Source organism: Bos javanicus, chromosome 16, assembly GCF_032452875.1.
Source record: "Bos javanicus breed banteng chromosome 16, ARS-OSU_banteng_1.0, whole genome shotgun sequence".
In the NCBI taxonomy this organism is placed as follows: domain Eukaryota; kingdom Metazoa; phylum Chordata; class Mammalia; order Artiodactyla; family Bovidae; genus Bos; species Bos javanicus.
The window spans coordinates 68587528-68875885 of NC_083883.1; the positions used below are offsets into that span (position 1 = coordinate 68587528).

Genomic DNA, 288358 nt, shown 5'->3' on the forward strand with positions numbered 1-288358 from the left:
GCATTTGGGCTGTTTCCATGCTCTGCCTGTAATGAATAAAACTAAATATGTATGAATTTTGTGAATGGATACGTATGGATATTCATGTACAAGTCTTTTGTGAACATCTTAAACAATTTCTCTTGTAGATACCTATGAGTGAAATTGGTAGGTTAGGGAGAACTCTGTGCTTAACATTTTGAGAAACTACCAAATTGTTCTAAAGAGGGACTACTTCATTCTACATTTCAGCCAGCATCATAAGACAGTTCTGATTTCTCCACACCCTTGTCAACACATGTTGTCATATTCAGAATCGGAAAGAAGCCGTAAGTTTGAATGAGGACCGTGAGGAAGAAAACAGCAGTTGAGAAGGCCAGAGCTGAGGTGATCTGGACTTAGGTCATTCAGAACTTCCTAGAACATGTCAAGGAGTCTTCTCTTTATTTGAAAAGAAATGTATTACTTTTGAAGAGTTTGCCAAAGTGAGGTAATGTAATGAGATTTATATTTTAATGAGCCCCTACAGATGGCTGGATCAATGGTAATAAACATCTTACCACTCCCCATCTCCATCTTGCCATCTCCCCACAGAGGAGGGGATCAATGGTAAGAAACAGAAACTCTATGGAAAGCCAGATTAGGCGGCTACTCTGGGAGACCTTGTTTGAATTACAGGTGGTGACAATGGAAAGCAAGAGAGGTGTACATGGATTTAAGGGATATTTTTAAAGTTATATCAACAGACGTGATGATGGAGGTATCAATGGTGACAATTGTCAAGGATGACAATGGAATGCATATGTCATTCACTGAGAAAGGCGGCACTAATCAGGTATGAGACAACAGTTGTGGTTTTAAGTGTTGTCACACTGAGTTTGAGGTGCCTTTGAGAGATCTAAGAGATGTCAAGTAAAGTAGGATACATAGGTCCAACTATGTATCTAAAATTCCAACTTGGAATTTTAGATAGCTTGAAAGGTAATCTGAGGGAAAGAATTTTAGTCTATAAAATATTATAAAGAGAAAAAAGAAACACCCTGCTTATTTCAAAGAGTATCTTATAAAAATTAAGTACAAGACTATAGTCATTTACAAAGTCATAAAGAATTTTCTATGCTTTCATGTGAGGATGTAAGAATAAAAGAAAACTCTTACAAATTAATACCTAACTCCTTCAGAGAGCTTGGCCAAACTTTTTGACCAAGTTGGGCTCAGTCACTTTCTTTTTTTTTTAACTTTTAAATTTGTATTGGAGTATAGCTGATTAACTATGTTGTGATAGCTGCAGGTTGGCAACAAAGGGACTCAGCCTCATATATACGTGTATTCTCCCCCAAACTCCCCTCCATCCAGGTTTTGGCTCCGTCACTTTAATCACCACTGTAGACAATTCCGTCAACTTCTCTTCCCAACCTGCTCATTTTTTCCTTGTCTGATGGTCAAGTATTTTTATGATGCATTCCAGAGCTGTGGTCATTTATGAGTTTGTGCTTCGGTGATGTGTGTTGCTGTTTGTGTTTTTCACACTTTTTCCTTCTATTATAAACTGGAGTTTAGAGTAGCAAAAGTTGTTATTTACTAAAGAAATTATGTAATCATAAATAAGCAAAAGACCCCTAAGCAAAAAATTAGAACTTCTTAAAGTAAAACAGGTAAACATAAAATCCAATAGGTTGTGTATCTCAAGAATCTTTATAGTCATTTTACTATTGTACTTAGACTATCTGCTCACTCACTGAACTCAGTTGCTTTCTGGTTTCCAAAACATCAGTAAACACTTACTTACCTTATTCTTTGTTAGGTTCTAAATTCCTTGGGACGAACAGTCCCTTTCAAAAGATACCTTATCACCTCAGAGCCTCTGTAGGAGTTTGAATAGGCAGTCATAACTCATTTTAAATTACGTCATTTGGATTTATGAATGGAACTCTTGACGGGGTTCAACAACAGGAAATTTCACAGGAAGGCAGCATTTTAATTCAGCCAAGAGATGCTAATAGAGTGTTCTGTTAGACTTCAGTATTTGCTAATTTGGAAGGATGTTTTTATTTTATACTGCACACAATAACTGGAACACATGTATACCTGTGGCGGATTCATTTTGGTATTTGGCAAAACTAATACAATTATGTAAAGTTTAAAAATAAAATAAAAAAAAAATAGAAACTCAAACCTAAAAAAAATAAATAAATAAAAAATAAAAATAAAACAGCTAAAAGGAAGTTGCTGTGGAAATGAAGTAACAAGTAAGTCAGTCTGAATCATTCAGATAGGGTGAGAAAACCTAGAACTATACGTCAGATCTTCATTCTTGATCTAAAGCTCTTTCCATAATGCCAGTTTCAATAATTAGTAAGACTGTGGTATAAAGACAAGGGCCTGTGTATAAATACGTTAGATACATCTCTACACAGTGCACAGAAGCTACCATTTTGTATTTTCACCACTGCTTCTACCAGTCCCCAAGCCCTTTCACCCAAACTACGTTTGAAATGTCATTCTATTTCATTTCTTTATACTCGTTTGTATTTTTTAAAGGAACCTTCCTACACTGTTGATAAGAATGTCAACTGACACAGCCACTATGGAGAACAGTATGGAGGTTCCTTAAAAAACTAAAACTCAAAACTATGATGTGATCATAGTTCACATGATTCCACTCCTGGGTATATATCCAGAAAATAATTATTATTAAAAAGATATATGCACCCTAATGTTCACTGCAGCACTGTTTACAATAGCCAAGACATGGAAGCAACTTAAATGTCCATAAACAGATGAATGGAAAAAAAATATGATTATATTTATATGATGTAGTATTACACAGCCATGAAAAGAATGAAATAATGCCATTTGCAACAACATGGATAGATCTAGAGATTATTATACTACTGCTACTGCTACTGCTAAGTCGCTTCAGTCATGTCCGACTCTGTGCGACCCCATAGACGGTATCCAACCAGGCCCCGCCATCCCTGGGAGTCTCTAGACAAGAACACTGGAGTGGGTTGCCATTTCCTCCTCCAACGCATGAAAGTGAAAGTGAAGTTGCTCGGTCATGTCTGACTTTAGTGACCCCATGGACTGCAGCCTACCAGGCTCCTCCGTCCATGGGATTTTCTAGGCAAGAGTACTGGAGTGGGGTGCCATCGCCTTCTCTGTAGAGATTATTATACTAAGTGAAGTAAATCAGACAGAGAAAGACAAATACCATACAAGGTCACCCATATGTGGAATCTTATATATGTGTATGAGTTCAGTTCAGTCGCTCAGTTGTGTCCGACTCTTTGTGACCCCATGAATCGCAGCACGCCAGGCCTCCCTGTCCATCACCAACTCTTGGAGTTCACCCAGACTCACGTCCATCGAGTCAGTGATGCCATCCAGCCATCTCATCCTCTGTCGTCCCCTTCTCCTCCTGCCCCCAATCCCTCCCAGCATCAGAGTCTTCCAACGAGTCAACTCTTCGCATGAGGTGGCCAAAGTACTGGAGTTTCAGCTTTAGCATCATTCCTTCCAAAGAAATCCCAGGGCTGATCTCCTTCAGAATGGACTGGTTGGATCTCCTTGCAGTCCAAGGGACACTCAAGAGTCTTCTCCAACACCACAGTTCAAAAGCATCAATTCTTCGGTGCTCAGCTTTCTTCATAGTCCAACTCTCACATCCATACATGACCACAGGAAAAACCATAGCCTTGACTAGAGGGACCTTTGTTGGCAAAATAATGTCTCTGCTTTTCAATATGCTATCTAATTTGGTCATAACTTTTCTTTCAAGGAGTAAGTGTCTTTTAATGTCATGGCTGCAGTCACCATCTGCAGTGATTTTGGAACCCAAAAAAATAAAGTCTGACACTGTTTCCACAGTTTCCCCATCTATTTCCCATGAAGTGATGGGACCAGATGCCATGATCTTTGTTTTCTGAATGTTGAGTTTTAAGCCAACTTTTTCACTCTCCTTATATATAGTAATGTTGTGTCATACAACATTACTGTATATAAAATAGATAACCAGCAAGAATTTACTGTATAGCACAGGGAGCTATACTCAGTATTTTGTAATAATTATATATTACAATATATAATATACAATATATTACAATATTAAAATATACATTACATTAATATATATTATATTACAATAATTACATAAATATATCAATGTATTACAATATGTAATATACAATATATAGATACAATATACAATATACAATATAATTGCAGTATATAATTATATTTCCTATAAAGGAAAATAATCTGAAAAAAAGAGCATATATATATATATTTTGTGGAGGGGACTGCAATGGGTCTTTGTTTGTGCTCTAATTGACGTGTATGGGCTTAGTTGCCCTGGTGGATATGAGATCTTAGTTCCCCAATCAGGGCTCAAACCCACAGTCCCTGCATTGCAAAGCAGATTCTTAACCACTGGTCAACGGGGAAGTCCCCAAAAGTATATATTTCTTGATGCAAATACTTTCAGGAATGGTAATCATGGCTTAGTAGTAAAGAATCCACCTGCAATGCAGGAGATACAGGAGATATGGGTACAATCTCTGGGTTGGGAGGTTCCCTGAAGGAGAAAATGGACTGAAAAATCCCATGGAAAGAGGAGCCTGGTGGCTACAATCCAAAGAGTCTCAAAGAGTCAGACACGACTGAGCGACTGAGCACACGCAATCCTTCAAATACACTTTTATGTGACTCTATAAATCAGATAGTATCCTCATGGAGTTGTTTGGCCACTAGATGGTAAAAGAAAAAAGTGTCTACTCGGGTGGTCAGGAAGCCAGATCAGAGAAAGAGGCACCGTGAATGAGGAAAAGTGCAGAGGGGATCAGGCGACTGGAGACAGGCTTCCCAGTAATCTTGCCTGAAACCAAGGCTTTACTTTTCTTATACAGATTATAAAGAAAGCTGGGCGCCGAAGAACTGATGCTTTTGAACTGTGGTGTTGGAGAAGACTCTTGAGAGTCCCTTGGACTGCAAGGACATCCAACCAGTCCATCCTAAAGGAAATCAGTCCTGAATATTCATTGGAAGAACTGATACTGAAGCTGAAACTCCAATACTCTTATGTGTGTCCAATGTGGATATTGGTTAAAATACAACAACCAGGGGCTAGGGAGAGTAGGTAATCAAGAGGCAATGGTATGAATAACCTTGTATGCCCTTCAGAAAATGACTGCGTAATAACCGTGTCCAGCCTTGAAACAGCATAGTTGATTATGTTTCTGAATGCTCTATTCAATCATTTCAAAACTTGTCCATGGTTAAAGAGTAACAACATTATTATTTCCTTTTTCCCAAGGGAATTACCAAATTGCAAAATCCTGTTATGAGGACCTAGGCCTCTGACAACATACTGAGTAGGAAAACCTCACTCAGAGTAATTGTGCAGGCGGCTCCCTTGTTCTGAATGGGGTCTCTGGTGCGCTTTCGTAAATACTTTAATTTATAGACTATTTTGGAAAAAATTTGGCTTATTCATTTCCAGCACATTTTATGATACTCACATCAGTGAGTTTGGATACTCATAGTTCACACCATGGTTTCAGTGATATTGTCTCAGAAGGGCCAGACAAAATTATTTTTAGCTCCAAAAGTTAACAACAGCAATGAGCAAAACTTTCAAATGAGAAGCTTAGATGTTTGTTTTAAAGGTTCTCCAAACTCCTATTCATTATTATCCCCTCAACTTCAGCAGTATTTATTCTTTCAGATACCCACTGGGACCACACAGTTTAATCTCATCTCTCATTAAGGAAAGAGGACTAGACCTGAAAGTAACTGTAAGTGCTTTGAAATAACTAGTTTCCAGCAACGTGAACATAAATCACCCAGGATGTGAACTTTCTTTCAAACATATAATGAATCAACTTGTCATTATAATATCACCAGGCACCTAATATTTTTACTTTCACAGTTTCAGGTCTTGTCATCTATGTTGAATAGATAGAAAATATATATTACTTAGGTTGACTGTGTATATATAGGTAGATTATTGGATGCAAAGGTAGGATAAAATTAAAACAATTTTGTGCCATACTTATAGATTCCTTTTCTTTGGAAATATTCACCTTTGTTTTGTAGAGAAGCAAAATTTCCCACCCCAAAATATCTTTTCAGTATGGATAATTTTTGAGCTGAAAATAATCAAGGCCGAAAAACAGAAAGAAACTTTGATCTCCCCGCTAACTGCTTAGAAGAATTTAGAAAGAAGACCTATTCCTCAAATAGAGCTACCATCTGATATATATGCAAAGAGTTGGGTTAAATGGGCTTCCCTGGGGGCTCAGTGGTAAAGAATCTGCCTGCCAATGCAGGAGATGCAGGTTCCATCCCTGGGTCGGGAAGATCTCCTGCAGAAAGAATACTCACTCCAGTATTCTTTGGAGAAGGCAATGGCACCCCACTCCAGTACTCTTGCCTGGAGAATCCCATGGATGGAGGAACCTGGAGGGCTGCAGTCCATGGGGTCACTGGGAGTCGGACACGACTGAGTGACTTCACTTTCACTTTTCACTTTCATGCATTGGAGAAGGAAATGGCGACCCACTCCAGTGTTCTTGCCTGGAGAACCCCAGGGACGGGGGAGCCTGATGGGCTGCTGTCTCTGGGGTTGCACAGAGTCGGACACAACTGAAGCGACTTAGCAGCCACTATTCTTGCCAGGGAAATCCCATGGACAGAGGAGCATGGTGGGTAGAGTCTATGGGGTTGCAAAAGAGTTGGATGCGACTTAGTGAACAAGCACCACCACCAACAACATGGACTAAGTACGGGGGGAAGCTTTAGGTCGGGCCTGGAGACCAGAGGCAGCTCTGTGTCTCATTGTCTCCCAGGGCTCCGCGTGCATTTGTTTACCAAACATTTGTTTGCCGACCTGCATATAAATTACCTTCCTCCTACTTGAGGTTCCAAACCACTACTCTCAACTTCCTCTTTTGTATTTAGCTGAAGGTAGTATTTAAGTGACTTGTTTAGCCATTTTAGTAACTTGCTCAGTCTTGTGGTATCTTTCCCATAAATACATCTTATTAAACTTCTGTTAGTTAATCTGTCTCATGTCTTAAAAAAAAATTTTATATTGATTGATTTTATTTTTGGCTGTGCTGGGTCTTCATTGCTCTGTGCAGGCTTTTTCTGGTTGCGGTGTGAAGGTTTCTCATTGTGGTGACTTCTCTTGTTGCAGAGCATGGGCCAAGTTGCTCCAAGGCATGTGGGATATGTCTTGGACCAGGGATCAAACCCATGTTCCCTGCATTGGTAGGCAGATTCTTACCCACTGCACAACAAGGGAAGTCCCTGTTTCATGTCATTTTAATTTTTAGACCTGTCAAAAGAACCTAGAAAGAGAAGAATTTCTCCCTTCCTGATTATTTAAAAGTTCATGAATTACACAAATTCACCCCTGGATCCAGATTGCCTGGCCCACTTGAGGAGGAAAATAACCAAGCTGATGAAAACTGCTTCTGCAAAGTACATCATGAGAGGGTCGGAGCTGTGTTTATTAATGCAAAAGACATTAAGTAATTAACTTACTTTCTACATTCTCTTAAATACATGAGTTGCTAAAGTTGATTGAGTTGCAGTCATCTGGGGGAATCAGTAGTTGGTAAGGACAATTGTCCAGATCCTAGCTGTGGCAACAGAGAAAGCACAGCCCAGCGTCCTGGTTTCCGTTGGTGCATAAAGTGAATAGGAAGCTGCTACTGCTACTGCAAAGTTGCTTCAGTTGTGTCCGACTCTGTGAGACCCCATAGACGGCAGCCCACCAGGCTCCCCTGTCCCTGGGATTCTCCAGGCGAGAACACTGGAGTGGGTCGCCATTTCCTTCTCCAATGCATGAAAGTAAAAAGTGAAAGTGAAGTCGCTCAGTCGTGTCCAACTCTTAGCGACCCCATGGACTGCAGCCTTCCAGGCTCCTCCGCCCATGGGATTGTCCAGGCAAGAGTACTGGAGTGGGTTGCCATTTCCTTCTCCCATGAATAGGAAGAGTGCAGGCTTTTCCCTCACTAGCTCCTTCAAATAGCTTTTTCCCCCATAAATTTTTTTAAGACTTAAAAAAATTGCAGGGTTGGGAAGAAAGCTGAGTGCCAAAGAATTGATGCTTTTGAACTGTGGTGTTGGAGAAGACTCTTGAGAGTCCCTTGGACTGCAAGGAGATCCAACCAGTCCATTCTGAAGATCAGCCCTGGGTGTTCTTTGGAAGGAATGATGCTAAAGCTGAAACTCCAATACTTTGGCCACCTGATTTGAAGAGTTGACTCATTGGAAAGGACTCTGATGCTGGGAGGGATTGGGGGCAGGAGGAGAAGGGGGCGACAGAGGATGAGATGGCTGGATGGCATCACCAACTCTATGGACATGAGTTTGAGTGAACTCCAGGAGTTGGTAATGGACAGGGAGGCCTGGCGTGCTGCAATTCATGGGGTCGCAAAGAGTCGGATACAACTGAGCGACTGAACTGAACTCAACTGGGGAGGGAAGAATTGGGAGTTTGGGATTTGCAGATGTAAACTAAATATATACAGGATAGGTAAACAACCAGGTCCTGTTGTATAGCACAGGGAACTATACTCAACATCCTCTGCTAAGCCATAATGGAAAAGAATATGAAAAAGAATGTATATATGTGGATAACTGAATCACTTTGCTGTACAGCAGAAATTAATACCACACTCTAAATCAACTATACTTTAATAACATTTTAAAAATAAAATTTAAAATAAAGTTAAAAAGAAACAAATTGTAAGCTGTTTTATATTTGCCTCTAAATAAGCACTTAAAATTTCTTTTTTTTTAAACAATTAAAAATGGCAAAATCTCCTAAAGCCATCTGTTCCTCACTCACTCCTAACCAGACTTGATACACTTGCCCTGACTGTGTGAATCTTTACCAGCTTCCCATATGATATGTTGTACCAAGATGCAACTCTATAGCATGAGTTGTGTCTCTTAATACTTGACTTAAATTTTATTGAGGAAAACTTTGCTTATTTGTTCCAACAACCACTATTCTAAAGTTCTTCTATAGTCACAGTCTATAATGCTCCATATCACTTGAGGAATTCTATAGTTTTTCCTGGGCTGACTCTGATTTTTTTCTGCTTTTTAAAAAATATATTTTATTTTATTTCTTTTAATTATTATTTTTTTTACTTTACAACATTGTATTGGTTTTGCCATACATCAACATGCATCCGCCACGGTTGTACACGTGTTCCCCATCCTGAACCTCCCTCCCACCTCCCTCCCCATACCATCCCTCTGAGTTATCCCAGTGCACCAGCCCCAAGCTTCCTGTATCCTGCATCAAACCTGGACTGGCGATTCGTTTCTTATATGATATTGTACATGTTTTAATGTCATTCTCCCAAATCATCCCCCTTATTTTAAAGAATGAGAAATTTGCTTTAATTCTGTTTTAGAATGAGTTGAGTTTTGTGACAGTGACTAAAAAATAAGGACATGTTTGTAAAATATAAGCTGAGAATTTTAAATAATTTTGTTGCAATATTGTGATTTATAAGAAATATTTATATTTGGTCATATATGTGTGTGAGTGCTGTGTACTCAGTCACATCAGTCATGTCTGACTCTGTGATACCATGGACTGTAGCTCGCCAGGCTCCTCTGTCCATGGGATTCTCCAGGCAAGAATATTGGAATAGATTGCCATTCCCTTCTCCAGGGGCTCTTCCTGACACAGGGATCGAACCCTGGTCATATATATGTATTTGGTTAAATATATTTCTCATATATATATTTTATTTTCATCTATAGTTTCTGACTTGTAGTTCTCAAAACCTTTGAAATACCCTGAAAAATAAGAGTATCTTTGTTATAATAATTGCTCTCTTGTGCTCAGTTTCTGAAAATGCTTCTTTGACACAAAGATGAAATGGGTAAAACAGGTGTCTTGCTATTCGCAACAGGCTCCAAATAAGCATTTAAAATTTTTTTTTAACAATTAAAATTAAAAAATCTCTGAAATCCATCTGTTCCTCACCCATTCCTTATCCGGTCATAACAAGTTCTTATAAGAACATTTCCATGCACCACAGTGTCAGGCCCCATGCTCCACAAGGACAACGCCTCTTTGTGTGGGACCCCTTCCCCACTTCCTTACCACTCTATGTTTCCCTTTGTCTGGCTGGCTCATATCCTTTAATATCCTTTGTAATAAATCAGTGATTGAGAGAGTGAATGGACTTTCTTGAATCCTGTGAGCCATTCTAACAAGCTAATGAAACCCAAGGATGGGGTGATAGGAACCTTTGATTTATCACCAATTGGTCAGAAGCACAGGTAACCAGTTGGACCCAAGACTGACATCTGAAGTGGAGGAGGGTATGGTGGAACTGAGCTCTTTTCCAGTGGAATCTGATTCAATCTCCAGTTAGATAGGGCCAGAAATGAATTGAATTCTTGGACACCTTGCTGGCATCTGAGAATTGCTCATTGGTTTGGGAACGCCCCCCACCCCCCACCCTGCCCACACACAGATAGGAACTGAGTCCAGGAACAAAATTTATTTATGTAGCAATATATTAATTTTCTACAGAAGTCTAGAAAGATAGTTCTGAAAACTATAAGGAAACATGAGATTAATGCTGCTAAGTCGCTTCAGTTGTGTCCGACTCTGTGTGACCCCATAGATGGCAGCCCACCAAGCTTCTCTGTCCACAGTATTCTCTAGGCAAGAATACTGGAGTGGGTTGTCATTTTAGAAGGGAATAAAATGAGAAGAGTCACAGCTGTCCTGGGTGAATTTCACTGGAATGCTTTGTTCATTCAAAGATCTCTTCTCCAACTATAGGAGCTTACAGGACGACAAGAAGGCTGGTGAAGTGACACCCCCTGCTGACCTGTGCGAGAATGCTATGTCATTTCCCTACGTTTCGTCTGATGGGCCTTTTTCCTGGATGTGATGATGATGATGGAGGATACATTACGTTCCATCCTCCCAGGTTACAATGAAACTCAGTAATTGCAGGAAACTTTAGAGGTTGATTTGGGACCTTTGATCCTTTATTCTGATATTTAGACTCTGTGACACGAAAACTGTCTTGTAATTTGACTCGTTCTAGCCAGGAATGTGCTATCTTGGAATTCTACTATACTGACAGCTCTAGATAATCCTAAATCATTTAGGCCAGTATTATTAGATCAGTTTTACAGAATAAGAAACTAACTTTTAGCGAACAAGAGAGATAAAATGGTATACTGCCAAGTCTAGAGAAACGAGTTTTCCATTTGTTGTTTTTTCTTTATTACTTAGACTATCTAGACTAGTGTGGTTGTTATTCACTGATGTCTCCATAAGACCTAAAAATCTTCTATTTTCCAACGGCTAAATGCCTATTTTCCAAATGCCCTCTTACTAGCCATTTCCATAGGAGAATGTCTCACTGAACAATCCTTCTTAATAACTCTTGCCTTAGAATTTGAGCAGGCTTTGGGTTTTCTTTTAATGGTTGCTTATTTAATTTATATTCAGAGTACATCATGAGAAACGCTGGGCTGGAAGAAGCACAAGCTGGAATCAAGATTGCCAGGAGAAATATCAATAACCTTAGATGTGCAGATGATACCACCCTTATGGCAGAAAGTGAAGAGGAACTAAAAGGCCTCTTGATGAAAGTGAAAGTGGAGAGTGAAAAAGTTGGCTTCAAGCTCAACATTCAGAAAACGAAGATCATGGCATCTGGTCCCACCACTTCATGGGAAATAGATGGGGAAATAGTGGAAACAGTGTCAGACTTTATTTTTCTGGGCTCCAAAATCACTACAGATGGTGACTGCAGCCATGAAATTAAAAGACGCTTACTCCTTGGAAGGAAAGTTATGACCAACCTAGATAGCATATTCAAAAGCAGAGACATTACTTTGCCAACAAAGGTCCATCTAGTCAAGGCTATGGTTTTTCCTGTGGTCATGTATGGATGTGAGAGTTGGACTGTGAAGAAGGCTGAGCGCCGAGGAATTGATGCTTTTGAACTGTGGTGTTGGAGAAGACTCTTGAGAGTCCCTTGGACTGCAAGGAGATGCAACCAGTCCATTCTGAAGGAGATCAGCCCTGGGATTTCTTTGGAAGGAATGATGCTAAAGCTGAAACTCCAGTACTTTGGCCACCTCATGCGAAGAGTTGACTCATTGGAAAAGACTCTGATGCTCGGAGGGATTGGGGGCAGGAGAAGGGGACAACAGAGGATGAGATGGCTGGATGGCATCACTGACTCGATGGACGTGAGTCTGGGTGAACTCCAAGAGTTGGTGATGGACAGGGAGGCCTGGCGTGCTGCGATTCATGGGGTCGCAAAGAGTCAGACACAACTGAGCGACTGAACTGACTGACTGACATACTTTAAAATTCTTCCTTTAATACTCCAGCAACCCAACAGTTAGTGATTTGTATTATGCACCACAAAATACCAGACGTTGGACTAGAATCCAATTCTGAGCTTAAATAAATTTCTTAAGAATAGGAACTGGGTCTTCCTAAAATTGCTGTAACACCAAGTAGGCATAATTCTCTTTAAAATCCTTTGTTAATTGTTTTGCCAATGGGAGAAATTCTTGCTAAGAACTGGGGAAATTTTATTCTACTTACAGTCCCACAAAAATGTTGGTTTATTACAGTTTACCAGTGCATATCATTTAAAAGTATATACTTTAGATTTCAAGTTACTGAGAGCAATACGACAAAGCTACAGTAATCAAAATAGCATGGTACTGGCAAAAAACAGACATACAGATTAATGGAACAGAATGGAGAGGAGGAAATAAACCCACATAGACCAAGTCAGTTAATCCCCAACAAAGGAAGCAAGAATATACAGTGGAGAAAAGAAAACCTCTTCAGCAATCGGTGTTGAGAAAATTGTACAGCCAAATGCAAAAGAATCAAACAAGATCACTTTCTTATTCCATGCATAAAAATAAACTCAAACTGGACCTAATGTAAGATCTAAAACCATAAAGCTCCTGGAAGAAAACACAGGCAGCACATTATTTGGTGTTGATCTTAGCAATAGTTGTTTGCATATATATCCTCAGGCAAGGGAGACAAAAGTGAAAATTTTAAAAATGGGATTATGTCAAACTAAAAAGCTTTCTTACAGTGAAGGAAACTATCAACAAAACAAAAAGACTGCCTATTGAATGAGAGATTTTTGCAAATGATATATGCAATAAGGGGTTCATATCCAAAATATACAGAAAACGCATATAATTCAATATCAAATAACAAATAACCTGATTAAATAATGGGTAAAAGGAATGAATAGACATTTTTCTAAAGAAGACACACAGATGGCCAACAGGTACATGAAAAGATGGTCAGCATCACTAATCATCAAGGAAATGCAAGTCAAAACCACAGTGAGATATCACCTTACACCTGTCATAATGATTATTATCAAAAAGACAACAAATCACAAGTATTGACGGAGATGTGGAGAAAAGAAAACTCTTGTACACTGTTGGTGGGAATATTGGTGCAGCCACTATGGAAACAGTATGAAAGTTCCTAAAAAAATGAGTTTGCTGTAGTCCCATTTGTTTATTTTTGCTTTTGTTTCCCTTGCCTGGGGAGATGTATCCAAAAAAGTATTGCTGAGACTAATGCCAGAGAATCAGTCCAGCCAGTTTATTCCTGGGTATTTATACAAAGGGAAAAAAATTCATTCTAAATGATACATGCACCACCAGGTTCACTGCAGCTTTATTTACAATCATCAGGATATGGAAAGTAACTAAGTGGCCATCAGTAGACATGTGGATAAAGAAGATGTAGACTGTATAGCTTCAGCCATGAAAAAAATGGTCTTGCCATTTGTGAAAACATGATAGACAGATCTAGAAGGCATTATCCTACGTGAAATAAGTTTAACAGAGAAATACAAATACTGCATGATCTCACGCGTGGAATCTAAAAAACAAGACAAATGAACAAATGTAACTAAACAGAAACAGAATCATAGGTACAAAGACCAAGCGGGTGGTTGTCAGATGGGAGGGGGTGGGGAGACAAGAGAAATAGGTAAGGGAGATTGAGAGGTAACAAACTTCCAGTTACAAAATGAATGATGGTTATAAAACGTACATTATGGGAAATATAGCCAATACTTATACAAGATCTTTGTATAGTGACAGATGGTAACTAGACTTAACATGGTGATCATTTTGAAATGTACAGAAATATTGAATCACTATGTTGCATACTAGGATCAAATATAGTGTTATAGGTCAATTGTAAGGCAAGAACAAACAAAACTCATAGATAAATAGATCAGATATATGCCTGTTAATGCAGGAGATACAGAAGACATGGGTTTAATCCCTGGGTCAGGAAGAACCCCTGGAGGAGGAAATGGAAACCCACTCTAGTATTCTTGCCTGGGAAATCCTGTGGACAGAGGAGCCTGGTGGGCTGCAGTCCATGGGGTTGTGAAGAGTTGGACACAACTGAACACATAATTACCAAAGGTTGCGGGTAGGAGGTGGGAGAATTGGATGGAGGTGGTCAAAAGGTATAAACTTCCAGTTATAAGATAAACAAGTACTATGGATGTAATGTACAACATGATAAATATTATTAACACTACTGTATGTTATATAATATTTAGGGGAGCAGATAAATCCTAAGAGTTCTCATCACAAGGGAAAAAAATCTGTATTTTTTCTATTTCTTTAATTTTGAATCCACATGAGATGATGAATATTCTCCACATTTTTCGTGATAATCATTTTGGGATGTATGTGAGTCAAATCATTTTGCCATACACTTCAAACTTACACAGTGCTGTATGCCCATTTTCTCAATGAAATGTATGGGAAAAGAGTTACTGAGAGCATTTACTGGATGTGTTTTGTTAAAAAGTATTATATTCTTCCACTTTGACACATTTAAAATTCTCACTGAAGTAAAAATGACGTTACATCCAGATTTAAAATAACTCAGTGTTTAGAATAGGTCCTGGCATGTAGGAAAAGTCCATAAACCTCAGCTATTATCAGATGTTCTACAGCAACAGTACTTAGGGGTCCCCAAATCCCATTAAGAAGTCCACAGGGAGAAACATTTTCATAACAATGCTAGGGTGTTAATTGCCCATTATTCATTTAACCGTTGTGTTTAGTCATAAGTTGGGTCTGACTCTTTTGCAACCCCCTGGACTGAAACCTGCCAGGCTCCTCTGTCCATGGGATTTCTTGGGCAAGAAGACTGAAGTGGGTTGCCATTTCCTTCTCCAGGGGATCTTCCTGACCCAGGGATCTAACTAGCATCTAGTGCATGGCTGGTGGATTCTTTACTGCTGAGCCGCCATGGAAGCCCTATTTAACCATTATTAGAAGTCACTGTACTCTTCACTGCTAGTACTACTACTCATTATAATCACTGAATCCTTTACTACCATACAATCTCAGTTAAAAAAAAAAAAAAAAAAGCCAGCATTATTTAAAAATGCCCTTTATGAAGTAGTAAAATACAGTAATTTTGTTCTGAATAAACCTCAACTTTTGAGTATATTGCTTTTTAATATTCTGTGTGATACAAACAGAATACATAAAACAGTTCTTTTCTCTGAATATGATGGTGTTTCAAGGAAAAAGCTTGTGTACAGTTGTCTGAGCTTTGAGCTAAAATAGTCACATTTTTTTAGAAACTACCATTTTTAATTGAAAGGTCCACTGACTGACAGATTATGGTTATTTTGACTTTAATTTTTGGCATTCACTCTCAAAAATGAATGAAGTGAGACTGTCATTTCAAGGAAAACAGCTAACAATGTTTGTTGACAATAACATTTGAAGTTTCATATGAAAATCAGAATTTTGGAAAACTTATATCCAGCACTGTGAGCTTGACAGTTTCCAAATACCGAAACGCTTTTCTGATGAGATAGGTAGTAATATTAACAAATGTGACCTTTCATTTTCTATAATGAAGTGTGCCAATGTTTTAAAGAGTATGTGACTCAATCAACCAATATTTTGCAAAGACAAACACATTTGCCACAAAATCATGCATGAGTAAAAAAATCTATTCAAGCATAAGACAAGCCAATGAATTTGAACATAAGAAAAAGTACAAAAAGTTTATTGATATTTGGTTTCAGAGTCCACATTTCAACTCACATTTAAGAATATTAAATTGCGGAGTGGCAGCAAAGGTAATTGTTTAATTTCATTTGGGCTGTGCTGGGTCTTTGTTGCTGCACATGAGATTTCTCTAGTTATGGTGAGCAGGGCTATTCTCTAGTTGCAGTGCACGGGCTTCTCACTGTGGTGGCTTCTCTTCTTGCAAGAGCATGCGCCCTAGAGAGTGGGTTCAGTAGTTGTAGCAGAAGGGCTTAGTTGCTCCTTGGCATGTGGAATCTTTCCAGAGCAGGGATTGACCCCAAATCCCCTGCACTGGCAAGTGGATTCTTAATTACTACACCACCGGGGAAGCCCAAAGGCAATTGTTAAAGAGCTATTAAAATATTTCTCTTTCCCAGTGGCATATCTGAGTGCAGCTGGATTTTCTTTGTACACTTTAACTGAAGCAATATACTGCAATGGACAGACCAGGGACAGTATAAGAATCTAGACATCCTCTCTTCAGCCAGACAGTACAGAAATTTGCAAAAATATCCAATAATGCTACTCTTCCCGCTAATTTTTTTTGGCTGGAGAATCTTATTTATCCCTAAAATACATCTATGTTCTTATTAATGAAGCTATTATTCTTATTTTTAGATGAATACATAGATAATTGTCTTAAATGTTTCTGTTTTAGCGGCAAAGGCCTTGGTTTCCTCGTATGTAAAATGGGCAGAGTAATATCATCCATTTCACAGGATTATAGGATCAAATAAGAGAATGTTCCCTAACGATGGTAAATCTCCATAAGAATGTTATTGCTACTGTTATTATTATTGTCATTACTTTTTTTTTTAATGCGTGTATGTATTTTTGTATCCCCAACTAGATTACAAGCTTTTGGAAGGAAAGTATTGAGTCATCCTTTACTTCAATATTCCTCCTTGGTTACTGGTATGTAATAAAGGTTTGAATAAGGCTTATTGAATGCACGAATAAATTTTACAAAAAAGGGAATTAAAAGGGCTGTGGTAATCCACAAATACATTTTTGTTTTGTTAAGAGAGAAAATACAGGGTGGCAGCCTAGCAATGTGAAGATTACGCTGCTTTTGCTGACAGATTGCCTCATAGTGATGAAAAGAGTCTTACTACTGAAATCTTTTGAGCCACAAGAATTTTTAAAAGATTCCAAGATAAATAATTTATAGCTCCTCAAGGGAGACTGAGGTCAAAATTCTACAGGGAAAGAATGAACCCAAAAAGAAGAGACTTGAGTATGAATCAATATGAAAAATAGAACTATAACAGAAAATGGTGGTTCTGGATTACTTGCTAAGTCATCTCTGACTCTTGCGATCCCATGGACTATAGCCTGCTAGGCTCTGCTGTCATGGGATTCTCCAGGCAAGAATACTGGAGTCCTGGATCCAGGAATCAAACCCAAGTCTCCTGCATTGCAGGCAGATTCTTTACCGACTGACCTATGAGAGAAGCCCATAATTTAAAATAAGTTTAGCTAAATTCCGGGACAGTAGTTTACCTCTTACACAAAATAATGTAAAAGAGATGAAAGTCATCTAAATCAGTGGTGCCCAACCCTCTAGGCACCAGGGATTGGTTTTACAGAAGACAATTTTTGTATTGACTGGAGAATGAGGGCAATGCTCCTGGGATGATTTTCATGTGGAGCACGCATTCTAGATCCCTCATAGGTGCAGTTCACAGTAGGTTCAAGCTCCTGTGAGTAGTGTCTTCTGCATTGGCTGTTGGATTCTTTACCACTAGTGCCACCTGGGAAGCCTGGTCTATATAGTTAAGCTCTTAATATTCAATCAACTGAATGATTGGCAGCTTATATGAAGAAAAGCTATGATCGACCTAGACAGCATATTAAAAAGCAGAGACATTACTTTGCCAACAAAGGTCTGTCTAGTCAAAGCTATGGTTTTTCCAGTAGTCATGTATGGATGTGAGAGTTGGACCATAAAGAAAGCTGAGCGCTGAAGAATTGATGCTTTTGAACTGTGCCGTTGGAGAAGACTCCTGAGAGTCCCTTGGACTGCAAGGAGATCAAACCAGTCCATCCTAAAGGAAATCAACCCTGAATATTCATTGGAAGGACTGTTGCTGAAGCTGAAGCTCCAATCCTTTGGCCATCTGATGCAATGAACCAACTTATTAGAAAAGACCGTGATGCTGGGAAAGACTGAAAGCAGAAGGAGAAGGGGACGACAGAGGATGAAATGGTCGGATGGCATGAGTTTGAGCAAGCTCTGGGAGATGGTGAAGGATAGGGAAGCCTGGCATGCTGCAGTCCACGGGGTTGCAAAGCGTCAGACACCACTGAGCAACTGAACAACAGCAATGATGAAGGATTATGATTCTATAAGGAAACCAATGGTAGATGAATAAATTTTCAGTGCTTTCAGAATTACAAGAAATTCTCTTAAATTTCTAATAAGAAAATACCATCTTGAGTTAATATAACTAAAATTAAATTCTGATCCAATGAGAATATTCAAGGTTAAGATCAGGCTCATAAGAAAAGGAGTACAGCACCATATATGTGTATGTAAGTGGGAATAGAGAAGAGCAAATGGACCTCATAAATATAGGGATCAAATGAGTATGATCCAACCAGAGGATGCACCCAAGAGGATAATATCTTGCCTGTCTCCTTCTCATTTCCTTTTTCCAAACTTTATAGCTGGACTTTTTTGACACCTACGGGCACTGCTTGGCTCTGCTTCAGACTCTGGAACCAAATCAAGGAAAACATAATAAGCACTAAAATAATAGTTTGTTAGCTCAGCCTCCAGCGAAAAATGTTGCTAATCTGTCTCTGACTTTGAGACTTACCTAGTTCTCATCTTCTGCCTCTTAATATGATTGAAGTGAGCTCCTCCTTTGTTTCCTCTATAGCTAAGCCCTGGCTGAGTTGGGGTCTTATACAGTAACACGTTACTTTTCACCACTTATCTGTCACAAACATATCACTGATTCTTCTAAATCTGGGGTGTTTTTGCCTTCTAAAAATTATGGGAAAATAAATGACAAAACTGTAAACAAGATACATTGAAAAAGCACCTGCTGCTGCTGCTGTCGCTTCAGTCATGTCTGACTATGTGTGACCCACCAGGCTCTCCCGTCCTTGGGATTCTCCAGGCAAGAACACTGGAGTGGGTTGCCATTTCCTTCTCCAATGCATGAAAGTGAAAAGTGAAAGTGAAGTCGCTCAGTCGTGTCTGACTCTTAGCGACCCCATGGACTGCACCCCACCAAGCTCCTCTGTCCATGGTATTCTCCAGGCAAGAGTGGGGTGCCATTGCCTTCTCTGCCTATTGAGGAAAGAATGGACTTTCTGTAATAACAAGTAAAAGAAAACTAAGAACAGTGGACATTTGATGTTTTGGTGCTGAAGCAATGAGACCCACAAGCACAGCCATCTGGAGCTGACCCACTGAGCAAGCACAGTCCAACTCTGTGACAATTCCATGAACGCCAAAGCAGCGGATCCAGCACTTCAGTGTCACAGTCTAAGCTGTTGGTGGGGTGAAAGAGCTAAGCTGTGCTCCACAACAACCTTTGCAAACATGGTTAATTTATTTTGGTCTTCAGTGACATTGAAAATAAATTCATATTCTAAAGCTAAGATAGTGACTTGTGTTAAGGGACGAGGATAAACATTAGTAAGTTTGGCTGAATGATGACAACTAAATGTTGTTGGCTAAAGTAGAGGGGTCAAATTGTTAATTTAATAAAGTATGAGTTAAGGATTGAGATGGGTAAAATAATGGATGATCTTCAATTATAGGCTTATGTGGATCTAGTGACTTGTATGGCAACCAGTGGGGTAGATCATAAGAGAAAACTAGAAGTTAACTGAAAGCAAAGGAATCTTACTGGCCTTGAGAATCTGGAGAGCAGGAATTTATGGTCAGCTGATAGAGATATTCATTCATCCATTCATTAATCTTATATTTACTGATAATTTACTATGTTCCAAAAAATGGTCTGGGCAGTGAGTGTAGGAAGAGAAGGGGACGACAGAGGATGAGATGGCTGGATGGCGTCACCGACTCAATGGACATGGGTTTGGGTAGACTCTGGCAGTTGGTGATGGACAGGGAGGCCTGGCGTGCTGCGGTTCATGGGGTCGCAAAGAGTCGGACACGACTGAGCGACTGAACTGAACTGTGAATGTAAACAACAGGGAGAAAAACAGACATGGCTTTAAACCTCATGGAACTTACATCTTAGTGGAAAGAGTCAGAAACAGATAGTCAACACATGGGAAAAAATACCAGATAACAATTGCAATGCAGAAATTAAAGTGAATACTATGAAAGAGACTGAGTTTGAGGTTCTTTTTAAAATCTGGGGATGGGGAAGGGAGGTGAGTAGGGGAGGGCCCTTTGAAGATGTGATATTTAAGCAAAGACCTGATGTCAAGAAGGAGCCACACACATACTCTGAGGGATGTGTGGCTGAAATGAACCCAGTCTGGTGGAAAAATTTCAGCAGACAGACTAATTCCAAAACCCTGGGAGGCCAACGTGGCCAAGAAGGAGTAGACAAGAAACAAATGGCTAAGCAAGCATGGTAAGGACCCTGTGAGGAAGGATCTCAGGAACTTAAACCAAGATTCTGAGGTATACAGAAGCAGAGAACCAGTTCAGAGAGAACGTGTCCAGAGCTGGGTACGGGGGTAGGTGTGGGATTCAGTCACAGATAAAACTGGGCAAAGTTAGAATTCAGTACAGTTCGCTGTAAGTAAGGAACCAGAAGTTAACTTGGATCTGAGGCAGTGTTTTCTGGTGGAGATCTTTATAATAATAATAACCACACTGACAACCACATTGTCACAGTAATCTACCCACATACCTCTGACAGCCTTTCGTTCTCTCTTTGCCTTCATAATATTAACTCATTTTTGCCTATTGATTGAATCAGGTGTCCCATTCTCTTGACCCAAATTTCAAAATTTTAAGCATTTATTTATTTATTCATTTGGCTGCATCGTGTCTTAGTTATGGCATGCAGGATCTTTTGTTGCAATGCATGGACTCTAGTTGTGTCTCACTGGCTTCAGAGCACACAGGCTCAGTAGTACTAGCATTTGGGCTTAGTCGCTCTGGGTATGTGTGATGCGTGTGATCTTAGTTCCCTGACCTAAGGGATCAAGCCTGAGTCCCTGCATTGCAAGGTGAATTCTTTACCACTGCACCACCAGGGAAGTCCCTCAACTTTCAAACTGAGCTTAAGATTCTACCCTCAGGGATCTACCAATGAACAATGTACTATTATTCTCACACAGGGCATTGCTTTATATTTATACTTTTACATTTTGATACTATGTGAGTTTTTTCAGGGTGAGGGATTACATTTTATTCTTTATATTACAAATAACTGACATAATGTCTGGCACAAGGAAATGTTCAGTATGTTTGGTTAAATAAATGAATTTAAAAATGAGTAGATGATGGCTTATTTAAATCCTTTGTGAAATCAGGCGGGGCAGATATATAAGACCGTAGCTATGAAAAGTGAGTGTGTTTAATACATGTCAGGTGCTCTATCTGTGTTGCTGTTGTTCACATGCGACTCTTTGCGACCCCATGGACTGCAGGTTTCCCTGTCCTTCAGTATCTCCTAAAGTTTGCTAGAACTAATGTTCATCGATTCAGTGATGCCATCCAAAAATCTCATATTTTCATTATGTCTGTTAATTCTCACAGCAAGTCAATGTGGTAGAGTGTGAAATCATTTACAAACTGCAGCTCAGAGCAAATAAAAGGCAGCAGCAAGGTCATACACCTGATGATGGGCAAGGCTGGGAAACAGTGTCTGGGTTCTTTCCACTGCTGTGCTCATCTTATCCAGTTAGCCCAAGATCACAGCAAGGATGGTGATGAACTCACAGACATATGTGCAAGAAGGGGAATTTTCTGTCCGGGTGCAGATAGTTCCTGATTGCTATGAATGTTTTCACTTTACTAGGCAATGGAGAACTATTTAAGATTTTAAGTGATACAGTAACATGTAATATGCTATGATGGAAATGATCTTTGAGATAATTATTTTCATTGCTTTGGCTACTTTGTACAGGCTGACCCAACAGAGAGATTAGTTGGTCCTTATCACAGATCTTCCACATGAGGAATTATGGAGAATTAGAAGTGAAGCTGTAGAACTAGAAAGGAAAAGAATAATATAAGAGATACTGAGTAGGGGAAAAAATGACAGAATCTCATTAAATGTAGGATAACATGGAGAGAGTTCTTACAAATTTAACTCTAGGAATATGAGCCTATGGCTCTTAAGAGCATTAGGGAATTTGGAATAGAATCCAATTTTAGGAATGTGCTAAGGGCTGCTTAAAATTCATTACATTTTTAAGGTATCCTAATGGTTCACTTGGGCTTCCCCAGTGGCTCAGTGGTAAAGAATTTGCCTGCAATGCAGGAGATGCAGGTTTGATCCCTGAGTCAGGAAGATCTCCTGGAGAAGGAAATGGCAACCAACTTCAATATTCTTGCCTGGAAAATCCCATGGACAGAAGAGCCTGGGGGAGTCTATAGTCCACAGGGTCACAAAAGTGTTGGATATGACTTAGTGACTAAACAACAAAATGATCTCTTTAAATATCATGGACTGGGTGAATGTAAATTAGAGCACAATTCGTCTCTCAGTTCCTCATCTTCGAATTGACGAGAATTTTCTTAGGTGATTTTGAAGGTCATTGTCCCCTAAATTTGTAAGTTTCTTGTGAATTGAGGCAGTTTCCTTCTTTTACATTCCCCTCCCCTTCCTTCCCTCTTTTTATTTCAAAATGATGGTCCTGAAAGTGACCATTATCTGAATGAACAAATATGTTTAAAAACAAGTATATAATCAGAAATCTTTCCCAGGTTTTACACACAATAGTGAATTTTTTTAGTTTGCAAGGCCTGAAAATGTTTGCAATTGCTTCTTCTCTTCAGTAAGCCTTGTTCCACACAACCGCCTACCATTTTTTCTTTTTTAAAATTTAAACAACATTTAAATTTTTTAAATTTATTAATATTTAAATTTAAATGACAACTTAATCCATAGTTATGAGATGGTCTTCTATTGTGGTTTCCTTTTCCTCCACAGTAATTATTTGACAAAACACTTTTTCTGTTTACTTTCAACCATTTCACCATATCACACCCTCAGAAATCACAAAGAAGCCCTACTGTCATCAATCATCCAGTCGAGCTATGTTGCAGGCTTAAGACTTCATTCTAGAACCTTAATATGAGAAATAGAAGCATACTAGCTTGTGTTATTTATGGTCCTGTATTCATTGCATCTTATCTTAAAGAAATTAAACCAGAATTGGGGAAGCATAACACAGAATTTGGTAACACAAAGAAGAAATGCTACAGGAAAACATGCTATTATCATATATTAAATGCAGAGCAGTAGAACCTTGAAAAGTGGGATACTGATTTATCACATTGTCTCTTGACTGAATTAAGATCAGTTATTGAAACTAATAGAATAGAAAATAATCTGACAAAAGAGCTTAGAAAGCTGAGCAGAGATAATTCATTCATTGAAAATATTTATAGAGTTAATAAATTATTGAGTTAACCTAATAAGTTAATATCAACTTATTTAGGTATCATGCTTTAAATTGGTTCTATCAGTCAGCTCAGTCGCTTAGTTGTGTCTGACTCTTAGCAACCCCATGGACTGCAGCATGCCAGGCCTCCCTGTCTATCACCAACTCCCGGAGTTTACCCAAACTCACGTCCATTGAGTTGGTGATGCCATCCAACCATCTCATCCTCTGTCGTACCCTTCTCCTCCTGCCCTCAATCTTTCCCAGCATCAGGGTCTTTTCAAATGGGTCTGCTCTTCGCATCAGGTGGCCAAAGTATTGGAGTTTCAGCTTCAGCAACAGTCTTTCCAATGAATATTCAGGACTGATTTCCTTTAGGATGGACTGGTTGGATCTCCTTGCAGTCCAAGGGACTCTCAAGAGTCTTCTCCAACACCACAGTTCAAAAGCATCAATTCTTTGGTGCTCAGCTTTCTTTATAGTCCAACTCTCACATCCATACATGACTACTAGAAAAACCACAGCTTTGACTAGACGAACCTTTGTTGGCAAAGTAATGTCTCTGCTTTTTAATATGCTGTCTAGATTGGTCATAACTTTTCTTCCAAGGAGCAAGTGTCTTTTAATTTCATGGCTGCAGTCACCATCTGCAGTGATTCTGGAGCCCCCCAAAATAAAGTCTCTCACTGTTTCCATTGTTTCCCCATCTATTTGCCATGAAGTTATGGGACCAGATGCCATGATCTTATTTTTCTGAATGTTGAGTTTTAAGCCAACTTTTTTTCACTCTCCTCTTTCACTTTCATCAAGAGGCTCTTTAGTTCTTCTTCACTTTCTGCCATAAGATGACTTTCTGTCGTTTGCATATCTGAGGTTATCGATATTTGTCCTGGTAATCTTGATTCCAGCTTGTGCTTCTACCAGCCCAGCGCTTCTCATGATGTACTCTGCATATAAGTCAAATAAGCAGGGTGACAATATACAGGCTTGACATACTCCTTTCCCTATTTGGAACCAGTCTAACTGTTGCTTCCTGACCTGCATACAGATTTCTCAAGAGGCAGGTCAGGTGGTCTGGTATTCCCATCTCTTGAAGACTTTTCCACAGTTTGTTGTGATCCACACAGTCAAAGACTTTGGCATAGTCAATAAAGCAAAAGTACATGTTTTTCTGGAACTCTTGCTTTTTGATGATCTAACGGATGATGCCAATTTGATCTCTGGTTCCTCTGCCTTTTCTAAATCCAGCTTGAACATCTGGAATTTCATGGTTCACATACCGTTGAAGCCTGGCTTGGGGAATTTTGAGTATTACTTTACTAGTGTGTGAGATGAGTGCAATTGTGTGGTAGTTTGAGCATTCTTTGGCATTGCCTTTCTTTGGGATTGGAATGAAAGCTGACTTTTTCATTGGTTTTACAGCACAGCACAAAATAGATAGTTCCTTTGCTCCCCAAGAGTATAGTCCAGAGCATGAAACTATAGGGAATGTAGGGATTGCATAAATAACTTGAAGTTTTCAGATGGAGACTTGCTGGGGAAATAGAAGGAAAAGGGGAAAAACCTGGTTTGTCTGGGCAGAAGAAGGGGAAGTGTTGACCTGGTAAAATCTTTTTGGAAAAAGTAATGTTTAAATTGAACATTGACGTTAACTAGATGCCAGCATGACAGAGATGATGAAAAAGAAATGGAATACATGGGATGATAATTAGACAGTCATGAGTATGAGATATTCTTTGAACACAAGAAGTCTATATAGCCATGGAAAAAACAAACAAAAAAACCTACAAATAGAACTATTGTTATGACTCAGAAATCCCATTACTGGGCATATACCTTGAGAAAACCATAATTAAGAAAGGCATGTGCACCCCAGTGTTCACAGTAGCACTATTTACAATACTCAGGACATAGGAGTAATCTAAATGCCCGTTGACAGATGCATGGATAAAGAAGAGGTGGTACATATATATAGTGGAATACTACTCAGCCATGAAAAGGAATGAAATTGACTGATTTGTAGAGACAGGGTGAAGTCAGAAAGAGGAAAATAAATATCACGTATTCATGCAAATATGAGAAACAGATGATGATTATTGGGTCAAGATATTCTGAGATGGTGTCAAAGAGAATGGGTAGCATCCCAAAGGAAGTGGGGAGCCATTGAAGGAAAGTGGTAAAAGATTTGTGTACCACAGTGATCGTGATCTTATTGGATCCTATTGGAGAAAGCTTTGGAAGGAAAATGAGTGAAAGTGTATATATCTATATGTGCCTCTGGGAAAACATGTCTACCAGATAAGGTAGATTGTATTAACTACAGAAAAAGCAAGAAGAAGTTTGGTATGATGACTTATCACATTTATGTAGCCTGGGAAACCTTCTTTCTTGATGACAACACTCATTGTGAGATTGTAAATGTTTGTACTGCTGGAAGCATTTTAAGAAAGCAAGATTTTCTAGCCTTTCTGGAAAGGGTTCAAAATTTTGGTTCTCAGACCTTTGGATATCAGGGATCAAAAATTACTTCCCTCTCCCCTCCAAAAAACAAAACAAAGCAACAGCCCCAATAAAAATTTGGATTGCTATTTTTAATGCTAAAATTTTTTAAAATTTATTTTATTAATCATTTTTCTATTGAATTCTTTTTTGCCACATGCCACAGCATGCAGGATTTCAGTTCCCTAACCAGGGACTGAACTCACACCCCATGCAGTGCAAGCGTGGAGTCCTAGACACTGGATGGCCAGGAAAGTCCTTAACACCAAAATTCAAAGACCATATAATCTCACAGTAAGTGGTAAGGCTTTTCATTCCTGTGAAAGGACAGTTAACATGTTTGTGTATATGATTTTTCTAGTTATGTAGTTCACAAAGCTATAACATGTCTTATTCACAATGGCCCAAAAACTGAATTTGTGTATGCCTCCACTCTACCTACCAGAGAGACAGGATAAAAACCAGCGTTGCCTTTACTTGTGAATCAAACATACCCAAGTCACTTAAGGGTTTGACATATACCTTAGGTCCACAGCTGTGTCTTTGGCTTGGGGCTTCCCTGGTGGCTCAGTGATAGAAAAATCTGCCCACCAATGCAGGGAGTGCAGGTCTGGAAGATCCCCTGCAGAAGGAAAAGACAACCCACTCCAGTATTCTTGTCTGGGAAATCCCACAGGCAGATGGGCCTGGTGGGCTATGGGGTCCCAGGCCATGGGGTTGCAAAGAATCAAATGTGACTGAGCCACTAACAACAACATCAACCAGGGGATTAACCTCTTTTACCCAGAAAGCAACATTAGTTGCTTATTCATTGGAAGAGAGCAGATGTTTCTGAGTTTTCTTTTATTTGAAAGCTACTAGATTTGTAAATATTCCCTAGGACACAGCACAATTCTGATGAGTCATCATACTTTCATTTAAGGGTGCTGAAAAGTAACCCCAGAATAGGAACAGAAACTTAAAACCTCTTATTTTAAGACTTCCGTGACTTGTAGCATTTTTCTAAGAAACAGACACCTATAATAGCTGCATATATATTAATTTATATTGAAAATGTTTAGGGAAAATAAAGATTCAGTGAGTGAGCATCTCTGAAAATGTTTATCGACATTATATTTTCACTTTCCTTTTATTCTTAACTAAAATAGTTCATCTGGTGGAAAAGAGCTTTGGAAACATGAATGTAATTTTTGTCTCTATATAAAGCAGGCTTAAGAAGGTCTGTGTGTTTAGTCTTCACCTGGAGAGGAACATACAAGCATGCCTCTACTAGCCCACCAAGAAGAGTATTTCCAGAAATTTGAACTTCCTGCTTCTGTCATCATTTCTTACATATTTTAGAGCAGAATAAATGCTATTATTATTAGCTAAAATCTTGCCTTTGTACAGTGTTGGTCAAACTTGTTTTAAGTTATGCACCTTAAAAGAAAGGAAAAAAAAGCAATTAAAAAAGCCATGGGCTTTGAAATCAGGAAGACTTGAATCTGGATCTCTGCTCTAACACTTACTAACTTAAGCTTGGGCAACTTAGGGAAACTGTGCCTTAGTCTTTCATTTATATGGGAATATTATTAATTATTAATTAATATGGATAACACCTTGTCACAGTGCAGCTGAACATGAATGACAGATCATCAGTATGTCTTCTGGACCCTCAATAAATCGTTGCAATTCTCTTCTCAAGTCCATTCTTCCAGTTCTAGTGTTCAGTGTTTCCTTTCCACTTAGATCCCTTTGAATATAGAGGATGGTGGACACCCATCTGCCTGATCTAGAGTGTTCTCCACAAGGAAACATGCGAATGGTAAATTTCCCATTGCTTCTCAAATCAAAGCTTGCCTCTTCGATTAATTCTGGATTTCAATTGAGTTTTAGTTACAAAAAATTTATCAAAGCATTGTTTATAACAGTGAAAAGTTGGAAACAGTATATTCTAAAATACTTATCCTTTAAAAAATTCTAGTGTACCATATATTATAATTTTACACAATTGTTAAAAATTGGCATGTTAAATATTTCCAACATGCTGTGAATAGGGAGAAATAGAAATAAAACAATGTATACAGTGTAATGGTATGGAAAAGCATATGTACATGTATAGAATAAAAAACCAGAATGATAAGACAACAAATGTTAACCCTTGTTAACTCTGGGTGTTAGGGTGTATGATTTCTATTTTTTTTTTTTCTTCTGTATAACTAGGCCAGTGGCTATGACTTCTATAAGCCAGGATGTAAGAAATACCATGTTTCTTCTATTTTTCTAGTCAAAGTTAAACTGTTCCCAGTTGCCATCTGGCTAGGACATTTAATTTCAAGTACTGTTGAAACTTATTTCCTCTTAAAATTCTCCAAGTTTGTGCAAATGTCCTGTGGATATTGTAAACTTTTAAATAGAATCTTCAGCTTTTGGCATATTCTCATCATCCATGATAAGCCCAGCATGCCTTTAAATCTAAGAATTGTTTTCATGGCTCTGTGCCAAGCTTGAGTCCTGTGAACTCCTGCAGATATAGTCCGTTAACCCCGTCACTGTGCATTTTGTAATCCCCAATCTCTTCATGCTTCCTCAAATTGTTTTTCTCATTTCTTTTTTTGGTGGTGCCACATAGCATGTGGCATCTTAGTTACCAGACCAGGGATCGAACCCATGCCCCCTGCAATGGAAGCCCTGGGAGGGTGGAGTCTTAATTACTGGACCACCAGGGAAGTCCTGTTTTTCTCTTTTTCACATGGTAAAGGTGGTTCCCACTAAGAATAAACTGGCTTTTTTGTTTAAGAATTAATTCGTGATGTGTGCAAATTTAAAGATGAAATCTAAAAATACATGATCAAATGCATACTATTGTGCATCACTGTGTATTACCTGTGTACGACTATGTAATAACATCTATTACTTACTATGTGTAAGGCGCTAAGTCCTTAATTCTAATTGGAGTCTTTGAACCAGCAATCCTACACAAATTATCTTCTACCATATGGCCAGGTAGCCATTCTGCAGAAGTCTTGTTACCTGCTCTTTATCTGAGGCATGGGGTTACCAATTCTCTGTAAATACGCAAATCACCTGGATCCCTTCTACCTTGTCTTCATGTTCGTTCCCTTTCATAATTCCTTACAAGAATTTGCGCTTTTCAAACATAATTGGGAAAAGGCATGGAGGAAAGTGGGGAGTCCAGAGTAGTAATCTCCATGCTTTATGATGGTTGCTTTTACTTCTTAAAAGATTCTTTATTAAAGGAACACAAAATCATGACTTGGAATAAAAAGAACAAAATATCCACAATCATGAGGGATAAACAAAAAAGGATGGCACATACATTTTTCTAAATGTTCAACAATGGAATTGTTACCTTTCTAATGTGAATTAAAAAAAAAAAAGTTATCAGGGAACAAAGCAAGCAGCTGTAGACAAAAACTCAGAAATGTTCCCATCTCCTATTTATTTGGGAGTTTTTCTTTGACTTCTAAGGCTCAATTAATTTATCTGTGAATTTGTTGTTGTTCAGTCTCTTAAGTTGTGTCCGACTCTTTTGTGACCCCATGGACTGCAGCATGCCAGGCTCCTCTGTCCTCCACTATCTCCCAGAGTTTGCTCAACTTCATGTCCACTGAGTCAGTGATGCTATTAATCAAATGTGAACAAGCAATGGGAATTGGCTATAGATATGGAATTTGAGGTCAAAGGTTTGGTCAAACTTTGATGTTCAATTTTGGGTAAATCTACTTTACAAGGTTGGGGTAATGCTGCAAAGACCCCCCTTAATCTCAGAGTTTACACTCCATCAGAAGACCTCAGTACAATGGGGTCTTAAAGAAGAGTTTCTTCTTTAAGCAATCATGTCTGCCCCTCTGAGGACTTAAAAGCAGAGGATACATTTTATAATCCTAAATCTCCTTTTCCTCTAAATTGTTTTTCACAACTTTCAGATGGCAAAACTAAGAATAAACTGACTTAACTTGTTCAGACATAAATATATGAAGTAAGAGGCAATTTGGAGATTATATCTTCAGTCGCTCAGTTGTGTCCGACTCATTGCTTAATTCTTAATAAAACACTATTAAATACATACCACGTATAAGTCATTAAGTCTCTAGATTGAGTGTCTGAATCATCCATCTGATACAGATTATCTTCTCAGATCAAATGGCTTGATTTATTCCTGTAGCTGAGTTTTGTCAGATTGCCTCAACCTAGTCTTTCCCATTTTGATAATTCTCCTCCCTTGGGAGTTGACCATTCCTTTTTGACACAGTAATAATTCTGGGTTTCCCCTCCCCACATTACAGTCTCCATTCTTCAGTCTCTGCTACTATCTTCCTAAATACCAGGTTAATAATGTCATTCCCTTACTAGGCCAAGAAACCAACACCCGTCTCTGACAATCAACTACCAAATTCAAAACAAAATAGTGTAACTAACCACTTCCATCATTTAATAGCTGAGAAGTTTCTTTTTTTCAAATTTGCCACATTCATTTATTCTCTTTATAAAAAATATTTTTTGTTGTTGAAGTATAGTTGATTGACAGCTTCTTGGCTAGTTTCAAGTGTACAGTAAAGTGATTCAGTTATACATGTATACCTACTCTTTTTCCTATTTTTTCCCTTATAGATTATTGCAAAATATTGAGGATAGTTCCCTGTGCTATATAGTAGGTGCTTGCTGGTTACCTATTTATATGTGGTAGTCAGATCAGATCAGTCGCTCAGTCGTGTCCGACTCTTTGAGACCCCATGAATCGCAGCAGGCCAGGCCTCCCTGTCCATCACCAACTCCCGGAGTTCACTGAGACTCACGTACATATTAATCCCAAACTCCTAAATTATCCCCCTTCTTCTACTTTGGTGATACCTGGGGAGGTTTCTTTCTTTCTTTTTTTAATTAATTCATTTTGGACTGTGCTAGGTCTTCATTGCTTTCACGAGGGCTTTCTCTAGTTGTGGCAAGCGGTGGGGTTGGGGGGAGGCTATTCTTCCTTATGGTGCATGGGCTTCTTATTGAGGTGGCCTCTCTTTTGCCGAGCACAGGCTCTAGGGCGCCTGGGCTCAGTGGTCACGGATTGCAGGCCCTCAAGCTTGGGCTTAGTTACCCCTCAGCACGTGGAATTTTCCTGGACCAAGGATCAAAACTTGGCCCCCCTGTGTGCCCTGCATTGGCAGGTGGAGTCTTATCCACTACGCCACCTGAGAAGTCCAGGAAGTTTCTTCTTCGTCACAGGAAAATGTCTAAATTCCTCCATCTGTTTTTTCATGAAGTTTTAAAGTCTGAGCCTCAGTGTACATTTCTGAACTGCTCTCTTCACAAGCTCTTCTCCTTTCTTAGAATTGCCTTTATGCTTCCTCTCAATTGTTAATTCTTCCCTTACCTTTGCTGCTTAAATTGATCACAGCGACCCACCAAAATCCAATCCTAGTTTCATGGCCCAGTTTGGATTTCAGATTTGATTTAGTGCTTTCTTGTCTCTTCCTTACTGTCGTATTTCCTGTTCAAGACACTCGTAATTGCTTTGGGTCATATATGTCTTTCATGGTTCATGTGACAATACAGGTTTCTATGCTTGTACTTGTTGGTTCTGTCTGAAACTTTCCTCTCACATGGTTTCATGGCTGGTTGGTGTATTCTCATCTTTCAAGTAAAAACGTATCCTCAGAGCAGCCTTTTCTGGACATGTTTTTATTTTTTTTTTGTCATCATCATGTTTATCTTGCTCCTTGTCTCCTGCCTGCACTAGGATGTAACCTCTATGAAAACATGGACATTGTTCGCTCTCTCCAGTGCCTAACCATATGCTAGGTAGAGGGTGAGTAGGCAAGACCTCTGGGAACTGGCTGTATGGAGCCCTTGGTAAAGCTGGGTTATGTTTCCAGGAATTCTCAGGCCCAATCTTGGCACAGAGGCAGGGTAAAAGAGTCTTATTTTCAAGGGACGAAGTGACTTGGCCGCTTCAGTAGTAATTCTGTGCTTACTGAGTTTAATTTTTGCTTCCCTAAGTGTATTACAAAATTTGTAAAGGATTTCCTAGCACGGACATTTAAAAACTGTTGTGAATGAGGGACCAAATGAATGAATCATATTAACTGGGTGAACTGATGCTGTTTACTAAACACACATTAAATCCAAAGAGAATGATGTATGAGAGTTGGTGGAACATTCTAAAATAATGATGATATATAACTTAAGTCATGGGTTTATTACAAATAGCAGAATGGCTGTTAAAGAAAGTAAATAGAACTATCTAGAGAGCCAAATGAAAAGGAGAATGTTTTTTCTAGAACTATTATTTATAGCAAAATAGTCATACCTTCTTCTTTCTTCCTATTTTAGTGATAAAGGAAAACATTATCTGATATTTCAATGCTTTCTTTAAATTTAGCAATTTATAAGTGACAATGGACATACAACTGTTTAGGATATTAGTCTAAAATTTTATTTTTAATTCAATTATTGGACCACTGCTATTTTCAGGAAAGCAAAAATACTTCAGTAAGGTATTAATTAGGGAATGTTTAAGTTTGTTGAATCAGCACTGTTTTCTTTAATAGTCCTGTCTATATGTAGAAAACAGTTGGATCATTTTGTTAATTTGGAGTGAGTTAGATTAGCAGAACTTTTTTTTAAATAACTGCTGGATTTTTGTTATTGTGGTTATAAATGATCAAATTTTACTCTATCTGAAAAAATAAACTTGGGACTAACTGGACTTTAAGACTAAATTATAAATGTAATGAAATTAAAATTTGTTATGTGACTATTTTTGTTATTTGGGTGAGGATCAAGAGTTATCTTTGTTGTGTTTCTAATCAGAGAATGACTGTATATATATATATATTCATTCTTTATATATAAAGAATGAATGAAAACATATTTTTCCAAAGAGAAAATGTTGGTCTTGACAATATATTTAAAAAGTCAAATAGCAAAAGTGCTTTTGAGATGCTTAGTCACTGGTTTTATAAACATAAATATAGAAATGCTATTACCATTCTCTAATGGAAACCCTCTACTGACATCATCAGAGCTCAGTTAATTGAGGAACGCTGGACATTTGCTTAGCAGTAATTCTTTCTAATCAAGATTGCCTTCAAAGCAAAAGACATGGATTCAACCTCTTGTATGACTGCCAGTACATTTAAATTCCAAAGGCACAAGAATGTTTAAATCCCTATAAAGTGTCTGCAAGTCAGTTTCTGAGCTGTGTGATTGGGTTTGTGCCCATTCTGACAGAATGGCTGAAATTAGACATAAGCTTACTTTACCAAATTTAGTGGGATCTTGAAGAGAAGAAAATAGCTTGTACATTATTGCCACAGTAAGTAAAATGAATTAGGACCACTTGGTTTTGTCAAAAGTTCCTGAACATGGTTCTACTGTGTATTAAGTTATATTAATCACTGAAAATATGACTCCATTTGTACAACATAAATTTGTAAGTCAGGGATTTCACTGACTTGGAATAGGCTGAAAACATGGTCAAACAATACTTGCTATAAGAGATGGCATGATATGCTGAAATAATTGTCAGACAGACTTGGATTTTTTTTTTTAAACTTTACATAATTGTATTAGTTTTGCCAAATATCAAAATGAATCCGCCACAGGTATACATGTGTTCCCCATCCTGAACCCTCCTCCCTCCTCCCTCCCCATACCATCCCTCTGGGTCATCCCAGTGCACTAGCCCCAAGCATCCAGTATTGTGCATCGAACCTGGACTGGCAACTCATTTCTTACATGATATTTTACATGTTTCAATGCCATTTTCCCAAATCTTCCCCCCTCTCCCTCTCCCACAGAGTCCATAAGACTGTTCTATACATCAGTGTCTCTTTTGCAGACTTGGATTGAAATCCTGGCTTCACTACTGATTTTGTGTGCTTAGGGCTCTAAATAAGGACAATAATGCCTAATTCAATACAGTGGTTAATGATACTGCAAATGTAGTGATAAAGTACGTGGCCCAGCATTGGCTCTAGACACGGAGCAACAGTGATATGACTACTGCTTTATTTGGGATTGCTGTTGTTGTCATTCAGTTGTTGAGTCATGCCCGACTCTGCAACCACATGGACTGTAGCCTGTCAAGCTTCCCTGTCTTCCCCCATCTCCCAGAGTTTACTCAAACTCATGTCTATTGTGTTGGTAATGCTATACTATTATTTGGTATAGTCCTCTGAATATATTTTTAAAAAAACCATTGAGGAGGAAAAAGTTTCATAAAGTAGTAATAATCTCTCTAACATGTTCAATTAAAAAAATAGTAATTGAGAGAAAAATATCACTTCCATTTTTTAGGTCAAATTATTGATGCAAACATGGGTACAGTAAATGTACATTGAAAGTATAGATGATAATCCCTGCTGCTAAGTCACTTCAGTCGTGTCCGACTCTGTGCGACCCCATATATGGCAGCCCACCAGGCTCCTCCGTCCCTGGGATTCTCCAGGCAAGAACACTGGAGTGGGTTGCCATTTCCTTCTCCAATGCATGAAAGTGAAAAGTGAAAGTGAAGTCGCTCAGTCGTGTCTGATTCTTAGCGACCCCATGGACTGCAGCCTACCAGGCTCCTCCGTCCATGGGATTTTCCAGGCAAGGGTACTGGAGTGGGTGCCATCGCCTTCTCTGAGATGATAAACCCTAGTAGGTATTTAGCTATTAAAATAGAGTTCTTATTGTTCATAAATATACTTTCCCTAGATCTGTGCTTTCATCATGACATTTAATTTTTATGTATTTTTTAAAATACTGATTTATTTTGGCTGCACCATGCAAAGTCTCGGTTCCCTGACCAGGGACTAAACCCAGACCATGGTGGTGAAAGCTCAGAATTCTAACCACTAGGCAACCAGAGAACTCCCATGATATCTAATTTTTAAATTAATTGTAAATATATTTTAATTAGGGTTCATTTCACCCTTGTCTCTGATTATCTTCATATTTCCAAGAATTTTATTAGTGTGTGTGTGTGCGGGGGGTGGGGTGGGGGACACAGGGCTTCCCTGGTGGATCAGTGGTAAAGAATCTGCCTGCCAATGCCTGCCAGTATAGGAGACACAGGTTTGATTCCTGGATCAGGAAGATCCCCTGGAGAAGGAAATGGCAACCCAGTCTAGTACTCTTGCCTGGAACGTCCCATGAACAGAGGAGCCTGGTCAGTTACAGTCTGTGGGGTCACAAAGAATCAGACATGACTTAGCAACTAAACAACAACAACTGTGTAGAGGCATTAAAAAAATTAACATTTTCTTCTTTAATAATGATGCAAACGGCAGTGACAAGTAGGGTGCTAATTGGGTGTTAGGTTTAAGACGTCTTTGAACCTAATATCACCAATAACAAATTCAACAAACATCCTTTGAGCTCCTAATATGTTATAGACTTTGTGTGGAAAAAGGGTTTTCTAAAATTAAGGTTTGTTTCTTACCATCGTGGAGCATAAAATATTTTTTCTTGGACAGCCAAGTGTGATACAAATTTATCAGTGCTTTAATAAGTGTTCATCTTGAAATTGAAAGAATAATTCTGCTGGAAAGGCGAGTGGGTAGAGAAAGTTTTCAGACAAGGTATAATTGAGGTAAGCCTGACAGAATAAGTAGGATTATTTTAGTAGAGAAAGTTGTGCTAGGAGATTAGTTTCTGTGGCAGTCTGAATGAAAGATGAGAGTTAATTAGCTGGATGACAAAAAAATTCACAAGTGAGAATTACTTCCATTTTCTTTGATTGGGGTGTCTTATTAACTTGATTCTGTTAATGCATAAAGAGAGGAATGACTCATTAATTATATTCACAAACAGTGACAATACCAATTTATTGTTTTACTCTCACTATTGTTGCATTATGGACTAGAACACCCAAGTGAAGCAGTATACGAGAGGGACATATTATTATAAGTAAATTGGTTCACTGGTGACCACTTAGAACCTTCTTTGTTCTATCTGCAATCTGTATTAGAGTCCTCTTCTCAGGTCTCTCTAAAAGCAGCCCGTGTTGGCAATAATTTTCACTGGATGTACGGATTAAACTATCAAATAGTACCTTATTCCTCAAGTCCAAGGTCATGGGAGACTGATCGTTTTCATGTGCTTAGAATATAGGAAAGGTGAAGTAGAAGTCGTGAAAAAGAGAATAGAAAGCGACTGCACATATAGGAAGAAAAATCAGTCATGAAACATCAGTCTTCTTTTCTGCTTTTAAGCCATGGCTTTTGATAAGTAACTACTTTCTTGTAGTTAATTCAGCAAGTTCTTAGGCTGTTCTTTTTGCTTACTTATCTAGTGATTAAATTACCTTATTATCTTCTGTCTAAATTTTTCAAAATTTTCATAACTAATGGTAAAGGATCTGAAACTTAAAGACTAGTAATAATGCATAAGGTGGGATTGGACTTAAAGAGGCTGCTACATACAATATTGCTCAGTTTCAGATGGGCCCACCTATATTCCTTCTAACAAATCTTGATGGGCAGGCCCAGTACATAGGATGAGTAACAGTCTTCACACCTAATTCATCCTATATATTGAGACAGGCTATGAAAGCAGGGACTGTATTACCTAAGGTGGAGATTCTTGGAACTAGTAGGCTAATGTTGGAAACATTTTTAGAGGAACTAGGACAAAGCAAGGACAGCCAATTTGAATAGGCATCATTCATCAAGGAGTCCACGCAAACAATGAGATCATAGGTAGGGAGCCAAACTGAATAGAATGTGGGCAATGCGAGGTGATCCGACATGCATTCCAGAGAGGAAGAGACATACCTGCAGTAGATTATTCACTATAAGGATGGAGTTAAGTCAGCCTGATTTAGTAAGGGTGGAAAGAGGCAAACATCTGCCCATACATTTAAAAAAATTAATTTATGTACTTTAATTGGAGGTTAATTACTTTATAATATTATAGTGGTTTTTGCCCTTTGACATGAATCAGTCATGGGTGTACATCTGTTCCCCATCCTGAAACCCCCTCCCACTTCCCTCCCCATCCCATCCCTCAGGGTCATCCCAGTGCACCGGCCCTGAGCACCCTGTCTCATGCATCAGACCTGGACTGGCGATCTATTTCACATATGGTAATATACATGTTTCAATGCTATTCTCTCACATCATCCCACCCATGCCTTCTCCCACAGAGTCCAAAAGTCTGTTCTTTACATCTGTGTCTCTTTTGCTGTCTCGCATATAGGGTCATCATTACCATCTTTCTAAATTCCACACATATATGTTAATATACTGTATTGGTATTTTTCTTTCTGGCTTACTTCACTTTGTATAATAGGCTCCAGTTTCATCTACCTCATTAGAACTGATTCAAATGCATTCTTTTTAATAGCTGAGTAATATTCCATTGTGTATATGTACCACAGCTTTCTTATTCATTCGTCTGCCACTGGACATCTAGGTTGCTTCCATGTCCTAGCTATTGTAAACAGTGCTGCGATGAGCATTGAGGTACATGTGTCTCTTTCAATTCTGGTTTCCTTGGTGTATATGCCCAGCAGTGGGATTGCTGGGTCATATGGCGGTTCTATTTCCAGTTTTTTAAGGAATCTCCACACTGTTCTTTTTAAAAAATTTTTATTATTATTATTATTTTTTACTTTACAATATTGTATTCGTTTTGCCATACATCAACACATACATCACACTGTTCTCCATAGTGGCTGTACTAGTTTGCATTCCCACCAACAGTGTAAGAGGGTTCCCTTTTCTCCACACCCTCTCCAGCATTTATTGTTTGTAGACTTTTTGATAGCAGCCATTCTGACTGGCGTGAGATGGTACCTCATTGTGGTTTTGATTTGCATTTCTCTGATAATGAGTAATGTTGAGCATCTTTTCATGTGTTTGTTAGTCATCTGTATGTCTTCTTTGGAGAAATGTCTGTTTAGTTCTTTGGCCCATTTTTTGATTGGGTCGTTTATTTTTCTGGAATTGAGCTGCATGAGCTGCTTGTTTATTTTTGAGATTAATTCTTTGTCAGTCGCTTCATTTGCCCACACATTTTGTTTGCTTCTTTTGCCGTACTGTGTAGTATGTGGAAGCTCCCCAACAAGGGATCAAAACCATGCCCTCTGCAGTGGAAGCATGGCATTTCAACCACTGGGCCACCAAGGAAGTCCTCCCCATATGTTTTAACCCTAATCATAACATACCCTGGAATTCTCTTTAAAAGCATTTAATCAAAACTTTTTTTGATTAAATGCTTTTAAAGATGTATGGATGTGAGAATTGGACCATAAAGAAGGCTGAGTGCCAAAGAATTGATGCTTTCAAACTGTGGTGTTGGAGAAGATTCTTGAGAGTCCCTTGGACTGCAAGGAGATCAAAACAGTCCATCCTAAAGGAAATCAGTCCTGAATATTCATTGGAAGGACTGATGCTGAAGCTCTAATACTTCGGCCACTTGATGCGAAGAGCTGACTCATTAGAAAAGACCCTGATGCTGGGAAAGATTGAAGGCAGGACGAGAAGGGGATGACAGAAGACGGGATGGTTGGATGGCATCATCGACTTAGTGGACATGAGTTTGAGCAAACCCCGGGAGATGGTGAAGGACAGGGAAGCCTGGTGCGCTGGAGTCCATGGGTTGCAAAGAGTCGGACATGACTAAGAGACTGAACAACAGAATCAAAACTTTTATCTTTAACAGGTTACACACTGTTATCCCCTCCAAATACTGAGGTACAATTTTTTATTATCAAACTGATTTGAGCATGGTGAAGCTGTTTTTCAAAGGAGTCTTTCTTCACAAGAGTCTTAGGAAGAAAAAACACCAATACAGTATACTAACGCATATATATGGAATTTAGAAAGATGGTAACAATAACCCTGTGTACGAGACAGCAAAAGAGACACTGATGTATAGAACAGTCTTATGGACTCTGTTGGAGAGGCAGAGGGTGGGAAGATTTGGGAGAATGGCATTGAAGCATGTATAATATCATGTATGAAACGAGATGCCAGTTCAGGTTCGATGCACGATACTGGATGCTTGGGGCTAGTGCACTGGGACGACCCAGAGGGATGGTATGGAGAGGGAGGAGGGAGGAGGGTTCAGGATGGGGAACAAATGTATACCTGTGGCGGATTCATTTCGATATTTGGCAAAACTAATACAATATTGTAAAGTTTAAAAATAAAATAAAATTTAAAAAAAATGAGTCTTAGGATGTCTGCCATGCAAAACATACTCTTTTTTGTTACCTTGGGAAAAAGGTAAAAAAAAAAAAAATAGTAGTGTGCTCTCTGTTCCTCTACTTAGCATACTTAACCTTCAGAAATTCAGAATCTTCTTTGGAAAGAAAAAAATCTTGACTTTTAGAGACACCACAGACCTTTTTTTTTTTTTTTAGGAAGGAGAGATTGATGATATAGCGTTTGAATTTATGGGAGAAAATCAAGACAAAAAGAAGTTGGATCTTGGGCTACAGAAAGCAAATAATTTTCCAGAAAATTTAATGATGGCATCTGTGGAAGTTATAGTCTTTGAAAATGTTTTAAAAGAGTGTGCTCAATATGAAAGATAAAACCTAGAGCTTGTTATACAGAGTGAAGTAAGTCAGAAAGAGAAAAACAAAATTCATACACTAACGCCTATATGGAATCTAGAGAAATGGTGCTGATGAACCTGTCTGCGGGGACGCAGTAGAGATACAGACATAGAGAACAAGCTTATGGACACAGTGGGGAAGGACAAGGTGCGATAAACTGAGAGAATAGCCCTGAAACATATACACTGCTAAGTCGCGTCAGTTGTGTCCAACTCTGTGCGACCCCATAGACGGCAGCCCACCAGGCTCCCCGTCCCTGGGATTCTCCAGGCAAGAACACTGGAGTGGGTTGCCGTTTCCTTCTCCAATGCATGAAAGTGAAAAGTGAAAGTGAAGTCGCTCAGTCGTGTCCGACTCTGTGCGACCCCATGGACTACAGCACCAGGCTCCTCCGTCCATGGGATTTTCCAGGCAAGAGTACTGGAGTGGGGAGCCATTGCCTTCTCCAACATATATACTACCATATGTAAAATAGATAGCTAACAGCAAATTGCTGTATAACAGAAGGAGCTCAACGTGGTATTCTGTGACAACCTCCAGGGGTGGGATGCAGTAACCGGTGGCAGCAAGTTTCAAGAGGGAGGGGACATATGTGTACTTATGGCTGATTCACACTTTTGTACGGCAGAAACCAACACAGCACTGTAAAGCAATTATCCTTCAATTAAAAATAAATTAAAAAAAGACCAAATTAGAAGATCCTGTGTTTGAAAAGCAAGATATACTAAATGAATAGGTCAGTCTTTAAAGGCACTAATTGATTCTTACGGAATATGGATAAATTTAATCTATATACCTTTGTTACAGTGACATCAGGTATTTGAATTTACTTTGCATATTTTTGATTTAACCTGATTTGATTTTTTTCCCCCTAAATCTCAACATATGTATTACATTCTTTGGTATGTCTTTAATCTTAAATTTACAAGCACGTGGTTATTAACTGGCCTTTGGTGTTTGGGGAGGAAATATTTAAATGGATTTCATTTTTTAAGTGGTTTAATAGTTCATCTCCAAAATGTGTAGCCTATATTTTAGGTTCGTTATAAACTTTGCCTTTGTAAAGAGGAAAAAAAAAATGCTCTGGGTTATTCATCTTTTCTTTTTTTTTTTCTAATTTTATTTTATTTTTAAACTTTACATAATTGTATTAGTTTTGCCAAATATCAAAATGAATCCGCCACAGGTATCCATGTGTTCCCCATCCTGATACTCATCTTTTCAATTGAGTTCTTGTTTAGAAAAAAAAGGAGGAAGCAGTAGCTACTTAAGGACAAGAAGTATATTCAAACATACACACACATACACAGCATCCATGACATTTAGAACTGGTTAACTTACATTTTACTTGTGCATGTTGTCTGACTTCAGCCTCCTAGTTCTAAACAGTAAACATTGACATTTAAGATGTTAGCTCCTCCAAGAACAGCGCTTTCCCTCCCTTCCTCTTTAATTCCACCTTAACGCATCTGCAAAGAAGAAAGGAAACCAGCCCACATTTTAGCCCCTCCTACCAAGGATAAGACTTGAACTTCTCTGTGGTCCCGGGCTAAGAAAGGATCCCGACAGAAAACTACAGGCGTAAAGGAGCCCGAAGGATCTCACTGTAACTCTGGGAACTGTAAGCAATCTATTTACTCTTCCCCCATCCCCACCCCCGCTAGCTCCAGGTCTCTCTCCCACTCTCGCTAACTTTTAGTTTCTACCTTGCTTGGAAGGAAGGAGGGACGGAGGGAAGACTAGGAGTCATCGCTCTCTCGAAAGTTTGCATGTCCTCTGCCTTTTGCAATGAGACACAGATCGGGGGACCTTAATTTCCTTCTAACAAATGCCAGTTTGCTTTCCGGGGGCTAGATGCACTGTGGAGTCCAAGATAAGGCGTTTCCTTCTTTTACAGCCCGGAAAGAAAGCTAACGTTCAGAACCGAGGCGAGGTGACTCTAGCTAGAGCTCCACGTGAGGTGGTGGCCAATACCCACACTCAAGCAACCTGCTGTTTGACAGTCCTGAGGATCTTTAGTGAAGGAATTTATCGATTCATTTAAGGTTTAATTGATAAACGGTCATTTCGGTTACTTATGCAAAGCGTACCTGGGTATTTAATGTGTAGCAGTGTTGTGCGAAAAGACAGACAACATTGAAAAACTGATTGTACAATGACTGGCCTTCTGATTCGTCCTTCTAAGTTATTGGACATGCCAAGAGGGCAGAGCTTGGAACTAGATGTGGAAAAGATTTGCTCAAATAAGAAAGTTAAGTTTTGAGTGTGAAACTATTTTAGTAATTTCGTATTGAAAGCATTCCTTAAAAAAAGAATAAAAAAGCCACTTGGATTTGAAATGATAGTGGTTTAACTTATTTAAGTCTCCTATATTGTACTCATTTTAGTCTTAGAAATGACCTCAAAAAGTAAAACAAGAAATGGTCTTCAGGTTGGTTGATGACGTAAGCACGTATTCATCTAAGGGAGGTGGAGCATACTGGAGGCAGACCATTTGGGTGTATGTCAATTTCAAGCTATGATATTTGCATGTATAACCTTTTGGATTCAAAGGGAATTTCTGTTTTGTTTTATTTCTGTTTGTTGCACAAATTTGAAACTGTGGCCTAAGAGATGTTTGCAGGGAAGAGTAATGAAACAAATCTTGCTTAAGAGTTTTAAAATTATATTCCAGATATCTCTAAACCTTGCCGATCAAGTTGAATATTGGGATTAAACAACAGGTATTTGGTTCTTTCATTGTGCAAAGGAAGAGTTAAATTTTCATTTAAGCAATAATTGTGAAATGCACAGAGAAGTGTTTAATCTGCATTTGCTCAAAACTGCTTCACAAACTTCCTGTAGGGGAAGCACATTTCATGGGACAAGAAACTAAGAAATCTATTTAATAATTTTCCTTTTCTCAATTAAACATGAATGAAAAATATCTCGAAAGTGACTTGCAATGTTAATTTCTTTTTTTTTTTTTTTACATTTTACATTTATCAGCTTCTTGCTAACAGTACCTGATAAAGCTCATCCCACAGAGGTAATTTGCCTGTGTTTTTAACCCATCAATATCATTCCTAGTGTCTGCTTAGAAAGCAAAGTCATAAAAACCAAATTGTTTGCATATTAAAAAAATATGTTCCAGGAATAAAAAAGAGGAATTCAGAATTAGCTATGGTTCCTTTTCCTCTCTTATGCCTTTTATTTACCATTAGTTTTTTTCTTCCTCTTGCTTGCAGAGTTAAGCTTTAGTCATTTTCAACTTCTTTTTTATTTTCACAGACCCTTTTACAAATCTTATGAAAGCGATAGACCCCTTCCCTGAATAATGACATATGTTCCTCTAAAATGCACAAATTTTTAAACACCTTTAGGAATTTCAGATTCTCCAAATGATTCATGTCATGTGAAAACATAGTATTTCTTAGAATTTTGGAGTTTTCTGACAGTATAAAATAATTAGCAAATTATTTCACTTATAAGAACTGCCTTATAGTGAATATTGCATTTATTCAGTTAGTGTTTCAGAACTCTAAATAATTGGTGTAATAGAAAAACTACTTGCCTGGAAATCAAATGACCTACATTCTAGACTCCACCCCAATAGTAGCTGTACAATCTTAAGCTTGCCATTTTTCTGTAACATCTGATATTTCTTATTGCCAAATGCAATCAGTAAAACATAATAGGGAAGTGAGATACATGTTATTTTTTTTATTAGATTGTAGGATGTCTATATTTGCTACTTTTGCTCCAAAATTCCTAATGACATTTCCCAGCATAATTATGTTTTATCATATTCTTATTTATTACAAAGATAATTCACGCTTACTGGTTAAATCTTGTCAAATATAGAAATTGCAAAGAGGAAAAGGAAAACTGTACATATAGTCCCCCTAAGGGGTAACTACTTTTAAAATGTCATTTATTCAATCAGAAATATTTATTGAGTAACTAGCATGCATCAGCATAGACACAAGGAATTCAACTATATACATCTCTTCATATTTCTAGACATTTTTCTATAATACATTCATCCATATGTAGATTTCACAAAATTGTGATCGCACTTGTTAAAAGATAAACTGAGGCATATTAAAATTTTTTGAGTTTATTTGAGGAAAAAGTGATTGGCATGAGGCAGTGCCCAACCAGAAGTGGTTAGGAATGCTTCACTGACACTATAAAGCTTAGTTGGCTATTTCTGAATGATTGTCCTTAGTTTTTGATTTTGTAACTTTGAGGCATTTTCTGGCTTAAATTTTGGTTTGCTGATGCAGGTTGTGGTGGGATCAGGGTCACCTTAGTCTAAGGACCTCCATGTTTAATTAATTTAATGCACTGTTCATGCTGTTTTGTAACATGCTTCTCCTCAATCATGAAATTTTCTCTCAAGACATTTTTATAGTCTTTGGTTTTTCTTTACTATTCATTCATATAATAAACAAATATTACTGAGCCCTCCCATGTGTCAGGCACTATGCAAGCAATGGCAATCTAGCCCTGAGCCAGAGCGTATGGTTCTAAGATCTAATTTTTTGTCAGTGGAAATTCTGTATTGGCTGATTATAAATTGCTAGATCTTTACATGGATGAAATTTTTCTGCTGTTATTAATAGTGTTTCACTTAGGACCTCTCAATACAAATGTTTGTTTATTTCATTTGGATAGATTTTTAAAAATTTATTTATTTATTTATTTTCGGTTGTGCTGGGTGTGCATTGCTGTGTGCCAGCTTTCTCCAGTTGCAGCGAGCAGGGGCTACTCTTTGTTGCAGCGGTTGGGCTTCTCGTTGGTGTGGCTTCTCTTGTGGAGCACAGGCTCTGGAGCATGAGGGCTCGGTAGTTGCTGCACTGGGGCTTCAGCAGTCATGGCGCACTGGCTTAGTTGCTCTGTGGCATGTGGAATCTTCTGGACAGGGATCAAACCAGTCTCCCCTGCGCTGGTACGTGGATTCTTATCTCCTGTGCCACCAGGGAAGTCCTGGATAGATTCTTAAAATGTATTTTTCAAGTTCTATTAAAAGTTCTCCTAAGTACAGGTGAGATCGTTAAGTCAAATGCTTTATCAAAATGTTCTTTTGTCAACTGTAAAAGGTTAATAATAATATTTATTGAGTAGAGGATTTAAAAAGTATTCAGCAAAATATTGTGGAGTGCTAGTTATTATTTTTGCCAATTTTCTGTTGATAAATGTTGTATCCATGTATAAATAGAATAAGAGTATAATTTCCCTAAGCCAACATGATGTTAATATATAAAGAGAACAAATAACAGCAAATCAAAAAACTGAGACAATTGTTATATGAAAATGGTATCTCGTTTAAATTTGCATTTCTTTCAGAAATAAGGTTGAACAGTTTTCATGACAGCCTCTTCTGTCTCTGTGTTTATGAATTGCCTCTTTTAATGTGATTTTTAAATCTTTTTTTCAGTTTTAATTTCTAATATGGTAAATATCAATGGATATAACTTATATAATCAAAGGCCCTTTCAGGTCCTCAATAATTCTGAAGAGTGTTAGGGGTCTTAACATTAAGGGCCAAATTTTGAAATGGAAATAGAAATTCTGTAAACATTGCTTTTTTCAAGTTTAGAGGATTGTTCATATTGTTTCCTGATAACTTTTCGTAGAAAGTGGGTGAGATGCATAGAAAAATGAAAGCAAGTTATTTTTATTCTCATAGACTGTCATTTTCTACAAAATCAGGGAAGTAGAAGAGGTTTCCGAGAAGAGGGCCAAAACTTTTGTAGAATCTCCCACAGCTTTAGGAACGTCCAGACTTGCTTAATGTAGAGAAGATGGAGACAGGACTAAGGGTTACAGATGACTCTTTCTAAAGGCTTTGTAAGAAAAATGGTGTCCGTGTTTGTCAAGAACCAACTTAGAGACAGTGAATTTAAGCTTTAGCTATTGATCTTCTGCTCCTTGGCCACTAGGGCAGTGACAGTTGGGAGAACCAAAGAGTTGGTTCTGAAGTTCTTTCCAAAAAAACCAGTACAACAGAGCCGATTTTGTTGCTGTCTTTTGATGCTGCCACACACCTGAGAAAAAGAGATGCGCCCAAATTTTGCTACCCTTGCCAGTGTGTGATTCTCACTTTTTTTGGGATTCTCTTTGATTCCTGCATACAAATATAAAATAAGCTTAAATAATTCAGTGCTCTCCATAAGCCGATTTAATGAAGCTGCACCACCAGTTTGATTGCTTATTGAATGAGTTGAAATAGCTTTAGTGAAACTCAGCAATCGTCTGTAAGTGATCCCTGTCAGAGTTTAATAACCACTGAGTCAAAGATGAAGGACTGGGACCACGTTGCACTCATTTCCCTTGCTTTCCCTTTTTATAGGGAGGAGAGTGCACTTGTAAATCAACTGCACCCTTTTCCTTAATCTTCCTCATTTGCTTGACTTCTGAAGTCTGCAGGGAAGTTTATGCATTTTAGGTAATAGTTCGTTTTGAGTTAGAAAACAAATATCCATAATATGTGTGATTTCAGTCTTCCATAATATGAAAAACTCATTTTTATAACACTGAGTTTTGTTTTTCATTTTATTTAATTTACAGTCTGTTTTCTGATTACCTAGTTTGAAACAAAATATCAGAGGGACAATAATACCTTTTGTTTGCATAGCGTTTTGTGGTTTGTAAAGAGATGGCTTAAGAACTTTGTTCACATAATAACCATGTAAGTTAGCAGAGCAGATATTCACATTTTACAAATGTGAAAGAGGTGTGAGTGGACAGTTAAATACCGTAAGTCCCTTATATACAAACCTTCAAGTTGTAAACTTTCAAAGATGTGAACATATGTTGCATCCCCTGTATGCCAGCTGTTATACCATACTACTGTACATTTCAAAGTACTGTACTGTAAGATTTAAAATGTTTTCTTTATCTTTTGTGTTGGTTTTTTATGTATATATTATTTGTGTGACAAGTATTACTATAAACCCTTACAGTACAGCACTATATAGTCGCTTGTGTTAACTGGGTACCTAGGCTACCTCTGTTGGACTTACGAATACGCTCTTGGAATAGAACTAGTTCATATGTTGGGGACTTGCTCTAGCTTATTTAGTATCCAAGTCTTATGAGTTTTATTTTGATGTATTTTGTATGCTTCAATTGACTAATTGATTGGTTTATATTTCCAGTTTTGATGCATGTTATTTAAGACTGTCAACCTCTTCCTGTTTGTGTTAACGTCAGAAAAATTATAGGGGAAGAATTAGAAAGTACACATGCCAACAGTTCCCCTATTAACTATTCTGTTCTTATCATGGGATTATAAGATTACTGATTGACATAATAGAGGAAGTTGCATAAACATTTAAGAATGATTGAAGAAGTAGTATATGATTTATTTATTTGTTGAATTAGCTCCTTTTTAATTAAAATTTTTTTTCCTTTTTTTCCCCCAATTAATTAATTAATTTATTTTTGCCTGAGGCACTGCAGGGCATGTGGGATCTTATTTTCCTGACTAGAGATTGAACTTGCACCCCTTGCATTGAAAGCACAGAGGCTTAACCACTGGACTGCCAGGAAAGTCTCAAGAAGTATTATATAATTTAGAATTTCTTACTTTGTAACTATTTAGCATTGTATAGAGATATATGCTACTTTAAGAAAATAAGGTATATGAAGTTTAACCCCAAAATACAAAATAGACATATTATGAATTGTACAAAAAACACGAATTCTACCAAAGGTTTTGCTTTTATTTAGTAACAGAGCATTTTTTAGAATATTCTGAGTACAACCTGCAGAGCCTATGGTTCTTTTGGCCTCATTAATATTGGTGGTTAGCTTAAAGCATTTGTATCAAAATAGTTACTCTGACTTTGGATTTATCATTTGTATGAAAAACAATTATTTTACTTTCCAAACAACTCAGTAGCTTACCTAAACTAAATTTTTTTTTTTTTTCTGGAGTAAAAATCAACTTTAGTTATAGAGTGGCTTATTACACATATATATAAAACTCCGTCATAAGTAATACACAGTAGGTCATGTTTGACTGCTAGATGAAACTGTGCCACTTGATACATTAGGTCAGCAGGTAGCTTCTGAATTTTGGTCAGTAAACTGACACACTTCCTATTTGCCCCATACTTTTATGTCCACAGCTTCAACAAGATGAGTGCCGTACCTCAGCAGTAACTTGAGATGTTAGACCCTTTATGTATTCTTGAGAGATTCTTGCATCTGTAATTGTAGAAGAGACAGTGTCTGCCTGCGATTGTTTAAGAGGAGATAACTGGTGTCTGTAAGTTTTCTTCAGCCTCCTCTTGGCATGCTGGATCTTATTCCCCAATCAGGAATTGAACTGATGCCTCCAGCAGTGGAAGCTTGGAGTCTTAACCTCTGGAACACCAGAATTGTCCCCAGGCTCTCATTGTTTGTTTCTTGAGACAAAAAGGTAGTCCATTTTGTGGTCTTTTTATATGTAGCTGATGCAGTATTATGTGAGTAGTAAGAAAAGTGCATGTGTGTACATGTGCTCAGTTGCGTCCAACCCTTTGCAACCCCATGGACTGTAGCCTTCCAGGCTCCTCTATCCATGGAATTTTCCAGGCAAGAATACTGGAGGGAATTGCCATTTCCTTCTCCAGGGGTTCTTCCCAACCCAGGGATCAAACTCATGTCTCTTGTGTCTCCTGCATTGGCAGGCAGATTCTTTACCACTAGCGCCATCTGTCCAGTAAGGAAAGTAATTTAGAGCAATTAAGTAACAATGGCACCCCACTCCAGTACTCTTGCCTGGAAAATCCCATGGATGGAGGAGCCTGGTAGGCTGCAGTCCATGGGGTCGAGAAGAGTCAGACACGACTGAGTGACTTCACTTTCACTTCTCCCTTTCATGCATTGGAGAAGGAAATGGCAACCCACTCCAGTGTTCTTGCCTGGAGAATCCCAGGGACAAGGGAGCCTGGTGGGCTGTCGTCTATGGGGTTGCACAGAGTTGGACACGACTGAAGCGACTTAGCAGCAGCAGCAGCAGCATCCTGGAGGAAAGTATCTAAAGATGCATATGGTTTTGAGGACATACTAGATTCCTGCATTTGTAATTAAGATTTCTTAGTATCCATCAATCCCTGTTATTATCTACCTCAAACAGGTATCAACTTCCTTTCCATGCAACTGTCATAAAGAAGTGGCAGACGAGTTTAAAACTGGCTGAGGTTATATGAACTTAGATCTCAAAGAGACACTGCTAGGGCATTTCTGTAGTTCATGGAATAGTTTTCAAAATCATTGCTTTCAGTGTGTAATGGGAATTCATGTTCAAATATAACTTCAGAATATCATTATATCATTGATAAGTATGCTCTTAACATATTTTAGGATGATTTCTCACAGCAAAAATTCTAATTTAAAAAGATTTCTTAATTAAAAATTTAGTTGCAAAATATTAAGATGTGTGGTACTTATTTTTTGAGGCAGTGACAATCAGGGGTTTATATTTAAAATATATAAAAGTTCACAATGTTTATATGAGATTTTTTCTTATTTTTATCACTAATGACCACTCTATTGTCAGTGAAAAGCAATAAAAAAACCAGTTTTTTGAGACTCATTCAGTGTTTGCAGAAAATTTTACTGTCTGCTTAAATTATGTGTTAAATTGATAAATTGGTTTGGTTGATTAATACCTTATGAGCTATTGTCACAATGAAAAGAGCACTCTTGTAGAAATAATAAGTTTCTGTGAAGAAAAGAATTTCTAGATACTGTTCATGAATATGATTTGATCCCTGGGTTGGGAAAATCCCCTGGAGGAGGTCATGGCAACCCATTCTAGTATTCTTCCCTGGGAAGAGCTGGAGCCTGGTGGGCTACAGCCCATGGGGTGGCAAAGAGTCGGACAGGACTGAAGTGACTTAGCACGCACGCGCATTCATTAATATATGTAACATGCCTAAGAAAAGAGTAGGAAACATATACCTTTTTTTAATTCTTCAAAGAAGAAGAGGTATTAGAGAAAGCATGTTAGATACTCTGTACTCACTTTTTCACTTAAGAATTTTACCTGCTGGGTCAAGGAAATAAAAAGGCAGATGCTAGTATTATCCAGGAATGTTTGATCTCTGGACTATGCACATTTTTTCCTTCACGAATTCAGTATGTTTTAGTTAATACTACCTACATGCTAGGCACTGTGCTACGTTTATGACATACCTGAATAAAGAGTTAATTCCTTCTTGGAGGAGAGAGATAATAATTAAGCAAATAATAAGAGGAGCAAATGGACTTTATTAGTACAGGCTAACCTGGGGAGGTGAAGGAAAGGTTTCCTGGGGAGGTAAAATTTAAACTGGGATGTGAGGGTTGAGAAGCCAGGCATGAAAGGGGAAGGGATTGAGGGTGGTGAGGCTCAGATGGGAGCTTCAGACAGAGAACAGCATTTGCAAATAAGCCTGCAAAGGAACAACCAAGAAATCTGATGGAAAACCAGGAGTTAGGATGATGTCATGGAACCAAAAAAGCAAAGTGGTTCCAGAGAAACAGGATAGGACAGTTGACAACCACATTTGAAAACTTGGAAGTCATTAGTGGTGGTAATAAGAGCAGTTCCAGTGGAGTGGTGGGGATTCGATAACATGGTGGAGGGGATGGGAGGTGAGGACTCTGAGGACATGAATAGATACACTGGGAGCAAATGGCCCTTTCGAGAAATCTGTCCACGAAACACAATGTAAAAATGGAGACACACCCTTGGCAGAACCCTGAGGAGTTATGTTGGGGCATCTTTGGTACTGATGTAGAAAGTGGGAGTTTGTCTTTTGAGAGACCCCAGGCATGTTCACTGATGGAAAAAGAGGGTGGAAAAACACCCAGAGAGAAGGCAATCTTCGACACTGGAAAACAGGTTGGAAGGGATTTTTTTTCAGCTTTATTTGGTAATTTATGGATATTTTAATAGTAACCATAATTGTTTTTCTAGTCATTAAAGCAAGTGGTGTATTCCTACTATTTTTTAAAAAATGGAAACATGAAGGCAAAAGGAATGTGAAGTCAGCGGGGAGACTAGCAAAGTTTGCCAATCAGCTGATCTAGTAGAAAGTAAAGTTTGATAACTTAGAAAAGAAATGCATGGCCATTAGGGGGAAGCACCTGAGGAAGATAGAGGGATTTTGTGTCTAGAAGCCACCCATGGGTCGCAACAGGAGGAGGAACTCTGCCTCCTTCATGACGGGGAGTAGAAGAACCCGAGTGCCTGGGCAGAGGAGTTTGCAGAGTCTCTGGTGGGAAGATGGGGAACTTCAGCCTGCTGCCTTCTGTTTTTTCAGTGAAGGGAAATGAGGTCACAGCCAAGAGTGAGGGTGGGGTCATGTGAGAGACTTGAAGGGGAGAAGAAAGTCTTTCTAGTGTTGGCATACAGGGCACCAGAACAATTTAGAGAGATGCTGTGGAGTCGTGAGAGCTGCTCTGAGATTTGAGAAAGTGAACCTAAGATTAAAAACCAGTTTGCCAGGTTCGGTGGTTTATCTCCAGCTGTGTTTAAATGCCAGGAGCAAACCTAGAGAAGCCAGAATGCCTTAAGTTTTTCTGGAGAGGTTTGTTTTGTTTTGTTTCAGCGGGAGTGAAAGAAATCTAGAAAGAGTGAAATCTTTAAAAAGTGAAAGAATATCTAGAAATCCTTAAAATAAACCACCAAATACACAAAGCAAATAAAACAAAACACCGAAAACAAAAATACATAGAAATTCATGAGCTTGTAGAAGACACATCCTTTTTTCTAGGGTAATTATTAACTAGTAGGGAGTAGTCATAAATTAGCTTGATTTCCAGCATCTGATTGGCAAGGACTGAGTCTTTGTTCTTTTAAACTCTTGGACTCTGGGCTTAGCCAACTGGTAGGCCTGGTTCTGTACTTCAGTGACCCTCAGTGCCTTTACCTATTTCCAGGAGCCATCCTGCTGGGCTCCTTTTCCTTCCTAGTTGACAGATTGTTAAGTTCTAAAAGTTTAACTGTTGCCTTGCCAACCTTTCTTGGATGTCTAGCTGGGTTCTTGCGTATGGTTTATATCTTACTCCTCAACTCCTGCAAGCTTCTAAGGCCACCTCAGTGCTCCCTAGAAGACAGTGGTTATAGACTTGGAACCATTCAGATAAGATCAAATCAGTCTCTCAGTCATGTCCGACTCTTTGCTACCCCATGAATCGCAGCACGCCAGGCCTCCCTGTCCATCACCAACTCCCGGAGTTCACTCAGACTCACCTCCATCGAGTCGGTGATGCCATTCAGCCATCTCATCCTCTGCCGTCCCCGTCTCCTCTTGCCCCCAATCCCTCCCAGTATCAGAGTCTTTTCCAATGAGTCAACTCTTCACATGAGGTGGTCAAAGTACTGGAGTTTCAGCTTTAACATCATTCCTTCCAAAGAAATCCCAGGGCTGATCTCCTTCAGAATGGACTGGTTGGATCTCCTTGCAGTCCAAGGGACTCTCAAGAGTCTTCTCCAACACCACAGTTCAAAAGCATCAATTCTTCGGCGCTCAGCCTTCTTCACAGTCCAACTCTCACATCCATACATGACCACAGGAAAAACCATAGCCTTGACTAGACGAACCTTTGTTGGCAAAGTAATGTCTCTGCTTTTGAATATGCTATCTAGGTTGGTCATAACTTTCCTTCCAAGGAGTAAGCGTCTTTTAATTTCATGGCTGCAGTCACCGTCTGCAGTGACTTTAGAGCCCAGAAAAATAAAGTCTGACACTATTTCCCCATCTATTTCCCATGAAGTGATGGGACCAGATGCCATGATCTTTGTTTTCTGAATGTTGAGCTTTAAGCCCACTTTTTCACTCTCCACTTTCACCTTCATCAAGAGGCTTTTGAGTTCCTCTTCACTTTCTGCCATAAGGGTGGTGTCATCTGCATATCTGAGGTTATTGATATTTCTCCCGGCAATCTTGATTCCAGCTTGTGTTTCTTCCAGTCCAGCGTTTCTCATGATGTACTCTGCATATAAGTTAAATAAGCAGGGTGACAATATACAGCCTTGACGTACTCCTTTTCCTATTTGGAACCAGTCTGTTGTTCCATGTCCAGTTCTAACTGTTGCTTCCTACCTGCATACAAATTTCTCAAGAGGCAGATCAGGTGGTCTGGTATTCCCATCTCTTTCAGAATTTTCCAGTTTACTGTGATCCACACAGTCAAAGGCTTTGGCATAGTCAATAAAGCAGAAATATATGGTTTTCTGGAACTCTCTTGCTTTTTCCATGATGCAGCGGATGTTGGCAATTTGATCTCTGGTTCCTCTGCCCTTTCTAAAACCAGCTTGAACATCAGGAAGTTCACGGTTCACATATTGCTGAAGCTTGGCTTGGAGAATTGTGAGCATTACTTTACTAGTGTGTGAGATGAGTGCAATTGTGCGGTAGTTTGAGCATTCTTTGGCATTGTCTTTCTTTGGGATTGGAATGAAAACTGACCTTTTCCAGTCCTGTGGCCACTGCTGAGTTTTTCAAATGTGCTGGCATATTGAGTGCAGCACTTTCACAGCATCATCTTTCAGGATTTGGAATAGCTCAACTGGAATTCTATCACCTCCACTAGCTTTGTTCGTAGTGATGCTTTCTAAGGCCCACTTGACTTCACATTCCAGGATGTCTGGCTCTAGGTCAGTGATCACACCATCGTGATTATCTGGGTTGTGAAGATCTTTTTTGTACAGTCCTTCTGTGTATTCTTGCCATCTCTTCTTAATATCTCCTGCTTCTGTTAGGTCCATACCATTTCTGTCCTTTATGGAGCCCATCTTTGCATGAAATGTTCCTTTGGTATCTCTGATTTTCTTGAAGAGATCTCTAGTCTTTCCCATTCTGTTGTTTTCCTCTATTTCTTTGCATTGATCGCTGAAGAAGGCTTTCTTATCTCTTCTTGCTATTCTTTGGAACTCTGCATTCAGATGTTTATATCTTTCCTTTTCTCCTTTGCTTTTCGCTTCTTTTCTTTTCACGGCTATTTGTAAGGCCTCCCCAGAAAGCCATTTTGCTTTTTTGCATTTCTTTTCCCTGGGGATGGTCTTGATCCCTGTCTCCTGTACAATGTCACGAACCTCATTCCATAGTTCATCAGGCACTCTGTCTATCAGATCTAGGCCCTTAAATCTATTTCTCACTTCCACTGTATAATCATAAGGGATTTGATTTAGGTCATACCTGAATGGTCTAGTGGTTTTCCCTACTTTCTTCAATTTCAGTCTGAATTTGGCAATAAGGAGTTCATGATCTGAGCCACAGTCAGCTCCTGGTCTTGTTTTTGCTGAGTGTATAGAGCTTCTCCATCTTTGGCTGCAAAGAATATAACTGTGCAATGTAAAGAGAGCTGAAACATTTAGTGATTGTAATCCACCATTGAAAAGAAGGGTCTTTTTATGTACACACTGCTGTATTTAGAATGGATAACCAACAAGCATCTACTGGACAGCACAGGGAACTCTGCTCAATGTCATGAGGCAGCCTGAATCGATGGGAGTTGGAGAGAGAATGGACACATGTATATATATGGCTGAGTCCCTCTGCTGTTCACCGTGAACTATCACAATGCTGTTCATCAGCTATACCCCAATATGAAATAAAAAGTTTTATAAAGGTTATTAAAAAAAGAAATACTGACTCTTGTATTTCCTCAAAGTTTAAAAAAATCTTGTAATAAATTTTTGATTCAATAGCCATTTTTCATAAGTACTTTTATTGAAGTGCTCTAATTTTATACTGTTGATGGCCAGGTGCTTCCATGAATGGAAGCAGTGAATCTGTGTGTGTCAGGCTGGGCAGGGAGGTATGGAGAGGAAGCTGTTTGTGATCAGATGAACTTGAGTGTGCTTCTGGCTCAGATGTTTCTCAGACACACTGCCTGGCACTCAGGAGATGCCTCTTTGTCCTCCTTCCCTCCCTGTTTCAATGACGTGTGTCTAACATGTGTTGGAAAGTCATCCTGGACTTTATTCCTGGTGCTGCCCATATGTCCTTAGGCTGTGGTATAGTTATCAAACTTCTTCCTGTCCAAAATGAAGGGAAGAGTGTAACTTTGCTTTTGGTAATTTTGCATTTTCGCAAACCCATTGAGGCATTATATTTCATGGGCGGAAGCTCAACTGAAACATTCTGACAGGTTTTATTAATGTTCTTGTCTCTGTTCTCTGCTGTTGATCAAAGGTTGAGGAAATGTAAACTTCATAATTTGGAGCAAATGAGTATTTCTAGTTCATTTCAACCTTAACTATACCTAACAATGTGGTACAAAATGCCAGGAAAAGGAATGGGTTTTGAAAAGTGCATTTATTTCTGCTTATTACATGTGTGTGTGTGTGTTAGTCGCTCAGACATGTCTGACTCTTTGTGACCCCATGGACTGCAGCCCTCCAGTCTCCTCTGCCCATGGCCTTTTTCATGCAAGAATACTGGAGGCGGTTGCCATTTCTTTCTCCATGTGCTTATTATATGTAACCCCTAAATATTCAGGTTGGCTTTGCATGTTTATTATAGTGCTAGCAGAGGGAGAACAAAAGCAATTTAGTTTTCTATTGTTTTACCCCTTATCATTCTGTAAGTTCTTCTGTCTTAAAAAATTTTACATTGAACTTTAGAATTACATGGGTGTATTCCACAAAGGTAGCAAGAGAAAACGCAAGCCTTCAAAACATATATAAATACCATTTAAGAGGTCTACTACACTGCATAGAGTCCATGTATTTCAGTATAATTGGTTTCCTTTGTAACCCAGTGTTTTCATTTTAAGAATTTTTCAGTGTCAGACTATATCATGGGGTCTGTAGGCTTCATCAGACTGCCAGAGAGATCCAAGACACAAAACATATTAAGGGCTCCTGAGAACTCCTCCTCAAATGCACACTTTCTATGAACAGAGTTCTTAATCCTGCAAAAGACTAAATTTCTGGATTATTTCAAAAGCGAATTGTCATTCACTGTATCCAGAAACCCCTTCTAAAACTTCTTACAACCTGAAAACAGAATGATGAACTTAAATTCATAATGTTACACAATCCAGGATTTGTAGAACGCTCATGTCATGCTTCATGGTTTAGCTTCCCAGTATCCCATGAGATGGGCGGGTATACCCGGCCTTTGATCTTCCACAACTCCTGCTATTTTTTTCTTTCATTTTTTTTCCACTTCGAGATCATAGTCAGCATCCCACTTTTAATTATGAGATCAACCTCAGTGGCTACTTTAAATAGTTACAGTGTGAGTTGAAAAGTAAAACTTCTCCAGAATGTTATAACTCATCCAGTAATAAAATGGCTTTCATGAAACACTGAAGCCAGCATGACGGTTTTCCTGGGGGTTTTCCCTGGACTGTTTTCTTTAGAAAAAGATATGGCTTTCCCTGCTGTGGCAATCTTGAGTACGTCATAAAAAGAGGCAGCAATTAAAGAGGGAGTGGAGCCCTCAACAAAACACAGATACACTCTAGGGGGACATATTTGCAAACCGTCTGGTCTGGAGAGAGAAAATTGTAGAAATAAATGCACTTTTCAAAATCCATTCCTTTTCCTGGCATTTTGTGCCACATTGTTAGGTATAGTTCAGTTCAGTTCAGTCGCTCAGTCATGTCCGACTCTTTGCGACCCATGAATCGCAGCACGCCAGGCCTCCCTGTCCATCACCAACTCCTGGAGTTCACTCAGACTCATATCCATTGAGTCAGTGATGCCATCCAGCCATCTCATCCTCTGTCATCCCCTTCTCCTCCTGCCCCCAATCCCTCCCAGCATCAGAGTCTTTTCCAATGAGTCAGCTCTTCACATGAGGTGGCCAAAGTACTGGAGTTTCAGCTTCAGTATCATAAGAAGCATTAATACTGATTCCTCTCCATGATAGGTTTCTTTTATATAAAGGTGGAACATTTTCTGAAAATGAGCATGATATAGTTTGTTCAGTGTCAGTGAGACATTATTCCATAGCATTCTGTGTGGGGAAGAAAAATTTTAAAAACTTTTTTTTTCATATTTTATTTTTGGAATATAATTGCTTTACAATATGATATTAGTTTCTGTTATACATCAAAGTGAATCAGCTATATGTACACAGGTGTTTCTTCCCTCCTAAGCTTCCTTCCCACCCTCCACCTCCCCTCATCCCACAACTTAAGATCATTACAGAGGACTGAGTTGAGCTCTCTGTGCTACAAAGCAGGTTCCCACTAGCTGTCTATTTCACCCCTGGTAGTGTATATATATGTCAGTGCTACTCAGTTCAGCCCGTCCTCCCCTTCCCTCTCTGTGTCCACACACCCGTTGTCTATATCCGAGTCTCTGTTCCTTGCCTGCAAATACATTGATCTGTACAATTTTTCTAGATTCCATATATATATTAATATATGATGTTTTTCTCTTTCGGACTTACTTCACTCTGTATGATAGACTCTAGGTCCATTGTGAGAAGAGGAATTTTTAAAAACCGTCCATGTAGGATTTGGAAGTCAGCGTCTAATAATTATGATTCAAATCTAAAAAAGGATAAAAGGTGAAAATGGCTCTTTTCCAGCTTTATTTAACCAATCACAGAGAGAAACTCAGTTATTCCTTTCCTTCAGATTCATATCTTAAGCCTGCTTCACACCACCAAAAAATAGCTTAGCAACTTAAAATAGTGGTCAAGCTAAGTTGTATACAAATGCTCTTCTAATCTGGGCTCTATTATCTTTTTAGCCTGAGTGTTTTTCGGGGGAGTGGAGGGAAAGGAGAGGAAGGGATGCTGAAAGGGTGTAAAGAAAGGGCCCCAGCTTGAGAGTGCAGCATGAGTTCAGCTGTTCTGTAACTGGGTGAACTCTAGGTTTGTTTGTATCTTTAGACCTCAGCTTACAAATGTGCACAAGGTCTGTCTAGGTGGTGATTATGACTGCTTCTTTTTTGTGATCTTAAAATAGAGCCCGAGTGGCTCCTTATTTTTTGCCACCAAAGAGGTGAAACAATGGAAAAATAACAGCAAACTGTGAGGAGACATTATTGCTTTTTTGTAACGCAGCGTGTGAAACTGGGCTAGCCGGTTCTCTGGTCCTTAAAATAGTTTTGTATTTCCCAATCATGAAAGGGTGAAATAAACTACATTATGCATTGTGTCTCACTGAAGTACACTGTGTGTGTGTGTGTGCGTACATGCACACGTGTGCACATGTGCACGTATGGGGTGTGCTTTCAAAATAACCAGATGAGGGAGGCTGGTCTATTTAAACAGTGCTGTGCTCTCTCTCCTTTATCTCCTCACAGTCCTATTTAGGTGCCTATTTTATGACCTAAACTAGGCACCTCTCTAGTTACTCTAGGGACCTCTCTGCTGGTTACTCCTCCCTTCTCAAATGCCACCCTTCTCCATTAGCAATTGTATGCTTATTTGTTTATCTGTTGCATTTATATTACTGAACTGTGATAGACTAATTTGTGCTCCTCCCCATTCATATGTTAAAGTCCTAACCACCCCCACCCTGGCCCTGAGAATGTGACTGCTTTTGGAGATTTAAGTCTTTAAAGAGATGACAGAATTAAAGGACGCCCTCAGGATGGACCCTCATCAAACTGACTGGTATTGTAAGAAGGGGCTTCCCTGGTGGCTGAGACGGTAAAGAATCTGCATGCAATGCAAGAGACCTGGATTTGATCCCTGCATCGGGAAGATCCCCTGGAGAAGGGTATGGCAACCCACTCCAGTATTCTTGCCTGGAGAATTCCATGGACAGAGGAGCCTGGTGGACTATGGTTTATGGGGTTGCAAAGATTTGGACGCTCAAAGAGACACCAGGGGAACATGGGTACAGAGGAAAGACCATGTGTGGATTCAGGAAGAAGCTGGCATCTTCAAACCAAGAAGAAAGGCATCAGAAGAAGCCAAACCTGGGACTGCCCTGGTGGTCCAGTGGTTAAGATATCACCTTCCAGTGCAGGGGTCATGGGTTCAATCCCTGGTTGGCGAGCTAAGAGCCCACATGCTGTGGGGCAAGTAAACCTGTGTACTGCGAGTATTGATCCCTTGTGGTCTAGAGCCCCTGCACCACAAGAGAAGCCAGAGCTACAGCTAGAGACTCTCATGTCCTGCAACTAACATACAGCAAAGCCATAAAACCCCATGCCTGCTGGCATTTTGCTCTCAGTCCTCTGGCCTCTAAAACTGTCAGAACATAAACTTCTGTTGTTTAAGCCATGCAGCTTGTGGTGTTTTATTCCAGGAGCCCTAGCAAACAAATGCAGAGTGTTACTTCCACTGTGTCCCCTTTCTCTGCCTGTGCTGTGGGTTCTTCTGTAGAATGGCAGAATGATGTGGAAAGAGAACTTGGTATGAGTTAGAGGGTCAGGATTCTAGGGCCAGCTCGATATTGTCAGCCGGATGAGCTGGGAAACATTTCTTAGTCTTTCTGGAAGTCAGAATTCTCTTGTAGAGTATACGGGGGCCCATCTGCCTCAGTTTGAGTTGTCAGTGATTTTAAAACTGATTTTAAACACTCACCCTTTATTTCTAAAATGGCAATAGCAATCCCTCTCTTATCATGAAGATAAAACAAGAGGATATATATAAACCACTTAGCACAGCATCACTGGCATCTAGCAAATGTTTAATGTGATCTTTGAAGATTAAGTATTTAAATTAGTAATTGCTGAGATATTTTCCAGCTTGTCATTCCAGGTTCTTTCTATAATTAGGTTCTACTTCTCCTTAACTGTTATTCAAGGCAGAACCTCATCTATGGTTTAATCAGTTTTCCCCTGTACTCCATGCAGATCCCCAAGTTTGGTCATTCATCCCTTAATAAATATTAGTTTAGTGATCACTTGAGGTCCAACAAGAATAAATACGGGGAGAATGAGACAGAATTTCCCTCTTGTTGCTCACAGCTTGAGGAGACATACCCTCTAAATCATGGCAGTAGAGTACATAATGCTGTGGTAAGAGATATCTAGGAGAAATACAGGGTCCTAACCATGTAGATAAAAGAGACGCTTTACTTCCGAGAGTGAGTTTATGCAGAATCCTGAAGGACAGGCAGAGACTCTGCTGTACTGAAGGCATGTGGGGGAGGGAGTCCCTGGTAGTCCAGTGGTTAAAACTCTGTGCTTACACTGCCAAGGGCCCTGGGTTTGAGTCCTTGATCCAGGAACTAATATCTCACAGACCATGCATGGCAAGCCCAAGAAGGTATGTGGTGGGAGTGGTAGGAAGGTTTCAGGCGGCATTTTGGGGTGGCTGGGTAGCACTGATGAGAGCCTGAGATGGGATGGGCATCTCTACTGTGGCTGTAGCTTGCTATTCATGACCTTTTCCCACAGCACATGTTTTTATCGTCCCCTTTCTAGACATCTGCGCCCTTTCCTGGTTTCAAATATCAGCTCAGATATTTTGCCTTCTCCAGCAAGCCTTGTCTGTTTTAAACCACATAAATCTTTCTCTGTTCTGAAACTCTAGGAGATTTTCCATATAAACTTGTCTGAATAAACAGTGAACTTTCAATAATGAAATTTTGAGAGACAAAGAAGCAGTGTCAGTGGTCTAGGAATAAAAACAGAGTGGAAAAAGTCAATTCAAAAGGAATATTGTGGATGAACATCAGTGAGGGAGCCCAACAGGCACAAACCATAGTCTTGGTTTCCTGGCTTGAGAAACAGGCCCAGCTCATTAATCTGTACCTTTGTATCTGGTGGCATGCTTTTCCATTTCCATGGAAATGGGACAGTTATTTTAACAGATTGTGTGTGTGTGTGTGTATTTGATTTTGGGTTGCACTGTGTCTTTGTCGCTGCACAGGCTTTCTCTTGTCGAGGGTGCAGGGGACACTCTCTACCTGTGGTGCGAGGCCTTCTTGCAGTGGCTTCTCTCGTCGCAGAGCACAGGCTCTAGGCGTATGGACTTCAGTAGTTGTCGTGCATGGGCTTCGTTGTTCCAGCGCATGTGGAATCTCCCTGGACCAGGAACTGAACCTGTGTTCTCTGCATTAGCAGGCAGACCATTATCCAACGTACCGTCAGGGAAGTCCTTGTATTAAAATTAGGGTTCCGCCTAAGAGACAGGCTTCCCAAGTGGCTCAGTGGTAAGGAATCTGCCTGCCAATGCAAGGAATACAGGAGACTCAGGTTTGATCCCTGGATTGGGAAGATCACTGGAGAAGGAAATGGTAACCCTCTCCAGTATTCTTGTCTGGAAAATCCCACAGACAGAGAAGTCTGGTGGGCTACATTCCATAGGGTTGCAAAGAATTGAACATGGCTTACTGACTTAGCTGGAGAAGGAAACGGCAACCCACTCCAGTATTCATGCCTGGAATATCCCACGGACCGAGGAGCCTGTTGGGCTACAAGCCATGGGGTTGCAAAGAGTCGGACATGACTGAGCGACTTCTCTGTGTGTGTGTGTGTGTGTAGTGACTTAGCACACATACACAGCCTGAGAGACAGTTCTAATTTAAAGCAGCTCATTTAGTTAATTCTTATTGTTTCTTCATTCTTCCAGAGAAAGCAATGGCACCCCACTCCAGTACTCTTGCCTGGAAAATCCCATGGGCGGAGGATCCTGGTGGGCTGCAGTCCATGGGGTTGCTAAGAGTCGGACACGACTGAAGCGACTTAGCAGCAGTAGCAGCAGCTTCATTCTTCTGTGCTTGTTGGTGATGTCTAACTCTTTTCTTAGCCTAGGTTTTAGAAAAGCAACAGCAAAATAATTTAAGGATTTAAAACTTTACTGATGTCTTAGTAACTATGTGTGTGTGTATTTATATTTATGGATGATGATGGAAACAGTAATGAACTACCCTTACTGCTTTTACAACATGTTTCTATATCTAGAATAATTGAGAAAGCTTTGAATTTGGAAGCAGATAAATCAGAGTTATACACACACACACACACACATATATGTACGCATATGCTGCTGCTGCTGCTAAGTCACTTCAGTTGTGTCTGACTCAGTGCGACCCCATAGATGGCAGCCCACCAGGCTGCCCTGTGCCTGGGATTCTCCAGGCAAGAACACTGGAGTGGGTTGCCATTTCTTTCTGCAATGAAAGTGAAAAGTGAAAGTGAAGTCGCATATCAGATCAGAACAGATGAGTCGCTCAGTCATGTCCGAATCTTTGCGACCCCATGAATCACAGCACGCCAGGCCTCCCTGTCCATCGCAGACTCCAGGAGTTCACTCAGACTCACCTCCATCAAGTCAGTGATGCCATCCAGCCATCTCATCCTCTGTCGTCCCCTTCTCCTCTTGCCCCCAATCCCTCCCAGCATCAGAGTCTTTTCCAATGAGTCAACTCTTTGCATGAGATGGCCAAAGTACTGGAGTTTCAGCTTTAGCATCATTCGTTCCAAAGAAATCCCAAGGCTGATCTCCTTCAGAATGGACTGGTTGGATCTCCTTGCAGTCCAAGGGACTCTCAAGAGTCTTCTCCAACACCACAGTTCAAAAGCATCAATTCTTCAGCACTCAGCCTTCTTCACAGTCCAACTCTCAAATCCATACGTGACCACAGGAAAAACCATAGCCTTGACTAGACGAACCTTTGTTGGCAAAGTAATGTCAGCTGCTTTTGAATATGCTATCTAGGTTGGTCATAACTTTCCTTCCAAGGAGTAAGCGTCTTTTAATTTCATGGCTGCAGTCACCATCTGCAGTGATTTTGGAACCCCCAAAAATAAAGTCTGAAACAGTTTCCACTGTTTCCCCATCTATTTCCCATGAAGTGATGGGACCAGATGCCATGATCTTCGTTTTCTGAATGTTGGGCTTTAAGCCAACTTTTTCACTCTCCACTTTCACTTTCATCAAGAGGCTTTTGAGTTCCTCTTCACTTTCTGCCATAAGGGTGGTGTCATCTGCATATCTGAGGTTACTGATACTTCTCCTGGCAATCTTGATTCCAGCTTGTGTTTCTTCCAGTCCAGTGTTTCTCATGATGTACTCTGCATATAAATTAAATAAACAGGGTGACAATATACAGCCTTGACCTACTCCTTTTCCTATTTGGAACCAGTCTGTTGTTCCATGTCCAGTTCTAACTGTTGCTCCCTGACCTGCATACAAATTTCTCAAGAGGCAGATCAGGTGGTCTGGTATTCCCATCTCTTTCAGAATTTTCCACAGTTGATTGTGATCCACACAGTCAAAGGCTTTGGCATAGTCAATAAAGCAGAAATAGATGTTTTTCTGGAACTCTCTTGCTTTTTCCATGATGCAGCGGATGTTGGCAATTTGATCTCTGGTTCCTCTGCCCTTTCTAAAACCAGCTTGAACATCAGGAAGTTCACGGTTCACATATTGCTGAAGCCTGGCTTGGAGAATTGTGAGCATTACTTTACTAGCGTGTGAGATGAGTGCAATTGTGCAGTAGTTTGAGCATTCTTTGGCATTGCCTTTCTTTGGGATTGGAATGAAAACTGAATTTTTCCAGTCCTGTGGCCACTACTGCATTTTCCAAATTTGCTGGTATATTGAGTGAAGCACTTTCACAGCATCATCTTTCAGGATTTGGAATAGCTCAACTGGAATTCCATCACCTCCACTAGCTTTGTTCGTAGTGATGCTTTCTAAGGCCCACTTGACTTCACATTCCAGGATGTCTGGCTCTAGGTCAGTGATCACACCATCGTGATTATCTGGATCATGAAGATCTTTTTTGTACAGTTCTTCTGTGTATTCTTGCCATCTCTTCTTAATATCTTCTGCTTCTGTTAGGTCCATACCATTTCTGTCCTTTATGGAGCTCATCTTTGCATGAAATGTTCCTTTGGTATCTCTGATTTTCTTGAAGAGATCTCTAGTCTTTCCCATTCTGTTGTTTTCCTCTATTTCTTTGCATTGATCGCTGAGGAAGGCTTTCTTATCTCTTCTTGCTATTCTTTGGAACTCTGCATTCAGGTGCTTATATCTTTCCTTTTCTCCTTTGCTTTTCGCTTCTTTTCTTTTCACAGCTATTTGTAAGGCCTCCCCAGAAAGCCATTTTGCTCTTTTGCATTTCTTTTCCATGGGGATGGTCTTGATCCCTGTCTCCTGTACAATGTCATGAACCTCATTCCATAGCTCATCAGGCACTCTATCTATCAGATCTAGGCCCTTAAATCTATTTCTCACTCCGCTGTATAATCATAAGGGATTTGATTTAGGTCATACCTGAATGGTCTAGTGGTTTTCCCTACTTTCTTCAATTTCAGTCTGAATTTGGCAATAAGGAGTTCATGATCTGAGCCACAGTCAGCTCCTGGTCTTGTTTTTGCTGAGTGTATAGAGCTTCTCCATCTTTGGCTGCAAAGAATATAATCAATCTGATTTCGGTGTTGACCATCTGGTGATGTCCATGTATAGAGTCTTTTCTTGTGTTGTTGGAAGAGGAAGTTTGCTATGACCAGTACATTTTCTTGGCAAAACTCTATTAGTCTTTGCCCTGCTTCATTCTGTATTCCAAGGACAAATTTGCCTGTTACTCCAGGTGTTTGACTTCCTACTTTTGCAATCCAGTCCCCTATAATGAAAAGGACATCTTTTTTGGGTGTTAGTTCTAAAAGGTCTTGTAGGTCTTCATAGAACTGTTTAACTTCAGCTTCTCCAGCATTACTGGTTGGGGCATAGACTTGGATTACTGTGATAATGAATGGTTTGCCTTGGAAACAAACAGAGATCATATTGTCGTTTTTGAGATTGCATCCAAGTACTTCATTTCGGACTCTTTTGTTGATCATAATGACTACTCCATTTCTTCTGAGGGATTCCTGCCCACAGTAGTAGATATAATGGTCATCTGAGTTAAATTCACCCAATCCAGTCCATTTCAGTTCACTGATTCCTAGAATGTCAACATTCACTCTTGCCATCCCTTGTTTGACCACTTCCAATTTGCCTTGATTCATGGACCTGACATTCCAGGTTCCTATGCAATATTGCTCTTTACAGCATCGGACCTTGCTTCTATCACCAGTCACATCCACAGCTGGGTATTCTTTTTGCTTTGGCTCCATCCCCTCATTCTTTGTGGAGTTATTTCTCCACTGATCTCCAGTAGCATATTGGGCACCTACTGACCTGGGGAGTTTCTCTTCAGTGTCCTATCATTTTTCCTTTTCATACTGTCATGGGGTTCTCAAGGCAAGAATACTGAAGTGGTTTGCCATTCCCTTCTCCAGTGGACCACATTCTGTCAGATCTCTCCACCACAGTCGCATATACATATATATAATTTGATGGATCAGAAATAGCAGTACTTTTTAATCTCCATTAAACCTCATTGTTGAGTATGACAAATACACAGTCTTTATAGAAAAGATGTTCATCAAATTTGCCTACTTGAGTTTCTTAGAAATCTTCATACAGCCAAATATATCTCGGAATTTGGGAGAAAGCATCAGTTTCATAACTAATACTAACAAATGACAAGTTTGTATACTTATGACTTCCTAGGTACTGTGCATAATTATTGACATACATACCTTCACTTCATCCTCCCATTGCCTCTGTGAGGTGTGGGAACCATTTCTCCCATGTTACAGATAAAGAAACTACTATAATTGTGTGGAGGCTCCACAAACTGCAGTCATATAGGACAGTAAACTTAGTCAATATTGTGTGTGTTCTGAAGACTCTATCCGCTGTCTGCTCCCCACCTCTGTCCCTCTCATCAGGTCTCTTTAGTCCCTAAGACACAACAATCTTGAAATTAGACCAATTAATAGGCCCTACCAGAGTACATCATGAGAAACGCTGGACTGGAAGAAACACAAGCTGGAATCAAGATTGCCGGGAGAAGTATCAGTAACCTCAGATATGCAGATGACACCACCCTTATGGCAGAAAGAGAAGAGGAACTAAAAAGCCTCTTGATGAAAGTGAAAGAGGAGAGTGAAAAAGTTGGCTTAAAGCTCAACGTTCAGAAAACGAAGTTCATGGCATCCAGTCCCATCACTTCATGGGAAATATATGGGGAAACTGTGGAAACAGTGTCAGACTTTATTTTTGGGGGCTCCAAAATCACTGCAGATGGTGACTGCAGCCATGAAATTAAAAGACACTTACTCCTTGGAAGGAAAGTTATGACCAACCTAGATAGCATATTCAAAAGCAGCTGACATTACTTTGCCAACAAAGGTCCATCTAGTCAAGGCTATAGTTTTTCCAGTAGTCATGTATGGATGTGAGAGTTGGACTGTGAAGAAGGCTGAGGGCTGAAGAATTGATGCTTTTGAACTGTGGTGTTGGAGAAGACTCTTGAGAGTCCCTTGGACTGCAAGGAGATCCAACCAGTCCATTCTAAAGGAGATCAGCCCTGGGATTTCTTTGGAAGGAAAGATGCTAAAGCTGAAACTCCAGCACTTTGGCCACCTCATGCGAAGAGTTGACTCATTGGAAAAGACTCTGATGCTGGGAGGGATTGGGGTCAGGAGGAGAATGGGACGACAGAGGATGAGATGGCTAGATGGCATCACTGACTCAATGGACTTGAGTCTGAGTGAACTCCGGGAGTTGGTGATGGACAGGGAGGCCTGGTGTGCTGCAATTCATGGGGTCGCAAAGAGTCGGACACGACTGAGCGACTGAACTGAACTGAACCATGGTCTTTAAGTGTTCACATGAAAGGAAAAGTCACATGTCTCTGACTTTAAATAAAACACTAGAAATAAGGTTAAGCTTAGTGAGGAAGGCATGTTGAAAGTTGAGATGGGCCAGAAACTAGGCCTCCTGTGCCAGAGTTAGCTCAAGTTGTGAAATGCACAGGAAAAGTCCTTGAGGAAATTAAAAATGCTACTCTAGTGAGCACATGAATGGTAAGAAAGCAAAACAGCCTTACTGCTGATATGGAGAAAGTTTCAGTGATGGATGAAAGATCCAATTAACTACAAAATTTAATTCAACCAAAGCCTAATGGTGAGCAGGGCTCTAACTCTCTTCAGTTTTATGAGGATTGAGAGAGGTGAGGACACTGCAGAAGAAAAGTTTGAATCTAACAGAGCTTGGTTCTTGAGGTTTCAGTAAGGAAGACATGTGCAAGGTGAGGCAGGAAGTACTCATGTAGAAGCTACAGTAAATTATCCAAAGGATCTAGCTAAGATAATCACTGAAGGTGGCTAAACAACAGATTTTCAGTGGAGATGAAACGACCTTCTATTGGAAGAAGATGCTATTTAGGACTTCAATAGAGAGGAGAAGTCATTGACTGGCTTTACAGTTTCAAAGGATAGGCTGATTTTACAGTTAGGGACTAAATGCATCTGGTGATTTTAAGTTGAAGCCAATGCTCATTTACCATTCCAAAAAGCCTAGGCCCCTTCAGAATCTACTCTGCTGTGCTCTATAAATGGAACAACAAAGCCTGGATGACAACATATCTGTTTACAACATGATTTATTGGATATTTTAAGCCTACTATTGAGACCTACTTCTCGAAACAAAGGCCTTTCAAAATATTACTACTGTTCATTGGCAATGCAGTTATTACCCAAGAGCTCAGATAGAGATGAAATTAATGTTGTTTTCATGCCTCTTGACACAACATCCGTTTGACTCAAGTCTTGTTCTTTAAGAAGTAAATTTTATATGGCAGTTGCTGCCTCTGATTGGTCTGGGCAAAGTCAACTGAAAACCTTATTAAGGATTCTCCATTCTGGATGCCGTGAAGAACATTTGTGATTCATGGAAAGAGGTCGCAATATCAACATTCACAGAAGTTTATAAGAAGTTGATTCCAACCCTCAAGGATGACTTTGAGGGGTTCAAGATTTCAGTGGAGTAAATAACTGTGGTGGAAATGCTGAGAGAACTAGAACTACAACTAGAAGGGAGCCTGAAGATGTGACTGAATTGCTACAGTCTGATTGATAAAACTCGAAAGGATGAGGAGTTGCTTCTTATGGATGAGCAAAGTGTTTTCTTAAGGTTGAATCTATTCCTTGTGAGGATGCTGTGAAGACTGTTGAAATGACAGTAAAACAATTAAGATATTACATAAACTTCGTTGATAAAGCAGTAGCAAGGTTTGAGAGGACTGACTCCAATTTTGAAAGAAGTCCTCCTCTGGGTAAAATGCTCTCCAATGACATTGCATGCTACAGAGAACTTTTGCTTTGAGGAAGAATTAATTGATGCAGCAAACTCCACTGTTGTCTCATTCTAAGTAACTGCTACACACACACAGGAAATTGCCATAGTCAGCCCAGCCTTCAGAAACCACCGTCCTGGTCAGTCCGCAGCCATCAACATTGAGGTGGGACTCTCCACCAGCAAAAGACTATGACTCACTAAAGGCAAACTATTCAATATCACAGTAATCAAAGTATGTGCCCCAACCACTAGTGCTGAAGAAGCTGAAGTTGAATGATTCTATGATAACCCACAAGACCTTCTAGAGCAAACACAGAAAAAGATGTCCTTCTAGTTGGTAAAGAATCCACCTGCAATGCAGGAGACCCTGGTTTGATTCCTGGTTTGGGAGTATCCAATCATAAGGGAGTATCCCTTATGATTATACAGTGGAAGTGACAAATAGATTCAAGGGATTATATCTGACAGAGTGCCTGAAGAACTATGGACAAAGGTTCGTGACATTGTACAGGAGGCAGGGATCAAGACCATCCCCAAGAAAAAGTAATGCAAAAAGGCAAAATGATTGTCTGAGGAGGCCTTACAAATAGCTGAGAAAAGGAGAGAAGCTAAAGGCAAAGGAGAAAAGGAAAGATATGTCCATCTGAATGCAGAGTTTAAGAATAGCAAGGAAAGATAAGAAAGCCTTCCTCAGCAATCAATGTAAAGAAATAGAGGAAAACAACAGAATGGGAAAGACTGGAGATCTCATCAAGAAAATTAGAGATACCAAGGGAACATTTTATGCAAAGACGGGCACAATAAAGGACAGAAATGTTATAGACCTAACAGAACAGAAAAAATTAAGAAGAGGTGACAAGAATACACAGAAGAACTATACAAAAAAGACCTTAATGACAAAGATAGCCATGATGCTGTGATCACTCACCTAGAGCCAGACATCCTGGAACGCAGAGTCAAGTGGGCCTTAGGAAGCATCACTATGAACAAAGCTAGTGGAGGTGATAGAATTCCACCTGAGCTATTTCAAATCCTCAGTGATGATGTTGTAAAAGTGTTGCACTCAATATGCCAGCAAATTAGGAAAACTCAGCAGCGGCCACAGGACTGGGAGAGGTCAGTTTTCATTCCAATCCCAAAGAAAGGCAATGCCAAAGAATGCTCAATCTACCACACATTGTACTCGTCTCACACATTAGCAAAATAATGTTCAAAATTCTCCAAGCCAGGTGTCAATAGTACATGAAGAGAGAACTTCCAGATGTTCAAGCTGATTTTAGAAAAGCTAGAGGAACCAAAGATCAAATTGCCAACATCCACTGGATCATAGAAAATGCAAGAGAATTCCAGAAAAAATCTACTTCTGCTTCACTGACTATGCTACAGCTTTTGATTGTGTGGATCACAACAAACTGTGGAAAATTCTTTAAGAGAGGGAAATACCAGACCTCTTTACCTGCCTCCTGAGAAACTTGTATGCAAGTCAAGAAGCAACTGTTAGAACCAGACACAGAACAACAGACTGGTTCCAAATTGGGAAAGGAGTATGTCAAGGCTGTATATTGTCACCCTGTTTATTCAACTTACATGCAGAGTACCTCATGTGAAACGCTGGGCTGGATGAAGCACTAGTTGGAATCAAGATTGCCAGGAGAAATATCAATAAACTCAAATATGCAGATGATAAGACCCTAATGGCAGAAAGAGAAAAGGAACTGAAGAGCCTGTTGATGAAGGGGAAAGAGGAAAGTAAGAAAGCTGACTTAAAACTCAGCATTCAAAAAACTAAGATCTTGGCATCTGGTCCCATCACTTCATGGCAAATAGATGGGGAAACAATGGCAACAGTGAGAGACTTTATTTTCTTGGGCTCTACAATCACTGCAGATGGTGACTGAAACCATGAAATTAAAAGATGTTAGCTCCTTGGAAGAAAAGCTATGACCAAGCTAGACAGCATATTAAAAAGCAGAGACATTACTTTGCCAACAAAGGTCCATCTAGTCAAAGCTATGGTTTTTCCAGTAGTCATGTATGGATGAGAGCTGGACTGTAAAGAAGGCTGAGTGCCAAATAATTGATGCTTTTGAACTGTGGTGTTGGAGAAGACTGAGAGTCCCTTGGACTGCAAGGAGATCAAACCAGTCAATCCTAAAGGAAATCAGTCCTGAATATTCACTGGAAGGACTGATACTGAAGCTGAACCTCCAATACTTTGGCCCCCTGATGTGAAGAACTGGCTTGTTAGAAAATACCCTGATGCTGGGACTGATTGAAGGCAGGAGGAGGAGGGGATGACACAGGCTGAGATGGTTGGATGTCATCATCGACTTGGTGGACATGAGTTTGAGCAATTTCCGGAGTTGGTGAAGGACAGGGAAGCCTTGTGTGCTGCAGTCCATGATGTCGCAAAGAGTCTGACATGACCGAGCAACTAAACTGAATTGAAAGGCTGAAATGCTAGTGAGCAATAAAGTATTTTAAATTAAGGTTTGTACATTGCTCTTTAGACACAATGCTACTGCAGACTTAATAGACTACATTACAGTTTAAATATAACTTTAATATGCACTGGGAAACCAAAGCATTTTTGTGCTTAGTTTTATTGAAATATTCCCTTTGTTGCGGTGGTCTGGAACCAAACCTGCAATATCTCTGAAGTGTGTCCATGATTGGGCTTCCCTGGTGCTAAGACAGTAAAGAATCCACCTGCAATGCAGGAGACATGGGTTTGATCCCTGGGTCAGGAAGTTTCCCTGGAGAAGTAAATGGCTATGCACTCCAGTATTCTTGCCTGAAGGATTCCAGGGACAGGGGAGCCTGGAGGGCTACAGTCCATGGGGTTCCCAAAGAGTCGGACATGACTGAGTGACTAACACCTTCAGTTCACCTTCACATGTCCATGATAATCCCTTGTTTTCCTGTTTCCCATAATTCTAGGCAGGGAAAAATGTTAGTCAGTCCTGTGTCTGACTCTTTGCGATCCCATGAACTATGGCCTGCCGAAGTTGTCTGTCCATGAAATTCTCCAGGCAATAATACTGGAGTGGGTTACCATTTCCATCTCCAGGGGATCTTCCCCACCCAGGGACTGAACCTGGGTCTCCTGCATGGTGCAGATTCTTTACTGCCTGAACCGCCAGAGAAGCCAATAGGTGGGGAAAGAGAATGACAAAACCTTCTAGTCTGTGGGTTTTGGTTTTTTTTTTTTTTCCACCTTCCCAAGGGCAGTCCATCTCTCCTGCCAACATGACTAACAGGGTTTTGGATAGACCACACACTATGAAGCATTCACTGAAAGCCAACAGTTACATCGCACAGGCAAGTGTGTGTTGAAAAGTGTATCTGCATTTCCCCCTCATTAGTGTTCAGGAAGTATCTAATTACAGGGAAGGGAGGGAGGTAAAAGAATAAAAGAAACTATGAGCTTCATATTTGTTGCTTCAGACTTAAAAGACTGTACACTCACCAAGATTGGTTATTCAGCTTAATTAGTAAAAACAACCCTCCCCCCAACCCTTCTCCAAACAGCTGTTTTATAAGCATTCATGGTAGTGGTTATGCAAACTGGTTGCAATAATGTTTCCAGGCTGTGCTAGTTGCAAGGGGTGGTGGTGGGGGGTGGCATTTTCTCAGTGTTTAATGTGGCTAGGTGGACAGAAATGCTGTATTCCACAGAAACTGAAGATATCTATTGCTACTATTAATAGTGTAGGGAAGTAAAAGGATGAATGGGTGCCTATTTGTAACTGGAACTGAAAATGTCATCACTGTCTGGCAATAATAACCAATGATTTTTTTCGGAAGAAACTGAACCTTACCCAACAGTTTTCCCATATGACTGATGTTGCTTCTTTAAGTTTGGAATGAAAATTGTATGTATAAATTGCACCTATTCACATATAGTGGACTTTTAAGATATATTTTTTATTTTGAAATAATCTAAGTTAAGAAACAGCAGAAAAAAAAAACCAGCAAAAATTGCCATTTCCATATATTCATTACCCAGATTTCCCCAATATAATATCTTATATCGTTCAGTTGCTAAGTCCTGTCCGACTCTTTATGACCCCGTGGACTGTAGCACACTGGGCTTCCCTGTCCTTCACCGTCTCCCACAGTTTGCTCAAACTCATGTCCATTGAGTCAGTGATGCCATCCAACCATCTCATCCTCTGTTGTCCCCTTCTCCTCCTGCTTTCAATCTTTCCCAGCATCAGGGTCTTTTCCAATGAGTCAGCTCTTCACATCAGGTGGCCAAAGTATTGAAGCTTCAGCTTCAGCATCAGTCCTTCCAACGAATATTCAGGGTTTATTTTCTTTAGGATTGACTGGTTTGATCTCCTTGCTGATCAATGGACTCTAAAGAGTCTTCCCCAGCACCATAATTTGAAAGCATCAGTTCTTCGGTGCTCAGTCTTCTTTATGGTTGAACTCTACATCTGTACATGACTACTGGAAAATCCATAGACCTGGGCAGTTAGCTATTGTATGCATGTTGCCTATTTTTGGCTTTAATATGGAGAGAGCCTCTATCTAGGTCCTGATGCAGGATACAGTAATGACAGAAGTGGTGAAGAGTTAGGTGGTAAGCACAGGGGTTATGAATGGAGTTGCTAGAAATGGAAAGAGGAAATAAAGTTGCTGAAACCAAACTTTGGGCACCAGCAACAAATTTCCTGTAAACATTTTGAGTACTAGTCTCACTCCTTCTGGGATTTCACTTGTTCTGGTTTTTTTCTTTTAAAATTAGAGATGGATATTTAACATCCTTTTACATTAAGAATAGTTAGGAATGAAAAAGAGGGACATCAAAAGAGAGTACCAGTACTATTCTGTGAATTTCCTTCATACATAAACCTGAATTATGTAATATTTGTCCATCCATCCACCCATCTATCGTCCATCCATCCACCCATCTATCCAACAAATATTATCCTCAACCTACTATATTTTAGGCACAGCACTAGGCAATAGGGATGGATAACTCTATGAACAAGATAAATATGGTCACCGACTTTACACGTCTTTAGTTCTCTCAGAAAAGGCAGACACTGTGTAAGTGGAATCAAAGACTTGAAAAAGAAGTACAAGGTACAAATGAAACCGGGAACAGGCAAACCAAACCTATTCTGAACATCATGAAAGTCTTCTCAGTGGAGGCGACATTTAAGCTGAGTCCTGGAGGGTGGGTGAGCTCTATCTAGGTGAATAGCTGTTGCTTCCATGGCCTTGCATGATCTGCTCCTCCCCGTACGTCCAAACTCACCATGAGCCACTTTTACTCTTGCTCACCATTCACCAGCCAGTGTTTTCTCGCAGTTCCTCAAACGGCCTGCCTGGAACTCTAAATTCTAAATTCACGCCTCCTCACCCTCTATAGTTGCTCCTTTACTGAGATCAAGTTCCCAGTTATTCTGTAGTTTCACTTGCTTGTTTCCATCATTTTGTCCAGCACTATTTTTAATCACTTAAAATTTCATTTAACTGCTTTCAAATTAAACTGGTACGTTAGAATGAACAAATCATTTCTTTAAAATAATCAGCATTAAAAGTTGAAATTTAACATGAATGTGTTTTTAAAACTTAACACATAGCTAAAATGAAAAGCATTCCTTTTTTAAAATTGTGAATGTCTGTAGTACTGATCCAATTAAGAAAACAAACGATAGCATGTGGCTTTTTGATTATAAATAGTACAAAAATAATTTTAATTTTCCACAATTTCCATAAATTTCTCATGAAGTACTTGGCAAATGCAAAAAAAAATAATCCTGGAGTTTCCTAATAATTACTCACAGAATAAATTTGAACAAATATGGAAAGTAAGCAGTAATAGCAGAATATGTTTATCCTTTTTAAGTGATGTGTGTATACCCACACGTATAAACAATTTGGGAGCTCAATCCGCACAAGTCCCCTTGGGTAGAATTTACTTCCTAAGAGTCACATCTATCATCATTTAAATCTTGTAAATGCATCTAAGAAAAGGCTTAACAATAAGGACTGTTTATTTTGTAGGTTTTAAAGAAGCTAGAGTGCCAAAGAAGACTTTTGAAGTGTGAAGAGATTTCTCGTGATTGAAACCAACATGTCATTTATAGATCCTTATCAACACATTATAGTAAGTCATTTACTGCTTATATATTCTTCTGGGAGGGGGTCAGACATACTTTTGTGCATGAGTATCGGTGATGTTGCTTGTTAAGTGTCAGTTACAAATTGGCATTTGCCATGGGCACTTGCCATCTACCTACCTTTACAAGTATTAAATCATGTGCTTCTGCTGAGACCTTCAACTACCCCCTGAAAGGAGTTCAAGGTAGAGAGTATAAATGAAGCAGGTAGTGAGTATAAATGTGCTGGAGGTGGGGAGCGGGGGTGGGGAACTGGCAGAATAGATCTTTAGATAGATATTTTCAGAAGCCCATTTTATGAGCCTGATTCTTACATCTTCCATGTCTAGAAAAGCATTAAAATCCTTCATGGTGACAACTGCTCCTTGTGACTAACAACACCTTCAAAAGACTAGTAGAAACCTTCTGGAAAATATGTGCTTGATTGCATGTACTCACCCTTCACCGAAATCACATATATACTGACCTCTTTGGAGCAGATTCTTAGAGCTATCTGAGGTTCTGTCTCCTGCATTGCAATCCTCATTTTGCCCCAAATAAAACTTAACTTGCAGCTTTCTTTTAAGTCGACAAAAATATAAAAATCTATGAAAAGTCTAACATTTTTAGATGAAAATTATGTAAACTTACTGTGGTTCAAATAAGGTAGAATCTGTAATAAAACTAACTCATCTCTTCTTTTTATCACTGTAAGTTTCCAGAAAAAAGGGATTTGGAAGGGAAAATGCCAAAACATCTGAAATAGTATTGAATGTTCATGAAACAATAAAAAGTGTAGTTCAGTTCAGTTCAGTTGCTCGGTCGTGTCCGACTCTGCGACCCCATGAACCACAGCACACCAGGCCTCCCTGTCCATCACCAACTCCCAGAGTCCACCCAAACCCATGTCCATTGAGTCAGTGATGCCATCCAACCATCTCATCCTCTGTCATCCCTTTCTCCTCCTGCCTTCAATCCTTCTGAGCATCAAGGTCTTTTCCAATGAGTCAGCTCTTCACATCAGGTGGCCAAAGTATTGGAGTTTCAGCTTCAACATCAGTCCTTCCAATGAACACCCAGGACTGATCTCCTTTAGAATGGACTGGTTGGATCTCCTTGCAGTCCAAGGGACTCTCAAGAGTCTTCTCCAACACCACAGTTCAAAAGCATCAATTCTTCGGCGCTCAGCTTTCTTTATAGTCCAACTCTCACATCCATATGTGACCACTGGAAAAAACCATAGCCTTGACTAGATGGACTTTTGTTGGCAAAGTAATGTCTCTGCTTTTTAATATGCTGTCTAGGTTGGTCATAACTTTTCTTCCAAGGAGTAAGCGTCTTTTAATTTCATGGCTGCAATCACCATCTACAGTGATTTTGGAGCCCAGAAAAATAAAGTCAGACACTGTGTAGTTCTCACTTAGCAAATGTCAACCTGCACTCTTCATATGAAATGACAGAGAGAGAAAATAATTATTGCATTAAGGACTATACTTTGGTATGCATTTTCAAGGTAATTAATTTTGTAAACTGTCCTTTAGTTAGATATATTGTGTGTGCTCAATCTCTCAGTCATGTCTGACTCTTTGTGACCCTATGCACTGTAGCCCACCAGGCTCCTCTGTCCATGGGATTTTTCAGGCAAGAGTAATGGAGTGAGTTGCCATTTCCTATTCCAGGAGGTCTTCCCAACCCAGGGATTGAACCTACACCTCCCATATCTCCTACATTGGCAGGCAGATTTTTTACCACCAGCACCACCTGGGAAGCCCAAGATATATTTAAACAAAGTCTTTTATGGTTGGGTAATTTTAGTAAAATGTTGAGTATTTCAGATTTTAGGGTGGAACTTTCCAAATTCCATTAGAAGTGTACTCTCTCTTCTGATCATAGAAGCAGAGGAGAAAACATTTTCTTTGCTAAGTTTAGCACTTGAGATCCAATTAGATTTACATGGACTAGAAATAGTTTTTATGGATATTAAGGAATAATACAAAGCCTCATTTCTATTTAAATTGAACCGCTCTTCTCTTACCCAAAGCCTCACAAGCTGCCATCCTCTCTCTCCCTGCTTGGATAGCAAGGATTACTATACTGTAACTTTTTGTAGTTCTTTCTTCCATTCACAACTTGAATCATTGAAAACTGTATTCAGCTTTTCTACTTCACAAAAGGGTCTCATCACTAAGGACCTCTTTGCTGCTGAATTAAATAGATTCTTCAGGTACCTCTCACCCCCATCTCTGCTAGTCATTCTCTTCTTCTTAAAACTCCTGAAAAGTATTTTTTTTTGCAAGCTTCTTTTAATGTTTGATTTTTTTTAAAGAACTGAAACATATAATATATAAAGTGCATAAATTTTAATTGTTCAGCTTGATGGATTTTTGCACATGTATTTCACCCATGAAACCATCATCCAGATAAAGGTATGCATTATAAGTACCCTGAAAGAGTTGCTCATGTCCCTTCCAGTCTGTAAGCTCCACAAAACTAACCAGCTATTTGTCTTTTATTACCAAAGATCCGTTTTCCTATTCTTGACCCTCATTAGATGCCTGCATTCCACTCTTTGTCTGTGAGATTCATTCATGCTGTTGTGAGTAGCAGAATTCCACGCTTTTACATTGCCATGTAGTATCTCATTATTTGAATCCTGTGCTCATGCGTGCCAAGTCTATTCATTCGTGTCTGACTCTTTGCAACCCTGTGAATGGTAACTCACTAGGCTTATCAGTCCATGGGGATTCTCCAGGCAAGAATACTGGAGTGGGTTGCCATGCCCTCCTTCAGGGGATCTTCCTGACCCAGGGATCGAACTTATGTCTCTTAAGTCTCCTGCATTGGCAGGTGGGTTCTTTACCACTAGCGCCACCTGGGAAGCCCTGAATACAGTATACTGCAAACTACTTATCTAGTCCACTGATAACCGTCATGCCCTCACTAAATGGCAATGGTACCTTTGCTAATCAGGCAATGTATGATTTGGTTTCTTTTCAGTTCTATTGGTCTTTGTTTGCCCCAGTATCAATCTACTTTAATGTCTGTGGCTTTGAAATGGTAGTGTAAATCCTCCAACCTTTTCTTCTTTGAGATTCCTTGTCTTTTTTTAGGCTTCTGCATTTCCATATAAGTTTTGAAATCACTCTGTCAACTCACGTACACACACACACAAATGCTGGGATTTTTATTAGAACTGAAATTATTTTGTAGGTAATTTAGGGGAGAGATGACATGATAATAATATTGAATCTTCCAATCTATTTACAATGCATGAAGCATTAGTCTCTCAGTCATGTCCAACTCTGTGCGACATTATGGACTGTAGCCCACCAGGCTCTTCTGTCTGTGGGATTTTCCAGGCAAGAATATTGGAGTGGGTTGCCATTCCCTTTTCCAGGGGGTCTTCCAGATCCAGGGATCGAACTTGGGTCTCCTGCATTGCAGGCAGGTTCTTTACTGTCTGAGCCACTAGGGGAGCCCTCAATGCATGAAACTAACGTTAAACTAATGTTCAACTAGAAACTAAAATACCAATGCATTTATATGGAAACAGTTTTTGCAGATGCAGTGAACTTACTAAATTTCTTTATTAATTCTAATAGTTTGTAGGTTCTTTTAGATTTTTAACTTGTACATTCCTGCTATTGGTGAATAACTCATTTTATTTCTTCCCTTTTAATTTTTAATATTCATTTATTTTTCCACTTTACTGATAGTAGACCATCTATTTTAGGTATAGCTTACAAGTTTGAAAATATTTTATTTTCATAATTGTTCAATTAAAAGAATTTTATAAATTTTATTATGATTTATTTTTTGACACATAGATTAAACATTTATTTCTTAATTTTCAAACATTTGGTAATTTTTTTGTTTCTCTTTCTCATTAATTTCTAATCTCATTCCTTTCTGTTCAGAGAATATACTCTATAATTTTTGCTGTTTCAGTTTTTACATGAGATGCTCTCACACATTGTCTATTCTGGTAAAGGTTCCATATACAACAATGTGTTTCATATTCAACTTTTGCTTTATGAATTTTTAAGATATATTATTAATGCATATAAGTTTTGAATTGTATATATCTCTGTTTAATTGATATTTTATCATTTAATAGGTCTTTTTAATCTCATTATTAGAGACTGAATTTTTACTTTGTCTTTTATTAAAATAATCCCTTTTAGTTTCTTTGATAAGTGCATCCTTTCACTTTCAATTTACATTTTCCTTATATTTAATGTGTAGTTCTTGTAAAAAGCATATAATCAAGGTTTAATTTGAGATAATCTTTGTTTTCTGAAACAATATCCTACATTCCTTCCACCATTATGGTTTTTTGTAGATGAATTTAAACAATGAAGGTAAGTTCTTTTTAACTGGTTTTTCATAATGATGACATTTCTATATTTTTTGTGCAAATTAGTTTTTTTCCTCACTCTACCATCTCAAGATATATGGATAATTTCTGTAACTCAGAGAATGCAATCAAAGTGTTGACATGAACACTTTGGCACTTGAAACTGAGAAGAAAGATAAGGTTAAAGTGTATAACCCTGAGCTTGGGACGAAGACCAAGTATAATTCTAAATCTTAACATTTAGACTTTGAATTCACTCTGACTCCAAATTTATTTAAAAATTTTTTTTTTCTGAGCACTTATCATCATTTATTTTATTTTTTAATTTTTATTTTTTTGGTTGCAGCTTGTAGGATCTTAGTTCCCAGACCAGGAATTGAGCCTAGGCCCTTGGCAATGAGAGTATGGAGTTCTAAACACTGAACTGCCAGGGAATTTCCTTTATCATAACTTATTGAATGCCCATTGTGTTCTAGTCCCGGTCAGTAGGCACTGGGAATCAAAATAATCCCTGAATCGAGCTTATAGTGCTATATTAGTGCTCAGTCAATTCAATTCAGTTCAGTTGCTCAGCCGTGTCCAACTCTTTGTGACCCCATGAATTGCAGCAAGCCAGGCCTCCCTGTCCATCACCAACTCCCGGAGTTCACTCAAAGTCACGTCCATCGAGTCGGTGATGCCATCCAGCCATCTCATCCTCTGTCGTCCCCTTCTCCTCCTGTTCCCAATCCCTCCCAGCATCAGAGTCTTTTCCAATGAGTCAACTCTTTGCATGAGGTGGCCAAAGTACTGGAGTTTCAGCTTTAGCATCATTCCTTCCAAAGAACACCGAGGACCGATCTCCTTTAGAATGGACTGCTTGGATCTCCTTGAAGTCTAAGGGACTCTCAAGAGTCTTCTCCAACACCATAGTTCAAAAGCATCAATTCTTCAGCTCTCAGCTTTCTTCACAGTCCAACTCTTGCATCCATACATGACCACTGGAAAAACCATAGCCTTGACTAGACGGACCTTTGTTGGCAAAGTAATGTCTCTGCTTTTCAATATGCTGTCTAGGTTGATCATAACTTTCCTTCCAAGGAGTGTGCATCTTTTAATTTCATGGCTGCAATCACCATCTGCCGTGATTTTGGAGCCCAAAACTCAGTCACTTAGTCGTGTCCAAATTGAGCTTATATCTGGCAGACAAACAATCTACAATAATCGTAATGACTCTGATAGGAGATGATGAAGATTACTCTGGGGATATACAACGTGAATAACTAATAACAGGAATCTTCTGGAATTCCCTGAGAAAGTGACATGTAAGCACAGACCTGAAGGTTAGGAAAAGAGTGAGAAAATGACTGGATTGGAAAGGGCATGTGTGAAGTAAGTAGTCTGGAGGTAAGAAAGTACATGCCGTTAGGAATAGAAAGAAGTTAGGTATGGTTGGAGGATAATACGTTTTGAAAAACATTATTTCAAATGACCTTCGCTTTTCTACCTCATTTGACCATTCACCTCATTAACGCCTGTGCAGTCCCACAGGTCTCATGGCAGTTGACCGTATTACCTGGCCATTTAGTTTCTCTTTTTTTTTAAACAAGGGATAAAATATTTAAAATCAAACTGTATCTGAATATTTTAAGGCTCATTTCTGTCATCTTTCCTTGCAGATTTTGTTAACTATAGCCAAATATGTAGGTCATAATAATTCTCTCTCTCTCTCTCTCACTCAGTTGTGCCTAACTCTTTGTGACTCTGTGGACTGTAGCCCACCAGGCTCCTCTGTCCATGGAATTCTCCAGGCAAGCATACTGGAGTGGGTTGCCATTCCCTTCTCCAGGGGATCTTCCTGACCTAGGGATCGAACCCAGGTCTCCCATATTGCAGGTGTATTTTTTGCTGTTGGAGCCACCAGGGAAGCCCAATAATTACCTGTATGGCACCCTAATGTGATGAAATGTGCCAAAGCCACACACCTGTATCACATTTTTCTTGACCTTCCCCAGCATCAGAATTGGACACTCCATCAACATTCCAAGGTATAGCCCTTTTCTTTTTAAAAAACTTTTTATTGTATATTGGAATATAGCCAGTTATATAACAATATTATGATAGTTTCAGGTGGACAGTAAAGGGACACAGCCATACATACACATGCATCCATTCTCCCCTCAAACTCCCCTCCCATCCAAGCTGCCACATAACATGAGCAGAGTTCCCTGTGATTGTATAGCCCTTTTCAATACAGAGGATCCTAAGAGCTTTCTGGTATTATTCATGCTTGTTTTTGTTATGTGTTTAAAAAAACAAACAACTATGCACGTGTGTGTCTATGTGTAAATTGCTTTTGTGACAAAATTTCCTGCTTTAGTTTTCACAGAAAGATACTTTTCACAATATATAGGTGAGTGCACTCAACACAGAACAATTTTATTAAAAAGGAAAGATGTGGAAAGCTAAGCCAACTTACTCGTAGTGAAGGGTGCCAGATGGGCCAACGCAGTTTCAGCTGCCTCAAGGCAGTGAAGAGTGGATTCATCTTCACCATACCTGTGATGCAGGGACATGTTGGAGAATCCTGTGGGCTGATACAGCAAGTTCTCGTTTCCATTGGTGCCAACTTTTAAGAATGGAGGAGAAAGTGGAGTAACACATCTATGGCAGAATGCAATGTCCACAGGTCTAATAAAATATTTATTAAAAAAAATTCCATCTTTTTACTCTGAAGGGATGAGTCACTTCACTGGAGTGAAAAAAATCCAGAGCTCTTCCCACCACCTATTAGCAATGGAGGGCCAGGGCCCCACATCCACGGAAATCTGAGGTTGTGTCCACACTGAGGTCAACCACCTGGGTATGCGAGCCTGACTGCCTGCTAAAATACAGGGACCTTTGAAAAAGGTCATTGTAGGATGACTGGAAATGTTACCAAAAAAGTACAAAGCTATTATTCTAGATTATTATGGTAACATGGGGGGTGGGGGAAACCACTGAGTAGGTCATCAAAGAACTACTGTTTTAGTGGCAATTCCAGACTTCAGTTACGTGCTCTTGAGCACTTAAGCTTTTAGCTGCTTCGCATGCAGTATGAATAGTACCTGTATGTCTGTTCCACAGGGCTTTATAAATAATAAATTGTTATGTACATAAGTATTCTTTACAGACTTAATGAGGTAAGATATTTCCAGGGGGCAGCAAGAGGTGAGATACTGCTGCTGGGAAATCAGAAATATAAAGGTGAGAAAATGATTACAGAAATACCAGAACAGCGCACAAGGAACAAGGAGGTTTATGGCAAGAGCATATTTTTGGTGAGCACTAACAAATTCTAGCAAAGTGAGAAAGAGGACGGCTAATGATAAGCTTCTGCTGTTTTTCTGATACCAGCCGTTCCCTGCCACAAGCCTTTCATTTGAGGCAAAAGTATGTGCATTTAAAATAATGTCCGTATCTCTGCTTCTTCACCATAGAGCACAGGCTGGGGATCCCTGGAAAGTCACCGGGTTTACTTCTTAATTCTTGAATTTTGATTTGGTTCTTTTTCAAAACTTCTGAGCCTTTTTTTTTTTTTTTTTAATCATACTGAAGTTTGACTTCAATTTCCTTAAACATGGTAAGCGTAGTTTCACTGTTTCATGGAGAGAACTATTTCTGTGTCTGTTAATTAATTGTGCTGGTTTGTAGTCTTGGTGTGATACCTCCTCGTGTTCCTAATGACCTTTGATTTTGCTGAACATCATTATAATGAAAAATCATCTCTAGAAATAATTCTTCAGAATTTCATTGGTTTCCATCAAGCTTCTTGGGAAGCCAGCAGTCTGGGATAAAGGAAATCCCCGTTTCAGGTTAGGAGAAGGCAATGGCACCCCACTCCAGTATTCCACTCTAGTCTTCCACTCCAACCCACTGTAGTATTCTAATATTCTTACCTGGAGACTCGCCATGGACAGAGAAGCCTGGCAGGCTACAGTCCATGGGATCGCAAAGAGCTGGACACGACTGAGCAACTTATAACAAGGCACTGAACAGTACTACGGACTGGTTGGCTTATAAACAATAGAAACTTATTGCTCACATTTATGGAATCTGAGAAGTCCAAGATTGAGACGTGAGCATGGTTGTATTTGATGAGGGCCTGGTTTGTAGCTGCAGTGTCCACTTTGTGGACGTGGCAAAGCATCTCTCTCAGTTCTTTCATAAAAGCACTTAACCGTTCATGTTTGTTTGTTTTTTTTTTTTCCTTCCCAAACGTCCCATCTTCTAATACTGTCATCTTTGAGGGTTTAAAATGTCAACATGTATTTTGGGGGGACACAAACATTCAGACTATACCAGATTGACCTAGCCATGGAGATATATTGTGAAGAATTGTCTTATGAGGTTACGGAGACTGAAAAGTCCCATATCTACCATCAGAAAACTGGAGATCCAGGACAGACAGCAGTGTAATTCAGTTCAAGACAGGAGATAAAATGAGCTCAAGCAGTGAGATAGGGGAAAAAAGGGCAAATTCTTCCTTTTATTCTTTTCAGGCCCTCAACGGATTGGATGATGCCAACCACAATGGAGATGGCAATTTCCTTTCCCAACTCCAGTGATTCAAGTACTCATCTTATCCGCAGACACCCTCATAGACACACACAGAAATGATGTTTAATCTGGGCACTTTGTGGCCAAGTTGACAAATGAAATTAAACATCATAGTCACTTTTAAGAAAATGCTTACTTACCCTGTAAAACCTCATTCCGTTTGTATTTATTTTCTGTGGGAAGTGGTAACTCAGATTATTTAGTCTGCCACCATCACAAGTGAAATTTAATGTCTTCCTTTTACTCTAAATCCATTGTGCCTCTGGATAATTCCAAGAAGATAATCACCTCATCTTAAAAGATTTCCACAGATGGTAAAACTATCCCCCAAACTTGACATTCAATATTGCCCCGTGTGAAATTCTAATGTTGGAATCTGTGTTTGTAACAGGGGACCCTTGAGAAACCCCATGTAGTTGGTAATATTATAGTTGCCATTTTACAGATGAGGAAACCGAGGCTACAAGGGGTTCCTGGACCTAGTTCCAACATGTGTGTGAAGGGTTCTCCACATCAACAAACAATTCTTGGATACTAGCAGAGTGACCAAGAATTCAACTCAATTCTATGATTATAAAATGCATAATTATATAATTATAAAATTGTTATGATGATATATGTATATTTGATTATCTGAATAACCAAATATATATATATTTCTTATAAATCATAGCACTGCAGGGGTAGAAAATGAAGATGGAAAGTGCAAAACACTATATTGTGAAAACCTTCTGACTTTTGCCTGTGTCTCTTAGATATTAATCACTTTACAATTAATGCTTGAGGGAAAGAAGTAAGACAAAGAGGTTTTTAACAAGTCCCTTAAAAAAGGGTATATTATCCAAAATAGTATCTGTAAATATATTCATATTTTCAAGTCTGTTGGGTCTACTAGACTTAAAGTTCACCTCTGAAAGTCATCAGTGCAAAGACATCTTAGATTTGAATGAATATGACATATCACCTAGGTCAGTAATTCTAAACCAAATAAGTATCTGACACCCAGAGGACTTTAAGGACTTACGGGGAGAACTTTTCAAGTGCGCATGCTGCCTCTTGTGTTCTAGTGAGCCCCTCCAGTAGGGCAAAGGTGTATCTATACTTCACAGGCCTTACCTTAGCCATAATTACTCTTAGGAGAGTGTAGATTTTTTTTCAGGATTATTGTTACCTGAAAACTGGGTGAATGTTCAACCAAAAGACACATCAAGCAAAAGATCAAGAGAAGGAAGGATTTACTATTTGCAGCAAGTAAGGAGAATGGCAGGCTTCTTTCCCAAAATAGTGTTTCCAAAACTGCAAAATTGGGGAAGTTTTAAACTAGGGTACATGCATCTTCACGAAGGGGCTTGAGCCTTTAGTCTGGCATAATTGCAGCAAAGATTGACAGAGTCCAGGCTTTTGTTGACTGAAGTCAAAGGCTAGAAAAGCTGCTGCTGCTGCAGCTGCTGCTAAGTCGCTTCAGTCATGTCCAACTCTGTGCACAAGTCATATTTCTGATTCTAATTTTTCTTAATGATGTCTGCTAAAGTTATATTTTGTTGCCAAATTTGGTGTTTTGGACATTAGGGTAATTTGTACATACAGCAAATCCATGACTAATAGTTCTTAAAGCAAGTTTAGATAGAACTGTTGATTTTAAATAAACTGATTGCTCTTTTCTTTAAAAAATGTGGAAGAATAGTTTACAAGGTCTGTGTCTCTTAAATGTATTAGAATGAAATCACACTAGAATGTGACATTTAAAATAAGTATTTTATCTAAACAAGTATCTTGACTCTTGGATGACATCAATGCAACGATTCTTCTCAAAATTGCTGAGATCTGTCTGAAGTTGCCTGTGGCTGATTATGGTGATCACAATCTCTGTGTTCAGTATTGAGATTCTGTAGTCCTTATCATCCTAACAGCCTTTAGTTTTAATATGAGTTAAAATTAGGCAATGGCAGTTGAACAGAAAAAAAAATGTGTGCAGAATCTACCTTTTCTTCCATCAGATTTGTTTCATGATTGTTCTTTGGTTCTTCTTTGTAACAGTAGAACTTTCAACAGATTAGGATAATCATCAAATTGATTTTATATAAATTGATTAGTTCTTTTTCCCAATCATTTTAGTTACAGATGTCAGTATAATTCTCCAGAATGAATTTAATGCAGTAGCAGTTTTCATGATGACTTGGAAATTGTAGTTGTGGGGAAAAAAAAGAGCCGGGGAGGCGGGTCATGATTTTCAATATGAAAAAGATTTTGCATAAGGAAAGACACTCGGAGTAAGGTAATCCAAGACCTGAAGGCAAGGCTTAATCTTGGTGACTGAGTCAGGGCATTGAGCTTATATTTGACGTCTTACTTGAAATATGGCCTCTCTTTTGTCAACTACCAAGTAAGTACCGTGCTGAGTCATTAGGTTCCCACCGCACCACAGGGAACACTGGTTTTGTATTCAGTAACATTATTTCCTCTGGCATCATTCCTGAGACGTAATCAAAAGTCTCTTATCCAAGTTAGAAGCTAGCCTAGTCCATACTAGTTTGAAATTGTATGTGATACTGGCCCCAGGAAACATGGCTCTTTACAGCACTTAAAAAGAGCATACTTTTGACACTCTTGTTTTGAAGGTGTGACCATTAATTTACTGGTCATCTGAAGATTTGTGATGCCTCCAAAATTAACGTAAAAACCAAGAAAGTGATTTCTCCTTATCTTCTGTGAGCAGTGTGCAAGTTCGTATATACAAGTTCTGATTGTAGTTAGTAAGATAGAATTGAGGCTAATGGAAATAAAAACAGATTAAAATGGAGAGTTGAATGATAGAGAAAATTACCCAATTACTAGAGAGACTTTAGATTAACTTCAGATATAATAGACCAGATTGTAACTATCTATAAAACTTTAATAAATGGAAGTAGCCCTTTTTTACTGTCAGGAATCAGTGTTGGTATTATTATTCTCTATAAGTAAAGGAATATAGAAAGAATAAAGACACTGGGGACAGGAAGACTGGTTTCTAATTCAATTTTAGCTTTTATTGTCTGTGAGATACTGGGAATTACTTAATATCTCAGAATCTCACTTACTCATCGATAAATATATATAGTAGCATCTATTTTGTAGGATTATTGGGAAACAGAATTTGCATCTATTAGAATATTTAACATATGGTTCATTCTCAATGAATCCTTATAATAACAATATCATCTCTTTGCACATGTTATTAATAAACATTTGACATGAGTACATTTGTAGCAATTTCAAAAATTGTGTTAAATAATAGATGAGTATTGATAATCATTTTTATCTTACAGGAAAGGTTTTAGACATTTGAAAAATCTTGTGGTATTAAAAGTTCTACGATATGCAGTCTAAGCACGAAGTCCTAACTCATGGACCACCAGGGAATTCCTTCGATTCTCTTTCTCTCTTTTTTTTTTTTTTGGTGGGAGGAGTGTGTGTGATTTTTGGTAGTAGTATAAGACAATATGCCTGTTTTTAGGGATTCATTTTTTTATGAGTGATAATTTCATTTATGTGGAATAACTTTGGCTCTTCAGAGCTCTTCTGAATATGGAAGGTATTTCTCTTTGACAATAATCTTGAATAAGAATTATCTTGAAAGATTTTATATGCTTCTGTCTTTTTAAACAAGATATGCTTATTCATGACTTCATCTCATCTTGATGCTGTTATAAATCTGAACATAAATTACTCTGTTGATAGAGTGATAACTTCAGAAATTGTTGAATACTTTGTAACATTTACTTCTATATTTCACTACTGCTGGTTCTTTTGAATTTATTCTTTAATTTTTTTTCTGCCTCCTTGCTTTAATTTTTTTTTTTAATTTTACTTTATTTTTAAACTTTACATAATTGTATTAGTTTTGCCAAATATCAAAATGAATCCACCACAGGTATACATGCGTTCCCACTTCTCAGTATTGTCAGTTTCTTAGCTTCTTTTAATTAGTTACGGACTTTTCAACCAGTTTAGCAAGTCTATTAAAATTATGAAAAGTAGGAGTAACTTGGGTTTCAAAGGTGGGTCAGTGGTAAAGAATCCGCCTGCCAATGCAGGAGACATGGGTTCGATCCCTGGGTCGGGAATGGCAACCCACTCCAGTATTCTTGTCTGGGAAATCCCATGGACAAAGAAGCCTGGTGAGCTACAGTCCATGGGGTCACAAAGAATTGGCTATGACTGAACAGGCGTGCACGCACGCGCGCGCACACACACACACACACAAACATACACAGTTGCTGCTGCTGCTGCTGCTAAGTCGCTTCAGTCGTGTCTGACTCTGTGCAACCCCATGGACTGCAGCCTACCAGGCTTCTCCGTCCATGGGATTCTCCAGGCAAGAACACTGGAGTGGGTTGCCATTTCCTTCTTAAGTGGAAAGTGAAAGTGAAGTCGCTCAGTCGTGTCTGACTCTTCTCGACCCCATGGACTGCAGCCTACCAGGCTCCTCCATCCATGGGATTTTCCAGGCAAGAGTACTGGAGTGGGGTGCCATTACCTTCTCCCAACATACACAGTAATAACTTATAAATGTGAGTCTCTCCTAAAACAAAAATTCTTGAACTTTAGATAAAGACTGTAATCTTTACAGTTGCTCAGAGAATTTTGTAAATTCCTGCTTTCCCATTCTGCTTTGGTGAGTAGAGTTATTTGAGAACTAATTTCCAGTTAGGTGTTTAATAAAGTGTTAAATGAAGTCTTCTACCTCTTAATATTTCCTATGTGCATACAAGCTATTAAGCTAATAGAAACTTTTGACATTGTCATGTATGGTTTTAACAGATATGTTAAAATTAAGTAGTCTGCTGGTTATTGTTTTAGATCCAAAGAATTTTGAAAACTGCTCTGGAAATGTTATACCAGAAAAAAGAGTTTTATTGAACAGTAACAATAAAAACAAGCAAATTTAGATAATGCAAACATCTTCCTCTGGACTTCACCTTTCTAAGGCAGGTCTTACTTATCACCCAGTACAAAGCCTGATTGTACACCCAGAAAGCCTGCAGTCCTTATTTACATTTTTCCTCAGGGCTTGATAAACCCTGTAAAGTAGGGACTGCAAAGCTGTTCTAGCAGTCAGGCTGTAGGGACATTTTAAAGCATGATCTAAACATCTCAGTCGTCTGTGCTACAGAGAGGAGAGGATCAAAAAAGAAAGAACCTCAAGATCAAATAATGTTTCTGGTATGCATGTTACTTCCTTTCAACTGGAATATTTTCGATTTGTCTCAAGGAAGCAATGAGGACAATTTGCTTGAATCTTATATTTCAGGCTTGTTTTAAATTCATTATCGTTTATTTTCTTCCAGGTGGAGCACCATTATTCCCACAAGTTCACAGTAGTGGTGCTGCGTGCCACAAAAGTGACAAAGGGAACCTTTGGTGACATGCGTAAGTTCTCTTATTTGCTCTTCTGTTGAAAATACATAAATATGATTCACTCTTCAGTGGCTTGAGTTCCTTGACAAGCCAGGGGCTGTCCCTTCTTCAGATGTAATTATCTTTGTCTACAGCTTTGAATGATAACATTTCGAATGGTTCTATAATGCTCTTTTATCTGTTGGAATAGTGTTCTAAGTTGACTTTACATCAGTTGCGAGTTCAGTTCAGTCGCTCATTCGTGTCCGACTCTTTGCAACCCCGTGAACTGCGTCACTAATTCCCTGCCCATCACCAACTCCTGGAGTCTACCCAAACCCATGTCCATTGAGTCGGTGATGCCATCCAACCATCTCATCCTCTGTCATCCCCTTCTCCTCCTGCCCTCAATCTTTCCCAGCATCAGGGTCTTTTCCATTGAGTCAGCTCTTCACGTCAGGTGGCCAAAGTTGTGAGTACTTGGAGTCAGATAAAATGACTGTCCTATGACATACAGAGTTTCGGATTTCAAAGACATTTGTATTCTCCTTTAGAAAGAGGACTGAGTCAAGAATTTAAATTACCTGCGTCTGTGAGATATTGTGCCTATGGGATTTTTTTTACAATGCAGTTTATCTAATTCTTACTCCTTTAAGTTGTGTTTTTTATGTGTGAAAATAGCTATAGAAACTGGTGTGGGACAGTTTGAAATGATGTGAACAAAAGCCTGAGGATAATTTTGAGTTAACTTGTTGGCAGTATCCTTCTCTATGTTTTAAAATGCAGTTTTCCTGGTTAATCTTACCGTTCAAATGACTGGGAGTCATGGATGTGGGAATACAAAGAAAAATGAATAAGTACTGTGATGCTGAAATGGGTAAAGTTAGTTGTAGATTATTGCTAAAATATGGAAATGGCAATCTACCTCTCAGAACGGGTTCTGAGGAAAGAATGGAGATTGCCATTAATCAGTCTGGGAAACAGGGAAGTCTTTCCTGCTGAAGTGGCATTTAAACTGGTACTTGAAGGAGAAGGATCTAGTGCTGAGAGCACGGAGAGTCTCAGGCAGAGAAAATAGCACATTAAAGGGTGAGAGAAGGGCAGAGTACTTGTGAGGTCGTGAGCTGTTGGACACACAGCAAAGGTGAAGGAGAATGAGACTAATTCAACAAGCCTGCAATTTTATCAGAAATGCAGCAGGAAGAACTTGACGGCACTTGAGTCACAAGTCACGTGATTCGTCCTTTATTTTAAAACATATTTGTTCTGCTTATGGTTGCTGGGGGAGGGGGGAAGGATGGCGGGAAAAGATAGTTAAGGAATTTGGGAGGGACATGGGCACACTGCTATATTTAAGATGGATACAAACAAGGTCCTACTGCATAACACAGGGAACTCTGCTGGAGGTTATGTGGCAGCCAGGATGGGAGGGGGTTTGGGGGAGAATTGATACATGTATAAGTGTGGCTGAGTCCTTTCGCTGCCCACCTGAAACTATCACAACACTGTTGGTCGGCTATACTCCAACATGAACTAAAAAGTTAAGAAAAATGATCTTGCCAGAGTATGTTAAATATATTTGAGGTGACTGTAGAACATGCTTTTTATATTTAAAAATAGTGACTTGAGCTTGTTGAAATCACAATGAAAATGGGCCACGAGAGAGAGAGGTTAAATACTAAGGAATGGAGAATTTGAGCTCAAGCCTTCAGTGATTGAAGAAGAGTGTCCAGGAAGTTAGTAAAAGTTGGAAATCAGGGGGTGACCAGGAGGTGGGATCTGATGAGCAATGCTTCTCAGGAGACATAATGGAACAAGGACAATTTCTTTACATCTAATCTGATCAGGGATTTATTTTCTAAATTTTATCTCATACAGTGATACACTTCAATTAATCATGCCTCTGCCAATGTTTTTATTGTTATTCTTCTTTTGCTTTTTATACTACTTTGAATTCTCATCAATTCAATGAGAGTTCACAAGAAGAAAGGTATTTGTGAAAAAGAAGCCAAATCAGATGCCATATTTAAAATCTGGTAACCCTGTGACCTTGAGAAAAGCACATGCCTTACAACTCTAGATGTACTATTAGTTAGAAAAGCCATTTATAATTCGACTAAAGGCTATGTCAGTGACTCATCAGCCATGCAAGTTACTGACCTAATTTGACTTTAAAAATTTTAGTTATCTCTTATTCAAAGTAGTATGGGCTTCCCAGGTGGCTCAGTGGTAAAAAATTCACCTGCCAAAGAAGGAGACACAAGAGACGTGGGTTCAATCCCTGGGTCGGGAAGTAGGAACTACTTACCATGGAGTAGGAACTGGCAACCCACTCCCATATTCTTGCCTGGAAAATGCCATGGACAGAGGATCCTGGAGGGCTACAGTCCTTGGGTTTGCAAAGAGTCAGACGCGACTGAGCACATACATATAAAGTAGCAGCATCCTTTTCTGTTATATCGGTGCAGAACTCTGTCCTAGATAGACAAGGATCTTTATTATGCTTGAGGTGAGGTCACCAGCAGTTTAAATTCTACTCTGAATCTCTTCAACTAGTATGGATCTGATTTCTTAGCCGTCAGTACTTTCTCCATAATCCTCAGGAACTTTGGCAGTGCTGATTTATTGTAGTTCTGGAGAAGGAAATGGCAACCCACTCCAGTATTCTTGCTTGGAGAATCCCCTTGACAGAGGAGCCTGGCAGGCTATGGCCTGTGGGGTTGCAAGAGTCGGACACGACTGAGCGACTAAGCACACACACACACATTTATTGTAGTCAGGACTGGAAAGAGAGTAATGTCACAAATGTCGTTTTAAACCTACTTGAGTTGATATTGCTAACATTATTCAAAAATAAACATTGGACATTAATTCATCTCGCAAAATAGTATGTTTTAGATCCCCATAGTGTGTACAGCACAGGTTGCACTCCTGAATTCCAGAAAGCTTGTTATTTATTTATTTACGTATTTATTTGCTGGCCATGCCAGGTGCCTTGTGGGATCTTAGTTCCCTGACCAGTGGTTGAACCCAGGCCCACAGCAGTGAAAGCATCAAGTCCTAACCGCTGGACCACCAGGGAATTCCCCAAAGCTTCTTTTTTAAAGTGACGCACCCATGAAAAGAATAGTCACCTGACATTAATCACTACTGGAGAAAGGATTGTGTTGTGAGAGTCTCTTAACATTTTTAAACAGCATTTGTCATTTGACTTTATCTTGCTTGAGTTATAATCTTTATTTGAGGGGGAGGAATTGTTGCCACCCCGTGATGTCACTTTGATGAGCTTACAGAAAGAGAGTCTTAGAGAAATAAATTCAATAATAAGATTGGTAAGAAAAAGTAGAGGGACAATACACCGTGCCAAACTATTTTTGAGAAGTTGTAGGTGATTATTGTGAGAAAAGGCATGGGCCGGCCTGAGCTGTCACTTAAGAGTCTTGATGGCGTTGCTTGGTGAGCTTGATCCATACAAATGACCTAGTAAACAGAGTTTGGTGTGTTTGTGCATAGAAGTTCTTTAAAGGTAGCCAAGGAGAGAACCATAAAAAATGTCCTAAGATCTGCAAAGGATGACAGAAACTAGGCCCACCTCTGCTGTTGATAGTGTCTACATTTATTTAAAAAGGCAAATTTCCATATAGGTTTGCATGTTGGTAGAGAAGCATGACCGACTGCTGTTGGGTTTTTCAGGTTTTCCTGTGCGTGTAGCAGCTGAATCAAGGATGCCACTTGAATCAAATAGCTGACACCTAACAAAATACCTATGTCTGATTTTTTAAAAAAATCTAATACTAAGATTGTATCTATTTTTTATTTTGTCCCTTGTAAAGCCCTCCTATTCTAACTAGCTTCTTTTTGGAATACCATCCCATGTTGCTAAAACATCATCACAGCATCAGGAGCACCCCACAATCTCTCTTGAGAGGAGTAAGAGCTGACATCTGAATCATAACATCTCACTCTTTTCCTTTTTAAAATTTTTTTTTAACCTCAGAGCACTGGGCCAGCCAAGGACAAGACAGCCCCTTCCCAGACATTGCTGTTAATCTCGGTTTGTTCAAATGTATCATTAGTACCCAGGGCTTCAGGGCCAGCCTTTCCCTGCCTTCTTATGCTCACGCCATATGAAGAGGTGGTTTGAAGTTCAGATACGCACCCGACTCACCATGTGTTGCTCAGTTGCTAAGTCATGTCCGACTCTTTGTGACCATATGGGCTGCAGCACGCCAGCCTCCTCTGTGCTCCACTGTCTCCTGGAATTTGCTCAAATTCATGTCCATTGAGTTGGTGACTCACCATAGACTTATTTTTAAAAAAGTAGTTTGCATTAATTTGACCTGACCAGGAGCCAGTCGGTTGTGCCAGTGCCAAACGTTGGTTGGATTAGTTAACATTATATTAAATACTATATTAAAGTCTACATTTTGCATTGCTCTTTCCTCTTCTAGCAGAAGATATATATCTGTAGAATGAGCACGGCAACGGTACAATTTCAGCTGGTTATTTAGTTTCCTTCATGCATACATGAAACAAAGCACACAGCCCTGGCCACAAATCTCATTTTATAACCAAATAAGATCACCGGCACAAATGCCGTAGCTCCTGCATTGAATTTCTGTTCCTTTAAAGAAGTTGGGGAAAACAGATCATGGATGATAACAGGTGATAATGGAGGCTTGAATTCAGAACTAGGTCGATGAAATCACTGACTAAGATGAAATCCCTGAGGGTGATATCAGATAATAAATATCATAGTGTTCCTGAAACAATAAAATACCTTATCAGTGCTCAACATTTTTAATATCCTAATTATGCACATGTACTGAGAATTCTTGTCTCCTTGGATGCCGAACTCTTTACAAAATTAGCATCATAAACATTAGGGCTTCTTAGGACAGCTATAGAAATGCAGATAGATCTTCTTTCAGCATTCAGGAGACAACAAAGCTTAATGCCAACATTTAAACTCTATGAAGAAAATAAAAATACTTGGGTGAATTGTGAACTCATTGTATTTAAACCAATTTTTACAAATTCTTCCTGCTTAATATTTTAAGGAAACTTTTCAAGGTTCTTTTTTTTTTTTTTTTAAGGATCCCACACCTGAATTTTTCATAGTGTCTTTGTCTATGGGTAAAGTGTATTTATTTCAGATAAATAAATAAACTCAACAAGATCTGCATCAAATTCTTCATTTTTAAATAGCAGATCTGAGGCTAACCTAATCTCTCCAGATAGTGCTTCTCAAACTTTAATGTGGCTATGAATGTGGGATAAAGTTTGCTTCTCAAACTTTAATGTGGCTGTATCAGGGGATATCGTCCAAAATGCAGATTCTGATTCAGAAGATCTGGGGAGTAGATTCTAACACACAAATGATGCAGACATTGCCCATCTATCGACTGCATTTGGGGAGGCAAAGTGAAGTCGCTCAGTCGTGTCCAACTCTTTTCGACCCGTGGACTGTAGCCCACCAAGCTCCTCCGTCCAGGGGATTCTCCAGGTGAGAAAACTGGAGTGGGTTGCCATTTCCTTCTTCAGGGGATCTTCCTGACCCAGGGATCCAACCTAAGTCTCCCACATTGCAGGCAGACACTTTAACCTTGCACCACCTTGGGGAGGCAAGGTCTAGGCAATTTCTTTTATATTTGTTTAGTCTGAGTCTGGGGTTTCTCAGGTGGTTCAGTGGGTAAAGAATACACTTGCAGTGCAGGAAATGTAGGAGACGGGGGTTTGATCCCTGGATCAGGAAGACCCCCTGAAGGAGGGCATGGCAACCCATTCCAGTATTCCTGCCTGGAAAATCCCCATGGACAGAGGAGCCTGGTGGGCTACAGTCCATGGGGTCGCAAAGAATCAAACAAAACTGAGTGACGAACACACACACATCCCGAGTCCACAGTGCTTAAAAGCTCAGAGAAAAGAAACAACATTGAAACTTTAAGTATTCCAAAATGGACAAAGATTCTAATGTTTTGGGGTGTCTGCTGATTTGCCTTTTCTTAAACAAAATAACCATGAACACTTTAGTACATTTTATTTTTTAAACTCCTATAAAGGATTAATTACATGCCTCAATATATTCCTTGAGAAAAATGATAGAAATAAACACAAAGATCTTAAACGTCCACCACAATTATATTATGAAATTCTGAAATTTATAATATAATTGCATGATCATTCTAGATGAAAACAATGAAGAGAGTAAGGCATCTATTTTTACCATTTCAAAGGTCAGTTCAGTTCAGTTCAGTTGCTCAGTCATGTCCGACTCTTTGTGACCCCATGAACTGCAGTACGCCAGGCCTCGCTGTCCATCACCAACTCCCGGAGTCCACCCAAACCCATGTCCATTGTGTCGGTGATGCCATCCAACCATCTCATCCTCTGTTGTCCCCTTCTCCTCCTGCCTTCAATCTTTACCAGGATCAGGGTCTTTTCAAATGAGTCAGCTCTCTGCATCAGGTGGCCAAAGTATTGGAGTTTGAGCTTCAACATCAGTCCTTCCTGTGAACACCCAGGACTGATCTCCTTTAGGATGGACTGGTTGGATCTCCTTGCAGTCTAAGGGACTCTCAAGAGTCCCACCACAGTTCAAAATCATCAATTCTTTGGCACTCAGCTTTCTTCACAGTCCAACTCTCACATCCATACATGACTACTGGAAAAACCATAGCCTTGACTAGATGGACTTTTGTTGGCAAAGTAATGTCTCTGCTTTTTAATATGTCTCTAACTTTCCTTCCAAGGAGCAAGCGTCTTTTAATTTCATGGCTGCAATCACCATCTGCAGTGATTTTGGAGCCCAGAAAAATAAAGTCAGTCACTGTTTCCACTGTTTCCCCATCTGTTTGCCATGAAGTGATGGGACCAGATGCTGTGATCTTAGTTTTCTGAATGTTGAGCTTTAAGCCAACTTTTTCACTGTCCTCCTTCACTTTCATCAAGAGGCTCTTTAGTTCTTCTTCACTTTCTTATATAATGGTGGTGTCATCTGCATATCTGATATTATTGATATTTCTCCCGGAAATCTTGATTCCAGCTTGTGCTTCCTCCAACCCAGCATTTCTCATGATGTACTCTGCATAAGTTATAATAAGCAGGGTGACAATATACAGCCTTGATGTACTCCTTTTCCTATTTGGAACCAGTCTGCTGTTCCATGTCCAGTTCTAACTGTTGCTTCGTGACCTGTATACAGGTTTCTCAAGAAGCAGGTCAGGTGGTCTGGTATTCCTATCTCTTTCAGAATTTTCCACAGTTGATTGTGATCCACACAGTCAAAGGCCTTGGCATAGTCAATAAAGCAGAAATGAAGATCAGAGTACACACTTAAAGTGAAATGACCCAACGTATGGAAGGTACTGTATACCTGTACAAATATAGTGCACTCTTTCTCTCATGTACATAAATATACTCTCCCTGTCATATACACAAATATACTTTTCCTCTCATATACACAAATATATTCTCTATAAATACTTTAATATGGTTTAATGCTCTCTCCACTTAGTAATCTGTGATTTTATTTAGGACATTTCTAAGAACACAGTCAGGGTAAATTTAGGTACTCTGCTTCGCATTGCTGTAACATTGTGAAATACTATTTCTCTCTCTGCAAAGAGCTTTGACTGAGATGTGTACTCGAAGTGTGTTGACTGCAAGAAGTTTGGATAAAAGCTTATCATTACTGAAAACTTGGCTGTTCTTCACAAAAGAAGTTGCAGTTGTCATCTTTCACTTATTGTCAAAGAATGTATAAAAACATGGTGATTCAAAGGGAATGGAAGACTTTTAAAATATTCTGGACCACCTGACTTCTTGTGGGGATTCAGGAAGAATGTTGGGTTTGTACCCCTTGGGCGTCTTGCGGAGAGAGGAAACACACACACTTGTGGCTTTACTCCTACTTTCTGGGGTGGCGTGGAGTTGAGGACCAATCAACAACGGTACTGATGCAGGGCTTGTGAACTGGGGCATGCAAGTGGAGCGGCTTTAAGATGGTTTGAACCAAACGCAGAAGTTTGTGTACACCTATTCATATGTAAAATAGGCATCAGGTGCTAATTGTTTGCAAGCGCTCAATTCCTTTTGAATCATTCTGTGCTGCTTTTTATGGTTTTCAGTCCTATGGAGTAGTTACTCTGAGAGTTCACACATCTCTGTGTAGCCAAACAACTATTCTCCATGCTAATCAAGTCCATAAAATTTCATCTCTTATGATTTTTCTAAATCACATTAACTTTGGCTCTGAGCCCCTGGCTCACAGATTAGGTAGGGGATTAAGGGTGATCTCCCCCTCCTCAGGGTCCTTCAGGTGTTTTAGTCACTTAGTGCTTAGTTTCTCCATTGTGTTCGACTCTTTGCGACCCCATGGACTGTAGCTCACCAGGTTCCTCTACTCGTGGGATTCTCCAGGCAAGAATACTGGAGTGGGTAGTCATGCCCTTCTCCAGAGGATCTTCTTGACTCAGAGTTCAAAGCCAGGTCTCTTGCATTGCAGGTGGATTCTTTACCCCCTGAGTCACCAGAGAAGCCCTCAGGCACTTCGAGTTGCCTTTAAATTAGGAGTGGGGCCTGCCATAAGCCTTGGTGGCTGCCGTCATTGGTATCAAACCTTCAGCTAAATGTTGTTTGCATGGATCCGGGCTTTCCACTTGGACAGGCACTAGGATATGTCTCAGAGTAGTCTTCCTGGTGATCACAAGCCACACCAGAGAGAGATTCTACTCCTGTGCTCAGGGTTACAGTACTTACAGACCAGGCTCCGTGACCATCCCATAGTCATCACGCTGTGCACAGAACAGCAGAAGCATGACTTTTCAACTCTTGTAGAAACCGCAGAAAATTGAAACTCATTTGAACTTTAGGACAGGTAGCCCTCTTAACTCCAGTCTTGTCTCTCCAAAGCAGCAGTCTGAATCCCGTCACCTCTAGACTATCCAGAGGATTAAACTTCTTCAAAGGATGTGACTCCCAACACAAAGTGTTAATAATTCCCTGGGAAAGGCAGTCAGAACTCATCCTTCCTATTTGTGAATGTTGGGCTGAGAGGCGTGGTGTTGGGTCTGTATGTAGAGAAACATCACCTATTCAATCTTTTGAGAATCTTCATTAGAAGCAAGGGAAATGTAGAAATTACTATGAAAATACATTATCCTCTCCTGTAGCCATTAAAAAAAATTTTTTTTGGCCACACCTTAGGGGATCTTAGTTCATGACTATAAGGGATCTTGGTTCCCAAACCAGGGCTTGACCTCAGACCTCCGATAGTGGAAGCGTGGATTCTTAACCACTGGACCACCAGGAAACTCCCTTCCTCTAGCTGTCCTTGAGCTCCACAGTGATCAGAATCTCCAGGGAGGAGGCAGAATGTATTTATGAAAGAACGTGGTCTTCGGGGCAAAATGCTACTCATTAGTCTTGTGTCTTCAGGCAAGTTTCCTCTTTTTTTTCTCATCTTAGAGATGTTGATACATGTGATGCATTTACATGCCTCATGCATAGTAATTACTCAATGAATATTATATATTATTGTTAAAATGATTTTGGATATGCATGTAAGAAGACATTAATTTCTTATATATAATCTTTATATGAATCAAAGAATTTTCTATTAGGTAGATTGTGCACTTGACATAATTTTCAGTTTTTCATCTTGGAAACAGGAAATTTCCATTCTGAATTTCTGTGTTGAGCAGATGATTGGATCCTTGCCACCTGCCACTCCACCTCCCCACCCCCTGCCAACACTCTGGTCTTTTTTTTTTTTTTTTGATTGAAGGATAATTGCTTTACAGAATTTTTCTGCTTTTTTTTTTTTTTTCCTTTTTCAGCTCAAGAGAAATGGTGGAATGTGCTTTCACTGTCTTGTTGATAATCTTGGGCACAATTCACTCCTTTGCTGCCTCGACAGCTGTCCAGGCCTCTGTTTAACACTTATCACATGCAGAAATTCCCTGGTGGTCCAGTGGTTAGGACTCTGTGCTTCCACTGCAGGGGACCAGGCTTCAATCCCTGGCCTGGGAACTAAGATTCTACAAGCTACATGGCATGGCCCCCCAGTGAAACAAAAACAACCCCTTCCCACAAAATACTTGTCACATGTACTTGTAAGGCAGGGGCCTATTTCTTACTTTTTAGAAAATAAGTGATTGAGTCTGGAAGATCTCAGAGGATTTTGGATGAATGAATAAAATGCATAAATATGTATAACTATACCTTTCTTCTTTGATATTGCTTCCTTTTTTGCCTCACTAGAGAGAGAATTAAAAAAACAATTTCACACTGCATTTTTGCAGATTATAAATACTTCTGATATTTTTATCCATAGCTATCCAAAATTCTCATAGGTTTCAAACGTGTAACACCTTGGACTGATTTATAACATAATTAACCTTTTCTTGGATTAATTATGGAATTGCAAATACTTCTTTTTATAAATGGCACTGCTGTTGTCGTCTCTTCTGAATCAAACTTTTCCCTAAAATCAGTTGTGATTGAACATGAATTTTGGTTTACTAAATATTTTTGTAATATTTCTGAGTATCCACCCATGACTCTAAAAATTCTGAAATATTTCCCAGTGGGCTTTTTATGCAAAATAATTCCAAGATAAGCAAAGTATTCTGGAATACACACATCTGTCTCTTATCTCTTATCTAGTATTTTCTATGTGGTAGGAAAATAGAAATATATTAGAAAGGCCTTGCTGTTTAGAACTTAATTAGAATGTCATGCAATTTATTAAGTTGTCAAATGGTTTTGTGAGTATGGTTAGTCTTTTTCCTCTCTATCTAAATTTCAGTGGATTTTTTTTGTTTGTTTACAGGTATATATTTGTGTGTTTTAGGTAAATGTAGTGAATGATACTATTTTGTGATATTTTGTTAACATCAGTGGATCCTTGGTGGATTTTACCACGTTTATTCAATAAGATAAATGGAGCTATATTCCAGTGGTATTTTTGGCAGCCATGCTTTCGTGAGATAATTTATTAGCAGGTTCCCGTCAAGGTGAAGAGTACATTACCAGTAGTAGTAGGGACACAACCCATGTGTTCTCTTTTTATTTTTTTAAGACCTATCAGGAATGGATCCTACTCACCTAGTCTTCCGGGGATTCCCTCCTTAGTTCTTTATTGTATATATATCTTATACTTGAGCTTCTTCATCTTAAAAAACTTTTTATGTTTTTCATACATGCTATTTAACATCTCAGTGTTCTACAAAGTATCTTTAATTTTCTAAAGTTAAAGGAAAAAAACCCTAATTTTTAAAACCATTTTTACAGCTGAGGGATGATAACCTTCTTATGTGCTAAGTAGATACTCTTTGTCCAAAATCATATGCCACTTCTATTAATATATTGAACTGCTGTGATTAATATCTAGTGGAATTAAATTAGAAAACAGGTTAAATGTTTCTTAAATTTCCAAAGAAAAGCATACTGTTAAAGTTTTCATTTCAAAGAGCATGGCTCTGCTGGTCTAAAATTTATGGGAAGTCACTTATCATATATATTATTTTAGTATATTTAATATTTTAACTTTTTTCTTAAAAAGAAAATTGCATGATGCAGAGATTGAAATGACCAGTTACAGTTCACTGAGATCTGGTATGAGGGGTTTTGTAGATTTTACTACTCTTTGGAAGCACTTTTACCTTCTCACTCCTCATTTGCTGCATCAGCACGTTTTTCATAAAATATTTTAGATAAAATCCTAGACAAAATTATTTTAAGTTGGTGTTCAAAGTGTAATCTAAACCTCCAGATGCAAAATGAAGTAACAGTTCTGAAATTTCAACTTTGGAAAAGAAATGTTACACATAACCCAGTGCTTATCCCAGCATTGTTAATGTCATCAGTGCGTGCTGAATCAATTATGTGCACACGCACACACACACACACACACACACACACACACACATATATATGATTATTTCAGATTTTTTTCCTTTATTGGTAATTACAAAGTGTTCCCTGTGCTATATAGGAGGTCCTTGTTGGTTATTTATTTTATGTATGTTAATGGTAGTGTGTTTATGTTAACCTTAAACTAATTTATCCTTCCTGCCTCCTAGACTTTTTTTAATGAGGATTAAATGCGATTGTGAAACACTTGGAAAAGTGCTTGATGCATAATGTATGCAATGTGTTTGTTAAATGAATAAACAAAAATGCTAAGCAGAGTTCTTAGGATTTTATATTTCATATACTCATTTCTGTAGCACTGTGAGATATGTGATGTTGTTAATTTTACCAATGTAGGGATTTGTTTAAAGACATTAAATGAATAACCCCGAATCACACAGCTGTTCTGTTTTGGGGCTAGAACTCAAGCCTGTCTCATGCTGATGTCTATTCGTGCAGCAGCTTTGCCTTTGAGCTATTTATAACCTAGTTGGGAGGATGAAATGAGTGTAAATAGCTCAGAGATTGTGTGTTTAGATTACACAGTATTACTAATTTTGAAAAGTGTTGACAGTAAGCTTCTGAGAAGACTTTACAGCTTGAATAGAGGTAGAGATGGGTTTTATAACTTAAGTAGAGTTTTAATGTCTGGAATGGATATGGATGTGGGATATTTCAATTTGGAAAAAGTATAAGAAAATATTTTAAAAATGGGATTGACATAGCCCATTGAATTACACTACTTAGGGAATTTGGCTAATTTCTAATGATTTATCCCAAGAATAAATATCAGATAGCAGGGATAATGCCCTCTAGTGCAATGGTTCTAAAGTGGTGATTAGTTTTAGCCCCAGGCACATTGGGAAATGTCTGGAGACATTTTTGTCTTGATTTATTTTTTATTTTATTTTTTAATTTATTTGGCCACCCTGTGAGGCATGTAGGATACTAGTTCCCTGACCAGGGATCAAACCTGCACCCCATGCATTGGAAGCATGAAGTCTTAACCATCAGACCATCAGGGAAGTCCCTGGAGACATTTTTAGTTGTCACAGTTGGGAGATCCTGCTGGTTTCTAGTGGTTATAGGTCACAGACAGTGCCCCAGAGCAAAGGATTATCTACCCCTCAAATGTCAGTAATGTCAAAGTTAAGAACTCCTGTTTTAATGAAAAAGAATTATTCTTGCATAGAGTGGAATTCTATATACATATAATATATTGATAAATCCACATAGCTAAAATTAATGATATAAATATATTAATATGATTTATAATACTACAGAAGAATTTCTAGAGATTTACTCTCCAACCTAAAGGGATTCCAAGAAACATCCCTAGTTTATGAATCTTTAAAACGTTCCAAGCAGAAATACTGATAACAGAAGTATTTTTGTTTTCTTCCAAAAGGGTATCATAGAGATTTAATTAAGAGGGCAATGCAGGCAACAACAAAACTTGATGTTCTGTTTTAGATCTATGTTTAGCTTTCTTTGGGTCATTTTCCATGTATCTTTGTTCTTTCATCAACACCAGCATTCTTTACAATAAGTCATTTTTGCTATACACCAGATGGTAGCTTGCTTCGTTACTCTAGTAAGTCATTTGTTAGTACAAAATGTACCAAGTCAATTGTGAGTAGATGTTATTGGGCTTTCTTTCTGACATCAATTTGGCTGATGGTACATTCTGATAGTTTCATATTCATTTCAAAAGGAAACATGTGACACTGAGAAGACACCATGCAAGATCAGAGGCTGTGAGAAAAAAGGAAAGTGAAAAATAGGAGGTGTTCAAATTGGAGACTCTGCTTGATAAAGGGATCCCCAAACAGTGTTAAATAAAATTTTTTGGCTTCATAATTTAAAATGAAGAAAAAGCATTCTATAATTATTTGAGTTCCAGACGATGCTGCCTTAATTATAAGGGTTTTGCACGTCTCTCCCCAATTTATATAGAATCACTGTCAAAGATCTGTTTTACTAAACCACATCGAATTCTTCACTAACTTTTCCAGCTTCTGCATTTCCAGCAATTTGCAGGGGTTGCACCTATAGCCATAACAATTCTAATTTTGAGCCCATTCTGGAGGGAGTAGGAGCTGCTACTCATAAACCCTTAGCATTTTGCCCTATTTTTTGAGTTATTAAGGAAGGCACTCTGAGATTTGGAGATTTTCTTATTTATTCATTTATATTTGTGTTTACTACTTGGAAATAAAAGTTAAATTCAAATTCACTTGGAAAAAAAAATGACATTGATATTTGTGTATTAAAATGCAAATAAATGGGGTAGGACAAAGTACTAGGAAGTATGAAACATACTAACAAAGAGTGGAAAGAAGTTAGAGAGGAGAGATGGTTGTGCCTATAATAAAGGTCACCACTTCTGCAGTATTGCTGAGAGCTAGTTAAAGATTATGTGGAATTATTTTTATTTTATGAAGATGAGGCCACTAGGAGACACGATGGGCAGTGCCCGATGTAACCCGAGAGGAAAATAGAAGTTGACTTATGAACTAGATAAGGGAAGCATAGAGAGAACATCTCATTCCATGCATCTTTTAAATGTACCGTCTTTAGACCCTTATCTTGGATAGTCTTAGGACAAGGGCAAAGACGTGAATAACATTTAGTTATAAATGACTAGTGTTTAGCTATCAGCTAAACTGTCCAATGAAAACACAATGATATGCTTAAGTAAAAGAGAAGCAGTGTTCTCTTGGATAGAACAGATGCTTCTGCCATCAATGTGACTGTGCAGCGTGTTTGAAATGTGTGGATTCCAGAGATGCTCCATGGCCTGAATGTTCTAGTGCCTGTTGGAGGAGGGTCACTGACCAGAAAGAAACCTGGGGTCCAGTGGGGGAGGCCCTTGTAGGCCTGTTATCACAGTGGTTAGGCTTGCACTGAAGGTCAAGAGTGTTTCACAAAGACAAGTATGGCAGTATTATGGAGAGTGGCTTGAATGTGGGTTGACAAGCAACAGACACAATTCTGTGACTAGTCCAGGTGACTTAGTTGAACTGGGTAGGTGACATTTCGAGAGGAACTGAGGAGCCAGCATGTTAAAGGTGAAATAGGTAAAAGTTGGAAACAGGAGCTGTGAGGAAAGGAGAATGACTCTCATGTTTCTGGCTCAAACAGCTAGAAATGATGGTACTATTAATAAAATAAGAAATTTGGGGAAAAGAACACATTTTTATTTTAGTTTTTTTGGTTTTCTTTTGCTTTGTTTTTTCTTTCCTTTTGCATTTAGGGAAAAAAAAATTCAAAATGGACTACTTAGCAATGGATGATATATGGGTGTGTAATGAAGAATCTTGTATTTGTCATTTCCTCAAGGCTGCAAGGAGGAATGTATGACGACTGCCATTTAAACCTGAAGATGATTGGCTTTAGAGGATCTGAGAATAGTTATACTATAGGATTGAGATGTGCCGTGTGACTTGAAGGGTGCACACTGAGTATTCTTAAGACTGAATAGGACTTCCCTGGGGGTCCAGGGGTGAGAACTCTGTCCATCTGCTACAGGGGACATGGGTTTGCTTCCTGGTCAGGGACCTAAGATCCCACATGCTGTGTGATAGGGCCACAAAAAACCCCCCAAAACTGTATAAGTAGCTGTGATAATTCCTTTTCAAATGTTTTTGACTACGTTAACACTAAATGTTTTAGAGTTCACTTTCTTCTAAAACATTCTAATGGAGATTTGTAAGACCAATGACGAGAAAGTCCATAGTTTAGTGGTAAGATTTCTTACCACTGGGGTTAGTTTCTAACTAAACTGGGGGTAAAAGATTTCAGATACAATGAGGAAACAGAGATGTGTTTAGGGAATCAGAAGGAAAAAAAAAGATGTTTTGAACACAAAAGAAGATAATTGCATAAAGGGCATTGCATATATGCCAAATCAAATGAAAATTGAGACAAAAAAAAAAAAACCTACTGAATTTTACATTGAAGTTATGATAGGGGCATGGTGACTGTCAGGGGTTAATGAGAGGAGGAGGTGGACATAGAGAGATGTTTGTTAAAAAGTACACACTTCCAGTTATAAGAAGAATAAGTTCTGGGGCTGTAATGTACAGCCTGCTGAGTGTCGCTAATAGCATTGTACTTCGTTTCTGGGACTTCCCTGGTAGTCCAGTGGCTAAGACTCTGCGCCCCCAATGCTGGGGACTTGAGTTCCTTCCCTGGTCAGGGAACTAGATCCCATGTGCCAAAACTAAGACCTGGCACAGTCAAATAAATAAATGAATCTAAAATTACACAAACAAACAAATGTGTATTATGCTCCTGAAATTAGCTAGGAAAGTAGATCTTGAATGTTCTTACCATAAAAAAGAAAAGGCAATTATGTTAGGAAATGGAGGTGTTAACTACCTCAGCTATGATAATCATTTGGCAGGTAGGTATGTGTAGCAAATAATCACACTGTATGCCTCTAACTTACACAGTGTCATTTGCCAATTACATCTCAATAAAATTGTGAAATGAGAGAGAATAGACTGATGATGGTAATAAAATAAGGCAGAGCATAATAGGTTAGGAGTTTATGGGTAATGGGACTTAGAAGCAGTAAATATAAACAATATTATTTTTCCAAAAAACTTTGATGGAACAGAGGAAAGATCTTGAGGAATTGGCAGAATCAATTAAAGTTGTGTTTGTTTTTTAGAATAATCGATGTTTGTTTATCTTTAGAGGTTGAAAGGAAGTAACCATGCCCAAGCAAATATATACAGATTACATTTGGGGTTGGAGATAAATAAATGAGAAATCTCTGAAAGGAGGTGGAGTAGTCTGAAACTGAGAAAACAGTGTATGGAAACTTATTCTTCTAAGACATCAGGGAAGAATTTAAGTATGAATAAATACAATTTCCTATTATAAATATATTTTTTAAATTGTGAGGGATGGGGAAGAGAAACTAGAAGAGAACATTTAATCTTCTCCTTCTTGTTTTCCTAGTGAAGTGTGAACCCGAGTTGTTTTCTTAGATGAGAAATAGTGAGTAGGGTAGGCGACTCAAGAAAAGCAGTAAATGTTTGAACAACCACGTGGAGGATGGAAATAAAAAAGAATAGGGATTAGTTATATGTTTGTTCAAGTTAATAGTTAAATGAACTTTGGACTATGCTGAAGTAACTAACAGTGGAGCATTCCTTTTTCCTAAGAGCAATTTAGAAAACACAGATTAAATTAATTTTTTAAATGTCTGAAAGATTGAAAAGCCGCTGAGTCAACTAGGATTTGCGGGACTAAGATCTCAGTGAGAGGAGAAGTCACTGAATTAGGTCCAGTATTCTGCTAGCCACTTCCCGCTCAATCCACTGTGGAATCTCAGTGGGTGTAGGGGTGATGAGGATGTGAGGCGTGGCCAAGTAGTGAAGAAGCAGGGAGTTCACTAGAACTTTGCAATCTCAAAGGACTTGGGGATATGAAAGCTGGATGTCAGCACCAAGTCAGTTAGAATTTGACGGACAAGATCCCCGAGAGAAGAGAAGCATAGAGAAGCCTGGAAGTCAGCACCTGCACCATGTATAGGAGCCAAATTTGTAATTTATGCAAGGCAACAGGCTAAGAAGCCAACACAAAATATGAGAAAAGCAAAGCAGTGTTGTTGGCAGTATCATAGTGCTAAGAGGAAAAGAAAAATGGGTATTAGAACTGCCAAATAAAAGGGGCCAAGGAAACGCCCCAGGCCCTCAGTTGGGAGGTTTTGGATGAGAATGGATAAGAAGTAGACTGACCTTTAAAAATTCTGGGTTGTAGGCTGCACATATCCCCAAATGTTCAAGATAATACCTTCCTAATGATTGCCAACAAAGGTCCATCTAGTCAAGGCTATGGTTTTTCCAGTGGTCATGTATGGATGTGAGAGTTGGGCTGTGAAGAAAGCTGAGCACCGAAGAATGGATGCTTTTGAACTGTGGTGTTGGAGAAGACTCTTGAGAGTCCCTTGGACTGCAAGGAGATCCAACCAGTCCATCCTAAAGGAGATCAGTCCTGGGTGTTCTTTGGAAGGAATGATGCTAAAGCTGAAACTCCAATACTTTGGCCACCTCATGTGAAGAGTTGACTCATTGGAAAGGACTCTGATGCTGGGAGGGATTGGGGGCAGGAGGAGAAGGGGATGACAGAGGATGAGATGGCTGGATGGCATCACCGACTTGATGGACACGAGTTTGGGTGAACTCCGGGAGTTGGTGATGGACAGGAAGGCCTGACATGCTGCAATTCATGGGGTTGCAAAGATTCGGACATGACTGAGCGACTGAACTGAACTGAACTGAAGGAAGTTGAAGAGAGAGAATTAGTAAACTGAATAGGCCAGTAGAAAGTATCCAGACTAAAATACAGAGAACAAAATGTGAAATAAAATATAGTTTAAAGTATAATGAATATCTGGGGTATGATTTAAAAATCTCTGGGGAAGAGAAAGAGAATGGGGAAGAAATAATATTTGAAGATATAATGGCTGAGAATTTTCTATAACTGATAAAAATGCTGTTATGAACTCAAGGGTAAATACAAAAAAATCGGATATTATGCATATTGCATTAAAACTGTTGAAAACTAAAGGCAAAGAAAAAACATCCTAAAAACATCCAGAGGGGAAAAGACATATTCAGAATAGCAAGAGCTGACTCATTGGAAAAGACCCTGATGCTGGAAAAGATTGACAGCAGGAGGAGAAAGGGGAGACAGAGGATAAGATGGTTAGGTAGTATCACGACTCAACGGACATGAGTTTGAACAAACTCTGGGAGGTGGTGAAGGACAAGGAAGCCTGGCGTGCTGCAGTCCATGGGGTCGCAAAGAGTCAGACACGACTGGGCAACTGAACAAGAGAAAAGCAAAAAACTGAAAGTAAATTCCTCAACAGACCAGATCGGAGCCATGAGGTAACAGAATGACATTTTTTAAGTGCTGAAATAAAATAATAATAATAATTTACAGTATAATAAATTACTTAAAATGCAATGATAATTATCATAATAATTTATGATAAAACTATTATTTATTATAAACTGTAATAATACTAATTGGAGTTGCTACAAGCTTAAATGAATACAGCAGACAGTCTGTAAGTCCATCAACACTTATTCAACCTCTTGATTAACGAAATGTTTTTATTGTAGTAATAGGGTTAAAGGCAGCATTTCTAATTAATAATGCCAAGTTTATTGGACAAGATTTTGAGTATGTCTTTTACTTAAGAACATATCCAACAGACCGATAGAAACACATAAAGAATTATTCAACCTCAGATAGTCATGCAAGATGTGTGAATTTAATCTACAGTGAGATATTGTTACATGTCCACCGGATGTTTAAAATGACAAAAGTGACTATTAAATATGGAGAAGGATTTCTGCCATGTGAGTATTAACACCAGGATGTGCAAAGGCATAATAATTCCACATCCAAGGAATTGCATTCTTAGGAATTTCACGTCAGAAACATAAAAATGTGTGCACCAAATGTCTCGTCCAAGACTGTTCATAGCAGCACCATTAGTAATAGCCCAAAGTAGAAACAATCCAACGCCCACTAATGGTGGAATGGATAAACATTTTATGAAATGCTCAGACAGTAAAACAGTTTACTCTAGGAATGAATGAATGTGTCGATACGGATGAATCTCACAAACTTAATGGTGAGCAGAGTAAGCCAGACTGATAAGTACAGGAGTACATACTGTTCTTGATTCTATTTATATAAGGATACAAATACAAGTAAAAGTATTCTCTAGTGACAATGTAATGGTCACCCTTCTGGAGGAGATGGGGAAGGCTTTTGGAGTGCTGATATTGTTCTGTATCTCGATCCGGGTGGTGGTATCATGGATGAATTCCTTTTATGAAAATTCAGCAAACTGTATGATTAAAATCATCTATTAATAATTTTTCTGCATCTATCTTATACTTCAATAAAAATATTACATTAAGAAAGGAACTAAACTGTTACTGAAATTCATATGTTTATAGTGGAGCTAACTATCACTTTCCCAGGGTTTATGTTAGTAAATGAGCTGGCTTGGTGCAGGGAGCGCGGAAGAAGCCTGAGCCCCGAATTGATGCATTCAAACTGTGGTGTTGGAGAAGACTCTTGAGAGTCCCTTGGACAGCAAGGAGATCAAAGCAGTCAATCCTAAAGGAAATCAACCCTGGATATCCATTGAAAGGATTGTTGCTGAAGCTCTAATACTTTGGCCATCTGATGTGAAGAGCTGACTCTTTGGAAAAGATCCTGGTGTTGGGAAAGATTGAGGGCAGAAGGAGAGGGGGTCGGGAGAGGATGAGAAGGTTAGATAGCATCACCAACTCGATGGACATTAATCTGAACAACCTCTGGGAGGTAGTGAAGTACAGAGGAGCCTGTACTCCCTTGTGTGTGCACAGAGAGCACCACTCCTCTGGTGTGGTGCCGTCCATGGGGTTGCAAAGAGTCAGACGTGACTTAGCAATTGAACAACAAAAAATGTGGAAATAGTGAAAAGGTTGGCATCATAAAACATTTATGTTTTTAAACCTTTAAGTTTAAAAGCTTTAAGTTCTCCATCTAATTATTATTCCTAAATCATAAATATTTAAAGGAGTGACCCCATTGGAAGATAGTATTTAGAGGCATTTTTTCAACAAATTATTATTTAATTTTTGGTCTTACTATGGCATTCATACTTTGGTGGCAACTGAAGTAGAACACCTGAATATTAGTCCATCACCTTAAATAGATTGCCAGCTCACACACCCTCATGTACTTTATTCTTGGATTTGTTTTCATTTGGTCACTTGAAAATGTGTTTAATGGCTAGAGAGAAACAGACATGAATTAATTTATTGTGCTTAATATAGTCTACAGGCAGAATAACTCCATGACGAAGTCTGGTGAGCTTGTTGACTTCTCAGTGCCAAAATGTTCCTACTTTTCTGTGGGTGTTATTAAACCATTGTTCTTCATTTGATTGTCATGTGTGTGCTATCTGCTCAGTCGTGTTCGACTCTTTGCAACCCCATAGACTATAGCCCACCAGGCTCCTCTGTCCATGGAATTCTCCAGGCAAGAATACTGGAATGGGTTGCCATTTCCTTCTCCAGGGGATCTTCCTGCCCCAGGAGCCAAACCCGGGGCTCCTGCATTGCAGGTGGATTCTTTACTATCTGAGCCACCAGGGAAGCCAGTGATATATGATTGTCATAATGTACTTTAAACCCCACTTTTCAAACTTGTGTGCCTAAGTATCATCTGATAAAGTTGTTAAAATGCAGATTTCCAGGTCCATGCTGAAGACTGAAAATGCAAGGTGTCTGCATTTTAACACTCCAGGTGATTCTGTGGAGATACTTTAGTGGACTGTGTTTTGGGAAACACTACTTTAAGCTCATTGTCAGTGGATTGCAGCTATTCAGAATGGGTTTTTTTTTTTTTTTTTTTTTAATTTATCTGGCTGCCTTGGGTCTTAGATGTAGCACTTGGCCCTTTTGCTGCATCATGCAGGATCTTTCATTGTGGGGCACAGACTCTCAGATGTGGCGTGTAGGCTCCAATTGCAGCTCATGGGCTTCGTTGCTCAGAGGCATGTAGGATCTTAGTTCCTTGGCCAGATATCCAACCTGAGTCCTCTGCATTGAAAAGTGAATTCTTAAGCACTGGACCACCAGGGAAGTCCCCAGAATGGGATATTTTACTGTAGATTTGGTGGGGGGACTTTTCCTTTGTTTTTTGTTTGTTTGTTTGTTTGTTGCATATATCACATGAATTGTAACATTATGGGGCATCTTTGGGCTTTACCAGTGGCTCAGCAGTAAAGAATCCACCTGCAATGCAGGAGACTCTGGACACTCAGGTTTGATCCCTAGATCAGGAAGATCCCCTGGAAGAGGGCATGGCAGTCAAATCCAGTATTCTTGCCTGGGAAATCCCATGGACAGGGGAGCCTGGTGGACTACAGTCCACAGGATTGCAAAGAGTAGGACATGACTGAAGCAACTAAGCACAGCACGAGTCATCTTTATTTGAAGCAAAGGGTTTAAGGTGCTACTGAGCAAAGTGGATATGAGAAAGCAAATGGAGCATATTTAAGATCAAACTAGGAGTTTGGAAGCTGCCACCAGCTTCTGTGATGAGTCATAATATATGACTCAGACAAAGCTGAAATGACAGATGGCCTTGTTATGACTTTAGGCGGGCACTCCTTCAACTACTGAAGTTTATGAGAAGTTTTACAACCCGGGAATTCTGAAGTTATTTCTGATGCGTGTAGTTTCATGTCATCTTTATGGGAGCAAAAAAGATCTGTATCTCACACCGCCAACATTTCTGTTAGTCACGATTCAAACAAAAGGAAACGATGTAAGAAAGTCTGTGCCCACACATTGCATCTTTACCACCTCTTTCATTGGAGCTAATCAAGGTGAAGCTGAATCAGTGGCTCAACACCCTGTTAATCCGATAGGCATTAATTCACAAAGGCATGAAATAAAGTTTTTTTTTTTTTTCACGTGTTTGACTTTTTCTCCCCTTAATGCATTTCTAGGAATTACTCTAAAGTATGGGCTACGTTTTGCTGTCAAAAATGGACTGATGTCCCCTTTCAGAGCTTCCTGCCAATGAAGATTATAGATTATGTTTTTTTTAAAGTGAGCTGAGATATGTAATTCTCTTAATCCAATTTTAAAATAGCTTCTTAAAACTTCCTTTCATCCTGTGTTGCCCACCACTGATACAGCTGTTTCTTAACTTGCAGAGATAAGCAATGGTGCAGATTGCAGTATCATGGTTTGCAGCTGTCAGTGGTTTTCCACTGTCTAGCAACCTTTGATGTCTCCTCTTCGATGTGTCTTATTAATGAAGCAAAACTAGAAAAACCACCAGTCTTGACAAAAACTTTTAGAGTATTGACTGTATTCAAAAGTAAAAATAAGAATCTAAAATGACAGCTTTGCACCAGATTTCAATTTTTTCTTTTTTAAAAACTGTCCGTTGGACTTCCCTTGTCCAGTGGTTAAAACTGCACTGCCAGTGCAAGAGGCATGGGTCACTTCCAGACCGGGGAACTAAATTCCTCACGCCATGTGGCATGGCCAAAAGATTAAAAAAAAAAAAATCTGTTGATGTTCTGACATATAAACACAGGGCTGGCATCATGTTGTATGGGATTTCTTAATTATTTTGCAAGAGTTAGAATCTGGAAAAGCATATGACCCAATGAGAGTCCAAAATGAGAAGATGGTAATATCGCTGGTTGATTCATGCCACTTCAATTTGCTGCTTCCTTCCCCTATCTAGTTCCTCACAAAGAACTTCACTTTCTACTTTCTCTTTCTTATTTGACTGGAGAAAACCTGTCCCTTCTCTTTTTCAAAGATTCAAATAAAGATCAAACCTCATAAGGCCATTTCTCCACCTACGATTTAACATTATGTGCGTGTAACCACCTGGGTGACTGAGTTACTAGTCACTAGGTTAGTGTATCTGCTTGTCTTCCTTGCCTCTAAAATTAGGCTCTTAGCATCTGACTCACTTCCACATTTCAAATCTGCGCCTTCGTGTTTGACTCCCTCAAACGGCTTCTTGAAGGGCAGTCCCTGGCGTTCAGTAGGCACCCAAATATTTGTTGAATGAGTGAATGATGTATACCATGTTTACTTCCCCTTCCTGGCATACTTTTTGTTTTCCAAGATTAGCTTTTGCTTGTTTTTTTGTTTTCCAATATTTTCTTGTTGTTGTTAAGTCTCTAAGTTGGGTCTGAGTCTTGACGCCCCCAGGGACTGTAGCCCGCCAGACTCCTCTGTCCGTGAGGTTTCCCAGGCAAGAATACTGGAGTGGGTTGCCATTTTCTTCTTAATTTCTAATATTTTGGGGCGGGTTGGGGGGGAAAGAGCATTAGTCCCACAAAAAACTAAATTTACGGGATGAGGAAGGGCTACGTTTTTGTACATTTAATGTGAAGTGGCATTGCATATTCTCTTTAAGAGTATGTATTTACTTCTACTCAGAAAAGGAAAGGTATTTTTCTTTATACTCTTCCACCTCATGCGATTCTAATAATTTTATTTAGTTATTTTTGGCTGCTCTGGGCCTTCTTTGCTGCATGTGGGCTTTCTCTAGTCGTGGCCAGTAGGGACTACCGTCTAATTGCAGTGCGTGGAATTCCCATTGCAGATGGTTCTCTTGTTGCGGAGCACAGGCTCTAGGATCAGGGGCTTCAATAATCGTGGCTCTCGGACTCATTAGTTATGACGCCTGGACTCTAGAACACAGGCCCAGGAGTTGTGGTTCATGGGCTTATTTGCCCCACGGCATGTGGAATCTTCACAGACCAGTGATCAAACCTGTATTCGCTGCATTGGTAGGTGGATTTTCAACCACTGGACCACTAAGGAAGTCCTCTACCTGCTATTCTAAATATGTAGTTTTATTTGTGGTTTGCAGCCCTGAGCACTGGTGACATGGCAGAAGCGTGGTTAAGGAAAAGGACCAGTCATCTCTTGGTTGAGGAGTGAGTTGAATCCCCTTGTAGCATGTCCTTCTCTTGTTTGGCCCATTTTCTCTTGCCATCCTTCCTGCCTAGTCTTCTGTTAGTCTTCTAATTTGTCTGCCATTGACCTGTCGAGAGAGAAAAGCGTCAAGTTAGAAATTGCTATATATAAATGTTCTAAACCAATACATTGTGTACCTTACACAATATTACATATCAATCATATCTCAATATGAAGAAATACATAAATTCAATGAAAATAACTAGCTATTTCCTTCTGTCTAAAAGAAAGATATCAAAAGTGTGAACAGACATGATCTCCTCAGATCAACTGAGTAATTGTTTAAAAATGCAGATCCCCATTCTCTCTATAGATCTGATTATGGGTCTTATGGAATGAGGGTCAAAGTTTTGTGTATTTAATCAAAACCCTAGGCATTTATCTTATACTCTCAGTCTAAGACTCAGTTGCCCTTGACTAATGATGCATAAACTTCAAGTGGAAAAATTAACTAAATGACAATCCCAAATGCTTATTCTTCTTTTGTAGATCTTCTAACTTAACAGTTAAAACAAAAAGCCCACTTAAAAAGTCTGATAACCACAGAGAAGAACTGTGATGGGCATCAATTACATTATTTGACCATAACTATTGTAAAAGGACAAAGTATATTTTAAAAAATTATTCCAAAAATTATTCTTTGAAAGCCAGTCATTTAAGAACTATTGTTTTTGCTTTTCCTTTGTTTTCAATGTTTGCATCTTTTTGTGTGTGAACTTTTGCACCTCTGTCTCTTTCTTTCCACCCTTACCCTCTCTGTTTCCATTCTCCCTCTCTTCCCTTTCTCCTGTCTCCCTTCTTCTTCTCCAAAACTCCTTTCCAGCTCCTCTTTCCTTGGCAAGCCACCCATTATGATCACATCTTTAGCACTTAGGAGCATGATGTCATTGAGAGAATGACCGTTGCAGTCGCATCTTGCTCTGATACTTACTAGCTATGTGATATTAACACTTCTCATTTCTTGTTGCCTCAACACTAAAAGTACTTTATAGTGCTGTTTTGTGAGATTAGAATGAGACTCCCGCGTGTGAAGTGCTCAGCAGAAATCCTGTCAGTCATCACTCGATGGCTGGTTTTTGTGGTTTTGAGTTATAATGGCCACACAGGAAAAGATGTGTTAAAGAGAAAAGTTGAGTCCTTAAGTTAGGGGACCTTAAACATTGTGATAGTTGTTAGATTCTGAAGACGTTGTTCACAGTCTTGTAAGAAAAGTGCAGTAGTGTAAGATGAGGATTCAGAGGAGCCACTAAAGAGAGAATGATCAATATTTCCACGCACAGGGTCAGTTGCCTAGCTATTAAATATATATAGAGAGAGGGAGGAAATTTAAACAGTTCATTACGGTTATTTCTCTCAGTTTAAAATGGTACTCATATCATGTCCTGACTCAGTGGGTCTTTGCATGCAACTGAAAAAGCTGTCACTTCCTTGATATACTCACTTCCATCTGATTGAGTACCCCCATAATAAATACAGAAATATGTATTGACTACTATTGTAAATGCCTCCCGTTAGAGTTTTTCAGTGTACAATTTGTACAACCATCCAAGGCAGCTTTTTAACCTTAAACAGTATTTATGTCACACTGGCTTCATTATTTGGTTTGGCAAATAACGTAGTTGGGTAATATTTCTAATACAAACAATCATGATGATCCTGAGCTCATAATCTTGTCACCATTGTAGTCCTGGGGTAGAGGTTATGTTGTGGTTAGCTAAATGAGATTGTTATCATTGTCTGCAGTTGGACTGAGATGTTGATTGCAGTGACCATGACCTCTAGGCAGTCCGAGGAATTCTAAATAGGTCTCCTAATAAATGATTCCCTCTCAAAGGACTGTTAGGAATACAGGGGCATAATATTTAGAAAGCATATAACCTATAATGTTCTTCCATTATATATTATTTGGTCTCAGACATTTCAAATATGTAATTGTAGATTCATTGAAAATAACCTAACACATGTCAATAAAAACAAATCAGAATTTAATCACATTTTTGCTTCCTTCTCACTTGTGTTTAATGTCTACAGTTGACACTCCAGACCCCTATGTGGAACTTTTCATCTCTTCAACCCCTGACAGCAGGAAGAGAACAAGACACTTCAATAATGACATAAACCCTGTGTGGAATGAGACCTTTGAATTTATTTTGGATCCTAATCAGGAAAATATTTTGGAGGTAAGTGAGTCATTGGGGGATAGTGGGTCAGTGGGGGTCAAGTGAGTCACTGGGGTGGGGGGCGGTTATCTTCAAGTTGAGCTTGAAAGCATCAGATTTTTCCTCTCACTGCCTTCATCCTTCTCGGTTAGATAGTTGGAATACAGCTGTGCAGTATATGGTAGATGAGCTTCTAGCTGCTACACATCAAGGTATGTGAGCGTCCAAATGCAGAAGTTAGGTGGGGCTAGAGTCTTTAATCGGAGAAGGCAATGGCACCCGACTCCAGTACTCTTGCCTGGAGGATCCCATGGATGGACGAGCCTGGTAGGCTGTAGTCCATGGGGTCTCTGAGAGTCGGACATGACTGAGCAACTTCCTTTTCACTTTCATGCATTGGAGAAGGAGATGGCAACCCACTCCAGTGTTCTTGCCTGGAGAATCCCAGGGACGGGGGAGCCTGGTGGGCTTCCGTCTATGGGGTCGCACAGAGTCGGACACGACTGGGGCGACTTAGCAGCAGCAGCAGCAGCAGAGTCTTTAATCCTCACCATGTACTTTGCTACAGTCCATGGGGTCACAGGAGTCAGAGTGATTTACTGACTAAACCATGCCAATCAATTGCACTTTGGAGAAAACATTCTTTCTGTTTTAAAAGGGAGGATCCGAGTACAAAAGATAAAATATTGCCAATTGATTAGGATGTCAAAATAAGTTAACTTTATTAGCTTAAATTTGAAATACTTAGCTTTAAAATAAGTTCACATAGATCTTTTCCAACCGTTGCATGAGTTTTCTACATTAACTTCTTTCTCATATTCCAAAATAGCATTTCCTCTGACAGGGGAGAAATTTCATTTTTCAAAATGTGATAATGAACAGGTCAGTCACAAAAGTGAAAACATGAATGATTATGTTAGAAACTCAGAAAAGACAAAGTATTATTACTAGTAGAATATTTAGGATTTCAAATGACTATTAAATATTACTTGAAATTTTTCATTTTTTTAAAGTGTGGTGGAGATTTTAGATATAATTTCCAAAGATCCTGGAAAAATTTGATACCTGTGCTCTATTTTTAACTCTCTACAGATCACTTTAATGGATGCCAATTATGTTATGGATGAAACTCTTGGGACGACAACGTTTCCCATATCTTCTATGAAAGTGGGAGAGAAGAAACAGGTTCCTTTTATTTTCAATCAAGTAAGCAACACAACAGAATTATTTTTCAACCTTATATCAGATAAAGTCTAGTTAATCTGGAAAGTTGGAGTTTAGTGTTTGGAAATCCTTCCCCTCCTTCCTTTCTTTTTTTCTTAGGTGTGCTGCATTTCTGAGATTTCAATAATTTTTTTAAGAATAATAAAACTCTAGAAAAATTATTTACACTGAGCAAACATTAGATTCTTTTTATAGGAAACTAGCATTTTACAATGAGAAATGTAAGCAACTGGTAGACCAGGATTCAGAAAGTGTCAATGCATTAATTTATTCTTGTTGGGTACAGCTCAGTGTTTTTGTCCCTTCAAATGATTTTCCAAATCTCTCTCCTCTCACCTAAATGTACATATCTCTTAATCTTACCTCCTTTCCTAACAGTTACCATCCTGAATTATCTCTTTCTTCATGAACCTCCATGATAATTACATGTTGTTCATTGGGACTGAATCTTTTAACCTCTTCAAACTAACATCCTGTAGGCCAGGAATTTAGAATAGTGGTCATGCATGCCTAAGAACTGACTTAAGCCCTGAAGACTACCTGATCAGTTCTTGTAGTCAGAGGAACCCTGGTGCCTTATGAACACTGCAGTCACATACTCCCCACTGATCCCTTTAGCTGCTCCAGGAAGCATGTCTTCTATATGTTTTCTGTCCAGTGCCAAGAGATACACTGGCCACATTTTAAAGTTATTTCATTCATTCCTCTTTCAAGTGTTTACTGGAGTCTACCCATCACTGTGTTGTGTTCAAGGCACCTAAAGAAGAATAACATATAGGAAGCTTTTCCCTCAATTATCTTCATCTGGGGCAGAGGTGAGGTAGAGGTTGGGAAAGCAAATGGGTATAGGGAGATATATGTGATGAAAAGAAACCACCACACAGCAAGATAAAGTATCAGTGAGGTATATACAGAGTGCAGTGGGAAGACAGAATAAAGAGTGTGTTATGAGAGGAGGCCAGGTGTGGATCCGTATCAGTAGGTGATTTTGAGCAGGTCAAACAGTGAACATAGCTGTTAACACTTTGTCATTTGAAGCTAGGTTGTTTGGTGTTTAAATCCCACCTTTGTTTCTTACCATCTGTTTCATCCTGGCAAAATCACTTAGCTTCTCTGAATCTCGATTTACTCACCTGTGAAGTGGAGATCCCTCGAGGAGGAAATGGCAATCCACTCCAGTATTCTTGCCTGGAAAATTCGATGCTCAGAGGAGCATGGTGGGCTACAGTCCATGGGGTCTCAAGAGTTGGACATGACTGAGTGACTGAGCATGCAAAGTGGAGATAATATCTCATAGGAGAATTGCTATGATTAAATGAGTTAATTCTATTTATATATATCTATATAATTTATATGTAATATAGCAAATATATTGTAATGCATATTACATTTAAATATACTCTGATATAATTATTCAGTTCAGTTCAGTCGCTCAGTCGTGCCCGACTCTTTGTGACCCCATGAATCACAGCAAGCCAGGCCTCCCTGTCCATCACCAACGCCTGGAGTTCACTCAAACTCATGTCCATCAAATCGATGATGCCATCCAGCCATCTCATCCTCTGTTGTCCCCTTCTCCTCCTGCCCCCAATATCTCCCAGCATCAGACTCTTTTCCAATAAGTCAACTCTTCGCATGAGGTGGCCAAAGTATTGGAGTTTCAGCTTCAGCATCAGTCCTTCGAATGAACACCCAGGACTGATCTCCTTTAGGATGGACTGGTTGGATCTCCTTGCAGTCCAAGGGACTCTCAAGAGTCTTCTCCAACACCACAGTTCAAAAGCATCAATTATTTGGTGCTCAGCTTTCTTCACAGTCCAACTCTCACATCCATACATGACTACTGGAAAAACCATAGCCTTGACTAGACGGACCTTAGTTGGCAAAGTAATGTCTCTGCTTTTCAATAACCTATCCAGGTTGGTCATAACTTTCCTTCCAAGGAGTAAGCATCTTTTAATTGGCTGCAGTCACCATCTGCAGTGATTTTGGATCTCTGAAAAATAAAGTTTGACACTGTTTCCACTCTTTCCCCATCTATTTGCCATTAAGTGATGGGACCAGATGCCATGATCTTAGTTTTCTGAATGTTGAGCTTTAAGCCAACTTTTTCACTCTCCTCCTTCACTTTCATCAAGAGGCTTCTTAGTTCCTCTTCAATTTCTGCCATAAGGATTGTGTCGTCTGCATATCTGAGGTTATTGAGATTTCTCCTGGAAATCTTGATTCCAGCTTGTGCTTCTTCCAGCCCAGCGTTTCTCATAATGTACTCTGCATATAAGTTAAATAAGCAGGGTGACAATATACAGCTTTGATGTACTCCTTTTCCTATTTGGAACCAGTCTGTTGTTCCATGTCCAGTTCTAACTGTTGCTTCCTGACCTGCATACTGGTTTCTCAAGAGACAGGTCAGATGGTCTGGTATTCCCATCTCTTTCAGAATTTTCCACAGTTTATTGTGATCCACACAGTCAAAGGCTTTGGCATAGTCAATAAAACAGAAATAGATATTTTTCTGAAACTCTCTTGCTTTTTCGATGATCCAGCGGATGTTGGCAATTTGATCTCTGGTTCCTCTGCCTTTTCTAAAACCAGCTTGAACATCTGGAAGTTCACGGTTCACGTATTGCTGAAGCCTGGCTGGGAGAATTTTGAGCATTACTTATATTTATATAATTTTGTATGAAATATGATTATCTATTAGTTTATGCATTATGTATATAACATTACATTTAAAATGTGCTCAGTCATGTCCAACTCTTTGAGGCCCCATGGACTGTAGCCCACCAGGCTCCTTTGCCTATGAAATTTTACAGGCAAGAATACTGGAGGGAGGGGCCATTTCCTACTCCAAGGGATCTGCCCAACCCTGGGATCGAACCCACATATAAAATATATAAGAATAATTGATTATAGAAATATATATAATACTCACATAGATTAGCCATCCATACATATAGTATTTAGTGCCTCATACATGTGAGTGTGCCTATTAAGCAGTATATAAATGTTTGAAAAGAGCTGAATTTCAGTAGGCAGAGAAGAAGTTATGAGCATTCTAGTTCCTAGTAGAAACTGCAAAGGCATGGAGTCTTGAAAAAAGAAAGCAAGCTGAGGCATGACAAGTTACAGAGCTTGGCAAGTACATGCTGGGAGGCACTGGGTAGAGAGTTAGAGGTGGTTAAAGGCTAACATTACCTGGGCATGTTACTAAGGTCAGTTCTCAACAGACCCTTGTTGAGGGCTTTGTAAGCACAATGGGCCTTTCCAAAATGGAACGTTTTTTTCTGCTCTTCAGTCTATGACTCAAAGATTGATTTTAAGAGAGGAAATTGTAGGAAAACATGCATTACCTCTCCTGTCATTTCCTATGCTCAGGTGTGTGGCTGCCGGGCTCTGAAAAAGACTTTGTGCATTCCTGAATTTTGAGTAGCTTATATAATTATTTTCTTTACTGTGCTTGAAAAAACAGTTGGCAAAGCAACTTTTTTTTCATTACACCATTCTCAAGAGTCCTTTGTAGTTTCAATCTGAATGAGAGTTCTTTTTTTAATTAATTAATTTATTTCTTAAAATTTATTTATTTTTGGCAGCACTGGGTCTTTGTTGCTGCCAGCTAGCTTTTCTCTAGTTGCAGCGAGCAGGGGCTAGTCTCTAATTCTGATGTGTAGGCTTCTCATTGTCGGGTCTTCTCTTGTTGCTGAGCGTGGGCTCTAGGAGCGTGGGCTCTATGGCACAGCCTCAGTAGCTGTGGCTCATAGGCTTAGTTGCTCTGAGGCATATGGAATCTTCCCAGTCCAGGGCTGGAGCCTGCACCTGCTGCATTGGAAGCATCGAGTCTCAACCACTGGACCACCAGGGAAAGTCCCTCCATTAACTTATTTCTAGATACTTTTTAATTCATGAATTTCTATGCCCTAGAAAGAATGTCTTGTTTATCATTTGACTGTTTTTACCCAGAAGTTTCCAATGCTTCCCATTTACAGATATGGAGAATGATAATGTAATAATTAAAATCTAAAGATAATGCAATAATGATATCTAATGAAATGATAAAGTAATAATTAAAAAAATCTTTTTTAGGCATCTTTGAAGTATTTACCTAGCCGTAGCTTATTTTTTAATATGAGAATCTGAGTCTTTACAGTATACCTAAACTTTGTTTAATATCAGGAAAGCTATCAAAAATTTCATTTTCAAGGAACTAATAGTCTGTTTGGAGAAGGAGTAAACATTCATGGTAGGCTGATAAGTAATAGAATAAGCAGTCTCATGACACATCTATTCACTGATTGATTTGTTCAACACTGATTGTGTTCCAGGGAATATTCCAGGTGATGGGCAGACAGCAGAGGACATGGTGAATGATGGTTCCCAGGGAGCTTGCATGTTGAGGGGAAAAGTAAATAGGCACCAGGAAGCAAAAGGATAATCAACACAACATCAGCCAGTGATAAATACTCTGGGGAAAATAAAATAGAGGGGTGTGATAGAGAATAGTTGGTGGGCAGTGGAGTTTATATAGCCAAAAAAGGCCTTTCACAGGTATTATTGTTTTCTTTAAATTTTCTTATCAAAATTTCCAAGCATATGCAACGTTGAAATATTTTTACATTGGATACCCATATAAATGCTACCTGGATTCTACAATTAACATTTTATGCTATTTGCTTTTCACATATTTTTCTATGTGGTCCATCCATCAAACCGTCTTGATACATACTTAGGTATGTGTATGTATGTGTATATATATATGTGTGTGTGTGTATATATGTATATATATATATATATATATATATAGTGGCCATAATAAGGCTTGTGAGATCTTAGTTCCCTGACTGGGGATCAAATCCAGCCTCTCAGCAGTGAAACTATGGTGTCCTGACCACTGAGCATCCAGGAAAGTCTCCATCTTGATGCATTTGAAAACAAACTGCAGGTCAAGAGGGATGGGACATATGTATACCTATTGCTGATTCATGTTGATGTGTGGCAGAAGCCAACACAGTTCTGTGAAGCAATTATCCTTCAATTAAAAAATAAATAAATTTCTAACTAAAAAATAAAACAGACTGCAGACAACAGCCTGTTTAATCCCTAAGCACACTTCAGCACATCAGTAACTAGAGTTCAGGATTTATGAATTGTAATTGCAAGTACCAAATAAATCATGTAGACAGTGTAGACAATGAGAATTATACGGAGGAACTGTTCATCCATTTATACATTTTGCAGATAACAATGGAGCACCTACTGTGTGAACAGTCTTTAGGTACTACTTATTCAGCGATACACAAACAAACAGGAATCCTTCCCCTCCTGGAACTCACATTCTATTGGATTGGCCAAAAGTTTTGTTTAGGTTACTCCCATAACAGTGTACAGAAAACCCGAATGAACTTTTTGCCTAACCCAATATCTAGTAAGATTAAGTAAAGGATACCTATGTTGGACAGAGAGCTAAATAAATCAAGGAAGGAGGAGAGGGGAGTAGGCTTATGTCTGTGAAGAGGGTTGCAAATGCAGTTCCAAAAATGTGACTAAGAATAGCATCTGTGATGCTATCTGAAAGCAGAAGGCGCTTGGAGTGGGAAGGTCTTGAAGCAGAAGTTTGCCTGACTTCTTGAGAACAGCGAGAGGGAGAGCGTGGCTGGAGCACAAAGAGTCACAGGGAGGGTGGCCGGCTGGAAATGAGGATGGGCCTGTGGTCACAGTGGACCCTTGTGGGTCAGTGGTGGGGGCTTGCTCTTAAGGGCAGGATGCAGTTGGGTCACTGAAAGGTCAGAAGGCCATTCTGGTGGAGAGAAGAGCCCTGAGCCTTTGCTCATAGTTCCAGGACTAGAAAGGACAAGCATGTTCAGGAAATGGCGTCTAGATGAGTGCCGGTGGGGGTGTGGGGGTGGGCAGAGCATTCATGTGTGAAGGAAGAATAGGTACGTGGAGATCAAGCCTTAGCAGGGCTCAAATTCGAGATGCTGAAATTCGAGTAATATCTTACTGATATCAGTGAGTCATGGAAGGTCTTTGACCAGATCATGGGGGAATTTAGAGCAAACAGGATTTGGCTTTTTCCTCAGAAGTATTACTAAGTCAAAAGTTGGTACGTAGAGATATAGAATGTTTGATATTGAAAACAGAAGTTGATATAGCTTTAACAGACTAGCTCTGTTTAAAGTGGCAGGTATAGATATGAGGAATACAGGGTGACATGAGCAAACGATACATGTGGCATTAGCTTTAATGTGTCAGGAAAAGGAGAATTGAATGATTGCTCAGTGACAGTGAGAATCAACTGAAGTTGGAAAGCAGGAAGTTTTTCAGCTTTTCCTGAGACTATGATTTATCATTCAATTCAATTTTAGAATGCTCTCTCTCTTTTTTTTTTTTTTTTTTTGAGGAGAAAACTAATTTGAGCCCCACAGTTTTGTTTCCCAGCTAACATTCATAAAATCTGGGTTAGGCTGTGCTTGTTGGAATCATAAGTTTGGAGAGAGTCAGAGTTGTCTTGGTGAGACGTGCAGCTTCTCAGACCCTAGGCTCAGAGTCAGACAGACAGCTGTCTGGGTTGGAATCATGATTTGGCTACTTATTCACTCTGTGATGTCGGATGAATTTTTTTTTTTTTCTTTTAGCCGTGTATTTCTATTTGTGAAGCAGAGTTATATGTAGTACCTACCTCTAAAGGTTGTGGTTATGGTTAAATGAGTTAATAGATGGAAAGTTTTAGAGCAGTGCCTGGCTCACTAAGCACCAAATAAATATTAAATATTCTCATTATAATTATACTGGCTGGATTGAAGTATTTGTTGAGTGCTTCATGAACCTGACTTAACTCTTAACACTTGCTGATTTGAACTTACTGACCAAAATGAACTTCTTTATATACAGGTAGAGACTGTACATTTAGTGATCATTGTTTCAACCCAGTTCAGAATCAAAAATGCTCTAGTCACCCATTCAGTTCAGTTCAGTTCAGTTCAGTTGCTCAGTCGTGTCCGACTCTTTGCGACCCCAAGAATCACAGCACGCCAGGCCTCCCTGTCCATCACATCTCCTGGAGTTCACTCAAACTCACGTCCATCGAGTCGGTGATGCCATCCAACCATCTCATCCTCTGTCTTCCCCTTTTCCTCCTGCCCCCAATCCCTCCCAGAATCAGAGTCTTTTCCAATGAGTCATCTCTTCGCATGAGGTGGCCAAAGTACTGGAGTTTCAGCTTTAGCATCATTCCTTCCAAAGAAATCCCAGGGCTGATCTCCTTTAGAATGGACTGGTTGTATATCAAGTGTGACATTTGTTGCAATATCCCATTTTTAAGTGGAAAGATAGGGTTTCTTCTGAATTCAATATGTTTTGTGTAAGCAAAACCACCCACTTCAATAAAATCATGAACATACTAAGGTTTTGAAGTTAGATGGGTAAAAATTACACTTTTTTTTTTTTTTCTAGATGAATCTTTATCTTGGCCAATACTCTGAGGAAGGTAGTCTTGGATTTCCTGCTGTATGGTGTTTCAGTTGGACATATTTATTTGGAAGTTAGTGTTATTGTTTTAAAATAGCCATATCTCATGGTTTCTGTGGTATCTTAACTTTGACTGAATGTTTTCTTTGGTTATTGTGCTTTCCTGATTGCGACTTGAAAATGAATGAGACAGTCCTATAGAAAAGATAGTGACAAAATTAAGAAAAGGTAGTTTTGATGGTGAGTTAGTATCAGAATGATTGCATTGGAAAAGTATGTATTGATATGTGAAGGCAAAGACTATGATTTAGCACAGTGAATGAGACAGAGCAGACTTTGGAGGGAAAGCAAGAGATATATATAATTTTGTGAGAAATTTGGGAGATCTTCAGCTAAGATGTGAATGCCATTGTATTAACACAGGGCAGAGTTCAGACATAGGTCAAACAATTCCTGACTTTATGAGAGAACGCATTTGTATTTTGGCATACTAGCAGTGAAAACTTAGGTGAATCTATTTTGATACTTCTACAATTTATAACTTTTAAACTTCGGGGCACCTGAGTGTGCCCTTGCATCCTTGAGATCCTCTTCTGGACCGAAGTTCCATCAAGGACTAGAACACTTTCAGTATGTTTAATGTTACTTATCTGACCTGACAGGCATCAGATACTTTCATTTTTGAATGAATGGATAAATGAATGTGGGAAATACAGGAAACCTGGAAAGTGCTCAGATGAGCATAATGAAAGTAAATGAAGTTTAAAAAAGAGAAAAACTTAAGAGCATGAGACATTCCCATTTGAAAAAGAGGTAGTATTTTGGTTTCATAGTAGTGCTATAAGAAGTCTGATTTATTGTATGATAGCTAATGGTTACACCGTTCTTTCTGAATTTCCAATTTCCATGTTAAAAAAAAAGGGACTTTATGGAAAAAGAGACTGTTGTCAAAAGTAAACAGGAAAACTCTGTGATAAAGTGAAACATGGCTACAGAAGTAATAGTGTATTTTTTTTTTTGTCTTTCAAATCTTTTAAGACTGCCTGGGATATTTTGGGAGGTACAACTGCCCTGAATTCTTGGGTGATAGATTATATGATTCCTGGTAGTGAATGCAAATTTAATTTTATTAAGAAGCTGTATTTGTTAGCAAGACTTACTGTGGTGATCCTATGGCAATATATACAGACACCAAATCATTGTTATATACCTGACACTAATATAATGGTATATGGAATTACATCTCAATTAAAAAATGTTAGTTTGCAGTGACATCAAAAAATCATATGTACTTTTAAAAGATGATTTTAGCAGCATATCATTCAATTTTAAACATGCAAAATTTATTTAGATGTGACTTGTATTGGTGAGATTATAATTTCCCCTCTGTACCTGGATTGCCTACATTTTTACATCCACATCTGATTCCTTCTTCATAGGATGAAGTAACAGTTTATGTAAACATGATTCTTTGTAAAAATGACCCTTATTTGTTGATATAATTTTTTTTGTTGTTATCTTGCATAGGTCAGGTAAATATCATGTAATTCTCCCGAAAGATGTAATGATTATTGAGTCAATATGGTAATAAGCTGCTCTTTGTTTCTAACAAGTGGGGAATGGGTAAATTGAGTTAGGAAGGATCAGAATTCAAAATCAGTTTTATTGAAAGTAAAGCTTGTGAATATTGGAGTGTTATAATAAGTGATGGTATGGCATATTTGAAGAGCTCTTTACTAATACGATAGATTTTCAAGTTAAAACTTATTTGACTGTGTGCATCTTTTGGAAATAATTCTAAAGGACTTTCTTAATGCTGGGCACAGTGCTGATTTTATTCGCTTTATTATTTCAAAATAACCCTCGGAAGTTTGCAAGAGAATTAGTGGGTTAGATACTTTGAAAATTATTTTTAAGTCTGAAATGGCTTTAGAAAAATAGTTTCTCGCCTATAGTTCCCCTACCCTGCCTGCCCCAACGGAACATCTTCCATTTTAAGCCTCGAAAACTGTTTTGCACTGTGAAATTCAAGGAAGAGATTGTTGTTTATCCCTAGAATATGCAGTGAGGACAGCCTGCTTTTTATATTAGTAATTCCTAGAAGAGGTGGACTTCTCCTCATTGTCCTGGCTAAGTGTATTTTGGGATTGAGGAGCCCAGGGAGATTTGACCACCTCCCTTTTAGTAGCCTTGATACTGCAAGCAACCTGGAAGAGGGTGATGCAGAACTGCTTCATGTGATGTGTGGGAAGGAGTTTTCAACAGTTGTTTAATGCCTCACAGGAAGTACATATTTTTGTGGCTCTTTTATCTGTAATGATACGTTCCAGGTGAACGATGCAGAGAGATTGTGAATGTCCATCTTCATAGCATGTCTGAACATAGAGCATCAAGTAGGGGAATTTAAAATTTCCTCCAGGTTGTGGGTGGTCCTCTGGGGCAACACATGGAAGTAAGGACCTGAATCCATGTGACAAGAACCATGGCAGCACCTTCTATAATACTCCAAATTTCAGAAAAATCACATCTTCTCTTCTCTCCTCCTGCCTTCATTTGAAGAGTCTTATCTGTCTGTCTAGGATCACAAGTGTCTTAGCCAAGAAAGGTTGCATTTGGATGTAGAAGGGACATTCTCATGGAGAAAACAAATATGATAAACATAGCAGTTAATTTTCCTTTTATTATTGTTGGGACAAGTAGGCATTAGATATATTCAGGCATCAGATGTTTTTAAATGTAAAATATTTAGAGAGCTTCTGAGAGCAGTTGAGAAGCCAGCTTTTTCCCACTTTCTGTCATGAGGTGGCATATTGAAATAGAAAGCCCATTCCAACTTAGGATTTTTCCATGAGTTAGAAAACTCCATATTGTAATCTTGTTCTTTTAATTTCCATTCTTTCTTGGGGCTTTTGCCCTTTGTAGATAAAAACAGTAAGTCTAGTCTCATTTTAATACAGTTTTCATGTATTTTTTTTTTTAAACAAGCAGACCGTGTTTTATCCACTTGTTTTTCTTACTGAATATTTGAAAGTAACCTCACTCAGTGTAAAATGTTTTCCAAGCCCCTCTTTGGGAAAGATTCCATTTGAAATGTAGAAATGGAAATGTGCTGAAATGTGGTCTGAGCAGTGCTTTCCTTGATAGAATGCATAGCAATTACATAAATTGTTTAGAAGCCAATCACCTTTTTGACTTAAAACTGAACTATAATTTATCTAGGCATGAATAATTTCATTTGTACTGGGATTCTTGATTATTTTATCAACTTCAAAGTAATACTGAATATTCATAGAATTCCTTATGAGAACTGCTGTGTGGGTGGGACCAGCCTATGATTTTTTCCTCTAGTAGCAATGAAATATTTCTTGACAGGAAATGATACCTCATATGCTCCTCTTCCACACACACATGCACAGTAATTCAACAGATACTTATTGATTGTATGTTGTATGCCAAACACCGTGCAATGAACTTGTAATAGAGACCTACTTAAGACAGAGCTTACAATCTAGTGGGAGAGGCAAATTTTTGTACAGATTTTATTTCTATGCCTTTTTCTTATTCATAAAATTCAGTACTGAGAATTACCCATGAGATTATTTTAACATTTGGAAAGCTCCATCTAGTTTGTTTTATTCCATCTCCTGAAACTAAAAAAAAAAAAAGTCAATAATCTGCAGCATTTTATGCTGGCTCAAAAAATATCCTCTTCCCAGGTTAAGAGGCATATCCTCAGTTCAGTTCAGTTGCTGAGTCGTGTCCGACTCTTTGCGACCCCATGAATCGCAGCACGCCAGGCCTCCCTGTCCATCACCAACTCCCTGAGTTCACCCAGACTCACGTCCATCGAGTCAGTGATGCCATCCAGCCATCTCATCCTCTGTCGTCCCCTTCTCCTCTTGCCCCCAATTCCTCCCAGCATCACAGTCTTTTCCAATGAGTCAACTCTTTGCATGAGGTGGCCAAAGTACTGGAGTTTCAGCTTTAGCATCATTCCTTCCAAAGAAATCCCAGGGCTAATCTCCTTCAGAATGGACTGGTTGGATCTCCTTGCAGTCCAAGGGACTCTCAAGAGTCTTCTCCAACACCACAGTTCAAAAGCATCAATTCTTCGGTGCTCAGCCTTCTTCACAGTCCAACTCTCACATGACCACAGGAAAAACCATAGCCTTGTTGGCAAAGTAATGTCAGCTGCTTTTGAATATGCTATCTAGGTTGGTCATAACTTTCCTTCCAAGGAGTAAGCGTCTTTTAATTTCATGGCTGCAGTCACCATCTGCAGTGATTTTGGAGCCCCCAAAAATAAAGTCTGACACTGTTTCCACTGTTTCCCCATCTATTTCCCATGAAGTGATAGGACCAGATGCCATGATCTTCGTTTTCTGAATGATGAGCTTTAAGCCAACTTTTTCACTCTCCACTTTCACTTTCATCAAGAGGCTTGTTAGTTCCTCTTCACTTTCTGCCATAAGGGTGGTGTCATCTGCATATCTGAGGTTATTGATATTTCTCCCGGCAATCTTGATTCCAGCTTGTGTTTCTTCCAGTCCAGCGTTTCTCATGATGTACTCTGCATATAAGTTAAATAAGCAGGGTGACAATATACAGCCTTGACATACTCCTTTTCCTATTTGGAACCAGTCTGTTGTTCCATGTCCAGTTCTAACTGTTGCTTCCTGACCTGCATACAAATTTCTCAGGAGGCAGATCAGGGGGTCTGGTATTCCCATCTCTTTCAGAATTTTCCACAGTTTATTGTGATCCACACAGTCAAAGGCTTTGGCATAGTCAATAAAGCAGAAATAGATGGTTTTCTGGAACTCTCTTGCTTTTTCCATGATGCAGTGGATGTTGGCAATTTGATCTCTGGTTCCTCTGCCTTTTCTAAAACCAGCTTGAACATCAGGAAGTTCACGGTTCGCATATTGCTGAAGCCTGGCTTGGAGAATTGTGAGCATTACTTTACTAGTGTGTGAGATGAGTGTAATTGTGCAGTAGTTTGAGCATTCTTGGCATTGCCTTTTTTGGGGTTGGAATGAAAACTGACCTTTTCCAGTCCTGTGACCACTGCTGAGTTTTCCAAATTTGCTGGCACATTGAGTGCAGCACTTTCACAGCATCATCCTTCAGGATTTGAAACAGCTCAACTGGAATTCCATCACCTCCACTAGCTTTGTTCATAGTGATGCTTTCTAAGGCCCACTTGACTTCACTTTCCAGGATGTCTGGCTCTAGGTCAGTGATCACACCATCGTGATTATCTGGGCCGTGAAGATCTTTTTTGTATAGTCCTTCTGTGTATTCTTGCCATCTCTTCTTAATATCTTCTGCTTCTGTTAGGTCCATACCATTTCTGTCCTTTATCGAGCCCATCTTTGCATGAAATGTTCCCTAGGTATCTCTAATTTTCTTGAAGAGATCTCTAGTCTTTCCCATTCTGTTGTTTTCCTCTATTTCTTTGCATTGATCGCTGAGGAAGGCTTTCTTATCTCTCCTTGCTATTCTTTGGAACTCTGCATTCAGATGCTTATATCTTTCCTTTTCTCCTTTGCTTTTCACTTCTCTTCTTTTCACAACTATTTGTAAGGCCTCCCCAGACAGCCATTTTGATTTTTTGCATTTCTTTTCCATGGAGATGGTCTTGATCCCTGTCTCCTGTATAATGTCACGAACCTCATTCCATAGTTCATCAGGCACTCTATCTATCAGATCTAGGCCCTTAAATCTATTTCTCACTTCCACTGTATAATCATAAGGGATTTGATTTAGGTCATACCTGAATGGTCTAGTGGTTTTCCCTACTTTCTTCAATTTAAGTCTGAGTTTGGCAATAAGGAGTTCATGATCTGAGCCGCAGTCAGCTCCTGGTCTTGTTTTTGCTGAGTGTATAGAGCTTCTCCATCTTTGGCTGCAAAGAATATAGTCAATCTGATTTTGGTGTTGACCATCTGGTGATGTCCATGTGTAGAGTCTTCTCTTGTGTTGTTGGAAGAGGGTGTTTTTTATGACCCTCTTTTATGCATTTTCTTGGCAAAACTCTATTAGTCTTTGCCCTGCCTCATTCCGTATTCCAAGGCCAAATTTGCCTGTTACTCTAGGTGTTTCTTGACTTCCTACTTTTGCATTCCAGTCCAGTTCTGTTCTATTTGAAGGTATTCAACACATTCATTCAAACAATTTTCTTAAGGTAACTGATGTAATAAAAATAATAACACCATTTTACAATTGTGCAGCAAACCTTGAAACATTTTCTTATTTGCTTCTTGTAACAATCTAAAGTTACATCGTTTATCACTAATGGCAGGGATAACATTGAGAAGGTCTTTCTATGCAATATATTTATAGTCTCTGGGAAGACATTTTCTAATACCCCTTTTCTCTGTGGATGTTAGTCATTCTTTTCTTCATTAAACCCAAATCGGCCTGTTGGAAGGATTGAGTCCTCCCATAAGTTTGGTTGGTTCACACAGTATTGAAAAAATAAAAACTTGAGCCCCACATCCCAATTTCAGATGTTGCTTACACTGACCACAGTTGGCTGGCCCCTAGTCTTGCTGTCCACCCCACAGGCATTCTGTTTTTGGTTTACCACAGCATACATTTGTCACAAATGTGCAAATGTGACTTTTCATCCAGATTTTCTTTAATTTGGCCCCTGATTTTGAGGCCTGGGGATAGCCCCTAAATAATTGTACACATCTCTGTAGTTTTAAATCTTAGGAAATTTTTATGATTTTTGAAAAATGATTTTTAAATGCACTGCTTTTTTTGATGAAAGAGGATAACAACTCTATCAAGGCAATTCTTATGCTTGTTAAAATCATGTATAAGACTTCTCTGGTGGTCCAGTGGTGAAGACCCTGCCCTTCCACTGTAGGGACGAGGGTTCATGCCCTACAGTGGGGTGGATCCCTGTTCAGGGAACTGTGATCCCACATACCCCATGGCACAGCCAAAAAGGAAAAGGAAAAAATGATTATAAAGTAGGCTTATCTCATCAAAAAAATAGCAAAAAATTATTTATTGAAATATACCTGTAATTTAGGATCTTAATAGAGCTATGGTACTTTTATTTTTAATACAGTTTTAGGTTAAAAGTCATCTGTCATTCAAAAACTATTTTGACTTTGTTTGCATTATAAATAACACACATCCATTTTATGACCTAATTGACTAATTTATCTGTTCTAGGTCACTGAAATGATTCTGGAAATGTCTCTTGAAGTTTGGTAAGTGCATTTATTTCATTGGATGGAAAATACTGTGAGTGATCCACAGATTTTAATTGTTCAACATTATGCTTTTAATATGCAAAGTAATTCTGACAGCTTTGAGTATCAAAAATGCGCACTAAATGTACTTTGCTTTTCTTTAGCTCTCTCCTAATAGCTACAGCAGTAAAAAAAAAAAAAAAACAAAAAACTAATATTCTTTGCTTAAGTTTCCAGTAATTTGGTGGTTAAATCATAATTGTCAGAAGAAGAGCCTTTAGAAAGGGCCCTCCATCAAGTTAAATATCTATTCCCATATAGATAAATACAGCTATGGAGGCTGATTTTTCCTGGTTGATTCAGATGGATATTAAAAAACATGAAAGTGATCATACACAGAAAACTGTAAGAGGAAACACTGAAAATTGAGACTGCCTTTGTTCATAATGATCAGCTGGAAAACAAATGATTAAGTTCCACAATGTGTGTTGCGCTTTCAAAGTGGCCTCCAGTAATGAATGTTGGAAATTCAATTTACTTATTTTCAAATGGTGAGCCTTAGGGGAGTCAGGGGCCTTGAGAATAAGTTCATCTCTGATCTAAGACTGAGGTCAATAGATGCTGCCTTCCTCAAGCTCTCTGCATATCTTTGAAGTGGGTTTTTACCAAAGATACTAATACACACTTTATTTACATGGACACCACAGAATTAGTGTAACATTTTATATCTTATAATTTGCTAAATGAATGAGTATGGATACATTGACATTGGGTTTATATATTTTTCTTATTTTGATCCCTGGATAATATTGATTCAACTTAGAAAATTATTACATAAGTTACTGTTGCCCTTCAGTATATATCAGGATATATCAAAGGACAGTCCAGCTTTTTTACCTCTGTTATTTTGCATTACATCGATTCTCGCTTGTAAGTGATATATTTTGGCATGAGATTAGAAATATTTTTGTTACTTGACTATGAAAGTAATGGGAAATGATCTCCATTGGTGTAATTAGGACACTATCTTGCCTGGAAAATCCCATGGACGGAGGAGCCTGGTAGGCTGCAGTCCATGGGGTCGCCAAGAGTCAAACACTACTGAGCAACTTCACTTTCACTTTTCACTTTCATGCATTGGAGAAGGAAATTGCAACCCACTCCAGTGTTATTGCCTGGAGAATCCCAGGGACGGGGGAGCCTGGTGGGCTGCTGTCTATGGGGTCGCACAGAGTCGGACACGACTGAAGCGACTTAGCAGCAGCAGCAGCAGCTTTAGCAAAGCAGAATTATCAAAAATAATGTAGGAAAAAAACTGCAGCTAAATAGTATACATAGATCTAGAAGCAATTTACTATATATCTACAATAAACTTTAATCAAACTCTAGTTTTACGTGTTAATTTGTCTTGATTCTAAAATGAAATGCTCTTTAAAGAAAAATTCAATTTTTATGGAAAGTTTTCAATTAAATAAAAAATAAAATCAGGAAAAAAATTAATTAGAGAGCTTAAAGATGGTACAGAAGATATGAACCATACTTCTGTTATTATATTTGCCAAATTATTCAAAATGTTTTCAATTTTCTTTTACATATTTTCATACTGATATCTTCTAAACATCTATGTTTATTGCTTTATTTGTAGATCTTTTAAAAATCATGCTTCTTGTGCTTAATGTAAGATAATGATCAGTATAGTATATTACAAGGAACATGAGTTGTAGAATGAGAAGTCCTGGATTTAAGTACCTGCTTGCTAATTTTGGTAATGGTTGAAATATTTCTAATCACTTTTTTACTTGCTGCTACTGCTGCTAAGTCGCTTCAGTCGTGTCCGACTCTGTGCGACCCCGTAGACAGCAGGCCACCAGGCTCCCCCGTCCCTGGGATTCTCCAGGCAAGAACACTGGAGTGGGTTGCCATTTCCTTCTTAAGAGGAAAGTGAAAGTGAAGTCGCTCAGTCATGTCTGACTCTTAGCGACCCCACGAACTGCAGCCCACCAGGCTCCTCCATCCATGGGATTTTCCAGGCAAGAGTACTGGAGTGGGGTGCCAAGTACTTTATAAATATATCTATTGGGACAATTTAATGCAGTGTTCTTTCTAAAGAGCGTGTCTTACAGGAAACTTTGCCACATGTTTGTGGTAATACTGCTTGTAGTAGTTAAAAAAATGGACATAACACCAATACTTATGGATACATATATTGTGCAATAATCACATAATGAAAATGCCTCAGAGTAGTGAAGATATTTGAATTTGTTCTACTTATAAACACAAATGAATCCTCAAAAAAAGTTCAATGGAAAAAGTGATTTGTAGAATACACCTGGTTGATAGCATTTACACAAAATATTAAAAACCTATAAAATGACTCTATATTATTTAGACCTAAATGTATAATGTAAAATTATAAATAAGTACATCAGAAAAAGAAAGAGCAAGTTTAAGGTAGGGGTTACCTGTGAGGAACAGAAGAGGAGATAAAACTGAGGAGTGTCCCTTGGATGTTGCTGTGATAAGATACAGTAGCATCATTTTATAGTTTCATTTCAGATCCCATCCTAGGAAACGGCTGAGGGAAGAAGTGAGAATATATCAGTGTAGTTACGGGGGCTTGTGGGAGCTGGATGATGTATAACAAGGCTGTAGACTTGAGGACATTAGTTTATTATCTCTGTTTTATACGCAGTTCATCCCCAGACCTCCGGTTTAGTATGGCTCTGTGTGACCAGGAGAAAGCTTTCAGACAACAGAGAAAGGAAAACATAAAGGAAAACATGAAGAAACTGCTGGGTCCAAAGAATAGTGAAGGCTTGCATTCTACACGTGATGTGAGTTGGAAATTTTTCAAAATGTTTTTGCAATTTAATAACAATTTTGTTTGTGCTCTCTCTCAAATTCCTCTCAAATGTGAAGACATTGAGACTGAGTATTATTTCTTTATCTTTCTAAGGTGAGGTGAGTATTTCATAAATGGAAACTCTTTGAGGAAGATAATCACAAGGACTGCCCATATTTCATAGTATTTATCAGATGTAATTTTTAAAAGAAGCATAGGCATACTGATGCACAAACAAGATGTTCATTTCATTTGTAGGAAAAGTTTAACCTGTAAACGGGTCATTGAATTCATTTTAATACAAACTAAGATTAAATAATTGTGGAAATTGTCATTACTGAACCAGAACAAAATGTTATAAATCTTAATGACAACAATAAACAAAATTTTTTTTCTTAAAAGACATGAATAGGGGAGATAAAAGGAAATGTTTCAAATTATTACTATTTCATAGCAGGGAGTGAAAAGATATCCAAAGTTGGCCAGGTAGTTAAAACAATGATCTCCACATGTGAATATTTTTCATGATTCTAATTATAGAGAGATGTGAAAATTTAAAAAGTTTGTCAACGAATATTGAAAGTACAATCCTTCAATTGTACTTTAACTCCTTTTTCTTCCCTTAAATTCCAGCAAAGTAAATGCCATTTATTTTATTCAGTAACATATTATATAATCCAGTTTTTGTCTGCTTATCTACTTATCCCTTCTCTGATTTATGTATGTAAGTATGTATGTATGTATGTATGTATCTACGTGCCTACCTACCTATCTACCTATCCATCCGTCCATCCACCCATCCATCCATCTATTGGTCTATTCTTCTTTATGAAATCTAAAAATAAATTCTTGCCATGGTTAATAATTCTGTATTATATATTTTAAAGTTGCTAAGGGTAGATATTAAAAGTTTTTATCACAAGAAAAAATTTTATGACTATGTATAGGGATGAATATTAGCTAGACTTATTGTGGTGATAATTTCACAATATATACAAATAACAAATCATTATGTTGTACACCTAAAGCAGTTATAAGATATGTCAATCATACCTCAATGAAACAACATTTAAAAAAGTGCCGTAGTGATGCTCATCAAATGATGATAATGGAATTTCTTCTTAATGGCATATCAGGTAATAGTTTTTACTTATTGCATTGAGCTTTTCTGTTAATTGAATATTTTAGATGAATATAATTTACTTTTAGAAAGATATTAAATGCATGAAAGTGGAAGTCGCTCAGTTGTGTCTGACTCTTTGAGACCCCATGGACTGTATAGTCCATGGAATTCTCCAGGCCAGAACACTGGAGAGGGTAGCCTTTCCCTTCTCCAGCAGATCTTCCCAACCCAGGGATCGAACCCAGGTCTCCTGCATTGCAGGTGGATTCTTTACCAGCTGAAACACAAGGGAAGCCCAAGAATATTGGAGTGAGTAGCTTTTTCCTTCTCCAGGGGACCTTCTTGACCCAGGAATCGAACTGGGGTTTCCTGCATTGCAGGCGGATTCTTTACCAACTGAGCTATTAGGAAAGCCCCTATTAAATGCATAAGTCAATATATATCTATAAGCATGCATAGTTATCCCCATGCACGTACTCACAGACCAGGGATTCAAGATTATTGTAAATTAAGGACCAAATGCAATTGGAAATGAGAGAGAAATTCTGAGTAAGGGGACCAGAAGTGTACCTGTTCCATATGTGATAACAGAGTATCTACCTGTGTTTCTAGGTGAATATCGGGGTCAAAAGCTGGTCTGCTGATGCTGAAATGGCTTTGCTATGATAGGAGCAAACTATAAGATAAGATGTTGCTGATGGGGAGTTTTTGCTAAAAGGAAGCTTGGAGGAGGAGCACAACCTCCATGGATATTTCTATTTAAGAAAAAATGAGAGAATTCTCTTCAGTCCTTCATCTCGTGGTTGTCTATTGTCTCAGTTAGCGTGATGTCCCTGGTGGCTCAGACGGTAGAGCATCTGCCTACAATGTGGGAGACCTGGGTTCGATCCCTGGGTTGGGCAGATCCCCTGGAGAAGGAAATGGCAACCCACTTCAGCATTCTTGCCTGGGAAATCCCACAGATGGAGGAGCCTAGTAGGCTATAGTCTGTGGGGTTGCAAAGAGTCAGACACAACTGAGTGACTTCACTTTTTTCCCTTTTCATTGTCTCAGTGAATAAGTCCTTGAAGACACATCCTTGACTACATATTACTCAGGAGTTTCTGGTTTCCTGGGATGTCTTTATGATTTTGTTTTCTGCCTTTCTTCAGCAGTTCCACACCTTCTTTTTGTCCCCCGCCTTGTCCCACACTGTTATATCCTTGGAGCAGAGAAATGATATTTCAAGTTAGTTTTCATTTCTGCCATTTGTCATTTGTTGAGACATTGTGCTAGGAAATGAAGGTGAACAAAGCTGAAATGGTTAATACCAAACAGTCACTTTCCTTGGCGAGGTTTAAAGCCTCGCTGGGGAGAAAGACATTTAAGCAGAAAAAAAGTGATGGAAATGGGTCCCGCTGTTAATTCATGGCTCTCAGCTTCATTTGCGAGACCCTTTCTGGCTGTCTCAGTGCTTCCTCACCTTGCTGCTTTCCATTTATTTGCAAATGGAATGAGATTGTTTCTTATTCCCAGCTGCTTATCCACCCTCTGGCTTCCTCACAACGGATAGACTAGCCTGCTAATCTGGGAAATTAAAGTCATGAGATGATAAATCTTTCATTTCTTGCCAGAGGACTGACATATTCCATAGCCCGGGTTTAGCCTTTGCCACTTCCCTCTGAGTTCAGTAGAAGAAACCACACCTTTTCTTTCCAATTCAGTCACCTCACACCACCGATAGGGATGGCAAACCCCGATTAGGAATCCCAACATAGCGACTTTCCAGTCTTCGCAGGACCACTCCCCGCCTCTGTTGTCGGCCTCGACCTCTCCGTGAACTTTTCCTATAAAAACATAATCATGCTCTAAACTCTGATACATTTAGAAAAAAAAAAAAAAAAACAGAACCAGAAAAATCCCCTGGAATGGACATTCCCTTCTCTTTTCCGCTCTGCTTCTCTCCTTATCGTCACAAACTTTTTCACAGTTTCCTACACAGTCTCATTCTACTTCCTTGCTTTCCTCAGGCGTCTGCCCTCATGATTCTCCTGCAGCTGCTCCACTTGTCCCCAGTACCAAGGAACACATGCAAAAGGATCTTCTGGCTCTGTCTTAAACCTAATTCGATAGCTGCAAATGACTCATGTTTTCTGCTATTTGAAACAATCACTCTCCTTCACTTACTATCTTCTCTCTTTTATAAAAATTAGTGTTTTGTCAGAGCATAGATGCTTTACAACGTTGTGTTAGTTTTTACTGTACAGCAAAATGAATCAGCCATACATACACATCTACCCCCTCCTTTTGGGCTTCCTTCCCATTCAAGTCACCACAGTGCATTAAGTAGAGTTCCCTCTGCTATTTGGGCTTCCCTGGTGGCTCAGATGGTAAAGAATCTGCCTGCCATGCAGGAGACCCTGGTTCCGTTCAGTAAGTTCTCATTAGTTACCTATTTTATACGTAGTATCAATAGGGTCTGTGTGTCAATGCCAGTCTCCCAAGTGTTCTCACCCTTTCTCCCCTTGGCATCAATATGTCTACTGTCTTCTCTTTATTTTCATCATGCCTATTTGGTTCCCTTTACCAGATCTTCTTCCTCTGCGCATTATTTATGAGTTCTTCAAGACTCCGTGCCAAGCCCCTTTTCTCTTCATTCTGCACACTTAAGAATTTTCTCTGTCTTCCATGTGTCACCCAACACCTTTGGGCTGAGATGGTGTTGTTTCTCAGTGACTTAGAACCTTCATGTTTCTCAGTGACTTAGAACCTCCCTTGTGATCTTCAGACCTGAATATTGGTACCTCCTTTTACTGATTCATTCACTTGTATTCTTCACATCTCACACTCAGCATATTTGAATCCGAACATCAAATCCTCTCCTTTTTATAGTTCTGCTGATGCTTGTCCTCCTCCTTTCCATTTTTTGTTCACACTGAAGTCTCAGCGATCTTTCCAAAACACAAATCTGATTTTATCAAGCTCAAGCCTAAAATCCTTCTCTTGCTCTTAGGACTGGCCTCAAAGCATCTTTCCAGCTTCACATGTTGCTGTGCGTGCCAAGTCACTTCAGTCGTGTCTACCTCTTTGCAACCCTGTGAACTGTAGCTCACCGGGCTCCTCTGTCCATGGGATTTCCCAGGCAAGAATCCTGGAGTGGGTTGCTGTGCCTTCCTCCAGGGGATCTTCCCAATCCAGGATCTAACCTGTGTGTCTTATGTCTCCTGCATTGGCAGGTGGCTTCTTTACCACTAGCGCCACCTGTGAAGTAAAGCATACAGCCAAGTGTGGACTTTGCTGCTGATCTAGGTGGTTAGACACCCACGTGCTGCTAGTTCATCCCAAATCCCCTCCAGCCCCTCCACCGAGTACCTCTTGGCTCCAAATCTCCAAGAACCCTTTCCCAGTTTGCATTCTCGTGTGAACACTGTTGCTTCTGTCTGCCCCCATCCCCTCTCCCTCCATCCCATCCCCTTTTCAGTGAACTTACAGCCTCTCATTCTTGAATCAGAACACGTGAGACTCAAGCAATCTTTGTCATTCGCTCCTCCATCCTTCTGTCTCTCCCCCTGGGTCCAAGTTAGGTCTCTCAGTCATGTTCTTTTATAGCACAGGTATGTACATTATCTTCTCTGGATTTCCTGCAATTGAACTTTTAAAATACTTGTACAAATATTCATTTAATGTCTGTTTTTTTTCCATTAGAATATAATTTTCATGAGGAGCAGAGCAGTGTCTGTGTTATTCACCTTTATATGCCCAGCACCAGCTCACTTCCTAGCTTGCAGTAGACCCTCAGTAAACGTGGTGTTGTAATTAAAACAGGAAGGAAAGGGGCAAGGCACAACCTTTAAAAGAATGACATAGCCATAAGGTACGACAAAAAAGAACCAACTAGGTTCAAGGTAGTCACATACTCGACTTCCAGCGGACCTTGAGCCTTATTATACGCTCATTATAATAGTTAACTAAATGATACACCCACCAGCGCCATGACAGTTCTGAGGCTAACCATCAGAGGCCAAAAAGTGAACCATGGCATCATTCCTGGAAATCTCTGCCCCTTCCCGCAGATAATTGGAATATTCCTCCCACTGATTAGGCTGATTACTCAGCCCTTAAAACTAACTGCACGATTTTTCAGTGCTCTCTAGCTTTCTGAGATGGCTCATACTTGGTGGAGTGTATTTTTCTCTAAATAAATCCACTTCCGACCTATCAGTTTGTCTCTTGCTGATTTCTTTCACAGTGAGACATCAAGAACCTCAAATTCATCAGGAACAGTAAGAGTCAGGGCACAAATGTGGGCAGTGGTTTGGCATTTCAGCCAGGAGATGGGTTCACTAGAGAGAGAGAGCAGGGGCTCATAACTGAGGAATATTTGATCAGGTTATTGGGGAGGAGGGGGTTTCTCAGGTGGTCCTATTGGTGAAGAACCCGCCTTCTGAGGCAGGAGCTTCAGGAGATGCGGGTTCAATCCCTGGGTTGGGAAGATTCCCTGGAGAAGGGAATGGCAGCCCACTCCAGTATTCTTGCCTGGAGAATCCCATGGAGAGAGGTACAGTCCAACTCTCACAGAGTCAGACGCGACTGAGTGACTAACACAGACTGGGGAGGAGACAGGTTTGGATGAAAAGATTGCAGTTTGAAGGGTTGAATTGAAAGTCTATGGGGCATGTTGCCACAAAAGTCCAGTGGCCTTTGGTCACAGGTTTTCCTTTTCAAAAGGAAAGTTGCTGCCTCATCTCCTAGGCACTCCTGTTGTGAAAAGGAGTCTTTCTGGGAAAGTGAAATTTGGCATACTATTCATACATATTGACTTTTCTGCAGCAGATGGAGAATGAAGTAATTATGCTTTTCTCTGGGCTAGTCTTCAAAAATATTAAACTCATGTTTTTGGTAGTCATTCCTAGAATTAAAACTTTTGATGTTTTAGTTGAGACTTTTTGGCAGAAATCATCCACTTAGATGTATTCAGCACCACCCATTCCCATAACACAAGTATCATTTTCCTATTTTGTGTTTCTCCCTGGCCAAGGGCCTCTTAAGCTCCCATTTCCCTTGCTCCCTGCCAAGATCTTCACCTTCGATTCAGTACTGGCTAGGTGGCCTCCTGAAGGTAAAAGGAGCAGACTGCTATAGCAGTTTGTCTAAGACAGAATAGTCCTACTCAATATTGATGCAGAGATGGTGCCTGTCTTGTTCCCAGTTTTCAACAAATATTTCGCAGCATCCAGTTTAGGACACCAATGTCGACTTAAAATGTAGAATGCATTTTGGCAGAAGGAATTTGGGTCCCTTGCTTCTTCCCTGTGTTTCACTTGTGAAATAGAGATGATGTCTCTTATTCAACTAAAAGGATGAGTATAAAGTCTTATAAAGCAGCGCAAAGAATGTGTAAGGCACATCTTGATTACTTAATACTGTAGTAGCACTTAATACAATAGTAGCTATTAAACCAATATGTGGGTATTGCTGTTACATAACACTCCAGGGCAATGTCAAATTCAATAAAACCTTAGCTTTCCTACTTGGATAATGCTGTGTTTATTCGTGCAGTCATGTCTGACTCTTTGCAAGTCCATGGACAGTAGCCAACCAAGCTCCTCTGTCCATGGGATTTTCCAGGCAAGAATACTGGAGTAAGTTGCCATTTCCTTCTCCAGGGGATCTTCCCAACCCAGGGATCAAACCTGGGTCTCCCACATTGTAGGCAGATGCTTTACCATCTGAGCCACCAGGGAAGGCCTGATGAATATAATTCCTCCATAAATAAAAAGGGCTGAGGTCTTTCCTGTGAGTAAGATCTGTGACACTTTGTGTGTGGGAATTTTTGTCATATTTGGATTATTTAAAGGCCAATTCTTTTAAATGTTCTTGTACTTAATACAATAGTACCTATTAAACCAATATGTGGGTATTGTTGTTATGTAACACCCCAGGGCAATGTCAAAGTCAATAAAAACTTAGCTTTCCTACTTGGATAATGCTGTGTTTATTCATACAGTTGTGTCTGACTCTTTGCGTGTCCATGGACTGTAGCCCGCTGGGCTCATCTGTCCGTGGAGATTCTCCAGGAAAGAATATTGGAGTGTGTTACCATGCCCTCCTCCAGGGGATCTTCCCAACCCAGGGATTGAACCTGCATTGCAGGCGGATTCTTTAATATCCGAGCCACTTGAATAAGTCAAATAGTTAATGTTTCGAGTAACCCAAGAGTTTCTTCTCCTCAGCACTAAGACTTAAAAAAAACAATTATCCTTGATAATAAAAAGTTCTAAAATGTATTGATTTTAGTCATTTGGATGAAAAGTTTCTAAAAAGCATAACTCTTTGTCCAGACTGAATTGGTTTAAATGCTCTCACGTCTGCAGCCATTGCGATCAGCTGCCATTTCTCCAGGCTTTATGTATTCCCCAAAAGTAATTTCTTCAAATCATCCCTTTCTCTTTCAAGTTTGTTTTTGTGGAATTAAAATCTGGTAAGTGAGCTTGTTATTGGAACAGTGTCTCTGATGAATATAATTCCTCCATAAATAAAAAGAGCTGAGGTCTTTCCTGTGAGTAAGATCTGTGACACCGTGTGTGGGAATTTTTGTCATATTTGGATTATTTAAAGGCCAGTTCTTTTAAATGTTCTTGTTCCAAAATAGCTTTTAATCAGATGAAGTTTCCAGATTAGGGTCTCTTATTTGAAGAGAAATGCTACTTAACAGTTTTCATGTCCCTACATAACTGACTATAAAGAGAGCAAGAACTGGTTAGGGGACTCAGATTTGAAATTAATATAGCAGAGAAATGAGAGAAGGAAATTTTGCTCCAACTTTTATGGAAGAATAAAGATGGAAATGTTTCTTCTCAAGGCAGAGTATAAGGAATACACAGACAGATAGCTTTGTATGAAAATAGGAGTATAAGTAATCCTTAAGTAATACATTCTGTTATCTAGACTACTATTATGTACTTAAGTTTGTCAGATAAATTAAGTGAAAAACTAGAGAAAGAAGAGACTGTGTAGTGACAGAGGGGGAGAAAAAGCCAAATAATTTCAAAGAAGGAGGTAATAAAAATCAATCTTAGGTTTTCAATAAGAATTTTTATTTCTTTGTTTATTCGATTTCCTTCATTAACAATATTCTTCCTCTCGCTTCCATCTTCATTATGACAATAGCACTTTCCTGTGTCAATTCTTATTCCTTTTAGTCATAAACATGGTTGGACAATCAGTTGGAACTCCCCTTAGCTAGTTTTGAATGGGCTCCAAAACAAGAGAAAGCTCTACAATAGGACTCAGTTAAGTTGTGAGCTGCTCTGCCCCAGGGGCCATCTGACCATTCAGATCTGTTGCTGCTTGAAGTGTGTGTGGCAGACAGGAATGCTCTTTGCAGGCCGGGGTAGGTACTTGTAGATGGGTTGCAGCACAGGCACCCTGGGTACAAGACCTTGCCATCCTCTTTAATTAACTATTATCCTTCGGAAAAGTAGCTTTTGGCCTACTTACTGGGCCTTAGTAGAGATTACATGCTTAACTATAGGTGACCAAGTTATCATGTGACCTCAGCTGACTCATGTTATCTGATCTACCCAGCCATAAAGTTGGGTTTGCACAGATGCACTCCATCATACTATGGAAGTTTTATATATGAAATCAGGCTGACCAGGCCCTGAAGATACACATAAATTCCATTAAGAAGTGGCCCAATTGCCCATGTGTCCCACTTTTGTTACCCTAACCTCTCTTTCCATCCTGCATCCAGAGCCTCATAAGGGAGTCAGTTGACAAGAGGAAAGAACACTTATTTCTTGTCACAGGTGATTTTGCACAATGTTTCAGTACCACCTGAAAGAGGACAGCTGTAGGACCCCAGTCCCTTTCTGGGATACCCTTGAAGGAAAGTTGTGAAGGGAAATCTTCCCAGAGGGCAGAGTTATAAGAGGCACCTAGTCTTTCATTTTGCTTGGGTGGGGAAATGGCCGGACATGAAATTATATACTGATACATGGCCTGTGGCCAATTCTTGGGCTGCTTGGTTAGGGACTTTAAAAGAACACAGTTAGAAAACTGATGACAAAAAAGGAAAAGATTGTACAGGAGGTGTATGAATTGATCTTTCTTCTGGATGGAAAATAGCTGTGTCCTAGGTCTATGCCCACCAAAGAGTGGCCTTAGCAGAGAAGGATTTTATTAATGAAGTATGTAAGATCAACCGTTCTGTGGATACCAGTCAGTTTCTTTCACAAGTCACCCCTGTCATCACCCAGTAAGATCATGAAAAAAGTGGCCATCATGGCAGGGATGGAGGTTATGCTTGGATTCAGCAGTGTGGACTTCCATCTGCCAAGGCTGAACTAGCTACAGCAGCTGCTAAGTTCTCAGTTGGCCAGCAGCAGAGACCAACACTGAGTCCCCAGCATGGCATCATTCCTGTGGGTCGTCAGTGGCAGATTGATTACACCAGACTGCTGCCATCACAGAAAGAGCAATGTTTTGTGTTTACCTGAATAAACACTTACTCTGGATTCAAATTTGCCTTCCCTGTACTCAAGAATTTTGCCAAAACTTCCATCTGTAGACACACAAAATGCCTTATTTAGTGTCATAATATTCCATACAGCATTGCTTCTGATCAAGGAAATCGCCTCTCAGCAAATGAAGTATGGCAATGAACCACGTCACGGAATTTACCTGCTTTATCATCTTCTCCACCGTCATGAAGTAGCTAGTTTGATGGAATGGTAGAATACCTTTTGAAGACTCAGTTATAGTGCCAGCTCAGTGACAGTACCTTGAAGACCTGGAATATGGTTTTCTGGGAGGTTTAAATCCTCTGAATCAGCATCCAGAATTGGTGCTATTTATCCCCAGGATTCATGACTCCAAGAGTGGAAGTGGTTGGACTCGCGATTACCCCTAGTGACCCACTGGCAAAATATTTGTTTCCTGTCTGCATGACCTTATACTCTTCTGACTTAGAGGTCTTAATTCTGAGGAAGGGATGCTTCTACCGAAAGTGCAACAGTGATTCCTCTGAAGTATAATTTAAGACTGCTTCCTGACCTTTGTGGGCGCCTCTTTACTCAGTAGGTAAAGAAGGGAACTACTATCCTGGTGGGGGTGATTGATCCCTGACTATTAAAGAGGGATTGAACTCCAGGAGTTGGTGATGGACAGGGATGCCTGGCGTGCTGTGATTCATGGGGATCACAAAGAGTGGGACACGACTGAGCGACTGAACTGAACTGAACTGATGATGTGGTAAGGAAGAGTATATCTGAGATACAAGAGATCCTCTGTGGTGTCCGTCTGTTAGTATTACAATGCCCTGAGTTACATCAATGGAAAACTCTAAGAACCCAATCCAGGAAGGACTGCTAATGACCCAGAACTTTCCAAAATGAAGGTTAGATCACCCACCAGCTGAGGTGCTAGTTGAAGGCAAAGACAATACAGAATGGATAGTAATAGGAGGTAGTTATAAATACCAGATGCCTGAAATGAGATTGTATTTGCCATGAATATTTCTTCCTTAATTTATTATGAATGTGTATATGTGCATGCACACACAGAATTGTAAAAACAGTTTCATATTTAAGTTATGAGGTATCAAGGAGAAGAATAAGCATATCTAAGGACTTTGCATTCTTTTCTGGGGAAAGGATTAGTGCATTTCCATTTGCACACAGGATATCTATATCATGTTAGGTAGGAGTATGACCTTGTTGTCTTTATTTGGAGATTAAGTATGGTTAAAAGGATGCATATAGCTGCTGAGTTGAGAAGGGGTGGACTTGTGATAGTCAATTTTCATCAGTGTGGAGGATGTTTTTTTATTTGATTAGTATTTATTTATGTATTTGGCTGCAGGTATGACTTGTAGCACATGGGATCTTTAGTTGCTGTATAAGAATTCTTGGTCACAGCATGTGGGAACTAGTTCCCTGATCAGGTATCAAACCTGAGCCCCCTGCATTGGGAGCATGAAGTCTTAGCCACTGGACCACCAGGGAAGTCCCTTGATTGATCTTTAAGTCAGTGAAATTTGAATAATCAAGTTGTCATCTATAATGTGGGTGGGCCCCATCCAATCAGTTGAAGGCCTAAATAGAACAAAAGGATCAACCTTACCAAGCAAGAGAGAATTCTCCAACAGACTTGGGCTTCACCTGAGTCATCAGCTCTCTTGGTTCCTTACCTATTGGCATTTGGACTACAACTGCAAATCTGGACTTGTCATTCTTCATAATTGTGCGAGTCGCTTTCATACATAGATAGATAGATTACCTTCTTACCTACCTACCTACAACTGGTTCCGTTTCTTTGGAGAACTCTGACTAATACAGGAACCAAGAAGGCAAAAGTCTTATATAAATTGTTGGAACTTAAAATCTATTAAAACATAAAAAAAAATCTTTGAGCATTTTCAAATTTTATTTTGCAAAGGAGGAAATTAATAATATCCGCAAGCCAATGCATGAGAATAATTTAATCAAAACACAGGGATTCTGGTAAATAAAATTCATTTCCTGTAATCGTATGACAGAAGTATGAGAAATATTCATTGATACCATTTATACACAAATATCGGTGCAATGAAGTCTAAATATAACCTAAAACCTCACAGCAACTTTTATTTGTTTCATTTTTTTAGACTTAGAGCCAGGACTAACATCTGCACCTTATAAGTCCCCCATTATTCTTTGCAAGTTATTTCAGAATGACTACCACTATTAAAACATCCAAAGTTAGTCTTTATTCGTTACATAAAATTGTGCTGGCATCTGAAGTGATGCATAAGTCTGAAATGTAACTTAGGGAATTCCCTGGTGAACTGTGTGCTTTCACTGTTGAGGGTGCAGGTTCAATCCCTGGTCAGAAAGATCCCAGCAGCAATGAGCCACGGCAAAAAAAAAAAAAAAAAAAAGAAAGTAATTTAGCTAAATACCAAATGGTTTCTCTCAACAAGGATTACTCTTTTCTTTTTGAATAATGGGGAAAAGGAAAGAGCATGAATTATGTGTCCTTGACTCTGCATCTCACATTCTGATTATCAGCAATATGGATGCAGATATGGTATAATGTGTGCACTTAAGTACCTCCTCATTTGAGACATGAAAATAATAATAATCTCCTTTTGAGGAGGTTTCCTAGGTGGCACAGTTGGTAAAGAATCCGGCTGCCAGTGTAGGAGCTACAAGAGACACAAGTTTGATATTTGAATCAGCAAGATCTCCTGGAGTAGGAAATGGCAACCCACTCCAGTATTCTTGCCTGGAGAATTTCATGGACAGAGGAGCCTGGTGGGCTACATACAGTCCATGGGTTGTAAAGACTCAGACACAACTGAGCACACACACACACAAGATTAAATGAAATAAATTTTATTCATAAGTCTAAATTTCCTTTCTATTTATAGTTAATAAAATTTTTAATTTTATATTTTAAAAATGCATATTCTGTATGACTTATGGAATCCAGAATGTACCAGTAGCAAAAATTTTATTAATCCTACCCCCAAATTTTTTCAAAGAGGATTTCCTTTGCTAAGGTCCCTGTAGTTATGGGGGATTATTTCCGGTGGAGCACAGTGAATTTAAAACTTCAGAATCTGACAAACCCAGCTTTAAATCCACAGGACACTTCTGGCTTTATGACAGTGGAAAAGTGATGTTTCTTGTGTTTCAATGCCTTTATCTTTAAAATGGCAATAAGATATATCTCATAGAATTGCAAAAATTAAATGATGCACAAAACATAGTAATTCATGTACAATAAATAAAGTTGTAAATTGTAATCTGTACAGTTCAATTATTTCATTATTTAATTTTTATACACAAATAATATGGCATTTTCTTTCAAATGATAGCAATCCAAATTTCTGACCTGAAAACCTCTTTAGGGTTACTGTAAAGCAATGATGAAAACTGAGTTACATGAGTCCCAGTTTAATAAGTGGCTGTTTTCAGAAAATTCCTAACATAAGATTGTCATCCATAAGTATGTGTTGGGCTCCTGGCATGTGAAGAAGGGCATCTGGGGAATTGTTTTCTTAGGATTAAAGAGGTTTACATTCAATTTTCCAACTTCTCTTATGAAATTTCTCTTTGAACAATATTGTAGGTTTTGTATTATATGTTGAAATGAAATAGTGTTACCTGTTATTTTACTCTGAACTACCTTATTTGTATTGGGCTTAATGTTATTTTCAATAACACAGTGTTGCCAAGTAACCAAATCAACAGACTTAAAAGCCCCCACATAATTTTTGAATGTAAATAGTCTTCCTCCTTCTAAAATATCAACGCTGACATTTTTTTCCCTTTAAAGTCTTTCATAATCTTTTTTTCCTAGCTCCCTAGTATAGTCCTACTACTAAGACTGATCTTTTCATCTCAGAATCACATACCTTTTCTTATTTGTGGCTATTCTAGTGAAGTCACTCAGTCTTGTCCAACTCTTTGCAACCCCATGGATTATAGCCTACCAGGCTTCTCCATCCATGGGATTTTCCAGGCAAGAGTACTGGAGTGGGTTGCCATTTCCTTCTCCAGGGGATCTTCCTGACCCAGGGATTAAACCCAGGTCTCCCACATTGCAGGTAGACGCTTTACTGTCTGAGCCACCAGGGAAGTTATCTAGTGTTTGGCACATAGTAACAGTAAATCATTTTATTATTATCATTATTATTATAGTACCCATAAACTCAGCCCTTCATTCAAGGCCTAACTCAAATCCCTTCTCCTAATTTCTAACTGGCATCCTTACAACTACTCTTAATACTGTATTATACTCCATTCACCCACTTTATAACCCACTTTAGTTTCCTATCTTAGCTTTCATCCCTCTCCATGTAAGTTTTTCAGAACTTATATATTCTACTTTATTTACAATTTAAAAACTATGTTTCAGAGCATTCTGCTCATCTAAGTATACACAGGTTCAAAGCCATTTCAATTGCTTCATTGCACTGTGTTTTCATGAATGAGGGCTTCAATTGGCTTGAAATTTGATAGCCACCAAGTAGTGCAGAAGAGCCCTGGATTAGGAAATCCGTTCTGGTTGTCGTGCCATTCACTGTTCTACCCCCAGTAAGACCTAACCCCTATAGACTTCCCTTTCTATATGTAAGAATTCTATAACTTTTTGGTCCTTTTAGTTCTCAAAAAATGGTGTCACGAATATCTATATTTATCCCACTGGTGAGTGAACACCCAAGCTTTAGGATTTAAGTGCTTGAAACTCAATGCAGGTTATTCTCATATGTGTTTTTATTTTTTTAATTTTTTTGGTTAAAAATACTTTATTACTAAGTAATTGCAAACCATCATCTGAGCCTTCAGCAAAGCATAACCTTTTTTTTTTTAAATTTAATTTTATTTTTAAACTTTACATAATTGTATTAGTTTTGCCAAATATCAAAATGAATCCGCCACAGGTATACATGTGTTTTTAAATTCAAACTGTTGCTATATCTAATATCATATAGTCTCTGGAAAATTCCATTTTACATTCATGAGAAAATGAGATTGAAAGAAGGAAAGTAAGATCTTCTTGTTATTGTGAAAGGACTTTTGACTTTGTGGGCCCCCTGAAAGCTATGCACACGTGAGATAAGGCATGGTATGAGGGCCGAGGGTATGACTCTTGACTCAACCATGCTACTTATTGGTTGCATGACTCTACACAAGTTTTCCAAATAAACGCTCTTGTATTTCAGTCATGTTACAGACAGTCTATGCCTCTCTGTTTCGCTGCAAGTACTCTTCATTGGCCTATGCTGTTCCCATTCCCCAGAACAGCCTTCTCCCTTGTCTTTATCCCTCCCTATGGAATAATTTTGCATCTTTAGCATCAAGCTCAGGTTTCTTTGTCTGTGAAGCTTTCTCCACCACTCCAGTCCTTCTGATTGGAACTGACCACACCTTCTGGACCTGATGTGCTGCCAGCCTGACTTTAAGGCATGCTGCCACACTGAGTGTATGACTCTTGACTCAACTCTGCTACTTATTGGTTGCATGACTCTTAACACAAGTTTTCAAGGCGTGGGTTTCCTCACTTGTAAAATAGAAATCTCATAGGGATTTCGTGAGGATTAAATAAGGCAATGTCTACAAAATGTTGAGAACAATTCCAACCAGATAATAAGAGCTCAATGAATGTCATCTATTCCTTTTTTTGTTGTTCTTGTCATAATTACTATTACATTTCTGCCTCACTTAAATTAATCGTATTCCCCAGATCCACTGTGGGGATGCCTGAAACACAAAGGCCACTTAATCAGATTGATGAATGAATTAAAGATGAAGAAATAAATTTTATGTGTCTTTAAGATGATTACGTTCTTTTTGATGGCTTAAATAATAGCATATTTTTTGAAGTGGGTCAGCATAAAGTATCGCTAAGAATTCTGGACCAAGAAGGCAAGGTGCTTACTTAACTATAGATTACCAGCTAATGGATCTTATATAAGTAATAGCATCCTTTCAGAACTTCCATCTGCAAAATGACCAAATACTGTTTTGCTCATTTACAGCAATTTTGAAAGGATCAATTAAAACAAAAAGTACACCCCAAAGCAAGCCCCAAACTGCAGAGAGTCAAGCAAATATAAAGGACTGCTGTTGTTGTTATTATTGTTTTCAAATAGGATTAGGTGGCCATTTTAATAATGTCTGCTTTCTAATAGACATTAATTCTTGATTTTCTTAAACATTATTTTATATTTAACAGTTAGATAATATCAAAATATGAGTGAACTTAAAATCCCTTATTACCAAATGTGGGACATGTCAAATGAAAATGAGCATGACATAGTTTACGATTTTATTTGATAAATAACCCTGTGTTTCATCATTCCAGGTGCCTGTGGTGGCCATACTGGGCTCAGGTGGGGGATTTCGAGCCATGGTAGGATTCTCTGGTGTGATGAAGGCACTGTATGAGTCAGGGATTTTGGACTGTGCTACGTACATTGCTGGTCTTTCTGGATCCACATGGTTAGTATACATTTTACATCTTGGTTTTATCATCCTAAATGCTTGGCATTTATCTACCTGAAACCAGAAAAGAGTGTTTTAAAAGTTGACATTAACTTCAAATTACTGAAATATTCCAGCTTGATGCAGAAATTTGTTTCTCAAAAATATTTTTAAGACAAATTCATACCTATTGATGACTCTCATCATAAGTTTGCTCCCTTTAAAGCCATTTGTGACTTAAAATGTAATAGTTAAACCTAAAACAAAAAATAGATCAATTGAAATAATTCTATAGAAAAACCTCATAAGTGGAATAATGTACTCCACCCATAATTAATTTAATCTTCCTATAATTTACTGATTTGTAATCTCGCAGTGATCATGTCTAAGTCTACATGATTCACTAGGTATTCATTTTCTTCTTTAGGGCAAATAGAGTGAAATGCAGGATACATTAGTATACAGAAGAAGGAAAACAACTTTTGAATGAATAAATGCAATAAATTTCAGTGATTTATATCTGACTAATTATGAAATTAATCCTTTAAATATATCTAAGTTCAACTAAATTTGGATGGAGTTAAGGCATCAGTATGTATAATATTTGTAAATATTTGTGTACTGTAGGTCTGCCTTTTCAAAAATATATTTGTAAAACATTTTCAAAGATGATACTATGTACCTTTTGGTGTGCTTACCTCACACAAGCACATTGAAAATCAAGTGTCTTGCTTAGCTGTCTCAAATAAAAGTATCACCTATTACAGAATGGTTTACAAGGCCTTTTAGTCATTCAGCCTGTGGTAAAACTTATCTTTTATAATATTATATTGTATGTAATTATATAACATAAGTATTATATAAGTATATATTATATAATTATATTATATATTATTATATATTATATAATATATATAGGTATATATTATATAATTACAATATCTATTATATATGTCTGTATTTTAAGATTTCTGTATCTTCTCATCCCGTGAGTTGGCTATGAGCTTCTTCGCTTTTCAAGCAAAGAAAATATGACTCAGAAGTCAAGTGATTTGTCCAAATCATAGCAGAGCCAACATAGAAGCTCAGGGTTTCCACCCCCTATTCTGGATTCTTTCAACTCAACCGTAACCTTCTCTTGTACATCTGTCTATTCTACCTAGAGAGTCACATTTAAAGAATCTATAGTTTCTTAAATATTTTGAACCAGATTCTTTAGCTGAAAAACAGGAACCTAAAACCATGATTGCCATCTATTTTGTCTGTCCCCTCAACATGATTTGTCTCTTTTGAAAGAAGGGTGTAGCCCATCATTATTCCTTCCCTTGAAGGAAAGAGCAGGCACCTGCCTGTTTAATGAGTAATATGAATGTGATGGAAAAACTTGGACCCTTAGATTAACTTCACCTACTCAAGCATTTTATTATTACTCTTCAGATAATTTTATTTATCTAATCATTATTTTTTTTAGATCCCTTTGGTCCAGCACTGACTAATACATTGCAAGAAACTTGTCTTCTTAAAGTCATCTAATAGAGAAAGACCAGACCTTCAGCGGTATTTGCAGGGTGTAATGGTGTATATTTGGGCTTAATTAGAGCTTCAGTCATTGCTTTGGTTATACATTTAGGGACACATCTAAAATACTTTCAGGGTTCTGAATAAAGAATAATCAAGGGAATTTTAAATATTACCACCCAATCATTTAAATATTGTAGGTCACTGTTTTATATGTACAGCATTTCTGCTCTATCCATTAGTGTCTGATTTCCTCAGATTAGCTTTCTTTTATTTATTCTATTTCCTTAAAGGCCATGTACTCCTAAGGCCTTCCCAGATGGCTCAATAGGTAAAGAATCTATCTGCAGTGGAGGAGACACAGGAGATGTGGGTTCCTAGGTTGGGAAGATTCCTCGGAGAAGGGCATGGCAACCCACTCCAGTATTCTTGCCTGGAGAATCCCATGGCCAGAGGAGCCTGGTGGGTTGCAGTCCACAGGGTCACAAAGAGTCAGACATGAATAAAGTAACTGAGCATGCACATGCATGCACTCCTAAAATTCTTACAATCCTTTTTTACCTGGAGACCACATAATTTCCAAATATAATGGTCTTTTGAAGTTATTTTCCTTGACTTTTGCAGGGAGTCTGGGAAGATGAGGTTGGGGGTTGAGACATTTCACACACTGAATTGTCCCTCTTTCAGATCCCACCTAGCTTGCTCCCCGCCATCCTCTCTGATTGCTCTCTCTTCACTGTTGTTTTTTCTGCTTCTACTACTTTTCCCCTTTAAATTAGCTTTTCTCCAGGACTTCCCTTTTGTTCTATTATATTTACGCATCTTCCCTTAGAAATTTCACAACCTTCTGCCACTTCAGTTATTATCATCAGTCATTCCATTTGTAGATCTCCAAAACACCCAAAAAGTTAGTGGGCCAAAAAAAGAAGAAGAAGAAGAAAACAAGTAATAACAGACAGTGCAAAGTAGTCAAGGATGGGGCATGCTTCACAAATAGTGTATATTTTAATAGAGCAAAAATCTGTGAGAAGCTTCGCTTAGAACTGGGTTTAGAGTTTTCATGGATTTAGCAAAAATTAAAGTAGATAAGGTAAATGAAGGGCACCTTTGATCATGAAATTACCAATAAGAAATGAATAGAATATGAAAGGAAAAAAGGTGGGAATGTGAACCTTAATAGGAACCTTTTACTATTTCAAGAAGGGGAATATAGGACCCAGGAAATGTTTTTGTTTTGTTTTCAGAAAATAAGAGACTAGAGTGTTTATGTAGAAGTCTGAGATAAAGGAAATAGTGTAGAGGGATAGATGAATGATAAAGAAACAGATGGATCATGGATAGAAAGATCTGGGCAGAGACAGGATAGGGACAAGATAAACAGCTGTCAACCATGGAGAAGACATACTTCTTGAGACAAAAGAAAAAGTGGTCAGGATGATTCATATTAACAATTTTCTTTTGAAAAGTATAGGTAAGAAGGTAGACAGTTCAAATGAAAGGATTCGGAAAAACTTGGAAAAACAAATTATACTCTTGTGTAAGTTTTTATATTCTGCTGATACATGACCATTCCCTGGCACAAGTTAGGTAATACAGGAATATCTGGAGAAGGCTGGGACCTCCCATAATGTTTTCTGTGAGAGAGCTTTATGAAGAGAACTTTATGTAAGACATATGTAATGTTTTCTGAAGAGAACTTTATGTAAGACAAAAGCTTCTCTTGTAATTGCTGCTACCTCTATAGTAATTATTTCTGAAATGATTTTTGGATGATGGTTGCTATTCATTAAATAGAAGCATTAGCCAACCAGGAGAACTGGCCTGAGTGAACTGGTGACAGTGAGCCAGAGTGCTGTTACTCAGTGAACACAGCGCTCTCCCTCAGCACAGCTGTTCATCTGGAGTATCAAAGGGCTGTTGATTTTTTCCTCCTTTTTTTATTAATAAATTAATTTTTATTGGAGCAGAGTTGCTTTACAATGTTGTGTTAGTTTTGCTGTACAGAAAAGTGAATCACCAATTCGTATACATATATCCCCTCTTTTTATTTTTGGATTTCTTTCCTATTTAGGTCAGCCCTGAGTATTGAGTAGAGTTCCCTGTGCTACACAGTAGGTTCTCATTGGTTATCTATTTTATGCATGCTATCAATAATGTGTGTATGTCAATCCCAATCTCCCGATTTATCCCAACCTTTCCTTCCCTCCCTTGGTGTCTGTATGTTTCCTCTCTACGTCTGTATCTTTATTTCTGGTCTACAAATAAGATCTTCAATACCATTTCTTTAGATTCCACATATATGCATTAATATACGATACTTGTTTTTCTCTTTTTGACTTACTTCACTCTGTGTGACAATCTCCAGGTGGTCCATCCATGTCTCTACAAATGACCCTACAAATGACCCTACAAATGACTCTACAATTTCATTCCTTTTTATAGTTCGAATAATATTCCATTGTATATGTATGCTTCATCTTCTTTACTCATTCCTCTGTTGATGAATATTTAGGTTGCTTCCGTGTCCTGGCTCATTTAGGTTGACTTCCTTGGTGGCTCAGAGGTTTAAGCGTCTGCCTGCAATGCAGGAGACCTTGCAATGGGATCGACCCAGGGTTCGATCCCTGGGTCGGGAAGATCCCCTGGAGAAGGAAATGGCAACCCACTCCAGTATTCTTGCCTGGAGAATCCCATGGATGGAGGAGCCTGGTGGGCTACAGTCCACAGGGTTGCAAAGAGTCGGACACGACTGAGCGACTTCACTCACTCACTCCTGGCTGTTGTGAATAATGCTTCAGTGAACCATGTCTTTTGGAGTTATGATTTTCTCTGGGTATATGCCCAGTAGTGGGATTGCTAGACTATTGGATATTGACTGCTGTATTTGTATGTCATTATCATTGAAAGGAAAAATGAGAACAGTTCTGTATCTATAGACCATTAAGACCTGATTTGAAGCTATAAAATGAAATTCAAGAATGAACACTTTCAGTTTAACAGTCTGAAGAATTCGTGGGACATTGAAAAATGAGCCAATTTTAATAGAAGTTGACCCATAAGAAATGGTAGACTAAAAGATGAAAATTATGTTAGAAAAATATGTTGTTTGAGGTGGGGAATATGCTTATTTTGTATGCCAATGAACCTCTCCCACTCGTCCCATATTTAATGACTAAATGAAGATTTGCATAAGTAATTGCATTTTGGGGGAAAATTAATCTAAGACTTTCTTTAGGGTTTCAGGATATTTGCTTCACAGTGTCGAGGGCCTTGTCAAAACATGAGCAGCATTAGTTACATATGAGAATTACTTCTGGAACTTTTTTAAGCATAGAAATTCTAAATCTTTATCCTTGAAGATTATGATTAGAAAGATCCTGAGGTACCAGGCACTAATATTTTAAAACATTGACTCTGATTTGGCATCAGGAATTGAGCTGAGAATTCCTTGCTCTCTGGAATAATTTTAAGTTTGTTTTTTTAATTTGTATTTAGTCTAAAAGGCATTCATATGGAGAGAATGAGGTGTCCCATCATATAAATATGTTGAAAAACATAAAGATGAATACAAAAGTTAAAAAAAAAGTTATTTTAGGAAAATTGATCATTGACCTCTATTCCATTTTTAGCCATCACCAAAGCAAAAATTCAAGTCATAGATGTCACCACAATGATTCACAGTTCCAATTCACTATCCAATTCACAGTTGTTAATTCTAAGGGAAATTGGCTTATAAATACTAAACAAGCAGAGAACATCAGCTCCAGTGCAAATGGTTGAGGTGTTCTAGGTCTTTCTGTCTCTCTATGGGACTTGTATACTTGAGCCAACCTTCTCATGAGAGAGGAATAAAGAAAGGGGAAAGAGACTCCCTATGTGAATGAGATAACTTCAACCTTTAGATAGCAGAAAATGGACTGCAGCCATTCTACACAGAGCAAAAACAGAGAATTGAGCTGACGTCCATATACGTTTGACCTCTTATAAAGACCTATGTCTGAAATTGTGGCACAAAGTCCTAGATTTTGAGCAATCCCTTAACCTAAGAGGAAGGATTTTCAATCTAGATCCAGTGGCTAACATTGGGAGGAAGGAACAAAAAAAGAGGAGGCTCCAGGTTTTTCTGGAGGAAATTTATGAGGCGCTTGTTAAAATCATGCATTAATTCACTAAAAGATCAACTAAATATAGAGAAGTCTTAAATAATGTAAATGAGATTTGAGTAATTACATCTTTCTGCTGAACTGTTAAAAACAACTTCCAATAGCAGAATTATCATATTGTTTCCTTTTCACCTACCTTTAAAAAAATTATTCTGTGACTGAGTTGATTTCTACTGACATTATGTAGATTCTTTTCCTTTTCCTTGTTTTTAATCCTGCTTCATTAAGGAAATGATTAAATGTAGTTTACAAGTAAAGTAAAACTGGATTTCATACCATAAAGATAGAAGTGGGAAAAAAGTATCAGTATGTGTGTGTTGTATGTATATATGTATAGAACTATAAATTAAATTAAAAATTCATGCTATAACCTGTAGCTTTGGGAGGCATGAGATATAGGCTTAGGTTTAAGTTTTCTAGAATTCAAGGCTAAATCCAAACAATGCATAGTTACATAATATACATTTTTTATAAGTTAAGGGCAAGCCAGTGGTCCATGGATGTAGAACTTATTCTTAATAATAAGTGAGACCAATAAAAAATTTCTCAATGTTGTCATAAAGGATGAAACACATTCTGAATAGTTCCAGAACTGATCACTTAGAGACTCAAAGATAATTTTTGTTTTTCCATTTTTATTGTATCTTTAAATATAAACCAATATCATTACACCAATATGTGAATTTATTGAAAAGTATGATGAGGTCCAGAATTGGATCTTAGTTTATATAGATGAATCATGTAGTGGACCTTGGAGTAGCTATAGAAATGAATGGATTCTCCATCTTTCTAGCAACGTCAGCTATATTTTTAGTAGATATTTGTTAATTATACCAGGCTTGAGTTCACAGTAAGCCTGTTTGACTTAATCTTTGTTGTTGTGTTCAGTCTCTAAGTTGTGTCTGACTCTTTGTGACCCCATGGACTGCAGCATGCCAGGCTCCCATGCCCTTCACTATCTCCTGGATTTTGCTCGGATTCATGTCCATTGAGTCAGTGATACTATTGCATGTTATGAGAAATGTTAAGAATCCTTAACATTAATGTTAAGAAATGTTTGTGTAATAAAGCTGTTTTAAGAATTTTTAATTTTTTGCAGAGCATATGTTCCATTTTCAGTCTATAATCACTCTCCATTTGTTAAATTATGGTTAATCTCAGTTTGTTTCTAAATAACTCTGAATCCAGCAAAAAATTCCAATTCAATATGTAGTGGGAATCATTTGGTCTCTAAGACCTGAAATCATTTTAAAGACTTTTTAAGAAATAAAACCTATCAGGGGAGAGGAAAAATTTAAATTTGAGTTCTTCTGTTACTAACTGGGGAACTGTGAACATTAAATTTATCAATCCTCTGCTTATCTTTAAAATAGAAGAATTGAAAGCTATCACAAGTCTTCAAGACAATAGCTGATGAGCAATTAGCCTGCTCAGGCCTAGAACATACCAGAGTTAGTTTTCTCCTCTGTATGAAGGGAAAATAAATCATTGTGGTGGCAATTTGACTTGAATATAAGGAAACAGGAGATTTATATATATTCACTATATTCTGTTTGGTTGGATGAAGTGGTGGAATATTTCATTATTTTGTGCTCTCAGTTCAACAGTTCAAAACAAGCATGCTTGTCATATACTAGGCATTGGCTAATCATTGAGATAAAAACAGATATAAATAAGTAAAGCTTTCCCTGATGGTGATCACAACTAATTAAGGGAGACAGTTAAGAAAACTAATAATTAATATTTAGTATGAGAGCTACAGTAGTAAAGATACTGGTTTCCAGGAAGACTGTAACCTCATTTATCATCTCAGTTATCAAATACTAACCTACATGTTGATTTCCAGCATCACCTTAAGTGGCCAAATGGCTGATGCCAGAATCTTCATAAGAAAGCATTTACCTGACAGCGCTATTCTCTCTAGGATTTCACCATTAGATTTGTATGCTCAAAAATTCTGAGACTTACAGTTGGCAAGACTTGGGATTTTTGTCTTGTTGGCCAATGGACAATTAAAACAAAAACCACATGTATCAGGAGAATTAGGCATTCACAATAGTCTGGATAGCACATTCTCTACCTATAGATAATCACCATGAAAAGTGAAATTATCAGATTGTTTGACTAGTATTATATACTGGAAAAAAAAAGTGAAGTGTTAATCTCTCAGTTGTGACAACTCTTTGGGAACCCATAGACTATAGCCCACCAGGCTCCTCTGTCCATGGAATTCTCCAGGCAAGAATGAGTGGGCTGCCATTTCCTTCTCCAGGGCATCTTCCTGACCCAGGAATCAAAGCCAGATTTCCTGTACTACAGGCGGGTTCTTTACTGTCTGAGCCACCAGGAAAGCCCATTATATCCAGAAAAGTCCCATTTATTCACAAGGCTCTCAATGTGTTGTGTCATCAGTGTCTGATGGTCAGATAAGGATGCCCATTCCTGGAGAATAAAGAGTGGAGAGTTGGCCCAGTTGGCATTCTCTCCTCTGGACTATGCAAGGGAAGTCCAGTGTTTCCTCTGAGACTTCCCCTTTACGTCTGTTGTAGACCAGCTATTTTCTGATTGATGCATTCTTTTCTTAAATGAGTTAATATCTTCAATCAGATGGACAAGGCAATGGCAACCCACTCCACTACTCTTGCCTGGAAAATCCCATGGACGGAGGAGCCTGGTAGACTGCAGTCCATGGGGTCACTAAGAGTCTGACACGACTGAGAGGCTTCACTTTCACTTTTCACTTTCATGCATTGGAGAAGGAAATGGCAACCCACTCCAGTGTTCTTCCCTGGAGAATCCCAAGGACAGGGGAGCCTGGTGGGCTGCCGTCTCTGGGGTCGCACAGAGTCGGACACGACTGAAGCGACTTAGCAGCAGCAGCAGCTTCAATCAGAAGATCAGTTAATCAACTACTTCCAGTATTCTTTCTTTTTCTGATAGCAGAGATGCCTGCTTTCTTTGAAGACTACTTACTATGTGATGCCCTTTATCCTTACTGAGTATCTTTTATTTTCTTTACAGGTATATGTCGACCTTATATTCTCACCCTGATTTTCCAGAGAAAGGCCCAGAGGAGATTAACAAAGAGCTAATGAAAAATGTCAGCCACAACCCTCTTTTACTTCTCACACCACAGAAAATTAAAAGATATGTTGAGTCTTTATGGAGGAAAAAAAGTTCTGGACAACCTGTCACCTTTACTGATATCTTCGGGATGTTAATAGGAGAAACACTAATTCACAATGTAAGCTCTGTCTCAGTCTACAATCCTTTTAATACAAGAAGACCATGTATATCATGTTTTTAAATAAAACAAAATGTGATGCATTTTTGTAAAAGTCAGTTGACTCCCATTACCCTGTAAACATGCACTGAGTACATACTCCCTGCCAGATGTAACTCGTCTACATTTCATGCTGCAATTGTGCCTACTAATTTATTCTAGCTGTGTGTGTCAGTTAAATGTTGTTGTTGTTGTTGTGGGCTGTGCTGCTTGGCTTTTGGGATCTTCGTTCCCCAACCAGGGACAGAACCCACACTCTCAGCAGTTTGAGTGAGGAGTCCTAACCCCTGGACTTCCCAGGGAACTCCCCATGTGGCAGTTTTGATGTATAGGGAAATACTTTTGTATTCTTTTTCTTTAGAAAGCTACACATTTTAACCCTCAACTGCTCATTCTGCCCAAGTAGCAATATTTTTAGATGAAGAGGTGAAGACAAGTAATATTTAAGTGGCAGAGGAAGAATGGAGGTTGCCTGGAGAAATCCAGAACAAAAGGAATGAATCACATGGAAGAAACACATTTGACACATGATCATAGGGTGATATTTTATCTGAAGATAAAGTAGGCGGGTGGAGCCTGTGCCAGAGAATCTGAGGACTAACTTCCTTCTGGGCTCTATCACTGCCAAATCATTTTCCAGCTCAAATGTCAACATAGTCCCCAGAGTTATGGCTGTTTTTTAGAATGAAGATAATTACTTCCAGTGAGCTTTTATTTTTTTCAGGATTAGAGATTTCTAGATAATAATAAGGCTAATTTTTATCATAAAAGTTTTAAGGGTCTTGGTTGGAAGCACTATTTGATGTAGATTTTTTTTTTTCTTATCTGTAACCGTTTATATATGTAAAACCTTTCCTTTCTTCTGTGGACAGAGAATGAACACTACCCTGAGTAGTTTGAAGGAAAAAGTCAATACTGGGCAGTGTCCTCTGCCGCTTTTCACCTGTCTCCATGTCAAACCCGATGTCTCAGAGCTGATGTTTGCAGGTATGGAATCTCCTCTTGCAAAACATTTCCTGGAAACTCAGACCTGTGGTTCTTAATGATTTTCTTTAGAGGAAGATCATAAACAATTTCAGTTGCTTATTTTAATATACTTTCTGTAACATAAAAACATTTGAAAATCTAAGAATATTTTACACTAGATAATTTTCTGGTTGTAGAGATATCCTATGAAATTAGTTACTAATATATGTTCATTCAAATCAGTGGGAAAGGAGATATAAAAAAGTAAATCATGAATGTAGTCAATATTCAATCTTAATTATCCATTTGTCAACGATTTTTAACAAAATAGCTTGCCTGTTTTAGGCAATGCGTATCTTGTTGCTTGCTGCTTGTCTGTTCATTAATTTGGGTTACATGACATATTTTATCATTAAAACTTTATTCTAATTTTTATAATTTAGCACCTTAAAAGTACCAGTCTATATTTGTGACCGAGGGTGAATAAAGTGTCTCATTCTGTTAAGTCTCAGATATAAACATTTATTTCTTCTGTAGCTATGCTTCTGGGTGAGTGCTATCAAAATACATGATGCTCTGCTTCTTTCTGGAGGCCACTGTCAGTCCTGGTTGCAGTGTGGTGGCATCTATGACTGTGGCTGGGAGGGTTCATTATATTTTTAGGAAAAGTACCTCAGTGACATTAGTGACATCATGAGCTTAAAAAAAAATCATTGTAAATGGAATGAACTTAATTCTAGATTTATATCTAGAATTCTTTTGCATTTTTTCCAAGTCTCACTTTTTCTTCAACTGACTACCCTCAAGCAAGATTTGGAATAGTTTATAAAAGCAGTACACCTGGAAATCACTCATTCAACAAGTGTTTATCAATTGTCTTGACTAAAATATTTCTCATGCATATTGTTCAGAAAGCACTTATCATATTTATTATCTTATTCAATATTAACTATAACCTAGGGAGGGAGGGAGATATATTTAGCATTGCTTCAAAGAAGAAAAAACAAAATTTCAGAAAGATTCAATGATTGCCACATACAAAGTAAGTAGTCTTAAAATACTTTGTTCCTTTTATGAAAATATTGATTTCTCTGATTGCTGATGATGTAGAATGTAGTGCTCAGGGCATGAAGTATGAACTCTCTTCCCCTCCACAGTATGTTCTCCTTTTCCTGTAAGACCTAGTAATCTGTTTGAGAAATTTACAACAGTTATTAGAGAAGTTAAGGCAAAAGAAGAGCGGAATGCTACTATGCACTGTTTCCTTGGCCAAATTATGATATTTTTTAGCCTGTTTCCTCATCTGTTAAAGTGAAGATGACATTCTCATAGTTTTTGCTAAATAAATGAGATAAAGTACATGAAGGACTTAATTGTAAGCCCAAATGAAGTTTCAGTAAATCTTAACAATTTGGAATCTTCTGTGAGAACTCTATGAAAAAAAGTTAGAGGTCTGGATTTTAAAGATGAATGGAATTTGTATATGAAAGCAAATTTAGTTGTCAGATGGAGATTAAGACATTCAATTTTATTCTAGGATATCCTAGGATTCTAAGATAATCATGGCATACTCAGCAGTAATAAGGAACCACATTTTGTGAAAGAGATCATTGTTGTTGTCAGTTGTACAGTCATGTCCAACTTTTTACAACCCCATGGACTGCAGCATGCCAGTATTCCCTGTCCTTCACTGTCTCCCGGAACTTTCTCAAACTCATGTCCGTTGAGTCAGTGATGCCATCCAACCATCTCGTCCTCTTTTGTCCCCTTCTCCTCCTGCCTTCAATCTTTCCCAGTATCAGGGTCTTTTTCAGTGAGTTGGCTCTTCATATCAGGTGGCCAAAGTATTGGAGCTTCAGCTTCAGCATCAGTGCTTCCAATGAATAATATTCAGGGTTGATTTCCATTAGGATGGACTGGTTGGATCTCCTTGCAGTCCAAGGGACTCTCAAGAGTCTTCTCCAACACCACAGTTCAAAAGCATCAGTTCTTCAGCACTCAGCCTTCTGTATGGTTCAACTCTCACATCCATATGTGACCACTGGAAAAACCATAGCTTTGACTAAGATGGACCTTTGTTGGCAAAGTAATGTCTCTGCTTTTTAATATGCTATCTAGGTTTGTCATAGTTTTTCTTCCAAGGAGCAAGCATCTTCTAATTTCATGGCTGCAGTCACCATCTGCAGTGATTTTGGAGCCTGAGAAAATAAAGTCTGTCATTGTCTTCATTGTTTCACCATCTATTTGCCATGAAGTGATGGGGCCAGATGCCATGATTTTAGTTTTTTGAATATTGAGTTTAAGCCAGTTTTTTTACTCTCTCTTTCCCCTTCATCAAGAGGTTCTTCAGTTCCTCTTTGCTTTCTGCCATTAGAGTGATGTCATCTGCATTTTGAGTTTATTGATACTTCTCCTGGCAATCTTGATTCCAGCTTGTGCTTCATCCAGCCCATCATTTTCCATGATGTACTCTGCATAGAAGTTAAATAAGCAGGGTGACAATATACAGCCTTGATGTACCCCTTTCCCAATTTGGAACCAGTCTGTTGTTCTCTGTCTGGTTCTAACTGTTGCTTCTTGACCTGCATACAAGTTTCTCAGGAGGCAGGTAAAGTGGTCTGGTATCTTTAAGAATTTTCCATGGTTTTTGGGATCCACACAATCAAAGGCTTTAGTGTAGTCAACGAAGCAGAAGTTTGTGTTTTTCTATAATTCTCTTGTTTTTTCTATGATCCAACAGATGTTGGAAATTTGACCTCCGGTTCCTTTGCTGTTTCTAAATCCAGCTTGTGTATCTAGAACTTCTCTTGATTCACGTTCTATCATATATGAAAAGAAAAGGGCATGATAAATTGTTTTTGTTGTTGTTGTTGTTTTGTTTGTTTGTTTTCCTTTAGCTGGTGCCTTTTGAAGTCTTGGAATGCTTGGAAATTGTTTAGTAAATATACACCTTAAGTGGGTCTATTATTCTCTCTGATTCTTATTTTCATTATTAAAAAGGATATTAATAAATCAGTTTATCTTACAGAGCTACTAAGACAATTGAATGAGATATGGATAATACTGAATGTGTAAAAAAACATATTAAAGTATAATAGTTTTGCTATTACTGTTATGATTCTTAGGGCATTTTCACAGTTGACTCTTTTTATTCTATACTTCCAGTCAGTGGCTGTTCTCAAGAGAAAATCTCGGTAAAATAATTAAAGAATGAATAATATTTTCAGTTCAGTTCAGTCACTCAGTTGTGTCCGACTCTTTGCGACCCAATGAATCGCAGCATGCCAGGCCTCCTTGCCGATCATCAACTCCCAGACTGCACTCAAACTCTTGTCTATCGAGTCAGTGATGCCATCCAGCCATCTCATCCTCTGTCGTCCCCTTCTCCTCCTGCCCCCAATCCCTCCCAGCATCACAGTCTTTTCCAATGAGTCAACTCTTCGCATGAGGTGGCCAAAGTACTGGAGTTTCAGCTTTAGCATCATTCCTTCCAAAGAACACCCAGGGCTGATCTCCTTTAGAATGGACTGGTTGGATCTCCTTGCAGTCCAAGGGACTCTCAAGAGTCTTCTCCAACACCACAGTTCAAAAGCATCAATTCTTCGGCGCTCAGCTTTCTTCACAGTCCAACTCTCACATCCATACATGACCACTGGAAAAACCATAGCCTTGACTAAATGGACCTTTGTTGGCAAAGTAATGTCTCTGCTTTTGAATATGCTAACTAGGTTGGTCATAACTTTCCTTCCAAGGAGTAAGCGTCTTTTAATTTCATGGCTGCAATCACCATCTGCAGTGATTTTGGAGCCCCCAAAGATAAAGTCTGACATTGTTTTCACTGTTTCCCCATCTATTTCCCATGAAGGGATGGGACCAGATGCCGTGATCTTCGTTTTCTGAATGTTAAGCTTGAAGCCAACTTTTTCACTCTCCTCTTTCACTTTCATCAAGAGGCTTTTCAGTTCCTCTTCACTTTCTGCCATAAGGGTGCTGTCATCTGCATATCTGAGGTTATTGATGTTTCTCCTGGCAATCTTGATTCCAGCTTGTGCTTCTTTCAGCCCAGCATTTCTCATGGTGTACTCTGCATATAAGTTAAATAAGCAGGGTGACAATATACAGCCTTGACGTACTCCTTTTCCTATTTGGAACCAGTCTGTTGTTCCATGTCCAGTTCTAACTGTTGCCTCCTGACCTGCATACATGTTTCTAAAGAGGCAGGTCAGGTGGTCTGGTATTCCCATCTCTTTCAGAATTTTCCACAGTTGATTGTGATCCACATAGTCAAAGGCTTTGGCATAGTCAATAAAGCAGAAGTAGATGTTTTTCTGGAACTCTCTTGCTTTTTCGATGATCCAGTGGATGTTGGCAATTTGGTCTCTGGTTCCTCTGCCTTTTCTAAAACCAGCTTGAACATCTGGAAGTTCACAGTTCACATATTGCTGAAGACTGGCTTGGAGAATTTTGAGCATTACTTTACTAGCGTGTGAAACGAGTGCAATTGTTCGGTAGTTTGAGCATTCTTTGGCATTGCCTTTCTTTGGGATTGGAATGAAAACTGACCTTTTCCAGTCCTGTGGCCACTGCTGAGTTTTCCAAATGTGCTGGCATATTGAGTGCAGCACTTTCACAGCATCATCTTTCAGGATTTGGAATAGCTCAACTGGAATTCTATCACCTCCACTAGCTTTGTTGGTAGTGATGCTTTCTAAGTTCCACTTGACTTCACAATAATATTTTAGCAAGTGAATATTTTTGATTCATCTAGAGTAAGAAAAGGCTACTTTATGTTCAATTAGTAGTCTTTCAACATGAATGTGCCTGATTTGGGCCAGCTGCCTAACTGAGATATCGTTACCGAGATAAGAGAAGCCCCATTAACCTTCATTGTTAAGCTTCTATGATAAGGAGGTTCAAGTGGTTTCTTCCAACAGAGTCGGACAAAACCATGAAGCATTAGTTATGTGGATTTTGTACGCAGATAAGACATTCAAAGGGGCATGTTATGAATGTTCAAAGAGCTTGAGTTGTGGGGAAAAAAAAAGAGAGAGACATGTCTATACTTTATGCCATTAAAATTTGCTTGGATTAAAATGGATCGGCTATTCAGGAAAAAAGTTAAAATATTATTTGAATTATATTATAAAAAGTCAAAGATCCCTGTTATCTTAGCTTACAGAAGTTTTATCAACTTTATTTCAATAATACTAGAGAATGTTTTTCTTCTCTCTTAGAAAAGTTTTAAACACTTTAACCTTTTGAAGACTTTAAACAAATAAACGTTAGTTGTTTAATTGGTTACATATTTTTGACTCCTCTACTTCACTACATTTCTGATAGGATTTCAAACTTTAATTTGCATTGTCAGTGAATTTCAATTACTGAGCATAATTTACAACTTCACATCATGTTAAGTCCCTTAACAGACATTACAGAAGAAAAACATAGTACTCTTCCTCAAGAAAATTCCATTCCTATTGGCAAGAAAAATACACATAAAATGCTGTTGTCTGTTAGAGTATATAGACCTGACATAAAATGTAAGATATTAGAGATTTAGTGTAGTTGTAAGAAAGACTTCATAAAGGTGGTAGAACTCAGGTTCAAGTTGAACTTGGAAAGATCTACCAATTGGGGGTGAAACATCATCTTTGTGTAAAACAGTATAAGAAAATGCTCAGAAGGGAAGCCAAAGGTATGTTTCAGCGAGCAGTAAAAAGACACTAGATTTGGTTAATGTATGAACTGGTGAAGAGTAGATGGTATATTTGGAAAAACCATTAGTGTCAAGCTATATAGAAAGATTTGACTTCCAGATAGAAATGTTTCTATTCAATTATGATAAGGGGAAACATTTAATGATTTTTGGTAGGAAGCTATTTAAGTTGTGTTTTTGAAAAAAAAAAAAAGGTATTTTAATAGTTCATATGGGTAGCTTGGCACAGAAAGAAACTAAAAGCCGTGGTATTACTATGTTTTTGTAAATAAGGGCTTAGAACTAGGGAGATACTGATAAGGAAAGAGAGGAGAAGATGCATGTGAAAAGCTTAAATATTACCAGTGTGATGTGTGATGGATGGATGGATTTGATGTGAGTGGGTATAGGAGTGATTTCAGTTAAGAGTTTTTTTCTGGGCTGTGATAGCATGGTTTATAGAAACAGGTGAGCTAGACCAGGAAGAAAGGTGATGAATTCCTTTCCAGGCAAGTGTAGTGGGATGTGATGACAGCATCCTCAAGTATAAATGCACAGCAGGGAGCTGGAGACGAACAGATGGAGGTTCATGAGAGAAGTTCAAGTTTGAAATGTACTAGATCAGCAGCAGAGAAATAGTAGTCAAAATACCATGGTGACTTCTTCAGTAAGGATCAGAGAGCAAATCTGCCTCTCAAAAATGTCTCTCTTTACTGTGTGCCCAAAACCACAGCATTAAACAAGACGAGATTGCTGGAGAAGTAGGAACCAGGAAATCTTTGTTTCAGTACTGTGGATAAGGGTGTGAAACTCACAGATAAGAATTTACTTGTGGTGATACATAAAGTTTCCTAATGGTCTCTGATTCATTGCTAGTCATGTCTCACTAACTCTATGTAAATCATTATAAAACATACCACTTTGTCATGAAGGGTATATGTGCCATTTGGCTTTGATGTGAATTGAATTGCATTGTGTTCTCATCACAATTGTGGTTTATAACTTGTTTTACAAAAGTAGAACGTTCTATATTATTGAGTAAATAATAAAAACATACATATCCATGATTTTTTTCCCACAACTTTGAGGACAGATGTTTTAAAATTCAGAATACTTTAGATTTTGAAGTTATAAAATATACTTACACTACATATTATATGTGCTTATAATATATATTCCACAATGTCTGACTGGGGTCTTATAATCAAATAGTGATTTCTCCAGTGGGATGTATTGATATTCACATTGAGTGGGATATGTAAAGATTAAGCCTCATATAAAGATTAAGACTGGTTTTCTACTAAATGAGTTCAGGGCAAATTTTACCATCGAATGAATAGCAAAGGAATTGCAAAATCCAATAGCCAAATCCAATGTGAATTTTGGAGTTATTTGGATTTTAGATTGTTGGATAAGGGGTTAAAGACGCAAAAATTTTAGAAAGGGGAAAACAGATGAAAAAGGAGGACAGAGGGTTTGGGGTTAGGCAGGGATGCATGGTAGTTGGATTCCATAGAAAATGGTCAACAAAGACTTTGAACTAAAGGGTAAAAAGGAGCAAGCCTTATGATTACAGAAGGAAATAGTGAGCATAAGGGCTGCAAGGTGGGAATGAGCTTGGTCTCTTGGAGAAAATTAAGAAGGTATGTGGCTGAAGTGGAATAAGCAAGACAAAATGTGCTAGAAGATTGTTTAGGACATGGGTCCATCAGGGAGCATGAGCCAGACCATCATGAACATTTCTCGACCGTGTTTCTATTTCAGTAAATAAGAAGCCATTGGAAAGTTTTCCACTGGCATTAGTATGCCGTGATTTGTATCTTTAAAAATTCATTCTGGCAACAGGGTATCTAAAAGATAGTAGGGGAATAGAGAAGATGTTTTAAGAGGCTATTGTGAGGATCCAGGGGAGAGTATGGCAGCTTATACCAGTATGGTCTTGGTGAACAAGTGGATCACTAGCCAGTTTCTAACCACATCTGATGATAGAGCCTACAGAACTTGATTTCTTTCTCTTTGAGATATAAGAGAAAAAGGACCATCAAGAAAAATCCTGCCAGATTTCTCTGGCAGTCCAGTAGTTAAGTGATCGCCTTCCAATGCAGGGGGTGTGAGTTTGCCATCTTGTCGGGGAGCTGAGATCACACATGCCTTGTGGCCAAAAAAGCAACATTTAGCAATCTTGTAATAAATTCAATAAAGACTTTAAACTTTTTCACATCAAAAAAAATCTAAACTCTAAAAAGTTATTCTAAAGTGTGGTAAGGATAGTATGGATGGTGGTATGAATATATGAAAAGAAGTACCATTTACGAAGAAGGGCAAGATTGAGAGACTGACAAGGAAGTGGGATTCAGAGCTAGGAATTCTGTTTGGATATATTAAGATTCAGATGATTTTTAGACATAGTTATAACCACAGGAATACATGAAATATAATAGTGGCTACTATTTTCTGAGTGATTAAAATGTACTATGTCCTCTTCTAAGTTCTTTAAGTTTCTTAACTCATTGGTTCCTTCCCAAAATCTTGCAAACTATCTACTGATTTTATTAGCATTTTACAGATTAAGAAACTAAGACACAGAGAACACACGTAATCTACCCAAAGCTTCATAGTTAATAAACAACAGAACAGAATTTGAGCCCAAGTTTCTGGCTGCAGCGCCTCTGCTCTGAGAAAATAAACTCTGTTGGCTCTATTCCTATGCATTTCTGAATATATACAATATAAAAGCTTTGCTTTGTAATCTTTTGAGTTAAAATAATGGTTAATAAGCAAAATTAAGGAAAGAAAAGGCAAGAAGAAAAGGCAAATGTTAGACACCACTTTCTTCCATTTTTATAGTCTGCTTCCATTATCAGAAAGAGTTTAATTTCTTTTGTCTCCTCCATGTATTTTAAACATCTGAGTCAGCAGTTTTAAAACTGTCTAATTAAGATGGACTTTATAATAGATGTCTGAGTTTTTAAATGCCAAAGGATATTCAATTTGTGCAAAGTAAGGAATCCTTTTGTGTTCTCATCTTATTCATCTGTGAGCTTCCTCCCCAATTTCTATATGTCATACACATGGTTGTTCGTTGCTGTTCAGTCGCTAAGACGTGTCTGACTCTTTGCTGCCCCATGGATTGCGGCATGCCAGATTTCCCCGTCCTTCACTATTTCCTGGAGTTTGTTCAGACTCATGTCCATTGTGTCAATGATGCCATCCACCATCTCATTGTCTGTCACCCCCTTCTCCTCCCGTGATGACTCAGACGGGAAAGAATCTGCCTGCAATGTAGGAGACCCAGGCTCAATCCTTGGGTGATGAAGATCCCCTGGAGAAGGGAATGGCTCCCCACTCCAGTATTCCTGCCTGGAGAATCTCATGGACAAAGGAACCTGGCAGGCTACAGTCCATGGGGTTGCAGAGAGTCAGACACAATTGAGTGACTAACACTTTTCACTCTCATATACATGATAGATAGTTGTTAATTTTTAAAAATATTTTAAATGAATGAGAATAATTATGCCAGTGTTGGAGTAATCTGTGTGTATATCTCTGTAGTATTTTTCTACTAATGGATTGCATTTTTAAAAATCATTTCAGATTGGGTTGAATTTAGTCCATTTGAGATTGGCATGGCTAAATATGGTACTTTTATGGCGCCTGACTTATTTGGAAGCAAATTTTTTATGGGAACAGTTGTAAAGAAATACGAAGAAAACCCCTTGCATTTCTTAATGGGTAAGTGATCCCAATCTACCATGAGTTTGTTTGACTGTTTTGAATCTTGGTACATTCTAAGTCATATTCTGTGTTTGCTCTTCTTTAGGTGTCTGGGGTAGTGCCTTTTCTATATTGTTCAACAGAGTCTTGGGAGTTTCTGGATCACAAAGTAAAGGTTCCACAATGGAAGAAGAACTAGGTATTGTAAAAACATGCTTGCATTGATCATAATTATACTATACTGATAAACTTCATTAACACATACATATAAAGTTAAATCTTCATAAAATTGTAATTATTCTAATGCTATCAATATTTTAGATGAATCAACATAATTATTTGCTAAAAATATATGCTTTTACCTCTTAACTATTGTTTTGACATTGAGGTTGTGGAGTTCATAGAAACTACTGATTCCTGAGAATCCTTTTTTTTTTTTTTTTTGCCCCTTACTTTTTTTAATTGAAGGATATTTGCTTTACAGAATTTTGTGGTTTTCTGTCATACATCAACAAAAATCAGCCATAGGTACACCCATGTACCTTGCATTTCCCTCCTCACCCCACCCTGCTAGATTGTCACAGAGCCCTGTTTGAGTTTCCTGAGTCATATGGCATATTCCCATTGGCTATCTGTTTTACATATGGTAATGTAAGTTTCCATGTTACTCTCTCCATACATCTTACCCTCTCCCTCCTCCCCTCCCCTTCCCCGTGTCCTTAGGTCTGTTTTCTATGCCTGTTTCTCCATTGCTGCCCTGAAAAGAAATTCATCAGTAGCATCTTTCTAGATTCCGTATATTTGTATGATCTATGTATATGATATTTATATTTCTCTTTCTGATTTACTTCACTCTGTATAATAGGCTCTAGGTTTGTCTCCCTCATTAGAACTGACTCAAACGCATTCCTTTTTATGGCTGAGTAGTATTCCAGTGTATATATCTACAGTGGAATCAGTTTTACTAGAGCATCTTTATTCCTTTTAGTTATTATATATCAAAACATACTATTCGTATTAGAGAATACAAGTGGTCCCTGACTTACTATGGTTCAACTGACAAGTTTTTAACTGTATGACAGTGCAAAAGTGACATTACTCAGTAGAAACCATACTTCAGATTTTGAGTTCTGACCTTTTTCAGGCTAGCGATAAGATTGGGAGTACGATACTCCTTCCCAATAGCAAGCTGCCACTCCCAGGCATGTCAGCCATGCAATCACAATGGTAAACAACCCATATACTTAAAACCATCTGCACCCTATCAAGCATTCTGTTTTTTGCTTTCAGTATAGCATTCTATAAATTATGTGAGCTCTTCAACATTTATTATAAAGTGGACTTTGTGGTAGATGATTTTGCCCAACTGTAGGCTAAATGTAAGTTTCTGAGCATGTTTAAGGTAGGCTAGACTAAGTTGTGGTGTTTAGTAGATTAGATGTATTAAATGCATGCCTGAACCCCCCTCCCACTTCCCTCCCCATACCATCCCTCTGGGTCATCCCAGTGCACCAGCCCCAGGCTTCCTGTATCCTGCATCGAACCTGGACTGGTGATTCATTTCTTATATGATATTATACATGTTTTAATGCCATTCTCCCAAATCATCCCCCTCTCCCTCTCCAGGATGTGGAGCATGTGTACACTCGTGGCAGATGCATGTTGATGTATGGCAAAACCAATACAATATTGTAAAGTAAAAAAAATTTAAAAAAAAAATGCCTGATGCATCTGGCAAAATTTTCCCCTTACAGTAGGCTTATTGGGATGATGTAACTCCATCGTAAGTCTAGGGGGATCTGTTCTCCTTTTATGAATAAGGGCAGCTTTTGGACGATTAGATTCATCAACAGTTGAACACAATATGATACTTAAATTCAAGCTTGATAGTTTATTTACCTCTTCAATACTACCTCATTAGAATTCTGTTAACTTCTTATAGCTAATTCATACCAAAAACATGAAAAAAATATTTCAAATCACAGCTAATAAACTACTGCTAATAATTTTCTTCAAATCTAACTCACGAGCCCATAATAAATTAAAAGTAATTTTTATACAACTTGTAAAAAGTAGACAAACTCAATTGAGGACCAGTAGTTTTCATTTGTTATAATATTAATGCCATAGAAACATGTTATCTTTAATGAATAAATTTGATTTACACAAAGCATACATTCAGGATCTCTCAAGTGCTGTGCCATCTGTATCGTAGTCAACACCGAATTTTTGTTATGACTATTTTGACTGGAAGTAGGAAGGGTCAGGGGAATTCTGAATTTGAATTTGGGGCCAGCCCAGCAGGGTCTGGGGAGAAGGATCCTGGAGATCAACAAAGTACCTCTCTATCTCCTCTTCTGTGCCTCTGAAGTAGCCCACATCTATTTCAGAGTTAACAGAACAACATAAATGACTTTTTCAACAATCTCTTTGAAAAATACTTGCATGTTAACAACTTATTGTAGGATTTTTTTTCTAATAAACTGTCCTTAGTTATTGCAGACAATGACAGCTGATTTAATTAAGCTCTATATGCAAAACACAAATGCAATTATAACTTTAATTGATGTACCCCAACTTGACTTTTAAAAAGTGTGAAGTCACTCTTCCTGCAAGAGTTGATTTTCAATATGTGATATATATATATATATATATATATATATATATATATATATATATATAAAGTGCAGCAATTTTCTATAGTCCTTAATATTTTGGGTGTAATTCTTAATAAATAATGTGAAACTGATCTTATGATATCCCTAGAGTCAAAGACTTTAGAATAAAAATAAAAACAACCAAAGAGGCACTTTGTCCTTTAACTTGCTCCTGTCTTCTGAGCATCATGCAGGGAACAAGCAGCCAAGGTTGGTGGAACTTGGAGTGATGTCTGACCTTAACCACAGAGCCACATGCTCCTAAGGGTAACTGCAGGGCAAAGTGTTTAATGCTGAAATGCTCTGACAGTGACTTATTTTAATGAACACTGTATCCCAGATGAATATCCTGTTCTCACCTTTAATTTTGTGGGTATAATAAATTCTTCTCTAAGCTATGTGAAGATTTCAGTCAAGAGATAAAAAGGAGAGAAAAAGAACAGAATTGCTGCCTTTTGTGAGGCTTGCTTCTCTTGCTCTTTCTTGAATAATCCAGATAAACCCATGGTTTGTTGCTTTTTCTTCCTAAGACAGGAAGAGAATAGGACTGAAACAACACATCTGAGGCTGGATGAGACAATAGCTGAAGGCTGAGGAAAAGGAGAATGTTTATACTCAATATTCTTGAGAATATTCTTTTTTGTTAGATGTCCCCTTTGAGACCAGTGGTTGGCAGCTTTTTTACTTTCACTGTGTGTCAGAATTAAGGGGAATATTGTGTCCTGAGAACCCCCGGCCGGCAGGATGCATGTTACCTCAGATTAGGGAAGGGTTTCCAGAAATGAGACCAGAGAGGTGAGTGATTGAGGGGAATCTCAGGACTCCTGGTGACCCTTTCATCCATTGGCCAGCTAAACTCTGCCTCTTAAAGGGATGCTCAGAGGTGGTTTTAGTTTCATTTTTCTCTTTCAAAGAAAGATTTTAAGGTCAATTGGAGTGTAATATGAGCAAACCAAATGTTATACCTACATTTTTCTGAGTTTAAAAGCCCAAATGGTTCTATCACTGAAAACTATAAATTTGAAGTCAGTCAAAAAAATAAAAATTCTATTGACTAATAGAAGGAAAAAAAAAAGTCACTCTACAGAAAAGGATTTCATGTAAAATAAATGTTCTCTCAAAGTTTAATTTTTCTATAAATGATGATTATAAAATGGTCTGTGTATTCCATAATTTGGGTACTTTTTTACTTGAAAAAAGAGAGCTAGGTATAATGCTAAATTTTACTCTTATCTTTAAGGCTTTATGGTTTCTATTTTAGTTTTTGTAACTGTTCTCTTAATACATTCTGAAGAAGCACAAATTGAAACCAAAACACACATTTCAGTAGATAATATTCATTAGTATTTAGTAAAAAGTCCCCTCATATTAGTAACTTCATTCATCTTAGTAAAACCGTTGTAGCCCATTGTAGATTTTGGCTTTACCCTATACTGACTATCATAAACGTCATTTTCACATATTTAATTAAAGAAAAATGTATCTTTTGGGTAATAAGAATTCTATAATCAAGCTGTTCTTCCTGTAAGAATTAATACAAACAAAAATTCTCCCCTTTAAATCACATATGAATAAATTCTGAACTATTTTTTTGTGCTCTGGGACATTTTGTTTTCCAATGAGAAATTTTTTTTTCATATAAATTTATTTATTTTAATTGGAGGTTAATTACTTTACAATATTGTATTGGTTTTGCCATACATCAACATGAATCCGCCACAGGTATACACGTGTTCCCCATCCTGAAGCCCCTCCCTCCTCCCTCCCCATACCATCCCTCTGGTGGTGTGATACCAAACTCTCATACTTAACCACTTGCTACTATATTTTGTCTTTTATATACTTTGTTCCTTGGATTGTTTCAATTTTTGTTGACCTTGTAAAAAGCATCTGACTTTTTATAATTCCATTTTATCCAAACTGGCTATTTCTGATATGTAGAAAATATATGTATGAAAAATACTCATAAATCTAATACATTTAAATTTACTACATTGATCTAGATTTACACTGATAAGTCTAGTAGAGCTCACTGTGGTCTTGCTGAGAGTACTTCCTTATAGTAAATTTCACTGTGAGTCTTGACACCTGAGATTCTTTCATTGTTTTGTTTTCTTTCCACAGAAAATATTACAGCAAAGCATATTGTGAGTAATGATAGCTCAGACAGTGATGACGAATCACAAGGACCCAAAGGTAAGAGAGCTGGAAACTCCTCTGGAAGAACTGCATTAGGAAAGACTATGAATGTTTTGTCTGATTTTCTCACTCAAGATACTAATGGTAGTCTCTGCTTAAGGCACGGAGTGATAGAATTGTAGCTTTCAATACAGACAGAGAATCAATGCCATATATGCAATAAAATATGCAACATGTAAGTATGCCTTATTCCATTTATTTTATATACCTCAAAAATTTTATCAGTTGAACAGAGAACAAACTGAGATGGCATAACAGAAATACCAAATTCTGTGTCAAATCTGATTAGAGCACTAGGTTTCTAAGCATAGAAATGGTGATGTGGGAACATTTTTATGTAGCTTTAATAAGTAAAGTTTCATCCTTTAAAATCTTATTATTAAGTAACATTTGAAAAATTAAGTTCTCACTCCATTCCTGAGCTTCATATCCCATTGCCAAACTTCTCTCTCAAAGGGGATCAGTGATGGAGTAGATTTATTGAGAACTCTGTGTTTCATGTATCGCTTTGTTGTATAAACAGGTTCTTTTACACCTTGACAAGGCAGTTTTCACCTTGTGTGGATCACGGTAGTCCGTGTGGAGTCAGGGAAGAGCTCTGGAAAAGATCTGGCATATTTGTTGCAATTGTTATGGTAAAATGGAATGATTTTACATCTGGACAGAGCCATTTGGGCAAATGTTCCCAATAGCTCAAAAACCAAAAACCAAAACAAAACAAGAAGATTTTACAACAACTAGTTGAACATGTCCTGTTATAGTTTGAATAAAATCATCTAGATTTTTAAATACTTTTTTGTCCAAAACTTAATTACTCCATCAGCTAAGGTAAGGCTATTAGAAGAGGTTGTTTTATCTTTGCTGAATCAACACTGAAATTAAAGTTCTCTTTTCAGAGCCAGGCTGTTATTTGTCAGTTGTTCGGGTCTTTTTCCTTCTATTTTGAATTTCCTTTTAATGAAGGGGGATAGAAAAAATGATGGACAGCATATGCCTACCACTTACAGAATTAATTCTGTATTGATGTTGGGACCATCAAGTAGATTAATAATGGTTTATTGATTATTAGGTAAATGGCCAAAATCATCAGTACATTTGATCACCTCTACCAGTACTGGCAGATTATCTTAAAGCTGAGAAGCTCAAGGACCCTCTGAATATGGCTGCTTTGGTTTCAATACCAGCCAACATTGGAGAATGGTATTTAGGGTGTTTTTGAGGACTTCTTATTAGCTCTTAATATTCTTTTTTCTTTTTAAATAACCTTTATTTATTAGAATAGTTTTAGACTCACAGCAAAATTGAGCAAAAAGTAGAGACAATTCTCATATATTCCCTGTATCCACACACAGCACCTCCACCACTTTCAACATCCTGTACTAGAGAGGTACATTTATTACAGTCAATGAACCTATACTGACACATCATTATCACCCAAAATCTAAGCTTTCGGGTTCACTCTTGATATTGTGTGTTCAGGTTTTCACAAATGTATAATGACACATATCTAACATTATAGTGTCATCCCTCTGCTTCCCATCCCCCACCCCCCTGGCAATCCCATCTTTTTACTGTCTCCATCATTTTGCCTTTCTGGAATGTCATCTAGTTGGAATCATGCTATGGATAAACTTTTCAGATTGGCTTCCTTGTCTTCAGTTCAGTTCAGTCACTCAGTCGTGTCCAACTCTTTGCGACCCCATGAATCGCAGCATGCCAGGCCTCCCTGTCCATCACCAACTCCCGGAGTTCACTCAGACTCACGTCCATCGAGTTGGTGATGCCATCCAGCCATCTCATCCTCTGTCGTCCCCTTCTCCTCCTGTCCCCAATCCCTCCCTGCATCAGAGTCTTTTCCAATGAGTCAACTCTTTGCATGAGGTGGCCAAAGTACCGGAGTTTCAGCTTTAGCATCATTCCTTCCAAAGAAATCCCAGGGCTGATCTCCTTCAGAATGGACTAGTTGGATCTCCTTGCAGTCCAAGGGACTCTCAAGAGTCTTCTTCAATACCACAGTTCAAAAGCATCAATTCTTTGGCGCTCAGCCTTCTTCACAGTCCAACTCTCAACATCCATACATGACCACTGGAAAAACCATAGCCTTGACTAGACGGACCTTTGTTGGCAAAGTAATGTCTCTGCTTTTGAATATGCTATCTAGGTTGGTCATAACTTTCCTTCCAAGGAGTAAGCATCTTTTAATTTCATGGCTGCAGTCACCATCTGCAGTGATTTTGGAGCCCAGAAAAATAAAGTCTGACACTGTTTCCACTGTTTCTCCATTTCCCATGAAGTGATGGGACCGGATGCCATGATCTTCGTTTTCTGAATGTTGAGCTTGAAGCCAACTTTTTCACTCTCCATTTTCACTTTCATCAAGAGACTTTTTAGTTCCTCTTCACTTTCTGCCATAAGGGTGGTGTCATCTTCATATCTGAGGTTGTTGATATTTCTCCCGGCAATCTTGATTCCAGCTTGTGCTTCTTCCAGCCCAGTTTTCTCATGATGTACTCTGCATAGAAGTTAAATAAGCAGGGTGACTATATACAGCCTTGACGTACTCCTTTTCCTATGCATATAAGTTTCCTCCATGTCTTTTCATGGCTTCATTTCTCTTTAGCATTGAATAGTATTTCATTGTCTGGGTATTATTACACAGTTTATCCATTCACCTACTGAAGAATATCTCGCTGCTGCTGCTGCTAAGTCGCTTCAGTCGTGTCTGACTCTGTGCGACCCCATAGACGGCAGCCCAGCAGGCTCCCCCGTCCCTGGGATTCTCCAGGCAAGAACACTGGAGTGGATTGCCATTTCCTTCTCAAATGCATTAAGAATATCTTGGTGGCTTTCAAATTTGGGCAGTTATGAATGGCACTGTTATAAAACTCCATGTTCAGATTTTTATGTGCATATAAGTTTTCAACTCCTTTGGGTAAAAATGAAGGAGAATGATTTGCGGTATCATGTGATACAAGTATAATTAAGTTTTGTAAGAAACTTCCAAAGAGGTCGTACCATTTTGCTTTTCCACCATCAGTATTTGAGTGTCCTGTTGTTTCAAATTCTAACCAGCATTTGGTGTTGTCTGTTTTGGATTTTGACATTTCTAATAGGTGTGTAGTGTCATCTCGGTTTCATTTGCATCTCCCTGATGACATGTGATGAAACATCTTTTCATAAATGTACTTGTCATCTATATGTCTTTAAAGATTTTTTTGTGTGTGTGGACCGGTTTTAAAATCTTTATTGAATTTGTTACAATATTGCTTTATTTCCTGTTTGGTTTTTTGGCCTGGAGGTATGTGGTATCTTAGTTACCCGACCAGGGATTGAATTTGCACCCCCTGCATCAGAGGATGAAGTCCTGACCATTGGACTGCAAGGGAAGTCCCCTGTAGGTCTTTTTTGGCAAGGTGTATGTTAAGGTCTTTTGCCCATTTTTAAGTCAGGATGTTTGTTTTCTTATTGTTGAGTTTTAAAAAGTTCTTTGTACATTTTGGGTACTACCCCATTATCAGATGGGTCTTTTGCAAATATTTTTTCCCAGTCTGTAGCTTGTCTTCTTCTCTTAGGGCTTCTTTGTATTTAGTCAAGTGACTTTGAACACGATTTTTAGGCATTTTCAGGTTCAGTTTTTTCAAATCTGTATTGGCATCATTTTGCCTCCTCTTTACAGAATTGCTGCAATTATAAAACTAGCAAATGCACACAAAGGGCTTTAAATTGTGAAATTTATTCTAATTAAATTTATTTTTTAAATTTTAAATTTTTAAAATAAATTTAAATTTAAATAAATTTAAAATAAAAATATTTTAAATTTAAATTATTAAATAAAAATTAAATTAAATTCTAATAAATAGAAATTTACTATTAGTATTAAAGCTAATAAGCAAAATATATCATTTATGTTATCTTGTTGCCATTTCCAAATATGTCATATGGAAGGTAGATCCATTGCTGGTATAGAAGTGAGATAAATTTAATAGCAACAATAGTGATGATGAAAAAGGAAAAGAAGAGGAAGCACCAAATCTTTGGAAAATAATTGAGTATCTTATTCATATCCTGTGTAACTAAAGATATAAATCATTTTTTTAAAGCTTGATTTGTTCTAGTGAAAGATTTTCTTTGTCATATTTGGCATTAGAAAAGTGTGGGAGTAGAAAAGACTGTATATTTGTTTTTTCATGACTATGCAGTCAATCTGGATTGGTTATGGAGAGAAAGAGCCCTTTACTTACTGAGCTCAGTTAAGCTAATCTTTTGAAGATATTATGGTTTTATGTATGTTTAGTTAACATTTATTGAAAATTATGAAGTTTGAATATAGATTCTCTTTTTCCTCTCTCAGTACACACACACACACATGTATGGATTTATTTATGCATGTATATTTATGTTCAAAGTTCCCAGAAATCTGAACAGGAGTGTTCTAGGTAAGGGGATTATCCTCTACCATACAATGTTCTTAGATTTGAGTTATGAATGAAGAATATTGATGATGATGATTACGATGCTGCTGCTACTACTTCTCCTACCGACTAGTGTTTACTGAGAATTTAACGTAGGCCAGGCACTTTTCTAAGAAATTTGCATGAATGCATTAACTTAATTTATCCTCGTAACAACCCAATGAGGTTTACTGATGAGGAAATGAATACTGAAAAGGGTCAATTAACTAGTAAACAGTGGAGAGAGGATTGGAATCTGGGCAGTCTGATTCTGGAACCAGTGCTCTAAATAATGACACAATATGGCTTCCCAGTAGTAGTCACGAGTGCATCGAGTTTAAGGAAAAAGTCATTGAAAACTGCTTCTTTGGGAAGATTGTCAAATTCTAAGCCATTTGAAAACATAAATTTAAATTACAGACTTTTAAACCCCAAACTTTATAAGCAAGAATGCAATGACATTTCAGAGGGTGTTTATAGAGAAGCAAATATATGTTGAATCCTTCAATTGTCTGCTCTCAGTTTGCATGATTTCTGGATGTTTATTAAACATGACAGGGAAGGAAACTTGGGAAAGAAAGGGGATTAGCTACTATGGATATTCCCTCTTATGCATAGCCATAGCCAAGAAAAGAAAAGAATGGGGGAAAGGGAAAAAAATAGAAAAATAGAAGTTTCTCTGGAAATCAAAGAATAAGACAAGTAACACTGCCAAGAATATAGCCTTTAGACTGACTATTTGGAGAAGGAAATGGCAACCCACTCCAGTATTCTTGCCTGGAGAATCCCACAGACGGAGAAGCCTGGTGGGCTGCAGTCCATGGGGTCACACAGAGTCGGACACGACTGAAGCAACTTAGCAGCAGCAGCAGCAAACTGACTAGAGGTAAAGGGTAGAAAAAAAGAAAAGTGAAGTCGCTCAGTCGTGTCTGACTCTTTGCGACCCCATGGATTGTAGCCTACCAGGCTTCTCCATCCATGGGATTTTCCAGGCAAGAGTACTGGAGTGGGTTGCCATTTCCTTCTCCAGAGGATCTTCCCGACCCAGGGGTCAAACCTGGATCTCCCGCATTGTAGGCAGAAGCTTTTTACTGTCTGAGCCACCAGGGAAGTTGGTAAAGGTAAGAACAATTTAAGAACAAAAATGATTAACTGAAATATTGACTGTATTAATTTACATGAATAAACATCTGTTGAATCAAAAACTGGAGGGATTTGCTTGGCATTTCAGTGGTTAAGACTCTGTGCTTCCACTGCAAGGGGGCATGGGTTTGATCCCTGGTCGGGGAACTGAGAGCCTGCATTCCCCTAATGTTAACACTCCATGACCAAAGATCTTTTTTCATTTTTATGGATTTTAGACAATGTATAATGATCTTTTTCCTTAGGCACTGAAAATGAAGAAGCAGAAAGGGAATACCAAAATGATAATCAAGCAAGTTGGGTCCAACGTATGCTCATGGCCTTGGTGAGTGACTCAGCTTTGTTCAATACCAGAGAAGGACGTGCCGGGAAGGTGCACAACTTCATGCTGGGCTTGAATCTCAATACATCCTATCCAATGTCTCCTTTGAGAGATTTTACCATGCAAGAGTCCCTGGATGAAGACGAATTGGATGCCGCTGTCGCAGGTAGGTACACAAAGTGTAACCCACAGAAGCTAATTCAAGAGATTGTTCTTCCTTTTCTGGGGAGGAGCATTTTAATTATTGTTACTAGTAACTCATTTATAATCCAATTTTAAAACATGCATGTAATGAGGGGAGGGAATTCCCTGGTGGCTCAGATGGTAAGGAGTTTGCCTGCAATGTGGGAGACTCAGGTTTGATCCCTGGATCCAGATGAGCCACTGGAGAAGGAATGGCAACCCACTCCAGTATTCTTGCCTGGAGAATCCCATGGATGAAGGAGCCTGGCAGGCTACAGTCCATGGGGTTGCAAAAAGTCGGACACAACAGAACGAGTTCACTTTCTTTTCTTTTTAATGGGGGAAGGACCATGAATTATTGTTTTTTTGGCAGAAAAAAATACACTGGACAGGAAACAGCATCGTTGTGTCAGCATAAATAATTTTCATTGAAATATTGAGAGGGACTTTGCTTCTCTGTGTTGGTCAAGGGTCACTCACTGGAAACAGGAAACCCTCTCGCTTGTTTAAGCGAAAGGGGTTTAAAGAACGGAATTGAGTGCTTACAAAACTGTTCTGAGGCGTGGAGGAGCAAGCTCCAGGCTAAGCATCTAGGAATGATTCCAAAAACACTTCAGAATCACCCCCACAAACGCCCCCACAACAGTGCTTGGCAGTAGAAATAGCACAAACGCAGTCTCTGTCTCATTTCCTCCGTCAAATCTCATGTGGGTGTCTCTCCTTGGCAAAGGGAGTAAGTCTCAGCAGACCCAGAGCTGGGAGGGAATCTTACGTACGAAGTCCTCCCCGCCCGCCGCCCCTGGGAGTGCAGAGCAGTAATGCCTGCCCCCTAGGGGTGAGAGTCAGCCGAATTTACCAATTTGCAGCGTCCCTCCGCCTATCGAATTTTTTAAAATTTATTTTTAATTGGAAGACAATTGCTTTACAATATTGTGTTAGTTCCTGCCGAACTGTCAACATGAATCAGCCATAGGTATACATATGTCCGCTCCCTCTTGAACCTCCCTCCCTCCCCCCACCACATCTCATCGCTCTAGCTTGTCACGGAGCACCTAGTTTGAGTTCCGACTTCATGCATCAAATTCCCACTGGCTATCTGTGTTACGTATGGTAATATATGTTTCAGTGTTAACCCTCTCCATTCGTCTCTCTCCTTCCTTCACCCACAGTGTCCACCAGCCTGTTCTCTCTGCGTCTCCATTGCTGCCCTGCACGTAGGTCCATCAGCACTCTTTCTGGACCCCATAGAGTTCCTATTATACAGAGTGAAGTAAAGTCAGAGAAAAAGAAATATCATGTATTAACAGGCTATTGAATGTGTCCCTCCAGTTCTCTGAAAGATTGGGTAACTTTCTTAAGGTCCCTTAAGAATCTCATCAAGAACCCACTCACTTTCAGGATTGTCAGTTAGCCAAACTAGAGAATATTTCCCTCGATTCTTCATTTCCATGGGTGTTCCAAATTAAAAGTTAAATTTGCCTTGGTAGCTAATGACTACATAATCATCTTTCTTATAATGCTCCTGTCATCGTAAACTTTTTCTACTTCATCATGCCATCTTGTTTCTCTTAACTGCCCAAGTGTCATTTTTCAATCATTTCTGCCTAAGAACATTGACAGAAGGCTATGAAAATGTAAATGGAAAAATTTCCAAAAATCTTCCTGCTACTCTTTGTTGAAGTATTCTACCTATATTTGTCAAAATTAGGACATGGCTTTAGATCTTTTTGTTTAGGTAATGCTGTTTGTTTGTTGCTTGAGTTTAAGGGAAACTGCAGAAGCAAAATTTACCACTGTTTTTAAACAAGAGAAGTGGAAACTCACTATATTTTGCCTTATGTTTGTGGCATCAAAGTCTAGGATATGAGGTATATCTGATTATAAACCTGCCATGCAAACCCTTTCATATGAACTATAATGGGTCTATGAATATTTGTGTTAAAGTCAGTGTCTTTTTTAAATTCATCCAAAATAAAAACCCTTGACTGTACAATCAGTGATGTTAATTGTGTGTGTGTGTTACTTATAATTTTACTTATTGCTATTGCCTCTTGATGAAAGTGAAAATGGAGAGTGAAAAAGTTGGCTTAAAGCTCAACATTCAGAAAACAAAGATCATGGCATCCGATCCTACCACTTCATGGGAAATAGATGGGGAAGCAGTGGAAACAGTGTCAGACTTTATTTTTCTGGGCTCCAAAATCACTGCAGATGGTGATTGCAGCCATGAAATTAAAAGATGCTTACTCCTTGGAAGGAAAGTTATGACCAGCCTAGATAGCATATTCAAAAGCAGAGACATTACTCTGCCAACAAAGGTTCATCTAGTCAAGGCTATGGTTTTTCCTATGGTCATGTATGGTTGTGAGAGTTGGACTGTGAAGAAGGCTGAGCGCCGAAGAATTGATGCTTTTGAACTGTGGTGTTGGAGAAGACTCTTGAGCGTCCCTTGGACTGCAAAGAGATCCAACCAGTCCATTCTGAAGGAGATCAGCCCTGGGATTTCTTTGGAAGGAATGATGCTAAAGCTGAAACTCCAGTACTTTGGCCACCTCATGCGAAGAGTTGACTCACTGGAAAAGAGTCTGATGCTGGGAGGGATTGGGGGCAGGAGGAGAAGGGGATGACAGAGGATGAGATGGCTGGATGGCATCACTGACTCGATGGACGTGAGTCTGAGTGAACCCCGGGAGTTGGTGATGGACAGGGAGGCCTGGCGTGCTGCGATTCATGGGGTCGCAAAGAGTCGGACACGACTGAGCGACTGATCTGATCTGATTGCAGTACCAGTTAAATGCATCTTCTTTAGAAACTTAGGCTTTATAGATGAGAGATGATGGGCTTAAAAAAAAAAAAAAAAAAACTTAGCCTCACAGAGTATTTAGAACTAGAAAGAAGCATTAGTATTTTACTCCATAGCAAAGGAAGATTAAAGGAGACAGCATCATGTTTGCCTAGAATTGCTCAACTGAACTGGAATTGGGACACTTGAAAAGGCCTCTTGACATTGCTCAGAAGCCTTTCCCTTCTGCTCACCCCCTTCCTCATAGCCTTTGGTTTTATTAGTCATTGTCTTGCTGATGTAAAAATGGAAGTTTCCTTGTGTGTACTTATTACATCTGTTTTATGTTACTACTTTGATCTTTCCGTGGTTTACACAGCACAGGCTCTGCACTCAACATTTTAACAACTTCCTGGTGATTTCACAGTAGATTTGGAAGTGTTAGGGTTCCTAGGTAAAGCACAGTGCTCAGTTAAATTTGAATTTCAATTCATATGTATATATATATAGAGAGAGAATAAGTACGCTCCTTTGTAACATTTGGGACATTCTTGTATAAAAATCATTTGCTATTTATCTGAAATTCAAATTTAACTGGACATCCTACATTTTTATTAGATAAATTTGGTACCCTTAGGAAGTGTATCTCTTTCATTATGCTTACCTTATTTCAGATTGTTCTTCATTTTCCTCTTTCTTCTTTTCATCCTAAAATATGATATTACATATTTTAATATTGCAATTAAAATATGATATTAAATAGACTAAATATTTATTTTGGGGGGAAATTTTGATTTGTTCTAACCTAAAATTATTAAAGTGTTAGTAGCTCAGTTGTGTCTGACTCTACAACTTCATGGACTGTAGCTCGCTGTAGTCCATGGAATTCTCCAGGCAAGAATACTGGAGTGGGTAACCATTCCCTTCTCTAGGATGTTTTCCCGACCTAGGGATCAAACCTGGGTCTCTTGCATGGCAGGCAGATTCTTTACCGTCTGAACCACCAGGGAAGCCCCAAATTATTTTAAAGTAATGAACTTTTGAAGGAACTTTAAATATTGTCAGTGTATATCTCATCAAATTATACTTGTTATTTTGTATTTATCTGACTGAAAAAATGTATACAGAATGTTGACTAGTCAAAAATCCAGTCAGATAAATGACAAGTTCATTCAAATTTATTGTTTATAAACCAGCATTATTAAAAATGACTACATTTTAGACTGAATGTACTAAATTGATTAGTCCTTTTTCAGATAAAACTTTTACCAAAATGGACTCCATTTATCTCCTTCTGGTTATTTCCAAGTTTTAGAATGACTGTATGTTTGGAATGAAAAGTTACAAGGTTCACCATAAATGGTATTCAACTTGATTCATAAAGTCTTCATTAAAAGTTTTATCTAGTATACAATTAAAACACCACAATTTAATTAAAACATTAAGGTTATTCCTCTTTTATCTTATATTTAGAGTTTTTTATCTTATCTGTATATTATGTCGGGAAAATTGCACATTTGCTTTACTATTTTGTTTAAACAGATTAAAATTAGAACATCTTAAAACAATCAACCTAAAATGAGAAAAAATTAGTGTGCTATTTTTGTGCTTATTACTTCACCTTGCAGTCCCTCTTTTGAAAACAAGAGACATCAGATGATAAAATTCCCTTCATTTGTTTACTTCACAGTAGTTGTATACCTGTGGAAACTAATTTTGGATAAGCTGATCATTAGTTACGTGACTTCTTTCCTGTTTACTTTTGTGTTTATGTTATTTTCTGCAACACACGCCATCTGGAACAAGAAATCAAGACATGAGTTCATCTAGGGAAGGGTTCAAAACACAAACATCCAAATATTTGTGCATTATAAATGGAATCAGTTGATGTATTTGTAAAATGACCATGATAAAATTTCCATAGCAGAATCTCTTTAAGGAAATGGTTCATGATTATAAAACAGAGCACGTTTCCATACCTATCAAAGAACCTGATTCCCTCATTCACGGGTTTGGAAACCGTGTATGCTTTAATTTATGGGAGGATGTTCTTTCATAGGGGCACTTATCAAACTTTCTGTAACATTTTAGTGGATGGTAATAAACAGGGATTAAGTTCAAATAAGTTTGGTAAAACTAACAACTCCACATCCCTCTTCACAATGCAATGGGATGCTCTAATGAGTTTGAGAGGTCCTACTTAAAGACTGCTCAAGTATAGTACTTTAAAAGCAGACTTGCTGTATCTGTGGAGAAGGAAATGGCAACCCACTCCAGTGTTCTTGCCTGGAGAATCCTAAGGACGGGGGAGCCTGGTGGGCTGCCGTCTGTGGGGTGGCACGGAGTCGGAGACGACTGAAGCGACTTAGCAGCAGCAGCAGCGGCAGCTGTATTTGAATCCCAGTTGTGCCATTATTAGCTGGACAGTCCTGTGCCATTACTAGCATAACCTCAGTAAACAACAAGAGAAAAGTAGAGTGAAACTAAAAACCAGCGCCCTGATCCCGATGAACCTGTTGGTTAGTGAGTGTGCAATAGTCCTTACTGTTTACCCCAAAGGCTGACTTTAAAATAGTAGTTGTTAACTGTCTTAGAGAGTTATTGTCCGGATTAAGTAGCATCTCCTCTTAAAAGTGCTGTTAGTCCAAAGCATAGTAAAGAATATAGGGAACACACATTATAATTTGCTGTTACTTTAAGTTGTTGAATCTTGCATTTCTCAAACTGATTTAATCATGCAACTCTTGTTACATAGAATATCTGGTAATATCTTGCAAAACAGTATTTTTTACAACACAGTTAAGAAATATTGTTTCCTGTCAGTTTAGGTGGATAGTTGGAATCATGGTGGTTAGCTACATGCCAGAGCTGTGAGTTGGTCTACATAAAGCTTTTTCTCTCAAATGTAATCTTGGATTTAAAAGAGGAAAAAGGAGACTATCAGTTTCATGATGAGAGGGAGCAAATCAAATAGAATAAGAGAGAAATAGTCTGTTACTAGTTAACCTTTTAGCTGAAATTTAAAGCATCACTTTATGAAACCCAAAAAATTATTTGTGAATTATCATTGTAGTTTCTTTATTAGGGAAAATCACCGCACTGTAAACAAATATTCCCATTAATGTTTTTAACTTTTTATGCTTATCGTGAAATATGCATATCAATGTGGTTTTCATGATTGATAGATGCATGTGTAGATTACCTCTGTGCATTGCACTTGTTGCGTTTTTAAATTACCCATTTCAAAATTCTTTAGTCTTATGGCTGTGCCACTCACTTTCTGAAGTGACAGTGTGACAGTGTGTTTAGGGTTTAGACTTCGTGGACCAGGCTTTGAATCTTGATTCTTACTATGTTAAACTGGACCTATTAGGGCCTCATATCCTTATCTTTAAAATGATATAAATGATATTTCCTTTGTCTTCTGGTAAATCTTATATATGAAATTACTAATATATGGGCTTCCCAGAAGGCTCAGTGGTAAAGAATCTGCCTGCAATGCAGGAGGCACGGATTCGATCCCTGGCTCAGGAAGGTCCCGTGAAGAAGGAAATGGCAACCCACTCCAGTATTCTTGCCTGAGAAATCACATGGACAGAGGAGCCTGGAGGGCTGCAGTCCATGAAGTTGCAAAGAGTCAGACATAGCTAAGCGACAGAGCACTACTACTATACGATATATTATATACACTCAAATAAAGCTGCTTTTAGGAGGAATAAAAATACACAAATAAAAATTTTCCAGCTTATCAGTAAAATATTTTAAAACTTACACAGACTCACAATTTTTTACCTTATAAAATTGTTAAACAATAAAAATTTCAGAGGGATAGATGTTAAAGTTGGGTTTGATAATATATATGTAATATAACAAAGGGGCTTCCCAGGTGGCCCTAATGGTAAAGAAGCCACCTGCCAATGCTTGAGGTGCAGGCTTTGCTGCCCCATGGCTTGTGGGATCTTAGTTCCCAGACCGGGGATTGAACCCATGTCCCCTGCATTGGAAAGCAGATTCTTAACTTCAGGAATTGAACCCATGTCCCCTGCATTGGAAGGCAGATTCTTAACTGCTGGACTAACAGGAAAGTCCCTGAATCTGGTTTTAAAGTCTCCTTCTCAGGGAGGTCTCTCCTGACCATCTACCTGAGGTTCTTCCCTATCCTACTCTTGTCGTTGTTGTTATTCAGTCACTAAGTCGTATCCATGGTTTTGCAGCCCATGGCCTATAGCCCACCAGGCTCTGCTCTGCATGGGATTTCCTAGGCAAGAATACTGGAGTGCGTAGCCATTTCCTTCTTCAGGGGATCTCCCTGAATCAGGGATCAAACCCATGTCTCCTGCATTGGCAGGTGGATTCTTTACCATTGATTCACCAGAGAAGCAGCACCCCCCCGTTCCTATTACCCTCTATTATTTTTTTCATTCCTTTTATCAGTGCCTGAACCATCTTTTAATATATTTGTTTACTGATTTACCAGCAGTGTGCTCTATTGGAGCAGAGTTTGTATCTCTTGTTCAGCACTTAAGGAGTGCCTAAAGAGCAGCAGACAATGTGTGTTTGCTCAATTGATTGGACTATTCTCCTGGACTTCCATCACCTAGAGAGATGCTTGTGGGATCCTTCAGACTCTGCCACTCCCTAGTTATGCCACTTTAGAGATGAATTTCATGTATTTCATCCTCCATTTATAGTATCCTCTATCTCACATGTCTGTTCTAAGTCTTAAACAAGATAATGCCTGAGGAAGTGTTTTTAAACCTGTAAAGACCTATGTAATGTAAGTAATCCTAGGACAGGGCTCACGGTACACAGCTTAAACTTACTCCTAGGGCCTGAGCCTTGATTGCATTTTCAATATTTTGTCCCACTTAATTCTCATAGCAGAGACTTCCCTGGCACTCGAGTGGTTAAGACTCAGGGGGCACGGGTTTGATCCCTGGTCCGGGAGTTAAGATCTCACATGTCTCATGACCAAAAAACCAAAAATTAAAACAGAAACAATATTGTAACAAATTCAATAAAGATTTTAAAAATGGTCCACATAAAAAAAAAAATCTTAAAGAATTCCTCACAGCATTCTTACTGATAGAATCTTTTACTCTGATATTACAGATGAAGTCTCCAAGGCCTGAGGGTCTAACCATATGAAATTCTTCTCACATGTTTACATAACAAATAGTTTTAAATTCTAAATAATGTTAAGTGATCATTTAATCTATTCTGTTCGTTTCTTTCCTTTTTAAAGATCCTGATGAATTTGAGCAGATATATGAGCCTTTGGATGTCAAAAGTAAAAAGATTCATGTGGTGGACAGTGGCCTCACATTTAACCTTCCATACCCTTTGATCCTGAGACCTCAGAGGGGAGTTGATCTCATCATCTCCTTTGACTTTTCTGCAAGACCAAGTGACTCCAGTCCTCCGTTCAAGGTAAGGAGAATTTATATAGCATTCCATCATCTGCCACATTCTTTTGCATGTCTTGTAGCTCTCTTCATCTTCTGGACCACGATTTCTTGTCCCTTTAGCCTATTTTCTACTTTATTATGAGTTATATTTCTAACACACAGATGTGATTTAATCACTTTTCCACTTAATAAAGCTTTTAATTGATTTCTCAAGCCTCATTCAAGTTCACAGTCCTGAGCAGGACAAGAACAAGGCAATACATCTGAAGTTGAGGAAGTGAATAGCCTAAAATTTGAGAGTTAGCAGGTAAAAGATAAGTAAAGCCAAGTAAAGTCATGCATGGGCTTCCCTGGTAGCTCAGTTGGTAAAGAATCTGCCTGCAATGCAGGAGACCCCAGTTCCATCCCTGTGTCAGGAAGATCCCCTGGAGAAGGGATAGGCTACCTACTCCAGCATTCTTGGGCTTCCCTGGTGGCTCAGCTGATAAAGAATCTGACTGTAATATGGGAGACCTGGGTTCGATCCCTGGGTTGGGAAGATCCCCTGGAGAAGGGAAAGGCTACCTGCTCCAGTATTCTGGCCTGGAGAATTCCATAAACTGTTTAGTCCATGGAATCGCAAAGAGTCAGACACAACTGAGCAACTTTTACTTGACTTTTCAAAGCCATACATGGGGAATGCATAACATGAGGAGAGAAGAGGACATGAAATAGTATCTTGATGATTCAACAGCAGTATCTGGGGAAAAGGACAAAAATGAAGGAAGTATGCAGTAGTATAAAACTAACTGAAGATATTTAACAACAAGATGTCTTTGGTTAAGTGGATAAGAGCAGTTTCAATAGGGCCGAGAGAGCAGATGTCATACTGCAGTGATTTGAAGGTTAAGTGGAAGTTAAGAAAATGGAGACAATCCTGTAAACCATTCCAGGAAAAAGGAAATGGACTATATCTGCAGGAGGATGTGGGGAATAGGAAAATTGCATGTATGTGGAGGGGTGGGTTGGGAATACTTGAGTGTGTTTAAATGTTTTGATGTCTAGGACTTGTGAATGAAGCAATGTTGTGGGAGATGGAGAGATGACGTATACAACAGAATCACATCCCTGGGAGATTGTAGGGATGGGGAGTGGAAGGGAGACACAAAAATACAGATGGAGAGGAGTCTAGATACATCCATATTGGGACAAGACAGAAGGGGGTATTGTGGTTGTGGATTGGAGGTTAGTTGTAGGCACAGAGATGGGCAGTAGGAAAGCACTCATGTAATGACTTCTAACTTTTAGAGGAATTCGGAGTCAGCACTATCTTTTGAGTAGAGAGGAGGTAGAGCCAGGGGTACAAGGATAACAAGTCTGCCTGTCTGAAGACTCAAGGAAAATTTCTAACTAGGGTCATGTGGAAAGATTGCTGGGCAACATCTAAGTGAGACATGAATGTTGTCTGTCCCCTTGACTTCAACCTTCCTTTCAATATAGCCTAAGTATTACCTTTCTTGGCCTCCACAAGTATAGTTTTAGTATGAAAGGCTTAGTAATTTCTCCTAACACAGCAATTTTCATGTTGTCCTGTCTGTATTTGTTTACTTCAACTCTCTGTGAACTCTCTGTGAACTCGTTGGAGACTAGAACGTTAACTTGTGTGTGTGTTTGTGTATATTTGTGTTTTGTTTTAATCACTTGGTTCTAATTGCTATATAGGTGCTAGCCCAAATTATGGTATGTAGGATATGTTTCGGAGAAGGCGATGGCACCCCACTCCAGTACTCTTGCCTGGAAAACCCCATGGACGGAGGACCCTGGTGGGCTGCAGTCCACGGGGTCGCCAAGAGTCGGACACGACTGAGCAACTTCACTTTCACTTTTCACTTTCATGCATTGGAGAAGGAAATGGCAACCCACTCCAGTGTTCTTGCCTGGAGAATCCTAGGGACGGGGGAGCCTGGTGGGCTGCCGTCTATGGGGTCGCACAGGGTCGGACACGACTGAAGCGACTTAGCAGCAGCAGCAGCAGCAGGATATGTTTTATGGGTGAATGAATGAAATATTATAATAGAGATGAAGTTACTATCTCTGTTTCATAGATTAAGAAACAGGTACTCACAAGATTAAGTGAAACATTTCACGGTCTCCCAACCAGGAAGAGTTAGTGATGACCCAGGTTCTTGGACATGTTTTCATTTCTATTGTACATAATTAAGATGTTCTCGAGACCCAATAATGGTTATAATAACTCTTTAACATATATAAATCTCATATTTTAAAAGTGCTTTCATATTTCACCTTTTTTTGAGGCAGTTAGTAATATTCAGAGAAGGAAACAAGGATTGATGAGATAAGAAATCTCATCATGCCAAGAAGTTAAATAAGATAGTGGGTGAAAGGTCTTCCCCATTAAGCCATTAAGAATCTGCTTGCAATGCAGGAGACATGGGTTCACTCCCTGGGTTGGGAAGATTCCCCTGGAGTAGGAAATGGCAACCCACTCCAGTATTCTTGCTTGGAAAATCCCATGGACAGAGGACAGACTACAGCCCATGGGGGTCATAGAAGAGTCGGATATGACTGAGTGACCAAACAACGACAATGGGTGAAAAGAACGTAGCCCAGGGGACTTCCCCAGTGGCCCAGTGATTAAGACTTTGCCTTCTAATGCATGGGGCATGGGTTCCATCCCTGGTTGGGGAACTAAGATCCCGCATGCCTCAGGCCAAAAACCAAACATAAAACAGAAGCAATATTGTAACAAGTTCAACAGAGACTTTAAAAATGGTCTATCTAAGAAAAAAAAAAAAGGAACATAACCCAGGATCTGGCTGGGGAAATACTAGGTAAGTAATGGTCAAGGTGGACTACATTCCAAGGATCCAAGATGAGAATCTAACACTCTTTTCACTTCACTAGCTGCCTGGCTTTATATATACGATGTATATTCTTTTTTCTGTGCTGTGTGCAGCAGTTAGTGGTAAAACATGGTTCTTGATGTCTAAAACATTTTAGCTTTTGGCGGGGAGGGGGAGACTTCTAATTGACAAATTTTCTTGTTAAATAGTTATTTGGGTTTATATAACTATGCATATTATGTAAACTTATACAACTGTGTGTATTGGGCTTCCTTGGTGGCTCAGTGGTAAAGAATCCACCTGCCAATGGTTCAGGAAGAATCTGATTCCATAAGACCCCCCTGGAGAAGGAAATGGCAACCCACTCTAGTGTTCTTGCCCGGAAAATCCCATGGACAGAGGAGCCTGGCGGGCTACAGGCCATGACATTGCAAAAGAGATGGACCTGACTTAGCAGCTAAGCAACAACAACTGTGTGTGTTATAGGAGATCCATTCGAAAATAGACTGGTGTGTTCTGGAGTAGATAAGCAGGGAAATCAGTGAGATAGGATGAAAATGGCACAGAAATGGCAATGAGCACATCTGAGGAGTGGTCTGATTAAAGTGATAGATTTTAAGTCATTTTAAGTCATGATTCTAGGAGGGCTTTAAAGAAGAATTTATGGTTGGATGATAGCAAATGGAAAATCAGTGAAGGATTTCCAGCAGACAAATGACTTCATGAAACTGGAATTTTAGAATGATTAATCTGATAACGGAAAATAGGATGAATTGGAGGATGGAGAGCAAGAGGTTAAAATTAAGAGGGATTTACTGTAATGTAAGTGTAGGACAGTGAAGTACGCACCAGGGAGGGTGGCTGTGGAAACAAGAGCAGGGTTTGATGATGCATGAGCAGCAGTGGGGAGGTGAGTTTCAGTGCATGACTCCACTGTGATAATTTAGGAGCTCATTCTGGAGGTGGAAGAACCTGATTATTCATTTCACCAGTGGAAGTGTAAAATGTCAAAGTCTTCATTTTATACATGAATCAGAGCTCCACCACCTTAATGAATTGATATTAGAAGGTTTTAGAATATTATGTTGTACCTCTGAAAAGAACTCACTATTTCTAATTAAAAAGAATACTCATAAAAATACATCAAGTGCTTCTGCTATTCATAGACAATAGCTGTTGATATTTTGTTTTTATTTTTTTCTCTCTTCACTGCATGTGTGCATACATATGTGCATATGTATGTGTATCAACACCAGGGTTATATATTTTTGCAATCTGCTTCTTTCTTCTTAAAGTTACATTGTAAGCATTTCCCCATGCCATTCAATATTTTTAGAACATAATTTTAAACACAGAATGATATCTCTATATATGAATAAGCGAGAATTTATTATCAGTGTTCTGTTTTCAACTTTTAGATTATTGCTGTCTTGTCAATTCTTTCTTCTAATTGTCATCTTTGCACATGAATTGTTAATCATACTTTTTATTATTCCCTTACTTGGATTCTTAGATATATATATGTTAAGATTCTTTAATAAACATTTCCAGATCACTTTCCAAAAAAGCTGCACCAGTTTATATTACTATATTAGATTGTACAGGCAAATCCTTGTTTTACATGGCTTTACTGGCATGGAAAAATATTACAGCTGTTTATGCTCATAGATGTGCTTTAGAATTATTTTGTCAATTCCCTACACCTTACCCTCTTCCTCCTATGTGAATATATCCTTTAACTATTGGTTTGGTGTAGCATGAAGCCTATCATTCTAGAAATAATGAACTGTATTTTCAGAGACTTAATATAAAAGAAATTGCAATATATTATATATGATACATTTTCCTCCAAAAATGGACTTCAGAAAATTCACAGTGAGTGAAATGAACTTTTAAGTCTCACTTGGAATATTTAAAATGATTTTTTAAACTTATGAGTATTGTTATATAGTCATTATAATAATATGCATTTCAATATGGACTTAAAAGGTTATCAAATATAATTTTTAAATTAATAAAAAATATTGTACTATTAATACTAAAGTGGAAATACTTATTATAGGTATGATATGTACTAAGTTTCTTCAGTCATATCCAACTCTTTGTGACCCTATGAACTAGCCTTCCAGACTCCTCTGTTCATGGGAGTCTCCAGGCAAGAATATTGGAGTGGGTTGCCATGCCCTCCTCCAGGGATCTTCCCAACCCAAGGACTGAACTTGGGTATTCTGTGTCTCCTGCACTACAGGCAGATTCTTTACTCCTGAGCCATAAAAATTGAATTGTACATAAAAGTTTTTGATAGCAGGGAAGTTCCAATGCAATACCTGAATGTATGCAATAAGGTTTTTTAAGGTGATTAAATAATGAATATTTTTCTATTTGGGTGGCTTGTCTGGTGGCTCGGTGGTAAAGAATCTGCTTGCCAATGACAGAGATATGAGTTCAGTCCCTGGGTCGGGAAGATCCCTTGAAGAAGGAAATGGAACTTACTCCAGTGTTCTTGCCTGGAAAATCTGATGGACAGAGGAGCCTGGTGGGCTACAGTCCATGGGGCTGCGAAGAGTCAGACACAACTTAATGACTAAACAGCAATGACAACAACAAGTGTCCTATTTCTTATTGGACACCATTTGAAGTTAAGAGTAGAGCATAAATCCTGAGCAAAAATTTGGAGCTGGTAACTATGTTTAATTTCATAAATATAGTTTAATCTCAGATTTTGTCAGGGAGATATAGAATGATGGATATCATGCCTTTTGATAAAGGCAACACAGTTCATATTATATCTACTTTATAACTAGCCTAGAAAGTTCATGACGTCAATGTCAGTGATAATGAAGGATTTTGTTTTTTATAGATTAGTGGCTACACACTCTAATAATGGTCCAAATATACAGAACCTCATAACTCTAAATACTGTGATTAATTGATTTAAGAAAAATAATTTTGGGTTTCAATTTATCAAGTTCTTTTTGTTAATCATTTAATAACAGATATATGCCATGCAAATATAGTTTACCTGTAGGGTTTATCCAAGATAAATTTTAATAAGGTTTGTTCTTCATATTGGTCATAAAAATAATCCAGTACCTTCACAGTCAAGTCTTCAAAATAAATAGGTTGAATTTAAAGGAGGGGGGAAAAGCTTTGGATGTTTTGAGGAATAAGCAAGGAATACAGGGAAGTTTAGAGTTTACCATTCTAGATTTTTTTCCTTTAGCTTATAAAGTTTTATGTAGAGTAATGGATTTGGATTGTTATTCCATAAATTATGTTACTTTATATTATGCTGCCATATATTGGGCATGAATCTAGCTGTATTTCAGTGCCCTTTTAAATGCTTAGTGGCTGGAAGCCAGAACAATGAGTTCATCCTCTTAAAAATAAAAGGAAAGAGAGAAAGAAGGAGAAAAGGAGAGAAGGAAGCAATGAGGGAAGGGGGCAAGGACAAGAGAATCAAAAGGAAATTATAAAGTAGCTAGTCTTTACAAATTATAGAAGTAATGTATCTGAATTAACTTTATCAAGGTCAACATTTCATTTACCCACAAAAAAGTGCTTCCTTTATTCCGAAAGAATCCATCTGCAATGCAGGAGACCTGGATTTTTCAAACCCTGGTTTGGGAAGATCCCCTGAAGAAGGAAATAGCAACCCACTCCAGTATTCTTGCCTGGAAAATCCCATTGACAGAAGAGCCCTTAGGGCAACAGTCCATGGGGTCACAAGAGTCAGACACAATTTAGCGATTAAACTACCACCACAAATAATACAAAAAAGAATCTGTATTTTTCAACGCTAACCTGATTTATTTGTTGACATTATGGCATGCTCCTTGGTTTAGAACCTCTGTATACATTGTACTTAGATTGTTAAGTTGGGTCAAACCATCATGGCCAAACTAGTTCAAGTGTTAGCTCTATGGGCATCAGTCCAACATGGCTGATGAAGGGAAGTGCATGTTATTGAGTGTAGCCTTTATAGGCTTACTGCTTAAGGTCATTTTCTGGGGTTATAGAGTTGGACACGATTGAAGCAACTTAGCAGCAGCAGCAAATTGCCACAAACAACAGAAATGTATTCTTCTCTCACAGTTCTGGAGACCAGAAGTCAAGATCAAGGTGTCCTCAGGGCCACACTCCCTCCAAAAGCTCTACAGGAGAATTCTTCCTTGTCTTTTCCAGTTTCTAGTAGTTCCAGGCTTTCCTTGGTTTGTGGCTACATAACTCCAATCTCAGCCTTTGTCTTCCTATAGCCTTCTCCTCTGTGTGTGTGTGTGTTTTCATAAGAATATTCATTGTTGGATTTTATGGCCCACCCAGCTAATCCACAATGATCTCATCTTCAGACCCTTAACTTAATTACACTTGCAAAAACCTCTTCTCCTAATGAGGCTGCATTCACAGGTCCTGGGGGCTTAAAGCATAGACTTATCTTTTGGAGGCCCACCATTCAACCCACTAAACCTGTTTGGTCATGGAGGCTTAGAGGCCTTGTCATGAGGAAATATACTCAACATTAATTTCTCCTTACGTATTTTTGTGAATGTATAGTAACTTCTCAGTGAAGAAGAACTAAGGAGAAATGTAAAGTGCTCTGTACACTATTAGATATAGAAAATTATTTTTGTGCCTATTGCACTGTAAAGCTCTTGGGACCTAACACTTTTTTTGGAAGTGAGAATGATCATAACCACAAAATAATGAATTCTAAATTGTTGTTTTTATCCATTGTATCTTACGTTAGTTCCTTTAAAAATTTCCTGCTGCTGCTAAGTTGCTTCAGTCGTGTCCGACTCTGTGCGACCCCATAGACAGCAGCCCACCAGGCTCCCCCGTCCCTGGGATTCTCCAGGCAAGAACACTGGAGTGGGTTGCCATTTCCTTCTCCAATGCATGAAAGTGGAAAGTGAAAAATGAAAGTGAAGTCGCTCAGTCGTGTCTGACTCTTCGTGACCCCATGGACTGCAGCCCACCAGGCTCCTCCGTCCATGGAATTTTCCAGGCAAGAGTACTGGAGTGGGGTGCCATTGCCTTCTCTGAAAAAAAAAAAAATTTCCTAGAATTCTGTAAATTTATTTACACAGTTATACTCCTCTATCCAATCTAAAAATAGATTTTAAATAATGAGAAAACACATGCCCTAGGTATACAGAGAAAAAAACCTCATTTCCTCTGGAGGAAAGCTAATATAATATAATATAATAAATATAAAGTATATATTTATCTACATGTATAAATAAACAAAATGGCATATATATGCCATTCACACTATAGTTTGTACATATTTTTATATTATTCAGATTGTTTTTCCTATCTTTCAAAGTGTTTTAGTCCTCTTAAATGAGTATAAACATCCTACAAAGTATCACTTTGAAGGATACCTTCAAATTTTTATCCTCACAGAAAATCATTTTAGTTAATACTATGTAAATTTATCATGAATTAGTCTATGGAAATCTGAGGTGTCAAGCAGTAACCAAAATGGATGGTTAGAACTCAGTTCTGCTGTAATTTGTGGAATAGCGATTTTTTTTGCTCACTGCATTCTTTCAAAATATTCTTTTCGAACTCGTCTGTTCCACTCATAGCTGCGTCACTGTTTCTCAGCCTTTACAAACAGTAAAATGAGACATGGGAGGAGAGCAGACGGTTTTTCCATCCTGTAATCACTGCCTTATAGTCATCAGGTTTTAATCCTTTCCACATCAGGCTCATATAAGGAAAGGGAAAGTTTCCATCACTTCCTGATTCCTGCATAAAATATCTATCTAAAAATAGCTTGGTCTCTTACCTCAGGCAATCCCCTTCTGTTTCTCTGCACGCTCACACGTCGTTGGTTACACCCTTGAGTCATGTTTGCAAACACTGGAGAGCCCTTCCTTTCCCTTGTTCCCATGCAGCTCCACAGTGTGAACTTTTGGTTTTATTTTGATGTTGAATAATTGTTAATGAATAACTGTGAACAGTGCTCGACAAGAAATAACAGCCTGAATAATTCAGCTGAACAGGAAGATAAAGGATTTAGAGATAAGTTTTCTCAGGTTTCAAACACGCAATTGTCCCTGTGTACATATGGAATTTTAAGTGAAATATAATCACATTTAGCTTGACAGTTTATGGAACAAATGTTTTAATATAAATCTGTTTTCCCAGATTTTTATTCCTCAGTAAATGGCATTGAGAGGGTCGATCAGCTTAATGTTCACACTTCAGAAGCATCAGGAACAGTGAATGCTCAATGAAAAGCATTTTTTTTTCTAAATTTAAGGTGCTATTTTAAAGTAACTATTTTCTTAACTAGGTTAACACAACTGTAAAGCAATTTTCATCCAATTAAAAAATAATTTATGGGGGAAAACTCACATATAAATAAATACTTTTCTTAAATATAAATTACTGAGTTTATATAAATATATGATCTCGCTTAATCCTCACAGCAATGCTCAGGAAGATGATAGTATCAACTTTATTTTATAGCTCATTTATTTACAAGTAAGTTGCTGAGATAAGAAACAGCTGAAATGTAGATAAACGGGGATTGTGTGTGTGTGTGCTCAGTCACTAAGTCATGCCTGACTCTTTGTGACCTGATGGACTACAGCCCTCCAGGTTCCTCTGTCCATGGGATTTTCCAGGGAAGAATACTGGAGTGGGTTGCCATTTCCTTCTCCAGGGGATCATCCTGATCCAGGGATCGAACCCTTGTCTCCTGCAGCTCCTGCATTGGCAGCTTCTTTGCCGCTGAGCCACCTGGGAAGCCCCAGAATGGGATTGGGAGTCTGCTACTTCAAAGACAGTACCCAACCCGGTCCAAGTGTCTTGGTTGTTACTTATGACCCCTATGGTGCCACTAGCGGAGCATCACTGCATTTTTTTTTTTTTTTTTACATAAAACCATTTCTTCCATATGGAGCTATTGTGCTAAGCAGTTTGTCTCAGATCACCCAGCTTGCAAGTCAAGATAGGCTGGGCCTTTCAGGCTGCACAGCCCAGGTATGAAGCCATCCGTCACGTTCCCTCTCTCTTTCATACTGCACTATCATATCTATTCTTTATCTCCCCCCTTAAGTTACGATCCCTAAGTATTCAAGGATAGCTCCTCTCTTATGCCTGGAACATAGCTACTCAGTCATAATGTCGAGTGAACTAATTTGCACTGTGAGGAAATACTCCAGGTATGCTGCAAAATCTCACGGCAAATAAATACTTTACTCATAGCATTTGCCGCAGTTTTAAACCTAAAGGTTGTTTAATTACTGTCTCTCATCCACCAGGCTACGTACGTCCTGTAAGAACAAGAGTTTTACTCACCATTATGTCCCCACCTCCTAGCACGGAGCTTAGACTGACGACTAATGATTATCATTGAAGGAATCAATGTGATGACAAAGAAGTTAAAACAACTTAAGAGGGTAGTGATCATTTCTCAAAAACTTCTGCTCTTTAGGGATTTCCCTAATAGTGCTGCTCTCTCTCTTCCTTCTTCTTTTCTTTCTTCACTTTTCCACCTTCCATATCTTTTCCTCTCTTTACTGACTTTTATTTGGCAAACGTGTATAGAAAGTAAGGTGACAGGCATGCTACTGACTATTGCACTCAGGTTAATTGATTTAATTCTAATAGCAGTCTTATGAGATATGGATTATCTTGACCATCTTTATTTTATAGTTGAGGGTATTGAGTGTAGAGGCCTCAGGGAACATGGCCAAGGTCCCCGAGCGTGCACTTTAACTCTGGCAGTCTGGCCCCAGAGTCTGCGCTTTCCCCGCTACCACAGTCTGTTTCTTACTTGTCCCCTCTTCCTTTAAGCTGCATTTCAATAGAAATAAGCTCTATTCACTGCACCTCTCTCTATTGATTTATGTTCTCCAGTTTGAATTAATTATTTTTTGTGCTTACCTTCTTGTGTTAGTCATCCTTGACGCGAAAACAAGCCTAAAACCTCAGTGAGGTGAAGTGAAGTCGGTCAGTCGTGTCTGACTCTCTGTGACCCCATGGACTGTAGCCTACTGGGCTCCTCCGTCCATGGGATTTTCCAGGCAAGAATACTTGGTATGGGCTGCCATTTCCTTCTCTGGGGAACTTCCCGACCCAGGGATCGAACCCGGGTCTCCTGCATTGTAGGCAGACACTTTACCAGCTGAGCCACAAGGGAAGCCCAAAACCTCAATAGTCAACAGCAAACATGTACTCCTTGGTCATGTTACATGTCAACAGAACAGCTTCTTTTCATAAAGAGAAGCAAAAAAAAAAAAAAAAAATGAAGCTAATTCAGAGCAGCTCAACTGTTTTTGCATTCATAAGATGTATTCATTTTTAATCAGTTTTGTGGAGAAAATGCAGATAAAAATTCAGTAACAGAGTGGTCTTCATTCTGCCTCACAGATTTTTTTAACTTTGAAGGGTTAAAAAATATTCACATGGCTTGTAAATGCCCAGAACCCATTGTTGTTGTTGTTGTTTAGTCGCTCAGTTGTGTCCAACTCTTGTGATTCATGGGATTTCCCAGGCAGGAATACTGGAGTGAGTAGCCATTTCTTACTCCGGGTATCTTCCCTGAGCCTCCTGCCTTGCAGGCAGAGTCTTTACCACTCAGCCACCAGGAAAGCCTGCCCAGAATCTCTAGCAATTGCATCAGTGTAATTTCAGTCAGTTCAGTTCATTAATAATTTTTCCAATGCTGCCTATGGAACTAGCCTTATATAAAGAATTAAAAAAATGGTCATAAGTTTGTTTATGGAATAATTTTGTATTTTTTGAGATTGATAAGTTTCTTAAGAACAAGATCGTTACTCATCTTTAGCAAGGAACATACTAACACATAGGAGATAGCTAATGAGTAGTGAATGATGAGCAGACCAGCTGAACAAATGATCTTTCCCTCTCTTCCATAGGAACTTCTACTTGCAGAAAAGTGGGCTAAAATGAACAAGCTCCCCTTTCCAAAGATTGATCCTTACGTATTCGATCGAGAAGGACTGAAGGAATGCTATGTTTTTAAACCCAAGAATCCTGATGTCGAGAAAGATTGCCCGACTATCATTCACTTTGTTCTGGCCAACATCAACTTCAGAAAGTACAAGGCTCCAGGTACATCGGGAGTTATAGTCTGTAAGGCAGAAAGCTGATAAAGCGTAAGAGTGACATTAAGGTGCTTCATGCTGGCACTGCCATACCAGCTGTTACAACATCGAACACTTCCTTTACCTTGATAAAAGGCTACCATCCTGAGACCCCAAGCACTCCCCCTCGTTCTCACCCCAGAGTCTCCTGAGTTCTTCACAATCCAGAAAATGAAGGGTGATTAACTAGCTTGATAAACCTCTGGGGCTTTATTCCACAATCTCAGGTTATATTTGTTCTGATGGATCAGTGCCCTTGTCATAGGCATTTTTAAATATTTTGATTGCTACTGTTGTAAGGGAGGCCTTGTTTCAGAACAAATCATGCAAAATTTGTGGGAATGTTAACTGACCATAAAAATTCATGAAATCTAGCAGTACAATATGGATAGTAATTTCAGGTCACCATGTTGCATTCCTTTAGAAAAAGAGAATTAAGTTCAAGGCACTGGCATTTTGTTTTGCCGCATCCAAAGGAGTCTATGGACTCTTCTATATCCTGGGAGATACTGATTAACAAAAGGAGAGCTAGAGATTGACCGGCAAGATACTAAATGCCTCAAAGTTATATTATTTTCAGACCAGAAAATGTAGCTGTTAAAGAAAAGATGAAAAAATAGTCATGGAAGATTTGAGACTATGGGGAGGAAAGTGATCTTTTTCTAGATAGCGGACGAAGTCAGAGAAAAGGTCAATAGAGGTGGAGGCTCTCCTGAGTCATACATCAACACAAAAGAAGGAAGAATTAGCTGGAATTTTTAGTTATTTAACAGTGAAATACATAAAGCATAGGAAATTTTGAATTTTCTATCACTATTAATTCTCAAAAACAGGCTGTGGAGGGGATTCTTGTGACATGAAGATGGCTAATTAATGTCTGGGTGTGGGTTCTACCAGAAGCAAATTCCAAGCAAAGGGTTCACATGCAAATAGTTTATTTGGGTGAAGTAGGAAACTTTAGTAAGAGAGCTGAGAACTGATAAAAGGAAGAAAGCCAGATAACAAAAGATGTGTTAGTAAGCCTGCTACCATAGGAGAACCTGGTCCTGCTGGGAAACTCTAGGAAATGAAATAGAGTCTAGTCAGATCATGCTTTCCACTTACACAGCAAGTGGCAAGGGAACCAAGGAATTTATATGCCAATACCATAGAGTCTTTGGTTGACTGCTTCCTGGGACAGAGTATTATTGACTGGAACTTCCAGCCTGCTGCTAATGAGCAAAGCAGCAGTTACAGGGAGTGGTAGAAAGCCTTCAGGGCTTCCCAGGCGGCTCAGTGGTAAAGAGTCTACCTGCCAAGCAGGAGACACAGGTTTGATCCCTGAGTTGGGAAGATCCCCTGGAGAAGGAAACGGTAACCCACTCTAGTATTCTTGCCTGGGAAATCCCATGGACAGAGGAGACTGGTGGGCCGCAGTCTGTGGGGTTGCAAAAGAGTCAGACACTACTTAGTCAGACTACACAGTAGCAGCAGAAAACCCTTAGGCGCAGAGATGCAGGTACTGGCATTGGAAGATGCCCAGTCAGAGTACACAGAAGTGGTCAAGTCCAGGGTATGTGAGCAGAGGCCTCATAGTGTACACTCAGGATTGTATGACCCCTAAGGGGCTCCCAAGGTTGTTTATGGCTATTTGAATGTTTTGTGCCCTGGACTCTAGAGATAGTTTGTGGTTTTCGAAATAACATCATTTGAAATTCTTCTTATATTTAGGTGTTCCAAGAGAAACTAATGAAGAGAAAGAAATAGCTGATTTTGATATTTTTGATGACCCTGAATCACCGTTTTCGACCTTCAACTTTCAATATCCCAATCAAGCATTTAAAAGGCTGCATGATCTCATGTACTTCAATACCCTGAACAACATTGATGTAAGTATCTCTTATGATCATTGACAATGTCATATATTTCCATATCACATGAACATAGCAATACCCCATTTTAATTCATTAAAAATAACTTTTATGAATGATATCACCCCAAAATTTGCCATTTTCATTTTTGTAAATTAATCTCCAGAAGAACCCCATAAAATTCACAAAGAAGGAACCCAGTGCCTCCAAATTGGCAGAGCCCACATTTTATGCTATTGTTTGAAGGATTAGTTGATCCTCAGCTTCTTTCCCAAAGTATCTAGTAGGTTTATCATATGATAAAGTAAACTATAAGTTGAAAGAAAAGTGATACGATGGAAATATGAGTAGAGAAGCGAGTGCTACCAGAAGTGCAATTAATCTGCAAAAATAGAATGAATTTTAATGAATAGACTCATGCCTTTAAATGTCTTTTTATTTTTGTGGATCTTGGAACTGTCTCCCGAAGTAGCAGTTTCTCCAAGTTTAGCCCTGGAGATCTCAAGTGTGCCTTGTTCCACAAACATTAAAACAACTCGTTCTCTTTAGTGTTATTCCTATCACTAGTATATCTGTTGCTAAGATTCTGTATCTGTGTAAAATTCTTTAGTTGCTAACTCACCACTTAGGACCACTGTTGTGTAATTGGATTCATGATGGCTTGTGGTTCCACATCATAGTGTCTGACAAATGATGATCAGTGGTAAAAGCCCAAGTTCATGAGTCTCCTTGGATTTTGTACATTAGAAAAAAGCATAAAAGAAAAAGAAAGAAAAATTAAATGGAGAAGAAAAGACCTCACACCTGATTTGCCAGTCCTTTTGGAGATCGTACGAATGGAGTAAAAGAATGTACCATTGAGAATGAGTCCTCTGTGCATATGAGATTTCATTAGATTTGTGTGATCTAATAGAATTCTGGCACATCTAGTTTGTTTAGTTTGGTCTGAAACTAGTAATGATCAATTGTGTGCAGTTGTAACAGTTATACCATAATATATTTATTAATCAATATCTTTAATTTTTTTAAACGTATGAAAATTTCCCAATAACCTTCAGTTTCTGCAACTCCAAAGTGTTTCTTGTCAGTGTTCATTTGTGAATAACATGTGATAGTTCAGGTAAAACATGAATAGCAACATTTATAGTACATATCATCTTCTAAGCGGATTTCTTTCTCTTCTTTTGCCTTATTGTGCAGTGAAAATCTGAAATTTGCTACATTGCTTCTGTGGTGATAGTGAAAATTTAAAGAATAATAGAAGAAAATCAACATTTTAACCTATGATTTTAGGGAGCAAACAGATATTCTCAGAATGCAGTTGTGTTTTATAAAACCTCACGCTGTTAAAAAAGAACTAAGGGTTAATAAAGCAATAATCCTATTTTTCCAGTATGAAGCCAGTAAACAAATAATTATATTGTCTTCTCACGGAGATGAAATGTATTAAACTTGGTCAGTTGTCCTAAAATGGATTAAAAAAATAGATTATAGGAATGTATAAATACCCATTGGACTTGGGAAAATTAAAGGATACATACACAAAGCTGAGTGCCAAAGAGTTGATGCTTTTGAACTGTGGATGTTGGAGAAGATTCTTGAGAGTCCCTTGGACTGCAAGGAGATCCAACCAGTCCATTCTGAAGGAGATCAGCCCTGGGATTTCTTTGGAGGGAATGATGCTGAAGCTGAAACTCCAGTACTTTGGCCACCTCATGAGAAGAATTGACTCATTGGAAAAGACTCTGATGCTGGGAGGGATTGGGGGCAGGAGGAAAAGGGGACGACAGAGGATGAGATGGCTGGATGGCATCACCGACTCGATGGACATGAGTTTGAGTGAACTCCGGGAGTTGGTGATGGACAGGGCGACCTGGCGTGCTGCGATTCATGGGGTCGCAAAGAGTCGGACACGACTGAGCGACTGAACTGAACTGACACAAACATACAAGTATATCTTTATATCGACATATATGTATATATTCATGTGTATATATATGAAATATATATACATATAGGTGTATATAATTTACACAACTTCATTTTTCTCATTGTTTTCAGTTCTGGTTTATATAAAACTCACTAAGCTAGGGAGTGATATAGTTCTGTTTATATATTTTACAAACATTCTTCAAGGTATGAAGAATTAATCTTTGTTTGACACATAGGTGAAAAAGTTAATGCCTAAACAAAACTAGACTGAATCCCAAAATAACTGTCCTGACTTAGAGCTCATCAAACACAGATTTTTCACAAGCCATTCAATTAAGCAGGTTTTAATTACTTCTAAGAACTCATCTAACACAGTAAGTAGAAGCAAGATCATGGACTTTATATCATGTTTAGCTCTTAGATGGGCTATTTTTATGACTTTGAATAAGCTACTTAAACTTCTTAAGCCTCAATTTCCTCATCTCTGAAACAAGTGTAACAGTACCTATCATGGTGGCGGTAATGAATTTTCAGTCAGGTGTTCAGTTCAGTTCAGTTCAGTCGCTCAGTCGTGTCCGATTCTTTGTGACTCCATGAACCGCAGCACGCCAGGCCTCCTTGTCCGTCACCAACTCCCAGAGTCCACCCAAACCCATGTCCATTGAGTCAGTGATATCATCCAACCATCTCATCCTCTGTCTTCCCCTTCTTCTCCTGCCTTCAATCCTCCTGAGCATCAGGGTCTTTTCCAATGAGTTAGCTCTTTGCATCAGGTGGCCAAAGTATTAGAGTTTCAGCTTCAGCATCAGTCCTTCCAATGAATATTCAGGACTGGTTTCCTTTAGGATGGACTGGTTGGAATTCCTTGCAGTCCAAGGGACTCTCAAGAGTCTTCTCCAACACCACAGTTCAAAAGCATCAATTCTTCTGTGCTTAGCCTTCTTCACAGTCCAACTTTCACATTCATACATGACCACTAGAAAAATCATAGCTTTGACTAGACGGACCTTTGTTGACAAAGTAATGTCTCTGCTTTTCAATAAGCTGTCTAGGTTGGTCATAACTTTTCTTCCAAAGAGCAAGCATCTTTTGATTTCATGGCTGCAGTAACCATCTGCAGTGATTTTGGAGCCCAGAAAAATAAAGTCTGACACTGTTTCCACTGTTTCCCCATCTATTTGCCATGAAGTGATGGGACCGGATGCCATGATCTTAGTTTTCTGAATGTTGAGCTTTAAGCCAACTTTTTCACTTTACTCTTTCACTTTCATCAAGAGGCTCTTTAGTTCTTCTTCACTTTCTGTCATAAGGGTGGTGTCATCTGCATATCTGAGGTTATTGATATTATTGATCTTAGCTCTCCAAGCCAGGATTGAACCCATGCCCCTGGCCTTGGGAGGCAGTGTCTTAACCACTGGTCCACCAGGGAAGTCCCGCAGTCAGGTGATGGAAACAAACAGTTCCCTACAAGCAGAAGCTGCTTAATAAGTGGGAACTCTACCTATGTGTGTCTATATCCTGCACCATGATGGATATATGTCAAGACCATGCAAATGATGAAAAGTAAGAATATAAATAAGTCTGTACTGGTAATAGCAGCCTAGGCAGTAAATGCATGTATTTTTGAATGAACGAATTTAGGCTTCCCTCTTAAATTGTATAACCACTGAGATTTTTCTTGGGTGTGTATATGTGTGTATGAGCCTCATACCCAGGTAAGACTTCTAGGTTTCACTGACATTTATCTCTGCTTGTTTTTAGCCAGGAAAGTATATTTTATCAGAATCAAAGCTTCTTGATTAGATCAGATCAGTTGCTCAGTCATGTCCAACTCTTTGCGACCCCATGAATCGCAGCATGCCAGGCCTCCCTGTCCATCACCAATTCCCGAAGTTCACTCAGACTCATGTCCATCGAGTCAGTGATGCCATCCAGCCATCTCATCCTCTGTCATCCCCTTCTCCTCTTGCCCACAATCTCTCCCAGCATCAGAGTCTTTTCCAATGAGTCAACTCTTTGCATGAGGTGGCCAAAGTACCGGAGTTTCAGCTTTAGCATCATTCCTTCCAAAGAAATCCCAGGGCTGATCTCCTTCAGAATGGACTGGTTGGATCTCTTTGCAGTCAAAGGGACTCTCAAGAGTCTTCTCCAACACCACAGTTCAAAAGCATCAATTCTTGGGCGCTCAGCTTTCTTCACAGTCCAACTCTCACATCCATACATAACCACAGGAAAAACCATAGCCTTGAATAGACGGACCTTTGTTGGCAAAGGAATGTCTCTGCTTTTGAATATGCTATCTAGGTTGGTCATAACTTTCCTTCCAAGGAGCAAGTGTCTTTTAATTTCATGGCTGCAGTCACCATCTGCAGTGACTTTAGAGGCCAGAAAAATAAAGTCTGATACTGTTTCCAGTGTTTCCCCATCTATTTGCCATGAAGTGATGGGACCGGATGCCATGATCTTCGTTTTCTGAATGTTGAGCTTTAAGCCAACTTTTTCACTCTACAATTTCCCTTTCATCAAGAGGCTTTTTAGTTCCTCTTCACTTTCTGCCATAAGCGTGGTGTCATCTGCATATCTGAGGTTATTGATATTTCTCCCGGCAATCTTGATTCCAGCTTGTGTTTCTTCCAGTAGCGTTTCTCATGATGTACTCTGCACAGAAGTTAAATAACTAGGGTGACAATATACAGCCTTGACGAACTCCTTTTCCTATTTGGAACCAGTCTGTTGTTCCATGTCCAGTTCTAACTGTTGCTTCCTGACCTGCATACAAATTTCTCAAGAGGCAGATCAGGTGGTCTGGTATTCCCATCTCTTTCAGAATTTTCCACAGTTTATTGTGATCCACACAGTCAAAGGCTTTGGCATAGTCAATAAAGCAGAAATAGATGTTTTTCTGGAACTCTCTTGCTTTTTCCATGATGCAGTGGATGTTGGCAATTTGATCTCTGGTTCCTCTGCCTTTTCTAAAACCAGCTTGAACATCAGGAAGTTCACAGTCCACATATTGCTGAAGCCTGGCTTGGAGAATTTTGAGCATTACTTTATTAGCCTGTGAGATGAGTACAATTGTGTGGTAGTTCAAGCATTCTTTGGCATTGCCTTTTTTTGGGATTGGAATGAAAACTGACCTTTTCCAGTCCTGTGGCCACTGCTGAGTTTTCCAAATTTGCTGGCATATTGAGTGCAGCACTTTCACAGCATCATCTTTCAGGATTTGGAATAGCTCAACTGGAATTCTATCATCTCCACTAGCTTTGTTCATAGTGATGCTTTCCAAGGCCCACTTGACTTCACATTCCAGGATGTCTGGCTCTAGGTCAGTGATCACACCATGGTGATTATCTGGGTCGTGAAGATCTTTTTTGTACAGTTCTTCTGTGTATTCTTGCCATCTCTTCTTAATATCTTCTGCTTCTGTTAGGTCCATACCATTTCTGTCCTTTATCGAGCCCATCTTTGCATGAAATGTTCCTTTGGTATCTCTGATTTTCTTGAAGAGATCTCTAGTCTTTCCCATTCTGTTGTTTTCCTCTATTTCTTTCATTGATCGCTGAGGAAGGCTTTCTTATCTCTCCTTGCTATTCTTTGGAACTCTGCATTCAGATGCTTATGTCTTTGCTTTTCTCCTTTGCTTTTTGCTTCTCTTCTTTTCACAGCTATTTGTAAGGCCTCCCCAGACAGCCATTTTGCTGTTTTGCATTTCTTTTCCATGGGGATGGTCTTGATCCCTGTCTCCTGTACAATGTCACGAACCTCATTCCATAGTTCATCAGGCACTCTATCTGTCAGATCTAGGCCCTTATATCTATTTCTCACTTCCACTGTATAATCATAAGGGATTTGATTTAGGTCATACCTGAATGGTCTAGTGGTTTTCCCTACTTTCTTCAATTTAAGTCTGAATTTGGCAATAAGGAGTTCATGATCTGAACCACAGTCAGCTCCTGGTCTTATTTTTGCTGAGTGTATAGAGCTTCTCCATCTTTGGCTGCAAAGAATATAATCAATCTGATTTTGGTGTTGACCATCTGGTGATGTCCATGTATAGAGTCTTCTCTTGTGTTTTTGGAAGAGGGTGTTTATTATGACCAGTGCATTTTCTTGGCAAAACTCTATTAGTCTTTGCCCTGCTTCATTCCGTATTCCAAGGCCAAATTTGCCTGTTACTTCAGGTGTTTCTTGACTTCCTTCTTTTGTATTCCAGTCCCCTATAATGAAAAGGACATCTTTTTTGGGTGTTAGTTCTAAAAGGTCTTGTAGGTCTTCATAGAACCGTTCAACTTCAGCTTCTTCAGCATTACTGGTTGGGGCATAGACTTGGATTACTGTGATATTGAATGGTTTGCCTTGGAAATGAACAGAGATCATTCTGTCGTTTTTGAGATTGCATCCAAGTACTGCATTTCTGACTCTTTTGTTGACCATGATGGCTACTCCATTTCTTCTGAGGGATTCCTGCCTGCAGTAGTAGATATAATGGTCATCTGAGTTAAATTCACCCATTCCAGTCCATTTCAGTTTGCTGACTCCTGATAAGTGATGAGAAATAAAGAAGAGCCGGACTCTGAGGTAGGCTGTTAGGTCATTAGGTTCAGTCATGAGCTAAGTCACTCGCTCCCACACCATTTGATGAGAGTAAGTGACTAATTCACACAGCAACACAGCACATGCTTACTTGCCATTGACTGTCAGAGTTGCTCACCAGCTGTGGACACTGTGTATACAAACTCTTCTAATGCACAGACATCTGACTGCCTGTCCCACGGAGGCAGTTTTCAACTTTGTGGCCACGGCCACCGTGACTTCAGGCGAATTTTCATCTTCAATTCACATTCCGACTTAAACCTTGACTCTGAAAAGACCAACCTGTCTCTGACAGCTCTGTGCTTCTGTTGCTTCATTTCCCAGAGATCTCCGTGGGCCAGCCTCACTGAAGCTAAATTCCAGTTCATCTTAAGAAGCTGCTGTTTCTTTTCACTTTGTGACAGCAGGCTGGGTTTCTCGTTAGCGTCAGGCTTCTGCACTTACTCAGTCCTCCCAAATTCTTTTTCACTGAACATTGCTCAAGTGCTTTTACAGTGGCAGCATATCAATTTTTGGGGTCTTTTTTTTTTTTTTTTAAGGAAACCTAACATATAGTGACTTACACTGGCAAACAGGAGGTATGTGGAAAATGCAGAGGCTTTGGAGTCAGACCAAATTTGGTGCTCAAATTTTTGCTGTGTGACCTTGGGCTTGTTGGTTAACTTTTCCAAATTTTATTTTCCTCATTTGTAAATGGAAACAGTGATGTGTATTTTACAATATCGGGATGAGGATTAAGTAAAAGAATATAATTTAAGAGCTTAGCATGCATGAGACACTCAATAAACTGAAATGGGTAATATGATAATGATGTTAATTTTCATCCATGTTCATATTTATCTTCTGCTTTTAACTATACATTTAAACCTTTTAAAAGCAATGCCTTGCTTTATTTACCTTGTATCCTCCAGAGATACTGATCACAATGGCCAGTACCAAAGTAAATACGTAATGAAATGTCCACAATTCATTAGGAAAATGTCATCGACTTACTGGCTGAAACTGTTGAAGAGTTTAATATGATAGGAGAAGGGGGTAGCGAGTGTCAGGATACAGGACTCTGGAGGCAGATGCCTGACCATGGAGTAACTCCATGAAATGCATACTGACCAAGGTAATGTGGTTACATGCTCTACCCATAAACTTCCACCTTGATCTGGAGGTAACACACCTTCCGAGGTTTCTTTTCCAAAGACGTGGTGATTCAGTTATCCCAGGAAAATTACTGTTTCACACTTACACTCATTCAATGTATTAATTTAGCAGGCATACTATAAAAACAGTGACAGTATATTCAATATACACCAATGCTGCATAATCATGAGCTTTTAAAATTCTGTCTCCAATGATCCTGTAAAGTATTAAATATTAGGTGTTAACTAAAATGAAGAAAGGGCTTCCCTGGTGACTCAGCTAGTAAAGAATCCATCAGCAATGCAGGAGACCTGGGTTCGATCCCTGGGTTGGGAAGATCTCCTGGAGAAGGGAAAGTCTACCCACTCTAGTATTCTTGCCTGGAGAACTCCATGGACTGTATAGTCCATGGGGTCGCAAAGAGTTGGACACAACTGAGCAACTTTCACTTTTCACTCAAAATGAAGAAAAACATATATCCATAAGTATTTGTATCTACTCCTTTATTTGTTGATATTTCATCATCATGTTAAGAGTATTTAGGTACAAGTTAAAGTTTTTATCTTTAACAAAATAATTTAGAAGCTTATTATATATCATAGCCTTTTAGAAGTGTGATATCTCCAGGTATTTCTTTGTTTTTAAATTGAAGTATAGCTGATTTCCCTGGAGAAAGGAATGGCTACGCACTCCAGTATTCTTGCTGGAGAATTCCATGGACAGAGGAGCCTGGTGGGCTACAATCCGAGAGACTGAACAGAGTCAGACTGCACAACTGAAACGATTTAGCAAGCATGCACGCATAGCTGATTTACAATGTTAAAGTTCAAGTTAGTTTCAAGTATATAGCACTCTGATTCAGTTATCTATATCTATATCTGTATCTGTATATCCCTTTTCATGTTCTTTTCCCTTTAGGTTACTACAAAATATTGAGTCTAGTTCCCTGTGCTGTATACTGGGTCCTTGTCGGTTATCATGGCCTTAAATAGTAGGCCCAAATTCATTTACTTTTAATGCTACCTATAATCTTTTTTACCTCTTATTTATTTATTAATTCAACACATATTTATTGAGTATCTACTGTGCCGGGCACTGTTTTAGGAACTAAGGATAAATAATGCACAACATGAAAAGAATAAGGATAAGTTTTGAGTGCTTGATATAAACCAGATCCATCCTTTTCAAATATTGAGCACTCAGAGCTGGCCTATGAGGTAGGTATTTTTATTCCTATGTGAGACAACTGAGTCATGGATTATTGTGGCTGATTTCTGGAAGACACACAGTTTTGCTGAGGGGCTGAGATGGGGCCAAAGGTTTGTTTGTTTTCTTCCTCATTGTTTCCTCACTTTTGAACCATCTGTCTCGCAGGCAGCCTTATTTCCTAGTTACTCCACACACAGCCTCCCTCCCAGCCAGCCTGCTTCCCAGGTATTTCCTGTACATGCCCTCAGCCTCTTTGTGGAACTATCCTTTTACTGAGAAGACCTGGTCTTTCCACTCCACGTATCAAATGCTGCTTGTCCTTCATCTCAGCTCAAGTCTCATTGTCCCCACGGGTTGAGCTTTATCCTGTTTAATTTGATCTCCAGTGAGTGCCTTCTGGACAGTCATTAATCTTACAAATATTTACTCTTTCCCTTCCGTGTTCTAAGTGCTGGAATGAAAAATGAGAAGACCAATTAAGACCTTTGCTTTCATAACACTTCAGTTTCCATTCAGAAGGTAGGCATCAACCAGCAAATCCACAGTAATTTAGGCCAGACTATCCTCTTGCCTTTTGTTATATTTAGAAGTCTTATTTCTCTTGCAGAATACACTATAACTTTCTTTTAAGGCTCATTTTAAACTTTCTATTCTGAGAATTCAGTGCTTACTTGTGGAGTGCTTCCAATCTCATGTCTCTGAGTTTGTTCCTTTTGGGGAGTGATGACATTTTGCATGTTTTCTTTTTGCCTTTATTGCCAAATATTTAAAGGATCTGGCAGATTGGGAGACCATTAAATGATACCAGAAAGATGACCCATGTCTTATTTGGGGATAGGTGATGGGGACGGAGGAGGATCATTGCTTGAATGACTCTGATGGGAAGGATTTGGAGTTTCAGTGACTTTCAGAGGGGAATGAAAAAAAAAAAAAAAGGGTGTAAATACTATTTACAACAGGGGCTTTCCTGGTGACTCAGATGGTAAAGAGCCCTGCAATGCAGGAGACCCGGGTTCTATCCCTGGGTGGGGAAGATCCCTTAGAGAAGGAAATGGCAACCCACTCCAGTATTCTTGCCTGGAGAATTCCATGGACAGAGGAGCCTGGCGGGCTACAGTCCATGGGATTGCAAAGAGTCGGACATGATTGAGTGACTGTTCTACTATTTATAATTACTCCTAGTCTAATAAGAAAATAGAAAGGCTCAATTATAACATAATGCCTCTTTGAACATGTCTAATTGTACCACGAATCATGCCAAAAGGTTTGAATTTAGCCACTGATGTAGTAGTAAGCTCAGCCATTCCTGTTGATACATCACAACCAATGAGTATTTTCTGCAGTAGTCTGAAAATCCTGGTTAATGGTTTCATAGTGTTAATGCGGAGAAGGCAACGGCAACCCACTCTAGTACTCTTGCCTGGAAAATCCCATGGATGGAGGAGCCTGGTAGGCTGCAGTCCATGGGGTCGCTAAGAGTCGGGCACAACTGAGCGATTTCACTTTCACTTTTCACTTTTGTGCATTGGAGAAGGAAATGGCAACCCACTCCAGTATTCTTGCCTGCAGAATCCCAGGGACAGGGGAGCCTGGTGGGCTGCCGTCTATGGGATCGCACAGAGTCGGACACGACTGAAGCGACTTAACAGCAGCAGCAGTGTTAATGTGCCACCTAGTGGTTCGGATTGCACATTCTAATTGCATATGATTTAGGTTTTTCAGTTATAAATGTGGATATCCATTTTCCTTGATAATAATGACCCTTTATTAAAAGTATCTGCCAGATTCCAACTATGATAAACCCACTAATTTGTGATATTCATATTGTTGTTTTTGATCAAACATTGATATGTTTTTTTTTGTATTCATGAGTTCATTGTAAAGGGGTTGACTGCAGTCATTGTAATGTCCCAAGTGATCTTTTATATATTTTAAAGGTTTTTAGTTATTTGGGAAGTAAATAGTTGATTTTCAATTTTACTTGGGTTCTCTGCAATGAGGGTTGGTATGTCTTATGTTGCTTTGGTGCTCTTTTCAGAAGGACAGACTAACTGAAAACTTGCTGACGTGATTTCTAGAATGACAGTGAGATTAATTAAAAGGAGACATAGTTGGGCACATTTGATAGTGTAATTGATTTGCTGACTTTTACCATAAAAAATCTGCTATTGGCTATTTATTGTGGGTTTATTTCTAGTAAATATTACAGCCTTCCACCTAAGGTAAAGCTCCTAAATTTTCTCATGTATGGTTAGTGAAAATACCAACAATTAATAGATGCTAGTTGTGAAATGTTTCCTATGTGCCAAGCATTAATAAATGATCTCCAGTTTCCACCACAAAGCCCAGATTAATGCTATTATTTCCATTTTAAAGAAGAACAAATGGCTGGGGGATATAAGTTAATTTCCCTTGATATCCACAGCCAAGAAGTCCCTGTGCCTGGAGGCCCTCTAGCAAGGTCTCCATCATAGACCTGAAGCCCCTTCTTCTGTTTCTGTAGAATTATATTTCCCTCACTCATGGGAAGGATGGGGTTAGTGGATATCTGCTTTACTTAAAAGACTCAGTAACATTTGAACTCATCTCTTTCAGTAGACAATTATATATATAATTATATATAGATTGTAAAATTATAATTAAATTGTAAACTTTAATTATAATTATAAAATTACAATTAAATTGTAAAATTATAAAATAATGCTAAAATTAAATTAAAATTATATATATAATTGTCTTCTGGGAAAAACACATATAAAATTAAAAATCACAAAGCAAATAAAGGTGTCACATTCCCATGATAAATCTCTCTTCCTAGAATATGACTGTTTAAAGTTACCATTAGAGAACAGAGGGCCCTTCCCCAGTGGGTTTCACATAAGTCACAGAAGATTAATGTAGGTTAGCATCACCCAAGTCACGCATTTCTCTTCTCCCAGCTTGCCCATGGAGATTGGGTGAGGAAATGGGGAAACCCTACTGTGTACACACCTCCAAGGCCGAGTGGGCCACACCAGCTCTGGGTGGGAGGAGCTCTGATGTTGTAAACTTCTCAGACTTGACTCATTTATAGATAGATAGATAGATGATAAGTGGTAGATAGATGATAAGTGATAGATAGATGATGCATAGAGAGAGAGAGATAGAGATACATATATCTTGCCCAAACAACTGTTTCAGTGAGTTCCGAATAACACTAATTATACATCTTTTGCCTCTATTTGCAGGTAATAAAGAATGCTATAGTCGAAAGCATTGAATATAGAAGGCAGAATCCGTCTCGTTGCTCTGTTTCCCTCAGTAGTGTTGAGGCAAGAAGATTCTTCAACAAGGAGTTTCTAAGCAAACCCACAGCATAGTTTGTGTACTGGAAAGGGTAGCAATTTCTGATGTGGAGGCAGTTTGAAATTCCACGACAACTGGATTTAAAAGCCCAGGACAGGTATTAGCACTGATCTTAAGAGACTGGTTGATACTCAAAGTTGCAGTTACTTAGCTGCATGAGAACAATACTTGTAAAACTTTGCTAGATTGACAGATGATGTCAATTTTGTAAAAATATAGCTCAGCTACATTTTCTATTATGAATTTCAGTATGAATTTCCTGATGCAAATGTAGGGACATATACTGTATTTTTTAGACATTCCTCACCAACTATCTGTGTGTCCTCTTTTTTAAAAGGTGGTTCCTTTTTTAGAATATTTAACAGTTCAATCTTTAAAAGACTTTGTATTGTGTGTGAGTGTAATTCACTGACTGGATTTATTCATGCCATGAGACAACACTAGTTTTTATTTATATATGCATACATGAAATAAATACATCTGTTACAAATGAGCAAGAGGTAACTGAGTTTTTGTTTGTTATCTTTAATGAACTATTGCACTGTGGCTATGACAGATGCTCAGATTCATGGCTTTCAGACCCAAAAATTGTTAACCTTAAACTCAAATGTGAAACAACATTTTAAATCTTGGTGATTTTTCTTAGAAGAGAAAGTATATGTTTTTGAGCAAATGGTGTATATTTATTCAGAATATAGGGGAAAAAATGTAACCCCTTCTAGTTTACTTTGCTGATACTATCCCATTTGTGCGACAGACAGCAGTTACCTCAGAGAAAAACCCAGGAAAGTGACAAGTGCTGGATCTGTAAGACTTGTCTTAGGGACAGTCTGTATTGCATGACTGTGGTTTGTTACTATTGAACCACTAAGGTTCAGAGTTAGTATCCCAAATAGAAGGGCTTCCTCTTCTTGCTCTGAGTCTACCATTCTTTAATCTCTCTGTTCATGTGTCTTTTTCCCTCTCACCTTCCATTCACATTTCTACCTGTGAGGAGAGACAAGGTGTAACAGGAAGGGAACCCCTGAGAGTGCATTCATTGGTTGATCCATGCACATGGCAAATGAGTGCCCTCTACAGGCCATCAGGCGTGTTGCAGGGTCTGGGGACACAGCATTGGGTAACAATGACCAAAGCACCTACCTCCAAGGACCTTGGGCTTCCCTGGTGGCTCAGGCGGCAAAGACTCTGCCTGCAACGCAGGAGACCCAGCTTCAATCACCTTCACACTTCTAAGGACCTTACTTTCTAATGGAGAGGACCAGCAATAATCTGTACAAATAAGTTCCTAGAATGTTAGCCCTAGGGAAGATCACAGTGAGATGGCTGTTGTTGCTGTTTAGTCGCTAAGTTGTATCCAACTCTTTTGCAGCCTCATTGACTGTAGCCCGCCAGCCTCCTCCGTCCATGGGATTTCCCAGGCAAGAATGAGTGGGCAGGACCTGTGGATATTTAAGGGAAGACCATAGCCAGCAGAGGGGATAGCAGATGCATATGCTCTCAGGTAGAGCACCAAGCATGTTCCAGGAATAAGAAAAAGACCAATGTGCCCAGAACAGAGTGGGAAATGTAAAAAATTAATCTTCACCTATTTTTTTTTCAAGATGTGGCAATACTGTTTGTATTTCATTTATCTTTCACAATACCCCCTGGGAAATAACAAGACCAGAAAGCTTCCCTTGTAGCTCAGTCGGTAAAGAATCTGCCTGCAATGCAGGACACGTGAATTCAATTCCTGGGTCGGGAAGACTCCCTGAAGAAGGAAATGGCTACCTTACTCCAGTATTCTTGCCTGGAGAATCCAATGGACAGAGGAGCCTGGCGGGCTACAGTCCATGGGATCGCAAGAGTTGGACACAACTTAGCGATCAAACTGCCACCAGAGAGCTTAAGAGACTTGTCCAAGGTTACTAATGTCTGAGCTGGTGTCCCATACCCTTGACCTCATGGCATTTATATCATAACTGATGGTGCTTCCAAGAAATTAATTAGATGGAAACTTTAAAGACTAGTGATTATAAAACTGGAATGATCTAGGATCCTTGCTTTGTCTTCGTTCACAGGCTTTCAGTTTCTTAAATGCCATTACAGAGGCTCCTTAACTCGTTCAGTGTTAACAATTTGTTCATTTATAAATTTGCTAGAGTTCTGATTTTATAAAAACACACTTTGATGGCAAATTAAATCTATAAATGTGTTTTTTCATCCTATCTCTGACTCAATGAATGACTGATAAATGAGATGTCCTCTGTCTTCCTGCAAACTGTCCACATGCACCAGTAATTTTGGCTTAGTTCTTTGCTTTTTGACATAAGCATCTGCTTGTTGGTCATGTTCTTGGCCAGGATCCTACTTTACTTCACCCAGTACAGGCTGACAAATTTTAGGTAACTTTTTTTTGTTGTTACATAATAAAAACACTAAGATAAAGTTTAGTGTGTGTGCATGTGTAAGTGTGTGTGTGTGTGTATACCTAGATACATATTTCATTTCTCTGAGACAATTTTAGACACAAGTGCTTTATTCTGATATTGAAAACCTTCATTAAAAAGGTTGGCAATTGCTCCTCTTCCTTTTCCTCCTCCTCTCTTTCTAATTCTTAGACTATTTCATCCTAAAGCCATCAGGTGGGGCAGAGACAGGTAGGCAGAGATGGTGATGGTCATGGGGCCACCATGAATCAAAGTGAGACATCAGAATAAGCACAGTGTCAGAAGACATCCAAGTAGAGGAAGAGCACTCACGGTGTGAATGGGTTACATGCCTGGAGATTAATTAAATGTGCTCAATGTAATGGAAGCCAGGTTTCTCATCTCAGAGGAAGAATGAAATTCTCAACAAATATGAAAATGAAAACCAGAATGTATTTGGAAGCGTTAGGTTGAAACGGAAAGTATCGGCATCCTTATCTATATCTACTTAATGCTGACAGATCTCCTCCAGACTCCTTGGGATCATCTGCAGGAAAAGTCTCTGAGTAACACTGACTTCTCATGGTTCACTGATGATTCTATTTAAAGGGTTACAGTGGCAAATATTGTGCTGGATATGCTATTGCAATCCTGTTGATATTGTTGAGGCAGCATACTTACCTATGACCATGTTGACCCCACAGGATGAATTATATACTCTTACATGAGTTTGTACTTTAACCAAGGGCAAAATTGCCAATATTTTCACTGACAGTGGACATATTTTGAAGTAGTTCATGATTTTGGAATGTTGTGGAAGTAACATGTCTTCCTTACTTCCAGCAGAAATAAAATTTAAAATGGCCTTTGTGGCCAGGAATTATTGAATATGATACTATTACCTGCCATTTTAGCTCTTAGTGAGATTCTGGGGCATTCTACACTTGACTTTCCGGAAGCTAGAGGAAACCACCTTGCTAACCTTTCTACAGGATTGCTGCCTTTCAAGGAACCATCAGCGGCCAGATCTCTGTCATGGTCTGAAAGGCTATGTCCTCAAATGATAACTTAAGAAAAATTGGCTAGAAAAGCCAAGTTATTGGTCTCAGAAAAGGAAAAATGAGATTGGAAATTCAAAAAATACTGGTTTGAAAAAACCAAAAGAGAGAAATATTGGTTCAGATCAAATAATAACCCACCCCTACTAGAGGTGCTAAAACCCACCCCTCCCCCACCGTAAATGCATCAAAACCTTGATGTACTGACAAGTGAGAGGACTCCTGAATCGGTGCTGGGGGTGGGGGGCGGGGTGGGAACACTAACAAGGCCAAAAGCGTGCCTGCCTCACGTGTTCTACCTGTCTGAAACACAACCCAAGGAAGCCTGATCATACTGCTTCCTGACATTTCAAACTTGCCCATTTCAAATGGGCCATCCAAACTCATACAACTTCCTCATTCATTGGGCATAATTTGTGTTAGTCATGGTCTGTGTGTTTTCATGGGCTTCCTCGGTGAGGAAGAATCCATCTGCCAATGCAGGAGACCCAGGTTCGATCCTTGGGTTGGGAAGATCCCCTGGAGGAGGAAATGGCAACCCACTCCAGTATTCTTGCCTGGAGAATCCCATGGACAGAGGAGCCTGGTGGGCTACAGTCCATGGGGTCCCAAAAGAGTTGGATAGGACTCAGCAACTAAACAACAACAATAATGATCAGAAGTGTTTAAAGGCTACTTATTTTTAAAAGAGTAATCACACCACTTATTTTGTCTGGTGACTCTGTACCTGGGAGAGCACATTTTAGGGATTGGCACAGTATTTTTTGCTGATGGGATAATGCATGGTAAACAAAATAAATTCATTTTGAAGGACACATATGAAATGAAGACCCTTGTCATTAAGGAATTTATGATATTTTTGTTGAGTGAAAAAAGAAACAAATATGAAATACCTTTAGGATTTCTGAATTATGTGCTAGTTATCATGTACGTTTTGGGAAGGGCAAGAAGAATATGGACTTCGGCATTTACTGGTGGGTTCATGAAGCCATGAGAAGTTAGGGGAAGGTTCTAAGTCTGAGTCCCTGCATGAACTGAGGTGCAGAGATGAGACTGAGCTTGGCCCATTTGTCAGCTATGAGGTAACTCACTCCTGGCTTAGGGAGGGAGTGTTGATCAGCAGGTGGACGGAGTGGGGACCACACAGCTAGATGTAACTTCCTGCCAAGTCTGAAATTTCATGTTCGCTGTTATGTTCAGAGGTGCTTATTAGATTATTAAATACACATACACAGGCATATATACATATTAGATAAATACACACATGCAGGCATATATACATATTAGATAAACACACACACAGGCATATATACATATTAGATAAATACACACACGCAGGCACATGTACATATTAGATAAATACACACACGCAGGCACATGTACATATTAGATAAATACACACACGCAGGCACATGTACATATTAGATAAATACACACACGCAGGCATATATACATATTAGATAAATACACACACGCAGGCATATGTACATATTAGATAAATACACACACGCAGGCATATGTACATATTAGATAAATACACACACGCAGGCATATGTACATATTAGATAAATACACACACGCAGGCACATGTACATATTAGATAAATACACACACGCAGGCACATGTACATATTAGATAAATACACACACAGGCATATATACATATTAAACACACAGAGGCATATATACATATTAGATAAATACACACACGCAGGCACATGTACATATTAGATAAACACACACACGCAGGCACATGTACATATTAGATAAACACACACACGCAGGCACATGTACATATTAGATAAATACACACACACAGGCACATGTACATATTAGATAAATACACACACAGGCATATATACATATTAGATAAACACACACACACAGGCATATATACATATTAGATAAACACACACACGCAGGCATATATACATATTAGATAAATACACATTTGATAAATACACACACGCAGGCACATAACACACGCAGGCACATGTACATATTAGATAAATACACACACGCAGGCATATATACATATTAGATAAATACACACACGCAGGCACATGTACATATTAGATAAACACACACACAGGCATATATACATATTAGATAAATACACACACGCAGGCACATGTACATATTAGATAAATACACACACGCAGGCACATGTACATATTAGATAAATACACACACGCAGGCACATGTACATATTAGATAAACACACACACGCAGGCACATGTACATATTAGATAAATACACACACGCAGGCACATGTACATATTAGATAAATACACACACGCAGGCACATGTACATATTAGATAAATACACACGCAGGCACATGTACATATTAGATGCACATGTACATATTAGATAAATACACACACGCAGGCACATGTACATATTAGATAAATACACACACACACACATGTAATATTAGATAAATACACACACGCAGGCACATGTACATATTAGATAAATACACACACACACAGGCATATATACATATTAGATAAATACACACACGCAGGCACATGTACATATTAGATAAATACACACACGCAGGCACATGTACATATTAGATAAATACACACACGCAGGCACATGTACATATTAGATAAATACACACACGCAGGCACATGTACATATTAGATAAATACACACACGCAGGCACATGTACATATTAGATAAATACACACACGCAGGCACATGTACATATTAGATAAATACACATATTAACAACACAGGCACATGTACATATTAGATAAATACACACACGCAGGCACATGTACATATTAGATAAATACACACACGCAGGCACATGTACATATTAGATAAATACACACACAGGCATATATACATATTAAACACACGCAGGCACATGTACATATTAGATAAATACACACACGCAGGCACATGTACATATTAGATAAATACACACACAGGCATATATACATATTAAACACACAGAGGCATATATACATATTAGATAAACACACACAGGCATATATACATATTAGATAAATACACACACGCAGGCACATGTACATATTAGATAAATACACACACGCAGGCATATGTACATATTAGATAAATACACACACGCAGGCACATGTACATATTAGTAAATACACACACGCAGGCACATGTACATATTAGATAAATACACACACGCAGGCACATGTACATATTAGATAAACACACACACGCAGGCACATGTACATATTAGATAAATACACACACGCAGGCACATGTACATATTAGATAAATACACACACGCAGGCACATGTACATATTAGATAAATACACACACAGGCATATATACATATTCACACACGCCATATTACATAAATACACACACGCAGGCATATGTACATATTAGATAAATACACACACGCAGGCACATGTACATATTAGATAAATACACACACGCAGGACACGCACACATGCACATATTAAACACAATAAATACCACACGCAGGCACATGTACATATTAGATAAACACACACACGCAGGCACATGTACATATTAGATAAACACACACACACGCAGGCACATGTACATATTAGATAAACACACACACGCAGGCACATGTACATATTAGATAAACACACACGCACGCAGGCACACACGCACTAGATGCACATGTACATATTAGATAAACACACACACGCAGGCACATGTACATATTAGATAAACACACACACGCAGGCACATGTACATATTAGATAAACACACACACGCAGGCACATGTACATATTAGATAAACACGCACGCAGGCACATGTACATATTAGATAAACACACACGCACGCAGGCACATGTACATATTAGATAAACACACACGCACGCAGGCACATGTACATATTAGATAAACACACACGCACGCAGGCACATGTACATATTAGATAAACACACACACGCAGGCACATGTACATATTAGATAAACACACACGCACGCAGGCACATGTACATATTAGATAAACACACACGCACGCAGGCACATGTACATATTAGATAAACACACACGCACGCAGGCACATGTACATATTAGATAAACACACACGCACGCATGCACATGTACATATTAGATAAACACACACGCACGAAGGCACATGTACATATTAGATAAACACACACGCACGCAGGCACATGTACATATTAGATAAACACACACGCACGCAGGCACATGTACATATTAGATAAACACACACGCACGCAGGCACATGTACATATTAAAAGAGAACTATACATGGACCAGGCTTCCCAGGTGGCACTAGTGGTAGCCACCTGCTAATGCAGGAAACATAAGAGATGTGGGTTCACTCCCTGGGTGGGGAAGATCCCCTGGAGGAGGGCATGGCAACCCACTCCGGTATTCTTGCCTGGAGACTCTCATGGACAGAGGAGCTGGCAGGTTACAGTCCATAGAGTTGCACAGAGTCGGACATGATTGAAGTGACTTGGACACATACATGCGTACATGGACCAATCATAAAAATGCCATGAACTAAGGATTAAGATGAAAACAATTCTGTGATCTTGAAGTCCTTTATGGGAACAAAACAAAACAGAAATAATAGCAAAAACACAGTAATGCTTTGCAAGCCCAATGATCCAAGAGCCTTACTTTATATACCCATTAATAAATGAGAAAACGGAGTAGAGCTCCTGTGGTAGAAAGTTATCCTCCTCAAACCGGTAATTTGCTCCCATTCATTTCCCTGGTGAATTGCAAGCAGATGTGATACAAGTTATTGCTGAATCAAGATGAGAAATACTACTTTCTTGTGTGAAATTCCTGAGATCTAGGAGTCATTACGCTGGATTAAGTAGCCTATGCCGACTAATACGTTACATTACAATACTTCACATCTTCCAAATTCCAGACTTACAAAATCAATATGATTCACATCACATAAAGGATTCACAGCTTTACCAAGAGAGTTAATGATGAAACAAGTCTGTAATGCATCAAGAAAATGAAACATTCAAACTGAATTGTCCTGATATGAGTCAGTTTTTTGCATGACGCCCTTGGGGTAAATTTCTTACTCTGTTACGTTTTTGTTTGCTCATCTATAAAAGGGGGAATAAAATTAAATACTTTTATATTCTCATAAGATGACTATGAGTATCAAATGATAAAGGGTGTATAAAAATTTTAATTAATCTCCAAAATGTACAAGCAACACATGCAGCTCAATTCCAGAAAAAAGAACAACCCAATCAAAAAGCGGGCAAAAGACCTAAATAGACATTTCTCCAAAGAAGACACGCAGATGGCTAACAAACATGTGAAAAGATGCTCAACATCACTCATTATCAGAGAAATGCAAATCAAAACCACAATGAGATACCATCTCACACTGGTCACATCAAAAAGACTGCAAGCAATAAATGCTGGAGGGAGTGTGGAGAAAACCGGTACAGCCACTATGGAGAACAGTGTGGAGATTTCTTTAAAAACTGGGAATAGAACTGCCATCTGACCCAGCAATCCCCCTGCTGGGCATACACCCTGAGGAAACCAGAATTGAAAGAGGCACATGTATCCCAACATTCATTGCAACAGTATTTACAATAGCTATAGGACACGGAAGCAAACCTAGATGTCCATCAGCAGATGAATAGATAAGGAAGTTGTGGTACATTTACACAATGGAATATTACTCAGCTATAAAAAGGAACACATTTGAGTCAGTTCTAATGAGGTGGATGAACCTGGAGCCTATTATTCAGAGTGAAGTAAGTCAGAAAGAGAAGGACAAATACTGCACATTAACGCATATATATGGAATTTAGAAAAATCGTTCCAATGGTCCTATATTCATGGCAGCAAGGGAGTCCAAATTAAGATTTGGACTCATTGGAGAAGGCAAGAATGGATGATTTGAAAGAACAGCACTGAAACGTGTACATTACCATATGTAAAATAGATGACCAGTGCAATTTCGATACATGAAGCAGAGCACCCAAAGCCAGTGCTCTGGGACAACCCAGACAGATGGGGTAGGGAGGGAGGTGGGAGCCGGGTTCAGGATGGAGGGGACGCATGTATACCTGTTGCTGATTCATGTTGATGTATAGCAAAAACCATCACAACATTGTAAAGCAATTATCCTCCAATTAAAATTAATTAAGAATTGACAACAACAAAACTTTAACAAATACAAGGTCTTCTTTGACGACTTATTTTTTCTTTACAGAAGATATTTCCTCGAGAATCAAGAGACCAGGTACAAGGCTTAATTGTTAGCACCCTCAATAACTGAAAATAAATAAGAAATTATTAAATATTAATGAATAACAAGATATTTGATCAGTATATAAAACTCATAAGAAACACTGAGAAATATATTTGCATGTAAGTGAATCAATTCATGGCAAATAAATTGGGAAAAATGGAAACCATGACAGACTTTATTTTGGGGGGCTCCAAAATCACTGCAGATGGTGACTGCAGCCTTGAAATTAAGAGACGCTTACTCCTTGGAAGAAAAGCTATGACCAACCTAGACAGCATATTAAAAAGCAGAGACATTACTTTGCCAACAAAGGTCCGTCTAGTCAAAGCTATGGTTTTTCCAGTGGTCATGTATGGATGTGAGAGTTGGACTGTGAAGAAAACTGAGCGCCAAAGAATTGATGCTTTTGAACTGTGGTGTTGGAGACACCTAATGTAAAGAACTGACTCATTTGAAAAGACCCTGATGCTGGGAAAGATTGAAGGCAGGAGGAGAAGGGGATGACAGAGGATGAGATAGTTGGATGGCATCACCGACTCAATACACATGAGTTTGAGCAAGCTCCCGGCGATGGTGATGAACAGGGAGGCCCTGCGTGCTGCAGTCCATGGGGTCGCAAAGAGTCCATCACAACTCAGCGACTGAACTGACTGAAATTCTCAGTTTGACCACTAGATGGAAGCATTCCTCCAAAATTGTTCTACATTAGCACGTCTTCATACTATAAAGAATTCGCCTGCAATGCGGGAGACCAGGGTTGGATCTCTGGATAGGGAAGGTCCCTGGAGGAGGGCATGGCAACCCAATCCAGTATTGCCTGGAGAATGCCATGGACAGAGGAGCCTGGTGGGGTACAGTCCGTGGGGTTGCAAAGAGTCCGACGCAGTTGAGTGACTAACACTGGCACGTCAATAGGTCTGTTAATGCAAATATAGTTACATTTCTCTACTGAGAAATAGAACTTCAGAGCATATCCTGCCCGTAGAAAACATGTATAACATTATGTAATATTATGTAATTGGATTACAATAGTGTAACACATATTTTAAAAAATGATTCTACCAAGGTGGTAGATTTGTTCATTTTGTTTGCTACTGTAGATAATTTAAAAATACCCAGGAATAAAATGGATTAATGAGAAAGACATAATGAAAACCTATAAGTGGATGATCTACCCAACTCAGAGAATCACCTTCCCATTTTTAACACATTCTCAACCATGCCTTTATACATATTGTCCCTGGGCTTGGAATTTCTGCAAAATCCTAGCTTTTCCAGGTGCTAATTGCTCTCAACTTTTTTCCTGGCCTTCATCCTAAGGGCAAAAAAGACCCATTTCTCCTCTGTGTGCTTTCCTTCACCCGCACGGCCTGTGCTTATCAGCACTGTAGCACTCCCCTATAGATGACTGTCTTTAGACGACTCAGTGACTCTACGACAACAGAGTTGTAAAAGCCAGAATTTCTTACATTGTTTTGTGAACGTGGGAATGCTCTTTAAAGCTGTTATGTTAATTTTATAACAATGTTGTAATATAAAAGGATGTAGATAACCTTATTTCAGAACTTGCTTGAACTCATTGTATGACTAATAACTAATGATATGAATAAAAACAGATAACCTGGAGTTACAGAATTTGAACAGGTCTAAACCACATAAAGGAAATACACCCCTTGGCTCCTTGGCAACACTTTCAAGAAACTTTTATGAAATTACTGCTGCCACCTGCTGCTCAAGGAGATGGTCTTCTGCTGCTGCTGCTAAGTCGCTTCAGTCATGTCCGACTCCATGCGACCCCATAGATGGCAGCCCACCAGGCTCCCCCGTCCCTGGGATTCTCCAGGCAAGAACACTGGAGTGGGTTGCCATTTCCTTCTCCAATGCATGAAAGTGAAAAGTGAAAGTGAAGTCGCTCAGTCGTGTCCGACTCTTAGCGACCCCACGGACGGCAGCCCACCAGGTTCCTCCGTCCATGGGATTTTCCAGGCAAGAGTACTGGAGTGGGGTGCCATTGCCTTCTCCGGATGGTCTTCTAGCCAATTTTAAAGAGCAAAAATCTAAATTTATTACCATGTTAGGTCCTGTGAGATATGAGTTAGATTAATCTCCTTTGTGTACTGTGTTTGGATTTTTTGAAGGTTTAGCTAATATCAGAATTACTATCACATTATTAAAGCTCACCTTCTGTAACTCCAGATCTGTTTTACTACATGTAATGCATATGCTGTACTTAGTGGAGACTCTTTACTAAGCCAATAACATTGCATCCCTCAATGATAGGCTATCAGTAAGAATTGGATGATTATGCATTTTTCCAGACTGGTATAAAAATCTTAATTTTGAATGAGTAATTTAAAATGGACATTTTAGCTTAGGTTACAGTTATCGGTTTATTTTGAAAAACAGTGATTAAACTTCACCACGTTATTGAAGCATTCTTATGTTGTGGTGGTAGAAAGAAAATAATAAAACAGCTAACATGCATAGTACTTCACAGTCTGTAAAAGGTGTTTAATATACTATTTCATTTGATTGATAAGAGAGTCTCTAAAGACAAGCAAGGGGAGTAGGATTGATTTATTTGCAAAAAAAGAACTAGAAACTCATGGATTTAAGTGACTTGCTTACCACTGTACAACTAATCAGACAGAGATTAGCTTGCAGTCCTGGTCTCCTAACCTCTGACCCCACGTGTTCTCATAATCATCCAAATGTACTGACTGCAAGCCAGAAACCCCACTCTGACTTCTGTCACTTAAGGCCATATAAACATTAGTACCTATAGAGTTTGAATTTTATTCTTTTTGGTTGAAGAAAAATGAATATTACTACCTATCTATTCTGTTTGACAAGATTACTATAAAGTCCCTCCAACCTGGTAAGTCCTATTTGAGGTATTGTGATTTCTAAAAAATATGTGTAGTAATTGATCCTGTAGGCCTGTGAAGCCAAGATCATTAGTTATTGCAGTGGTGATGGGGTGAGGTGGAGGATATCTTTTAGGTTATACAGGCATTTGCTTACATCATAGATTATTGAAAGCATAGAACTTGAAATCAGATAAAAGTAAAATTGAGTGAGTGAGTGAGTGAAGTTGCTCAGTCATGTCCAACTCTTTGGGATCCCATGGACTGTAGCCTACCAGGCTCCTCTGTCCATGGGATTTTCCAGACAATAGTCTTGGAGTGGATTGCTATTTCCTTCTCCAGGGGATCTTCCCAACCCAGGGATAGAACCCAGGTCTCCCGCATTGTAGACAGACGCTTTACCGTCTGAGCCACATTCTCCTATTCATATTAGTACCGCTCATCCATTTACCAGTAGGGTGACTTTTGGCCTTTAATTAATAATAACAAATCATCATATGTGTCTATTTTAAGAGAATCTTTAAGCTAAACAACTGATAGATTTAAATTTTTTATTTTAATGTGCAGTTATGGAAGAAATTTTAATAGCAACAAAGTAATCCTATTTTAGCTTCAAAAAATGTTTTGGTCAAGCTTATATGAAATAGGTACTATAACCATGCTGTGGCACTCTTTACTTACTTATGACTTTTCAATTCACATTTTGTCAGTAAATTGTGCTGGTCAATGCGGTGCCATGTTATTCCCGGGGAATTCATTGTCTTTTCTTACATATTCTTAAGTATTGTAATCCTTTATTACAAGGTTTCATAGAGATTAATACAGTAATCCCATACAATTGAAAAGCAAAAAAAAATTATTATCTTAACATTGTAGCATCAAATTCGCAAAACCCTATAGCTTCTTGGTTTTGATTGTGTAACAGTGTGTGTGTGCTCCCACACAACACAACTTAGTAATGAAAGAACAAACTCAGTGACATTCCAACAAACCACCTGCTTGAGGGAAGTTGCTTAATTAACACTCCCCACAAAACCTCGCATATCAAACAGAAGACTTAGTTCCCAGGTGACTTCATTCCCAGAGGTGTGCTGCCATAATGTGCTACAACTTGAGACGTTGAAAGTATGACTTATCAGGCAGAGAAACAAAATGGTAGCCTTAGCTGAGAGAAGATAAACCCAAGCAACAAATATTAACTGAGGATCTTATTATAGTTCAACCATTGGAATCCATTACATCCAGATGTGACCCACATGTCCCCAACAATAAGATGTTCAAAATTTTTCCCCCACCGGAGACTGTCCATGAATTATCTGGAAGAAGAATAAGCAGTGGTAACTGGGAAAAATCTAGAACAATCTGGACAGGAAGACATACGGGCTTGCTAGAGGGTGAAGCAGCTAGAAGAATGACTTCCTCAGGAAATTCAACCAAAAGATACCCCAGTGGGGTAGAAAAGGTCAGTGTGTCCCAATTTGCTTTGTCAAGCACCCAAGAGATACTTCTCCAATGGCTTCTATTGCGTTTGGAACAATACCTGATGGCTAAAAGCCACCGCATGACTGGGCTACTTTTTTAACCTCATTTCCTATGATTTTTTTTTTTTCTCCTGTAAATGTTCCCCTTCAGCCATACAGTCGGGAAACTTACCAGGTCCTCTCTCATATCAGGACCTTTGCTCATCCTTTTCTTTGACTGGATTTTTTCTCACTCGGATACTTGCTTACTTAGTCTTCCCCACTTGAGGATACCATCACAGTGTGCAAAGTAGCGACTGTGGGCTACTGCCTGCTGCTCTTAGATTATTTTTCTCCATAGGGCTCATCACCATTTGACATAATGTACTATATAGTGTGGACTCCTCAAGTGGCTCAGTGGCGAAGAATCTGCCTGCCAATGCAGGAGAAGCTGGAGACGCGGGTTTGATCCCTGGATCAGGAAGATCCCTTGGAGGAGGAAATGGCAACCTACTCCAGTATTCATGCCAGGATAATCCCATAGACAAAGGCGCCTGGCGGGGCTACAGTCTATGGGGTCACAAAGAGTCGGACATGACTGAGCATGCATGCAGATGCAGATGATACAGTGTAGACACTATATATTTGGTTGATTTTCAGCACATTCCAAGATGGCAGCTTGCCTTGTCCCCTTTCGTAACCTCAGTGACCAGAATAGTAAATATTTATGGATGGAATTGTGATTATTTTGCTAAAAGTGTGGACAGTTTTTTTCTTCCCATTGCCATTGAAGGACCATGACGTATTCAACTGAGTAGGTTTTGCACACAGACCGTATATGCTAGACACAGTAGCAGGTGTACGATAGCGGTGATCAAGACCAAGTCCCTTTGAGGACTTTGGGCAAGTAAACAGTTAATTACATACAGGGTAATAAGATGATTCATTTCCAAGGTGCTCTAGGTGACCATAATATGGGCATCCAGCCCAGGTCTAAAAAGTCAGAATATATATCCAAGAGGAGATGGCATCAAAGAGGGGTGTGAAGGAGAAGTAGAAGTTAGCCAAAGAGAAGAGGGAAGAATATTACAAACGTGCAAAAGGCAAGTTGTGCCAAATGGAAATCACATGAAAAAATGTCTTAAAACTATCTTTTGTTTCTCCTACTAACCAAGGATCTTGAGTTGCAAATATCTTAATAGACTCCCACTATGCATTGGAGTGGAATGTCTCCTCAATTTCCTGTTGCTTAAGAAGAGTCACATCCTGGCCTAGGAGGAGAGTCAAGTGTTGTGAACAACAGACCTGGATTTGGAATCTTGTTTACTTAACAGCTGAGTGTTTGAGCCAAGTGTTCCAAGCCTGAATTTCCAATTGTAAAACAAGAACTCCATTACCCACTGCATTAGGTGGCTGTGAGCATTCACTTGTTCAAGCCAAAGATCCCACTGGAAGCCAGGAACAAATTTAGAACTGAAGCTGCAGTTGCAAAGATGGGTAAGAACACTGCCCTCTTGGAGTTATACCCAATTTAAGTGTCTATGTGGGCTAGGGGGAGAAGCAGACATTTAACAAACAAATTTAAACAGAAGCAAGTGACATAGAAACACGAACATGAGGGCAAGATAAAATAGAGAAGTGGAGTGGGGGTTATTTTGGATCATGTGACCATGGATATTTTCTCAGAGGAAATATAATTTCACTGAAAACCTAAAGAGTAGGAAGAAGCAATTGCAGGAATTTGTGGGGGATGAAATTCTAAGCAGAATCAACAACCAGTATTAAGGCCTGGGGCTGCAATGACTTCAGGGTGTTTGAGGCAAAGAATGTAAAGTGTATATTGGATGGAGGCGATGGATGCCCCGTGCAGCTCATACCTAGGATGACATATCAGGTCAGGAGGGCAGGTGAGGATTAGATTAGGATCTTCCCACCAGCTTTATGGAGGCATAATTGACAATTAAAATTGTAATATATTTAAAGGGTACAATGGGATGATTTGATATACATTGGGAAACGACTGCAATCAAGTTAATTACATCTTTCACTTCACATACTAACCTTTTAACTTTTTTTGTTTGCTTGCTTTTTAAAAAATCATATCTGTTCCCACTTTATTTTTTAAATGATTTTATTTATTTATATATTTTTGGCTGTCCTGGGTCTTTGTTGCTGCACACAGGCTTTCTCTAGATGCGGCGAGCATGGGCTTCTCACTGTGATGATTTCTCTTGTTGCAGAGAAGGGATCCAGGGCACAGGGCTTCATTAGTTTTGGCTCCCAGGCTCTAGAGTACAGGTTCAGTAGTTGTAGAGGGGCTTAGTTGCCAGGGGGCAAGTGGGATCTTCCCGGACTGGGGATCAAACTGTTGTCTCCTGCATTGGCAGGCAGATTCTTTACCACTGAAGCCCTGTTTGCTTGTATTCAGTGAGAACACTTACAATCTACCCTGTTAGCAAATTTCAAGTACACTATAATAGCCTCTAGTGACGATGCTGTACATTAGATACTCAGAATATTCATAAGAATTAATATTCTTAATTACAGTGTCAATTCCATCTAAATTTTTAGATGCCAGTAAGAGTTTATATTCCTTCCGCAAAAGATTCTTGTTTGGTTTACTTACCAAAACATCAAGGGGTTGCAATTAGTCGTATTACCAGGAATTAAACAGTCGTGTTTGTAGATTCACAGCCAATGATAGACACATCACAATTTCAACATCACTGACAGTGATGTTGAGACACCAATGATTATAAGACGTCAATTTTTAAGATGTTAAAATTTGAAAAAAGGTGCACTTTATGAATGATGAAATATGGAAAGTGAAAAGATAATCTAACTTTTGTAAACTGAACATTTCTTGAAAGTGAGGATTTCTCAGTTGTGTCTGAATCTTTGCGACCCCATGGACTATACAGTCCATGGAATTCTCCAGGCCAGAATACAGGAGTGGGTAGCATTTCTCTTCTCCAGGGGATCTTCCCAACCCAGGGATCAAACACAGGTCTCCCACATTGCAGGTGGATTCTTCACCAGCTGGGCCACCAGGGAAGCCCAAGAATACTGGAGTGGGTAGCCTATCCCTTCTCCAGTAGATCTTCCTGACCCAGGAATTGAACCCGGGTCTCCTGCATTGCAGGTAGATTCTTTAACAACTGAGCTATCAGGGATGTAGGTATATAATTTACTTTTCTTAGAAAAATAAGTAGCTCCATATTACAAAGCTACCAAGTGGCAGAAATTCAAACTCAAACCAGGGATTCTGGCTCTTGAATCTTATCTTTAAGTCTTTAAGCCATTTTTTTTAGTTTATTTCCATATATGGTGTGAGGGAAGATTCTAATTTCTTTGATTTACATGAGGCTATCCTGGTGTCCCAACACCATTTGTTGAAGAGATTGTCTTTCTTCCATGGTATATTCGTGTCTCCTTTGCTGGAGATTAATTGACCGTAGGCCTGTGGGTTTATTTCTGGGCTCTTTCTTCTGTTTCTCGCATCTATATGTTTGTTTTTGTCATGTCAGCTTTCTTTGGTTAGCACTTGTATATATTTTTATGTTAGAAATTTACTGAAAACTGTATCTTGATGTTTCAGGAGCATTTCTTTTAAGTAGAATATATCTTGTGTTTTTAAAAGTCTAGTTTCACAATTATTATTTTTTTTTTCCTGGAGAAGTTAGTCTATTCAAATTGGTTATGTTTATTGAGGTCTTAGGTTTTATTTCTTCCATTTTATTTAGTGCATTCTATTTGTTCCTTTCTGTGTTTTTAAAATTCTTTTTTCTCCAATTTTGTTCTTTCTGCTAATTTGAGAGTTACACTTTTGTAATTTTATTCTTTTAATATTTGCTGATATAGTTAGCAAATTTATATCAGATCAGATCAGATCAGTCGCTCAGTCGTGTCTGACTCTTTGCAACCCCATGAACTGCACCAGGCCTTCCTGTCCATCACCAGCTCCTGGAGTTTACTCAGACTCACGTCCATCGAGTCAGTGATGCCATCCAGCCATCTCATCCTCTGTCGTCCCCTTCTCCTCCTGCCCCCAATCCCTCCCAGCATCAGAGTCTTTTCCAATGAGTCAACTCCTCACATGAGGTGGCCAAACTACTGGAGTTTCAGCTTTAGCATCATTCCTTCCAAAGAAATCCCAGGGCTGATCTCCTTCAGAATGGACTGGTTGGAACTCCCTGTAGTCCAAGGGACTCTCAAGAGTCTTCTCCAACACCACAGTTCAAAAGCATCAATTCTTCGGTGCTCAGCCTTCTTCAAGTCCAACTCTCGCATCCATACATGACCACAGGAAAAACCATAACCTTGACTAGACGAACATTTGTTGGCAAAGTAATGTCTCAGCTTTTGAATATGCTATCTAGGTTGGTCATAACTTTCTTTCCAAGGAGTAAGTGTCTTTTAATTTCATGGCTGCAGTCACCATCTGCAGTGAGTTTGGAGCCCAGAAAAATAAAGTCTTACATTGTTTCCCCATCTATTTCCCATGAAGTGATGGGACCAGAGGCCATGATCTTGGTTTTCTGAATGTTGAACTTGAAGCCAACTTTTTCATTCTCCACTTTCCCTTTCATCAAGAGGCTTTTTAGTTCCTCTTCCCTTTCTACCATAAGGGTGGTGTCATCTGCATATCTGAGGTTATTGATATTTCTCCTAGCAATCTTGATTCTAGCTTGTGTTTCTTCCAGTCCAGCGTTTCTCATGATGTACTCTGCACAGAAGTTAAATAAACAGGGTGACAATATACAGCCTTGACGTACTCCTTTTCCTATTTGGAACTAGTCTGTTGTTCCATGTCCAGTTCTAACTGTTGCTTCCTGACCTGCATACAAATTTCTCAAGAGGCAGGTCAGGTGATCTGGTATTCCCATCTCTTTCAGAATTTTCCACAGTTTATTGTGATCCACACAGTCAAAGGCTTTGGCATAGTCAATAAAGCAGAAATAGATGTTTTTCTGGAACTCTCTTGCTTTTTCCATGATCCAGCAGATGTTGGAAATTTGATCTCTGGTTCCTCTGCCTTTTTTAAAACCAGCTTGAACATCAGGAAGTTCATGGTTCACATATTGCTGAAGCCTGGCTTGGAGAATTTTGAGCATTACTTTACTAGCGTGTGAGATGAGTGCAATTGTGTGGAAGTTTGAGCATTCTTTGGCATTGCCTTTCTTTGGGATTGGAATGAAAATTGACCTTTTCCAGTCCTGTGGCCACTGCTGAGTTTTCCAAATTTGCTGGCATATTGAGTGCAGCACTTTCACAGCATCATCTTTCAGGATTTGGAATAGCTCAACTGGAATTCCATCACCTCTACTAGCTTTCTTGGTAGTGATGCTTTCTAAGGCCCACTTGACTTCACTTTCCAGGATGTCTGGCTCTAGGTCAGTGATCACACCATTGTGATTATCTGGGTCATGAAGCTCTTTTTTGTACAGTTCTTCTGTGTATTCTTGCCATCTCTTCTTAATATCTTCTGCTTCTGTTAGGTCCATACCATTTCTGTCCTTTATCGAGCCCATCTTTGTATGAAATGTTCCTTTGGTATCTCTGATTTTCTTGAAGAGATCTCTAGTCTTTCCCATTCTGTTGTTTCCCTCTATTTCTTTGCATTGATCGCTGAAGAAGGCTTTCTTATCTCTTCTTGCTATTCTTTGGAACACTGCATTCAGATGTTTATATCTTTCCTTTTCTCCATTCTATAGTCAACTTTAGGCAAATTTCTATCGTCAACTAATATTTTTCACCATCCTGTCAATCAATAAAAAGAACTTAAAATTCTGTATCCCAAATGATGCTTCTCTCAATTCATGACATTATCATCTAAAAATTTGTCCCACATATTGAACATTTCTATTATTGTTTTGTATAGCCTACTTGTTCAATTTACTCAAGTTTAGCATTTCTTTTTTTGGCTCATAATATGAGTGGAATATTTGACCTTCTTTGATCATTCTTCTTCATTCATTCATTCTTTGAAGATTCTTAGTGAAGCATCTTTGAGGCAATCTTGTTCAGTTTTTATTTACCAATTTTTGGAAAACCTCTTTATTTCAGGCTTGATATTGGGAGATAGTTTCTTTGGATACAAATTTTTACATTGAACATTATTTTATCTTAGCATTTCAAATATTTTATCTATCTACAATAGTAGATCTTAAAAATTTCAACAAATATAGAAGAAACATAAGCTCACAATTTGTAAATTCACTAAACACATGAGAAACAAGTCACCATAAGCAAGATTAGCAGATATTCAAACTGAAAAATCAGACAAAAGTATTAAAATTCTTAGATACAGGATATACTTGATATATTTAAGAATTTCAAGTATGGTGAAATTAAAAGGGGCCATAAAAATTAACAAAGCAAATACCAAGAAAGTACTTTTATAAATAAATAATTGGAAAAATTGAAAAAATTCGTTAAGCATGCTAAATTGAAGATTAGACAAAACCGAGGAAAAAATTAGGGAATTGGAGGATGATCTTAAGATACTACACAAAATCTAACATAGAAAGATAAAATAAAGCAAATTAAAGAGAGAGTGAGAGAAATAAAAAATAGAAGATAAAGAGAATATTCTGAACAAAAGAAAAGAATGAGTCGGGGAAAGCAACATGGGAAGAAAGAATGGCTGAGATTTTTCTCAGAATTAAAAAAAAAAAAAAAGCATCACAATTTATATTTAAGGACCCAAATGAACCCAAGTAGAATAAGAAAAAAGAAATCTATATATAGATTTTCTGCAGTGAAATTGAGAACCTCAAAGACAAACAAGACTATAAAAAGTACCAAAGAAACTATAAAGTAGAAAAGAAATTTTGAGGGCTGCCAAGTACATTTATGCAAGATGTATACTCTACACTTGTGGTTTTTCTATGAATTGTTTCCTTGGGAATTGAACAATGCTTATTCTGATCAGGCTTGTGGTGCATCCCAGTGTCTGCAAAAAGTGGTGACTAACTTGACAGCCGACTTGTCACTGGCAACAATAAAAATGATATCTGGCGAGCTATTTAATAGCAACCTGTGAGGATTGTCAACCTGAATCTACTCCAGGCTAAACTTTTGACTTTCAGTTTTTTGGGCCACATTCATAAAATTTGTGTCACATGAATATCACCCAGTGGTTTATGACTTTTAAGGAAGACATTTTTCTTTTCAACTCCAGTCTACCCAGAGCCAAATCTGAGACTGGAAGTCACTTTCTTTGTGGCTGCAATTTACCTGGATCTTACATCGACTGTGGCGTATCTCTGGGTACACCAGCTTCATGTAGCTGTCTCATTTTAACTTCTATCTAGTCATACCTCTATATTTTTGTGGTCATTGAGTTGCAGACTCTAGACTACCTGGGATTATCAGAAATCTTTAGTTAGGTAGGTGGTTTATTTTTTATCCCTACGAGACATCACTTCTTGTTTAGTTTCACTAATTGTTCCCTTTTTGCCATAAACCACTACCGACTGGTCAGACACTTTCCTGTGAAGTATTTAAAACTCTATAAACTTGCCTCTGTAACCAGATATTCCTGCCTAGTTGCCCTTATTATATTTTTTTTTATGGTATCTCTAATAATGTGTGACTCTTACTTGCTTCCCTGTATTCTCCCAATTGATGACAAAGCCTTTAAGTATAGGAAGTGTTTTTTTTTTTTTTTTTTAATTCATTTCTATGTCTCTAGGACCTCAGACAGTGTCTGGCTCATAATAATTTGGTGAATGAGTGAATGGATAATGAATGAGTCCTGCTCTTTTCTTGTTCTATGCCTTTGCTCATGCTGTCCCTGTGTTTGAGATATTCGTTTTCTTTGAATAGCTTCCGTGTTGATTATCTGCCTCAGATGCTACTTCTTGCTCACAGCCTTATTTGAAAGGATTTGTTCTGTATTGCCATGGTAATGAATTACTTTCACGTGGGCCTTGTCCCTTTATGCTTTGTTTTACACTGACTGTTTCATTCATTTCTATGTTCCCCACAGTACCTGACATAATACTGTACTTCAGGTAGATGCTTAATAAATGCTGCTTGATTTAACAGAAAAAATTTGGTCTAGATAGCGGCTTATTTCAGGGTCAAATTTTAAACCACATTATCCTGACCATTTGTTTAGTGTCTTGTTCCAGATATCTTTCTCCCATCCCCAAGTGTTTTCATATTGTTAGAAGCTCAAACTCTGGCATTAATATTATGAATAGTAACAGTTTGTGCTATTTACTGAGTGCCTATCTTTGTCAGGCACGGTTCCAAGTGTCCCACATGTATTAAGTAGCGTGATCTTCCCTCCAAATGCAGTGGGTGATTTATCACTTTTAAAAATACAAGTGCTCTAGAAAGCTTAAGGAGCTGTGAGTATTCCAAAAATAATGGAGCAGAAGATCAGCTTTATATTTGGATTTGATGAATGACTTTAAGTAACAAACTCATTGTATTTTGGTACCCAAATCTGTAGGCTATTCTAGCTTTATGGTACTTTTGCTCCCCCAAATAATATTTTTATAACCTGCTTCTTTATCTGAGAAGTAAGATTAACATTAACAATATTCTTCTGAAAATTAAGGTAGTACATTTGAGAGATGCTAAAACGGTGCTTGACATACAATAAATACCAAAATAATTCTTGTCAGGTTTGATCTGATGCAATAATCTCTTCATTTCTGGAATCTAAATTCATCTTCCAATTTTTGTTGTCACCAAACACAGGTATTTCTTAAAATGTGAAAGTTGGTAAGAAGGTTGTTCATTACCACCTTTCTCAGTGACAAGGTACTTCTCAACTTCTCTTTAAGGAGGAATTTTGAGCCGTTAAAATTATGTGAATGGATTGCTTTATTTATTTTTTGCTAGAGGTCTAATGTTAGGGACACCAACTAAGCCAAAAAATTGAAGATAAATAAGAATTTTCAAAGAAATTATAACAACATGGCCTAAATCTGTGCAATTACAGACCCCTCTGCCCTAAATAGAGTATTTGAAAAACTGTGAAAGTTGTTTTGACATCCCACTTAAATTCAACCATTAATAAGTTGGAGAGCTTAAAGCAAAATCAGTTTACCAAACACTCAGAAGAATAATTTTTATCCTGGGTACTGGGCAGTGTACTAAGTTTAATGGAGCCCTACAAAGAATGTACTACCTGTGTTTCTGTTCGCTTGACTATGTCCCCTGGGACCTCCCCATCCTGCCAAAATGTTTATCAACATAGTTTTTAAAGAATACATTCAGTATTTTCTTAAAAGAATTTCCAGAACTAATTGCCAAGAAAAGAAATCTGTTTCCATTTCTTACACATGTTTCTGGCTTTGGAATAAATGCTATCTATTTCTGTGGTTCCTTTTGATTCTGCTGCTGCTGCTAAGTCACTTTAGTCATGTCCAACTCTGTGCAACCCCATAGACGGCAGCCCACCAGGCTCCCCTGTCCCTGGGATTCTCCAGGCAAGAACACTGGAGTGGGTTGCCATTTCCTTCTCCAGTGCATCAAAGTGAAAAATGAAAGTGAAGTCACTCAGTCGTGTCCGACTCTTAGCGACCCCATGGACTGCAGCCCACCAGCACCCCCCCCTCACCCCATCCCTGGGATTTTCCAGGCAAGATTCTAGTTTGTGCCAAATGATTTTTGGTGTCTATTGCCTTTTCAGCCCATTGATTAAGGAAATACAAGCAGAATCAGCACTGACTCTAAGCTTAACCTTATCTCATTAATGATATATTTTATGCCTTATTTTTTTGTCTCAGAGTCTAGATAAAATTATGTCTGGTATAGGGGAGGCACTTAATAAGTATTTGTTAAATGAGTCAATAAAGGGCCATTTGTCAGTTGGAGATGTCATTCTCCCACCGTCTCCTTTCTCATACCCATTCAGATTCCTGACATTTGGTCTATTGTTCTGTCCCGCTCTTGACCTCAACTCACACATCCCTCTCTTTTCATCAAGAGGTGATAAAATTCCCCTCTCTTGCTTCTCATCATGGACTGTACTAAAAATTCCACGTCCTGTATGATGTAACTCCAGGACCTATAATATCAATTAATTAATCAAATCCATTCTCCTTTATGATCTGCTATTGATTTTTTAGCTATTCGATCTCTCCAAATGCACCTTTTCTGTTTAGCCCATTGATAATAACTCTCTAAAACCACAGCAAGCTGGCGGTGGGGGTAGGGGGTGATGTTGTTGGTATATGGATGTTTTTATACTTCCTCTTAAATCTCACCTATTTCACTTTCAACTAAGACCACCTACCTCACTAGTTTTTTATCATGATGCTAGAAGTCTGGTACTAATATTAAGACTGTTTTGCTTGTTCAAACATGTATGAGTAATGAAATAGTTTATCATATGAAAGTCTTCTCTGAAGCCCTTTTCTAGCACCTGGAGGAGAGAGTCAATATGCTAACTATGATTGACTGTTTTTGACCCTGAATACAGCTCAGAATTGTGAATGGTGATTGGATTTTTGCTGCTGTTGTTGTTTTTTAGACATGTATATAGGGCTTTTTATATACCAGTGAAAATTAAAGTGTAAGTGTTAGTCACTCAGTCGTGTTTGACTATTTGCATCCCCATGGACTGTAGCCCACCAGGCTGCTCTGTCTATGAGATTTCCCAGGCAAGAATACTGGAATGGGTTGCTATTTTCTTCTCCAGGGGATCTTCTCAACCCAGGAACTGAATCAGGATCTCCTGCATTGCAGGCAACCCTTTACTATTTGAGTCATCAGGGAAGCCCCATTATATACAAGTACCTGTTCTAAATATTAACCATTTGAAATTTAAGACAATTCTATAAGATGGAAACCATTCCTGTGCTCATTTTACAGATGTGGAAACAAACTTTTCTGAACCACAGAAAAAATAAGCAAGGTGCTCAATGTTCCTTAGGTAGTAAGTGGCAGAGTTGGGCTGTGGACCCAGGGGCCATTGCTCCAGCACCCACGTTCTCACACTGCTCTGTTGTTCTTGGGACTGAAGATTTTACTGTCTTCAAGAGAATGACTGGAAATGTATTGTGTTTGAAGGCTTAAATTCTTTTTTTTCTCCCTCCACAAATCACTCTCTTGTACTTCCCTGATGGCTCAGTTGGTAAAGAATCCACCTGCAATGCAGGTTTGATCCCTATGTTGGGAAGATCCCCTGGAGAAGGGAAAGGCTACCCACTCCAGTATTCTGGCCTGGAGAATTCCATGGGGACTATACAGTCCATGGGGTCATAAATAGTCAGCCATGACTGAATGAATGACTTTCACTTTTTATATAAGAACAAAAGTGATTCTGGACTATTTCAACAGAAAAGGAATTTGTTGAAAGGATGTTCAGTTCGGTTCAGTTCAGTTGCTCAGTCATGTCCGACTCTTTGCGACCCCATGGACTGTAGCACATCAGGCTTCCCTGTCCATCACCAACTCCTGGAGCTTGCTCAAATTCATGTCCATCAAGTCCGTGATGCCATCCAACCATCTCATCCACTGTTGTCCCCTTCTTCTCCTGCTTTCATTCTTTCCCAGCATCAGGGTCTTTTCCAACAAGTCAGTTCTCTGCATCAGGTGGCCAAAGTATTGAAGCTTCAGCTTTAGCATCAGCATAAGTCCTTCCAATGAACATCCAGGACTGATTTCCTTTAGGATTGACTGGTTTGATCTCTTTTCAGCCCAAAGGACACTCAAGAGTCTTCTCCAGCACCACAGTTCAAAAGCATCAATTCTTCAGCACTCAGCTTTCTTTATAGTCCAACTCTCACATCCATACATGACTACTGGAAAAACCATAGCTTTGACTAGACAGACCTTTGTTGGCAAAGCAATGTCTCTGCTTTCCAATATGCTGTCTAGGTTTGAAAGGATGTTGGATAGATCAAATAATCATCAAGAATTCCAAAGAATTGAACTTGGTAATGTTTTGGAAGAAGAGACGCTAAGGAGCCAAACCACGCCCTTGAATCAGACCAGTGGAGATACTGTTATTTCTGCCGCTGCTACTGGACACAGTATGCCAAAGATTTCATTGCTGGGCACCACTGCATCACAAGTGTCCTTGTTACCATGGAAACTTGACACTGCTGCTGTGGCTTCCGCCAGGCCAGTGACTAAATGGAGTCCCCACTGTGCCTGCTTCTTCTGATTCAAGATCTGGTCGATCTAGTGCATCTAATTGATTAATCTTAGGTCACAGGACCATTCTGTGTCACATCCTGACTCCATAGGAGACTGGGAAAGCAAGATCTTGTCTTCTAGGGTAGCAAATTTGGAGGCTTATCCTTACTGAGCATACTTTTACTGAAAATTTATTTTCTGTATATGTGAAATTTAAATTTAGCCGGGCATCTTGTGTTAAATCTGACAACCTTATTGCCTTCTTAATTTCTATATTCAAGAGAAAACAAAGATTCAAAAGTGGACAATTTTCAAAACATAGAGTAAGTTCTCTATTGAGAAGAAACAAAAAGACTAATATTTATGATACTCCTTTCTAATATTTTTCCTTATAGTCACAGTACAATAATGTTGCAATAGAGGAAAAAAATACTCTCTGGCATCAAAACAACACTCAAACTATAATCAGATTTTTTTTTACCAGTTTTTTCCCCAATGTTGTATCACAACCAATTTAATTCTCTATAATTTGAGGTGATTATTTGGACAGCATGCTTTTATTACTAACATAAGCTTCCTTTTTTGACAATAAATGGAACCCTCATTCTCAATCCCAAGGAAGTTTCATTATTGCAACTTGGTCAAGCTGTATAAATATACAAACACATTATATTGCAAAATGCATTAGTCAAAAAATCTATGTCATAAAATTTCACTATATATCATTTACTGCTCTGTACTTTAGTGTCTCATCTTCATTTTCTGAAGGAAATATCTATATTTATGAAGATAATATTCACTAAAAATATTTTGGAAGCTCTTCTATAGATAAAAATGATTTTGAATGTAAAAAATATTAACAGCTTAGAACAAAATAATTTACCCCATAATTCTTTTTAAATAAAACTTTCTGACAAGTTCACCCCAGAGTCAAAAAGAATAAAGTAACTGACAAAATATTTTATTTTGTTTATAATTCTTTATGAATTTTCACTTTATATGTCACATCTGTTGAATTTTAAGCCCTTCAGAAGGAGAGTCGGAAGTAAGGAAATAGTCTAATAATTAAACAGAACTCCGACTAAAGCTATAATCATAAAGAGAAATTTTTTATTATAATACTACCATAATTATTTAGACTTCCTGTATTGATTTGCTATGAAAATACAGACTTTTACTAATATCAATGCATTCCATAAACATTGCTGGAAGAATTACCAATTTGATAAGTAATGAAAAGGCAACTCATTTGGACTTTAGCAGGAGAAAACAGTCTCTTTAAAAATTTATTTAAAAATAAATAATAAATACCATATTAAAGAATTCATGTATGCAAGTATCTGCTTACAGACACTATTTAAATTTTTGTCTTTATCTATTCTCCAGAGCAAAACAGTAGATTAGATTTTGCAAACAGTGGTTGCATAACAGGAGGAAATGATAGATGGCTAAGTAGTGGAGGAGTGTCACCTAGAGCCAGACATCCTGGAATGTGAAGTCAAGTGGGCCTTAGGAAGCATCACTATGAACAAAGCTAGTGGAGGTGATGGAATTCCAGTTGAGCTATTTCAAATCCTAAAAGATGACACTGTGAAAGTGCTGCACTCAATATGCCAGCAAATTTGGAAAACTCAGCAGGGGTCACGGGACTGGAAAAAGTCAGTTTTCATTCCAATCCCAAAGAAAGGCAATGCCAAAGGATGCTCAAACTACTGCACAATTGCACTCATCTCACATGCTAGCAAAGTAATGTTCAAAATTCTCCAAGCCAGGTTTCAACTGTATGTGAATCATGAACTTCCAGATGTTCAAGCTGAATTTAGAAAAGGCAAAGGAACCAGAGATCAAATTACCAATTTCCACTGGACCATCAAAAAAGCAAGAGAATACCAGAAAAACGCCTACTTCTGCTTTATTGATTACACCAAAGCCTTTGTGTAAATCACAACAAATGGTGGAAGATTCTTCAAGAGATGGGAATATCAGACCGCTCTACCTGTCTCCTGAAAAATCTGTATGCAGATCAAGAAGCAACTGAACTTGAGATGAAACAATAGACTGGTTCCAAACTGGGAAAGGAGTACATCAGGCTGTATACTGTCACCTTGCTTATTTTACTTCTATGCAGAGTACATCATGCAAAATGCCAGGCTGGATGAAGCACAAGTTGGAATCAAGATTTCCAGAAGAAATATCAATAACCTCAGATATGCAGATGACGCCACCCTTGTGGCAGAAAGTGAAGAAGAACTAAACAGCCTCTTGATGAAAATGAAAAAGGAGAGTGAAAGAGTTGGCTTAAAACTCAACATTCAAAAAATGAAGATAATGGCAACTGGTCCCATAACTTCATGGCAAATATATGGGGAAACAGCGGAAACCATGAGAGACTTTACTTTTTTGTGCTCCAAAATCACTGCAGATGGTGACTGCAGCTGTGAAATTAAAAGATGCTTGCTCCTTGGAAGAAAAGCTATGACAAACCTAGACAGCATATTAAAAAGCAGAGACATTACTTTACCAACAAAGGTCCATCTAGTCAAAGCTATGGTTTTTCCAGTAGTCATGTATGGATGTGAGAGTTGGACTATAAAGAAAGCTGAGCACCAAAGAACTGATGCTTTTGAAATATGATGTTGGAGAAGACTCTAGAGAGTTGCTTGGACTGCAAGAAGGTTAAACCAGTCAATCCTAAAGGAAATCAGTCCTTAATATTCATTGGAACGACTGATGCTGAAGCTGAAACTCCGATACTTGGGCCGCTTGATGAGAAGAACTGACACCTTGGAAAAGACCCTGATGCTGGGAAAGATTGAAGGAAGGAGGAGAAGGGGATGACAGAGGATGAGGTGGTTGGGTGGCATCACTGACTCGATGGACATGAGTTTGAGTAAGCTCTGGGAGTTGGTAGTATACAGGGAAGCCTGGAGTGCTGCAGTCCATGGGGTTACAAAGAGTCGGACATGACTGAATGACTGAACTGAACTGAACTGAAATAGTGGGGTGGCATATAAATATTCTAGTTCGTTCAGTCTCTAGATTGTAGCAAAGATCCAGATCATATTCTTGACAGTTAATAAGCATGAATTCTGATTCTCAGTTACACAAGTTTTATTATATTCTTCTGAATCTTACATATAACTTTATTTCCCACATACAAGGATTTCATTTTCCTTTATTGTATTCACAGAAAAAGCATCAAGCTAATGATATTTCAAGATCTTGAAAAAGAGCTCTTTACATGATTTAAAATAATTTTTTAAAAGCTGCTTTTTAAAATATCCTTCAAAATATTTGATTATTTACAGTTTATTGTTTTGTTTTATAGTAAATAAAATAAATATGTAATTATTAAAAATCCAGATAATAGAAAAGCTATATGTTAAACAATTACAATCTTCTGTTTGCCAATCTCAATAGATAACCATTGATAACAGTTTGATATGTAACCTTGTATAATTCTCTCTAAGGATACACAAATAGCACTGATAATAGTTGAATTTTAATCATTCATTTAAAAAGTGAGATTCTACTATAATTTGTAGCTTTTTTAAATTTAAAAATGTTATATCATAAATGTTTCCCATGTAAGTGCATACATACCCACCTTACTCTTTTAAGCAGCTACGTCACACATTATAGTTTTTATATAATTTGACATTAAAATTTTCTAATAATGAAATTGATTCACACTTGTAACACATTTAAGCAACACAAAAATGTACTTATTATGCTGTAATTAATCTAACCATTCCATATTCATGGGCATTTAGATTGCTTCCAGTTTTTTAGTGTCAGGTAATTCGTGGAAAACATCTTTGTCTGCATAGGTTGTTACACTTGGGTAAGTAGGTCATTAATTTTAAAATCTTGAGTAATTCTTGCTACTGTTCAAACACAGACAGACCATGCCTTCGATGGGCTTCCCAGGTGGCACGCATAACCTGCTCCAGTCTTCTTGCCTGGAGAATTCCATGGACAGAGGAGCCTGGCAGGCCATAGTTCATGGGGCCACAGAGTTGGACATGACTGAGCACAAAGGTGGTCATACCTTGGATATTTTATGCATAGACTTCCCTCAAATATTTTAATCGTATTACAAATCTTGATAGTGTCTATGGATCAGCAGCAGGTGAGGTGGACTGTATTTTTTTTTCTCTCCTTTTTTTATACATGGGCACAACAGGAGATGGGATTTGAAGTCAGTAATGAGATGGTACATATATTATTCAGTCAGCAGTGTTTTGGCACTTAACACATGTATGTGTAAACACCTCCTTTTCCCCACAGGAGACAGTACCACCACGGCTAAACAGGGAAACTGTTCGTTTCCATTTTTTAAAGAAATAGGATCCCTTTATCATGCAAATCAATTTACTCCTCTACCACTAGACATGAGAAAGCCTTTGAAAACCTCCACCTGCTCCTCAATCTTTTCTCAACTTTGCTTCCACTTTTCTGTCCTTGTCTTATCTTGCTTTTAAACCAGTGATGTTGTCAAAGAATACATAAACCAGCTATGAGCTGGGGTTTTTCTTGGCCCAGGCTTGGAGCAGGGTACTGTTAAAACAACTTTTGTTGCCTCATCTCTTTGATTTGTAAAAGACCAATTTATAAACTACTCTAACCCTTTCGAAAATCTTTTCCCTTCTTAAAATCTTTTTTCCCCATTCCTCTTACCCTCATAGGCCTCCGACCTTGAAACTTCATTCTCCCTCCAAAACTCTCTTTGACATCAGCCTGTTTGGGATCTTGGATTTTTCTCCAGCTTGGGCTTCCCTGGTGGCTCAGATGGTAAAGAATCCGCCTGCAATGCAAGAGACGCAGGTACGGTCCCTGGGTCAGGAAGATCCTCTGGAGAAGGAAATGGCTACCTATTCCAGTATCCTTGCCTGGAGAATTCCACGGACAGAAGAGTCTGTCTGGCTACAGTCCACGGGTCACAAAGAGTTGACTACAGCTGAGTGACTAACACTTACACTTTCTTTCATTTTGCTTTCCATATGCCACTGTTTGATTTTTCTAAATGTAAATTTTCACTTTTTCTGCTGCAATTCCTCTTCTCCACTTCTCCTACTCGCCTTACCTTTCTCAGATTATCCCGATCTGACAAATAGCACCGAGATCATTCTAAGAGTTTGATTCCTCTATCTTCATAACAAATTTATGAGATGGGAACTATTGTTATTCTCACTTTACCTATGAAAGTATGGAGAAGTTAAGTAACTTGCCCAAAGTTACACATTGAATGAGCAGCAAATCTGGGATTTAGATACAGGCAGTCTGCTTGTAAGAATGTAATTTATTAGCCTTTTTTCTGATCTTTTTTTTTGTATGTACAAGAAACATATACCTTTTATTTAGGTCTGGCTCCATTTACCTTCCTTATTATGTATGGTCTATCTGTTCTTTCCAGTTGCGGGTAATGGAAAAATGCAATCCAAATCTCTTGAGAATAAAAATGGAAATTTAATGGTTCATGAACTTGAAAACTTACCCAGGAGTAGAGCTGGTTTCAGGTGTAGCCTAATTTCAGTCTCTAACAGTTCCATCAGAGATGTGACTTTCTGTCTTTCTACTTTATGCTGCCTTTGACAGGTTGGTTTCACTCTCAAACTTTACATGATGGTCAGATGTCTGCAGTAGCTCGAGCTCAAATTCAGTTCTAAAGAGAGAGTCTCTTTTTTTGGTAGCTCTTGCCAAAGTTCTCTTATTCACTGTATTTGGGCCAACCTCAGACATAGAGAGGTGGAAGGGTGAATTCCCAAAGGGAAATCAAGATTGTTGTCAAAAGGAGAAGAGAAGCGATAGTTCTTTTTTTCACCAATACTTCAACTGCAACACTGAACCTCCTAACTGCCCCTTTTTTATTCACTAATAAAATAATGTAGAACTTTTGACAAAGGACACACTGTTTTTTCTTCTTCTATCCCAAAGTTCTGCCTGTTGTCTAGGAGACCTCAATTTTCACGTAGACAACCATCCAACAGTACTTTTTATTTCCTGGATTTAAATGGACTTTATCTATATTCACTGAATGCAAACTGTTTAAATAACATTTATTGTGCTTAACTATTTGCATGCCATTTTCCTCCAGATTATGTGTTCTTTGAGGTTGGGTTGTATATCTTCATCCTATCATATTGGCTGCCATGTCTGTTAAATATGCACAAAATTAGTTAATACCCCTTTCAGCAACACCCTGGGTCTGGAGTGAAAAAGGATAGCTGGCAAACTTGTTGTGGCAAGGCAAGGGAGGGAAACCGCTGAAAAGAGAGCTGGATTATTCTACCAGTGGAATTCAGCATGACAAAGAGGGAGGTGCAGGGTAATTGAGAAAACAGGGAGTTATCTAGAAATTTAAAGTTGTGGTGAGCTTGAAAAGGAGGGTTTAGTCAGAAAGAGTGAGACATGGAATGCAAGAAGTTGGTAGTTATAACTGGAGGTTTCATAGTTCAGTATTTCAAAAGTGAATCAAATTGGACATGATGCAATTCATGCTAAAAGAACTTAGAATTGAGGAAAGAAACCCGAATCGAGATGAGGATCATTAGGAGGCAGCAGAACTCAATTGCCAAAAACTCAGCTTTTGAGATCAGACAGAGCTGGATGTATATTTAATTCTCTTGCTTAGCTCCTGTGCAAATGAAAAAAAAAAATAACCTTTATCTGTTTTCTCATCTATAGATCGAACTAATATTTGTATTGGGCTATAAAATTAGATACAAATTATTACTATCATTATAGTAGAGTGGATTGGAGAGCTATGATACAGAAACCTTGAGCTAGTCAGATGTCTTTGGATGACAGAAGGAGCCAGTCTAGAGAGGAAAACAGTGAACCTGCTGCTAATATCCTTGTTAAACAGAAACGACCTAGAAACGTGGGCAATTAAGCTAAGCTAGAGGGATGAGGTCCAAATAAGGAGCTTCTGTGAAATGAGGACAGTCACCAGAGGCCTGGAAACTGCAGTGAGGAGCCAGGAGAATGCGAATCTTCTCTGATGGCCTCCAGGCCGGGTAGAACACTACCAGTAGAAACAGCTAGCTTTTGGTATAATCAAACGTCATGAACTCTAACGGAGGGAGGAGGGTTCAAATGAAGGTGAAAACGAAACGAAATGAGAGCAGCAATGAGTGTGGGCCGCCAGATAAACTAACAGGGTGTTCACCATGCATTTGGACACTGCAGTGCCTGGGCACAAGTGAGGAAAGAGTTTCACATGAACGGAATTGCAGAAAAAGCAATATCCTCAAAGAATCCAGATTCGGTTAAGGAAAGGAAATGGAGGGATCCATAGGTAAAAATCAAACATTCATTCCATTGCAAACTCATACATTCCAACCTTTAAAATATTGTCTAGTGATCATTTGCTGTCTTTATTTCCCTTTTCTCCTGTTTATCCTGTGTCCTCCTTTACATTTATACTGCTCTAAGTGGATTTTTTTTTTTGGAAGAAGTAGAAGGAACATTTTGGTATCTTCTGTGTTCTACTTCAGATCTCGGACCCACCCTACTCCAAACAAATTACTATATGACATTCTTTGCCACAGGCTAAATATGTTCCAGAAATCTAGCCCTAATGTACTTGGAAAAATTGATAACTAAATTATTGATGGACAGTTCTTCATATTATTCTGAATCAATTCATGACTTCCATCTATTATGTTGAATGAAAAGGTCTATCAGTCATTGTACCAGAGTAGAAAGAGATTAGCTTCAATTGCCTCAGAACAACCAGAAGCTACTCACAGGAAAGTAGAATCAGACACCTCGATCATTTCCTCTGCCCCTCTTGGATATTATCTGAGCAAAGAGTAACTAAAATAACTCATTTTTTTTCCTTTATGGAAAGTCTAGGAATCACAGGTATCGCATATTAAATAGACTTCTTTAAAAGAAGTCCTTTCTTTTCACGTTTGAATCTTCCTTTCTTCCTTCTCTAAAAAGGAGGGTTATCTTTAGAACAAAGGACTAGTCATTTTCTGAGAGCATTTTGAGTGATTAGAGTTCAGGAGTTAAACGTTTGGTGTGAAAAAATATCTGTGGGTGTAGTCTCTGATAGTGATTAAGTGAGTGATAGTCGCTCAGTGGTGTCCTGATAGGGAAATGGTTAACAAGAGCTTTGGGTTTACAGATTTATCAGAAAACAACAATTCCTGTGGCTTCTGCTTGTCACTGCAAGAACAAACCACTCCGGATTTTACGGGTAGAATATGATTGTTTTTGATTCTGATGTGATCTGTGGTAAGATCCCACATGAATGTGCTGTGCTGTGCTTAGTCACTCAGTCATGTCTGACTGTGCGACCCCATGGACTGTAGCCCACCAGGTTCCTCTGTCCATGTGATTCTCCAGGTAAGAATACTGGAGTGGGTTGCCATGCCCTCCTCCAGGGGATCTTCCCAACCCAGGGATCAAACCCAGGTCTTCCTCATTGCAGGCGGATTCTTTACCATCTAAGCCACCAGGGAACCATAGTTACCACTTTGAATACTACTATACACTATACTATCCTGTTTTTATAGGTGAAAAAATGGAAACTCAGAAAAGTTAAATAATTTATCCAAAGTAACACATTTAGTAAGTTGTAGATTCAGAATTCTAACCCTCACTTTTTCTCTTAGGTCTTGTTGTGCCGTTGTTTAGTCTATAAGTAGTGTCTGAATCTTTTGCAACCCTATGGACTGTAGCCCTCCAAGCTTCTCTGTCTGTGGGATTTCCCAGGAAAGAATATTGGAGTGGGTTGCCATTTCTTTCTCCAGGAAACTTTCCTGACCCAGGGATCAAATCCACATCTCCTGCATTGACAAGTAGACCCTTCGTCACTGAGGCACCTGGGAAGCTCTTTTTCCCCAGTACTATATCTGCTTACAGGGCTTCCCAGGTAGTTTAGCAGGTAAAGAGTCCACCTGCAATGCAGAAGACATAGGAAATGCAGATTCAATCCCTTGGCAAGCCACTCCAGTATTCTTGCCTGGAGAATCCCATGGAAAGAGGAGCTTGGCGGGCTCTAGTCCATGGGGTGGCAAAGAGCTGGACATGACTGAATTGACTGAGCACGCATGCACACGCACGTACTGCTTATAATTAAAACATGAATGATTTATTCCAGAAATAAAATTGCAAACATTATTATACTGAAAACAATAACAGAAGACCAAACAAATTTTACAGGCATTTATTTAAATTAATGCTGATAGAGTGGAAAGATATCTGACCAGGTATTTACATTTAGATGATGATCTTTCCATTATTTTGAAATAGTTAAAGAAAAATGCACTATGACTTAATTTCCAAATAGTTTCTTTCCGAGCTTATGGTGAAAGGGAATGCTGCATTGGAAAATTCATAACATCAGTGAACAATTTGAATCAAATTAGACAGAATTCAGGAAGCAGAACAATTGGCTTCAAGACAAAATTTTTCTAACTATTTTCATATATCCTCAAGGAGTGAGACAGAATTACTGTGGGTTTACAGACCAGACATTTCCAGGCATGTTTTCTCATTCAGCCCTGTGGGTCTTAGGGGTCCATGATTTCCAGCCTATTCTCTCTGCTCCGAGCCTCTCTGACCTGAGACATCAAAGTAGCTGTTTTAATGCGATGTCTCAAGCCATTTCCCCAGCTGTGTCATCTTTATCACCATCTCTATCAACTTTGCCTTCCTCTTGTCACTCTGACCTTGCACTTAAGTTTTAGTATGGTGCGTAGAATGAGTGTTTTACATAAATGCTTTTGGAAGATCACAATTGTAAGTTATTCTTTGAAAATTAAACTCTGATGACTACAAGTGCAGTTTCAATAACACGAATTATTGAGAAAGGGATCAATCTCAATACATTTAAGGATGCTCTTCTGCACCCCCAAAGAGTTAAATGGTTAAACAAGTTCTTGTAAGACCTAGAGTTCATTGTTATAATCAAAGTTTACCCTAGAGCAGACTAAAATGAGTTCCAACTCTCATGCATTACTGTATTGTTTCTGTGAGTTTTCCTGAGCAAGGTGAACTCTTATCACCTTCAGGAATCTCTCTCTCTTTCAAGAACATCTTTATGTTTTTCTTTTTAACTTTTTATTTTGTATTTATTCTGTATTTATCTTCTATTGTTAATGGCTGTGAGGGGTTCTGGCTGACAAGCCCATCTGAAGTCCTGATTGATAGTCAGCAATGACTACCTGTCATGTCAAGAGGGAAGACTCTGAGATGAAACCAGACATCATTTGACTGCAACTTCAAGAAAGTCCATGGAATAAAAACTACTTTATGCCCAGTCAACTACCAGAATTGGAAGAGATAAGAAACAATTGCTTCTGCTTTATGCTACTATGTTCAGGGAGCTAATTATGCAAAGTGTTAGAACTGGAGCCACCTAAATCAAAACCCTTAAAATAAAAACAAATACCTTCATTGTACAAAAGATAGACATCACTGAAATTAAATTTTAATAATATGCATCTTGTAAAAATACTGAAGAGGTTATAGTGCACAAGAAAAGTGGTAGATGCCCTTGTTCTATGTCTTCCCACTTAGCAGTCTTCCTTTCAGTAAATAACCAGGAGTGATAAACTTCTCTAATATTGTGCCTCAGACAGGACAGCATTCTTGTTTGTTAGTGCTCAGATTCAGAGCAGGGCAGCCACATTCCCCAGGTTTCCTAGGATGGTCCCCATCTACATATATGTGGTCCCAGGCTTGTTACTGATGACTCACCCATCCTTTGCTTTGCTTTCAAAAGTGTCCTAAATTGGACAATAGATTATATGGTCATGCTTATCTAACTGACCAAATACACAGTCAGGTAGGTCATTATTCTCGAAATTTTTCTGACCCACATTAAAATGATGGTTAATGTGTGAAATGGCTTTATGTTAATTAACCTAGTGAGACCACATCCATAGATCATGTCTGTGCAGAGAGTACAATGGCTAGGCTTCACCACATCATGGTCAGTGAACCCATGAACATTTGGGTTACATGGCTGTCCATCACAGTTATACTGAATTTATGAGGATTATCAATATTATGCTCTGATGAAGCAAGATTTGATATGTGGGCAACAATCAAGGGAGGACCAAGGACAGCATGCAAGATTCATTTGTTCCAGAAATACCATAGAAAGCTCACAGCTTCCTTCTATGAGGCATTGCTACGTATTTTACAGCAAACAAGAAGTAGGAGAAAATCTTGAAGTACTAAAGCTCGAAGCCATCATTTACTACCCAGATTGGATTCTTCCTTGCTAAAGAAAATGGAAATAAAAGTTCAAAGTCAAGGGAGCTTGCAGAATGCCAATATTAATCCTGTAGCCTTAGAAAATTTTATAAAACGGCAAAATGAAAAGAACCCTAAAATGTTGTGCAGGAAGGAGACCAGACAACTCTTTACTCTGCATTAACAGTATCCAGGGAAGAAAATTCCACTCTTTTTATCTTAGCAGCCTGTTCCAAAGTCTAAAATTTTTTACAATTAGCGAAGTTCTGTTTAGTCACAGACATACAGTTTTTCAAAGTGCTTTTGTATAAATTGTCTCTGGCATTGAATAGAAAAAACACACACACCTGACTGATTTTTTTTTTTTTTTTTTTACTGAAACTGCATAGCTAAAACCTGGTAGTTCAAGCTAGTTTTAAGTTTCTTTCATGACATTCAAGTCTCTCACATTCCTCCTCCTTTTTAACATTTAGATCATTTTAGATGAATTTTCAAATCACATACTTTCTTCAGCTCTCTGGTTCCTTCTGGCAAAATGCTCAGAGGCCATGGTATCCATGCTTTTATCAAATGTTTTAATTCATTATTTTAATTTCATTTTTATTGGTGTGTAAGTGCAATCTTGAGAGTCCCTTGGACTGCAAGAAGATCAAATCAGTCAATCCTAAAAGAAATAAATCCTGAATATTTATTGGAAGGACTGATGGTGAAGCTAAAACTCTAATACTTTGGCCACCTGATGAGAACTGACTCATTGGAAAAGATCCTGATGCTTGGAAAGATTGAAGGTGGGAGGAGAAGGGGACGACAGAAGATGAGATGGTTGGATGCCATCACCGAGTCTACAGACGTGGGTTTGAGTAAACTCTGGGAGTTGGTGATGGTCATGGAAGCCTGGCATGCTGCAGTCCATGGGGTCGCAAAGAGTGACTGAGCGACTGAACTGAATTGAAGTGCCATCTGTGTGTATATTTAGTCTCTAAGTCGTATCTGACTCTATCATGAATCCATGGACTGTAGCCTGCCAGTCTCCTCTGTCCACTGGATTCTCCAGGCAAGAATCCTGGAGTAGGTTGCTATTTCCTTCTCTAGGGCATCTTCCTGAACCAGGGATCAAACTCACATCTCCTGCAGGCAAATGCTTTACCATTGAACTACTGGGGAAGCCCAAGTGCAGTCTACAGTATGTTATCTTCCATATGAATATGTTTATTAACAGAATATTATGATCATAGGGAATGATTAAATTCAAAATAATTGAAATGCTCTTAGCTTTTTGCTGTTTTCAAAGACCACTTCCTTCAGTTCAAGTTTTAAATAACATTTTTATGGTTTTCAATGTAGTTTTAAACTGTCTTAAGCATTTACATTTCTGTAAGTCTTCTAAAAATAACAAATACCCTAAAATAATGTATGTAAATTTGATATATACAACTAGATATAAATAAACAGTTAAAAATGATACACACATGTATATTTAGTATATCCATATAGAATATGTTGGGGCTTCCCTGGTGGCTCAGTGGTAAAGAATTTGCCTGCAGTGGAGGAGATGCAGGAAACATGTGTTTTATCCCTGGGTTGAGAAGACCCCCTGAGGGGTGACTGGGGAGGCCACAGTCCATGAGGTCACAAAGAGTCAGACACAAGTGAAGCGACCAAAACCTGAGCACATACAACGTATTAAATGGGTTATTTAACCTGGATATTACAACGAGAAGTAAAATTTGACCTGTTCACTATATTTGCATTTTCTGAAAAATGACAAAATATATCACATAGAAAAGTCTCTATTTATAAACATTGATCCATATCTGCCAGGATTTGTAAATACAAAATATTGACTCAAAAGCATCTGCTTCAAACCTTATTCTTTGAGAAAGACATTTTCTTATCCTTAGCGTTTTGCTCTATTTTTCAACGATATTGAGTAAGCTACACTTTTCCTAATGTAGTTCATAGGCCAACACTATATGAATCCACTTTGGTTCTTTATTTATATTAGGAGATGATAATAAATAATAGAGCTAAGAAAGCGAGGAGCAGGAGCTGTCAACAGCACAGTGTTGGTAGGGAAGAGTGATTTATTTCTCATTGTTAAACATCACTGTTGAAATCTGTCAAGCAGCTTGACGGTCAACTATAAAAGTGTCAATAAATATGAGATCCAGGCTTCATGCTGGAGAACAACAGAGAAGAGTCAGGAAACATTCTTTTCCTTGGCGGAGATAATGAGGCACTCAGAGAGACATAATAGTTCCACCTGATTTTCTTCTATGCAGCTCCAAGTTCAAGGATAGCACTCTGCTCGCTGTGGGAATAATACAAGCTTTGTAATAACTTTAGCCTAGGACTGCGTAATAGGATTAAAATGGTATCAAGTTTGTTTAGTTGAACAGCATGTACCAAGCTTGCACTGTGAATAGAGATCCTTACCCCATGTTAGAGGAATTTCCTTAAGAACAAAGTGGGGAAAATGCAGAAGGAGGGAAGGGAATCGACTAGGAGACGGTGGAGATCAGGGCAGATCGTGAGGGAGGAAGTGAACTTAGAGCCAGAGGATTCAGGGAAATTCTTGCTCATTTAGCATAACCATGCCCGCATCCCCTTCCCAGACCTCCCTCTTGTCCTGGTTTTTATTCTGCTTTTTTTTTTTTTCAATCCAAATTTCAAGGAAATCTCAACTTCCTGAATTTTTGCTCTTTCTTCTTAACCTTTATAGAATATTGAAATTGGAATCAGGCACATGATGATAATCTGAGGCTATAAGTATACAAAATTCATAATTTCTCATCTTTACCTGTGAACCATAAGACACACATACCAAAGGTATTATTTAATATGGTTTTCCTGTAGAGTTTTATGTGGGTTTAGAATAATAAATTTAAGGATCAAAAATGTTGGCTTTGTGTCCCAAATGTCGGGTTTAGAATTTATGATTACCACAAATCCATTCTTCAAGTAAAGAGGATTTGCTATTATATTTTTAAGACAATATGAGACTTTCTATATAAACACAAGTCAGACAAATATTTATGGACTCTAGGCACTAATTAGTTGTTTAGAAAGTATACATAGTAGCGTAATTAGTTATATGAAACAATAGAAAGTGTGGTTGCCATAAATTAAATCTACTCCCACTGCTGGAAATTCACAACATGTGGATTGTGCTGAGGCACTTATGGTGGCCTCATCTTGATAGAAAAAAAGACAGAAGGGTAGCGCTTCCTATAATATTAATAGCAGCTCTGGAGGTGCCCTATATCACAGGTTTCTAGAATTCCATCAGGCTCCCCTCTGGTTCAATACAATTTTTAGCTTCTTTCTAAGAAGAGCAATTTCAATCTCATGAGTAGAAGTTGGGCTTTAAAGACTGATGCAATTGATGTGTAAACATACTAACATTATATAAGTATTTTGAGGTCAAATGTTAGAGTTGAAAAGTCTTTAGAGGTCATCTAGTCCTACTTGCTGCACAATGCATAGATCCCTTTCTTCCAGCTGTGGATCATAACTCATTCCACAGACCATTTTGAGAATCTGATGAGAAGTACAGACCCTTGACCCCAAACATGGGTACGCACAACCTAAAACTTTGCATTCAAACAATGTATTTGAATCCATACGGCCATTTATTAAACAAGTATTATTATGTATCTACCGTGTATGTGTCAGGTATTCTCCTAGACATCTGGAAGATATCGGTGAATCCCTGCCTTCCTTGAACTTAGGCTTTCTTGTTTACATTTCTGGATTTTTCCCTGGTCTACATTTAATGTTTTGAACATTGGTGCTTAAATTTATGCATTTCCAAAAAAGTCCAGAAAATAACTGACTGCTGAAACATGCTGTCCTTGGCAAGGTGTGAACTGTAAAAATAAGAGCTATGCTATTGTCTAGTGAGGGCTCCTTGCTGGATACAAGAGGCCATCTGCTCAGTCTAACATGCTTTGTCATGCTTTGTCACACTCAGTAATCACGCTCTTGAGGTCAAGTGTGTTTTCACTGAATAACCCATCTGACAGGACTGATATGGTGATGTCTTACAGGGTTATGGTGAGGATTAATTGAGATGCTCTAGATAAAGCCTTTAGCACTACTAATTTGGTATGACCTTACCAAATTAGGTTACCAACCCTTAACCTTCTAGGGTTGTGAAGTCACTTTAAATATGGACTAGCATTAAATTAAGAAAAATGATTCAAGCCAATGGATAGAATGAAGAAACATAAAGAATGGTTTGATGTGTATGTGTCTTTGTATGTTTAAAATTCACTTTACCATCTTTGCCAGAAAACGAAATGCTGGTTTAGAAGTATATTTTCTCAACTTCTATATTTAACTGATTCTATCCTGTAGGACTTAATCACACTAGACTTTATTTACAGATTTTCACAATTCCAAGGACCTCAATGAATAAAAAAATCCATGTTGAAATAAATTGATCAGACATGTCTTCAGTTCAGTTCAGTTCAGTCACTCAGTCGTGTCCGACTCTCTGCGACCCCATGAATCGCAGCACGCCAGGCCTCCCAGTCCATCACCAACTCCCAGAGTTCACTCAGACTCACGTCCATCGAGTCGGTGATGCCATCCAGTCATCTCCTCCTCTGTCGTCCCCTTCTCCTTCTGTCCCCCAATCCATCCCAGCATCAGAGTCTTTTCCAAAGAGTCAATGCTTCGCATGACGTGGCCAAAACACTGGAGTTTCAGCTTTAGCATCATTCCTTCCAAAGAAATCCCAGGGCTGATCTCCTTTGGAATGGACTGGTTGGATCTCCTTGCAGTCCAAGGGACTCTCAAGAGTCTTCCCCAACACCACAGTTCAAATGCATCAATTCTTCAGCGCTCAGCTTTCTTCACAGTCCAACTCTCACATCCATACATGACCACTGGAAAAACCATAGCCTTGACTAGACGGATCTTTGTTGGCAAAGTAATGTCTCTGCTTTTGAATATGCTATCTAGGTTGGTCATAACTTTCTTTCCAAGGAGTAAGCGTCTTTTAATTTCATGGCTGCAGTCACCATCTGCAGTGATTTTGGAGCCCCCAAAAATAAAGTCTGCCACTGTTTCCCCATCTATTTCCCATGTCTTAATGATCAATTAATTCTCCAGGTGCAATTATATCTTGGCTTTGGCAATTAGAGGTGTTCTATAATTGATCACTCAAACATGTCCCATCTTGTTTACTTCAGGTGCTCAAGTTCTCTAAATTTGAAGGGAAATTTTAGTGTTTTAAAAGCACTATTGATTTGGTTCTCTCAAGTTTTACAAGTTGTCAATAATTGATGATCTGTTCTGTACCCCCATCTTTCTCTATTTTCCCATCCATTTCAGGGCTTTCCAATGCTCAGCTAATTTATAGAAACTCCATAATTTCAAGCACAATGTTCAGGTCTATAATAAACTGCATTTAATGGCAGATTGCCTTCATGATAACTTATGTTCATCATTTAGTGTGATATGGCTATGAAATTTGATAGAGGGATACAATCTGAAATTGGTAATGATCTTACAGTTTCATACCATGTTAGCCTGGTCCTTATTCTGTTCATCTTTTCGTTCATCTTCAGTTCTGTATCTTTATTATATTTGAATCTAGACTGTTCTAGTTTTTTAAAACGCAATTATCTAAACTTCCATTTAGAATATAAATGACAAGTTAGAATCTATTAAAATGTTTACATCACTACAGTCACCCTATGATTAGAAACACTTTTTTTTCTCACTTTGTTCTTTATGTAGCACAGAGCCTGGCTCTTTAAATTTAATAATGTGATTGTCATGTAAAAATTGCCTCATAGCTTCTGCCTTATACAGTATGGCACTACTCTCAGCAACTGATAATCCACAGCAAACACGAAACATCTGACATGTGTTTCATGACTCCTCTATTCTGAATGAGCTCAGACAACCTTCCCAAGAAGCCCAGGAGTCTGTGATACTGAATAGGAGGAAACCGAGGAGAAAGGTCAAGACAGTTTATCAGTCCTGGAAAGTAGATACAGAATCAGAGAGGCAAAAGCTTCTCTAGCATGAACATGTGCAAGTTTTGCAATCACATTATTAAATTTTGCATTAGCAGATTGCTTGAGGTATAGTTGCTTGATCAGCATGTGTCAGATATGTTGGCAGCCACCTGCATTTTTTGAAAATGGAACCCATATAAATATGAGATCTAAGCCCAAGGCGAAACTGACACAGAGGTCTTCTCAAGCCAAATGATGGCAGAGAATATTAAGACAGGTTTTTTATGATTCAGAAGAAGACTCCCCATCATAAAACTGCTTGGTGAGTAAGGCTAAATTGTTTCTTCTACTTTAAGTGTAATATTTTCATACCACGCAGCATCTTATAGCATTGAGAACTGAATGCCTATTATGTGTGTGACCAAGACATACGAAATGGAATAAACTTGTGTGTTTGCTTGGGCATCGAGAAAGGGCATTTTTGCATCATTGTCTTTTTAGAAGAAGCTGCTGTTTGTTCGTTCATCTGTGTCTTTTCTCATTGAACGCGTGTTAGGTACATCTGTTGATGAACAACTGTGGCTCCTGTCTAAGGCTGCTGAGACTACTTAAGAATTTTGCCTTTTTGTTGGCGTGGAAATTTTCCTCTAACAGAACAATTCCACCTCTTATGGCTGGCACCACGCATCCTGTCACCATGGTGCACACACGCTAAGTCACTTCAGTTGTGTCTGACTCTTCTGAAACCGTATAGACTGTAGCCCTGCGGGTCCTCTGTCCATGGGATTCTCCAGGCAAGAACACTGGAGTGGGTCACCATGCCCTCCTCCAGGGAATCTTCCTGATCCAGGGATAGAACTCCCAGACAGGCTCTTTACCACTAGCGTCACCTGGGAAGCCCATCACCACTGTACTTCTCATTTATCCACATGCTATGGTAAAGCACTTTCCTGTTTTCCAGTTTGGAATCACCTGCCTCTCAGTCCACAACAAAACAACTCATTGGACATTGCTCTGCATCTGATTCTTTGCAGACTCACCAGTGTGGACTGGTTTTACCAAAGTACTGGAAAATTATACACATTCTAAGATTCCATTCTTGCTGACTTTGTTATGTCATTGAATTGTAAAACTGAAAAAATATTTTTAAAGTCATTAATTATACAAATTCAGAATGTTGTGTTACTCTTTCCGGAAGATTTTTAGTTGAGACCTAGTCACTGCCATTAAGCCACTAGATATAATGTGTATTGTTAGTACGAGAATCCTTGCCAGAAACATTCTACACCTAGATACCTGCATGGCACACTCCTTCATACCTCTGCCCAATTATCGTCTTTTCAGAAAGGCTGTCTCTGACTCCCCAACTCCCACTACCAAGCTGGCACCCCTTGTCAACCCTCTCTTGCATTATTTTTGATATTAATACATAGGAATATGACCTAGACATTTATCTGGGCTTTGTTTCATTCTCTGTTCTATTTCCAGCTCCTAGAACTATGCCTGACTAGTAGGTGTTCAAAATATACGTATTGATTAAATGAATAAATGAGACTAATTATTCATGGACCCACACTCTAACCTGGAGCCTTTCAGCATAGTGCCCCTTTTGGTTCATTCTCCTTTTTGAGGATAAATGTCTCAGGGAACAGAGGGTTCCTCAAGTAACAGAATTTAATATTACTTTCTCAATCTGTAGTCTTGATAGAAATTAAGTTGGGGTATTCCATTACTGGAGAAATGTGATATATAAAGGATATCTGCTTCAGATTTATTATCTAACCCATCATAATTGTTCTAGTCCATTCCATCAATAAGTGGATTAGCCTGACCTTATGGATTAAATTACTTCTTGCCCAATTAGCATAATTAAGTAGATGTCATCACTTTTCACTTTCATGCATTGGAGAAGGAAATGGCAACCCACTCCAGTGTTCTTGCCTGGAGAATCCCAGGGACGGGGGAGCCTGGTGGGCTGCCGTCTATGGGGTCGCACAGAGTCGGACACGACTGAAGCGACTTAGCAGCAGCTGCACGGTATGTGTTCAGTCTAGAACTGCAAAGATTTAAGCAAGAAGAAATTGGCTTAAAAGAAGTGGATGGATTTTATTAGTCATAGCAATAAATTTTCCTGATTATCACCATGATTTAAAATATACAAATCAAACAAGAACATTTGTTGTCTACTGAATCCTTAGTATGTGCTGACATGGTGCAAAGAGGCTTCTATCTCACTCAGTACTCATGACAGTCAAGTGAAGGAGGTATTCCCATTTCCACTGAACAGATGAGGAAACCAAATCTGAAAGCACTGTATGGAAACTAACCTAGGGAAGAAGCTGAACTGGAAGAGATGTAATTCAAAATCTGATTCTCTCGATTTCAGATTCTATCTTGATCTGCTTATGCTGAGGCTATTGAAAAAGAACAAAATCACATCTACTTGAGGGAGCTCCATAAAATGATTAAATTGAATTGTCTTGAAAATAGAAAATAATATGACCGGTTCCAATTGAAAAAAATTCTTCCTCAGTGCTTGGTTCATACAGACTGCTACTGTGTGTTCGATCATCCTCATAACCTGAGACACTGTTAGCAGAGCAACTTTCTCAAGAACCGTAAGACACTGTCAGTTGAAAAGATGACATTAATAGCAGAAGTGGAAAGGAGGGCAATTTGTCTTATGTTTCAATTTCAAGATAATAGACTAATCCCATCAATGGGAAAGTTTATCTTAAACCTCTTTTCTCCTCATCCCACTCCTCTCCCCAAAATAGCATCTCTCACTCTAGACTTTCCAAAGTATTCTCTAAAAAGTAGTCTTTTTTAAATTCTTGGATTTGGAGATAATTTTTTTTTTTTTTTTAAAGAGGTAGACTATAAACTTGATCCATCAGTAGCCAGTCAAGGGCTTTCATCCATGAACCTGTTCTGGAGAGGGTCATTGATATTTTAAGTGCTTTTTGACACTGAAAAATAAATCAGGAGACAACTTTATGGAAAAATGCTGTCAGTGGAAAATGCAATTGGTGAGTGAGTTTGATCAGTTTGATTTTAACAGAAGGGAAAATCAAACAGGAATTTTAAAATACTCTTTGTTAGTCTTTTTTTAAAAAACTTTTACTCAGCAAAACTATGGAGACAGTAAAAAGATCAGTGGTTGCCAGGGGCTCGAGTGGAAGGAGAAATAAGTAAGTAGAGCCTATTGGATTTTTAAAGGAGAGAAAATACTATAATGATGGGTATATGACATTCTCCATCTGTCAAAACCCTTAGGATATAAACCACCAATAGTGAACCCCAATGTAACCTGTGGACTTTGGGAAATAATGATGTGTCTGTGTAGGTTTATCAGTTGTAACAAAGGCACCACTCTGATGGGGGATTTTCTTTTTCATTTTTTAAAATTGAAGTGCAGTTGATGTACAATATTATGTAAATTACAGGTGTATGACATAGTGAGTCATAATTTTTAAATGCTATATTCGACCTATAGCTACTCCAAGATACTGCCTATATTCCCTGCATTGTGCAATACAGCTTTGTAGCTTATTTATTTTGTACATAATCGTTTGTACCTTTTAACTCCTGTCCCAATCTTGCACCCCCCTCTTCCCTCCCCACTGGTAACCACTAGTTTGCTCTCTATATCTGTGAGTCTGTTTCTTCTTTGTTATGTTCACTAGTATGTGGTGCGGGATGTTGATAACGAGAGAGGCTGTGCCTATGTGGAGACAGAGAGTATATGAGAAATCTCTGTACCTTCTTCTCAATTTTGCTGTGAATCTTAAACTACTCTAAAAATAGATTTTACAAAAACGTAGGTTTTTTTCGGTGACCTGAAGGTGAAGGAAGAGTCCAAAAGGGAGGGGATATATGTCTGTGTATAGCTGATTTTTTTTTTTTTTTTTTTGCTACAGAAACTAACACAACATTGTAAAGCAACTATGCGCCAATAAAAATTAATTTAAAAATATATGTTTTTCTTCTGTTATTTTAGAAGATAAAGCAGCTTAGAGTGACCTGCAAAGTTTGCTGACAAAAAACTCCCTCTCTGGTATAGATGCATTCTGATGGTCCCAGCCTGTCTATAAGGCTAGTTTCTGCCTGTGGAAGAGCTCTAAAACCTTTGCTCTGTATCTCAGGTAAGACCAATATCTGATTAAAGAGATGAACGAGCTGGTAATTAAGATATATATTTGTTGAAACTGAGAAATTATTCATAAACAGTACCAAAAATATATCCACAACTTGACCCAGAAGCAAGATAACATCACTAAAAATGTCCTTGACAGGAATAAAAAAGTGATAAACAGCATTTTTAATGAAAAATAGTCACTGGTTTTAATAATTTATATTTACTCTTTTATCTGAATTTTGATATACTATCTCTGTATTTAGGAACTTTTATTAAACATATCCTGAAATTAACACTTGTTTTGTATGAGACTGATGCAATGGACATGAACTTGGGCAAACTTCTGGAGTTGATGATGGACAGAGAGGCCTGGCCTGCTGCAGCGCATGGGGTTGCAAACAGTTGGACATAACTGGGCATCCGAATGACAACAATAAAGTAGAAGCTATTTAATAATCAAGGTCGCCTGCCTTATCTATTTACTGACTCACAAATTATTGTTATAACTAGTCTTGTTGGTTTCCTATTGCTATAGTAACAAATTGCCACAAACTCAAAGGTTTATTCGGAGTGTTCTTGCCTGGAGAATCCCAGGATGGGGGAGCCTGGTGGGTTGCCGTCTATGGGGTCTCACAGAGTTGGACACAACTGAAGCGACTTAGCAGCAGCAGCAGCAGCAGCAAAAGTTTATTACATTCCAATCTAGAAGTCAGAAGTTCAAAACGGATCAGCAGGTCTGCGTTCCCCCTGGAGATTCTGAGGGAGAATCAGGTTGCTTTTCTTTTCTAGCTTTTGGATTGTCACTAAGTTGTGTCCACCTCTTACGACCCCATGGACTGTAGCCCACCAGGCTCGGCCACCTGCAATCCTTGGCTTGTGGTCCCTTCCTCCATCTTCAAAGCCTGCAGTCAATGTGGCATCACCCAATCTCTCTTTCTCTGCTTCCATTGTCACATCAGCTTTTGATTGACCCTGCTGCCTCCCTCTTATAAGGACCTTTGTGACGGCATTGGATCCGCCCAGATATTCCAGGATAATTTCACAACTCAAGGTCTTTAACACATCAGTAAAGTCTCCATTTTAATGTGAGGCGACATATGCACATGTTCCAAGGATTAGGACATGCACATTTTGGGGGGGACCATTATTCTGTCTGCCACACTAAGCTGCTGGATATAGATAGCTCCTGAAACCCATTCCAGCGGAGTCTAAACATGCCAAAATATTTTTAAGTTTTATTATATTACACATTTAATAATGAATGCATAAATGTATTCTCATTGTCATATATGCAAAAATATTATGCTAACCCTAAGTCTTACTTCACCATCACATTTAATGTCCAGGCCCTTCCCTTCTGGTGACCATTATTATTTATTTGGCTGCATCAGGTCTTTGTTGTCATGCAGGATCATTCATGTGGGGCACAGACTCCCTAGCAGTGGCACTTGGTCTCTGGAGAGCGGGCTCAGCAGTTGCCACCCACAGGCTTAGCTGCTCCACAGCTTGTGGGATCTTAGTTCCTTGGCTAGGGATTGAATCCAGCCCCCTGCCTTGCATGGTGGATTCTTAACCACTAGACCACCAGGGAAGTGCCCAGGTTGCCATTACTATCAATGAATATCATATACGCTATGAGGCCTTTCTGTACATTTGCATAAACAAATGTCTCTATATAAAAATGGTACATAGTATTATTTTTTAAAGACATAAATGATAATGTATATTTCCATATCCAAATAACATTTTCCCATAAGATGCTAAAAGTTCAGAAAAAGGATATAATATGTTGGAGTATAATCATTTTGTTGATATATATGCTTATTTCTCTTTCTTTAAACAAGCAATTTTAACTACTTAAAATTGCAACAATACCTCATACATGTCTCTCTAGGCATACTACTAGAATGGTTCTCTAGGGATCTCTAGGGCTGGAAGTGGCAAGACGTAGGAGATGTGCTTCAAGAAGTTCTTGTGTGTGTATGTATATATATATGAATATTGGTCAAAAAAAGGAATGAAATTGGGTCATTTTCAGTGATGTGGATGAACCCAGAATCTGTCATATAGAATGAAGTAAGTCAGAAAGTGAGCACAAATATTGTATATTAATGCATACATATGGAGTCTGGAAAAATGGACCAATGAACCTATTTGCAGGGCAGGAATAGAGACACGGACATAGAGAATGGACTTGTGGACACAGCAGAGAAGAGGATGGTGGAACAAACTGGAAGAATAGCACTGGCATGTAGACACTACCATGAGTGGAGTAGATAGCCAGTGGGAAGCTGCTGCATAGCACAGGGAGCTCAGCCTGGTGCTCTGTGATGACCTGGAGGAGTGGGATGAGGTTGGAAATGTAGGAGGGAGGGGATATATGTATGCATATAGCCGATTCTTGTTGTTATACAGCAGAAACAAACACAACATTGTAAAGCAATTATCCTCTAATTAAAAAACAAATCTAACAAAATTGCTTTCCCAAGTGATGGCACCAATTTACTACTAGCAGCTTTGGAGAGTTCTTTTCACCTTTAGGCTCAATAGCTTTTGATACTATAGCATTTTCCCCCTAATTAGATTGTTTTTTAAAAAACGGCATCACGTGGTTGCTTTAATTCCCATTTCCTCCCTGACCCATGAGGCTGCGTGTCTTGTTTACTGGCTGTTTGGTCTTCCCCTTTGGAATCGCCAATTTATATTCTTTCCTTATTTTTGTAGAGCATTAAAATTTTAATTTGTAAGAGTTGTGTTTTTATATGGCTGGACATTAACTATTTTCTTGTGATAGAGATTTCAAATTTATTTCCCTTTTCTATTGTTTGGTTTAAAAAATTTTACGGTCACATTTATCATAGTAAGGCCTTAATTTTGATGTAGTCAAATTTATTACATCTTTAATATTTTGTTTTTAAGTGATGATATCACTTATTCCAGGCTTATAGATATATTATTCATAATTATCTTAAAATTTGCCTTAGACTTATGAAAGTGGAAGTTAAAGTGAAGTCACTCAGTTGTGTCCAACTCTTTGTGACCCCATGGACTATAGCCTACCGGGCTTTTCTATCCATGGGATTTTCCAGGCAAGAGTACTGGAGTGGGTTGCCATTTCCTTCTCCTTAGACTTATATGTTGAATTAATTTAGAACCATTTTGTGATTTCTGTGAGGTAGAGTCTTAACTTTACCATTTTTTAGAATTAATAGTCAGCTGTTCCAACCCTATTTATTGAATAATGTATCATTTCCTTAGAGGTTTACAAACACCAACTTTAATGTTGGTGTAGATTATTTACAAAATCTACATTCATTAATGTGTCTGTTTCTTGATTCTTTGTTTTGATTGATTGATATGCTATTCTTATTGTGATCCCTTTTTTTCTTCTTTTTTTTTATTAAGTTGCTCAGTTGTGTCCAAATCTTTGCCCCATAGACTATACAGTCCATGGAATTCTCCAGGCCAGAATACTGGAGTGGGTAGCCTTTCCCTTCTCCAGGGGATCTTCCCAATCCAGGGATCAAACCCAGGTCTCCCACATTGCAGGCAGATTCTTTACCAGCTGAACCACTAGGGAAGCCCAAAAATACTGGAGTGGGTAGCCTATCCCTTCTCCAGGGAATCTTCCCAACCCAGGGATCAAACCCAGGTCTCGCACACTGCAGGTAGATTCTTTACCAACTGAGCTATCAGGGAAGCCCTATTGTGATCCTAGCCAGCTTAATTTCTGTAAGTTGTTTAGATATGCTTTCATAATACACTTTTTTCTTCTTTGTCAAAAATGTCTCGGATATTCTTATAGTTAAGACCTCCTACATGATACTGTGAATCAGCCTGTCAAATCCCTTAAAAAATCCTGTTGGAATTTGGATTTGGATTACACTAAGTTTAAGACTGTTTTTTTGAGAATTATAATGAATTTCTTCATTTCTTCATTTTATTATTTCTATCATTCTGGATAATTTTATGGTTTCCTTAAACAATGTCTGGCATATTTTAATTTCTCTTTTACAGGTTTTTAAAAATGTTTTTCATTTATTGTCTTAGTGCTCTGGCAAAATGCACCATTACAGTGTTTTAATTAAGTGATAGCAGAGAAAAATATTTCTGATTTTCATCAAATATTAAGTGTGATGCTTACTCTTGAAATTTTGTAAATATCTTTTATTAGTTAATGAAGCTCATTTTTAGTACATAAAAAACCTTCTCTCTTTTCTTTTCATGGTGAAAAGAGGACTAGCAGCATGGACTCAGTTTGTTCTTGAATAAGAACAGAGTTCTGGAGAACCAGGAGGGTTCTTCCATTTTTACTTTTTGAGTATGTGCACAGCACATGCTCTAAGATAGACCACCTGGCAAATGCCTAATTACCCTCGAGGACAACTCCTAAGCATCTTTGTTTTGTCAAAATCACACCAACATCATTTTTGTTGTCATTCTACTAGCTAGAACCCAGTCATGTGTGATCTGATTAATTGTGAGAGAGGCTGAGAAATGCACCCTCACTGGGTGTCCGGGAAAAAAGAGAGAACATTTTGGTGCAGAGCCAGCAGCTTTTGTCATAATCTGTAGATAGAAGACCCAGAATTTGAGCCCAAGTTTTCAGCCTACACAGTCTCTGCTCTTTTCATTATATCATAATGTCCTTGACTATGCACCAAATAGAAGCAGAGTTTTTGTACAGAATAAACTCAGCCTATCGCATCTTGCCCATTAACCTGTCACAGAGAGACTGGCCTGGAGCTCATCACTGGCACCCTTTATTATTCTCCACTTTGCAGGCAACTGCCAATCTCCCTTCTAACTGCCCAAATTCTTTGAAATGCAAGGTTTCTGTTTTATTTTCAGTGTTCCCGCATCCACGACCTAAGTTGGAGCCTTGCTGTTAGCCAAGTTCACAAAGATAAGTTTCTCTTTTCCTCCATTTTGGGTTCCCCACTGCTGTCTTTCTCCAGAAGAAAACTGCTACTACTTCCACATGGACTCCTAGGGGGTCATTCTTTGCCTACATCATACCTGAAGGTTGCCAAGACCACGTGGAAATATGCCTCACCCACGATGACGTAAACTTGGCTCCTACTTAAATATTTACCTAGTGGATGGTTTTCAGTCCTTTCTCATGCCTTCTGTGTTGTGTTCTGAATAAACTATTAGATTTTGCTGAGAAATTGTTGTATACGACAAAATTTTAACCCTGAAACCCTGATCCTAGATAAAGTTTGGAAAAGCTATTTCATTTTAACTTGGCTAGAGTATAAACATGCCACCTCTTACACAAATCAACAAGTAAATTCTTTGTTCAGATCAGATCAGATCAGTCGGTCAGTCATGGCCAGCTCTTTGCGACCCCATGAATCGCAGCACACCAGGCCTCCCTGTCCATCACCAACTCCTGGAGTTCAGTCAGACTCACATCCATCGTGTCAGTGATGCCATCCAGCCATCTCATCCTCTGTCATCCCCTTCTCCTCTTGCACCCAGTCCCTCCCAGCATCAGAGTCTTTTCCAATGAGTCAACTCTTCACATGAGGTGGCCAAAGTACTGGAGTTTCAGCTTTAGCATCATTCCTTCCAAAGAAATCCCAGGGCTGATCTCCTTCAGAAAGGACTGGTTGGATCTCCTTGTAGTCCAAGGGACTCTCAAGAGTCTTCTCCAACACCACAGTTCAAAAGCATCAATTCTTTGGCGCTCAGCCTTCTTCACAGTCCAACTCTCAACATCCACACATGACCACAGGAAAAACCATAACCTTGACTAGACGAACCTTTGTTGGCAAAGTAATGTCTCTGCTTTTGAATATGCCATCTAGGTTGGTCATAACTTTCCTTCCAAGGAGTAAGCGTCTTTTAATTTCATGGCTGCAGTCACCATATACAGTGACTTTAGAGCCCAGAAAAATAAAGTCTGACACTGTTTCCACTGTTTCACCATCTATTTCCCATGAAGTGATGGGACTGGATGCCATGATCTTCGTTTTCTGAATGTTGAGCTTTAAGCCAACTTTTTCACCCTCCTCTTACACTTTCATCAAGAGGCTTTTTAGTTGCTCTTCACTTTCTGCCATAAGGGTGGTGTCATCTGCATATCTGAGGTTATTGATATTTCTCCTGGAAATCTTGATTCCAGCTTGTGTTACTATTCAAGATAACCCAGCATGATCCTTGTTAGCTTTCATTCTGTTTAGTGAAAGATACACCACCATAAGATATTTTTATGAAGTAGCTGAAAGAAAAAAGGTCTCAATCAGCATGTTGCAAAAGTTGATATTTATTAACCAATATGTTACTAACTGCTACTGCTAAGTCACTTCAGTTGTGTCTGACTCTGTGGGACCCCATAAATGGCAGCCCATCAGACTCCCCCGTCCCTGGGATTCTCCAGGCAAGAACACTGGAGTGGGTTGCCATTTCCTTCTCCAATGCATGAAAGTGAAAAGTGAAAGTGAAGTCACGCAGTCGTGTCCCACTCTTAGCGACCCCATGGACTGCAGCCCACCAGGCTCCTCCATCCATGGGATTTTCCAGGCAAGAGTACTGGAGTGGGGTGCCATTGCCTTCTCCGAATATGTTACTAAAGTGTTTTTTTTTTTTTTTTTGGTTAATTTCCACTATATTTTCAGTCAGTCCATTGGTTATTTCTAGTTATTTTTATCACTTTAATTTTTTGTCATTATAACATGCATTCTGAATCTCCAGTAGAACTTTCTTACTGAGTGACCATAAAAAAATGAGATGTGTGAAACATCCCTAAAATGGGTTTTCATTTCTTCATTGTCATCATAAAGACACTCTTATTGAATAAATTGAAACAGGTAACAAAAATTGACCTAAATTATTATCTCACATACTATGAGTCTGGAAATATAAAATAGAAATTAAGATTATAAACATATGAGTTACTTTGCAACATTTTTTCAACATCTTAACAGTTCATAAGAGCAATTTAGGATAACAAAATCTGGATCTCTAGGAGCCATTGCAAATCAACATTCAGAGCCACGAGCAACATGGTGTGAAACAGTTAAAAGGATCTCCAGTAAGCTATTGTTTATAAGGAAGCCCCTTGTTGGGCATGATTTAAGGTCAATATTTTACATTTTTAGACTCCCATTTCGATACTCATGTGATGCAGCATTGTGCGTATTTTCAGTCTAACCATGCCTGTGCTACTTTTAATATAAGTGGCTACTGCCCTAGTTCATGCCTGATGAATTGGTCATACTCCTTTGTCCTCTGGATGCTTACTATGAGCCAAGTGGCATTTTTTTTTCCTGCTGCCATATGCTGCATCAATCTGTAAGCACTTGTTCTACATTTAAGTGATACTTAGTTCAGCTCACTTATGAAACTGGCTTTGGTGTCATGTATTAAAGACATAGTTGGCTTTGCTCTTCCTTAAAAAAAAAAAAAACCTGACAACTGGTCAGACATTATAATGTAAATGTACTAATGAAGGCAAATATATCTATTGAATTAAAAACATTATCTCAATTATGTAAAGTTTAAAAATAAAATAAAATTAAAATAAATAAATAAATAAAGACCCAGCCCTGTTTGAACCCAAAAAAAAAAAAAAAAAAATTATCTCAGAACCACAGCTCTCTGTATTTTTCAGAAGACACAAATGATTTTATTCAGAAATTCTTTCCCTTGATGGTATTGGAAGAAATTTACAATACAGCCAATATATGCTTAATTAAAACATGCCACATATGATATCAAAGCATTTTAAATTTTCTCACTGCAACAGAAATAGGACTATCCAGTATAATAAAAAGAAGACTGAAGAAATATCATGGAGCCACCACAGCTCCACAACATTTAGACAAAAAAGTCATTGATGCTGTGAAAGTGTAAGCTAGGGTTCAACTGGTTTTATACTGAGTCTCTATGACTTGAGAGAAATCCCACAATACTAGCAATTTTAACTATCAGATCAGATCAGATAAGATCAGTCACTCAGTCGTGTCCAACTCTTTGCGATCCCATGAACAGCAGCAGACCAGGCCTCCCTGTCCATCACCAACTCCCAGAGTTCACTCAGACTCACGTCCATCGAGTCAGTGATGCCATCCAGCCATCTCCTCCTCTGTCGTCCCCTTCTCCTCTTGCCCCGAATCCCTTCCAGCATCAGAGTCTTTTCCAATGAGTCAACTCTTCACATGAGGTGGCCAAAGTACTGGAGTTTCAGCTTTATCATCATTCCTTCCAAAGAAATACCAGGGCTGATCTCCTTCAGAATGGACTGGTTGGATCTCCTTGCAGTCCAAGGGACTCTCAAGAGTCTTCTCCAACATCACAGTTCAAAAGCATCAATTCTTTGGCGCTCAGCCTTCTTCACAGTCCAACTCTCACATCCATACATGACCACAGGAAAAACCATAACCTTGACTAGATGAACCTTTGTTGGCAAAGTAAAGTCTCTGCTTTTGAATATGCTATCTAGGTTGGTCATAACTTTCCTTCCAAGGAGTAAGCATCTTTTAATTTCATGGCTGCAGTCACCATCTGCAGTGATTTTGGAGCCCAGAAAAATAAAGTCTGACATTGTTTCCACTGTTTCCCCATTTTTTCCCATGAAGTGATGGACCAGATGCCATGATCTTCGTTTTCTGAATGTTGAGTTTTACACCAACTTTTTCACTCTCCACTTTCACCTTCATCAAGAAGCTTTTTAGTTCCTCTTCACTTTCTGCCATAAGGGTGGTGTCATCTGCATATCTGAGGTTATTGATATTTCTCCCGGCAATCTTGATTCCAGCTTGTGTTTCTTCCCGTCCAGCGTTTCTCATGATGTACTCTGCATAGAAGTTAAATAAACAGGGTGAGAATATACAGCCTTGACGTACTCCTTTTCCTATTTGGAACCAGTCTGTTGTTCCATGTCCAGTTCTAACTGTTGCTTCCTGACCTGCATACAAATTTCTCAAGAGGCAGATCAGGTGGTCTGGTATTCCCATCTCTTGAAGAATTTTCCACAGTTTATTGTGATCCACACAGTCAAAGGCTTTGGCATAGTCAATAAAGCAGAAATAGATGTTTTTCTGGAACTCTCTTGCTTTTTCCATGATCCAGTGGATGTTGGCAATTTGATCTCTGGTTCCTCTGCCTTTTCTAAAACCAGCTTGAACATCAGGAAGTTCATGGTTCACATATTGCTGAAGCCTGGCTTGGAGAATTTTGAGCATTACTTTACTAGCGTGTGAGATGAGTGCAATTGTGCGGAAGTTTGAGCATTCTTTGGCATTGCCTTTCTTTGGGATTGGAATGAAAACTGACCTTTTCCAGTCCTGTGGCCACTGCTGAGTTTTCCAAATTTGCTGACATATTGAGTGCAGCACTTTCACAGCATCATCTTTCAGGATTTTGAATAGCTCAACTGGAATTTCATCACCTCCACTAGCTTTGTTCTTAGTGATGCTTTCTAAGGCCCACTTGACTTCACATTCTGGGATGTCTGGCTCTAGGTCAGTGATTACACCATCATGATTATCTGGGTCATGAAGCTCTCTTTTTTGTACAGTTCTTCTGTGTATTCTTGCCATCTCTTCTTAATATCTTCTGCCTCTGTTAGGTCCATACCATTTCTGTCCTTTATCGAGCCCATCTTTGCATGAAATGTTCCCTTGGTATCTCTGATTTTCTTGAAGAGATCTCTAGTCTTTCCCATTCTGTTGTTTTCCTCTATTTCTTTGCACTGATCGCTGAAGAAGGCTTTCTTATCTCTTCTTGCTATTCTTTGGAACTCTGCATTCAGATGCTTATATCTTTCCTTTTCTCCTTTGCTTTTCGCTTCTCTTCTTTTCACAGCTATTTGTAAGGCCTCCCCAGATAGCCATTTTGCTTTTTTGCATTTCTTTTCCGTGGGGATGGTCTTGATCCCTGTCTCCTGTACAATGTCATGAACCTCATTCCATAGCTCATCAGGCACTCTAGCTGTCAGATCTAGGCCCTTAAATCTATTTCTCACTTCCACTGTGTAATCATAAGGGATTTGATTTAGGTCATACCTGAATGGTCTAGTGGTTTTCCGCACTTTCTTCAATTTAAGTCTGAATTTGGCAATAAGGAGTTCATGGTCTGAGCCACAGTCAGCTCCCAGTCTTGTTTTTGCTGACTGTATGGAGCTTCTCCATCTTTGGCTGCAAAGAATATATTCAATCTGATTTCGGTGCTGACCATCTGGTGATGTCCATGTATAGAGTCTTCTCTTGTGTTGTTCGAAGAGGGTGTTTGTTATGACCAGTGCATTTTCTTGGCAAAACTCTATTAGTCTTTGCCCTGCTTCATTCCATATTCCAAGGCCAAATTTGCCTGTTACTCCAGGTGTTTCTTGACTTCCTACTTTTGCATTCCAGTGCCCTATAATGAAAAGGACATCTTTTTTGGGTGTTAGTTCTAAAAGGTCTAGTAGGTCTTCATAGAACCGTTCAACTTCAGCTTCTTCAGCGTTACTGGTTGGGGCATAGACTTGGATTACTGTGATATTGAATGGTTTGCCTTGGAAACAAACAGAGATCATTCTGTTATTTTTGCGATTGCATCCAAGTACTGCATTTCGGACTCTTGTTGACCATGATGGCTACTCCATTTTTTCTGAGGGATTCCTGCCCGCAGTAGTAGATATAATGGTCATCTGAGTTAAATTCACCCATTCCAGTCCATTTGAGTTCGCTGATTCCTAGAATGTCGCCATTCACTCTTGACATCTCTTGTTTGACCACTTCCAATTTGCCTTGATTCATGGACCTGACATTCCAGGTTCCTATGCAATATTGCTCTTTACAGCATCGGACCTTGCTTCTATCACCAGTCACATCCACAGCTGGGTATTCTTTTTGCTTTGGCTCCATCCCTTCATTCTTTCTGGAGTTATTTCTCCACTGATCTCCAGTAGCATATTGGGCACCTACTGACCTGGGGAGTTTCTGTTTCAGTATCCTATCATTCTGCCTTTTCATACTGTTATGGGGTTCTCAAGGCAAGAATACTGAAGTGGTTTGCCATTCCGTTCTCAAGTGGACCACATTCTGTCAGATCTCTCCACCATGACCCACCCATCTTGGGGGGCCCACGGGCATGGCTTAGTTTCATTGAGTTGTACAAGGCTGTGGTCCTAGTGTGATTAGATTGACTAGTTTTCTATGAGTATGGTTTCATTGTGTCTGCCCTCTGATGCCCTCTTCCAACACCTACCATCTTTCTTGGGTTTCTCTTACCTTGGGCGTGGGGTATCTCTTCATGGCTGCTCCAGCAAAGCGCAGCCAATGCTCCTTACCTTGGACGAGGGGTAGGAAGATAAAACTGAATCAAAGTGATTATATCAAGTGGCTGTGATGATAACAAATGTATGTACATATTGCCAAGGTATACAATTGTAGTTAGAATTATTGATTCAGAATATACTTGGTATTGAAAAAGCATCAGCAACCTGCTCTGCTAAAAGTAGTTTCCTCAGCTTTTCTTTCTGCTGTGTCTCTGGGGAGGTGTCTCTTGGGAGAACTGCCATGAATTGTATTCAGGACCAGAAGCCCTGAGGGAAAGATAATGCTGATACACAGAGGGAAGCATTAACATTCATCTTTGGGAGAAGACAAATCAAAACCACTTATTTATTATAATTTATGTGAAATACTTTTTCATTTTATTCCTCAGATCTTAGCTAAATAGACCATATTCTGAGTTCTATGCCATTATATGAGCTTCCCTGGTGGCTCAGACAGTAAAGAACCTATCTGCAATGTGGGAGACCCAAGTGTGATTCCTGGGTTGAAAAAATCCCTTAGAGGGAGGGAATGGCACCTCACTCCAGTATTTTTGCCTGCTTCATTTTTAAATTTTATGCCATTATATTGGCTGAGAAAATATATTTTATTTTTTAATTTTTTTAAATTTAATTAATTTTAGTTTATTTTTAAAATTTACATAATTGTATTAGTTTTGCCAAATATCAAAATGAATCCACCACAGGTATACATGTGTTCCCCATCCTGAACCCTCCTCCCTCCTCCCTCCCCATACCATCCCTCTGGGTCGTCCCAGTGCACCAGCCCCAAGCATCCAGTATCGTGCATTGAACCTGGACTGGCATCTCGTTTCATACATGATATTTTACATGTTTCAATGCCATTCTCCCAAATCTTCCCACCCTCTCCCTCTCCCACAGAGTCCATAAGACTGTTCTATACATCAGTGTCTCTTTTGCTGTCTCGTATACAGGGTTATTGTTACCATCTTTCTAAATTCCATATATATGCGTTAGTATACTGTATTGGTGTTTTTCCTTCTGGCTTACTTCACTCTGTATAATAGGCTCCAGTTTCATCCACCTCATTAGAACTGATTCAAATGTATTCTTTTTAATGGCTGAGTAATACTCCATTGTGTATATGTACCACAGCTTTCTTATCCATTCATCTGCTGATGGGCATCTAGGTTGCTTCCATGTCCTGGCTATTATAAACAGTGCTGCGATGAACATTGGGGTACACGTGTCTCTTTCCCTTCTGGTTTCCTCAGTGTGTATGCCCAGCAGTGGGATTGCTGGATCATAAGGCAGTTCTATTTCCAGTTTTTTAAGGAATCTCCACACTGTTCTCCATAGTGGCTGTACTAGTTTGCATTCCCACCAACAGTGTAAGAGGGTTCCCTTTTCTCCACACCCTCTCCAGCATTTATTATTTGTAGACTTTTGGATCGCAGCCATTCTGACTGGTGTGAAATGGTACCTCATAGTGGTTTTGATTTGCATTTCTCTGATAATGAGTGATGTTGAGCATCTTTTCATGTGTTAGCCATCTGTATGTCTTCTTTGGAGAAATGTCTATTTAGATCTTTGGCCCATTTTTTGATTGGGTCATTTATTTTTCTGGAGTTGAGCTGTAGGAGTTGCTTGTATATTTTTGAGATTAGTTGTTTGTCGGTTGCTTCATTTGCTATTATTTTCTCCCATTCTGAAGGCTGTCTTTTCACCTTGCTAATAGTTTCCTTTGATGTGCAGAAGCTTTTAAGTTTAATTAGGTCCCATTTGTTTATTTTTGCTTTTATTTCCAATATTCTGGGAGGTGGGTCATAGAGGATCCTGCTGTGATGTATGTCAGAGAGTGCTTTGCCTATGTTCTCCTCTAGGAGTTTTATAGTTTCTGGTCTTACATTGAGATCTTTAATCCATTTTGAGTTTATTTTTGTATATGGTGTTAGAAAGTGTTCTAGTTTCATTCTTTTACAAGTGGTTGACCAGATTTCCCAGCACCACTTGTTAAAATATAATTTATACTGGTTACTAAGCAGTTTAGAAATTGCAGACATTTGTTTTATGTTGTTGCATAGCTAAGTTGTGTCTGACTCTGCAACCCCATGGACTGCAGCACACCAGACTCCTCTGTCCTCCACTATTAGTTAATACCAAAGATTAAACAAGTAAAAACTCTGATAGTCTTTGATTCTTAAAGTTATAAATAATATATGAAAAAAAAGGTCTTCTTTTATTACCTTATTTCTTTTTATCATTCAGTTTTATTGGGGCTAATTTACGTGCAGCAAATGATGCTATTAAGTATATCAGCAAATTGGGAAAACTCAGCAGTGGCCACAGGACTGGAAAGGGTCACTTTTCATTCCATCCTCAAAGAAGGCAACAGCAAAGAATATTCAGACTATCCTATAACCGTGCTCATTTCACATGCTAGCAGGGTAATGCTCAAAATCCTTCAAGTTAGGCATCAGTACTAAGTGAACCAAGAACTTCCAGATGTAAAAACTGGATTCAGAAAAGGCAGAGGAAGCAGAGATCAAATTGTCAACATCTGTTGGATCATAGAAAAAGCAAGGGCATTCAAAAAAAAATCTACTTCTGCTTCATTGACTACACTGAGGCCTTTGACTGTATGGATCATAACAAACTGCGGAACATTCTTAGAGAGATGGGAATACCAGACCAACTGACCTGCCTCCTGAGAAACCTGTATGCACGTCAAGAAGCAAAAGTTAGAACTGGATATGAAACAACAGACCGATTCAAAATTGGGAAATGAGTTCATCAAGGCTGTATATTGCCACTCTGCTTATTCAACCTATATGCAGAGTACATCATGCGAAATGCTGGGCTAGATGCAGCACAAGCTGGAATCAAGATCGCTTGGAAAAATATCAATAACCTCAGATATACAGGTGCCACCACCCTTATGACAGAGAGTGAAAAGGAACTGAAGAGCCTCTTGTTGAAGGTAAAAGAGGAGAGTGAAAAAACTGGCTTAAAACTCAACATTCAAAAAATCAAGATCATGGCGTCTGGTCCCATCACTTCATGGCAAATAGATGGAGAAACAATGGAAACAATGGCAGACTTTATTTCTGGGGCTCCAAAATCATTGCAGATGATGACTGCAACCTTGAAATTAAAAGACATTTGCTCTTTTAAAGAAAAGCTATTACTAACCTAGACAGCATAATAAAAAGCACAGACATAACTTTGTCAACAAAGGTTCATCTAATCAAAGCTTTGGTTCTTTCAGTAGTCATGGATAGATGTGAGAGTTGGACCATAAAGAAAGCTGAGAGCTGAAGAATTGATGCTTTTGAACTGGGGTGTTGGAGAAGATTCTTGAGAGTCACTTGGACTGCAAGGGGATCAAACTAGTCAATCTTAAAGGAAATCAGTCCTGAATATTCATTGGAAGGACTGATGCTGAAGCTAAAGCTCCAATACTTTGGCCACATCACGCAAAGAACTGACTCATTTGAAAAGACCTTGATGCTGGAAAAGTTTGAAGGCAAGAGGAGAAGCGGACAGACAGAGAAGGAGATGGTTGGATGGCATCACCAGCTCGATGAACATAAGCTTGAGCAAGCTCTGGGAGTTGGTGATGGACAGGGAAGCCTGGTGTGTTGCAGTCCATGGGGTCTCAAAGAGTCAGACACGACTTAGCGACTGAATAATAATAGTGATATTTTATTAATATTTTACTAGTGTTTCAATTTGCATTTGCCTGATGACATATAATGCAGAGTATCTTTCATATGCTTATTTACCATCTGCACATCTTCTTTGGTGAGTTTTCTGGTAAAGTTTTTAGCTAATTTTTCAGTTAAATATTTGTTCCCTTAGTATTGAGTTTTAAGTATTGATGTATACTTTGAATCACAGTCTTTTATCTTATGTGCTTTTCACATGTATTTTCTCCAACTGTGGCTTGTCTTACCTATCATTCTCTTGACATTTTCTTTTGTGGAGCAGAAGTTTTAATTTTAATGAAGTCTGGTTTATCAATTATTTCTTCCATGAGTTGTGTCTTTTTTTGTTTTCACCTGAAGGTAATACCCAAGGTTATTAACATTTTTTTCTATGTTATCAACTAGGAGTCTTTCAGCTCAACATTTTACATTTAGGTTTGTGATTCATTTTGAGTGAATTTTTGTAAAGGGTCTAAGGTCTGTGTCTATATTCATTTTTTGAACTTGCTCCTGAATTATTTGTTGAAGAGACTATCTTCACCTCATTGTATTGCCTTTGCTCCTTCATCGAAGATGTTTTCTATATTCCTGGGGTCTTTTCCTGGGCTCTATATTATGTTCCATTGATCTATTTTTCTATTTTATCACTGATTCCAGACTGTCTTGATTACCATAGCATTATAGTTAAGTCTTAAAGTCCGATAGTGTCAGTTCTCCGACTTTGTTATTCTTTCTTCTTTCCTTCAGTATCACATTGGCTGTGCTGGGTCTTTAGCCTCTCCATATAAGCTGTAGAATCAGCTTGTTGATAAACACAAATTAACGTGGCAGGATTCTGATCAAGATTCCATTGAATCTATGTCCCTGTATTTTTCTCATATAAATGGAACCATATAATATCTATCCTTTTGAATTTGGCTTTTTCACTTAGCATAATGCATTTGCAATTTATTTGTTGTTGAGTGTATTAGAAACTCACTCGTTTTAATTGCTAAGCAGTGTTCTGTTTTGTGGCTATAACTGTTTCTTTATCCATTCGTCATTTACCAACTGAAAGCCATTTCAGTTGTTTCTAGTTTTTGGTAATTATGAATAAAGTCACCATAAATATTCAAATACACATTTTTGTATGAAAGCACAAGTTTTCACTTTTCTTAAGTAAGCAACTAGGAGGAGGATTGCTGGTCATATAAATGTATAAGAATTGCTTTAGAGGAAAAATTTGTGAAATACATATATGAATATTGTATAATAAACTATATTTTCTTCAGTTCAGTTCAGTCACTCAGTCATGTCCAACTTTTTGCGACCTCATGGACTGCAGCATGCCAGGCCTCCCTGTCCATCACCAACCCCCAGGGTTTACTCAAACTCATGTCCATTGAGTCAGTGATGCCATCCAACCATCTCATCCTCTGTCATCCCCTTCTCCTCCAGCCTTCAATCTTTCCCAGCATCAGGGTCTTTTCCAATGAGTCAGTTCTTCACATCAGGTGGCCAAAGTATTGGAGTTTCAGCTTCAGCATCAGTCCTTCCGATGAATATTCAGGACTGATTTCTTTTAGGATGGCTGGTTGGATCTCCTGGCAGTCCAAGGGACTCTCAAGAGTCTTCTCCAACACCACAGTTCAAAAGCATCAATTCTTTGGCACTCAGCTTTCTTTATAGTCCAATTCTCACATCCATACATGACTACTGGAAAAACCATAGCTTTGACTAGACAGACCTTTGTTGGCAAAGTAATGTCTCTGCTTTTTAATATGCTGTCTAGGTTGGTCATAACTTTCCTTCCAAGGAGCAAGCATTTTTTAATTTCATGGCTGCAGTCACCATCTGCAGAGATAATATGTTCTTAAGTTACTTTAAAGAATTTTTTAAAACTTCCTTAGTAACTTATCTAAATACTACTACTCATACCCACTTTTTTTTAAATTTTTGTCACATTAAGAAGGTTGGCCGGGTTAGATTTGTCTACTAACAGCATTTTATTTTTTGTCTTGATAAATTTCAGGATTAAAATGTAAAACAAAATTTTAAATAAAATATATCATTTTCATATTTGTTTGTTACACTACTATATACTTTCCTTTCTTTCTGGCAATAGATGCCAATTCATATCTATTCATTCACTCTGAATAGAGGGAGTCAACTTAGGTAACTGAAATGCATATTAAATAATGGGAATACACACCTATAAAATCTTATATTAGGTCTTACTGTTCTTTTGCTTACCAACTATCTTCTGCACTACCAAGATATTGACAGATTTCCGATATTACCTTCACATGGCTTATATCTTCTGATCAGTTCTAGCAACCAAATAAGAGAGAGAGATGGAGAGGAGAGAGACTGGGGAAGACAAAGAAGGAGGATGAGAGAGAGGTCAGGAGGAAGAATGGAGTGAAGGAAAGAAAGAAGAAAGGAAGGGAGGGCTTAATGGACCCAGATAATCCACAAACTGCACTCTCAGTTGTCTGTCTGTATAGAGTCTAATGACCACTTGTATATTTAACGTTTACAAAATCGCAACAATAGGACAGTTAACTTTCGTACTGATTTATATTTTATTTTTTGTTCTTCAATAATTATGAGAGTAGAGATCATTTCAACTATATTTATAAGAGTAATACTTTAAAGAAGACACTACTTGAAAATTATGAAATCTGCTCTGGGATGCATCTATCAAATTAAATTCTTATTTCTTAGGAATTTTTAACAAATTATAATAAAATGATAGATTTGTTAATCGCTCAGTACAAAGTGTAACACAAAGAGAATAATAAACTATTTTAAGCTCTAATTATTATAGTTAACAAATAATAATAACAATTATTATTATTGTCTTCTTTCAAAAGTACTGTGTTAGTGATTTTGCACAATTCTGTACAGCTAAACACTGATAGATGCTTAAACACTTTTAAACAATGCTTTTATCAAGTTTTCTCAGCACAGAAGCATCATTTTTTAGAAGTCTTGATTGAACTCTTTACTTGGTGAATTATTTATCTGTTTCATTAGCTGCTTTTTCAGAATTATTTCCTTGTTATTTCATTTGAAACAAATTTCTCTGCCATTTCATTTTGCCTTATTCTCTCTGCCTCAGTGAAATTAGATGAAAGAGTTACCTTTCCCAGTCTTAAAGAAGTGTCCTTGTGTGGCAGTATCCCATATAGTCTGCCTAGGGGCTTTGGTGGGAGAACAGTATCTGAAGTGAGCTAGAATCATATCTTTCCCTAGGGTAAGTTGGCAGCTATCACTTGGTAGGAGGTGGGGCTGGAGATGGATGGATGGGGCTAGAGCCAGAGCCAGGTATGAACCCTGGCGTTTCCTCTGTTCAGCGGCCAACACCATCCTACTGGAGGGCAAAATCAGGCCCTAAGTTGCTGGAACAGAAGCCTGTGGGTCAGGTCTGAGCTAGCTATGCCTGCTTCCAGCACCTGCACCCTTGCCCTACAGGGAAGCAGTTCTGGGGCCAGATGGGCTGGAGTAGGTGTTCAGCGTGGGTTGTGGTACAGACGGGGGTGGTCCTGGCTCCAGTGACAGTTCTGGACTTCTCCCAACCCACTGTCTCTTTAAGTGCAATCAATGGCTGTCCTCTCTCCACTCAGATACTGCATCATGCCAGAGACGGCTCCCAATAGATTACAAGGTACAAACTCTGTGTATGAAATAAATAAGCTACAAGGATATGTTGTGTAGCAAAGGGAATATACCCAACACTTTATAATAACTGTAAATGGAGTATTATCTATAAAAATATTAAATCATTATATTGCACACCGGAATCTTTGTGATTCAATATTTAAATCAACCTTACTTGAATTTAAAGAGCTCTGATTGTAATTAAGTATAAAGTATGTATTTTAAGAATAAAAAGAAAAATTTTCAAGTAAAATATATTTAAATTATACTTTTAAAAATGAAATTAATTAAAAGTAAAAATGATAAATACATCAGATTCTGCAAGATTAAATATATCAAAATATAAAATTTTGATGACCATTCATGCTTTCCATAAATATTATTGACTACCTGCTATGAGCCAGATACTTTTCTAGGCATTGAGGATAAAGCAAAGAACAAGACTGATAAGACAGGAGCTGGCAAATATGGTGCCTGAGGCAAATTTGTTCTGCTATCTGTTTTTTTAAATAAAGTTTTATTGGAGCATAGCCATGACCATTCATTTAGGTTACTGTGTATAGTTTCTTTTATGTTATAAGGGCAGAGTGCGTGCATGTTCAGTCACTTCAGTTGTGTCTGACTCTATGCAATTCCACGGACTGTAGCTCACCAGGCTCTTCTGTTTAAGGGACTGTTCCAGCAAGGACACTGGAGTGGGTTGCCATTTCTTCCTCTTGGGATCTTCCTGCTCCAGGGATTGAACCCATGTCTCCTGTGGCTCCTGCATTGGCAGACGGATTCTTTACCACTGAGTCACCTGGACTTCCCATAAGGGAAGAGTGAAGTGAAGTGAAGTGAAGTGAAGTCGCTCAGTCATGTCCAACTCTTTGCGACCCCATGGACTGTAGCCTACCAGGCTTCTGGTCCATGGAATTTTCCAGGCAAGAGTACTGGAGTGGGTTGCCATTTCCTTCTCCAGGGGATCTTCCCATCTAAATGCAATACACACCATATGGCCCATACTGCAAACAAAAATTTACTATCTGACCATTTCTATAAAACTTTTGCAAAATCCTGGACAAGACTATTCTCATGGAGCTTATCTTCTAGTCAGGAGGTAATTGGGACAGAAAAATTATGCATGTACATAAGATAATATCAGATTGTGCCAAGTGTAAATAAAGGTAGATATGTTAGAGAGGGACCAGAGTTTGTATAATTTCTTTATACTGGATGTTTCTAAGGAGAGGATATTTGAGATATAATCTAAGTGAAAAGAAAGGTTCAGGTATGAAATAATCTGGAAGTAATTTTCTTTAGGCAAAGAGAATAGTAGGTGCAAAGGCCCTGAGTTAAGAAAAAACTTGGCATGTGTATGAACCGAAAGACAATAAGGCCTGAGTTAATACATCAGAGCCAAAGGGAGAGATAAGGTTGAAGTGTTTGTTGATGACAAGAACTCTTCAGGTCTTATAGACCAGTGGTCCCCAACCATTTTAGTACCAGGGACTGGTTGTGTGGAAGACAATTTTTCTAGGGTTGTGGGGAAGATGGTTTCAGGATGATTCAAGTGTATTACATTCACTGTGCTTTTTATTTCTATTATTATTACAGTCTGATATATAACGAAATAATTATACAACTCACCCTAATGCAGAATCAGACCATAAGGCATTAGGTTCTCATAAAGAGCATGCAACCTAGATCCCTCACATGCACGGTTCACAGTTCATGCTCCTATGAGAATCTAACGCTGACCCCGGATCTGATGGGAAGTGGTGTTCAGGCTGTAATGCGAACAGTGGGGAGCGGCAGTAAATGTAGACGAAGCTTCACTTGCTTGCAGCCCACCACTCACCTCCTGCTGTGTGGCCTGCTACCTGTCTGTGCCCTGGGTTATGGGCCCCTGGTATAGACTATAGTACGGAATTTGGGATTTTCTTCTCATCATAATGAGAAGACACTGGAGCAACTTAACATTGGGGGTGATTTTATCTGTCTCAGTGCTGAAAATATTTCTAAAATATAAATTCCTGGTAAAATGACCTTATAAGTCATTAAGTTTTTTTGGTAAGGAAACTATACTGCTGCTGCTGCTACTAAGTCACTTCAGTCGTGTCCGACTTTGTGCGACCCCGTAGACAGCAGCCCACCAGGCTCCCCCATCCCTGGGATTCTCCAGGCAAGAACACTGGAGTGGGTTGCCATTCCTTCTCCAGTGCAGGAAAGTGAAAAGTGAAAGAGAAGTCGCTCAGTTGTGTCCGACTCTTTGTGACCCCATGGACCGCAGCCCACCAGGCTCTTCCATCCATGGGATTTTCCAGGCAAGAGTACTTGAGTTGGGTGCCATCGCCTTCTCTGAACTATACTACACACCCTAACATTTATTTAGTGATAAACACTGTAGGCATTGATTGTCATTATAATCGGAGATAAGAATATTACCCCTTTTATTTAATATTATTTTGGAAATGCTAGCTAATATTATAAGCAAGTAAAATAAATAAGAATTGCAAATACTGGAGAGGGAAATGGAAATTATTTTATTATCTGTAGGTATTGTGGCTGAAAACCAGGATATGCAAAAAGGAAAAAATCAGTAATTACAAAGTAAATATACTGGCATAAAAACAATAGTTTTCTCCTTATCAACAAAAAGCAACTCAAACTTATAAAAGAAAGAAACTCAAATATAATAGCATAAGAAATATAAAATAGTTAGAAATATTTAAGAAAATACTCAAGAAATCTAGTGAAAAATCCCTGAGTCAAATAAAACAGCTTGAGAAGAGATACTTAGCATGTTTCTAATAGGAAACCTAAATAAAAACTTAAACGGAAAAATTGACAATTTTTCCTGAATAAATTGATAAATTTAAGTTAATCTCAATTAAAGTCACAGAGCGTTAATCACCAAGACCAAACTCTAAATATTCATAAAGCCTGGGAAAAAACACATGCAACTTCTCCACCAAACAGAGAAAGATACACTTCTTTTAAATGGGATATGCTGCCTAATTGGCAATATAATAAGTGTACTAATGCCTGTGACTGAGCATGTGGGGTTAGTGGGAAAGAATCTGCCTGCCAAGTAGGAGATGGAAGAAACTCAGAAAAGATTATAAAGTTTTTTAATTTATAGAGTTACAGAACACAAAGACAAGATGAATCCGTGATAATGAGAAAATAATAGATAACACATAACATTAAACAAAATTTTATTAAGATATAACTTACATGAAAAAAAATGCATCCATTTTAAGCATAGTTAGATAAGTGAAAGTCACTCAATCATGTCTGACTCTTTGTTACCCCATGGTCTATACAATCCATGGAATTCGCCAGGCCAGAATACTGGAGTGGCTAGCCTTTCCCTTCTCCAGGGGATCTTCCCAACCCAAGGATCAAATGCAGGTCTCCCACATTGCAGGCAGATTCTTTACCAGCTGAGCCACAAGGGAAGCCCAAGAATACTGGAGTGGGTAGCCTTTTCCTTCTCCAGGGGATTTTCCCACCCAGGAATTGAACCAGAGTCTCCTGCACTGCAGGTAGATTATTTACCAACTGAGCTATCAGGGAACCCAGCAGTTAGATAAGTTTTGACAAATGTATAACTACACATATAATTAATATGCTTATAATCACCCCAAAAAGTTACCTTATGCTTCTTCGTGGTCATTCTTTTGCATTCTGACTCCAGGCAACTATCCGGGCCCTGTGAAAACAACCATTCAGAAAACAACCATAATGGCAAAAGTTTTTCTTTTGTATCTTCATTTTCACTTTCTGTTCCTTCCCCCTCAATTTATCCAGGCACCAAGCTCCAAGTGTTAATCATTTAATGAGTTACCAACTCAGGGTACCAGGATTGGAATAGACTAAAACACATCTAGAAATAAAGTATTTCAATAGCAAAGAAGCAATGAAAGAATTTCCCAGGAGCAGAAACAGGCTTATGGGAGATATTTCATCTGTGTGTGCATATATGTATGGGTGTGTGCTCCTTAGATGCTTGACTTCCTGAGAGGCAAAGTATGAGAATTACATGAATTATTAGGTATATTCATACAACAAAATACTAAAGAGTCATTGAAAAGAATGAGATACATTTATACATACCTATTTGTGTGTAAATAAATAATAGAAATAATAGATTAGTATGCAGAGAGAAAAAAGATGGAGGGACATGTTTCATTCTGTTAACTGTGGCCATCTCTGAAATTTTTGGTGAGGAGGACTTTATTCCTTTTTAAACTTAATTATTTCTATAGTGCTTGAATTTTGTATAATTTGAGCAATCAGAAAAATAAATAATAAAACTCAAGGGAACTCCAAAGTTTGCCTAAAGTGGAAGCTTATCTGGTGGATCCATAAATCAAAATAACATAAAACACAGCAGCGTAAGTATTCACCATATGTTCGGTTAAGAGAGAAGGTGCCTCTAATTTGAAGAATGTGAAACTGAAGAATACAAGTTACGTTTTTTTGTTCCACAGACCTGATCATCTCATTTCCAACAAGTTAAGGAAAGTAGAAAGAACGGGAAATGAAAAACTTATAGAATGATGGCTGTGAGACAGGAAGGAAAAGACTGACAATCAACCAGAGTGTGTTCCAAGAAATGAGCACACAATCGGACTAAAGCATTAAAAGGACACATTTGAGAAGGGGACCCAGAGTGATGAGGAGCAGCAGCAGCAGTAAATGTTCCCGTGTGTGAAGCCCCCCACGTGGTTCTCCTCAGTTCATCCCCACATCAACACGGTGAGGACACTTACCCTTTCGGAGCCTCAGTGTTCCCCCTTCTAAAACGGGTATGAGCACTGTGCAACTCACAGGCTGGTTGTGAGGATTAAACGACATGATGGCTGTAAAACACCCAGCATAGTGCGTGAGAGGCAACACTGCTTGTCCCTGGGACTGCTTTCTTCACCGCCGTTTCACAGATGTGGGAATTCTATCTGAAGCTTGCCCAAGGTCTAAGCACTAGTAAATGGCAGAGCTAATATCTGAATCTGGGCTTGTTTATTTCCAATCTGTTTCAGGATTTATGTGAAATAGTTACATTCTGGAACACTCTTTAAACACCCTGAAAATTCCACTAGTTTTGATGATGGTTTTTAGGATCACGATGTACAAGTGTAACTAAGACCTATTGTTGTAGGAAAATGGAAACAGACTCACAGACTTAGAGAATGAACTTATAGCTGCTGGGGGAAGGATGGAGGGAAGGCAGTTAGGGAGGTTGGGATAGGTGTGCACATACTGCTGTATTTATAATGGATAGCCAACAAGAATGTTGGCGATTTCCAATAGAAAAACATCTGTTTCTGCTTTATTGACTATGCCAAAGCCTTTGTGTGGATCACAATAAACTGTGGAAAATTCTGAAAGAGATGGGAATACCAAACCACCTGACCTGCCTCTTGAGAAATTTGTATGCAGGTCAGGAAACAACAGTTAGAACTGGACATGGAACAACAGACTGGTTCCAAATAGGAAAAGGAGTAAATCAAGGCTGTAAATTGCCACCCTGCTTATTTAACTTATATTCAGAGTACCTCAGAGAAACGCAAGGCTGGAAGAAGCACAAGCTGGAATCAAGATTGCTGGGAGAAATATCAATAACCTCAGATATGCAGATGACACCACCCTTATGGCAGAAAGTGAAGAGGAACTCAAAAGCCTCTTGATGAAAGTGAAAGAGGAGAGTGAAAAAATTGGCTTAAAGCTCAACATTCAGAAAACGAAGATCATGGCATCTGGTCCCATCACTTCATGGGAAATAGATGGGGAAACAGTGGAAGCAGTGTCAGACTTTATTTTTCTGGGCTCCAAAATCACTGCAGATGGTGACTACAGCCATAAAATTAAAGGACTCTTACTCCTTGGAAGGAAAGTTATGACCAACCTAAATAGCATATTCAAAAGCAGAGACATTACTTTGCCAACAAATGTCCATTTAGTCAAGGCTACGGTTTTTCCTGTGGTCATGTATGGATGTGAGAGTTGGATTGTGAAGAAAGCTGAGGGCCGAAGAATTGATGCTTTTGAACTGTGGTGTTGGAGAAGATTCTTGAGAGTCCCTTGGACTGCAAAGAGATCCAACCAGTCCATTCTGAAGGAGATCAGCCCTGGGATTTCTTTGGAAGGAATGATGCTAAAGCTGAAACTCCAGTACTTTGGCCACCTCATGTGACGAGTTGACTCATTGGAAAAGACTCTGATGCTGGGAGGGATTGGGGGCAGAAGGAGAAGGGGACAACAGAGGATGAGATGGCTGGATGGCATCACTGACTCGATGGACGTGAGTCTGAGTGAACTCTGGGAGTTGGTGATGGACAGGGAGGCCTGGCGTGCTGCGATTCATGGGGTCGCAAGGAGTCGGATACGACTGAGTGACTGAATTGAACTGAACCAACAAGGACCTACTGTATGGGACAGGGAACTCTGCTCAATGTTATGTGGCAGCCTGGATGGGAGGGGAGTTTGGGGGAGAATGGATACATGTATATGGCTGAGTCCCTTCACTATTCACCTGAAACTGTCACAACATTGGTAATCAGTGTTAATATATTTTGATTAACAATAAATATTGTTATTATTGTATCAGTTCAGTTCAGATCAGTGCTGAATCACAGCACGCCAGGCCTCCCTGTCCATCACCAACTCCCAGAGTTCACTCAGACTCGCATCCATCGAGTCAGTGATGCCATCCAGCCATCTCATCCTCTGTCGTCCCCTTCTCCTCCTGCCCCCAATCCCTCCCAGCATCAGTCTTTTCCAATGAGTCAACTCTTCACATGAGGTGGCCAAAGTACTGGAGTTTCAGCTTTAGCATCATTCCTTCCAAAGAAATCCCAGGGCTGATCTCCTTCAGAATGGACTTCTTGGATCTCCTTGCAGTCCAAGGGACTCTCAAGAGTCTTCTCCAATACCACACTTCAAAAGCATCAATTCTTCGGCACTCAGCTTTCTTCTCAGTCCAACTCTCACATCCATACATGACCACAGGAAAAACCATAGCCTTGACTAGACAAACCTTTATTGGCAAAGTAATGTCTCTGCTTTTGAATATGCTGTCTAGGTTGGTCATAACTTTTCTTCCAAGGAGTAAGAGTCCTTTAATTTCATGGCTGCAGTCACCATCTGCAGTGATTTTGGAGCCCCCAAAAATAGTCTTACACTGTTTCCCCTGTTTCCCCATTTATTTCCCATGAAGTGATGGGACCAGATGCCATGATCTTCGTTTTCTGAATGTTGAGCTTTAAGCCAACTTTTTCACTCTCCTCTTGCACTTTCATCAAGAGGCTTTTGAGTTCGTCTTCACTTTCTGCCATAAGGGTGGTGTCATCTGCATATCTGAGGTTATTGATATTTCTCTCAGCAATCTTGATTCCAGCTTGTGCTTCTTCCAGCCCTGAGTTTCTCTGATGTACTCGGCATATAAGTTAAATAAGCAGGGTGACAATATACAGCCTTGACATACTCCTTTTCCTATTTGGAACCAGTCTGTCATTCTATGTCCAGTTCTAACGGTTGTTTCCTGACTTGCATACAGGTTTCTCAAGAGGCAGGTCAGGTGGTCTGGTATTCCTATCTCTTTCAGAAATTTCCACAGTTTATTATGATCCACACAGTCAAAGGCTTTGGCATAGTCAATAAAGCAGAAATAGATGCTTTTCTGGAACTTTCTTGCTTTTTCAATGATCCAGCAGATGTTGGCAATTTGATCCGTGGTTCCTCTGCCTTTCCTAAAACCAGCTTGAATATCTGGAACTTCAGAGTTCACGTATTGCTGAAGCCTGGCTTGGAGAATTTTGAGCATTACTTTACTAGCGTGTGAGATGAGTGCAATTGTGCGGTAGTTTGAGCATTCTTTGGCATTGCCTTTCTTTGGGATTGGAATGAAAACTGACCTTTTCCAGTCCTGTGGCCACTGCTGAGTTTTCCAAATATGCTGGCAAATTGAGTGCATCACTTCCACAGCATCATCTTTCAGGATTTGGAATAGCTCAACTGGAATGCCATAACCTCCACTAGCTTTGTTGGTAGTGATGCTTTCTAAGGCCCACCTGACTTCACATTCCAGGATGTCCTGCTCTAGGTGAGTGATCACACCATTGTGATTATCTTTGTTGTGAAGATCTTTTTTGTACAGTTCTTCTGTGTAT

General features: G+C 38.7%; 1 protein-coding gene across 1 annotated transcript; it reads left to right on the plus strand.

Annotated features, from left to right (window-relative positions):
- The first annotated feature begins 41217 nt into the window (after positions 1-41217).
- PLA2G4A (phospholipase A2 group IVA) lies at positions 41218-214625 on the plus strand. Its single transcript, XM_061383506.1, has 18 exons — positions 41218-41339; positions 73771-73873; positions 88128-88209; positions 114672-114820; positions 115892-116005; positions 130679-130716; positions 133391-133532; positions 149499-149635; positions 158320-158542; positions 159454-159568; positions 168837-168974; positions 169063-169155; positions 173738-173809; positions 179652-179894; positions 187939-188123; positions 199842-200037; positions 201780-201937; positions 214015-214625. Exons 2-18 carry the CDS (start codon positions 73841-73843, stop codon positions 214144-214146), a joined length of 2250 nt encoding a protein of 749 aa, XP_061239490.1. The 5' UTR covers positions 41218-41339; positions 73771-73840; the 3' UTR covers positions 214147-214625.
- The last annotated feature ends 73733 nt before the right edge of the window (positions 214626-288358 follow it).

Bases quoted from the DNA above. Each gene is read 5' to 3' on its own strand.
- PLA2G4A (XM_061383506.1), top strand. From the start codon at position 73,841: ATGTCATTTATAGATCCTTATCAACACATTATA. The intron at 73,874-88,127 runs GTAAGTCATTTA...ATTTTCTTCCAG, and splicing joins ATCCTTATCAACACATTATA to GTGGAGCACCATTATTCCCA. The intron at 88,210-114,671 runs GTAAGTTCTCTT...TAATGTCTACAG, and splicing joins GGGAACCTTTGGTGACATGC to TTGACACTCCAGACCCCTAT.